The 207,924-nt window shown below is 53.2% G+C and overlaps 12 protein-coding genes and 2 long non-coding RNA genes across 39 annotated transcripts; 8 read left to right on the top strand and 6 right to left on the bottom strand.

Annotated features, from left to right (window-relative positions):
* Positions 1-626: 626 nt before the first annotated feature.
* Positions 627-3,347, bottom strand: EBI3 (Epstein-Barr virus induced 3). 3 transcript variants are annotated; one of them, XM_084498756.1, is made up of 7 exons: positions 3,257-3,347; positions 2,637-2,739; positions 2,007-2,231; positions 1,783-1,900; positions 1,488-1,660; positions 1,029-1,192; positions 627-925 (listed from the first exon to the last, which is right to left on the bottom strand). In XM_084498756.1, exons 2-7 carry the CDS (start codon positions 2,713-2,715, stop codon positions 773-775), a joined length of 912 nt encoding a protein of 303 aa, XP_084354882.1. In that variant the 5' UTR covers positions 2,716-2,739; positions 3,257-3,347; the 3' UTR covers positions 627-772. The 3 variants fall into 3 exon arrangements, with proteins under 3 accessions (XP_084354882.1, XP_084354881.1, XP_084354880.1); XM_084498755.1 differs by lacking the exon at positions 3,257-3,347 and adding an exon at positions 2,895-2,937; XM_084498754.1 differs by lacking the exon at positions 3,257-3,347 and having other exon boundaries at positions 2,637-2,879.
* Positions 3,348-3,590: 243 nt separating this feature from the next.
* Positions 3,591-11,578, bottom strand: ANKRD24 (ankyrin repeat domain 24). Of its 2 annotated transcripts, none has more exons than XM_084499139.1 (19): positions 11,439-11,578; positions 9,217-9,347; positions 9,039-9,127; positions 8,639-8,703; positions 8,344-8,401; positions 8,194-8,264; positions 7,853-7,959; positions 7,573-7,760; positions 7,100-7,125; positions 6,848-6,940; positions 6,605-6,709; positions 6,470-6,514; positions 6,278-6,376; positions 6,132-6,204; positions 5,905-6,026; positions 4,657-5,823; positions 4,129-4,266; positions 3,978-4,043; positions 3,591-3,891 (listed from the first exon to the last, which is right to left on the bottom strand). In XM_084499139.1, exons 1-19 carry the CDS (start codon positions 11,472-11,474, stop codon positions 3,814-3,816), a joined length of 2,757 nt encoding a protein of 918 aa, XP_084355265.1. In that variant the 5' UTR covers positions 11,475-11,578; the 3' UTR covers positions 3,591-3,813. The 2 variants fall into 2 exon arrangements, with proteins under 2 accessions (XP_084355265.1, XP_084355264.1); XM_084499138.1 differs by lacking the exon at positions 11,439-11,578 and adding an exon at positions 10,168-10,462.
* Positions 11,579-12,558: 980 nt separating this feature from the next.
* On the top strand, positions 12,559-19,095 carry SIRT6 (sirtuin 6). Its single transcript, XM_084498738.1, has 8 exons — positions 12,559-12,762; positions 13,519-13,646; positions 14,021-14,203; positions 16,238-16,297; positions 16,842-16,937; positions 17,485-17,565; positions 17,893-18,016; positions 18,654-19,095. Exons 1-8 carry the CDS (start codon positions 12,697-12,699, stop codon positions 18,972-18,974), a joined length of 1,059 nt encoding a protein of 352 aa, XP_084354864.1. The 5' UTR covers positions 12,559-12,696; the 3' UTR covers positions 18,975-19,095.
* On the bottom strand, positions 18,654-23,847 carry CREB3L3 (cAMP responsive element binding protein 3 like 3). 3 transcript variants are annotated; one of them, XM_084498737.1, is made up of 10 exons: positions 23,690-23,847; positions 22,737-22,861; positions 22,361-22,616; positions 21,729-21,844; positions 21,268-21,399; positions 21,053-21,159; positions 20,904-20,972; positions 20,715-20,799; positions 20,309-20,405; positions 18,654-20,220 (listed from the first exon to the last, which is right to left on the bottom strand). In XM_084498737.1, exons 2-10 carry the CDS (start codon positions 22,857-22,859, stop codon positions 19,850-19,852), a joined length of 1,356 nt encoding a protein of 451 aa, XP_084354863.1. In that variant the 5' UTR covers positions 22,860-22,861; positions 23,690-23,847; the 3' UTR covers positions 18,654-19,849. The 3 variants fall into 3 exon arrangements, with proteins under 3 accessions (XP_084354863.1, XP_084354862.1, XP_084354861.1); XM_084498736.1 differs by lacking the exon at positions 23,690-23,847 and adding an exon at positions 23,508-23,652 and having other exon boundaries at positions 21,268-21,396; XM_084498735.1 differs by lacking the exon at positions 23,690-23,847 and adding an exon at positions 23,508-23,650.
* A 1,800-nt stretch (positions 23,848-25,647) lies between these two features.
* Positions 25,648-35,552, top strand: MAP2K2 (mitogen-activated protein kinase kinase 2). Its single transcript, XM_084498734.1, has 11 exons — positions 25,648-25,779; positions 27,084-27,294; positions 28,479-28,625; positions 29,294-29,371; positions 29,847-29,898; positions 29,994-30,118; positions 31,666-31,879; positions 32,597-32,661; positions 33,515-33,576; positions 34,132-34,177; positions 35,074-35,552. Exons 1-11 carry the CDS (start codon positions 25,694-25,696, stop codon positions 35,182-35,184), a joined length of 1,197 nt encoding a protein of 398 aa, XP_084354860.1. The 5' UTR covers positions 25,648-25,693; the 3' UTR covers positions 35,185-35,552.
* A 2,782-nt stretch (positions 35,553-38,334) lies between these two features.
* Positions 38,335-60,711, top strand: ZBTB7A (zinc finger and BTB domain containing 7A). 7 transcript variants are annotated; one of them, XM_084498728.1, is made up of 5 exons: positions 39,485-39,501; positions 47,316-47,439; positions 47,522-47,874; positions 51,820-53,037; positions 55,587-60,711. In XM_084498728.1, the coding sequence occupies exons 3-5, from the start codon at positions 47,783-47,785 to the stop codon at positions 56,032-56,034; spliced, it is 1,758 nt and encodes a 585-aa protein (XP_084354854.1). In that variant the 5' UTR covers positions 39,485-39,501; positions 47,316-47,439; positions 47,522-47,782; the 3' UTR covers positions 56,035-60,711. The 7 variants fall into 7 exon arrangements, with proteins under 7 accessions (XP_084354859.1, XP_084354856.1, XP_084354855.1 ...); XM_084498729.1 differs by lacking the exon at positions 47,316-47,439 and having other exon boundaries at positions 39,442-39,501; XM_084498727.1 differs by lacking the exon at positions 39,485-39,501 and having other exon boundaries at positions 45,410-47,439.
* A 3,860-nt stretch (positions 60,712-64,571) lies between these two features.
* Positions 64,572-85,949, bottom strand: PIAS4 (protein inhibitor of activated STAT 4). Of its 3 annotated transcripts, XR_014685977.1 has the most exons (12): positions 85,831-85,948; positions 82,593-83,028; positions 77,029-77,113; positions 75,279-75,320; positions 74,787-74,877; positions 74,334-74,462; positions 74,122-74,227; positions 70,655-70,728; positions 70,317-70,477; positions 67,390-67,520; positions 66,478-67,052; positions 64,572-66,062 (listed from the first exon to the last, which is right to left on the bottom strand). XR_014685977.1 is itself a non-coding variant. In XM_084498724.1 (11 exons), the coding sequence occupies exons 1-11, from the start codon at positions 85,855-85,857 to the stop codon at positions 66,847-66,849; spliced, it is 1,488 nt and encodes a 495-aa protein (XP_084354850.1). In that variant the 5' UTR covers positions 85,858-85,949; the 3' UTR covers positions 66,428-66,846. The 3 variants fall into 3 exon arrangements, 2 of the variants coding, with proteins under 2 accessions (XP_084354850.1, XP_084354851.1); XM_084498724.1 differs by lacking the exon at positions 64,572-66,062 and having other exon boundaries at positions 66,428-67,052; positions 85,831-85,949; XM_084498725.1 differs by lacking the exons at positions 64,572-66,062; positions 85,831-85,948 and adding an exon at positions 85,491-85,509 and having other exon boundaries at positions 66,428-67,052.
* Positions 85,950-88,813: 2,864 nt separating this feature from the next.
* EEF2 (eukaryotic translation elongation factor 2) lies at positions 88,814-97,572 on the top strand. Its single transcript, XM_084498723.1, has 15 exons — positions 88,814-88,933; positions 89,677-89,891; positions 90,486-90,667; positions 90,753-90,964; positions 91,765-91,943; positions 92,327-92,432; positions 92,748-92,861; positions 93,067-93,205; positions 93,632-93,827; positions 94,053-94,311; positions 94,655-94,762; positions 95,219-95,572; positions 95,935-96,117; positions 96,207-96,339; positions 96,743-97,572. The coding sequence occupies exons 1-15, from the start codon at positions 88,931-88,933 to the stop codon at positions 96,934-96,936; spliced, it is 2,577 nt and encodes an 858-aa protein (XP_084354849.1). The 5' UTR covers positions 88,814-88,930; the 3' UTR covers positions 96,937-97,572.
* A 434-nt stretch (positions 97,573-98,006) lies between these two features.
* DAPK3 (death associated protein kinase 3) lies at positions 98,007-103,526 on the top strand. Its single transcript, XM_084498370.1, has 8 exons — positions 98,007-98,175; positions 99,469-99,829; positions 99,908-100,037; positions 100,384-100,432; positions 100,584-100,610; positions 100,712-100,864; positions 101,261-101,306; positions 101,585-103,526. Exons 1-8 carry the CDS (start codon positions 98,114-98,116, stop codon positions 102,125-102,127), a joined length of 1,371 nt encoding a protein of 456 aa, XP_084354496.1. The 5' UTR covers positions 98,007-98,113; the 3' UTR covers positions 102,128-103,526.
* A 4,092-nt stretch (positions 103,527-107,618) lies between these two features.
* Positions 107,619-114,365, bottom strand: NMRK2 (nicotinamide riboside kinase 2). 3 transcript variants are annotated; one of them, XM_084498373.1, is made up of 9 exons: positions 114,044-114,261; positions 113,719-113,879; positions 112,026-112,116; positions 111,126-111,174; positions 110,755-110,926; positions 109,133-109,204; positions 108,583-108,689; positions 108,085-108,170; positions 107,619-107,980 (listed from the first exon to the last, which is right to left on the bottom strand). In XM_084498373.1, exons 2-8 carry the CDS (start codon positions 113,742-113,744, stop codon positions 108,085-108,087), a joined length of 603 nt encoding a protein of 200 aa, XP_084354499.1. In that variant the 5' UTR covers positions 113,745-113,879; positions 114,044-114,261; the 3' UTR covers positions 107,619-107,980. The 3 variants fall into 3 exon arrangements, with proteins under 3 accessions (XP_084354499.1, XP_084354497.1, XP_084354498.1); XM_084498371.1 differs by lacking the exon at positions 111,126-111,174 and having other exon boundaries at positions 114,044-114,365; XM_084498372.1 differs by lacking the exon at positions 114,044-114,261 and having other exon boundaries at positions 113,719-114,019.
* A 402-nt stretch (positions 114,366-114,767) lies between these two features.
* On the top strand, positions 114,768-125,572 carry LOC311424002. The gene is made up of 4 exons (XR_014685974.1): positions 114,768-116,250; positions 117,544-121,217; positions 123,275-123,328; positions 125,043-125,572. It is a non-coding gene; the product is annotated as an uncharacterized lncRNA (long non-coding RNA).
* LOC311424001 lies at positions 117,523-123,328 on the bottom strand. 4 transcript variants are annotated; one of them, XR_014685971.1, is made up of 3 exons: positions 121,967-123,328; positions 118,289-121,338; positions 117,523-117,643 (listed from the first exon to the last, which is right to left on the bottom strand). It is a non-coding gene; the product is annotated as an uncharacterized lncRNA (long non-coding RNA). The 4 variants fall into 4 exon arrangements; XR_014685972.1 differs by having other exon boundaries at positions 117,523-121,338; positions 121,967-122,002; positions 122,112-123,328; XR_014685973.1 differs by having other exon boundaries at positions 117,523-121,338; positions 121,967-122,242; positions 122,328-123,328.
* Positions 125,573-127,508: 1,936 nt separating the features above from the next.
* HNRNPM (heterogeneous nuclear ribonucleoprotein M) lies at positions 127,509-151,596 on the top strand. 6 transcript variants are annotated; one of them, XM_084498710.1, is made up of 15 exons: positions 127,568-127,865; positions 130,848-131,017; positions 139,686-139,742; positions 140,659-140,752; positions 141,704-141,898; positions 142,890-143,043; positions 143,909-143,958; positions 144,367-144,427; positions 146,694-146,795; positions 147,381-147,425; positions 147,821-147,892; positions 148,373-148,471; positions 149,088-149,869; positions 150,139-150,190; positions 151,161-151,596. In XM_084498710.1, exons 4-15 carry the CDS (start codon positions 140,675-140,677, stop codon positions 151,322-151,324), a joined length of 1,854 nt encoding a protein of 617 aa, XP_084354836.1. In that variant the 5' UTR covers positions 127,568-127,865; positions 130,848-131,017; positions 139,686-139,742; positions 140,659-140,674; the 3' UTR covers positions 151,325-151,596. The 6 variants fall into 6 exon arrangements, with proteins under 6 accessions (XP_084354839.1, XP_084354838.1, XP_084354836.1 ...); XM_084498713.1 differs by lacking the exons at positions 127,568-127,865; positions 146,694-146,795 and adding an exon at positions 127,509-127,535; XM_084498712.1 differs by lacking the exon at positions 148,373-148,471 and having other exon boundaries at positions 127,562-128,033.
* A 1,547-nt stretch (positions 151,597-153,143) lies between these two features.
* On the top strand, positions 153,144-172,573 carry TIMM44 (translocase of inner mitochondrial membrane 44). 3 transcript variants are annotated; one of them, XM_084498716.1, is made up of 13 exons: positions 153,144-153,280; positions 155,258-155,365; positions 155,864-156,034; positions 156,570-156,650; positions 157,307-157,456; positions 158,234-158,373; positions 158,874-158,959; positions 159,961-160,053; positions 160,372-160,496; positions 162,121-162,171; positions 164,803-164,892; positions 168,794-168,904; positions 171,579-172,573. In XM_084498716.1, exons 1-13 carry the CDS (start codon positions 153,251-153,253, stop codon positions 171,696-171,698), a joined length of 1,356 nt encoding a protein of 451 aa, XP_084354842.1. In that variant the 5' UTR covers positions 153,144-153,250; the 3' UTR covers positions 171,699-172,573. The 3 variants fall into 3 exon arrangements, with proteins under 3 accessions (XP_084354842.1, XP_084354844.1, XP_084354843.1); XM_084498718.1 differs by having other exon boundaries at positions 153,235-153,280; positions 155,869-156,034; XM_084498717.1 differs by lacking the exon at positions 153,144-153,280 and adding an exon at positions 153,522-153,856.
* The last annotated feature ends 35,351 nt before the right edge of the window (positions 172,574-207,924 follow it).

Raw genomic sequence — 207,924 nt, 5'->3', positions numbered from 1 at the left:
CGGGGGGGGCGGCCTGGGGGCGGCCTGGGGCCCGGTTCAGGCCATGGAGAGGGGCCACGGGGGCCCTCCGAGCCCTGGGGGGGGCGCATACAGGTCCTGGAGGGTTGTACGGACCAGTCTGGGCTATAGGGACCAGGCTCTGGGGGGGCTGGGGACCAGTACAGGCCCTCCACTGGGACCAGTCCAGGCTGTGGGGGCCCTGGGAACCCATCCAGACCTTCCACTGGGACCAGTCCTGGCTCTACGGGGGGGCTGGGGACCAGTCTGGGCCCTCTACTGGGACCAGTCCGGGATCTGGGGTCACTGGAGACACATCCAGACCCTCCACAGGGACCAGTCCAGGATCTGGGGGGGATCTGGGGACCAGTCCAGGCCTTCCACTGGGACCAGTCCAGGCTCTGGGGGCTCTGAGGTCCCATCCAGACCCTCCATAGGGACCAGTCCAGTCTCTGGGGACCCACCCAGACCCACCCCAGGGACCATTCCCTGCCGTAGGAGCTCCTTGGAGCCCCCCAGCCCCGACAGATGCCCCCCTTTCCCCGTGCGGTGCCAGCCCAGCCCAGCCCCCCGCAGCCTTTGCCCCCCGCGGCCAGCACAAGGACCAGCAAAGAACATCCCGGGGCCGATCCCGGATCCTCAAGATGTTTTATTGCCTCTTTACAGCCACCATGGTGGCCGCTGGTGGCTGCTGGGGGGCACGGGGATAGAGCAAAGGGGGCACGTGGGGGCCCCGAGGAGGAGCAGGGGGGGCTTCCCGACCCCGCTCTGCCCCTCACGGCTCCATCCAGGGCGTCCCCGAGGCCGGCAGGCTCCAGGCGCTGAACTCGCCGTAGTCCGTGAAGTCCTTGGCAGCCACCTGCACGTGGTGCAGGGCGCCGGGCCGCAGCCCCGTCAGGGTGTAGGACGTCTGCTCGTAGGGCCCGATCTGGAAGCAGAGCAGAGTTAGGGGCCCGGGGAGGGTTGGGGTGGGGTGGGGGGCAGCAGGGGACGCAGCCATCTCAGGGCTTTGCTGTGTTTTTTTGGGGTACCGTTCTGGTGACCGAGTCCTCGTCCCGCACGTAGCGGATGCGGTACTTGAGTGGGAAGTACTCCGGGAAGGGCCACGACCCCGGCGGGCTCCACTCCAGCAGCAATTTCTTGGGCTCCCCGGGGATGGGCGAGACCCGCAGGTCCTCGGGAGGGTCCGGCTTTACTGAGGACGTGGGGAGACAGCAAACGGGTGAGATGCGGGCTGGGGGGGGCAGGGGACCGGCGTGGGGACAATGGGGTCGGGGACAGCGCATCCACCAGCCCAGAGAGTTGCTGAGCCCCAGCAACATGTTGCACGGCTGTTTCTGCATCCATTTCAGAGGAAAAGCCCCAAAAATGAGGCTGAAGCAATCCCTGGGGCTGGCTCAGCCCCTGTGGTGCTGCTCGGGCAGCGGGGTCAAGCACTGGGGGGGGCTGCGGGGGGCTGATTTTTTGGGGTGGGCGCCGGCGGCACTCACTGATGTTCTCCAGCAGGAAGGGCAGGAGGCTCGAGGCCGTGCCCAGCGCGTTGGTGGCCGTCACGTTGAGCACGTAGGGGGTGAGGGAGAACATCTGCAGGTCCCCGAAGGAGCAGCTCCGCGGCCCCGTGCGGGCGCACTCGTGGCTCTCCACGGCCCCCCATATGCCGTGCCTGGGGATTGGGGAGAGGTGTGAAGGGGGCAGCTGGGCAAGGGGCTCCTGCCCTGCCCCATAGCCCCCCGGACATGGCTCCAGCACAGGTTTGGGGGGGCTCAGCTGGGGTTTGGGGCTCACCTGTAGGTGGCCACGAAGTCGGTGTCCAGCAGCGGCTCGGGGGCAAGCAGCCAGGAGCAGTTGACAGCCTGCGGGTAGCTGACGGCCCAGCACTCCACAATGGGCAGCGCGGGGGGATCTGGGGCAGGGAGGGGGGCGGGCAGCCGCTGGTCACCCCCCTGCTGGCCTCTGGTCTCTCCCCGTCTTTAGGGTGGGGGTCCCCGTGGGGTTGGGGGGTCACTCACAGCCCAGCCGCAGGCAGATCCTGGCCCAGGTCTCCCCGGTGTCAGGGTGGTGGCAGCTGTAGGGTCCCTCGTGGGCCAGGCTGGCGTTGGGGAGGGCCAGCCCCGGGGCAGGATACGTCCCTAGGGTTGCCCCCCCCCGGCGCCACTCGGCGGGTCTCCCCCCGGCAGCCGGGCACCGCAGCAGCACCTCCGTGCCCAGGACGCCGTGCTGCGGGGCACAGGGACCTGGGGGACACGGCGGTGGGCACGGGCTGAGCCCCTTGTCACCTCCCCACCCACCCCCCAAAAAAAATCCCAAGCCACCCGCTGTGGTCCCCAGCTGGGGCAGGGGACGGTCGGGGGGCTGTGGTCCCCCAGTTCCATCTCCAACACCCTCCAACCCCTCTCAGTCCCCCCTTGGCACCCCAATCCCCCCCCATGTCCCCATCCCCATGTCTCTGGCCGCCCCATAAATCTGCCCGTGGTCCCCTCCATGCCTCCACCCCGCTCGGTGCCCCTATATCCCCCCCCCACCGCTCCCAGTCTGCCCAGTCCCGCTGCCCCCACTCCCCCTGGATCCCCCCCCATACTTCCACCCCCCGTCCCCCACGCCCCCACGCCGCCGTCCCCGTTGTCCCCATCCCCTCGTACCTCCGTCCCCGGTGTCCCCGGCCGTGTAGGGCGCAGCGCAGGCGGGTGCCACAAAAGCCACCACCCAAAACCACTTCATTTTGGGGCGCCGCCGCGATGGGACCTGTGGGGGCAGCAGGACGGTGACCCCCCGGCAGGCGACAGCGGGGACAAACGGGGTCTGGGACGTCCCTGGCACCCTCCCCAGGGGCAGCATCCCACAGGGGGGTGCCCGAACCACGCTATATGGCCGTGCCTCAGTTTCCCCTCTGGCCTCACCGCACGCCCGGGGGCCGGGGGCAGCTTTCTGGCCGCAGCGGCCGGATCCTGCTGCCAGGAAGGAGGAGGGAACGGAGGCGGGAGCGAAAGCGCCCGGTACGACCGGGGTTTCCCACGGGGCCCCGCAGCCACCCCTGCGGTCCCGTACCCGGAATCGAGGTTTCGGGCTGGGTTTGGACGGCCGCAGCTTCCCGGGACGCCCGGGCAGGGACTGTCCCGCAGAGAAACCCCAAAACCCTTCCCCGGGGCGGGGGGGGGGGAGCAGCACCGGGCTCCACACCTCGACCACGCACACCCACAGCACGGCACGTTGCCCCCCGTGCCCCCAGCCCCATAGGGACCTCCCCGGACCCTTTACTCACCGCAGCAGGGCCGGAGGCTTCGTCAGCGCTGCGGGGAAACCGCGGCCCCGGGCGGCCTCATCCCGCTTCCTCGCGCAGGAAACGCTGCTCCCGGGGGGTCCCGCAGGGATCCCTGCGTGCCCCCAGGACCCGGGGCAGTATTTATTTCCACCCCTGGCCACGAGGATTTCGACCTTTCCCACCCCGCTCCTTCCTTTGGGTGTGACCCGTTCCCATTTTGGGGTGCTCACGGCACCGAGTCCCCGGCGTCCCCGGTTCCGCCGATGTCCCCCACATCGCGCAGCGCCCGCGTCTCTGCGCCCATCCTTACTCCCCCCCGGGACGAGCCGTGATGTTAAGGTGGATAGAAACACTTTATTGCTACTGTGCTGGGGTGCGTGGGGCTGCGTGGGGGCTAGCACGGGGCCCCCCGGGGCCGGGTGAGCATCGGGGTGCGTGTGCCAGCAGCGGGGTGCTGCCGGAGAAGCAAAAGGGCCACGGGGGGTGCGAGCAGGGGCCTGGCCCCCCCCCCCCCAGGCTGTGTCGCTGGTTGTCCCACGGGGTTTGTCACTGGGGGCTCATCTGCCCTGCTCCTGCAGCCGCTGCATCTTCAGGATCTGGCACAGGAGCCTCTGCACGTCCTCGTCCATGTGGCCCTGGGACAGAGAAAGGGACCTCGGGGTCCTGTCACCGCGTCCCCGAGCCCCCCCCGCAGCCCCGGCCCCCGTCCCCCTTTGCCCACCTGCACGGCGTAGAGCAGGTGGCTCCGGTACAGCGCGACCACCTTGCCGTGCCGCTTCTCTGCCTCCTGCGGGAGAGGAGAGGGCGTGAGTGGGGGGCCTGGGGCCACGAGGAGCCCCCCCAGCAGCGCCCGCCCCGTGCCCTGCGCCCACCGCCAGCTTCTCCTCCAGCGCGCGGATCCGGGACTGCATCGCCGCGGTGTCGGGGGGGGGCTGCGGTGCTCCTCGGGGCTCGGGGAGGGCGTTGAGGGCCTCCTTCAGCCTGAAAACCTCCTTGGAGAGCTCGGTGATCTGGGCAGCGCGCGGGGGTGAGGGGGAGGCAGGGGGCTCCCAGCCCCATCTCCACCCCCGGGGTCCCCCCCCATGGCCGTGCCTGCCGCCACCCCCGGGTGTCCCCCGCTGGGGCAGGGGCAGAGCCGGGGCTTTCCCACCTCCCTCCCGCTTCTGGCCCCGGTTTCAGTCTCGGCTTCGGGAGGGGAAAAGGGGAAGAGCCAGGAGGGCAGCGAGCGTGCACCCGGCGGCGCACGTCGGCGTGTTTGCACGTGCGAGTGTCTGCGCGCATCAACGGGGCCACGCGGGCGAGCCGCCGAGCTCGGAGCACTGCTCCCACCCCCAGGAGACCCCCACAACCCCCCCAACCCCCTCCCCATCCCCGTCCCCATCCCCATCCCCTTCCCCTACCTTCCTGTCCCTGTCCCTGACCAGCCGGGCCGAGTCCTCGGCGTGGCTGTGGAGGTCCCGCAGGCGCCGCGCCTCCTCCCGCGCCTCCGCCAGCTGCTGCTGCGCGGCCTCCAGGCGCTCCTCGGCCGCCTGCCGCTCGCTCTTCATGAACAGCGCCTGCCGCTGCACCCGGAAAACCTCCTCGCACGTCTTCTCGTGCCGCCGCGTCAGCTCAGCCAGCCGCTGGGCCAGCCCGGCCGCCTCGGCTTGCAGCTCGGCCCGCGCCGCCTCGTGCTCCCCGCGCGGCACCGCCGCCGCCAGCGCCGCCTCCAGCCTGGCCGCCTCGCGCCCCTTGGCCTCCGCCGCCGCCTCCAGCCGTGCCGCCCGCTCCCGCAGGGCTCGCGCCTGCTCCTCCAGCGCCGCCGTGGCCCGGGCGTGCTCCTCCGGCGCCACCCGGCCCTCGGCTTCCTCCTGCGCCCGCCGCAGCCTCGCCAGCACCTCCTCGTGCTCCCGGCGCCCCACGGGCCGGGCGGCCAGCTGCTCGCGCAGGGCCGTCAGCTCGGCCTCGCGGCGGCCCAGCGCCTCCCGCAGCTGCCCCAGCTGCGCCGTCACCTCCCCGTGCTGCCGCACCAGCTCCGCCACCCGTCGCTCCAGCGCGCCCGGCTCCGGCTCGGGGCCGCCGGCCGCCCTCCAGTCCCGCGTCTTGGCCTCCAGCTCGCGCCGCAGGGCCTCGGCCGCCGCCTCCGCCCGGCTGCAGCGCTCCAGCAGGGCCGCCTTCTCCCGCGATGCCTCCTCCAGGGAGGCCCCCAGCGAGGCCGTGGCCTCCTCGGCTTTGGCATCGGCCTCCAGGCGGGCCTGCAGCTCCCGCAGCCGCTGCTCGCGCTCCTCCAGCGCTGCCCGCGCCTGCTGCAGGGCCGCCCGGGCCTCCGCCAGCTCGGCACCGTCCTGCTGGGGAGGCGCCGGCGCCGCCTTGCACGTGCACTGGGGCGGCTCCTCGCTGAGCCCCTGCACCGTGCTGCCCTTGCTGCCAGCCTCCGAGGCCGGGCTCGGCTTCTCCTGCTCTGCCTCCTGCGTGCCCTGCGCCCGCAGCCGCTCCAGCTCCCGTTTGAGGGAGTAGTAGAGGCTGGCGGGCACCACGTCCCCCGGGGCGGACGGCTCGCTCTCATCCCGCTCGAAGTTCTCCAGGACCTGCCAAGGGGATGGTGAGGCCGCCAGCAGCTGGGAGACCGAGGGAAGGAGGGCGGGGTGGGCAGGCGGCCGGGTTCTTGCCTGTATTTTCTCCCTCAGCTCCTTGTTCTGCACGGTGAGGGACTGCACCTGGCCCTGCAGCGTGGCCAGCAGCTCCTCGGCCGAGGGGCTCAGGGTCTTCTTGGAGAGCAGCAGCTCTGCCCCTGCGCGCCACGGAGGTGCTGGTGCCGTGCCCACCGCGTCCCCGCTCCTCCCCGCACGGGGCCACCTCCCCGAGGGGGGGTCTCGGGAGGCCAGCAGGGTCCTACCTGGGAACTCGAGCAGCTCTCCCTCCTCGTCCTGCAGCGTCTCAATGTCGTAGCTTGTGTTCTCCTTCTCGTTCTGGGGGTGCGGAGCAGGGGGGTTTCAACCGCTGCCCACCCTGCCCCGGCCCCTCGGCGCTGCCCGTGCCCACCTCCAGCGAGGACAAGCGGCTCTGCAGAGCCTCCACCTCCTTGCCCAGCCGCTCCTTCTCGCCGTCCCGCGCCGCCAGCCGCTCCTGCAGCTCCTGGATCTGCGGGGCAGGACTCCCTCCGCTCCCACCAGAGTCCTAACGGCACCAGGACCCCTCGCGTGAGGCCGCCCGCGACCTCCTTGCTGGCCTCACCTGCTTCTCCATGGAGCGAAGGGAGCCCTTGTCCTGCTCTGCCTGCTAGCGGGACACGGAGAGACGATGTGGGGGGGTTAAATGCTGCTCCCACCCCCCTGCCCCTCCGTTCCCCGGCGGTGCGGTCGCAGCTACCTCCTGCCTCTGCTTTTCCTGCTGCTCCAAGCCCCGGATCTTCTGCAGGAACTGCGCCCGCTCCTGCCGCAGCCTCACGATCTCCTCGTAGGCGTCCCGGTCTTCCTGCGGGCCAGCAGCAGCCGAGCCTCAGGGCACGATGGTGCCAGCCCCTTCCCTGTCACTGTCTCCCCCCTGTTTTGTCCCCGATGTGGCCCCGCTCCTGCCCATCCTCACCCCCCCTGGGTCTGAGGCCACTCTTACCGGGCTGGGGGTGCCCGGGGGAGGCAAGGGGGCCTTCCTCTTCCTCGGGGTGCTGCTCTTCTCTCTGCCCACCGACTGGTTTGGCGAAGACGTCTGCGGAGACACCGTGGCAGAGGTGTCACACCCATGGTGGCCTCCCTCCTTTCTGACCCACTGCCGTGTCGGAGAGCCCTGGGCCCCCTGGGGACCCCCGCCAGGAGCTGAGGGCTGGGGCCAGCCCTGCTGGAGGGGGGCAGCCCGGCGGGTCCTTACCCGCGACGTCTTCTCGGTGGTCTCCTCTTCCGCGGGGCAGAGCAAGAGGAAAGGGAAATGAGGGAGGTTTGGGGAGTGCGTAGCCACGGGTACATGTGAGAACACGCGTGCATGCACGGGGCACACGCAGGCAGATGTTGCACACACGTGCACAGGTACAGGGACGTGCAGGGAGTGAACACGTGTGCACAGGGGACTCGTGCCCACAGGTATGCACATGGAGGCGCCGGGAGAAGCACACTCGCTGTACACACGTGCACCTCCACGCCCTCACACACGTGTGAACACGCATGCACAAGCATGTGCAGACACCGAGGCAGACAACGGAGGCTCAGCACCACCCCCCAGCCTTCCAAAAACCACCCCCGGCGCGTGGCCAAAAGGGGACGTGCCCCCCACCCGGGGGGAGAGGGGGGGGAAAACACCTCCGTGGGCCCACCCTCTGCGCACGTGGAGCACCGCCAGGGCCTTACCGCTGGCCCAGGACCGGCGCTGAGCAGCCTCTTGCAGGAAGTGCTGGATGAGAGCGTTGCCCGTGGCCAGCCCGTAGTGCGCGGCGTCGTGCCCTGCGGAGTCCACCGCCGCCACCCGCGCCCCGGCGTTGAGCAGCACCTCCACCGTCTCCACGCTGCCGTTCTCGCAGGCCAGCATCAGGGCTGTCCTGAGCGGGTGGGAGGAGAGGTGAGGGGCCCAGCTCCTCTTTTTTCCCCCCCCCCCATTTTTGCCCCCCCCCCCACCCCGGCACAGACTCACTTGCCCTGCAGGTCGCGGCTGTTGGCGGCCGCCCCGCGGTGCAGCAGGTAGCGGCACAGCTCCGAGTGGCTCATCTTGGCAGCGAGCAGCAGCGGCGTGGAGCCCTCCTGGGCAGGGCATGGTTGGGTGAGGGGGGCTGCGGGGACGATGCCTGCATCCCCCCCCCCAGCGTGGGGCATCCCCCTGCTGTTATCTCCTTGATTTCTGCCCCCCGTGTGCGTGCGCAGCACGCGGCTCTCCCCTGGGGACCCCGGGTGCTGCAACCCCGGGGTGGGCAACCCCAGCCTGGAGTTTTGCTGCCCTGAAAAGCCTCACGGGGGGGATGAACAAGGCGATCTCACCTTGTCCTTGACGTTCAAAGGAGCCTTGAAGTCGCAGAGGATCTCTGAGCAGGAGATGCAGCCGCTGACCGCTGGGGGAGAAGGATGGAGGCTGAGCGCTGCCCCGCGTGGGGCCGCGAGCAGCACGGGGCCGGCACCGTCCCCGCTCACCTGCGTGGTGCAGCGCCGTCCGGCCGCTGCTGTCAGCCACGTCCACGGGGCAGGAGGCCTGAGGGAGAGAGCCGGGATCATGGCAGGGGCCGGGACAGACAAACGGGCTGCCCACGGGACCGCGGCTCCTTGGTGAGGTGGGAGGGCTGAGCAGGATTGCCCCGAACCGCACGGTGCCAGGCAGAGCTGGGAACCTCCAGGCTGCCCAAAACCACCCCGGAGGGTTTGGGGGTGGAGAGGGCACCTCGCTGGGGCTGCTGAGCGTGGCACCTCCCTGCCTCCCTGCCCCTGGTACCTGCAGCAGCTTGCTGACGCACTGCGGGTGGCCATGCTTGGACGCCAGGTGCAGGGCGGTGTAACCTGGGGACAGAGGGACAAGGGGACAGGGGGACGGGTCAGGAGACAGACACGGGGTGGGGGCAGAGGTGGGGGGACAGATGGGCACGCAGGAAGACCCCACGGGGCTGGGGCTGAACAGGAACGAGACGCCCCCGACAGCACCCGCAGGCACCGCTGGAGTCCCCAGAGAGAGCTGGGGCAGTTTGCACCCCGTGTGGCCGTCCCCTCCGTCCCCTCCGTCCCCTCTGTCCCCTCCGTCCCCTCAGCCCCAGCACCGTGCAGAAGGGGCAGAAGGAGCAGAGGGCCCTGAGGGGGCCCTGGCGTTAGCTGGGGGTGCGTGGTGGCTGCGCCCTCACCCGAGCTGTCCTTGGTCATGGCATCCACGCCGTGGGCCAGCATGGCTTCCAGGCAGTCCACGTTCCCCCGCATGGCAGCCAGGTGGAACCTGCGGCAGGCCACGGGGCTGTCAGACCCAAATCGAACCCAAACCGACCCAAATCCCTGGCCCCAGCCCTTGGTGCCCCGGTGCCTTACGCGGATTTGCCCTCTGAGTCCAGCTTGGTGGGGACCAGGCCCTTGCGGACGAGCAGAGACGTCACCCTCCCGGCATCGTTGTAGTCCACGGCTTGCAGGAGCTTCTCGTCGTTCTTGGTCCAGTCCTGGCTCTGCAACGAAGCCCCCGTTGGGCTCTGGCTGGGCCAGGATTTGGGAAGGACACTTCCTGAGCGCCCCCGCCCCAGGGTGTTCTCCTGCCACCCCAGTGACCCCGACACCAACCGCAGCCAGCACCCATGGGTGCCTGAGCCCCATCCTTGCCCGGCTCTCCCCAAAAGGCTCAAAACCTGTTCCCAGCCCCGCTGTGCTCCCAGACGGAGAAGGAGGAAAGTTGGGGAGAGCGGGGCTGGCGCTGAGCTCAGGTCCCCCAGGATGGCTCCAGCTGCCCCTGCTCCCCCACTCCTGAGCAGAAGCGGGGCTGGGTGGGGGCTCGTTGCCCCAGAGCTCCTCTGTGTGTCCCCCCCCACCCAGAGGAGAGCCCACAGCGGGGCAGGAGCAGCGTGGGAAGCCCCGAGCTCGCCCCGCAGCCTGTGACGACAGCCCAGGGCTCGGCTGCAGCAGGGGAAGAAGGAAATGGGAGATGGATGTCACCCCCGATGTCACCCCCGGGAGTTGCTCGTGTCCTGCCCCTGGAGGGACCCTGTGCCACCACGAGCCCCCTCACCCTGTGCGGCCAGGGGACCCTGTGGGATGCGGAATAAAGCCGCCTCCCGGGGTTACTGGGCAAACTGGGAGCGTGGCGCCCTCCCCTTTGTCGTGCAAGGACAAAGCGGCTCGGAGAGGGCACAGCGGAGCCGCGGGGACAGGGCTGGGGCTGGGGATGGCTGGGGTCCAGCTGTGGGGGGTGTGTGTGTGTGTGGAGGGGGGGAAACGTGTCTTACCCCAAAGCACGGGCCCGAAGGGGAGCGGGGACGGAGGGCAGGGACGTACCGCAAAGGAGGCAGCGGCACAGAGGCAGATCTGCTTCATGGTGCTGAGCAGCAGGCGGCGGGCGGCCATGCAGCCCTCGCCCCCCGCCTGGGCGACGGCTTCACGGGGGTTTCGGGATGGGCCCCCCGGAGCCCAGCTCGCTCCGGCACCGCCACCCGGGCGGGAGCCGGGTCGTGCCGCAGTGGGAGCCAGGGAACGCCTCCCCTCCGTCCCTCCGTCCCTCCTTCCTTCCCTCCTTCCCTCCCTCCGCAGCGCTCGCAGCATCCCCGCATCCCTGCCAGCGAGCTGGTACCGAGGTCTCACACCTTGACTGGTCCCAGTTGGACTGGGAAGGTCGGGGGGGGGTTGGGGGAGGGCAGTTCTCCCACCCTGTGCCCAAAGGGAGCCAAGGATGCACCCTGAAAAAAAGGGGTGAGCATCCTCCTAATCCTAATCCTGCTCCCCAAGGATGTAGGACCCTCTCCCTGCCCTGGGGGGGCACAGCCTTTACCTCCCAGCTCTGGGGCCAAGAGGGGAGGGCAGAACCCCCCTGTCTGCACCTTAGGGGACCCCCCGCAAGGAGGGAACCCCAAAACACAAAAGGTTCCCAGGCACCTGTCCCAGAAAAACCATGGGGACGGCAGGACCGCAGTGTCCAGGGCAGCGTGGGGAAACCGAGGCACGGAGCACCCCGAGCACAGCCCCGACCCCCCGGCAAGGGGATGGCGCCAGCCGGGTGCTGAATAATTCAGGAGCTTCGGCTCGCTGCCTCCGGGGGGGGGGGAACCCAATCCACCCGTGGCAGCCTTAAAGCTGGCGGCCGCCCCACATCAATGGGGACAGGAACGGGGACGGGACCAGTTTCCTTCTCCCCGGTGCTGCCATCCCCTCTGCTGCTCTGTGGGTGCTAGGGGCACCCATGGGTGCAGCGGGACAGCGGCTGCACCAGCCACGGTGGCACTGGTGACCTGGTGGGGCTGCTGTCCCTATGTCTCGGGGCTGGGCTCCGTGTTCCCCTGCCCCCTGGAGACTCGGAATACCCCGGGGCAGGTCCCTATTTCCTTCCCCTCGGACATCCCGGGGCAAGTCCCCATTTCCCTGTGAAATCTGGGACATCCCGGGGCAGGTCCCTGTGTGCCCGTGTCCCCATGAAATTTGGGACATCCCGCGGCAGGTCCCTGTGTGCCCGTGTCCCCATGAAATTTGGGACATCCCAGGGCAGGTCCCCACGTCCCTGTGGATGTCCCGGGGCAGGTCCCCACGTCCCCTCTCCCCTCGGGGCCAGCACTCACGTCTGCCTTCTTGAACTTGGCCTTCAGGCTCTTCATGGCGGCTCCAACCTCAGCCCCGTGGCAGTGTCCGGGGGCTTCGGCTGCCCCTTGGGGACAAGCCCTGGGGCCGTGCCCGTGACGGGGGGGCAGTGGCAGCTTTTGGGGGCCTTTCCCCAGTGTGTTCTGGCCCCAAAGCCCCAGCTCTTGGTGTCTCCTGCCTGTCCCCTGCCTCCCCACAGCAGCACGGGGGGGCCACGGGGCGGCATTGGGTTACGGCTGCGGTTACAGCCGGCACGGGGGGGCCCAGCAGTGCCCAGCCCCAGGCTGGTTTGGGGGCACGGCCATCCCCTAAATCCCCAGGCACGGGCACGGGGGGGCTGCAGAAGGGATTGTGGCAGGGATGGGCCGGCCCCGGCTGTGGGGCAGAGGGGCTGGGACCACCGGGATCTGTCCCCTCTGGGTCTCTCGGGGGGGCTGTGGGTGCAGGTGGGGGGGGCAGGGCTGGGCCCAGCAGGGCTGGCACCCCCTGGCCTTGTCTGGCACCCCTTTGTGTGTGGCACCCCCTTGTGTGACACCCCCTTGTGTGACACCCCCTTGTGTGACACCCCCTTGTGTGACACCCCCTGCCCTTGTCTTGTCTGGCACCACTTTTCATGGCACCCCCTTGCCTGGCAGCCCTTGTGTGACACCCCCTTCATGGCACCCCTTTGCCTGGCAACCCCTGCCCTAGCGTGACCCCCCCTTTCATGGCACCCCCTTGTGTGACACCCCCTTCATGGCACCCCCTGCCCTTGTCCGGCACCCCTTTGCATGGCACCCCCTCGTGTGACCCCCTGTTGTGTGACACCCCCTTCATGGCACCTCTTGTGTGACACCACCCTTGTGTGACCCCCCCTTTCATGGGACCCCCCCTTTCATGGCACCCCCCTGCCTGACACCCCCTGCCCTTGCCTGACACCCCTTGGGCACCCCCTTCATGGCACCCCTTGTGTGACACCCCCTTTTCCTGACACCCCCTTGTGTGCCCCCCCCTTGTGTGTGACCCCCTTGTGTGCCCCCCTCTTGTGTCCCCCCCCCCCTTTCCCCCCGTGCTTTGGGGACTGAGGGCAGCACCAAGTGAGGGCACCCCCCCCTCGCTGCCAGTCCCCAAGATGGCGGCGCCGCCTTCCCCCTGGCGGGGCGGCTCCCCGCTCATCCGCGCCCGCCCCGCGGCCTCCCCCAGCGCTTCCGCCCGCCCGGGGACCGACAACAATGAGCGCTCCGGTGCCCGGGGCGGGCCATGGCGGTGAACTACGCGGCCGGGCTCTCGCCCTACTCGGATAAAGGCAAATGCGGCCTCCCCGAGGTGAGCGCGGCCTAGCGGGGGCGGCCCGCCGCGGCCTAGCGGGTCTCCATGGCAACCGAGCCTGTGCCCCCCCCCCCCCCCCTCAGTGGGGTTTTTGGGGCCCCCCAGGCCCTTCTGGGGTTCCCCTTTTTTGCCCTGCCCCCCCCCAGCGTGTCCTGCCCCTTGGGGTGGCCGGAGGGGTGCGAGGGGTGTTTTGGGTGGCACTGGGGGGGGTTGGGGGTGACCCCGTCCCCACGTCCCTGGCGATGCTCGGGAGCTTGAGAAAGCCCGGAAAGGAGCTAATTGAGGGGAAAGTTCATTAAGGTGCATAAATATCTGGGGGGGCTCAGCCTGGGTGATCCTCAGAGGCCCCCTCTGCCCCCGGCCGTGCTGGGGTTCTGTGAAGGGCTCTGGGGAGAGGGGATGGGGTCGTGCAGGGGCCTGTCCCCAGCCCTGGTCCCCAGGGGGCTGGGCTGGAGAAACAGCCCACAGAGATCAAATTCGGTGCCTGCTCCAAAAAGCAGCATGGCCCCAGGACTCCGTCTGCCAGTGCCCACCGTCCTGCTGGCTTGAATCCCTTAACCTCCGTGGGGATGGCTGGTAAAGGGCTGTCCCTCTCCAGTTGTGTGTATTTATCATTAAAAAACGCAATCAAAGCCTCCTGCCTGGAGTTTTCACCGCGGATTTGTGGTGCGCTGGGTCTCTGTGCCTGCCGGGAGGCGCGCAGGGCCCGTGGCTGTGTCTCTCCATTCCCCTGGTCGTTTCTCTTCTGCTCAGATCTTTGACCCACCGGAGGAGCTGGAGAGGAAGGTGCGTGAGCTGGCGGATTTGATCAGGAGCTCCTCCAACGTGGTGTTCCACACCGGGGCCGGGATCAGCACCGCCTCGGGGATCCCCGACTTCAGGTAACGACGGTGGGCAGCAGGCGCGGGCCGGGAGGACAGCACCTCTGCCGAGTCCACCTCGCACCTCATAAAGCTCTGCCCTGTGCTTCCCGCCCCCTATCCCGCCTGCAGGGAGACCTGCTCCATCCCTCCCGTCCGGTCCCGTATCCAGCTGAAACCTTTCCCGTCTTGCATGCTGGCTTGGTGTTAAATTGTGCCCACAGAAGCCCTGCACGTGCTCTGCTTGCATCAAGGACGTTAATCGGTAACGCATGACCCTCGTTTAGCAATGCCCTGCTCGTCCTCTGCTGATAGGGCTCGTGATGGGTGTGCAAGCGTCCTCCTGGAGCCTGAGACCTCAGCTTTTGCTTCTTCTTCTGTCCCCGCTGCTGCAGGGGGCCCAATGGCGTCTGGACTATGGAAGAGAAGGGGCTCTCCCCAAAGTTCGACACCACCTTCGAGAACGCCAGGCCCTCCAAGACTCACATGGCGCTGCTGGGGCTGCAGAGGGTCGGCATCCTGAAATTCCTGGTCAGCCAGAACGTGGACGGCCTTCACGTGCGGTCGGGATTCCCACGGTACTGCCCCCTCCTCCCTGCCTCCGGGTCCCTCGTGCCTGTCCCCGCCGCGTGCGGTTCGTGCTTAGCACGGCCTCACGTGCAAACGTTTGCAGACAGAAAGCAACAGTTATTAATTAATTCTCTCCCTGTGCTGGGGCTTCGGTTTTGAGGCTGGTTTGGGAGCCGGCTGCTCGCTGATGCTGGGCGCAGAAATTGGAGTGCACCGGTGAGGGAAGGGGTAGAGAAAGCAGCCTGCATTTAGGGGAGAGGCGTGATGGGTGCGATGTGGAGGGTGCTGAAACGAAGTCAGCCTCAGCTGGCGCTCTCAGAAGCACACCCAGAATCTGCTGAGGGTGCTGCCAGGTGGAACAGGCGGCGGTGGGGGGCTGTTGCGTGCTGTCCCCTGTCAGCTGAGCTGCTCGGGGCTCTGCTCGAGCTGAATTTCTTGAGAGAAAGCAATTAACAGCAGCGCTGCCCCATTGAGGAAACGATGCCTGGGCCCAGGATTGCCTCCGAAGGTGCTTGGCTTCTCAGTAACTGTGTGGAAGTGCAGGAGGGGCAGGGCAGGGAGAGTTCTGTCCTGGGCCTGGTCTGACGTACCGGCTGCGGTCTCCGGTTTCTTCAGCAGCTGCGGCGGGGCCGGGGGTAGCGGCGTTCCCTCTGCGGGGAGCTGCGACGTGCAGGAGCTGAGGGGGAGAGATCTCCGCTCCCTGCTGGGTGGAGGCCGAGGCGCAGCCCCGTGGCTATTTCAAAGTTGTCCTCAGATGCACCCGCTGCTCCGTGAGCGCTTGCAGCAGCAAGAAACTTCAGCCTGTGATTAAAAAAAAACATTTCCAGCTCTTAAGACCACTGAGCGATTATCTTCTTGTAAACCAAACTGCTCGGAGCTGCCTGGAAGAGAAGCAGCTGTGTTTGAGTAAGAGAAGAAAGCGCAGGAGGTTCGGGTGAGAATAGGGAGCAGGAGGGGGACCTCCATAAAGGCACGTCACAGAAATGGCCTCAGCTGTCGTTGGGGAGCAGAGAGCTGCTTCAGGGGCTGTTCCCTCTTATTAAAAGCCCCAAGTCCTGGTTCCTGCTCCTGGCACCACCTCTACCTTTATAAACTAAACAACCACGGGGAAAAAAGGATAGGAAAGAATCAGCAGGACTCAGCTGGGCTCCCCTCAGCCCGGTGCCACCAGCTCGCCTGCTGGTTTGGCGTTGCTCTTCCCCTCGGTGCAGCACGTGCTTGAGAGAGCTGCTGAACTGGTGCCAGGTGGTTCAGCGCTGTAGGAATCAAGTCAGTCCTGTCCCCGTCCTCCCCGGAGGAGGTTTCCAGTCGTTGTGGGGCTCGCAGGAACACGAGGAGAGCGTGGCTTCGTTTTCCACTGGCTTCAGCACTTTGGGGCTGGGGCTGAGCTCGAGGGGAGTTTTGGTCGAAAGGAGTGGCAGAGAAAACGGGAGAAAAGCCCGGAGTGCTGAGAAGAGCAAAGACCTGGGTGGTGGCAGGGTGACAGAGATGGTTTGAGACTGGGTCAGAGCAGGTGGAGAACTGCTGCTGTGGCTGGAAGCTTTTAAAACCAAAAAGCCAGGCCGTGCTCCCTTCCCCTCGGTCCCCGTTGTGGTGGACGCAGCACAGTGCTCTCGTGCTGGAAGTGGAAGCGGGCAGCAGGAGCTCTCTGCCCAGGCTCTGAACACATCCTCTGGGGTCTTCCCTGCCCGGCAAGCGGCACGGCTCTGCCCAGAACACCTTTGCACGGTTATTTCTCGAGCTAAATGCCCACGTGGTGCCCTGCGTGCTGCCCTTCTGCCAGCTCCTGCCTGCCCTGCGTGCTCTGGCTGCCCTCGGTGAGCCCTTGGCGAGCCCGCTCAGCCTCGTGGCACCCAGAGCCCTGCTCTGATGCAGCCACCTCTTGTTAGTCTGCAGCTGCCTAATTCCCCTGGTGCTGACCTTGTGGGAAGTGGGGAAGCCCTTGGGGTGCAGGTCCCTAAGCAGGGGGGGTCAGGCAGCTTTCCCTGGTGCCCGGGGCCCTCCTCCCCCTTCCCCGTTCACCTCTGCCATTTCTCCTGCAGGGACAAGCTGGCCGAGCTCCACGGGAACATGTTTGTGGAGGAGTGCATGAAATGCGGCAAGTACGTGAGCTGCAAGCCCGGGGAGGGCGGGGGCTTTGCTGCTGTCCCCAGGGGGGGACACAGCCCTGCACGTGCTGTGGGGACTCTGGCTGACAGGCCCCTGGCAAGGCGTGCAGGGCTTCGGGGGCAGATCTGCCCTGTCCGAGTCCTAAACCCCACCAAATGTTGGGAATTGAACGTTTTGAGAAACAAGGTTGCAAGAGGAGGCTGCTCCACGCCAGGTTTTCTGTCCTGGTTGGTAGCTCTGTGGCTCTGGAGCTGGTGGGGGAGCTGTGGGGGGCTCTTGAGGGTCTACAGAATCAATGGGGGAGTCTGTAGGGTCAATAGAAGCCCTGTGGGGTCTATAGGGTTTGGGGGGGCTTCCCCTGAAAGGGCAGAAGCTGCGGGCAGCGCCTGGTGGGAGGTGCGGGCTGAGATTCGGTGCTCAGCTCATGGCTCTGAGCCACCTGCCTTGGGTCCTGGGTGTGATGTGAGAGGCGCTGCGGGGACGTCTTTGGGGCTGTGTCAGCTCTCCTGAGCAGCGCCCCGTGTGTCCTGTGCGCAGGCAGTACGTGCGGGACGCCGTCGTGGGCAGCATGGGGCTGAAGCCGACGGGCAGGCTGTGCAGCGTCACCAAAGCCCGGGGGCTGCGGGCCTGCAGGTAACACCAGGGGGGCTCGGGGGGGCTCCGGGAGGGGACAGCGTGCTGGGGAGGGGGCACAGCCCAGCACCGGGGAGGCAGGAGGTGGTTGTGGGGCTCAGACTTGGTGCGGAGGGGCTGTGGCAGCGATCCCTGTGGGGCAGGGGGGAGATCCGAGCTCTCTGAGCTGAACGGGGCAGGAGCCAGGGCAGCTGCCTGCCCCTCGAGGGAGCTGGTGAGGGAGGGTGGGGGGCTCCCGGCCAGCTCTGAAGCTGGGGGGGGCTAAATAAAGGCACATCCCGGCTCTCAACAACCACAGTGAGAGTGGCTTTTGGTGGCATCTCAGCACCAGCCACAAGATAACCTCGCGCGGGTGAATTCTCTGCGTTCCCTTGCTTGCTGGGGGGTCCTCGGAGCTGCCCTGGGCTCTCTCCTGTCCCTCTGCAGCGCTGGGCCGAGCAGGGTGTGAGGGGGTCGCTGTCACCAGAGCTGTCCCCGCTGTCCCAGGGCAGCTCTGCTGGCCGGTCCTGCCCGGCAGGAGTAACCCTGGTCCCCGTGTGTCTTCTAGAGGGAAGCTGAGAGACACGATTCTGGACTGGGAGGATTCCCTTCCCGACCGTGACCTCACGCTGGCGGACGAAGCCTGCAGGTACGGCTGTGTTCAGGCTTTTAAACCCACCGCAGCTGCTGACACCCGCAGCAGCCGTCCCTCAGGCTGCCCCCGCCTGCCTTTGGTGGTGGGTTTTGTGCCTCGCAGCCCTGGGGCTGTCCCGGTAGGGCAGCAGTGCCCGGCTCTTTACCCAGAAAGTGGCCAAGAAAAAAAAAACTGCAGGTTCTGGCCGCAGCTTTGCTTTCTGGCTCAGAAGCTCGTAGAGTCCAGGGTGGAAGCAGCAGTCCGTGTACGGTTGTGGGTTTTAATTAATTAATTATTTGTTTTCCCTGCCCTGGATGTTTTTTATTTTTCTCCTCCCTGCAGGAAAGCCGACCTCTCTGTCACGCTGGGGACCTCTCTGCAGATCAAACCCAGCGGCAACCTCCCGCTGATCACGAAGAAGAGAGGAGGGAAGCTCGTCATAGTCAACCTGCAAGCCACCAAGCACGTGAGTGGGGGCGTCCTTGCTGCTCTGCGCTCGGGGCAGTTCTCTCTGCCCTGCTCTGCTCCTTTCCCCGTGTTTTTTTAGCCCCGTCGTGGGCTGGTCCCTGCACATCACCCCCTCCCAGGCAGAGGGGCGGAAGGCTGGGCCTCCGCTGTTGCAGGGTTTAAGGCTGCAACCTGTGATTAACACACAGAACTGGGAGGTACACGCCTTCAGAGCGTAATAAAAGCCCGTCCCAAAGCCTGGTGTATCCTCTGGTGAGTTATCTCCAGTGAAATAACCCGCGTAACCCACGTCAGGAGGAGCTCGTTCCATCAGCAGCACTGCTTTCCGTGCCCCAATCGTTCAGTTTTCTGAACAAACCAGAGCTGGGGGGTTGCTGGGATGCTGTCAGAGCTCCCTTGTCCCTGTTTGCACGTGTTTAAAGGCGCAAACAGCCTGCAGCAGGACGCAGCCCTGGCCCCTGCGAGCCAGCTGGGGTCAGGGGCTGAGTCCGTGCTCCTCCACGGGCGGCGTCCCGGGGACAGGAGCCCTGGAGGCCGCGTGCAGCCCCTGTCCCCGGGCGCTCCCTGGGAGCAGCCGCCTGTCCCCGCACGCGGTGTCCGTCCCCTAACGCCACGCTTGCCCTTGCTCACCCCAGGACAAACAGGCCGACCTGCGCATCCACGCCTACGTCGACGATGTCATGACCAAGCTGATGAAGCACCTGGGGCTGGAAGTCCCGGAGTGGCTGGGGCCGGTGGTGGTGGAGAGCGCCGAGCCCGCCGAGCCCCGACAGCTCTTCAAGCTCGAGCCCGAGGCACGCGGGCTGCTCAAGGAGGAATCCTTCGCCCAGTGCAACGGCACGGCCGGGCTGTGCCCCGACCTCGGGACCGCGCTGGTGGAGCACGGCGACAGCCTGAAGCAGGACACGGGGCCGCCACCAACGAAGAAGGTGAAGGTGGAGCCTCTCCTCACCTGACCCGGACTGTTCCCCGGCTGTCTAGGTGCTCGTCTGTGCCACTTTTCCTACCGACTTTTTTTTTTAATATCCTCCAACGTTGTCCCTTTTTTATGTAAGTATTAAATACACTCGAATTGTGTGCGTCTGGGCAGCTTGCACCCGCCAGCCGGGGAGGAACGTCCCCTGCTTGAAAACGGCTCCGCTTGGTGCAATTCCCTCCCTGTGAGGAGGGGGCTGCGGAGCTCAGCTGCGCCCTGCAGACCTCGGAGGGACCCCGAGACGGGTGCTGGGCCAGTAACACTGTGGGGGTGACACTATGGGGTCCTTGGGGCAGCTGCAGCAGTCCCAAACAGAGCTGGGGCTGAGCTGGTGGTGGTCACAGCAAAATCCCAGCTCGGCTGGGTGCTGTCACCTCCTGGCAGCTGCACGGGGGAGGTGCCCTGCCCAAGGGGTCCTTGGAACCCTTTGGCTCACCCTATTAAACACCTGTGAAACCCCATTGCATTAAACAAAGGCAGGTGATTTTTTTTTTTCCAAAATACCTTTATTTAGTGATGAAAATGAAGTTAAAAAAAAAAAAAAAGTGAACAAAACCACCAAGCTGCAGTGTCGATAACCAGCCAGACCGGGGCCTTTTGGGTCCCCTCCTCCCCACCTTGACCAACCCCGTGTCCCTTCGGCAACCCCCGCCGCACCCCGGGGGCGGGAGCAGCCCCTTCCTTCCCTCCCAGTAAGGCCAGTGGGAACCAGTCTCCTCTTCCCAGTTCACAGATAGAAGCAAAGCCAAGTGGGTCCAGCATCTGTCCACGCCTGGAGGGGGACCCTGGGGGGGCCACCCCGAGGGCTTGTCCCAGAGGGGATGGGGCGCATCCCCCGTGGTCCCTGGGTGCTGTTTAAAGCTCCTCGGCCGGCTCCAGCCCCGCGGGCCGGCTGCTGTGCTCGCCCTCGGTCCACGCGAGCGCTGCCAGGCCGTCCCCCGACGTGCTGCCACCCCCCGGCGTGCTGTCACCCCCCGCCACGCTGCCACCTCGCTCCATGTCCCCGCGGCTCGGGCTGTCGGAGGCGAGGGGCCGGCTGCGGTTGCGGGGTGAAGCCTCGTCGGGGCGCGGGGAGAAGGAGCGGGCGCCGAAAGCTTCGTGCAGGGTCTCGGGGCTTTCGCCCCCGTGCTCCGACCACAGCGGCTCCGGGGGCTTCTCGTCCCTGCCCCGGGGCTGCGCGTAAGCCACGCGGGAGGCGGCGGCGTTGTGCAGGGACCTGGAGAAAACTGAGCGCACAGAAGGGTCGGGGTCAGCACCGGTGCCCCCTCCCCACCCAGCGCGGTGCTGGCACAGAGCCCCCGGCCCCCGCCTCACCTCGCACCGGGCCGAAGTCCCCGTCTGCATCGGCCTTGCTCGGGGCGAAGGGGCTGATGGAGGGGAAGACGATGAGCGCGAAGGAGAGCAGCAGGACCTGGGGGCAGAGGAGGGGACGTCACCGGGTGGCACTGGAGGGGGCTGGGGGCAGACCCAGGGCTGTGTCCCCCCCATTTCTCCCTGCCCAGGCACCCCATCCAGCTCTCCATCTGTCCCTCCCCATCCATCCTCACATGTGTCCATCCTTCCATCCAACCCCAGAGCGTCTCTCCCCCCACCTCAGCCCGTGCCCACCCTTTTACCCGTCCCTCCACCCGCCCCCACCAGCACCACCCCGCCGGTTCCTCGCTCCCCGGAGCTTTTTGGGGCAGGGAAGTGGGGGCTCAGGGCCGGGGGCTCCACGCACCGCGATGCAGGTCCCCGTCTGCGCTGCCTTGTTGCTCGACTGCACCACCAGGGCCTGGAGTTTCTTCAGCTGCTCCAGGAGGGACCTGGGGACAGGGAGGAGCCCTCAGCACCCGGCTGCTCCGGGATTCACCCCACAACCACCCCATCCAGCCCCTTATTGCCCCCTTTCAGCCCTGGGGACACCTACGAGTTCTGCTTCTCCAGGTGCAGGACTTTCCTCTGCAGCTCCTGGTTCTGGGCTGTGCACGCCGACATCCTGGGGGACAGGGAGAAAGGCGTGAGGTCTGGGGGCACCGCCGGCAGCCCCCAGCCGGGCGCGGGGGCTCGGGGCCCTACCGGCTCTCCAGCCCGTCGATGTACTCCTTCTTCTTCTTGCGGCTCTCCTGCGCTGACTGCTTGTTCCTGATCTTCCGACGGATCTTCTTCAGCACCCGCTCCTCGTACTGGGGACGCAGAGCAGGGGGGTGAGGGCAGCCGGGGCCAGGAGGACCCCCACAACCCGTGCGCCCCCAGGGGTGCAGCGAGCGCGTCCCAAGCACCCCGGGCCCCACCTTGGTGAGGGGCAGCTGCGTGGGCAGGGACACCCCCTCCTTGGCCAGCAGTTTCTTCTCATCCTCCGTCAGCACCAGCTCCTGGAACTGGCCCTGGCTCTGCCTCAGCAGGGAGCTGGGCGCCTGCGGCTGCTGCGGGACCGCGGGCAGGTGAAAATCCCCGGCTGCAGGCTCGCCCCGTGCCCGTCCCCAAGGACCACGGGTGGGCACCGAGCTTCCAGGGTGAGGGGAGGCACCCAGGAAGGAGCAGGAATGGGAACGTGGTGTGGGAAAGGGGACGGGTGTGGGGCGGGGGGAAGGAAGGGATGGGAACGGGAACGGGGTCATGGGCCAGGAGGTGGCGGGGATGAGGAGGAAAGGACGGGGACGGGGACCCAAGGGAGGGGGACAAGGACAAGGGGGGGGGGAAGGATGGTGAAAGGGACGGGGACGGGGCTGGGGCCGCGGTGATGGGGACTCACAGCATCGGAGCTGCCCGAGAGCAGCAGGTCCTTGACGGTGAGGGTGCAGGACGCGGGTGCAGAGACCACGGGCAGGTCCCGGCCCTCCTCCATGAAGAAGCCGGGGTGCCACATGTCTGGGGGCAAGGGGTGCGGGGGGGGGGGGGGGCTGTCAGCTCTGCTGTGCCCTTGTGTCCCCCCCCCCAACTCCTGGCTTCCCCCCCAGCCCCCCAGACCTCTCCGTTTCAACCCACTCTGCCCAAATCCCCCCAGTCCCCCCAGCTCCCCTATTTCCTCACCATCCCTGATAGACCCCATCTCCCCCACCCCCCCCAGCCTTCCAGTGTCCCCAGTAACCCCCCCAACACCTCCCAGTGTCCCCAGTATCCTCCCCACGGCCTCCCAGTGTCCCCAGTATCCTCCCCACAGCCTTCCAGTGTCCCCAGTATCCCCTCCCAGTGTCCCCAGTATCCTCCCCACAGCCTTCCAGTGTCCCCAGTATCCTCCCCACGGCCTCCCAGTGTCCCCAGTAACCCCCCCAACACCTCCCAGTGTCCCCAGTATCCTCCCCCCAGCCTCCCAGTGTCCCCAGTATCCTCCCCACGGCCTCCCAGTGTCCCCAGTATCCCCCCCAGCCTCTCCCCATGGCTCACCCAGGTCGATGGAGACCTCAGGGTGCGGGGCCCCGGTGCCCCCGGGGAGCGGCAGCACCTGGCAGGGGTTGGCGTAGGGGTAGGGGGCCTCGCCGAGCCCCCCGTCACAGCACCCCGGGGGGCTGTCGAGGTGGTCGGAGGAGGGGTCCTCGGACACCCCGCTGTCGCTGGCGGCTGGGGACCAGCTGGGAGAGTCGGATGCCGAGTCCCCAGAGCCCAGGATGGAGCTGAGGAAGTCGTCGCCGTCCCGGGTGCGCTGCGGGGATGCGGGCGCCCGTCACCACAGGGTGCCCATCGCCGTGGGGTGCCCGCAGGAGCTCCCCCCCAAGCTTTGGGATGACCCCACAAACTGCCCCAGCTCGCCCTGAGGGCTCACCCCGTCCTCGTGCCAGGTGCCCGGGGACGTCCCCAGCTCCACGCCGCGGAGGATCCCGTCCTGGCGGTCGAAGAGGAGGTCCAGCAGGTCGAGGCTGTCGAGGCTACCCACAGTGGAGGCCATGGCTGCGAAGAGACAGGGTCAGGCCCCCAGCCCCATCCCCATGTTTGCCCCCCCACCACCACAAGGCTCTGCGGGACACCCCGGCTCACAGGGCGGGCGAGGAGCACGGGGACCTGTGTGGGACCCCGAGGAGGTGTACGTGCACAGTGAGTGTGCAAACGTGTGCGTGAAACTCCCAAATCCTGCGTTTTTTTCCCCAAAGAGATCTGCCCAGCCCTGCCATGCCCCCGGGCAGAGGAGCAGGATGAGGCCCCAGAGCTCAGCACTCCTCAGCTCCCTTGTCCGGCCCCATCCGGCCCCGGGGAGATCGGGTTAATCATTTGGGGCAGCGAAGGGAGGAGGGGAGGAGGCCCTAAAGGGGGGACGGGACTCGGCCTCGTTCTGCCCCTGCCACAACACTTCCAGGCCCTGAGCCCTGAGGGACCCAAAGGGCCGATGGGGCCCAACAACCCAACCAGCTGAGCAGCAAAATCAACAAAATCGGCCAAGAAAGGGATCAAACGGCCAACCCGTTGGCCAACCCAGCAGCTGTTTGCCCAAATAACCAACCCGTTGCCTGCCCGGCCAACCAACCCCTTCCCAACCCGCCCCCCGGCCACCCAGCCCACCGCCCAACCCTACAAGCGACCCTCCCAAACCTCCACTGACCCACGGGTCCTTCACGCTGCGCCTGGGGACGGCTGTTAAACATTAAAGTTTTCTCTAATTTGTTAAATTTTGGGTGGCCGGCCCAGAAAGGGGGTTTCTTGACCCCATCCTTGATCCCCGCTCCTTTTGGTGAGCCCCGTGGTGCCGGCGGGGCCCCGCTGAGCGCCTCGTACACCCCGTACCTGAACGAGATCCCAAAACCAGCGGATCCGTCCCGGCTCCTGAACCCCTTTTGGTGCACGGCAGCGGGGCGGACGCCGAGCCCGGCCACCTCCTCCTCCTCCTCCTCGCCCTGACCCGAGTGGCAAAGTTTAAACTCCAACGGCACAGAAATAGCGGCCGGGATTGCAAAATCGCCCGGGTGCTGATTGGGGCCGGCGGTGCGCGACGGCAGGGCGGCCCGGGGGAAGGCCCGCTGCGCCCCGTAACTCATTAGCCAAATGTTTTTGTCCTCCTCTGCCGAGCGGGGCAGGAGGGGCCCGTGGGCGAAGTCCGGGCTCCGCGGCTGCCCGTGAACTTTCACCCAATTTGGGGATGATTTCCTTTTTTTTTTTTTTTTTTTTTTTCAGCGTTAATCGCTTTTTATAGGTGCTGAGAACATCCGGGGAAGACGTTGGCTTGGACTCTACCACCCGGCACATCCCCACGTCACCTCGGTCCCTGCCGGGCCTCGTGCCCGGGGCTGGGCTGGTCCCTGGGGGGCTGCCCGTGCCCTCCACCCCTCGGGGTCCCCGCTGTCCCCAGGGGGAACAAAGGCACGAAGGGTTGGGGCTCGTTGACCAACACATCCACCCATGCATCCCTAGCGCCCTACAGCGAGGACACAAGGCTGATGTGCCACCCACGGGCGAGGCCGGGCCCTGCTGCATGTGCCGGACCCCAAAACGATAGTGGGGTGGCGGTGCTGAGGAGGGGGTCGTGGCGCTGGATGGGTTTGTCCCGACCCCACCGCGCAGGGCAGGGACGGGCTCGCCCCCTCCCTGCCTCCCTCGTGTGCGGTGAGCGCGGTGGCGCGTGACGGAGGCGCGAGGCGGCGGGGGCAAGGCCGCGCCGTGCGGTTATCTCCACCGCGACGCCCTCTGCCCGGGTGGACGGGGCTGGCGCCGCCTTCACGCCCCGCTCTATGGCCCCGCCGCGGAGACGGGAGCCGCTGGCACCGAGCAAAGGGCAGCCGCTGCCGCAGCCTCCACCCCGGCACCACCCCGGGGCCTCGCTCCATCCCCACCCTCGTCCCGTTGGTGCTGGGGGCTCGGCAGTGGGGACAGCACAGGGCTGCCCCGGTACACAGAGGCTGCGTCCTCCAGGCTTGGCCTCGCCTCTACAAGAGCCTCGACTGCCCACGAGACTTGCTCCTGAGAAGGGGCTGCCCTGGTACCTGGAGGCTGCAGCCTCTGGACTTGGCCTCGCCTCTACGAGAGCCTTGCCTCTGAGCAAGCCTCGCTCCCAAGCAGGGGGCTGCAGCCTCCAGGCTTGGCCTCACCTCGATGGGAGCCTTGCCCAGCAGCAAGGGGCTGCCCTGGTACCCAGAGGCTGTGCGAGGGGGACTTGGCCTCGGCCCCACAAGGGCCTCGACCCCTCCACGGGCCTTGACCCCACATGGGCCTCAACCCTACAACAAGGGCCTCGACCCCACAAGGGCCTTGATCCTCCACGGGCCTTGACCCCCACAAGGGCCTCGACCCCCACATGGGCTGGCCTCGACCCCCACAAGGGCCTCGACTTCTACACGGGTGGGCCTCAACCCTCACAAGGGCCTTGATCCTACAACAAGGGTCTGGACCCCACAAGGGCCCCTACAAGGGTGGGCCTCGACCCTTCACAGACCTTGACCCCTACAAGGGCCTCAACCCTACAACAAGGGCCTTGACCCCTGCATGGGCCTCGACCCCCACAAGGGCCTTCTCCATGGGCCTTGATCCTCCACGGGCCCCTACAAGGGTGGGCCCCGACCCTACACGGGCCTCGACCCTACACGCGCCAGCCTCCCCCAGCCTCCCCCCTGCTCTCGCGAGACCCCCTCTCCCCACGCCCCTCCCCCTCCCTAACCCCCTCCCCCTCCCTAACCCCCTCCCCTTTAAACCCCTCCCTTAAACCCCACCCCCTTTAAGCCCCTCCCCTTTAAGCCCCGCCCCTCCCCCCCTCGAGGCCCCGCCCCGCGGTGCCCGCAGGCGCGGCGCGGCCCGGCCATGCCGGCCAAGAGGAAGCCGCTGCTGCCCGCCCTCACCATCACCCCCAGCGCCACCGAGGGGCCCGGGCCCGCCGGCTCCGCAGAGTGAGGCTGGGGGCTGAGGGGGGGGGGTGGGGAAGGAGTGGAGGGGGGGTGGGGAGGCCCGCACGGCCTCCGGGAGGATGGGAAAGGCCGGGCCTGGGCTGGGGGGGGGGAGGCTGGAGGGGGTAAAGGGGGTGAAGGGGGGGATTGGGGGGGATTGGGGGGGATTGGGGGGTGAAGGGGGACGCTGCAGGGGGCTGGGGGGGACTGGGAGAGGCTGGGGGGGGCTGGGGGATAGGGGGGAATAAGGGGGGAGGCTGGGGGAGCCTGGGAGGGACTGGGAGAGGCTGGAGGAGGCTGGAGGGGGTAAAGGGGGCCTGGGGGAGGCTGCAGGGTAAAAGGGAGGCTGGGGGGTACGGGGGTAAAGGGGGAGGCTACGGGGGGCTGGGGGGGCTGGGGGATAGGGGGAGAAAGGGGGGGCTGGGGGAGGCTGGAGGGGGTAAAGGGGGACTGGGGGGGCTGCAGGAGGCTGGGGGAGGCTGGGGGGTAAGGGGGGAGGCTGGGGGATAGGAGGAGTGAGGGGGATAAAGGAGGGGGCTGGGGGAAGCTGGGGCATAGGGGGTGTAAGGGGGGAGGCTGGGGGATAGAGGGGGGGGGATGGGGGATGGGGGGGGGGGACCAGGATGGGCCCGGCCTCGGGGGTGTCCCGGTGGGAAAGGGGTCGGGGAGAGGTGGGGCAGGGTATTAGAGGCCGGCCTCACCCGCAGCTCGGTTGGGCTGTAAGGGAGGCTGGGGGTGTCCGTGGGGGGGGCTGGGGGCAGCTGAGGCCTGGGAGAGTCTCGTGGGGGGGGGGTCTGGGGCTGGGGGTGGCGGTGGTTGGGGTCAGCCCTCCCAGCCTCCCCCCCCCCCTCAGCATCGGGTGCAGGTTTTGGGGGGGGGGAAGCAGCAGATGGCAGGGGGGAGGCCGGCGGCAGGTGCCGGGGAGCACAGGCACCGCTTTGTGCCCGGCCGCTGGGGCTGGGGGCGGCGAGGGGGGGGTGGGATGGGGCCGGGGGGGTTGGGGGGGCCCCAAACAAGTTTTGTCCTTCTCGTGTTTCGCAGCAGAGGCCGAGCTTTGGGCCTCCGCTGTCGGGGGGGAGGCTGCTGAGCAGCTGCAGCAGGGGCTCGGGGCGTGGAGGACGCTTTTTTTTTTTCAATTCCTTCCATTTCCCTAAAACTCCCCCCCAAAAAAAAAAAAAATAATTGTTGGGTCTCTGTTGCCTCTGCTCCCTGTGCGGGGAGGAAGGGGGAAATCCTCTTCTCCTGGCCCTGCCCTCGCAGCCCCCCCTGACCGTCGCCCTCCTTTTTCTGTCTCTCCCCCCCCCCAGGGCCAACCTGGTGGACCTCCAGAAGAAGCTGGAGGAGCTGGAGCTGGACGAGCAGCAGAAGAAGCGCCTGGAAGCCTTCCTGACGCAGAAAGCCAAGGTGGGCGAGCTGAAGGATGACGACTTCGAGCGCATCTCCGAGCTGGGCGCCGGCAACGGCGGCGTGGTCACCAAGGTGCAGCACAAACCCTCCGGGCTCGTCATGGCACGGAAGGTAAAGGGGGCAGTGGGACGGGGAGCGGGGTCTGCGCCGTGCAAACCCCCCTGGCCGGGTCAGAACCAGTGCCCCGAGCTGGATGTGACCCGTGCAGGAGCTGTGCCAAGCCCTGGGTCCTCTCCTGGGAGTCGCAGCACTCAGCGACGGGTCCCTGGGATTTGCAACGCCTTGCGTAAAAATGCTGTTTTTTTCTTCTTCCAGTGAGGCTGTTTTTAACGAATTCAGCAAAAAAAAGGGGGTCAGAGTGCTAGGATGAGGGTCTTCTGGTGATCCTAGGTGGCAGGTGGAGGGGTGGGGGCCATAAAGCTGGGACAGCAGCAGCTCCTCCTGAAGATCACCTCCCGGGTGCCTTTCCGTGGTTCTCTACGTTAGAAAAACAGCAGCTTTGCCTCTTAGAAAAGACAAAAATCTTGGTGAAAAATCTGTGGGACGCCTTCCCCGAGAGCCTCTGTTCCCCGCCGCTGTGGGGACGGCTCCGTGGGTCTTAGGATGAAGATGTTCTGCTGTGGCTGCACTGGGAGCTCTGGGTCTGCTGCTGGCATTTGGTTCGGGTGCTTTGGGGATCGTTGGGAGCTCCGTGATCAGAAACAAGGCAAAGCTGCCACGCTGGGCAGCGCTGCTGTGTGTCGGGCATCCTACAGCTTTATAGGACCAGCAGCTGCTGCTCCAACCTGCCCTGACACCCCGTAGCCTTCACGGCTTTCCTTCCCTCGGCTCTGTTAGCTGACTGCACGGAGCCCAAGGAATAACACAACTGCTCTTTCACACACATAAGCTTTTCTTTTTCTTTTTTTCTTTTCTTTTTTTACTTTCTGTGGTTTCCTTGATATCAGCACACCTCTTACAACACCTACAAAGCTTGTGAAAATGTTCGTGTGTGCTGAGTCAGATCTGCATCAAACTTCTGACTTGTCTTTCTACTCTGAATCCTGCGAGATCTCTCAGCGTGTTGCATGGGCTGGCGGTTGCTTCAGCTGCTCGCAGGCTGCACAGCACTTTTCTTGGCCCTTTATCTTTAATTTTAGCTTGCAACCAGTTAATTAATAAAAAAGGCAAAGCAGAGCTTCCCTTGAAGACAGTTTTGTTTCTTTCCGACAGTCGGGACTTGCTTACATGGTTCTGTAAGTCTTGTGTTTGTTTTTTTGAAGGCACTACATCTTTATTTTGTCCTTTCTTGGCAGCTGATTCATTTAGAAATCAAACCAGCCATCAGGAATCAGATTATCCGGGAGCTGCAGGTGCTGCACGAGTGCAACTCCCCGTACATCGTGGGTTTCTACGGAGCCTTCTACAGCGACGGAGAGATTTCCATCTGCATGGAGCACATGGTGAGCCCACAGCCCTCCTCTGCCCCGCGCTGCTCGGGTCTCTGTGAGCCTGAAATCCCGGGTGAAGTGGGTTGGGGTGCTGCCACTGGTCTTGGTGAGCCTGAAATCCCCACTGGGGTGGGTTGTAGGGTGCTGCCACTCGCTGCTGGCAGCTCTGGTGGCTCCTCGCTCCGGCTGCTCGGCGTGCAGCGAGGCCACCGTGCCCCTGGTAGGAGCTGCATGCTCCTGCTCAGGCGTCAAAGCGACCAAAATCGACTTTTTGGAAAGCGGAAGCAGAGGTTTGGGGGTTGGCCAAACGGAAATGTTGTAAACCTGCCGCTCTGCAGAGCGCCCTGCGCGTTTTCTCTCCGGCACAGGAGTGTGGTCGCTCCTCCGAATCGGTGCTGACAGCATTGTCCCTGCGCTTACCGCCGAGAGGGAAAGGAAGCGAAAAACTAACAGCAAGAAATAGAGAGTGTTAGTGTTAAAATAGCTTTCAGCAAGAAGCTCGAGCTCTGATTGCCGGAGATCTTTGCTGTAGAGGGAGCGTGCTTGGTGCTGACTTGCTGCAGCCCGTGGAGCTGGGATGCTGCGTGCCCGCTCCTTTGTTTGTCTGCGTGGCCAGCGGCTCTGCTTTCCTGCTGGTGTCAGTGCGCTGAAGGATTTCGGTGTGTTTTGTTTTGTTTTAGGATGGTGGCTCTCTGGATCAGGTGTTGAAAGAAGCCAAAAGAATTCCCGAGGAGATCCTGGGGAAAGTCAGTATAGCGGTGAGTGCCAGGGGCTCTGCGGGCTGCCGAAAATCCTCGCTGGGCATGCGTTGGGGAAAATGCTCGTGCTGCCTCACGAAGCTTTCTTCATTTCCCTGGGTGCGTTTTCCCATCCTGAGCTCAAGCAGGAGGTGTCGGGGTGTGGGCTGAGAGCAGGGAAGCAGATTCCCAAGCGCTGTTTGTAGCTCTGTCCCCTGGTGTTGTGCTGGTCTCTGCTGGGACCAGTTTGGGAGAAGCTTTTTTGGGCAGCAAACCCAAGATTTGTGATTGCTGTGCTGGGGGTTGTTTTGCCCTTCATCTGAATCTGGACACCAGCCACTGCTCGTCCACATCCATGGTGATTAAACCCGAAACTTGTAGTCACCCCGGGAGGCTGTCCTCGCGTCTCACCCGCTGTTTGTGCGGCGTCTCCTGCCGAAGGGAGAGCGCTTCCCCTCCCGGCCCTTATCTCATCCTGTCTTTGGTTTCCTTCTAGGTTCTGAGAGGTTTGGCGTATCTGAGAGAGAAGCACCAAATCATGCACAGAGGTGAGAGGAGGAACCTAAAAATAGCCGCCCGTGGTGGAGGAGCCCCGTGTTGTGCCTCGCGCCGTGCTGACACTCTTCTCTCTCACTGTTGTCAGATGTGAAGCCTTCTAACATCCTGGTTAACTCTCGAGGAGAGATTAAGCTGTGTGATTTCGGGGTCAGTGGTCAGCTCATTGACTCCATGGCAAACTCTTTTGTGGGAACTCGGTCCTACATGTCTGTAAGTTCCTTTCAACTTTCCGGTGGTTTTTTTTTTTTTTTTCTTTTTTACAACTTGGGTTGAGCTCAGGTGGGGCGTGCCGAGCCACTCGCAGTTTTCCTGTGTCCGCGCTCACCGGGGCCGTGCTCTCTTTGGGCACTGCCACACCACGCTTACCTCTCGCTGTCCATTTGTGGGATCAGGCTGTGGGGTGTGTGGCACCCCGTGGATAGCAGCAAGCACCCTCCTGTCTCCTCGTGGCTTTTGATGCGCTTGGCACCAGAGGAGCCGCTCTGAGCCGCTCCTTGCTGCACCTCCACCAGCTTGGGGCTGGCAAGATGGAGCTGCCCCTGCAGGGAAAGCCATTCACATCCTACAAGTGCTCCCATCACGTTTCAGCAGGTGTTTCTGGGTTCAGAAATGTCTCTTTGTACACAAAACTCTGCGAAATGAAGCGTGGTGGTGCAGAGGGGACGCTGGTGCTGACGCCCACCCCCTGCTCCTCGGCGGTGGGTGCAGACCACCCCAGTGCAGGTGGGTTTTGGTGCAGGCAGTGGGAAACCAGAGCTGAGGCGAGCTGCCCGAAGAGCTGAGTGTGCCCCCTTTAACCGGGAGCTGTGATCAGTGTTAGCCCAGCCATGGGACGGGGCGGTGATGCGGTGAGCCTGGTGCAGCGGGTGGCATCGTGCAGCCTCCTCTGCCTCGCGTGGCTCTGTCCCATGTCCTCAGCTGTCCCTGACACGACTGCTGCAAGGATGAAATCACCTCCTGGCTGCCTCTGGTCCCCGGGGGCTGGATGGCAGGGAGGAGGTGGGTCCCTGCTGCCCACACCACGTGGTTGTGGCTGGGAGCAAGCAGCAGGTTTCGTGGGGAAGCTCTCAGTGCTCCTGAGCTCAGGCCTGGGCTGCTCCTGTATTTTGGGAAGGGTTATTAAGGTCCAGTTATAGTTAGACGCTATCTATTTAAACATGTCCCTTCTGCACTCAGCCACTGGATCTGCACAGCTGACCCAGAGCTGCCAATGTGGATAGTTTGCATTGACTTTTTCTAATTTTTTTTTTCTTTGCCACAGTAGGAGCCTTAGGCTGGATTTCTGATCCTCTTATTACTCCGGAGTATTTACAGGAAAGAGCAGAAAATAATTTTTTGGCTAATAAATTGAGGTTTTAGATCTCAGATCAGTGAGAAGTAGACTCCTACTGCGTGCTCTGGGCTTCCGAGTGTGAGCAGCTGCACGCGCTGCGGGGCTGTAGCTGTTGGTGGATGCCTACAAGTGCTTTGGGTTTGCGCTTGGGATCCCCCAGAATTTCTCTGCAGACTTCAGGAGCCTCGGATGCTGGGAGGCTGCCTTAGAGATGGGGTGCTTCATGGTTTTGTACAAGCTGTCCGTGCTACACGTGGCCCTGTGGGGGAATTATAGGGCTTGGCAGAGCCCAGCCTTTCCCTGAAGGAGCAGAGAGGTGGTCAGGATGTAGACTCTGCTTTATTTAATTTCGTTGTCCCATTGTCGTTGCTCGCCGTGGTGAAATCCTGCCTCTGAGCCTCCTCCCTGTGCTTTCTCCTTCCAGCCCGAGCGGTTGCAGGGCACCCATTACTCGGTGCAGTCCGACATCTGGAGCATGGGCCTGTCGCTAGTGGAGCTGTCTATCGGAAGGTACCCAATCCCCCCGCCAGACTCCAAGGAACTGGAAGCAATATTTGGCCGTCCTGTGGTGGACGGGGCAGAGGGAGAGCCTCACAGCATCTCGCCGCGGGCCAGGCCCCCAGGACGCCCCGTCAGTGGTAGGGGCTGTCGGCTGCATCGGACGCAACACGCAGGCGTGGGGGCAGAGCGGGTGGATGCTGGTGGCCTGGCTGGGTTGGAGAAAACCCTTCTGGCTGAGGCGGTGGTGGGGAGGTGAAAAAAAACAAACGGGGTTTTGAGGAGCTGAGGAGGTGGCTTTCGGGGTGCTGCGGAGTGCCCTGGGGTTGCCCAAAACAAAGCTGAGCGTTACAGAACCACGTGTTGGGGACAGCACGGGGTTGGCAGGGTGACCCCCCTGGGGACACCGACTGATCTGAGGAAATCTGTCACTGCCCGTGTGGCCCCGCAGGCTCTGCCCACACTGCCGTGAGCTCCCTCTCCAGCTCTTTGGGAGCAGCTTTGCTGGGAGCTCTCACCGAAGCACCAAACGGGCGCGGGTCCTGGTGCAGCGTTTGGAGCAGGCTCTGCCTGAGCCACTACTTTTGGAAGCAGAAGGCTCTAGAACGGCTGCCAACCTGCCAAAGCATATGGTCTGGTGCTCTCCAAATGCTCCAAGCTGGGAGATAAATCTGGGCTAGAAGAGTCTAAAAGTCTACATTTCAGAACTTTTTTTTTTTTTTTCCCCGTTATTTTTAACCACGAGTCGGTTCCCAAATCGGCGTCCTCTGCATCTCCCAGCAGTGGGGCTGTGGGAATGAAGCCCCTCGCTGCCTGGGCAGCTTCTCACCGGTGTTTCTCTCGTCTTACCCACGCAGGCCACGGGATGGACAGCCGGCCTGCCATGGCCATCTTTGAGCTGCTGGACTATATAGTTAACGAGGTGGGTGTTGCTTCGCTGCCTCTGCCAGGCTGCCCCGAGGCGGTGTCGTGCTCGCCCTGCTGGGTCAGGGTAGGCTCAAAAACCTTGGCAGGGCTTTCATGAGCCCTTGTAGCTGCACCAAAATCCTCTTTTTTCTGTCCCATCATCTCACAAACCCATCTCTCCTTTTGGAGTAACGTTCTGCAAGTGGAAGCTCGTGGTACCTGTGAAAGCAGCATCCCTAGAGCAACGAGGGAGGGGAGCTCTGGGGTGCAATGCCCTGTTCCTTTTGCAATCAGCCATTTCAAACGTGCTCCTCCCTAAATCAGCAGCAGATGAGCGCTCCCTCTGATGCTGAGGCCGCACGCAGACCTTTGTTTTCTTGGATGAAAACGTTTGAGGGTGACCCAAAAGCTGACCGGAGCTAAGATCCCAGGCTGCAGTGTCCTACCAGCCTTCCAGGCAGGGTCTGTCCCACCAGCAAGGCAGCGAGTCTGGGGAAAAAGCAGCCGAGAGAAGTTGGCCCCTAATTAGCTTCTCTGGAACAGCTCCGTCTGCAATAGGTGTTGACAGAGCTGGGGTTTGCGAGGTTGGATCCAGAACTGGGATGCTGCAATTCTGGTCTCCCGGCCCTGGCAGTAATTCGGGATGGGGTCGGTGCCCCCCAGTGCTGGGGCAGCATTTTTTTGCCAGCCCTGCAGCAGGAGGGAGCAGCTCCCCGGCCCTCAGGGGCAGCTTGGAGAACGATGCCTGCAGAGCTCAGCCTTCAGAGCTCAGCTTTCTATTTTATGGCTCGTTTAAGACTAGGTGACACTGTGGTTTTTGACCCATTAATGCACGGTGATGCAGAAAACCCTTTTCCTTCTCTCTGCAGCCGCCTCCCAAGCTACCGAATGGAGTTTTCACGCAAGATTTCCAGGAGTTTGTAAATAAATGGTAAGGATTGCTGCTTGGCACCGAGCACAGAGGCCTGTACCTGCTCGTGGGTGGCTCAGCAGGCTGCCTCCACCTGCAATGTTCAGCATAAGCCAGCATTGTCCGTGTGCTGTCGGTGACCTTTCCCTGCTCTGGCTTGGCTGCAGTGCATCGTGCTGGGAGCTCCTGCCTTGGGAAGGGCTGGAATGAAAGCAGCGTGACGCTTTGCAGTGTCACTGCACCTCCTAAATGCAGCTGTGAGACCCTCTGGCACTGGGGGTGCTGCTGTGGTCCCATTAAAACAGAAACTGGACGTTACAAAATCGCCCATCCCTGCAAATCATCGGGCCCTCGTGTGCAGGGTGCAGTCCGGAAGGGATGGATATTGCATCTCTGCTAGAACCTGGGGTGCTGGGGATGATTTCTGAGCTGTGTCTGTGCCACCGGTCTCCTGGGGAAGGCAGAGAGGAAGCCAAGTGGTTTTCGTTGGAGCTGGGGACCTCTGCAGCCAGCTGAGCACCTTCTTACACCAAGTATCTCAGGGCTGGCTTTGCTCTCTTGTTCTTCTCATTTCAGCTTAATTAAGAATCCAGCAGAACGGGCAGATTTGAAGATGCTGATGGTAAGTGGGGAAGAGCAATTTTCTTGCTGCAGTGGGTGGCACCAGATCTGCAAGCTGCTGTGCCCCATCCCATCCCATCCCTCGCTGCCTCCCTTGCTCAAAAGGCTGGAAACTCCCCCGGCTGAGCCTGGGAGCCAAATCGAGCCCCGGCGAGGGAGTGACTCACTCGCCTTTGAATCAAAGGCAGCGATGTTATCAGCCCGTGGAGCCTGCTGCCCCTCCCCAGCGGAGCCCAGGATGGGAACCCGATGGCTCCAGCACCGCCCCGTGTCTGCCAAGGTGCCTGGGACCAACCTTTGCCTCCCAAGGGAGGTGGAAGAGCCCACTTTGTCCCCGTGAACCTCAGTTTTTCCTCCCTCGGCGTGGTGCTGAGCTGCCCCCCCATGTGCCCCTTGCAGGGGCAGTGGCCGTGTCCTTGTGTCCCCTCTGTGTGTCCTCCCTGTCGCTGTTCCATGCCCTCTGTGCTCTGCCTCCACTCCTCCCTGCCCTGGGGGCGCTGGCCTTTGGGGGGAGCAGGATTTGCTCTCCAGGACCAGGGTGAGCACCCGAAACCATGGCTCGGAGCCACGTGGCTCTGCCCAGCGCTTTTTTGGCTCCGCAGCACTTTTTTGGTTCACTCCTGGGGTGCGACTTCGCTCCTTTCACTCTCCTGTGCCTCCTCTGCCCGGCTGCTGAGATGCATCAGTCTTAAAAAATGCAGCCATGGGGCTGCAAGGAGCAAAAAAAATGTTGGAACTACCCCCCAAATCTGCTGCCCTGGCATGAGAGCAGCCCAGGGCATGGACCCCGCTGGGTCGGGGCTTTGAGAAGGGGCTGGGGGACGGGGTCTCGGTGGGGAGCGCGCGGCCGTGTGTCCATGAGGTTTTCTCCTAAACCCTGCGCCCCTTCCCTTGCAGAATCACACCTTCATCAAGCGCTCCGAGGTGGAGGAGGTGGATTTCGCCGGCTGGCTCTGCAAAACGCTGAGGTTGAACCAGCCCAGCACGCCCACCCGCGCTGCCATGTGACGGCCGAGCCGACCGCCTGGTGTCAGTACATCTGCCTCTGTCACCATTTCCTGTCCTTCAGTACATGACAGAACCGCCCTTCTTCCTCCTCCCCGGCCCCTTCTCGCCTCGTGTCCCACCGGCAAAGCCCCGGCCCTATAGAGACGTCCACGGGCTGCCCCCCGCCCCGAGCAAACAAACGCGGCCTTGGTTTCTCTTGGCCTTGGGGGCATCCCGGGCTTCTGCTCCGGCTCTGGAGCTCCTGACACTTGGGAAACGTGGTGCTGCTTGTGTTAATTTTTCTCTTTTTTTTTTTTCTTTTTTTTTTTTTTTTTTTTTTTGGAAACATGTTCACTTGGGTTAAAAAAAAAAAAAAATACCGAAAATCATCTGTGCGCGCTCGCGTGTGTGTGTGTGAGGAGGGCGGGGAGGGGGCCGCGGGGCCGCCTGCTCCTCACGCTTCTTGGGTGGGCTGCGGGGGGTGGGAAGGGGAAAAGGGGGCTGCAGATGGGGGCTGCGGGGAAGGGAGAAGCCCCTCGGGGGGACACCCAGCCCCGGGGCCGTGCCACGAGGCTGTGGTGGTGTTCGGAGAGCGGCGTGGCGCTGGGCTGCCCCTGGGCCTGGTGGGCCCACAGGGGGAGAGGGAAAGAGGCTGGTGCCTGTTTTTTTTTGTTTTTTGTTCGGTTTAGCTCTTAAATGGTTGTTTTGAGGCCTGTTCTGGTCATGTGCAGGGTTTTGGGTGGGTTGTGCTGGTCCGAGGGGCACAGGCCGAGCTCCCGGTTTGTGAGGGGTGGGGATGGAGTCACCCGGTGAGGCCCACGGGGGCAGCTCCTGGCCTCCTCCTGCCACCTTATTGTGGCCGTGCCCCAACCATCACGGCTCGGGCATGGCCGGGGAGCCCGGCCGGGTGTCTCCAGGTGGGCTGCATCCCCCCCTGCTTCATCCCCCAAGGTTTTGGGGTTTTCCCAGGACCTTGTCAAACCCCCCGGAGCAGGGCCGGATCTGTCCCCTCAGGGCTGGTAGTGTCCTGTGGCGCTGTCCCCTCCTGGGTTTGTCCCGCTGTGGGATAATTTGGATTTATGGTCAAATAATTGGGGTTTAGGGGTTGGTTTCTCCTCTCCGGAGCCTGCCAAGTGATCCTGGTGGATGTTTCTCTCGTGGGGCCGAGCCGGTGCTCGCCCTTACGGCAGAGGAGTCGAAGCTCAGCACAAAGCGGTGCTGTGTGGGGCAGCCATGGGGGGTTTGGGGTCACCAGAGCCCCCCCGTGCTCTGTAGGATTTGTGTTCCCTTTTATTTTGTGTCCTGGAGGACGCGGAGGTGCGAGCCATGGGGGTGGCTCCATCCCCAAGCCCCCAGCGAGGAGGACCAGGAGTTGCTTTTGGTCCCTTTGCCCCTTTTGGGGCTGTTTTTTTTTCCCCGGGGCAGCCCCAAAAGGAAGCCCAGCGCCTCGCTGCCCCCCAAATTCCTCTTGCCCCCTTCCCTACCCCTCTGTCCCTGCAGGGGCTGAGTATGGGGGGGACGTGGGGCGGGCCGGGCGCTTGCCCCCCTCTTTTTGTCCCTTATTTAAGCACGGGGACAGCTCACAAATCTTTGGGATATTTTCAGGTCATTTCGCTTCGGTTTGGGGTTTTGGACGGGGAGAGCACATCAAGAACCTGTTGGTGCAATTAACAAAAAAAATCGATATTTTCATCGTGGAAGTAATAAATAAAGGGCACTTTACACTTAACAGTATTTTTTTTTCCTCCTTTAGTGTTTTTGAAGGGTTTTAACCCCTGCGTGGCCGAGCTCCTGCCGGGAGCAGATCGTGAAGTGATCCCGGCACCACCCCCGGGGGCTGCGGGTGCCGAGGGAGCGCAAATCCCCCTCCGGGGCTGCTGAGTGCCCGGGGGGGGTGGTTTAAAAATTATAATTTTTTAAAAATTATAATTTTTTAAAAAACTATTTAGGGTGAGAAGAAGGAGAGGGGGGAGCCCTGGGTTAAATCTGGCTCGGATTTGAGCACCTGCGGAACACCTCGGCTCTGCAAAACTTCGGGGGGGGGGCATGATGGGGGGGGGGGACACCAGTTCCCCTTTTCAGGCCTTTTCCTCCCCCTGTGGGGTGCAGAAATTTGGGCCCCGCTCTGCCAGGGGGTGGCTTCGCTCCTCCTGTCCCTTTGGGGTCCCCCAGCTTTAGGGTTTGTGCGGATGGGGCTGGACCCAGGGGGAGCCCCCCCAGCCCCCCCCCGCAGGGTCCCCGTGTGCGGGGGGGGGGGGCAGGAGGAAAAGTTTCGGGGCCCTCCCCAGAGGTGGCGATGGTGCCGGGTACCCCCAGCAGGTGATTTTGGGGTACCCCCCACCCTCGGGGGGGGGCTTTGTTTTTTTGGGGGGGGGGGGCTGGGGGCTGCCTCTTGGCCTTCGGCTCTGGGCGGGGGCGCTGGGGCCCGCCCTGGGCTGCGGCGGGGGAAAACGAAAGCAGTGGGCGGCCGTCGGCACGTGGTGGGGCCCGCTGTGGGGTGCAGCTGCTGGGGGGGGGGCAGCACCTGGGCCCCCCCTCCTGCAGCCCCCAGGCCCCTTCCCCGTGCGTGTATTTGGGGTCCGGGCCCCCCTCGGTGCCCGTTCCCAGCCCTGTTTCACCCGGCGCTGCCTCAGTTTCCCCATCTGCAAAATGGGGTCAGCGAGGCTGAGTTCCCCTAAAAGCCCCTGCGGTGTTTGTCCCCCCCCCACCTTGACTTTTAGTGGGTGGGGGGGTGCAGGGGCCCCGTGTGGAGCCCTCGCTGCCCCCCCCCCCAAGATGCGTGTGGTTATTTAAGGGAAAAAACCTTTAATTTGGTTGTTTAAGGGAGAAATTCTTGAATTTGGTTGTTTAAAAGAGGAAAAAAAGGGGTGGAAAAAGAAAAAGGAAATCGTGGTGGGGCTGAGCTGGGGAGGGAAGGGGGGGCTCCAAGGCCCCCCAGGAGCAGCGGGGGCTGTGGTGGGGTTACCAGCGACTTCTGTTTTTTTTTTTGTTTTTTTGTTTTTTTGTTTTTTTTTCTTAATTGATTTAAAAAATAGATTAAGAAAAAAATATAGCGTATCCTGTAGAACGTATATTTTTTTTTTCCTTTAATTGACGATTTTCCCCACGATTTTGCCCGGCCCAGGAGCAGGTGCCCGGGGCCCAGCCCGGCTGCAGGAGCAGGGCCCGGGGCCGTTCACCCTGGAGCCTAATGGTGGGTGCTGGGGGGGGGGGAGGGGACGCTGCTTTTGTCCCCCAATTTGGGGTGTTTGGGGGGGTCACGGGGGCTGGTTCTGCTGTGACGGGGGGATATAGGGAGGGGGGGGCAGGAGGGGACATGGGGGGGTGCAGGAGGGGATGTTGGGGGGGACACAGGAAAAGGGGAACTCGGGGGGGACACTGGGGGGGTGCTGAGGGGACAGAGGAAGGGGGGGCAAAAGGGGATGCTGGGGGGTGACGGGGGGACAGGAGGGGACACTGGGGGGGACACAGGGATAAGAGGGGACACTAGGGGGGACATTATGGGGGACACACAGGAAGGGGGGGTAAGGAGGGGACGCTGAGGGGCCAGAGGAAGGGGGGGGCAGGAGGGGACACAGGAAGGGGACACGGGGGGGGTACAGAAGGGGGAACTCGGGGGGGGGGACACTGGGGGTGATACAGAGGAAGGGGGGGACAGGAGGGGACACTGAGGGGACACAGGAAGGGGGGGACAGGGGGGATGGAGGAAGGGGGGACACGGGGGGGGACACTGGGGGGTATGGGGGGGGCAGGAGGGGACAGAGGAAAGGGGGGGGCCAGGAGGGGACATAAGGGAAGGGGGACACTGAGGGACATGGGGGGGACACTGGGGGACACGGGGGGACCCCGAGGGGTGCGGGGGGGACACGGGGTGGGGGGGGGGCCCGGAGGTGCCAGGCGCGGGGCCGCGCTGTGCCCGCGCGTGCGTCTGAGGGGGGGGGGGGGGGGGCACAAACACAAACACGGGGCCACCCCCACAGCCCCCCCACACCCCATAACCCCCCCTATACCCCCCCACAACCCCCCCTCCCTCAGGGGCTGGAGCGGCCGCCCCCCGGGCTGCGGCGATTTCTCGGGGGTGGAGGGGAGTGGGAGGGGGGGGGGGGGCGGCGCGGGGAGGGGAGGTGAGGTGGGGGGGGGGGGGGGCGGGGGCGCGGCCCCTTTAAGAGCGGGGCGGCCCCGGCCGGAGCAGGAAGGAGCCGCATACGGGGCCTCGGCGAGCAGCTCCCGCGGGGCGGCCACAGCCCCTGCTCCGCCCGCACGGCTCGGCCCGGCCCGGCCCGGCTCGGCTCGGCCCCGTTCGGCCCCTCCCGGCCCCCGCTGCTCCGCTCCGGCACGGTACGGCCCGGGATGGGGGCTGGGGGGGGGGAAATAGGGAGTATGGGGGGGGCATGAGGGGGGTTTTGGGGGGGGTTTAAGGGGTTTTAGGGGGGTTTTAAGGGGGTTTTAAGGGGGTGGGGGGGGTGTTTGTGCCCCCCCCTCACCGCCACCTTCGTTTTCTCGCCCCCCCCCCTCGTGCATACGTTGTACTTAAAGGGGGGGGGGGGTCGTGGGGGGGGAAGGGCCCTGAGGTGGGGGGGGGAAAGGGGAGTGTGTGTGGGGGGGTTGCGCGCGGGGAGGGGGCTGCTGGGAGTTGTAGTCCGCGCTGCCCCCAGCCTCCTGCAGGTGCGGAGGGGGCGCGGACTACACTTCCCGGCGGGCCCCGCGCTTCCCCGCCGTCCCCCCCCCCCGCCCCGGCGCGGGTTGCGAGTGGGCGGCGCGGTGATGGGCAGCGGGCGGGGCCAATCGGGGCGCGCCCTCCGGGCCCGCCGGCCCCGCCCTCCGCCGCCACCACCACCACCACCACCACAGCCCGGCCCGGCCGGGCCCCAATGGCGGGCGGGCCGCGCGCGGGGCGACCCCCGGGACCCCCCCGAAACCCCCCCAAAACCCCTCCGGGACCCCCCCAAAACCCCCCCGCGTGTGGAACCCGATCGAAGCCGGACCCTTGAGGGGGGGTCTCGGGGTGCTGGGCCTCGCCCCGGCGCCCCCCCCCCCCTCCCCGTGGCCCCCCCCCCCCGTCCTCCCCCATTGGCCTCCACAGCGCGGCGCGGCCCGGGGAAGGGGTGGGGTCGTGGCGCCCGGCCAAGGCTCCCTGCGGGCCCCGCGGGGCCGGGGGGGGGCGGGCGCGGGGGGGGGACACGGGGCGGCAGCAGCGAGAGAGAGAGAGGGGGGGGAGCGGGGGGGGGACGGGACCCGGCGCTGGGTGGGGTCCCCCCGGGGCTGGGCCTAGGCCAGAGAGGCTGGCGGGGGGGGTGGGGGGGCTGCGGGACCCCCCCCCGTTTGTGCTCCCCCCCCCTCCTCGGTCCCTGTCACCCCCAGCTCGCCGTGTGTCCCCCCCCCTTTGCTCCTCGTCTTCCCTCTCCCGGTTTCGGTCACCCCCCAGCTCCCTGTGCCCCCCCTTTACCCCATGTGCCCCCCCCCTTCGCTCATGTCCCCCCCCCAGCTCTCCGTGTGTCCCCCCCCCCGCTCCCTGTCACCCCCCAGCTCCGCGTGTCCCCCCCTTTACCCCATATGCGCTCCCCATGTCCCCCCCCCAGCGTCACCCCCTTCACCCCATGGCCCCCCCCGTGCTCTCCGTGTCCCCCCCCCGTGTGTGTGTCCCCCCCATGTCCCCTCCTTTCACCCTGTGCCCCCCCCATGCTGCCCGTCACCCCCAGCTCCCCATTCCCCCCCCCACCCCGTGATAAAGGCTTCCCCCCCCCATTTCCTCGCACCCCAACCTCATCCCCACGCTCCCCCCCCCCCCCCCCCCGACCTGCCTCCCTGGCCCCACGGGGGTTGCATAACACGGTGGTGGTGGTGGGGGGGCGCTGAGCTCAGTTCTCCCCGGCTTTGGTTTCGTGGGGTTTTTCCACTCCCCCCCCCACACCCTAAACCCCCCCCCCCCCCCTCTCCCTCCGACACCCACCCCGCGGCGGGGAGGGGAGCGGCGGCGGCGGCTGGCGGCGATAAGCGAGCTGCCCACCCCCAGCTGGGGGGGGGCCAACCTCAGCCCCTTGCGGGGGGGGGGGGGGTGGGGGGAGCACAGCCGCTCGCCTCGCCCCGTAACGTCACCGCTGAGCCCGGGGGGTCACTGGGAAGTGTGTGTGGTGTGTGTGTGGGGGGGGGCTGCGTGGCAGCAGGGTTTCGGAGCGTCCTTGTCCTCGCTGTCCCCTCTCCGTGTGAGTTTGGGGGGGGGGGGGGGACGGACACACAAAGGGGGGGCGGTTTTTTGAAGCTCCGGTGCTCGAGGTGCTGCGGGCAGCCCCGGGGGGGATGGCGGGGTCCCCGATAGATTGTGGGGTGCCCGTGATTTGGGGCCGGAGGGGGGATTTGGGGCCAGCTTTGGCTGCCTGGGAGGAGCAGCTTTGGGGTTTGCGTTGTCCCCGGAGCTTCCTGTGTGTGTCAAACCCGGCTGCGGGGCCGTGCCGTCGGGCTCCCCATCCCCGTCCTCAACGCGTTTCGGTGCCGCTCGGAGCGCTCCCGTCCCTGCCCCGCGGTCCCCGTGGCTCGGGGAGCAGCGGGAGGTTTTCTGCTCGTGGCGAGGGTTTTGCTGCCCGTTTTGGTTCCGAATCGGCCCCGTTCCCCTCCTCGTCCCGGCTGTCGCCACCACAACTTATCCCCGAAGCGCTCCGCAGAGCTCCCAGCCTGACAAGCGCGGTGATGGAGCTAAAAGGTCATCCCCTAACTCCGACAAACCGCCTTTTTTTTTTTTTTTTTTTACTGTTAGTTATTAATTAATATTTTTACCCTCGCCTTTCTGGGCCAAAACTTCACCTGGGAGGTTTTGGGGGCTGCCCAGGAAGGGGGCCGGGCCCCGCTGGGTGCTGCCCGGTTTGTCTCGAAGCATTAAAAAAAAAAAAAAAAGGGTGCTAGGAACCGAGCGGCTCGTTAGAGAGGAGCCGGGTGCTCGTTAGAGAGGAGCCGGCCTCGTTTCGTATGCGGCCTGGCCCCTGTTTAGGCTTGTCCCGGGGAGGCACAGCCCGAGCGGGGATGGCACGGTGGGATTTTTCCACCGAGCCTTAATTACGTTTGTAATTCGGGGGAGGGTTTTGCAAGGCGAGAGAGCTCTTAATGAAGCCGGTGGTGAATGCGAGCGGCCCTTCGGTGCCTGCCGAGCCGCGGATGCTCGGTGCCCGGGATTTATTTGTTGGGTTTTCTGTAATTTGCTGCTGCTGCTGCGTGCGTGGTGGTGCCGGGGCTGCCGATCCTCAGCCGTGTCGTGGGCTCCGTGAGGTGGTTGGAAGGCGCTGGGCACGGCCAACGTGCGGGGTGCGCTCCTGTTTGGGGATTTTTAAAGCAGAATTGAGAATCGTGGCTCTTTCCCGGCCGTAAAAATCCGGATTTTGGCACAGGGCACCGATCGCTGAGGGGGTCGTGCTCGTCTCTGGGCACGGCGACCCGAAGCCCGGTGCTGGGTCTGCGGTGGTGTTGGGGAGCCTGGGCCTGCGAAATTCCTCCTCGGTGCTTCACACAGAGCCTGAACGCTTGGGAGCTGTGGTCTTATCTCGATTTAAAACCCACGCTTGAGGGTTTTTTCCCCCAGTCTCGGGATGCTGGGTGAGGATTCCTCCTCCTCCTCCCACCACTCCTGGTTGAAGCAGCGGGCAGGTGCTCCTCGCCGCGCTCCCGACCAGTCCCGACCTCGGCTGCAATCCCGAACTTAAAAACTTCTCCGTGAGCAAAACCTGGGGAAAGGGGAGGAAGAAAGGAGGAAGAGGAGCACCCCTACCCCATCCCGGGACCCCTTGATGCGGAGCTGACTGGTGCTTCCCCCGCTCAGTGCCTGGATGAGCCCTGCTGGCACCTCGGGGTGGCACCCAGCGGGGTCAGCGGGCACCGGGGTCCCCCACAGGGCCCCGACCCGGGGACGTCGGCTTCTCCTGCAGCACCCCCGGGCCGTATCATCTTCCCCCCACCCCCCGTGCACGGTTTCAGTTTCCTGCTGTCACCGGCTCCCCGGGCGCAGCTTTCCCAGCACGAACGGGCGCGAAGTCATCCCAGCTCCCGTCCCCGTCCCCCTGCTGCGGGAGGGGAGGGCAAAAAACCCTCCCTGCGGGCCGCAGGTGGAAGGAAACGGCCGGGATCGCCGACCTCAACGAGAGTGACGGGGTGTGAGAAACTGGAAACGGCCGCGCGCTGCCCCGGGGCCACAGGTGGGAGCCAAGGCCATGGCGGGGAGAGGAGCGGCAGCTCCCCTGGCATGGCGGCTCCTGGCCACGGAGCAACCCCTCAAACGCTTTTGCTGCTGCTCAGGAGCAGCGTGGGGACCCCCCTGTCCCCCCCCCTGTGTGCAGGGACTTGGGAAGCAGCGCTCCGCTCGGGGCTCTGCTGGGCGTCCTCTTCTCTCGTGAGCTTTTGGGGTGGTTTTCCTCGTGCTGCGCACCCCCCAAAGGAGTCCCCGTTCCTTTTTGGGGTGCTGACACCCCGAGTCCTTCACGTGCTGCACTCCCAATTCCTGCACCACCCGTTGCTGTCACCCTGAAGCTGCCCTCGCTGCCACCCAGCGTGACATTTCCTTCCCGGGCCGTGCACCTACCCCTTTCCCACTGGGAACCAGTAAGCAGATGTGACTGGGAAGCAGCGAGCAGAGCTCTCGGTGTTTGTTTTGCCTCCCCGACACGCAGCCGGGCGGGCGGCGACCGCGGGCTTGCAGCCTCCTGCCTCGACAGGCAGCACCCGGCGCCGCCGCGCTCCCTCCCTGCGCGCCCTCCTCGTGTGCCGAGGGAAGGGGAAGGCTGCGCGGTGCGGGGCACGTTTTTAATCCCCTGCCCTTTTCTGCTGGTGCTCGATGGAGCTCAGGAAATGCCCCAAAAGGGGAGGCTTTTGGCAGGGGGGGGACCCCAAAGGGCAGCAGGCGAGGGGCTGGGAGCGCCGTCAGGGAGCGGGGCAGGATTCGGCCCCACAAGGGGAGGTGACAAAACCCGACCCCTTGGTTTCGCCTGGTGTCCCTCATCTCATCATGCTCGGCCGGGGGCTGTTTTGTTTCCCTGTGTTGAGTTTTCTGCTGCTTACAGCTGGCGGAGGGGCTGCAGGTCGCCTCTCCGAAATCCTGGCAGTTCCTTTCCGCGCAGAACCCGGTGCCTGCAGGTTTATGGGGCTCAGCAACCTTCCTCTGCTGCCCGTGCTGAGCTGCCGGGCGAAGGCTGCTCCTTCTGGCAGGATTGAAACAAATTTGTGGTTTTTTTTTTTTAATTTTTTTTTCCCCCTTCTGAGGCTTTCAGGAGGATGAGAGGGGCTCAGCCCGGGGGGTGTTGGTGTTGGCAGCTCCCCGCGGCGCTGGAGGCTTCCAGCACCAAACCGACCCAAACTCTGGAGGCTCGATGGGCTCGGGCCTCCGCTCTGCTGCCACCCGGGCTCGAATCGAGGCACATTCCTGCCGGATTAAATGCGGGCTCTGATGACAAAGGAGCAAATTGGCAAGGAGGTCTGGGTGGAGCAGCCAGTTACAGCGAACCTTGCAACGAGAAGTTTTCGTGTGGCCGCGGTGTCGCAGCCATTTTTGCCGCCAACAGCCCGGTGGGTCGGGGACCGTGCCCGAAGAGGCAGGAGGCTCTTCCCCGCGTGCCCTAAAAGCCTTGGGGAAGGATGAGGGACACGGCCTGGGAATATGGGGACAGACCCCGCTGTGTGCCGGGGCCTGTTGTGGCTCCTGGTTTTCGCTGGTGGCCGATGCTGCGACGGAAACCGAACTTCCCCTTGTGCTTGGAGGCCGAGTCGTGCCCTGGAAGGAAATCCTTTCCTCTTTGTAGACGGCCGAGATCCGTGGCGTGGCTGAGTGTGGGGCTTGGGCATCCCTCCCGTGTCCGTGCTGGTGGGGGGAGAGAGGTGGGGGCTGCTGGGGCTACGGGGAAGGGGAAGCCGTGTCCTGAGAGATGCTGGGCGTTTACTGCTGCAGAGCGTTTGGGATATCACCGAACTGTAGGGGCTGGCAGGGCCCTCAGAGCTCCCCGGGCCCAACCCCCTGCCAAAGCAGTTCCCCAGAGCAGGCTGCCCAGGGAGGCGTCCAGACGGGCCTTGAAGATCTGCAGAGAAGGAGCCCCCCCAGCCTCCCTGGGCAGCCTGTCCCAGCGCTCCGGCACCCTCCCCGGGAAGAAGTTCTTTGGCGTGTTGGTGCGGAACTGCCTGGGCTCCATTTGGTGGCCACTGCCCCTTGTCCTGTCCCCACAGAGCCCTGAGAAGAGGTTGGCCATGTCCCTCTGTCTGAAACACCTCAGCTATTTCCAGACACTGCTCAGATCCCCTCTCAGCCTTCTCTTCCCAAGGCTGCCCAGCCCCAGCTCTCTCAGCCTCTCCTCCCAGGGGAGATGCTCCAGGCCCCGGCTCCTCTTTGTGGCCTCCGCTGGGCTCTCTCCAGGAGCTCCCTGCCCTTTTTGCACCCCGTTTGTGGTTATGGGCCCTGTGCAGGGAGCTGCTGCCGGTGCCTGTCCCTTTTGGGTGTAATTCTCGCAGCTCCTCGTGTCAGGGCTGTGCCTTGTGGCAGAGGGGGAGCGGGAGCAGCAGGGCTGGGATTGCCGAGGGGTCGTTTCGCTGGCTGGAGCCTGGCTTCGGCGTGGAGGCGAGCGGTTTATCCCTGTCCTCAGAGGCACTCGTCCTTCCCTGGCCCACGTGACGGGGAAAAAGCCTCTGGCACGTCCTTCCTCTGCTGGGCATCGCGTGAAAAGCACCCGAATTCAAGCAGTTTTGGGAAAACCGAGAGGAGGAGCAGCCAGCCTTCCCGATGCGCCCTGTAGCAGCATCCTGAGCACAACGAGGAATCCCAGACTTCGGACGTCTTGTTAACACAGCCCCCAGCTCCAAGCAGGGCAGCAATCCTCTCCCTGCTCCATCCTGTCCCCTGCCCTGCTGGTAGGTGCCCGAGGCGCCTTCCTGAGGTCCTGCTCCTCTTGGTCGAGTCCTGCTCCTCTTCTTGCCGCTGCTGACACGGCGGGGGGGGGAGTTTTGCATCCCGAGGAGCTTCTGAAGGAGCTGAGGTGTAAATGTAAATCAGCCTCTTGGGATCCCTTCAGTCAGCTGCCGTAATTTGCCTGAGGTGGCCGGGGGTTGATGAATTACACCCCAAACCTGCCTGGCCGGGAGCTGCTGGGCAGCGTGCCACGTCCCCTCCGAGCTGGGGGGGGCTCCGCTGGCTGCCCCCCCGTAGCACCACGGCTCCGTGTCTCACCCCAAAGCCCCCAAACGCTGTGATGGGACTCAATCCCGGCTCGGATACGGCTCCAGAGCAGTTCAGATGCTCTGCCGAATCTGCCAGCCCCACGCAGGCTGGGAGGGAGCACAGGATGCAGCCGATCCCCAGCTAGGAAATGGCTGACTGGCGGCCGGGGAGGGCTCCGCGGATCTGCCCCTTCTGGGAATTAATTGTAACGGGAATTAAAATCAAGGCTCTCTATTTTTTTGTGGTCATTCAAGTCCCCACGTTGCTCACTGAGGGTCTGAGGAGGGCTCGATGCCAGCCCAGGGCGATGACCACGGCCTCTTCCCAGCAGAGCTCCCTCGGCAGGATGGGGAATTCTCCTTCCCCGTATGAGCTCGGCCTGCTCCAGAGGCAGTTGTGTTTCCGTGGCGTGGTACGGAAGGTGTTGCTTCCCCGTGGATGCCATGGAAGAGGAGATTCCTCCATGCTCTGCGCCCAAGGACCGGTGGCCGACGTGTCTGGAGGGTTTGGGGCTGCTTTCCTTCCACCTTGTGCAGCTGGGTTGGTTTTGCCATTGCACCGTGCTCGGTTTGAGACCGAAGCAGGATGACCGGAGAGCTCCACCATGGCTGGAAGGACCAGAACAAAACCCTGGGCCCTGCGGGGTGGTGCCGTGGTCCTGCCGTGTGATTTTTGGAGCCCTGCACCCATTCGGGAGCCGCCTGATGCGGTCTCGTTTCTCAGAGCAGCCTTCACGGCGTGAATCCATCGATTCAGGCTGCGGTGAGCGAGCCCCTGTGTTGAGAGCCGGGGCGTGAGAGGCTTCCCAGAGCTCAGAGCCTCCAGAAGGGGAATCCTGGGGGGCTGCAGGGGATCCTGGCTGCGGGACACAGAGCCAACATTGTCCATGGAGCGGCCACAGATCCGTGCAGGACACGGCTTCCGCCCTCTCCTTCAATAGCTGCATGATCACGGTCATGTCATATGTCTCCTCCAGTGCTTCGCCCCAGATGTGATGTCCAGTTAAGATAGCAGAAAGCTGAATTCACTCTTGTTTTGCCCCGTTTGGCTGCGTTACCTGCTGAACGTGAAAGTTTTCTTCCTGCCGCGTTACCAAAATGGTGGGTAGAGAGGGGAAAAAAAAAAAAAACACGGCGGTGCAGTTTTGTTTTATTTCCTTTTTTTTTTTTTTTAACCATGCAGTTCGCTCCTGCCGATGTGCAGGGTCTTCGCCTCGAGAACATGCATCTGCTCGGCAGGTCCACATAATTTGGATAGTTTGGCACCAAACCGCCGGCAGCGCATTCCTTTCGGAGAGCAGTTGAATTTTAATGGCAGCACGGAGGAGCTGCAGCGGCGGCTTCCCCCAGGCAGGCAGAACGCCCTCCTTCCCTCCTGCCTGCCCCCGTCCCACCTTTTCGGGCCGGTTTTGATCTCCAGGGATTGATTTCCCCGCTCGGGGACATGTCCCCACGGCTGGAGGAAGGAAGGGGGAGCCGGGAGGATTGCTCCCTAAATAGAAATGGAAGAAAAAATGCTCGTCCCTCCCGTTGGTGGTGAGTGAGGGATGGGATAACGTTTGGGCCTTGGGCAGCAAACCCCTTTTTCTTCTTTTTCATAGCATCATTGGTTTAATAATTTCTTCCCAGCGTGCAGCAGTGCTGCTGCAGGGTCTGCCCTTGCCCTGATAGCCTAACGCGGGCGTTTCCCCCGAGAAATTGGGCACGGCCGCTCCTCGGCCTTGGCTGCGTTGGGCTGCAAGCGGCCAAATACTGCGTGCCGAACCCGAAACGCAGCTATTTTCCCCCAAAACCATGCCTGGGGGATTGGGCAGCGTGGCGCCCCGCAGCCGTTTCACCTCGTGCTCGCCGGATCAGGCACTGGTAATTTTCCCTTTCTGCCCCGAACGGGGTTGCTGAATTTCCTTGTCGGGGTGGGTGGCACCTCGGCGGGCGGGGAGAGCCCTGTTGTTGTCAGGAAATTTGGGACCCGTCCAGGTGAGGAGCAGGGTGCTGCCGTTTGCTGTTCCTGGCTGACCCGGTGTGCGTGAGCTGACGCCTGGGATTTGCCTACCTGGGAGCCCTCATGCGCCGCTTCTCGTCCCGTCGCAAATAACTGCGAAGGAGCAGGAGCAGCCAAACGCCACCGAGGTTGGGAGGAAAACAGTAATTAAGCAGCGTCTCGTCAGCGCTTCTGGTTGCGATCCCATCTCCCCGTGGCCGCCTCATCTGAATGGAAACGTCGGGTCCCAGAGCTGCTGCTGTAGGGCTGCCACTCGAGGCGCGCTCGGAGAGTAAGGAGATGAGGTTTGGGAGAGCCAGGGGGGAGGCCTGAGGCTGGGAAGGAAAAACCGCAGGGATCGGGACAGGCTGGGGGACGGCCTGCTGGAGAGGAGCTCTGAAGAGAAGGACCTGGGGGATGACAGGTTGGCCATGAGGCAGCACTGTGCCCTGGTTCCCCCTCTGCTCTGCCCTGCTCCGGCCTCACCTGGAGCTCGGGGGGCGGCACAACAAGGCCAGGGAGCTCCTGGAGAGAGCCCAGCGGAGGCCACAAAGAGGAGCCGGGGCCTGGAGCATCTCCCCTGGGAGGAGAGGCTGAGAGAGCTGGGGCTGGGCAGCCTTGGGAAGAGAAGGCTGAGAGGGGATCTGAGCAGTGTCTGGAAAGAGCTGAGGGGTGGCAGACAGAGGGACATGGCCAACCTCTTCTCAGGGCTCTGTGGGGACAGGACAAGGGGCAGTGGCCACCAAATGGAGCCCAGGCAGTTCCGCACCAACACGCCAAAGAACTTCTTCCCGGGGAGGGTGCCGGAGCGCTGGGACAGGCTGCCCAGGGAGGCTGGGGGGGCTCCTTCTCTTGGAGCCTGCCCATATTTCAAGCTGCCAGCACCCTTTCAGCTGCTGCGAGTTATATGCGAGGGCAGCTTCCTAGCGGCTGAAATGCAGCCGCTTTGGGGTGAAATGTGGCGTCTTTGCAACCCTGCGGAGACGCTCAGTCTAGGCCAGCAGGCGGGTGATGCTTTGTAGGCACGTCAGGGGTGGACGGAGAGAAAAGAGCTGCCTGGGAGATCGGGGTCAGCAGTCGGAGCTCCCCCTTGGTGGCCCGGTCAGGCCTCGTTCGGAGGGACCAGCCAGCAGCTTTTGGCACTGGCCACCTCTCTCTCCATCAGGAGCTCCTTCGCAGGCACACTTCACCCAACCCTGCTCCTGCTGCAAGCCGGCGTTTGTTATTTATTTATTTATTTATTTTTGCTGCTTTGTTGGGTTTCTTTGTGTTTTTTTTTTTTTTTTTTTTAAACCTCCATAGGTGAAGGCTTTCCCGTATCTCATTACAAATCCCTGGAGCCATCCCATGCACACAGCTTCCCCACCCGGCTCCCCGGCCCCCGGAGGAGGCAGCACCGCGCCGCTTCTCCTGCCGGCCTCCAGCCCAGGCTCAGCCCGGTGCCGAGGCCCGGAGACCGTCCCCGGGGAGGCTCCCGGTGCCTCCCCCGTGCCTCTCCTTGCTCTTGCCCCCTCGCCGTCTGGGCCGCCGTGGATCCGAGCCGCCGAGGAGCCGCACAAAGGGCGTGTTGTGCGAGGAGAATGAGCCCGCGGAGCCGCACGGCTCGCCATGCCAGCCCTCGGCGGTCTCATGACCCCGCAGCCGTTCCCACACTGTCCGGACGATTGTCCTGGCCCCCCCCCCCCGGCCTGGGGGGGGTCACCTCGCGTGGCCTGGCTCCCTCCTACACTCCCACCCCCCCCTCCCCTTGGTCCCTTCTCGTCCCTGGGGGCTGACAAAGCCCGGCTGTGCAGGCGGTGCGGCTCGGCTGCCGGCGAGATTAGCGCCTGCAGCTTCAAAATGCTTCGTGCAGCTCAAATTCTCCTCAGGGAGCTGAGGGGGGGGGGAAGCTTCCCAAAAGCATCAGGTCCGGAGGGGAGGAGGGGAACGGGGCCTGGACCCCGTGGGGGAGACTGGGGGACCTTGCCCAAGGTCGTGCCTGGAGCCGGTGCATGCGCTGCTGGGCCTCCTGGCCCTTCTTCCTGGACAAATTCATCTTAAAAACCCATCAACTACGAGCGTTGAGCTGAAATCCTGCTGTTTTGGGTGGGACGTGGGGTGAGAGGGGTGCTGCTGTGCTCGGTGTTACGGGCAGGACCTCCAGGGGCTGCGGGACAAATCCAGCCCTGACCCCCAGCACGTGAGCACAACGGGGCTCCAGAGAGCTTAAAGGCTGGTTTAAGCATTGCTGTTAAATACTGAGGGTTTCACTTCAAATTGGTGTTTCGTGGAAGGTTATTGATTTATTTATTTCCCCCCCAGAGCTTAGCTCTGCTCCTTTGCCCTCTGCTGGTTCCTCTACGAGGACCGCTCGGTGCTGCCCCCGAGCCAGGGTGGAGGTGTGGAAAAGGGGACGGGAGAGGTGCACGTGGCCTCCTCCTGCTCCTCCTCTTTACAAAACGAGCCAATGTTCCTTTTTTTCCCTCGAGTTAATAAAGTTTTTAAAAAAAGGAGGTTTTGTGCGCGTCCCTCTGCAGCGGGCAGCACCTCCACCCCGAGGAGGAGGGAGGAGAAGGGCGCTGCGCCCATCTCACAGCAGGGAAGGCTGGGGCTGGGAGGAGATTAGGGGCTGGGAGGAGGCCAGGGGCTGGTTTGGGGCTGGGATTTGGGCAGGTTTGGCCCTGCTGAGCCTGGCCCCGCGGCCGGTAGCTCGCCGATGGGGAGAGCACCCCTTGGGGTGGGGGCGAGCGAGCCCCTGGCTGCTGGCTTCGCTTTGGGGTTTTCAGCCTCCGAAGGGAGGACGCGTTTAACCAAGCAGATCCCCTTTTGCCACGCCACGGCACCGGCAGTGACGTTTTCGTTTTGATTTTGCCTCTTTTTCCAAACCAACCCTAGTGCTAGAAGGAGCTGTGGCTCCTGCTGAAGCACTCCTGAGCCGGGCACGTTGTGGGGCCGAGTTCCCAGCACCCCACCAGCGCCTGCTGAGGCTTCCCAGAGTGGTCAGATGCAGGTTTCCACGCTCCCCCTGCCCCCATGGGGCTTTTGTGGGGTTTGTTCAACGCCCCCGCTGCCCTACGGGACGGGCACTGGTGCAGCGGGGCCGTGGGCACCCGAGGTGCTGCGAGCTGTGCGCGGAGCTGCAGGGCTGAGGGGGAGAGGTTTCCCCCACGATTACCGGCTGGCAGCAGGGGGGTGGCAAATGAGTTTGGCAAATGTTTTCCTGCTGAGCTTGTGGGGCCACGAAGTGCTTGTGGCAGCACCGAGCATTGGTCCGGGGCCACCAGCAAGGCTGAAACCCAGCACCAGGCTCGCTCGTGGCTCGGTCCAGGTGTGGCCGACCAGCTTGGGTACACAGGGGCTGCTCCTCCTCCTCCTTCCACGCCTGTCCCAGGTAGCTGGCAGGGCAGCAGGCGAGGCTGAGACGTGCAGATATTTGGTACCCAGGGGTTGGGAGCTCGGCAAACGTCCCCGGAGAATCGCGTCCCTCGTGGCTCACCGCCTTCCCTCTCTTCTCCCCGCAGCTCCTTCGCATCGGAGATGGCGGGCGGCGTGGACGGCCCCATAGGGATCCCGTTCCCCGACCACAGCAGCGACATCCTGAGCAGCCTGAACGAGCAGAGGAACAATGGGCTGCTGTGTGACGTTGTCATCTTGGTGGAAGGCCAGGAGTTCCCCACCCACCGCTCCGTCCTGGCGGCGTGCAGCCAGTACTTCAAGAAGCTCTTCACCTCAGGGTTAGTGGTGGACCAGCAAAACGTGTATGAGATAGACTTTGTGAGCGCGGACGCCTTGTCGGCCCTGCTGGAGTTCGCCTACACCGCGACCCTTACCGTCAGCACTTCGAACGTCAGCGACATCCTCAACGCCGCCAAACTGCTGGAGATCCCGGCGGTAAGGGATGTTTGCACGGATCTCCTGGACAGGAAGATTCTGGCCAAAAATGACCAGATGGATATAGTAGATCAAATTGATCAGAGGAACCATCTCAGAGCAAAAGAGTACCTGGAGTTCTTCCAGAGCAACCCCGTCAACGGCCACCAAGGCAGCTTTCCGTGGACCAACTCAGAGTTGAGAGACCTTCAGAGACTGAACTTCCGAGGCCAAGAGGAAGAGGAGGAGCCGGACTGCAACGGCATGGACTTCTACTCGCAAGCCCCCCTAAACGAAAGACCAAAGGCGAATGACTGTGATCCCGACAGCAACCCGGCCATGTGGCTGGACAGAGAAGAGGACGAGGCGGCGGCGGTGGCGGCCCCCGGCTCCCTGTATTCACCCTCTCAGAACGGACATTACAGCAGCCGCGGCCTGCCCACGCCGGGAGAAGAGGAGGTGACCTCGGGGGGCCCCCTGGACCAGCAGGAGCCCGGCGACTCCCCCGGCTTCGTGGCCACCGGAGCAGACACGGAGGACGACGCGCGGGAGGTGGACGGCCTGGCCGCCAGCGCCCTGCTGCAGCAAATGATCAACTCCGTGGGGAGACAGCAGCTGGGGGAGGACGACCGAAAGGACGACGATGGGGTGATGGATTATTACTTGAAATACTTCAGCAGTTCGAACGAGGGCGACGTCTACCCGTCCTGGTCCCAGAAGGTGGAGAAGAAGATCAGGGCGAAAGCATTCCAAAAGTGCCCCATCTGTGAAAAGGTGATCCAGGGGGCTGGCAAGCTGCCGCGCCACATCCGCACCCACACCGGCGAGAAGCCCTACGAGTGCGACATCTGCAAGGTCCGATTCACCAGGTAAGGAGCGGGCAGGAGCCCCGGCACGGAGCGCGGGGCCGGCCTCGTGCGGTCTGCTGCTTGGGCTTGAGTGATCCTGAAGGTCCTTCCCAGCCCACGGGGTTCTGTGGTTTTATTTCGACCGCTCGCCCGCGGGGACCGATTTGTGTCCTAGCAGGTGATTTGTGTGTGAAGGCCGGCGTTTTGCACAAAATGAGCAATTTGGGGGGCTTAAGGGGCCGGGTCTTAACACCCAGTTCCCTTACCGACTCGGGGAGCCCCTTTCAGGTGTCCCAAATTGCTGACCTCTGCTGGAAACCTGCCCGGGCCCGGGCTTCTGCAGACACCAAGCAACGCGGTGGCTGAGCCGGAGCTGCACCCTCTGCGTTCTCGTGGCTGCAGTGCTCGGTCCTGGCCGCGGAGCCAGGGAGCGAGGCGAGGCTTGGAAAGCGGCGTAGGAACGGCTCCGTCTGATGATGGAAACATCCGTGGCCGGGGGCCGTGCCAGGCGGTTGGGAACAGGCTGATCCCCCACGCCGTCCGCGTCCTCGCGGCGAGGCGAGCGGAGCCGCTGCCGCCCTCAGCTCCTGCCCCGAGCTCGCTGCGGCTCCCCGGGGGCCTCCGCCTCGCTGCCGCTTCTCCTCCGCCATTCTCCGCTCTCCCCCTGGGCCACGGGAAGGAATGCCGGAGAAAAAGGGGGACATTGTTGGGCTTCCTCTGCTCCACGTTCAGCCGAGCCTTGCGGCACAGCCTCGTGTCCCACCCGGCCTCCTGCTCCTCCTCCTCCTCCTCCTCCTCCTCGCAGCGCCGGGAGGCAGATCGCAGATCGCAGATCGCGTGGGCTGCCTGGCCAAGGAGCCAACGCCCCCCCAGCCCTGCCGCCTGCTTCCTGCATGCTGAAACCCTCCCGAGCCCCGCAAGCCGCCCCCCGATCCCCCTGCACCCCAAAAACCTCGCTCGGGGCCGCACCCAGGCAGCACGGGACCCGCGTCCGATAGCTGAGGAATGCCGATAATGCCGGGGGCAGGGTGCCAGCCCCCCCGGCACGGCCCTGTCCGGGCAGCACCTCCCTGCTGGATCTGCCCGTGGGGGCTGCCCCCGCTTCGTGTGCCCCACGTCCCGGCACAGAACGCGGCCCCAAACCCCTTTGGGGTCCGAGGTGCTGTGGGGTGTGTGTTCCCCTGCCCCGGCTTCGCGGCGTTGCCGTCAGGGCCCTGCCTGCTGCTGGAGGCGGGGAGGAGCAGAGGTTGGGCTGGAGCTGGGTTTTTTTTTGGGTTTGGTTTGGTTTCGGAGGTGGAGGAGTTTGAGATGAGGCCACCTCGTTCGCTTCCTGCTTTGCTGCGCGGCTCCTGCCTGCACCCCGCTCCCACCCAGCCCGTGGGGGGCTTTTCTCCTTCGAAGCCGGGATCTGGATGGAAGCCTCGTCCGTAGCCCAGCCTGGCGTTGAACTGTTTCATAACGCGCCGGGGCCGTGTTATTTCCAAACGTCCTCCCACCCCCCTGATTTCTCGAGGCCTGCATTCGGCCACGTCAGAGCCCTGCTCGGGGTAACCCCGGCTGCCTCCGGCCTCGGGGCCCTTCAGCATCCACCCCATTCCTCTCCTCGCTCCGCTGAGCTGCTGCCGGGACCGCTCCCAGCCCCGGCGCTGAGTCAGGCCAGGCTCAGTGATCTGCCCCAAATCGCATCAGCTCGCTTCTTGCCGCTGTGCCGGGCTCGTTTGCCTTGTCCCTCGTGGGACACGGGCACAAGGCTGGGCTGGGAGGGACCGGGCGGGACAGGGGGTGGTGGATCAGGGTGAGGATCCGACCCCCCCTGCCTGCTTCCCCTCCCGGCCCTCAGCTTTGTGCTGATTTTTGCTTGCTTTGCTTCCTGGTTCCTCTGCCCTCGGACGGGGAGGAGCAGCGGAGTCGCTCAAATAATCTTCCATGAAAGAAAGGCAGAACGGTTTTATACAAATTAAACTTATTTAAAAAAAAAAAAATCCATTGCAACGTGCTGCAAACCACATAGTTTGTTCTGAGGACGGCCGCGTTTCCAGCCCCACGGGGAGCTGCCTCAAACCCCCTCGTGGCGGGGCCGCACGCGGGGTCCCCTCGCCCCCAGCCTCGCTGCTCGCCTGCGCTGTCCTGCCGCACGCTTCGCCTCTGATTCTCTCCATCCCAAAGCGAGCTGCTCTGCCTCCCCGGCACCCAACCCACCCGCTGCCAGCACCCTCAATGCCTCGGGTTTTTGTAACGCGGGCGCTGCCGGAGCCGCGCCGGAGCCCTCCTCGTAGGCACGGGGCAGGCGGCTTCGCTCGGACCAACGCAGCTCCGGTGCCTCCCGGTGCCTCCCAGTGCCTCCCAGTGCCTCCCAGTGCCTCCTGCCTCGCCGAGGGGCTGCTGCCTGCCCCGGGGTGCAGGTGGAGGCTGGATTTGGGCCGCCACCGCCGTGATGGAGAGGGAGAGCAACGCCAACGCCGGGCACGAGGAGGAGGAGGAGGAGGAGGAGGAGGAGGACGGTGGAGCGCAGCCCTCGGCCTGCTGGCCCCCCTCGCTGACCTGCCCCCTGTCCTTTCTCTCCCACGCAGGCAGGACAAGCTGAAGGTTCACATGAGGAAACACACAGGGGAGAAACCTTACTTGTGCCAGCAGTGCGGAGCCGCTTTTGCTCACAACTACGACTTGAAGAACCACATGCGCGTGCACACTGGCCTGCGGCCCTATCAGTGTGACAGCTGCTTCAAGACTTTCGTCCGCTCTGACCACTTGCACAGGCACCTTAAAAAAGATGGGTGCAACGGCATCCCGTCCCGGAGGGGCCGCAAGCCCCGGGTGAGAGATGCCGGGGGGCTGCCCACCCCCACAGGGAACCCCGAAGACGGAAGCTTTCAAGCCGGGGGGGAGAGTCAAGAATCAGAGGACACCGTGCAGAGGAACGGCCAAGAGCAGCACTTTGAAGATAGTTCTAATAATGAAGCGCCAGGATTGAATGTAGCAGGAGGGTCGTCCGAGGGCAACACGCAAGGACTCTCCTAAACCAAAAACAGAAAGTGTCACAAAATCTAGTTAGTACTTTTTCCTCCGATTTTTCTCTTTAAAAGATGTTTCTCTCCCTTTTTTTAAAAAAAAAATGAAATATATATATATATTATGTTTCCAATCTTCCCATCGTAACCAGGGCTCCCCCGAGGATCCCTCCGTAGCCAAGGACCTTTTCGTGGAAAGGCAGACGCTAGGAAGCGTGGGGCGGGGATGGAGAGCGGCTCTGTTGCATGGAAAGGAGCTTCCATGTAAATCCAAAGCTTTATTTTGTGTCCAAACACACGTTAAAAAAAAAAAAAAAGAAATTATTTCAGAGAGATATCTATTTAAAAAAAAAAAAACATAGAAAAAATGGTAAGAGTTGAAGGGCTCTTTCAGGGCGGGCGGTACACGCGGTGCCTCGGAGGGCTGGGAAGGAGCGGGCCCGGCCTTCTCGCCTCTGTTTTTGCAAAGCTCAAAGCTCCACGCGGGGTGCTCAGGTGCTGACGTCCTGGGATCGGGATCGGGATCGTGTTTTGGGGTAGGGAGTGGGGCCCTGCCGCCCGGCCCCGCTGCGGCACCCATCCGCCAGTGCCTGGTGGTGAGCGGAGCCGCAGGCAGGGCTCGGTGGCAGAATCGCCCGGCTGCCCCAGCAGGGGTTTGTAGGGTCGCTCACAGCACTGGGTGTGCGTCGGCCCCGTCCCAAACCCGGGTTTGGGGCCGTGAGCGTGTGGCTGCACCTGGTGGTGCCGCCGGCCCTGGCGCTCACCCTAGGCCCACAGCCGGCCGCGGACGGGGCCACCAGGCCCAAACGGCGTTTTTCTGCCATCGGGGAGTTGTTTTTTTTTTTGCTGGGCCAGGCCCTACAGGATCTCCACCTCGCCCCCCCCTCTTCCCCAGGGTGTTTTTGTTGGCTCCTGGACCCAAACTCTGCTCCACCCCCACCCCCAGACCCCAGCAGGCGCTGCTGAGGCCTCTCCCCGCTCGCGGCACCCACGGCTCGCCGCGGGGCCGTGGTGTGGGTGCAGCCAAAACCCCCCCTCGGTGCCCGGGGACCCCTCAGGAATAGGGCCCGGCCCCGGCACCGGGGCTGTGCCGTGCGCCCACCAAGGCGAAGCTGGGGGCTGGGGGTCACCGCCACCCCCCCCCGTCCCCGTCCCCGTCCCATATTTTTAGGCACTCGGTCAGAGCCAGCAGTGTTCCCGCACGCCCAGAAAGCGCCTAAAAATGGCAGATTCCTTTTAAAAAAGGTTATTTGAGGACTCCCTTAAAGGGGAAGGAGGCTTTTGGCAGGAGGAGCTGGGAGGGGCGAAGCCAAGCGCCGGCCGCGGCGGTTTGCGGCTTTAAGGCTGCGCGGCCGGGGCTGGACACCGGCGGTGTGCTCGGCGGCACCGTCACCCGTCGGGCACCGTCACCCGTCGGGCACCGTCACCATACGGTCCCCGTTGTCACCGTACGGTCCCCGTATGGTCACCGTCACCGTACGGTCACCGGTCACCGAGCGCCACCCAGCCCCTCAGGCCATGGCCACCCCAAACGTGGTTTTGGGGTTTTTGGGAGGCTGCCCTCCTCTTCCTCGGTGCCACGCCGAGGCTGTGGGAGCAGGCAGGGGGCCCCCAAAAAAGCCGACCGACCCCGGTCCCCCCCCCCGCCCCGGGATGGAGGCGATTTACGGCCTCAGAGCAGAGGCCGGGGTGCGCCATGCGCATCCCCCCCCCCCGGGTTAGCAGAGGGCGATAGCAGAGGCACCTTTCAGCCGGTCACCTGTTTTCTAAATGCACATTTTTTGAAAAAAAGAGATTTTAGTCCTTTTATTTTGAAAGCACTTTTTAGATTTTTTTTTTTTTTTTTTTTTTTTTTTCCCTTTTCGGTGTTTGTTTTTTAACTTTCAAAGCAAGAGCAGGTTTGGCCGAATGTATTTTGGAGAGGGAGTGAGAGGGGAGTGTGTGATGGGGGGAGGGCTTGAGTGATGGGGTGGGGGAGAGATGGATGTTTATTTAATGCAGAAAAAAGCAATAAAAATAAAAAACTATTATAAAAAAATAAAAAAAAAAAACAAAAACAAAGAAGTCTTAGCACTTTGCGATGGAACGGGTACTTTGAGATCACTTTATCTTAATTTAAAAAGCAAAAGCAAAAGATGTTTACAAGTCAAAACCAACTTCTACGGAAAAAAAATATTATTAAAAATCCTAAATTTATTTTTGTAAGAAAAATGTGTATATATATATATATATTTAAAAAAAAAAACACGTAGGCAGAATCCAAGGTATATTTCATGGAGTAATAAAAGCCGAAAGGTGTCCAATGTGAGGAACGATGCTAATTAGGTTCTGTGACATGCCCTGAAAATAGACCCTCAGAAGTCGTTGCACTTCACAAAAAAACGGAAGCTTGAATTTTAGGCAGGAATCATGGTTTTTGTTTTGTTTTCGTGTATTGTTCATTTCTCCCCCCCCCCCACGCCCTTCTCTTTTTTTTAAAAAACAAGAAAACGATAAAAATTGTTAAATGTTTCATAGCCAGTGCTTCTCCAGACGTGTCTCCTGTCCCTGGCCTGGTTGTGCCCGCGGACCCAGCTCTGTGGTGTGGGGTCGGTGCTTTGGGGCCTGGTCCCATGGGGTCGGTGCTTTGGGGCCTGTTCCCATGGGGTCGGTGCTTTGGGCCCAGTCCCATGGAGTCAGTGCTGCAGGGCCTGGTCCCTTGGGGCTGGAGCTATGGGGCCGGATCTGTGGGGCCTGGTCCCATGGGGTCAGTGCTTTGGGGCCTGGTCCCACGGGGCCAGAGCTGTGAGGCCTTGTCCTATGGGGCCAGTTCTGCGTGCCCTCTGCCACCACCCTCGCACCCAGCCCCATCCTCCGCCCCCCCCTGCCCGCAGCCCACCCCGAGCCAATTTAGGGGGCCCTGGGAGTCCCTCGTCCCCTATCTCTGTTTGGGGGCCCCGCCTGGGCGCCGCAGATAAACCCCGTGCCTGCCCCCGCCGCCCGCCCTCCCCGGAGGCTGGTGCCAAGCCCCTCGCCTTGCAGCACCGTGTCCCCCCCCGGCACGGGGCCCTGTCCCCCGTCCCCATGTGTCAGTGAGTGCCTTGGGGACGGGGGCGGGTCCCAGGGCCCTTTCTGGGGCCGAACCTCTGCTGAGCACTGGCTAACTCTGGCATATGCAAAAAAAACAAAACCTAGCGTGGACTTGTAAATAGACAGTTACTTGAGGTTCTTTCTTGTAATCAACGTTGTGGTATTTTCTTTTCTAGTTTGTGTTACTTCTCCTCCTCTTCTCTGTCCCCCCCCCCCCCCCCATCGCCTCTCTTCTCCTTTTCCTCCCTCCCCAGCCCCAAAGGAGCATTTTGGAAGCTTGGTGTTTCTCCCCCGGCCACCTTGGAAGGAAAACCCAGCGCCCTTTTCCTCCCCTGCCACCGAAGGTGGACAGCAAAAAAAAAGGAAAAAGGAAAAAAAAATAAGGAAAAAAAAAAGAAAGAGAAAGAGAGAATTAGTCTCAGGATTCCCCGTGGAGAGCGCGTCCCCAGCCCGCGATGTCCCCGCCGGACACTAACCGCCCCCCCCCCGTGGCCTCTCCCGCGCCGCCGGACGGACGCCCCCCCGTTTGCTGGCAACACTTTAGCACAAGTTTGAGTTTGCACTAAAAAAAAAATACACACGAAAATTGAAAAAAAAAAAAGGAGAAAATAAAAAAACGACCTCCCCCGGCCGACCCAGGAGCAATCTGTGCCCGTCTCGGCTGGGGGGGTCCCACGCCTTAACCCCCCCGAGCCGTGCGAGGGACACGGAGGAAAATCCAAGCGCCTGCAGCCCCCCCCCTCCCCCCCGATCGTATTCTGTATATAAGCACCGATTTGTTGTCATTGTTGTCATTTATTATTATTATTATTTTTTTCAATTCAGGTTGTGATAAAGTGTTGCCAAAGATACTGCTGAGTTACGACGTTTCAGGAAAAAAAAAAAAAAAAGGAAATGAGAGGAAAAAATAAAAAAATAGAGCCTAAAAAAAAAAAAAAAAAAAAGCAAAAAAAGCAAAGAGCTCCAGAAATCAAACTGACACAGTAAAAAAAAAAAAAAAGGAAAGTTTAAAAAGAAAAAAAAAGATTTCTGCCTGGTTTTCTTTTTTTTTTTTTGGTACAGAAGAGGAAAAAAAAAAAAAAAACAGGCCAGGGCAATGGGGCCGGGGGGGGCACAGATGGCAGCGAGCCCTGGCCCCAAAGCTGGGGGGGTCTATGGCTCGTTTGGGGTCAGCAGTTGCAGGGGGGGGGGTCCTGCACTGGCTTCACCCCCTGCCAGGTATGGGGGGTATGAAGGGGGGGGGCACCCCAGCTTTGGGCTCCTTCCCCCCCCTCTTTTAAAGATGCTGCATCCCCCCCCCCCCCCCCCATGGCACCAGCGCAGGGGCTCAGGCCCCACAGCAATGGGGCTGGGGGGGGGGTCCCCAGCAGTGCAGGGATCGTCCCCCCACCCTCAGCTGGGCCAGGGGGGGCTCAGGCAGCGTGAAGGGGAATCCCCCCCCCCCAGGAAAAGGGCTCAGCCCCCCCCCTTCTCCTTCAGCCCCCCACTCCCAGTGCCGGCGCCCCAGCCCCAGGGTCATGTTCCCCCCCCCCCCATAGCGCTCCCGAGGCCTGATTCGACTATTTAAAAAATATCTATCTATATATCTATCTATTTATATTTTCGAGTTATTATGAAAGTTTTTATTTAAATAAAGAGGAACACTTTAAAAAAAAATAAAAAAAAAGAGCAGTTCCCACATCACAGGACCGAGCTTTCGGAGCCGGGAGGGTCGGCGGGGTGGGGTGGGGGTGTTTTTTTTTGGGGGGTGGGGGCTGCTCGGGACGAGCAGCAAAAATGCTGCAGCAAAATTCAGTTTTCCAAAAATTATATATATATATACACACACCCCGAGAGCCGATTTGTTCTGGGGCAGGTGGGGCACGCGTGAGCCCGAGCCCAGGAACTAAAGCGATTTGGTGCCAGGAGGCAGAGAGGAGATTCGAGATGGGGCCACAATTTTTATTTTAATTTTTTTTTCTTTTTCTTTTTTTTTTTTTTTTCTCTGCGTCTTTATATATAATCTATTAAAAAAAAAACAAAAAACAAAAAACAAGAGGTTTCTCTTCTTATAAAAGCACTCGCAAAGGTTCATCGGTTTTATGTGTTCAACTACTTTTTGTGGTATCTGGGTAACGAGCGAGGTGAGAAAAGCACAGAAAAGACATTCCATAGATTGTAACTTTGATAGCTCTTTATAAAACGTGTGGGAGACGAGAAAAAAAAAAATAAAATAATAAAAAATGCACTTTTGGGGGGGGCTTTAAAAAAATAAAATATATATTAAAAATACGCACGCAGCCGCTTGGTCTTCTTGGGAGGCAGAAACGCTTGTCGGGGGCAACAGCCACGGGGGGGGGGGTCCTTTATTTTGAGGCTATTTTATGGTTTGCTTTTTCGGGGGGGGGGGGGGGGGGGGGAGATCCTCTATTTTGAAGCTATTTGAGACTATTTTATGTTTTTTTTTTTTTTTTTTTATTGGGGTGTTCCTCTATTTTGAGGCTATTTGAGGTTATTTTATGTTTTTTTGTTTTTGTTTTTGTTTTTTTGGGGGGGAGATCCTCTATTTTGAGGCTATTTTATGGTTGGTTTTTTGTTTTTTGCTTGGAGGGGGAGATCCTCTATTTTGAGTCTATTTAACGGTTTTGGTTGGGGGGGGGAGATCCTCTGTTTTGAGGCTATGTTTTTTTTGGTTGGTTGGTTGGTTGGTTGTTTTTTGGGGGGAGGGAGGAGAGATCCTCTATTTTGAGGCTATTTTATGCTTTTTTTTTTTTGGGGGGGGGGTTAAGATTAGGCAGGTGCTCCCTGAGCTGGTTTGGGTTGGGGGGGAGGGATGTGAGGCAGCCCCGTCCCCCCTGTTTGCCCCCCCCCGGTGCCCCCCATCCCCGCTGATTGCCTTAGGGCCGATTTGCCCCCTCTAAGCCGCTTGCGGCGCCGCCGAGGTGCGAGGGCCAGGGCCGTAATCCCGATTTTTGTGTGCAGATTAGGGCTGGGGCAAACCCCGGTGTCCCCCCCCCAGCCCCGGCACGCAGATGGCCACGATTTAAGGGGCCTTCGGGGCAGGGGGGGGGCTGCAGGAACCACAACGGGCTGAAAATGGGGAAACTGAGGCAGGTTCGGGGGTGGTCGAACGGTTTTGGGGCCGACACCTCCCCCCCAGGCTCACGCCTGTCCCCACACAGCCCCAAACCTCCGGACACCCCCATGGGGTCCCCGGGACCCCCACCCCACTCGGGGGGGGGCATCGCCGGCATTATAAGACTAAGTTTGTGTCATAAGCTTCCTAGTTTTCGAGGCCGCTACGAGCTTTGGGGGTTTAATCCCCCGGGATTAGGTGGCCAAGTCGTCTTTCTTAGCGAGACGCCCTAATGCCACTTAACACCTGGGATCCGCGATATTCATTAGGGACGTCGGGGACAATTAGCGGCAGAAAAAAAAAATAAAATTAATAGGGCAGGGTCTATTAAGGCCCCCCCCATGGCCTTCTGAAGCAAAACGGCGGCTTAATCGGGCAAATGCAGCCCCGCTGCCCCCCCCCTCCCACCGCAGGGATTAAGCCCCATATGTGCGTCCCCTGGGGGACTGGGACCACCAGGGGTGGTGGTGTGGGCACCCCGGCTGCTCAGCCCCCCCCATGTCCCCCCCTGTGACAATGCCAGGGGGTGCCAGGCCCCGATGGGGTCACCCTGATAAAAGGGGGGGGTCCCCAGCAGGGTGCATGGGGACACGGGGTGCTGGGGGCTGGCTCTGGCCCCATTGTGGCCTGTAGGGTTTTGGGGGGGGTCCCATGGGGGTGCTGGTGGCATCCACAGAGCTCCCTCTGAACAGGTCCTGCATCTGGGGGCCCCCCCCAAAAAAAAAAAAAACCACAGCCCCCAAGCACAGGGCTACAGGAAGGGGACACGGGGAGTGGGGAAGAGGGGGGCGAGGACGCGGGGGCCGGGGACCCGTCCCCACCGCGCTCGCTCGGGCAGGGAGAGGCGGGGGGCAGCGGGCAGGGCCAGGGGGGGCAGCACCGGGGGGGCCAGGGGGGGCCCTGCGGGCAGCGGGGGGCAGCAGGGGCAGCAGCAGCCGAGGCCGTACAGGGCGTAGGGGTGGCAGTAGCCGATGTTCACCGCCAGCCTGCGAGGGGAAGCAGAGCACGGGGTCAGCCCGCAGACCCCCCAAAAACCACCCGGACACCCCCAGACACCCCCTTGACCCCCCCCCAACCCTCTTCCCCAAACCATCCCGGCTCACCTGCGGATGCGCCTGCGCGCCCGCCGGCGGTGGTAGTCGCCCTTGGCGAAGTCGTCCAGGTTGGCGGGGTGGATGGCCCAGAAGTGGCCCTTGCCGTTGTCGCTGCGGCCGGCTTTGACGAAGCACTCGTTGAGGGACAGGTTGTGCCGCACGCTGTTGCGCCAGCTCTTCTCCTGGCACAGGAGGACGCCGTCAGCCACCACCAACCCCCCCCCCCCGGGCACCCCACGCAGCCCCTCGGCGCCCGCCCCGGCCGTCAGTAGGGACCAGAGTGAACGGCGCCTGACTGACACCGAGAGCCAGCCCGGCTGAGCTGCCCGTCATGAAACCATCACAGAATTTGGGGCCGTTTTTCCAGCAGATGAAGGTCAGGAGAGAGATGAGGTGAGTCCAACCTCCCCCTGCCTCCCTGTCTCAGCTCTGGTCCAGTGCTTGGCTCCCGATCGCTCCCCCCCTGCCCAAGCACCATGATGGGGGGGTAAAAAGCCCTGAAAACAGCATTTTTGTCATCTCCCCCCAGCCCTCACCTTGTTCTTGAAGTAGGGGTACTTGTCCATGATCCACTGGTAGATGTCGGACAGCAGCAGCTTCTTCTCCGGGGAGGAGAGGATGGCCGTGGAGATGAGGGCGATGTACGACTGCGCCGGCTTGTCCCCGGGCTCCGCAGGGGGCCGTGGGGCTGGCGGGGGGCTCGTGCTGGAGGCAGGGGGGGCGCAGGGCCCCCCAGGATCCCCTCGTTCCGACAGCAGGTACTCGATGGTGAAGGAGGCCCCGGGCGGGCGCGTTCCCCCCGGTGCCGCGTCCCCCATGGTCCCCGCAGCGCAGCCGGGTGCCCGCAAGGGGAAGGGCTCGCGGGCCGGCCCCGATAATTAGTGCAGATTACAGGGTTTGCTAATTGTGTTTTCACAAACGGGCTGCCTTTGCAAAGCAGCCTGTTTATCTGGCAAAGCCCCGGGTTTAGCGGGATTTGGGCCTTTAAGCCTCATAAATAAAATGATTAATCCGCTGGAGGTGGAGGAATTCAAAGTGGCAGCGAGGTGCCCGCGAGGACGGGGCTAAAGGAGACCCCACGCCACCCCCTGCCCACACCTGCACCCTGGCAAAGGGGAAACGCACCCAAAAGAGCACCCAAAAGCCCCTATTAGAACCCAAAACCCCTCATTTGCACCCAAAATCTCCGGCAGGGACCAGAGGAGGCTCTGGCCGCCGGCACAGGGAGCTGTTCGGGGCCAGGAGCAACGCGACAAGCAGACAGCGGAGTTAAATGTAAATCTTTCTTTTTATTTAACAAACACTATAATTTGAACTTTGAAGAATGTGTACTGAGGGAAAGAAAAATAATTTTCTTTTGTTTTTTCTCTTCTCTTTACAAAAAAGAAAAAAACAGGATATAAGAAAAAACATATGTACAGGAAGAGCTGGCCAACTCAAACAGAAAGCAGTAACAGAAGCATGATGTTTCCAAACAGTGGCTTGGCCTGGAAAATTTAAAAGCAATTAAATTAGAATACAAATATTAGAAAAAACTGGACTCTAAAGCTACTGTGAGCCACAGAACTTTATACAGCAAAACTTAATTTTTGAGTTCTACCCAATTTTTTCATTTGGAATCCCCCTTCCCGCCCCTGCCCCCATTTAAACCTGAAAACATATTGCTTTACGCACAAAAAAACAAACAAAAAAAGAGAAGATAAAGAAAAGTCTGCCGTACAAATCAGAGCTTCTCTGTGGGAGCAAGACCGGGAAGAGCGAACGCCACGGACCTGCCCTGGGGGGACCCCCCAGCTCCACAAGGGGCCAGGGGACAGAGGGGACAACGCGGTGCTTCTCCGCAGGGGCCCCCCCGTTTGTCCCCCAGCTTCACTCTGGTGGGATACGAGGGGCAGGATGTGGAGATGGAAGCCCCAGAGATGCTGGGTCTATAGGTTGAAGCTTCCTCGAGAGCGTTTAGAGGTCAATTCCTCGCTCCGTCCCTAGACGCCTTCAGGTAAGTCACTAACAAGGACTTAAAACAGTTCTGGGTGGAATTTGATGTTTTTTGTTTTTTTTTTTCTGACCCAGGATGAGTGCTCGGGAAGGCGCCGCCGCGTGGTTCTGCCTCCCCAAGCCCGTCCCCTTCGCTTTCCACCTGTCCCGTGGGCATGCCAAGGGGCAGAGGCGCCGGCCAGCTTCCCTCCAACGCTTGTTCTCATCCCCAGATGAGAAAAGTCAGCAAGGTCTAAAGCAAAACAGACTTCAGAGGCATTAGTGGGAACAGCAGAGCTGCTTACGCAAAGTCAATTACAAAAATTCTCTAAGACAAAAGTCAAAAGGTTACCATTTGGAAACGCAAAAAAAACAACAACAACAACAACTTTTTGCCATCAAGAGCATAGCAGTAGCTTTGGGTCTGGGACCAAAGCCTTGAACAGAGAAGTGGAAAGTCCAGAGGCTGCGAACGCGTGGCCACGGGGCTCCGCGCGCCGTCCCTCGGCTCTGTCCTCGCCGCCCTGCCCAGCAGTGCCAGCGGCGGGCTGCGCACCGGGTGGTGACTGAAAGAAACCTGAATTGGAGATTACCGAGGTAGTTGGCTAGAAACTGAGATTCCCCCACCTGGCATTTTCTCGAAGGCCCACGCATCCCTCGCCCGCCCGCCCCGCGCGCCAGGGGTCCAGCTGTCCTGCAGGGCGCCGCCGCCTCCAGCACCAAAACCTTCTCAGGGAAAAGGGAATGCGCAGCCCTTTGAGTCTTCAAAAACACCAAGTTATTGCACTTCAAAAAATACAACAGGTTTGTGGTTCGAGCCCTCCCCACCCTCCCTCCCCCATGGCTTCTGCTCAACTAAAACGATTCACTACGCACAAATTTCTACGTTACCTTCGGGTCGGGTTAAAAGATTCGAAACGTGTCTCTTTACATGAGGTGCAGAGCTGCTCGAGCTCCTATCTAGAACAGTGCGATTCCAATCAGACGTCTCTTCCCTTTCGCCCCGTGCCCCCCAGCCCCACCCCTAAAAACCCCCCCTCTATGCTCGCTGGGTTATACAAACCTCCCTCGCCCACCCCCCCCAACTCCTCGCCCGTCCCTCCCCCCTTCCCACCGCCCCCCCTCCCTCCCCAAAACATGTCCAGCAAAACTTGTAGATAACCAGGAATGCTTATTTCAACAAGACAATAAAAATGCACACAGCTTTGGAGATGCACGGGAGTCGGGTGTCCTGGAGGTCTGCAGGTGAACTCCACCGAGCTGAACGGTCCTGGTGCAGGGCGGCAGCGAGCCGCGGGTTCTGGCTGCCTTAAGACACTTCCCTTACTTCAGACTCCGGTTTCAGGGTCAGGCTTTGAGTGGGGTAGTTTTCCAACCAAGAAGCAGCTCAATGGTTTTATTTTTTTTTTTCTCTCTCTCGTTTTTAATGGTTAATTTGGAATAGGAAAGTCAAAGGAGATCGGGGAGGGAGGGAGACGAGGTGGGAGAGGACATTCTCCCCCTCCTCCAGTTTAATAAGCACCAGAGTATTCAAGTCTGTCCGTTCTGAGATTCAGAGCTGCTTCCGCAGTCAGCAGGCAGAAACTAAACCTTTCTCGTAAGAGCAGCGTCGTTTTGGTTGGGGTCCGTCATCGTCGTCATCTTCCTCCTCGTCCTCCTCCTCTTCCTCCTCCGACGAGGAGCTGTCCAGTGTTAAATCCACGACATCGGCAGTGGCCTTGCCGTTCTCACCGTTACCGTTAGGGGTGGGCAGCAGCCCGTTCACATCTGAGGAACCTGAGAGGGGGCAGGGAAGAGAGGACTAATTAAGACCCCTACTAATGAATTCATGTCCAGTTCGGGGGGATGCTCTGACCCTCGTGGTTTCTCGTGGTTGTGCAGGGTACAAATGGCACATTAGGACAAGGCTCTCGGGCACCAGGTTTGATTTTTTGGGGGGATCCTGTATGGAGCCAGGACCTTGGGATCCCTTTTTTTTTGACCCCTTCCAACTCGGGACGTTCTGTGTTCCCAGATGTCACGCAGCTCTTCACAAGCCCCCTGCAAAACTAGAGCTCCCCAATCCATGCACGCTGCCTACAGAAATGCCAAGCCTTTATCTCCAGACGCTCACCTAGAACTAATATTGGACACTGAGGGCTGCAGCTCCGTTCCTTCTCGGCTCTGATGGGACACCAGGAGCCATCCACCAGGTACTCTATTTCATCTGCGTCCTCACATTCGGTCAGTATCTTTGACAGGAGCCTGGACGGGAGAGAAGATGCCATCTATTAACCTTGAGGCCAGCAGCAGCCCTGGCCAGCAGCCTGGAGCTTCACCTTAAATAGCCTTCAATTTAAGAGAAATTTGGCATTAGCAGGAGGCTGCCGAACAGACAGCCCTCGCAGTCAAGAGCTCGTTTTATTTCCCATAAAACGAGTGCAGGTTCTGACAACGCAGACCATCCCAGTCCTTTCTGACAACGCACCTAAGCCATGAACTAACGTTTTAATTACGTGCAATTAGAAGAGCCTTGCCCCTTCACCCAGTTTCCCCAGTCTGTGGTACCCGACCCAGAGCCCTGGCAGGGCTGGTGCCAGGACAGCCCCATCGAGACGTCCGCCAGGGCCACAACAGCCCTTTCTGCTAGGAAATAAGGCAGCCAACAAGCAGCACTGCGCTTCCTATTCTTATTTTCCCAACGCCACCACAACAATATATGCATCTACACACACAAAAAAAAAATCATTCACCTCTGGGAACATCCCCAGTGCAGGCACCCCGAGGTTCTCGGTCAGACACCGACCAGCACGAGGGGCTCGCTCTGCCTCACTGCAGCTCACACCCCGGGTATTTGATCTTCCCTGGTACCATTGGCCTGTGAGGTTTGCTTGGACCTGCTCTTAAACTGCCCTTCTGCAGGGTTGTTCACCTCCGGGCTGGGGCATTTCCTTCCAGCACTAAGAAATGCTCATAGTAAAAATCTGAGAAGCCCAAGGGAGCTGTTGGTGGCACGCGTTTCTGCCTTCTCCCAGCCCAAGGAGGAGATGTGGTCCCGCAGACAGCCCTGTCCCCTACCAGAGCACCCACCACGGCTGCGATTCCAAGCTAAGCAGGCCCCGAGGATCTCAGACACGAGCAGCCAGCCACCTCCCTAGGAACTACGCCCCTTTTTTAGCTACCAACATCCAGCCGTGACTAGCAGGTTCCCTCCAGCGTACTGCCAGGAAGCTGAAGGTTACCCCTCCATCCAACAGAGCCAGGACCAAAACCCAGCCCTGAGCACTGCAGAGCAGGGGCAGAACAACGTGCTGAGCCTTCAGCAGTGACAACCAACTCCTCTTCCTCCTCCTTGTCCGAGAGGGACAAGCAAGCGTGCTGCTGATCTGCAGAGGTTCTCCACAATCCAACCCCTTGTACTTTCCCCTTCAGCCTCAGCAGCTTTGTTGGGGATCTCAGAAGGAACTGGATTTTCCTGTTGGTGTTGGCCGGAGGACAAAGCAAACAGGTTATCTGTGCCCAGGCTGTTTCGGGCTGCCTAAAAAGCCACAACCGCTGGATGGGATCAGCACCTACGAGCGCAGCGCTGCTGGGAACGCGCCACCCGGGCTGAGCCGCCTGCTCACTGCACTGCCCCGTGCGCCGAGGGAGCTGGAAGCACCCGAGCAACCCCTCCGAGCTCTCCCTGCATCGCAGAGAACCTGCATTAGAGGCCAATTATCCAAGCCACGAGGGTAGAGATCGGTTCCCAGAAGCCGAGAGCCGCACACCTCGCTGCACCTCGGCTCCACCAGCCCGCGGCGCTGCCGGCAGCCGGAGCACCCCCAGGGCTGGCAGCGATCCCGGCCCGTCCCGAGCAGCCTCCCCGCCTTCTGCAGCAGCAAAGCTTCAAGCTGGGGGGTGGGTGGAGGTCACCGCTCGCATTAGTTCCCTTCTTCCTTCCTTTACTCTTGAACAGAAGCCAGGCAATCTATCGAGCTCTCCTCTAGGGACGACCTCTGGAGCCCACGCTGCCGGGGCCGATGAGCGCTGCAGGCAGATTTATTTTTTCCTGGCTTGCCTCAGGTGGTGCCTGCTGGCAGCCTGGCTCCTTCTGCAGCCTGCATACGGGACTCCATCCACCAGGTCTGCAACCAGGAGAGGGAGATCTGCTGGGTTTGGGTAACCCTCTCTGCAAACGGCTGCATATTTGAGCTCTCCAGCATAAAGACTCCCTCGGACTTTAAAGGATCACCTGCAAAGAGACCCAGCTCTCCTGACTGATGGTGGGACCTTTGTGCTCTTTGGTAAGAAGAGCAAACTCCCATAGCTCTGGACCAGAGTTAGACACCATTCCCATGCACACAGAAGGCTAGATGACAAGTTGAGTGTCAAGTCCAAAGCAACCTTCCCCAAATTCATGTTTGAAGAACTTTTGATGGGGTTCATATTTCTTGCCTCACCCTTGTCCAAATGCGCTTTGAAATTGACTTGCTCTAATTCCTTCCTGTGCTTTTACAGCCAACCATGCCAGGTTCAGAGTGAGACCGTAGAAAGAGAGCATTCCTAATGCAAATGCTGCATTTGTTCCTCGTTCTTGGGGGGCTACACGTTGCAGGATGTCTGCTATAAAAGCTGGCAAAGATTCCCCCAACCAAATTTTTCAAGCACACCAAGAATTGCTTGCAAGCTTACGAGCACCTCACAGCAACAAGAGAACAGGAAGATGGTTCCTATCACAAATCACCTTATTGGGTGCTCATAAAGTGGGTTTATTCCACGCAGCATGACCTCTGTCAACCAAGGCAGCTAGCTGTGCGGGTTCAGCAGCCTGATGAAAAGAGCGAGGCAGTAAATGCTCGGTTCTTAAAACGCTTTCGTGTAAATCAAGAAGGGCAAACTGACAAGCAAGCCTTGCTCTAACACACCAAGACAACCACGTGGGCACATTATGCAGGAGCAGAAGGCACTTCCAGCTTTGTGTTGAGGCAGACTTCAATCAGATGCAGAGACCAAAAAGCACAGTGCCACGCCCGGCAGAAAGAAAAGAAAGAGGCTGGGGATAGAAAGGGATGCACTCACCCGTCAATTATTAGCTGGTCGTAGGGCGCTGGTTTGTCACACACAGGACACATCCATGTGGGCTTTTTCTCGTTCATCTGAAGGTAGAAGACGGCATCAAAGCACTGCAGATGTGCGCAGGTCTCTGCCCGGCACGGCACAGACAGCCTCATCTTCACTAGCTGTTGGAGCAAAGAGCAGAAGATCAGGGACAAACCCCACCCAGGCCACCACCAGACAGCTCCTCCTCAGAGCCTGAGACACCAGGGAAGGTCTGACAGCTCACAAAACAGGTCTGGCAGTAGAATAGGATTTCTTGACAAAAAAAAAACAGAGTAAGATGTCTTGCAGGGACTTACCGGACAGATGAGAGAGACACGAACCCCTGTAGTGGCTATTTCACTGTCCGGGTCCAAGCGTAGCTTCTCTTTTACTGCAGTAAGAGTAGAGGGCACAACATTTAACAGATGCAAGCTTAAACCTGGCAACAACGCATCAAGAAGCTCACCGACAGCCCCTGGCTGCCTACAAGTCATTTCCACCGCGGATGACAAGCTCTGCCTGTCAGAGCCAGGGAATGCAGGGGACAGAAAGTTCTTGTACCAGCCAGGCCAGGCTCGTGCAGCCTTCAGAGCTCAGTAGAGCACTGCCTGTGCTGCCTGGCTAGCCAAAAACCTTGGGCACGATGTGGGCACGATGTAGTGCAGGCCAGCTGTCTGCTAGGAAGCTCACGTTTTCCTGCAGTCCCCAGCCCCTGACTTGACTCCCTTCCCACTGAGCCAAGTGGTACGGGCTGCCCCTCATCCAGGGAGACCAAGCGAAGGAGATTTAGGGTGGATTTAGGTCCATCCCTTGGGATGAGGGCAACCAGGTGCACACCGACCACAAGTTACTGTTAAGGCTCTTTGAGCAACTCTGCTACCTCTCACGTGAAGCTGCAGGCCGGGCAGCTGGAGCACAGAAGGAAATCACACTGCTGGGCAGCTTTTTCATGTTAGTATCATAACGAGGGAGTCGACTGGGAGTTAATTTTGTCATTATTTGCCCTCAGAGAGCCTGCAACACCCACATACCTGGGCCTCCTGCTGTTTGGGCAGTTGTTCTGGCAGAGAGCGAAAGAGTGGACAGAGCTCTAGCACGCAGCAACAGCCTCCCAGGAAGAAGTCAGTTTAGACTTGCCTGCTCGTTAGCACAAGCGGGATGGATTTTATTCCCTTCCGAGATCAGTGGCAATAGGGAAGGGTTAACTGCATGCCCCTGCTCCCTGCAATTCTGAGAAAGCCCCCCCAGAAGTGAGCAAGCATGGGATACAGTCAAATTGACAGGAAATCGGGATTTCTCCATCCAATAAACAAGCCTCCTCCTAGTGCTACTGGGCTGGAACTCTTCAGTTTACATGCTGGCCAGCTCATCTCTTCCAGCAAACTCTTGCACAAGGAACCACAGAAAGACCTAGATGTACCGGGGGAGGCAGCTCAAAGAGCAAGGCAGCCATGCAAAAAGCAGCGATCCTGCATCTGCTGGGAAAGAGTCAGACATCAGGGAAGGAGGGAGAGCCCTGTCCCTGCTGCCACGTACTGAAAGGGAAAAAGGAAAACCCAGAGGGGCTGCAGGGAAATCAAAAAGAGCAGGTATGCAGCTCCCACAGGGGAAGGTCCTGCCTCAAGGTGCAGAATCAAACCAAAGTGAAACGACCCCACGACGCCTAAAGAAGAGCTGCTGCTGTTGAAAAGGCCGAGGACACTTGCATCACCCTATTTCTATGGAGCAAGTCAAGCATTTATTTTGACCTTCGCAGATCATAACAAGATATCTGCAGACAATGAGGCTGCATGCAGTTTTGCAACACGCAGCTCTAATTAGAGTGAATTCCCAGATGTGAAATTCTCACACGTCTACAAGGTTTGGTGTTGCTTTCTTCACGTTAGGAGGATTTTCATCCGAGTTTAATTTTCACAAAGGTTTTTTTTTGCTAAGAGCACGTTCTGTGCATGAATTAGGATGCATGGAAAGGAAAAATGGGCTTTTTCCAGGACCTCCTGATTAGAATCAAGCTGTCTTAAACTGCTTTTGGATCCGCAGCCATGCATACAAGCATCTGTTTGCAGACAACGTTCCTACTAAAGTCAACAGAAGCATATGCAAAGGAAGATGAGTCAGCCCCAAGATGCAACCCAAGTCAAAGGGGAGCTTTAGTAAGTACTGAGGGATATTGCAAGGAGCTGAAAGGGGAATCGTTTGCAGTCCAGGCCAGAGCTCTAAAAGCAAAGTTTACAAGCTTTTTGTGCTTGTTGGTTTCAGATGTCCAAACAACTTCCATGCAGTAACAGGCCAAACGAAGTGAAGCGAAACGAAATAATGCTCCTATTTGGTTAAACTGAAGGTCGCCAAGTGCAGCTCATCTCTGCCCCTACACCCAGCCAAAGCTGTTAGTTATCCAGCTCAGTTGAACCGGAGGTTTGTTACCAAGTGGAAAAGGCAAAAAAAAGCTGCTTTCAGAACCTCTGCCTGCCACTTTCAGTTCAGGAAGCCACTGTGCAAACGCTTGCTTTGAAGGGAACAGAACACGCTGCTGAGCCTGCTTTCAAGAAGAGCACAGTGTCAGGAGGAGGAGAGGATCCTCCGCATTTTAAGACAACTCAGAACCAGCACCTGCTCGTTCGTTTGAGGTTCTGATGGGCACAACCAGTGTTCTGAGAACAGTGGATATTTAACAAGTGGAAATTTGTGTTTCTCACATCAATAGGTAAGTGCTGGCTGTCAGTGGGCTAATATGGTCAAGACTGCCACGAACACTATCTGCTGTGGTATACAGATGTAAAAGTGTGCGTGTGCTACAGGTCTGCTGCACTTACACACGTGAAGATCAGAAGGATCAGAAGTTTGGCTAGAGCAGCAATAAGCCCCATGAGGTAGATTAGCCATCTGAAGACCTGACATGCCTGAAATCATCATCTCCCCTGTGACCTACGAGCTATCTCCAAGATTACGCTGCTTACACCTGGTAAGAGTTGTCCATGATCTAAAAAGCATGTTTTAAAGACCATTATGATCCACAATGTTAGTTCTCTGATGCAGAACTAAATACCAAGAACGGTCTCTCCACTAACATTAAATAACTGGAAGTCTTCCAGACTCTCTGGAGCTGCAAGCAAGTCCGATTCTGCCTCGAAAAGGTAATTTCCCCTCACATTTCCATAACGTTTTTTATTTGCCTCATACCATGATGATTTACCTGAGTGGTCTAGGATAAACATCTCTCGGGATCATCTCTTCTCTGAAGCTGGCAACGCATTTGAAAGTTCTGTTGGTGAAATCCCACTGCCAGCCCCTAGGATTCAGGGGGTGGGGTGGGCAGCAGGACATTTTCACCAGGATCCCTTGCTCCAGAAAGCTCCTTTGGATATAGTGCGGGTCAAGGCCGAGGTGCTGTGGCAATGTTCATCAGCTCATAATTATTCAGATGAAGGCATGAAGCCATTCGCATCAGAATGACACCGGCCCTCAGCGGCACTCATCACGATATAACCTGGAGACAAAGCCTAAATCCAACTACGTGATGCAGAGCTTCTGCAGAGCCGTGAGAGACACACGCTGCTGAAATGCTGCACTTGCACACGGGTTTGGGGCAATTTCATACGACTAACAAACATCTTAGCAAGCCTGTTCAAACAAAAAGTGTTTTTATACAACTGGAGGAAAGCAATCGCACAGAACCAGGCAGCTGTTCCCGAAACGTTTCTAGCAGCCTGGCTGTTAGGAATGCTGCAGTGTCAGGGGCATGCAGTGAGCCTCCCCTAGGCACCTCTCGGGCAGACATACTCACCAAGTGCTTTGCAGAGCTCGGGATGTTTAATTCCGATGGTTTTCAACCTCTGCAGCAGCTCTGCCGAGGTCATCTGCCGCACTAGGTACAGCCCCACGGAATAGCTCTAAGGAGGAAGGAAAAGAATGAGGAGAGGAGGAAGGGGAAGGATGAGCAGGGCTCCTCTCCTGCACGTGCTGGTGCAGTTCTGTGCAGCTCCCTTCGGCACGTACCTTCCCGTAGTTCCCCCAGGTGACAGTGATGCGGTTGGTGGCTGCAGACAGGTACATGAGGTGGGTGAGGTTGATGGGACGACAGGGCCTCTTCGGTTCCACTCCGGGTTTGTTTGATGGATAGTAGCCCTAAGGCAGAAAGATTTGTGTTTTGTTTTGTTTTTTTTAAATGCTGAAGATGCTGCTGTTGGGGAACATTTATCCAACAGCTTAGCTGAATTCTAACCCACCCGCAGTTTTCAAGGAAAGGGGCAGAAGGGAGCTGAGCAGCCTGACCCAGCACAAAGCGAAAAGGATCAAGTCTTTTTGCAAGGACAGTTTATGAACGCGGATAACCCCTCAGAAGATTAACCTTGAACTAAGTCATGCCTTTTTATAATCTGCCTTCATCAGAATAAAGAAATACTTCCACCAGTCCTTCCAAAGCTGCAGTGCCGCCCGTCCCCAACTTACCGGCACCGAGCAGTAGCTGTGGTTCACTTTCACCGCGATGTTCGGGGGGTACTGGTCCTCCTGGGGAGCACTGGTGTCTGTGTAACAGATTCTGCAAAGAAACGACGTCCTGCTTAGCATCCCCACGCTGCTCGATGCTTCAAAGCTCTACACGCCAACCAGCAGCCAACCTTTACCACACCAACCCATGCTCCCTCGTCTGGCCAAAGCAAAGCCAATTCCACTCTGCTCTCCAGGTTTTCATGCAGCCTTGAGATTTGGGTGGACAAATCCGACACCCTGCTGTTTTCTACCGCAGCACTAACTCAAGTGGTACATGTAAGGAGAGGTTAGAAAGTAGAGTTTAAGACACTTACACATAAACAAGCAATTTACTGTAGGTTATCTTTACAGCTATGAAAACCACACTGAAAGTTATTCTCTTTGGGTAATGCATTCCCCTCCTCCCCCCCGCTGCACTTCACGGTAAATTAACCCCATGCTCAGACATACCTTAGTACAACCTGAACCGATTTCACACCGGGTTGCAACTCCCTAGTAAATTAAGGAAGAAACAGAAACTTATGTGAAGACAAAACAAAATCAGCCATCACCTTCATCAGACTCAAGAGTTTGCTAATTTTAAGAAACAAATCTTCAAAGAATTACTTCCCACAATTTAATTTATTCAATTCTCTCTGCAGATATCAGCAGCCCTGTAAATATTGTTTCCTAATGCACCATCCTACAGCCTTCCCCTGGGCTTTCAAAACTGTAAAACTGTTTGAAGAGAGGTACCCATTTGCCTGGCGTTCTCTTATTTGTAAGCATTTATAAAAACTAGGTTTTAAGGTCAGGTGTATCTGACTGCGCTCCTTCCAGACTTTGTTTAATAATTCAATTAAAGCTGTTCATGCAAACCAAGGAATCTGTGTATTATGGCACCAGCAGAACAATTTATCACTGCTAACTTCACTGGTAATGTTTATAACAGTATTTCAACTGGTATCAGGAAAGCTACAGATCACAGAACAAGGGGATTTTATTAGGTGGCTCTATACACAGGTACCAAACACACTCTGCACAGGATTCAAGGCACTAGGTGCGAAACCAGAATTAGCCTCGATTTCCTTCTGAAAGCCTTTCACATTCCAGCTCAGTGTTTTGGCATAATTTTTGTTTCATGTTGGGGTGGAGGGGATGGAACCCAAGCTCAGCTGACAGTCAGGAGCTGATGTGGCAGTTTCAGATGTGCGTGGAAAGCACCTGGATGCTACCAGAGGCAGGGGAAGATCCTCACGCTGCACGATCACTCCAGACAGGGAACGACACTCATTGAAACCCCTGCTGAGAAACTGCTGTACTGAAGATGTTCCTGATGGTGGAAGTTTTCTCACAAACCCAAACACACGTAGAACAGAGCATTAAGAATCAGCTACAGTATGTGCAGTCTTTTATCACCCTTAAAGCTTTCTGTGGGTATCGTTTCCTCTCTGTTAAGTCTTTACACAGCTTCCCCTGCACTGCTTCTGTTGACTTTCTCCAACAGCAATCAACACTGGAGAGTCAAGAAACACCACCTTCCTCTGAGTTTATACCAGCACGATTTTACTGGGAAAAGAAGTACTTGAAGATGCTTTTATTTAAAGTATTTAAAGGTGACATATAATGCCTGGTTGTGGAGGACCTTTTCTGCATCGTTGGCCTCTCGTGGCAGCAAGGACCAAAGCAGGTCAGCGAAGGAGCAAGCCTTACTGCCTGCACTGACGTGTCTCACACGTTTCATTGTTTAAATCAAAAGTTGGTTCGTGACAGAGGTCAGGCTAAATCCTAATCGGTGCAAGATGTTTGCCTATGCAGTTACTATAGCACCCTGTGCAAAACAGAAGCCTTCTTTCAGATGCAAACAGCGTTACACGGCGAGCTTTTGAACTTTTGATGCGAAGGAAAAATCTGCAAATATTCACAACACGAGCTTAGCAGAGAATTCGGGTCATCAACGATTTCATACTTCTTTTTTTCCCCTGCTCAAATACACTGTTCAAATGGAACACTAGAGGAGAAGAAATGAAACTCAGGGACTTAGACGGGAAGTGTTGTACCCCCACACCCCACAAAAGCTATTTGCTTTACATTGGATGTAGCCGGTCTGCTGATATCCTCAAGTGTTTCCACGCAGGGACCACGAGCTCCCACAGAGAGGGAACACTCAGGAATTAGACAGCCTCCATTTCTCCAACTATTACCACGCGGTGAGAAGTACCTGGAATTTCTGATCAACTCCACTTGTCTCGGGGTCAATGCAAAAATGCACGGACTTTCCTGGAGCTTCTCATTGTTCTGTGGGACTGAAGAGGGAAAAAAAAATGTACATCAAATTGGCAATAACTAGCTCTTACACTGCTAAGCACGAGGTGGGTTGTTTTTTTTAAATGTTCTGAGCTCTGTTTATGTCTAAGTCCTGTCTGCCTCCATACAGCTGCACAAGAGCTCCTATCACCATACGTTCTCGTAACAAGATAATAAACCAAGTTTTGGTAAATGTGCCGCTGATTACAGCAGTGCTCGTTTGTTTTTTGGCCTGTTTTTCGGGTTAGCACACTGATAGCACACGGTGGATTTGGTCTTTTTTTTTTTTTTTCAATCCTTTCTCTCCTCAAATAATCAACAAGCCAACACGCATACGTTCATACAAGAACAAATGTCATGAAAGCATGAAACTGTGAGACTGATTCTGGAAAGGAAAGAAAGAAAGAAAAAAAAGGGATCAACTGGGAATGAAAGAAAAACACAAGAAACAAAGAGACAGAACACTGCTCACAAACACCTGGAGTTGAGGGCGTGTTTTATAGGATGTTAGAGCAGAAATGCTCAGCTGAGAACCCAGCACTAATTGGTCTTTTATCCATACATAATTCAAAACCAAACGCATTTAGTGTGATTAACGTTGAGCTTCAGATGTGGAAAACCTGAGACTTCCACTTAGTACCTTTTATCGAGTTCTAGCAGAGCACATTTGATTATCAGAGCGTGTTTCCAGCTAAAATCAGGTCCTGGAGCTGCTGAAAGTCCCAAGATAAACACGAAGAACAGGAAGTGACAGAACAGTTTTTTTCCTTTTTAATCAAGAATAGTGGATTTTAAAATCACTGGCTAGTTTACTCAAAGCCAATATACCAGAATTTAGGATGTAGGAAAATGTGCTTCTCTGTGAGCAAAAATGAGACGAAGGCAGGATAAAACCTCTGCAGCTCTAAGATCTTGAAAGACGCAGTGACAACCCGATTCACTGACTACATATACTTCCCTTTGAAAATTCAGCTTTAAAACTACAAAAGGAGAATTCATAAATAATAAAAAAGTCCTTGTGGACTTTTAATTGAATTTCAGTTTCCATCTAAGTGCCTCTTGACCAGAACAACCAGCCAGAAGCGGAGCGTTTCCCAAGGACTGCAGCACTGGGCACTTTCTAACAAGAAGAACCAAAGTTTTTTTTTTTTTTTAATATAATTGCTTCAATAGCTGCCTGTAGGCAGGCTGCCCTGCTGATTGTTGAGCTACACAAAACCAAGGCAAACCTGGGGATGCAAAACAAAAAGAAATTCATGTCGTTTTGCATTTGTATCAGCTCACCTTGCAAATGCTCCCCTGCTCTCTGAGCAGGGCACTGCCTGCAGAGCTAACCGGGACCCTCAGGGGATGCCCCCAGCACCACAACCAGACCCTGCGAGGGATCCAGGAGCCTCCGCTCACGTCTCCAGGGCAGCTTTCCAGCACCCCCTGAATTTCCAAGCGGGCCATTCGCTCATCCTATTGCACACCAGGCAGCAGCAGCAGCAAGTACTGCTCCGGGGCTGCGCCTTCCTTTACTCAACCACCAAAAAATCACCTCTACCAACACTGGGGTATGATGGCAAGCTGGCACAGCTGGCTATGGTCTGACCACAAGTCTAAAACCAATCATTTTGCCATGTTTTTTCCCTGCAGCTACTCAGTAAAAGCTCCTTGTGCTTGCAGCATGAGAAGTGAGATCAATGCGTGCTGCCCCGATGCGAAACACCCCAGGGGCACTTCTCCACCACCCCCACGGGCACCTGCTGTGGGCTCGCACAAAACACCCCAATTTTAGAAAAAAAAAGCTGGAGGGAAGACAAAAAATAAGATCAGCAGCGATCAGGACTGGATGTTTGAGGAAAGTGCAGGAGAACATCCCCAAAAGATGGGGGGAAAAGCTTCTGCAAGACAGAGCTGAGCAATGAGCTGGTTTTCCTTCAACACCTTCATTCTGGAAAATCAGCTCCACCTCCCCTAGGTACGCTTTTCGGGTACCCAATCCGCTCTTCACATCTTTGATGAGCAGCCAGAACAATATTTACACGTTAGGCTTTTGAAGCTAAAGGGAACAGCTCTGTCTTCACTCCAGGACCGATGTCTCGGCACCACAACTCAGCTCCCGGACCTGCACGAGCGCTGCTGGGCTCAGTTATTTTAACAGCTGATGATAGCAGGACATCGATTTTTATTTATTTATTTATTTATTTTAAAGACTGAGCTTGATCAGCAAGCTTCAGAACGAGAAAAGACATCTAAACCCAAAAGGCCCTGGGGAACCATCTTCAAAACCGTAGCCCGATGTAACTGCAGAGGGCTCCTGTTCCAAGGAGCCAACCTAACCTGCAGCTCCTGCTCCAGCCACCCGAAACAGGGACTGCATCGACTGCAGGGCTTTGAGGTTCCCCTGCTCCAAGGTTTTCCTTCTCTCTCTAGTAACGACCACGTTCCTCGCTGTTACACTTACTGACCAACCTCTCTCAAGGCGTTACATGCTCCCAGCACAGATTATACTGCGAACACCGTGGCTGGATCCCTCGAGATGTCAGAGATGTGCTGCTGCCAGGTTTCTGTGGGGCTGAGCTCATTGCACACCCCTCTTCTCACCCCTACACCCCCAAAGCAGTCCATGCAGGGCGCAGTCCCACACATTTTTCCCTCCCTGGCTACGGGAACTGCTCTGACTGAACCGAAGGGCACTCGGCTTCGTGCAGGGGCTACGTTCCCACTGCTTCACCCACAGAGGTGCCAGAGGGTGAGCACACTCCGCAGGCACTGCAGGACACGGCAACGCTCTGCTCGTTAGCTGCTAAGGCAGGAAAGGTAATTAGCGTTCACTCCCTCTAAAAAGGTGTCCGATCAATCTTAATTTTAAGCTTTACCTACCCGAGAGAATTGTGATGATTTACGTAAATTAAAAGGACTCTTTCGTGTTGACATCCCCAGACCGAACCAGAAAGCTGTCTGCGTGCAGGTAGCTCGGATGCTAAACTCCAAGTGGCTGGCGTGGTGTGTGCAGCCCCCAAATACGAGGGAGTAGCTGCTTCACGACGAGCCTAATCTACTTGCTTTTAGCTGAAGCCACCTTTGTCTACAAGGACAAGGGTAATCCGACCCTTCTTCAGGGAATCGGCTTGCCTGCAGACCGAATGAGGCATTGCCCACCTCACCTTCCATCTCAAGGAGGCGAGAGAGCCTTTAATTAACAAATGTGCTTCCCATCGACGTCAGGAACATAAATCAGGCTTCCTCTAGTCCAAGCAGGGCTCTGTGCTTAACCCCCTCGTCTGTAGCCCACGGAAAGGCGCTGCCCAAGCAGCAGCGAGGTGTTTTTAACCAGAGCAGTCTCTTTTGGGTACTTCCACGTTACAAATCTCTGATTTACGCTTGGTGTGGACACAGCAGGCAAACCACTCGGTTCTCCTCGGATCCATTTATTTCACCTCCTGCCCCATCCAGCCCACGTGGGGCTGTGCTACCTGGCGGCGTTAGAAGTGGTTCCAGAAGCCCGTCGCACCCAGGAGCTCAGTGCCACATCTAAATACTCCCAGCTGTACAGAGCAACAAACGCACCTCTATTTCCTGGAGTGTGGGCAGGAGGAATTACAGCTGCGGCCCACCAGGCTGAGAAAATCATGTGGAAGACATCTAGGGGTGATCAACAGCTGACCGGGACGACAACTGAGCATCTGCTCAATGCCCAGCTCCTCGGCACCCATCCCCAGGCAGAAAACTCTCCCATCAAAGGGAAAATTAACCAAATATGCTTCAGGGAGCACGCCGACCCAGGGGAGGCATCAGCTAACATAGAGGCGAGATATTAAATTTAATGAGACCTCGGATCTGATACAGAACATCTCACGTCAGCTTCTAATAAGATCTATTAATCACCGCGAGTAAATCCCCGCTCCTATCTCCGGGTGTTTCCACATTTTAGAATTGCTTTTCTTCAAAATATTCCACTTGCATTTCTGACTAATAAATGCCATCTCACACTTAAGGCTGAATTAGCCCATACCCCAAGCAGCATTTAAAGGTGTATTTCAGTTTTACAGTGGCTGCCTCCTTCTGACTGTTCAAACAGTCACAGCCCTAACACACCAAACCTTCAAATGAAGACCAAGATCAGGATGACTTCGTCTCCAGAAAGCTAACCGAAACACAAAACTAACAAACTTGCTTGTTTCAGGGCTAGTAACAGAGCCAGGTGTAATAAGGGAAAGTCACACACACAAAGGATAATAAGCATATGGCAGAAATTATCAGGCAACTTAAAAAGGAGGTAAATGAGCCTAAGGGATAACAAACTAGCTTTGAGGCAGAAGAGAATAAAAAAAGAGTCTGATGAAAAAGCAGGAAGATGGAATTAAGGAATTGTAAAGTGTAGGCACACGGAACAGAAGGCCATTTCCTGAGAACTGTATTCCCTTGATTTAAAAAAAAAATAAAAGACAGTTTTAAGCATTTGAGCTGTGGTCTCACGAGGTGCGCACACCCCCGCTATCTGTATACCTGGGTAACCCCAGGCAGCCACCTCACACCTCCATTTCCATCACTGCAGCCCTCTGCGCACCTGCACGATCCTATCTTCATGTTGTTGGCTTTTATTATTTTTTTTTGGAAGCATTTCAGAAGGTTTTTCAGCCAAGGAAGACCAGCTCCCCGAGCTCCTGCGCTTCCCAGCGAGGCCTGATGTTACCACGTCCACCGAGGCACTGAGGCTAAGCAGGCTACGATGCCAATTCTCCTCTGTACGTGCTGTCCTCACTACAAAAACCTCACACACAACCTCTGGGACAGCACTCTTCATTTCTCAGGGTTAAAATAATTAAAAAAAAAAAAAAAGATTCCTGGCCCCAAGGTGGGAGAAAGCCCTTCTTACAGTTTCCCAGTTGCTCCTCAGGACGCACAGCATCACGCACTAAGCACTATCACAGCCAAAAAAAAAAGAGTCAGAAAAACTGTTTGAAGTGCGTACCACCCCCTCTCATCCCTAGGAGGCTTTGGGTCAGGACTGTTCAGCACTAAAAATCAGCATTAGTGGGGAAAATGCCAGCGTGCTCGCTTAGCCCAGGTGCCACAGCAGCACAAGAGTTCTTCCATCAGTGCGACGTTACAGAGGGAGGGCAGGTAAGGAGTCACAGAGAAATTCTGCAGCTCTGCCCACCAGGGGTAAGCAAGCTGCAGCCAAACAAGGCAGGCTTTCAAACCACCTCTCAAAGCGACCACGTTCTTGTTCTAAGGCAGAAAGAAAAAAAAAAAGAAAAAGGAAATATTCTTCTGTGAGCTTAAAGCACGAGGGAAGGAGGAAGGAGGGAGGGTGAGGGACGCCCACCACGGGTCGGATCCATCTCCTCCCGTCACAGGACTTGAAAACACTGCCACCTCTTTGACACTGAAACCTATTTCGGTTTTCTCTCTCCGAGACCAAGCGTGGCAGAAACAGACGGGTGTACGGAGAACTCACCTAAGCCTGGAAACACCCAGGGAACTCACCTAGCTCTGTGGGCTTCAGCAGCTCATCCAGGGTGGTGTAGAAGGGCAGCTTCACCAGGCGAACCTCGGGCTTCACGACTTTGGGTGGCAACCTGCCCAGTCCGTTAAGGTATTTCCCGTAGAGCGCGGGATAGTCAATATTGGGAGTGGAGATAGAAGTCCTAGCCACGGTGCTGCCCCGCTCGTACGCCGAATGGATGGAGAGAGCCTCGGGGGACCGGTGCTGCTGCGGCTGGGGCTGGGCGGCTTCGGAGCTCTTCTTGGCGTAGCGAGTCTCGTAGAGTTCCTTGATTTTCTTGAAAACCTCGGGGCTGCAGTCAAACTGGACCAATTGCAATGCTCTGGTGACTAGTTCATGCTTAAGTCCGCTTTTACTCCTGCCAACAAAACCCAGCAACATCTGAAGATCTGAGACGCGGAAACTCATCACCATGTTCTGGGGGATAAAAAATTAGAAACGTTGGTACAGCGATACACAAAGGCAAAAGGTCCGCTCTCTACAACCTGGAATCCAAAATGCTAAAAATCCCCTCGAAGAAAGGCGCCCAACCCCGTCAGCCAACTGATTAGCACGCCGGTTATTAGGCACCTGTCTGAGCACAGCAGAAACCATCAATGAAATCCCAACGGGCTCACCCACACCGGAGAAATGCCATAAATGCTGCCTGAATTACTGCTCCATGCACCAGGGACTCCAGGGGAGCAGCACATGGTAACTCCTCCACCCTGCTCAAAGCCTCCAAACGTCCCAGGCATCTTTGGGGAAGGGAGCTAGGTTAAAACCTTTATCTACAACTCATTATTGCGAAGAAAAGGAAGAAAACGACGATGAACTGAAAACCAGCTGACGTTACAGAGACCTGGGGCTGCCAACCTTTGAGCAGAGAATCACCCACGTGCCGTTCGGATGGGCAAAACCCCTCAAACTCGTCCTGTACCCGCAGGACTTTGAAGAAAAGGTACCTAGCTGAGGCTACCCGGAGATATTAGGAGGCTGTTGAGGAGAGGAGCGTGTTCCCATGAGAACGGCGCCTCTGGATTCCAGGCGGGGGCTTTGCCAAGCACTCCCCCACGCTCCCAGCCAGCAGCTGCTGCGCTGGTTATTATGGCTTTCGGTGTTTTGATAAGCACTAAAACCAGCTCCACCTTCACCAGTTTGCTCTCCTGCTGCTGGGGAAACTCAGGCGGCCTCTGGCTGTAAGGCTCAAGCTGCCCTGAAATTATACCCGATAGGAACTCGGATTTATTCCCTCAACACCCTGCCCAGCGCGTGGAAAATGCAAGAATTCAAGACACGGCCCCAGCAAGGAGCAGAGACGCAGCAGGTCTCTTCTCTCCGCTCTTTTTTAACGCATAATCACCCCCAAAAAAATCATAACTCTGTGGAAGTCAATGGCAGTCCTGGGATTTCCTGGAATGAAAGACGTGGATGATTTATTTAGCTAAAGAAAGCCACAAATGAATCCAGAAACATCGAACATTCGCTTTCAGGTGTGTGGGAACTATGCTACAGAGACAATGCCTGTGAAGTGTCCCAAAATACCTTTAATAAAAGGAAAAAAAAAAAGGGAGATAGCTTTAAAGATGAGAAAAAGGCTGTGTAATTGGGGGAACGACAAGATTCAAGAGCTCCGGATCCACGTCACGGCCTCGCTGGGTGCCACCTGCGCGCCCCTGCCCAAATTCCTGTGCCTCAGCCTTCTCTGAGTACAGAGCAGGGAGAGCATCGCCCTCACTGAAGCTCCTGAAGGATAAATATTCACAAAAACAAAAGCAGCGAGGCTGTGCAGCACTCGGGCAGAGAACAGTGGACGGGTTCTTGTGCTCGCTGCTCCGACACCACTGGTCACTCAAGACTTTTGGTGCATGAAGCGAAGTTTGAACCACCAGACTTTTCTGGTTTACATTCAGAAGGGTTTACGGTCCAGGCTGGATTCGAGCAGGGACAGCAGGAGAAGTTTTACAGAAAGCAAACATCTCATCGAGGCTCGGATCTGCCTAACAGTCCGAGGGGTGCTTGGAGGGATCCCGTTAAGGACAGAAATCCCTTCAGGTTATCGCCAGCTCCTCCCTTTGAGGCAGCTTCGTGTGCGAGCAGCGCGGAGCCGCGCTCAAACACCCGCTAAGGAGGTGCCAGCTGAGGTCCTGGAAGCACACCTCCCTCCAGAGGAGAGCTGGGCTCCCAAAAACCACGGCAGAGGCCGCACAGGAGGCAGAGGGGAGCCCGCAGCACCGCTTACGACAGGCTCTGCACCTCTTGCTGCGGCCAAGCAGCCCCACGGCGCTCGTTGGCTGCTCCCACGGGGGCTAAAAGCATCCCAGCTCATCCCCGGGGACAGCAGAGTCCCTGCCAGAGAGGAGGGGGGGCAGAAAACCGGGACCCAGGAAGGGGGCCAAGCCCCCTGGGTGAAGGGCTTTGCCCTGCAAGGTTATTGCCCCCAGCCCCCCCCCAGGAACAGGGGGGAACAGGGGTTTTGCCCCACAAGCTTTTCACCCCCAGCTCCCCCTTAAGAGCAGAGGCTTTGCCCCAACCCCCCCCCTCGAGCAGGGGCTTCACCCCACAAGGTCTCACCCTCAGTACCCCCCCAAAAACCAGGGGCTCCATCCCACGAGCTTTTCGCCCCCCCCCCCCAGCAGCAGGGCCTTCACCCCACAACGCTTTTCCCCCCAGCCCCCCCCCAGGTGCAGGGTTTTTCCCCCAAGCCCCCCCCCAGCAGCAGGGGCTTCCCCCCACGAGCTTTTTACCCCAAAACTCCCCCAGGACCAAGGTTTTTACCCCCAGCCCCCTTGGGAGCACGGGGCCCTCCCCCTTCCCCCTTTTTACCCCCCCCCTCAAACTGTTCCCTCCCCCACCCCCCCTCACACCGCCCCTGCCCCCCGGGGCCGTTCCGCCGTTACCGGGCAGGAGCCACCCGCGCTCCTCAGCCCCTGGCTGTGTGTGTGTGTGGGGGGGGTGAAGCTCAGAGCCCCCACCCCCGGGCAGCGCCTCAGGGCTCAACCCGGGGCCTCCAACCCCACACCGGGACCCCCGGGGAAGGGAACGAGGTGGAAGGCGCGGGGCGGGGGGGGGGGGGGGAGGCCCGAGGGTGCCGCCCCCTCCTCTCAGCAACGCCACCGCGCCGCCAACCGCGGTCTCTCCGGGTCGGGAAGAGCCTCGGCTGCTCCCCCAGCCCCGCTTCGGGGGGGTTGAGGCCCGGTGCTGGGGGCCGGGGGGGCGCCGCCGCCGCCGCTCACTCACTTTCGCCTCCACCAGCTCCGCCGCCATCTTGGCCTCCAGCGTCCACCGCGCCGGGAGCCGCCGCCGGGTCACGTGACGGCCTGAGGGGAGGGGGGGAGGAGGAGGAGAGGGGCGGGGCTTCGGCGAAGCGCGCGCCGCCCAATCGGCGCGCGCGCGCGCGCCCTTCTCCCCGCCGGCCGCTGCCCCCTCTGCGCAGGCGCAGTCGGGTCCGCCCCGCCCGGCAACGCCTGCTCGGGTTGGCTTAAAGGGGCAGCGCCCCCGAATTATTTTTTTTGGGGTGGGGGGCGGGGAGGATTCCTCCCTTGTTGGGGGAGGTTTTTGGGGTTTGTGGAGGCAGCAGAAGCTCTGCTGCACCCCCCCGTCCGCAGGGCTCGCGGTGCCTTGTTGGAATAAGGAGGCTGCTGGCCAGGGATGCTGCGGGGAGGGGGTTTTGGGAAACAGCTGCTGGGGATTCCCCCAAATGGAGGCGCTGGGAGGGGGGAAGTAAATTAAAAGCTTCCAGGTGTGGCCTCAGCAGGGGATCTGAGCAGTGTCTGGAAAGAGCTGAGGGGTGGCAGACAGAGGGACATGGCCAACCTCTTCTCAGGGCTCTGTGGGGACAGGACAAGGGGCAGTGGCCACCAAATGGAGCCCAGGCAGTTCCGCACCAACACGCCAAAGAACTTCTTCCCGGGGAGGGTGCCGGAGCGCTGGGACAGGCTGCCCAGGGAGGCTGGGGGGGCTCCTTCTCTGCAGATCTTCAAGGCCCGTCTGGACGCCTCCCTGGGCAGCCTGCTCTGGGGAACTGCTTTGGCAGGGGGTTGGGCCCGGGGAGCTCTGAGGGCCCTGCCAGCCCCTACAATTCTGTGGTTCTGCGTGGTCATCTCTGCACGGCTGCTTTGGGGACCCAGGTCCTCGAGAAGCTCCTGCCATGCTCCCACCTGACACCTCCAAAGTGCAGGTGTCTTCTCCTGGCAAGGTTCTTGAGCAAACCACCCATGGTGATGGCAGCCCTGAAATCCAACAGCCCTTCTGCACAGGTCAGTGCTTGCATCCCCATTTTTCCGTGTTCTTGGGGAAATGATCTCTCAATAACCCATCACCTATTCAAAAACACCTCAGGTGGGGATAGAAATGATCGTCCCCAAGCCCAGTATTGTTCCCCCCTGGGGTTTGATTGCTTCATAGATAAGTGTGGGGCCAGAACGTGCGCAACGGTGACCCTCTTGTGTGGGCTGGCAGCTGCAGGCAGAGCTATTGGAAATAATTCTAGTGGTTGGGGTGAAAAAGGATGCAATGGGAACTGGATCTTGGGAAGGGAAAGCTCCTGGGAAGCCAGCTGAGCATCTACTGCTCGTGCATTAATGGCAGTGGCTTTACACGACAGGGGATGGACCCTGCAGATCCTTGCTGTTGGAGGACACAGAGGTTTTCCAGCACTTTCCTCCGTCTCGTCCTCAGCCCCATGAGCTAATTAAACAAAAAGACAATTAGCTGGTTTCCCAGGCAGGCCGACATGTTAATCAGGCTGCCCAGCATTCCCTTCCAGTCTGGCGAAAGCCAGCATTGGTGCTAAAAATTCAAACGGTTGCTATGGCAACTCCAACAGCTGATAACTCATCCTGTCACAGGGAAAGCACAGGACGCAGCCTCCCAGGGCCAAAGTGATCCCAAGCAGCTCTGCCACCGTCCTGCTGGCACCACGGTGGGCAGAGGGGCTGTTGGGCTGGGAATTTGGCTGCTGTGGTTCCCTGGCAGGGTGGGCTGGGGACAAAGTGGGATTCATGAAAGTTCTCTTCACGTCCTAGGTGATGGAGGTGGAGCGACAGTGTCCTGTGATGCTATGGGGAAGGAAGAAAAAAGAAGCGAAATGTGTATGCTGTGGAGATGGTGACGTTCCACCGTGTGGAGTCCCTCTTTGCTTTGTCCATCTTTGTGGCCTCCTTTTAATTTGCTCCTAGTTCAGGTAATTCTGTTCACCGCACAACACTTTGGGTTCTCTGTATGCTACAACAACACAACAAGTGTGGGCAGCCTTCCTGTGCTGGGCTCGAAGGACTCCTCCTGCAAACACATTCAGGGTCATTCCCCACACCACACAGTCCCTGCCCCGGCCCTTTTTGGGGCAGGGATCGGGAATGGTGCAGCCATTGCTCGGCTTTGGTGAGGCCACACCTCGAGTGCTGGGTTCAGTTTTGTGCCCCTCACTACCAGAACGACATTGAGACCCTGGAATGTGTCCAGAGAAGGGCTCTGAGGCTGGGGAAGGGCCTGGGGCACGAGTCCTGTGAGGAGTGGCTGAGGGAATTGGGGGTGTTTGGGCTGGAGGAGGCTCAGGGGAGACCTCATTGCTCTCTGCAACTGCCTGGAAGGAAGGTGTGGGGGGCTGGAGGTCGGCCTCTGCTCACAGATAACTAGTGATAGGACTAGAGAGAATGGCCTCGAGTTGTGCCAGGGGAGGTTCAGGCTGGAAGTGAGGAGACATCGCTGTCAGGGCATTGGGTGCTCAGGGAGGTGCTGGGGTCCCCGTCCCTGGGGGTGCTCAAGGAGGGGCTGGACGTGGTGCTTGGGGACACGGCTCAGTGGGTGACACTGGTGGTAGGGTAGCACCAGATGATTTTGGTTTGGAGGCCTTTTTATTATTATTATTATTATTATTTACTGATCCTAGCGTTCTGTGACCGCGTTCCCCTCCCTCAGCCCCTCGGGCCCAGCGCAGGGCCCCGCCCGGCGGCAGGGGGCGCTGCAGCCCCCCCCCCCCCGGAACCGATGGGCGCATGCGCAAAGCGCCACTGACAGGCCGGGGCTGGTAGGCGTGGCCTAAAATAGAGGAGGCGTGGCCTGAGGGGGAAAGGGGCGTGGTCTCTTCATGGCCGGGGCTGGACCCCGCCCGCCCATAGAGTCGCGGGCAGCTGGGAGCGAGACAGGCGCGGCTGCGCATGCGCAGTGGGCACGAAGCGCGCAGGCTCCGCCCCCCGGCCGGCGCCGCCGTATAAAAGGGGGGCGGTTGACGTCAGCGCTCTCTTCCGCCCGCTCTGCGCTCGCCACCGAGACAGGGCCGCCGCTGCCGCCATTACCGCTCCCCCCCCCCGCCTCGCAGAATCCGCCGCCATCCGCCATCATGGTGAGCCCCCGCGCCCCGCCGCCGCCCGGGGGGGTCGGAGGGGACCTCGGGGCTCTTGCGGGACCGGGGATCGCTGCTCCGGGAGGGCCGGCGGCGGGGCAGGGGCCTGGCGCTGCGGGCTGGGCCTGTGCTGAGGGGTGGGGCTGGAGCCGGGGGGGGGGGGGGGAGGGGGGTGACTGGGGATGGGGGAGGGGAAGGGGAAGGGGGGGACAAGGGGAGGGAGGGGGGGCTGTGGCAGCCCCTTGGGGGCCCTCCCGTGCTGGTGCCGGGTTGTGCAGGGCCTGGCCTGGCGGGGGGAGCGGCGGTGATGTGGCAGCGGAACGGGGCCGGGAGGCCACCGGGCGTTATGTAACGCTGCGGGCCCGGCGGGGGCAGCCTGGCGGGCTGTCAGCTGCCAGAAAGCCTTTTATGCAGGGTTTGTGTTCACCGAGGTTAAGGTTTTTCAGCACGTTTTGCCTCCAGGAGGGGTAGCGGGGTTTGTAGGGTGTGCTCGGGGTGTTGGCGGCTGCTGGGTGCCTGCAGCGCCAGCCTGGGCCTCGCTGTTCGCAGCGCTGGTGTCTGCAGTGCCCTTGGTGTTCCTCCTGCGGGGTGTCTCGTAGCGCTGGCTGCGCAGGCAGAATTGATGTCAGCAGGAGTAAACTTGGCAGTGCCAGGTATCGGCGTTGTCGGTTGGCCTTGCTAGAAAAAATAAAGCCTGCTTTTTTTTATACACGGCGTGTTTCTCCTTTCTCTCTTCCTTCAAGGTGAACTTCACAGTAGACCAGATACGGGCCATCATGGACAAAAAGGCCAACATCAGGAACATGTCCGTGATCGCCCACGTTGATCATGGCAAATCAACCCTGACTGACTCCCTGGTATGCAAAGCTGGTATCATCGCCTCTGCCCGCGCGGGGGAGACTCGTTTCACTGACACAAGAAAGGATGAGCAGGAACGGTGCATCACCATCAAATCAACGTGAGTTGTCCTTCTTCAGGCGCTTTAATGCTTCTACTGCATATTCTGACCTTGGAGGTGCTTTAAATCCTAGGCTGTTTTTTTTCTTGAGCTCAAAGAAGTCAGACATTCTCTGGTCACACCATTCAGGAGCTTACCTTGTTCTCATGAGAATTGCTTAAATGAAAGAGCAAGCATTGGGATCGGTGTTCACAGGAGCCCTGTGGTAGGGAGGCTGTCTGGTGAGCAGCCACTGTTCTTAGGAGTGTCTCTGCCTGCAGACCAGGCTGTGTCACCATGAGTGGCTGAGGAGTCTGAAAGGGGACGGGAAGGGATTAGACGTAGTAGAAGAAGCAGAAATACTTGTCTGAAAGTGCTCTTTTGGCATTTCCAATCGCCAGAAGGGGTTATGATTTCAGGAAAGCATAGGAAGCACAGTTTTTAGCTTCTGAGTATCTTCCATGTTGGCCTCCCAGGAACATGATTGAATAAATTCTGAAGCCCAAGTGCAGCTTCTGTGCAGGATGAAAGGCAGCTCCTAATTGCATGTTTGTTTCTAAGCACTGGGGAGTGGTAATGCATGGTTAGAAACTTCGAGTTTTTCTTTTATTTCAGAGCTATTTCTCTATTTTATGAGCTCTCTGAAAATGATTTGGCCTTCATCAAGCAGAGCAAGGATGGTTCTGGTTTTTTGATCAACCTGATTGACTCTCCTGGGCACGTGGATTTCTCTTCAGAGGTCACTGCTGCTCTTCGTGTCACTGACGGTGCCCTGGTTGTTGTCGACTGTGTCTCTGGTAAGGTTTCCTGTAGCCGTGTGTAACTGCAGTGTATTTTGGTTGAGTTTGAAAATAAGAGAGCTAATTCCCATGCGTTTGACAGGCGTGTGCGTGCAGACAGAGACTGTGCTGCGTCAGGCCATTGCTGAGAGGATCAAGCCTGTCCTGATGATGAACAAGATGGACCGAGCGCTGCTGGAGCTGCAGCTGGAGCCAGAAGAGCTGTACCAGACCTTCCAGCGCATCGTTGAAAATGTCAATGTCATCATCTCCACGTATGGGGAAGGAGAAAGCGGTCCCATGGGAAATATCATGGTAAGTGAGTGGCTGTGAACACTGCCTGCAAAATAAATCACTTGAGCAAAAGTAATCAGTTGTGGCCTTTCAGCAGTCCTCTGCTCTACCAAAAGGAGAAATGAGACTGGAATAATGAATGTACCCCTGCTACCCAGGCTTCACTGGTCTGGGGATCTGGGGATCTTTTGCTTGCTTTCCTTCAGAATCTTCTGTTAGTACAAGCCGTGAGGAAATGAATATTGTAAATCCAGGGAAGTATCTTCCCTCTGTAGGACTCTATGGCATCAGGTGATGCAAGATGTCTGGCTCCTGCTCAGCACCAGCTGTCTCCTGAGATTGCAGGGTAGTTGGAGTTTGTACCTCTGTCCTGTGCTCCCTGCTGGACTCCCAAGCAATGAGCAGGATTTCTGGCTGAGGGAACTGAGAAAACCTGTGTGCTTTGTTCCTGCTGAGCACTTGTGTGCACATTACAGGTGTTACACGCTGCTTATAAACCCCTGCTAAGGACAAGAGTCTTACTTGCATGCAAGTTAAGCAGATGTTGAGCTGCTTGAAGTGAAGAATAGTCAACTGAACTGGGAAAAACTGATCTGGTTCTGCGTTACAAAGCTAAAATGGGGCACGTGTGCCAGTCTGCCACCCTGGGCAGATGGTGGCAGTCACAGAAACGCTCAAGGGCTCTGTAGCTCTGAAGCTCTATCTTCAAACTCTGCTTGCTGGAGCCATACTGAGTGTGTTTGAGGCTGGCTGCTGGGATGTTCCCTGTCTGTAACAGCTGTTGTTGTTCCTCAGTAACCTGACTGTTTGTTGCTTTTCAGATCGATCCAGTGCTTGGTACAGTTGGCTTTGGTTCTGGTCTGCACGGCTGGGCTTTCACTTTGAAACAATTTGCTGAAATGTATGTTGCAAAGTTCGCTGCCAAGGGTGACGCCCAGCTGAATCCATCTGAGCGTGCCAAGAAAGTAGAAGACATGATGAAGAAGCTGTGGGGAGATAGGTGAGCAGCTGGGGCTGACTTCGATTTCCAGGCCAGCTGCGTGCCTGTAACCTGTGGGTGCAGAAGATCAGTGAGGAGGGGAGGATGTGGTTGTGCCTTTTCATAGCCCTGTCTCAGTGACTTGGTACTCGTGCTAGCTCTGGTTCAGAGATCTGTCTCCCATTAAATCTTTACAGGACAGGAAAGCCAGATAAATGGGGAGGGGATGGTGAGCTGGCAATGTGAGTGAATGCATTTTGTCCAGCTCTGAAAGCCTGAGTGTGATTGGGAAAGTAGAGTTCTTACTCAGCAACTCTTTTCTCTGACCTGAGCTAAGCAGAAAAAGCCACAGCTCTGTGCCTGGACTGGGCATTGATGGCTGTCTGGCATAATTCTTTCTCCAGGTATTTTGATCCTGCTACTGGCAAGTTCAGCAAGTCTGCCACTGGCCCTGATGGAAAGAAACTGCCCAGGACGTTCTGCCAGCTCATCCTTGACCCCATCTTCAAGGTGTGTTTCTTAGTGCTCAGCCCTTGCTGGTGCCTTCAGCTCCTGGTTCTGCTGCAGTGCGTGATGATGGAAAATTTCTTCACTTTGACCTGACGTGTTTGATTGAAGAAATTTGAGTATCTGACACAAGCCTAGCTCGTTACTAGCAGGCAGGGAAGCTGGTAGCAGATAAGGGGGAGACAAGTATGTGCCTATGTCTGTATGGATTTAATGGGGTGGAAGCTCAGAACTCAGGTTCTGTAGGGTGTGTGGAGTTTGTGCTGCTGCTTTGGAGTGGGTCCTTAGAGGCATTCACGAATGTTGCTGCTGTTTTAGGTTTTTGATGCAATCATGAGCTTCAAGAAAGAGGAGGCAGCTAAACTGATTGAGAAACTGGACATCAAGCTTGACAGTGAAGATAAGGACAAGGAGGGCAAGCCCCTGCTGAAGGTGAGGTTGGTCTGAAACTGGTCTGAATCCTCCATGAGGAGAGGTCAGAAGCTGGGCTGATCCAGCTGTATGAACTTACTCAGCAGCTACAAATCCTGTTTGGATTGGAAGGTGCTGACAGCTTAGAGGGGAGTGAGGAGGGGAAGGTTAACTGCTCGGCTTGGAACAATCTGCTTGAGTCTTACACCTCTAATCTCTGCCGCAGGCCGTGATGAGGCGGTGGCTGCCTGCTGGAGATGCCCTGCTGCAGATGATCACCATCCACCTGCCTTCTCCTGTCACGGCCCAGAAGTACCGCTGCGAGCTGCTCTATGAGGGACCCCCCGATGATGAGGCTGCCATAGGTATGATGAGCCCTTCTTGGCCGTGAGGGATCTCTCCATGTAACTGCTCTGTGGTCTGACATGCCTGGGACTGTCTTGTTCTGTGTCCCCAGCTTAGTAGCTCCTCTAATTCTTGACCCCGTAGCTCTTCTAGCACGGATCAAACAGGCTTACGAGCTAGCACTTTACTCGGGAGGGCTGAGCTAGGTAAGTAACTGGAGAGAAGCCAGGGTGTATGCCAAAGGTTCAGGCTGAGCCTGTATTTGTTTAAAAGATCTCTGGTAAAAGATCTCTTGGCAGTCTGATCTCTCACTGGTAGTGCTCGCCAACTGGATAGCAGGGAACAGGCGGGGGCACTGTTGGGTACAGTCTGATTAGGGGCCCGTGGGTGGTTATGCTGACTGCTGGAAATGTCACTGAATTAAATTGATTCTCTCCTCTTCCCAGGTATTAAGAACTGTGACCCCAAAGGCCCCCTGATGATGTACATCTCTAAAATGGTGCCAACCTCCGACAAGGGACGTTTCTACGCTTTTGGACGTGTTTTCTCTGGTCTCGTCTCAACTGGCTTGAAAGTCAGGATCATGGGGCCCAACTACACACCTGGCAAGAAGGAGGATCTGTACCTAAAGCCAATCCAAAGGTCAGTCCTGGCCAAGTACAATCACAACTGTGGTTCAGGTTTGTGGTTCTAGAACTAGAACTGTGCTTGGGGCCGGTTCTAGAACTGTTTTGGGGCCGGTTCTTATGTCTGAGGCCATGAGAAAGGCTTGGCCGCTGATCTCAAGTCTGCTAGCACAGCTCTGGGATGCTGCCTTGTGGGACTTGGTCCTTCAAACCCAGGTAAAACAGCCTTCTCTTTCTTCAGGACCATTCTCATGATGGGCCGCTACGTCGAACCCATCGAGGACGTGCCTTGCGGAAACATTGTTGGTCTGGTTGGTGTCGACCAGTTCCTTGTGAAGACTGGAACCATTACCACCTTCGAGCACGCTCACAACATGAGAGTCATGAAGTTCAGCGTCAGCCCCGTCGTGCGCGTGGCTGTTGAAGCCAAGAACCCTGCTGACCTGCCCAAGCTAGTGGAAGGACTGAAGCGTCTCGCCAAGTCTGACCCTATGGTGCAGGTGAATGTCAGAGTTTGAGGTGCAGAACTCCTGGTTGTGCCTCTCAGTAGGCTTCTGGTTGGGGTTGTGTTGTTTTTGGCCTTTGTGGTTGCACTGGGCACACTGGCAGGGAAATGCCCTGAGCTGGGTGCTGGTCCCAGCCCCACCAGAGTGGGGAGGAACGGAGCACTTCACCTTTGGGCTGGTGCTGAGTCATCCTCAGAGCGGTGGAAAGAGTTCCCAAAATTTGCCTCATGAGTTAGAAGCCCAATGGTCTCTGACTTTTGCTAAATGTTAGCGTTGTGTGTGCAGGAGCTTTCCTTGCGTTGCAGTCACTCACCTGCTGCGTTCATGCTCTTTGCAGTGCATCATTGAGGAGTCTGGAGAGCACATCATTGCTGGAGCAGGGGAGCTGCACTTGGAAATCTGCCTGAAGGATCTGGAGGAGGACCACGCCTGCATTCCTATAAAGGTACAGCTGCTGCACGCAGCCTGGTGGGCTGAGGGGCTGCTGGGGCAGAATGACTCTGCAGCTTGGAGGCTCCTAACTGACAACACAGATGCAGCTGCCTGTCTCTGCAGCTCCTGCCACTGGGGAGCAAATCCCTGGGGTGCCAGTTACTGCAGTGGCAGTTCAAGCATTCCAGCTATGGTGGATGGAGCAGAGCGTGAGGCTCACACCGCTCCTGATCTGATTTACTGCTGGCTGCTTAACGCTGCATTTTGTTACACTGCCTGTAAAGCAGCGTGGGTTGGGTGTTGTCCCTGCTGTAATTGCATCTACACCAACTTGCAGCCAGTGGGGGCTCCTCTTGAAGTCCAAGCAGTCAGAGTTTGGTGCTAGCACTGCTCTGCCTTAGCGCTGGTGTGAGCTGCAGTTGGGTCGGTGTCTCACTGCTGTTCTCTGCTGTTCTCTTTCTCACTGCAGAAATCTGATCCTGTTGTGTCTTACCGTGAGACAGTCAGCGAGGAATCCAATGTGATGTGCCTTTCCAAGTCCCCCAACAAACACAACAGGCTGTACATGAAGGCCCGGCCCTTCCCCGACGGATTGGCTGAAGACATTGACAAGGGCGAGGTCTCTGCTCGCCAGGAGTTGAAACAGCGAGCTCGCTACCTGGCCGAGAAGTACGAGTGGGACGTCACCGAAGCCAGGAAGATCTGGTGCTTCGGTCCCGATGGCACTGGCCCCAACATCCTGACCGACATCACCAAGGGAGTGCAGTACCTGAACGAGATCAAGGACAGTGTGGTGGCCGGCTTCCAGTGGGCGACAAAGGAGGTAGGGGCCGTGCTTCTGGCGCTCAGCTTCTGGGGCCGACCGCTCCAGGGCGGCGGTGTGCTGAGTCCTGAAAAGTGGGTGCTGAGGTGAGCTTTGGAGATAACACACAGAGAAGCTAGTAAAAGGCTTCAGTGCTCTGAGAAGTTGTACTGATAAATTAGAGGTAGCTGATTCTTAACTCATTGGTAAGGAAGATAAAATGCTGAGTAGCTTCTTGGTGCTTGCTGCTGTAGGACCCACTCCCAAGGAACACCAGTAAGCTGAGACACCAGTAGATACCAGTAAGCTGAGGGAGCAGATAATGCCAGTATGGGCTGTCTTCTGCCCCCAGAGCTGCTTGACAGCCTGCTTCCCTTTCCCAGGGGGTCCTGTGTGAGGAGAACATGCGTGGTGTTCGCTTCGATGTGCACGATGTGACCCTGCACGCCGATGCCATCCACCGTGGAGGTGGGCAGATCATCCCCACTGCCAGGAGATGCCTCTACGCCTGCGTGCTTACTGCCCAGCCCAGGCTCATGGAGCCCATCTACCTTGTGGAAATCCAGGTAAGGAGAAAGCTCATCCCAGAAGCTCCAAAGAGCCCGTGTGTGGCAAATTCAGGTGGGTATTTACAGTCCTGACCCCTCTCTTGCAGTGCCCAGAGCAGGTGGTTGGCGGCATCTATGGTGTGCTGAACAGGAAACGTGGCCATGTCTTCGAGGAGTCCCAGGTGGCCGGCACCCCCATGTTTGTGGTCAAGGCCTACCTGCCTGTCAACGAGTCCTTTGGTGAGTGGGGGGGGCTCTGGGAGCGCAACAAGGGGGGCGCACGCGCTGACAGCCACAGGCAGGTAAATCCTAAATCCTGCTCTGGTCGGAGAACCTTGGTGTCCAGCTGCTCCTGACCAGGAGGTTGGGATGTAGGCTGCCAGGTGGGCAAGCTACCATCCTTGGGGGCTTGGGTGACCCCTTGGAGGCTTGGGTGCCCCTTTAGGGTCCTGTTGGAGGTTGTGGGTCACCAGCAGCACTTCTAAAGGGGACGAGGGGCAGCTGGAAGGTCAGTGTAGCTGAGGAGTGTGACAAATTGGTGCTGTTGGACACCACATGCACCACATCTGCCCTGTGGGAGAGGTGATGACGTGAAGCTGCAGGGAAACACCTCTCATCTCTGCATCTCTGCTCTCCCCTCCAGGTTTTACGGCTGACCTGAGGTCCAACACCGGTGGCCAGGCCTTCCCCCAGTGCGTGTTCGACCACTGGCAGATCCTGCCCGGGGACCCCTTTGACAGCGCCAGCCGTCCCTCCCAGGTGGTGGCCGAGACCCGCAAACGCAAAGGGCTGAAGGAGGGCATCCCCGCACTGGACAACTTCCTGGACAAGTTGTAAAAGCCACCCAGCTGCCCCAGCATCACTGTCACTGCTGTTGGACTCGGAGAAAAAAAAAACAAAACAAAACTAACTAGCGTAACACCACCAGTGCAGCAGGCAAATGGTAGACTGCAGTGACCATCTCTTTGCATTGTACTTAATCAGTTTCATAGCGATTTGAGACTTTCAACAAAAAAGCATTGATATTCAGCCTTATAGGTTTCTGTGTTGCACATGACTCATCTGGGGCCCCACTCGGTGCCATTGTAACTAAAACATTTCCACTTGATGCAACTAGAGTTGCCTGATTCCATATTTATTTGACTCGGGGGGTGAGGAGGAGCATCTCTGCTTTATTTTCGGAGAGTGTAGAGGAGCGGCTGGAGGCGGGGGAGCAGGGATGTGCTGAGCTCTTATTTCTTTAAGGGGGGGGACGGTGCCCAACTGAACGCGAACCGGGGGCGGCCAGGGGGGAGGAGGGGGCTGGCTCCTGCTAATGGCCTGCAGTGGGTTTTCAGGGAGGGGGTGTCCAGGGATTTCTGGTTGGGCAGAAACTAGAAGGCAAGGAGATCTCGTGCAGTGTGCTTGTCATCATGAACCATCAACCAATGTATTAGTGCCACTGGAAATAATAAATTTGATATGGTGATTGAAGAGGCGCGGGGGCTCCTGCTTGCTTCCCTCGGAGGGGGGGGGGATGCCTGCGGCCGTTTCTCCCGGTAGCAGCGGGCTCTGGCCCCCTGCCCGCCTGCTGCCGGCCTCCGGGGGGGGGAGGAATAACGGGGAGAAGGGGGGGAAAATGCGGCTGGGGGGGGGCCGGGGGCTGCATTTCGCCGCCGCGCCGGGAGGGGGCCGGGGGCGGGTCTCGAACCCGCGGCCGGGCGGTGTTGGCCCCGCGGTGACGTCATCGCCCGGAGGGGGGCGTGGCCTGGCGAGGCGCAGCAGCCAATGGGAGGCGCGGGGGGGCGGGGCCTGCGCTGTGCTGGAATGCGGCGGCCCAGGTGGGGCCGGGCGGGGCGGGGCCGGGCCGGGGGGCGCTGAGGGGCGGGGGAGGGGAGGGGAGCGCCGGGACCTGGAGAGGGGGGGAGGGCACCGGGGGAGGCTCCGGGCCCGTGGAACGATCGCGGCCCCGAGTCCGCGCTCCAGGCGCTGAGCGGAGCCCTCGGCACGGCCGGGGAGCGGCGGCCCCGCGGCCATGTCCGGCTTCCGGCAGGAGAACGTGGAGGAGTTCTACGAGATGGGCGGGGAGCTCGGCAGGTACGGGGGGGATGGGGGGTGGGGGGCGCACGGGGAGGGCTGGCGTCATGGGGAGCGGTGACGTCATGGGGGTGGTGACGTCATGGGGAGTGCTTACGTTATGGGGAGTGGTGACGTCATGGGGGGTGGTGGTGTCATGGGGAGCGCCTACAGGGTGAGCCCTGAGGATGAGCTCTTCTGTCGCGACGAGCTCTTCTGTCGGGGGGCTCCTCGGTATGTCACGACAAGCCCCCACGTCACGATGAGCTCTGATGTCAGAGCGAGATCGCACGTCGTGAGCAGCTCTTATGTCATGACGAGCTCTTATGTCATGATGAGCTCTGACATCAGAGTGAGCTCGTATGTCGTGACGAGCTCTTATGTCGTAGACGAGTGTTTATGTCACGATGAGCTCTTGCATCAGGGTGAGCTCTTAGGGTGAGCTCTTACATCACGATGAACTCTTATCTCGGTGAGCTCGTACATCACAACGAGCTCGTACATCACTGAGCTCTTTTATCACGACAAGCTCTTACATCACGATGAGCTTTTACACCATGCCGAGCTCTTATGTCACGACCAGCTTTACATCACGACGAGCTCTCACACCACAGCTCTGCGGTGGCAGCACTTCCCCATTGCCTCTGCCCACACGCCCTGGGCCGTGCCGTGGCGGCCCCGCTCCGGCCCTTATAGGGCCTTATAGGGCCTCTCGGGCGAGCGGGGCCGGGCCGAGCAGCGCAGGGCCATGGGGCTGTGCCCCCCTCCTGGCCTCTGTGGGGCTGCGGGGGCCCGGGGGTGCTGGGAGGGACGGGTGCCAGCAGCGTCCCCGTCCCCGTGGGCAGATTTCAGCCTCCCGAGCGGCAAGCACCGGGCTCGGGAGCGGCCGTGTGCTGGGGAGCAGGGGTGGAGGCCACGATTATGGCCCGGCCGGGGACTGAGCGGCTCATGGTGGCATCTGCAGCTGGGGACGAGGCGGCAGCCGCCGTGTCCTCGGGAGGAATTTCCTTCCTGCGTCCCACGCAGCGCCGCTCCGCGGGGGCTGCTTGGAACGCCGGCTCCAGCTGAGCCGCTTGGCTCACGCCTGCCCCGGGGTGTTTTTTTTTCTCCTCCTGGCTCTGCCGTAGGGATTTCAGTGCCCCCAGTCCCGTCCTACAGCTGGAGGAGCAGTGCAGGGAGCGGGTGGGTTGTGTCAGATCCACACGGGAGGACCCCGGTTCCAGAGAAGCCTGGGGGAGCTGCGCATCCTCCTGCACCAGTGGGCACGGCGCGGGGTGTCCTGTCCTCACCTTGCCCCCTCCCCGCCTCCACCAGCGGCCAGTTTGCCATCGTGCGGAAGTGTCGGGAGAGGAAAACGGGCCTGGAGTACGCGGCCAAGTTCATCAAGAAGCGGCGGCTCTCGTCCAGCCGGCGCGGCGTGAGCCGGGAGGAGATCGAGAGGGAGGTGGACATCCTGCGGGAGATCCAGCACCCCAACATCATCACACTGCACGACATCTTTGAGAACAAAACGGACGTGGTGCTGATCCTGGAGCTGGTCTCGGGGGGCGAGCTCTTCGACTTCCTGGCCGAGAAGGAGTCCCTGACGGAGGAGGAGGCCACCCAGTTCCTCAAGCAGATCCTGGACGGGGTGCACTACCTGCACTCCAAGCGCATCGCCCACTTCGACTTGAAGGTGAGGCCTGGCCCGTGTGAGGACCTCGTGTCCGCTGTCTGGGGGGGGGCTGTAAATGCTGCTCCTCTCCCTCTGCAGCCGGAGAACATCATGCTGCTGGACAAGAACGTGCCAAACCCTCGCATCAAACTCATCGACTTCGGGATCGCCCACAAGATCGAAGCTGGGAACGAGTTCAAGAACATCTTCGGGACCCCGGAGTTTGTGGGTGAGGCCGGGCAGGCGTTGGTTTTGGGGGGGGGTCCCCAGCCAAGCATGCAGCAACATCCCTGCTCCTTCCCTCTCCCACCATCTCCAAGATTTTTCCTCTCGTGCCTTTAAGCAGCGATGAGCTCAGTGTCCAAGCTGCGGCCCCGGGGTGGGCAGAGCAGCCAGATTCCTCAGTCCTGCCATCCTCGGGCACCCTAAGATTTGAGGGCCGAGCTGGGCACCCCATGTGTCTCCCCAAAAGCTCCGGAGGAAGTGGCCGGGCGGGGGATGAATGTCTTGATGGGGACAGATGGAATTTTTTCTCCCCAGAATAAATCTCTTCCCTCCCTTCTTTCCTTCCAAAGCTCCGGAAATTGTGAACTACGAACCCCTGGGGCTGGAGGCGGACATGTGGTGAGTGCTCTGCAGGCGGGTGCCGCGTGCCAGCCCCGCTGCCAGCCCCGTGCGCTGCTCGGAGAGGAGCCGGGGCAGGGCAGGACGAGGCCCACTCGGTGCATAGGGAAGGGACCTGCAGGGCTTTGACCTCGTTTCCTCTCTTTTCCAGGAGCATCGGTGTCATCACGTACATCCTGTGAGTATCGGGGCGCCGCGAGGGCAGGGATCGGGACCGCGGTGTCCCTGCCCCGTGCTCTGTCTCCTGCCTTGGGGTGCGACCAGCCGCTCTCGCCGCAGGTTGAGCGGGGCCTCGCCCTTCCTGGGGGAGACGAAGCAAGAGACCTTGACCAACATATCGGCCGTCAACTACGACTTCGACGAGGAGTACTTCAGCAACACCAGCGAGCTGGCCAAGGACTTCATCCGACGCCTGCTGGTCAAGGACCCCAAGTGAGCGGCCGGGAGCAGACAGGGATTAACCAGGGGAGGGGATGGTCCCCGGGTGCAGGCAGCCCCACACCTGCCCTCCTCCCCTCCACGTTAGGGTTTCTCTCTGAGCCTGCCGCGCTGCCTGACGCCACCTCTGGCTGTGCTGCTGAGCTGGTTTAAAATCCCATTTATTCCCCCATTCCTTCCCCTTTGCTCTTTGCTTTCTGCTGGTTGTAGGATTCACAGTGTCTTCCCCGTGTCAGCGTGGGGTGGATTTTGCCAGAATCGTGGTGTCTCTGGGAGCACCCGGTGGCTGCAGCAGCTTAGGAGGGAATTGGGCCCCTAAGAAGTGGTGAACCAAGGGCACAAACACGCGTTGGGGCAGTTCCTCTGATCGCAGCTTTGCTGTCGTTGCAGGAAGCGGATGACGATAGCTCAAAGCCTGGAGCACCCCTGGATCAAGGTAGGAAGTTACCGGTGGCTTTTGGGTGTCAAGCTTCCCGGAGGTCAGGGGGTGGAGGTTTTGGATTAAGGTCTGAAGTTAGTGGTGCCTTCTGGGTGTCCGACTTGCAGGAGGTCAGGGGGTGGAGGTCTGTGTGCCCTCAGCTCTCGGCGGCTCCTCCAGCCCTGCCGGGGCCGGTTTGGCTCCGCTGCAGCGCCGGTGGGTGTGGAGGAAGAGGCAGGAGGTCCCGTTCCTGCTGTCCTGGCCGTGCCCCACGCCGTGGCTGTCCCTCTCCCCAGGTGATCAAGAGGAGGAACGTCCGCAATGAGGACAACGGCAAGAAGCCCGAGCGCCGCCGGCTGAAGACGACGCGCCTGAAGGAGTACACCATCAAGTCGCACTCCAGCATGCCGCCCAACAACACGTACATCAACTTCGAGCGCTTCTCCAAGGTCATGGAGGAGGTGGCTGCGGCCGAGGAGAGCCTCCGAGAGCTGGAGAGGAACAAGAAGTCCTACCAGGAGGACATCGAGGCTCTGCTGTCCATCTACGAGGAGAAGGAGTCGTGGTACAAGGAGGAGAACGAGAGCATCAGCCAGGACCTCCGCCAGATCCGCCAGGAGCTGCAGAAGACGGAGGCGCTGAAGAAGCAGACGCAAGAGGAGACCAAGAGCGTGCTGCAGGCGGCCAACGGCCTCAAGAGGCGCTACCGAAAGCTGGAGAACCACTACGAGGCGCTGGCCAAGCAGGTGGCCTCCGAGATGAAGTTCGTGCAGGAGCTGGTGTGGTCCATCGAGCGCGAGAAGCTGCAGAGCGGCGAGGGGGACGGCAGCATCCGCTAGCCCACCCCGGCGGGTCGAGGGGAGCCCCCAGGGCCCACAGGGAGGGCTGCTGCCCCCCCCCAGCTGAGCTTTTGCTTGTTTGCCCGGAGCAGGAGGAGATTGCAGCAGCTTTTATAGCGTAGGAGCGAGGCTCCCGGAGGAGCACGGGTCCGGCGAGCTCAGCCTGGCTGCCCCCGGGGGGTTTGGCACCCCTCCGCGCAGGAGGCAGCGCTGAAGGAGCCTCGGTGGCTCTGCCCCTTGCTTGCCCAAGGGGCCGATCCAGCGAGAGCCTTCGGTGGCTGTCCCCGATGTCTCTTAGCTTCGATTTTTTCCCCCCTTTTTCCCCCCGGCTGCCTCAACCTGGGTCTGTCCCTGCTCAGACGTCGGGCGGCGATGGGGGACTTGTGGGACCACAGCAAAGGGATCCCGAGCGGGCTCTGACAAACTGCTGGGCCCAGGGCTGGCACGCGGGCAGCTTGCATGTCCCGGGAGACCTCTGCCCTGGGGGGCTCGAGGATCCCAGCTTGTGCTCGCCTGGCTTTTGGCTTTCTGTCTACAGCTCTCGCTTTGCTTGCTGTCTGCATGCTCCCCGTGCTTGAGCTGGGTGCTCCCTGCGCTGCCACTGGAGCTGGGGACCACTGCTCTCCTCTGGGACCCCTGGGACTCCCTGGGGTCCGGCCTTTGTCTTCTCGGAGCCCCAAACCCTTTGGGGCTCCTTCTCTCCGTGCCTCCAGAGGCTGCTGTTGCCTCTCTGCTTTGCTTTCCTGGGTGCTGGGCACCGGATCGGCCTGTGGAGGCGGTGAGCTCCTCACGGGGCCTTTGTGGGGCTGTGCTCCCCTCCGGCACCGAGCTCGTCCTTGTCCCCGTCCTCCCCTCGGTCCCTCAGGAGCTGTGGCATTGTCCCCTGGCTCCTGGGGTCTTTTTGGGGTGGCGTCAGAGCTCTCCCAGCAGCTCGTCCTTCGCAACCCCCAGCCGCTGGTGCTCGCTCTTCCTCCCTGGGGTCTCTGGCTCTGTCCTCAGCGCCCGGAGCCTCGTGCTTTGTCCAAGCGTGGGGGGGAATTGGCCGACCTCTGCTTGGGTCGGGCTCTTCCCCCCTTTTCTTGTGCCTTTTCCCAAGACCTCCGTGGCCTGGGCTGGCCTGCGCGGGCCCCCAAGTTGCCAGGAAGGTTCCTGGCTCCACGTGGCCTTCTCGCCTGTTCCTTTGCTCCTGGCAGCATCTGGTGTGACGTCCCAGGGACTGCAGTGCCCGAAGGGAAAAACATCCCAAAAGTGGCTTTTTCCCAGATGTTGTCCCCACTCGTCACTGCTCCTTCGGGGGGAGGCAGGCCCCGGGCTGCTTGCAGCTCCCTCAGCTTTTGAACCTGGGCACCAGGCAGCACCCTCTGTCCCCTTTTAGCCAAATAAAGATTTCTGTACCATGGCCCGTGCTCTAGGGTGGGCTTGGGGTGGCAGGGAGGGGGTGTCTGTGAATTAGGGAGGGTCCCACGGAGTGGGGAAGGTCAGGGGAGTTTGGGGGGGGGTCCCTGCCCTTTTCCCCTGGATCCTCCCTAATGGGGTCTGGGGAGCGAGGTCCCGAGGGGCTGCGGGGGCCGGGGCTGGGTTTCTGCCAGGACCATGGAGGGGGATCCGGCTGCCCACGCTCTGCACAGAGGGAGCCAAGACGAGGCTGAATTTGATCTGGGGGAATCACCGGCCAAATCCTCCTCCGAGCGGGTGCCGGGCATCCCTCTGGCTCCGAGCACCGTGGCGCAGGGGCAGCGGGGTCCGGATCCGGCCACGTTTGGCCAGGACCGAGCCCAAACCCCAAGGGCTTGGGGCAGGGGGGGGGGACCCACTGACCCCATTGCCGGGGCCACCCGAGGCTCCCCTGGGCACAAGAGGGACGCGAGCAGGCCGTGGGGACACGCCACGTGCCCCCGCTGACGTGCCTGCGGGGTGTCGGTTTCATCCCAGCTCGCGGGGCATGCGGATGGGGGATAATTTTAGTCAGCCCCCCCCTTTGCAGCCAACGCGCTGGCATCCAGGGCCTGAGGGCGACAGCGTGACCCCACGGGGGCTCGGGCAGGAGCAGTGCCACGGCCCCCCGGGGATGGGGGGGATTGGGGTGCACGGGGATGGGGGCAGTGGGGTCTGGCTGCGGGGCTGCTGCCGGCCCCGTCCCTTGGGAGCTGGTTGGGGTGGGGGCTCGGTGGCCCCGGTGGTGCTCAGCACCCTTGGGTGCAGCCCGCAGCTGGGGGCCAGGCCCTGGCTGTCCCCACAGGTCCCCCAGAGCCTGGCTGCGGTCCCCCTCCTCGGGAAAGGTGACGCCGTGGTGGCTTTGGGGTCTGACGGGGGAAATTCAGCTCCAGGGACAAAAGCCCAGAAGAACCAGGCTGGGGGGGCTGGAATGTGGGCACCGGTACTGGTGGCACTGGGCCGTGGTCACTGGTACCAGTGGGGGCTGCTGTTGGGGTGCCATTTATTAGGGTTACAGCCGTCCCCCCACAGCCCCTTGTCCTTACAGGTGTGACAACGGGGACAGGGCCCCCTCTGCGCCCCCCAGCTCCGAAGCAGGAGTTGGGGGCTGCCACCAGGCCAAACCATCCCGGTTTCTCCCCGACTGCCCCCGTGTGCTGGGCTGGTGGCTGGGAAGCAGCACAAAAAACACTTTCTGCCCAGTTTAGCTTTCAGTCGAGGGGTTTTGGGGTCCCCCCGGGGCAGAGGGGTGGCCCACGGCCTGCTCGCAGCAGGGCCAGAGCCGGGGAGCTGCCAAGCAGCGGCTGCCCCATTTCATCCGCTCTGTCCTGGCCTTTTGTCAGCGGAGCCAGCACACGAAGGGATGTATGGAAATCCTATAGCCACAGCTGTTCCCAAAGTTCACATAGTGCTGAGGCTGCCAGGCTGCCTGTCCCACCACCGGTTTTGGTTTCAGGCTCCCCAAAGGTTTCTGTCCACACGGCCCCAGCCCCGCTGCCCCTGCGGCTGCCGGGCCCGGGGGTGGTGGTGTGGGGAGTTCCCATCCTGCTGGGTGCCCGAGGTATCACCGAAATTTTTGGAAACCAGAATGCAGGGCAGTTTTGTTGTCCCCCGTGCACAGGCTGCTTGGCCTTGGGGGGGTTTTCAATGACAGCCTGCTGGCACAAGGTCGTGGTGTGCTCACTGTGTGGGGCTGTAAAGATGGTGGGGAAAAAAAGGAAATAACCAACCAAAAAAAAAAAAAAAAAAGACAAAAATAAAAATAAAGCTAACAAACAAACAAAGCCCACCTTGCCCTGTGCTGGAGGATTTACCGGGGAAGTGTCCCGGACGTCAGTGCTTAAAGGACTGAGCCACTGCTCCGTACTAAATCCTACAGGAACTGCATTTCCTAAGGGAGGCTCTCGGAAATGTGGGGCTAAAATGCGTTTGTTTTTTTTTTTTTTTTAGGCTTTGGTGGTTGCTTCCTAGAGGGCAGCTGGAAGAGTGCAGTGCCTTTTCCCTTAAATGTCTTTCATGAGGACAAAATGGTTTCATGCAGCTTATCAGGCGCGGGTTAAACCTCTCTGTTAGCACGGGGGAACCCTTGTGGCGCCCGTCCCGTGCCAAATTCCGCTGGGACTGCTTTTTTCCATCAGCAAGTCTGTGGGAAACGCTCCCTGTGGCAATGCCGAATGGACTTACAAGGTATCAGTGACAAGTCCCAGCGCTCCGGCCCCGGCCTCGGCATTCCTCAGGTTTGCCATTGACAAGAGCGCTCCGACATGTAACGGCGTAATTATAGCTTGGTGGGTCCCTCCCGGCACGCCTGGAGCGGCGCAGAAGGAAATAAATATGCCTTTTTATAGCTTGTGGAAGCATGGATGCCGTCAGCATCCGCTCCTCCTCGCTGGCCGTGGCGTCCCCACTGCTGCACAGGGGGGTGGCCCTGCCTCGCTGCTGCTCTCCCTCCTGATTTAAAATGATTTATGTTTCTTTTTAATGAAAATGTTAATGATTTAAAATCCCGTGAGACAGCCCTGGTGATTTTGGGGTGATTTCCCGTTAACCCGTGGCAGCTGCCTTTCCGGAGCGAGGTTTCTAATTAAGGCACGTCCGCAAACCTGAGGCGAGCCGTGCTGACGCCGCGGCCGAGTTATGCGAGCGTCCGCAAGATCGCTGCCCTCGCCCCACGTGAGAGGTTTTGTGCTTTAACATCACCGGCCCTTTATGCGTGGTGCTGCATGTGCTGTGCTTCATCAGCTCGGTGGCACTTCCTATCTTTAGCCCTGGGGTATTTTGATAGGCGGCCGACAGCCCTCGGCACGCTTTGCCCATCTCCCCACCAGATTTCATGACTTACGTGCCTGCCTAAAGGCCTCGTGCGGAGCAGCAGCCGTGCTCTTCCTGGAGGGAACCTGGGCATTGTTCTCAAAGGCCTCAGAAAACATGAGATGTGCAGGAAAATGAAGCTCTACTGCTTGGATTTGCTTCAGGAACAACATCTCCCCTTCCTTTCTACCTTCTATGTAATGTTATGCTCCATATTACAATTTATTGTTATATTCTCTCTGCGTTTGCCTATTCCTTCTCTTTTGTGCTCTCTTGCTTTGAGTGGGAATTTTTTCTCACCTCACCGTAACACCGAGAAAAAGCCTACCAGCAGAAAACCCCATCAAACTCTTTCCACGGGTCATTTATTTATAGTTTTGCTGGAAAGCGAGGACACACGAGATCCGTGTCCTTTCACCGTACCGCAGGGTCTGTCTTAATGCAGGGTGTTCTGCCTGTTGGGGTGCGAGCTCCTCTGCAGGACATTTTGAAGGCAGATCACCCAGCAGGGTAAAGGCCTGCGTTCTCCAGCACAGGCTCCTTGGAACACTTCCACATGAAGTTAACCAGAAGTCTATCAGTAAATGCACACACTCCAAGGACACCTTTGATCACTGTTTGTTTCAGACTAAAATTAGGTTGGCATTTTCAGTACTAATTCCTGAGGAGCGATTCCCCATGTAGCACAATCTTAATGTGAAGCTGCTACGCTCATTCCGTGAGAAAACCCACAGATTTTCCTGCTGGATTTTCCATTCAGTAACACAGCAGTCCCCACCTCGCAAAGTTCAGCTAGCTGGAGAATTTAGGACACAGTAACTCTTGTCTGGACTGCAAAAGGCAGAAATGCAGGCATCCATCCAAACCTCTCACCTTGGGAGCACTCCACAGTTCTGTGAAACTGGCCACGGTATCTCTACACACTCATTTGCCTGAGCACAAAGTGAGAAATGCAGACAAGCTGAGGCTGACATAAAACTGGTTTCACACCCGCGATTTAAAAATATCTGCAGTGCTGTTCACCTCCCGTGATCGCCTCTGAGATTCTCACCCTTGTTGGACAGCCGAGCTATGTTTCCAGGCTGGAGTTATCGCTTAAAGCGAGGCTGCCTGAAGCTGCACAGGTATGGTCAGCATGAAATGTCAAATGCCACGAGATGTGTGGGCTGCTGTTGTTCTGGTGGTGGTGTGTGTGCACCTGTTTTTACTAAAGGTGATCAACATATGAAAATGGGAGCTCAGAAAGGAGGTTTTAAATAGATTTTTACTGAATTTGAAAGATGACGTTACAAACAAGCCATTACATAAAGGCTTAATATCTGCAGAAGCATATAAGCAGGAGAGGCAGTTGTTTTCCAAATGCATCTCTACTTGTCCCACAATGAAAATGCGTTTTCAACTTATGTTTAAGCCAGTGGAATATAAAATAATTAAAAAAAATCCTGTCCGTCACAGCTGCAAATAACTTATCTTCATTTTTCAATTATATACAAAAGATGCTTTCCAAAGGGCAGTGTAAGAAGTGTTTACACAAATAAACCCCAGTTCTGACTTCCAAGTACTATTTACATCATTTCTGTACACGGGTCTTTCAGGTCTTCCGAGACCCTGCAAAGCAAGAAGGAACAGCGTGACCATCCGAGCGTAAGAGCAGATGGTTTCCAGCAGTCAGCCCTCACTTTTCACCCCCTTGGCAGCAGGAATGTATTTACCTATAAGCAGTTCAAAAACTTGTTCTGAATATCTTCAAAGACTTGATTGTAAAGCTCATCTCTAGACTTCAGTCCATCTAAATAAACTGAAAGAAAACAGACAGAGTCAGTCCACAGGCTTCTACTTGGAACAGTTTGTATGTAGATTAATTTTTTTAATATTTTACTGGATTAATCCAAATGATGACTTGTTTTCCACTTCTGTTTTCCAGAAAACAGAATCCTTCTCAGACACCTATGTCCCCCTAAACCTCTTAACCCATTATAAACTTTTATTTTTCCTTATAATAAAGGAAAATGTTCTTAATAATATAAAAGGGAAGGAGTTCTTAGCTGTAGGACTGCATATATTTATCTGTCCAGAAAGTAGGCCAGGACTACAACTTAGTAGTAAAAATAGTGCCTTGCATCATTACAGTTAAATTGCCTTGATTACATTACTGCCTTCCTTAATGTCCAGAGTATAATACCAAAGGCTGTGGGTTTGGGGAGCCTTACCAACATCAACACCGTTGTCCTCCATTTCTTTCCTGTGCTTTAAGTACATGGGCCAGACGTGTCCATCGAAGAGCCCAGGGGGGTCAGGGACGGTGTAGTTGCGTGTGCTGCGAACACGGAGGTGGGGAGCAGTGTTAGGACCGCGGGGGCTGCACCCTTGGGCAGCACGAAAGCCTGAAATTAATCTGACAGCTGTGTGCATGGCAGAGCTGATTGGTCTTATCAATAATTGGCAATAACTTCCACGTTTTGCAGCAAGTTTATCCAAACACCCAAAGGAAGTACGCAACAAAACTGCTCTGTTTGCACCCCTTAAAGGATGCAGTCTTGATACAACCCCCACAAAGGGGACAGCCAGAGCTTCAGTAAGCGCCGCATGGAAGTCTTTTCCTCCAATTAGATTAAACTTTTCAACTGTAATTCCAATTTGCAAGTGACACAGATACATCCCGATGGTAGTAAGATGCAGGTAGCTCAAAAGCCTGCCTCTCCTGACTGCAGCAGGCAGTGTTTTGGGGGAGGAAGGGTCAAAGTCAAAGCATCCCCTTACCTTCTCCTCCTTTTGCACTCATCGTACGGAACTGCCAGGTAGTAGCGTATGTCAAAGAGGTCTATCAGTGGTCTAGGGTGGGGTGGAAAGAAAGAACGTGTCTATTTATTGCTTTCTGATAAAGTGCTAAGTTACCCCTGAAAGCCATACAAATCTTTCTGCTTCTTACATGTATGACTACTGCAGACAATTCTGCTTTTCATTAAGGCAGTATCTGATCTATGGCAGGTTTATTAGTTGCTATAAAATGTGAACAATGCAAGCTTTCAGAGGTCAGAACTCTCCCTCCCTCCCTCCCCAATATCTGCTACGAGTTACTGGAGAAGATTAGACGTGGGGCTAGGTGGGCCTGGGGGATGAACCACAGCTCTTGCTCTATCCGCTCAATTTTGTTTGCAGTCAGCTGAAGTTTCAGCTCCTCAGCCTGGCACAAACAAACTGATCATCGTGCAGAAGCGAGCAGTCAAAACGTGCACGGAGAAACGGGTTTGGTACAGGTTCCTCCAGAAACCCAGTCACTGAGCTCCACCGTGGCTTACGGAGTTGCACTGCTATTAGGCTGAAGAAAATAAACCCTGAAAAAAAAAATCTAAAAAAAAAAATCTAAAAATCACAGAATCATAGAATGATTCTAAAATAGAATTCTATAATAGAATCATTCGATCATTTAGAAGCATAGAATGATTCTAAAATCTAAAAAGCAAAAATCTAACCTAAGCAGCTAGTTTGACCCTGGTGGGATGTCTGGAAAATGCTTGCGGTGTGCATTGAGCAAGCTCTGGGGAATATAAAAACATATAAAATATTCCCCAGATGAAGGGCAGGCTCCTGCTCCCGGGACGGAGCACTCGGGAAGTATTTGTAACCTTCAGGAGAGGTGAGGTACGAGCGTCACCTCCCGAGGGACGGGCCAAGAGCAGCAGGTGCTGTGCTGGGGCAGCCCGCGGCTGGCCGCGCTCTGTGCATGCAGCCCAGGGCTGCTCGTCCTGTGGCACAGCTCGGGAGGAATTCCACTTTTGCCAAGTGTCACGCACAGCTTGTTCTTGTGAAAGTTTCGTAAACAAAGCAGCAGCTTGGAGCCAGCCCTCTGCTCGCTGTGTTTATAGCACACATTTTTCTGGAGTTTGTATATTTAGCTATTGGAAATCTCCACTCTCTCCTCTACTTGTCTCCCCAGCTTCTTGCCAAGCATTTTTTCCCCATATAAGAATGTGAAAAAGTTGATCTTTGCTCCAATGTACAATTAATTACGTGGCTCAATTTAGCCAGTGTTAAGCAAGCACGTGCACCACATGAGAACTATTCCTGAAGCCCAGGAGGGACTCCAAGCAGTGACCGCAGCACTGATTATCTCCTTGTTCTTATCAATGACCTTCTCAGGTCACAGTTTAGGCAGTGTGCTGGGAGACCGGAGGGAAGGAGAGCTTCCTGCCCTACCCTAAAAAAGCCACTGTGTACAGCCCGGTTTTACCAGCAGCAGATTTCTTACGCGTGAGAAATTCTTTGACATGATACCTCAGAAGGAGAAGGAAGGGTGTATTAGTAAAAAGGAAGTTTTAGTCCTGGCACTAGTCATCTAGCGTTCCTCCCTGGAAAGCCATTAATAGTTCCCCAAACCTTACTTGTAATTATAAAGCAGGAAGCCTTCAATGACCAAAATATGGATATCTTTGGAGGCTGGCTCTTTAGAGCCAGGCGTGACATTCACCCCGTGGGAACGGGCAAACTTCACTGGGTTCTCAATCCAGGCACGCACAGTGCTCACCATTGCCTCCATATCCAAGGAATCCAACACTAGTTAGAAGAAAGGGGGTGGGTGGGAAAGAGGCACACAATCAAATACCTTGAACCACACAGGTTTGAAAGTATAATATAGAATGAACTTGTAAAGTTGAAATTACAATTAATTTACTATTAAAACTTTAATAATTAGAAAGAAATACTTAGGAAAAAAATATACATTACTGCATCCTATAGCGAACACTGCTCTTACCATCCCATTGTTTAAAGCCGTCTTCCCCGACTTCTATTTGATCTTGTGGCTGAAATATAGTGAGCAATAAAACATTGCTGCAAACTCAGCGTGATCAGTTACCTAAGATCCGATCACAACCTGGACGCTACCGCAACACCCAACAAAGTGTTCACTTAACGAAACCACTACCGACCTTACTTAGTTAAAATTTTAAGTTCCCATTTTTCACCAACCCAAGAGCTTTTTTTTTTTTTTTTTTTTTTGAAAAAGCTCTCTTGGCTCAGATAAGCCACTTGTGGCAAAGAATTTGAGGTTGACAATTGGGTATGTGATTGCTGGCCAAAACACTCATGTTCCCTATTTATACGTGAGCAGGTAAAGGATTATTCCTGGGCAAACTATTTATAAACAGGGGGCCTAGAGTGAGCACGTGAGGACTTAATATGCCAACATGGCGTTAAGTAACTTTGAGTTTACCTGACCAATAATAGACAGCTGAACTCCTCCTAACATTTCTAACAAAAATACAGCATAACTCGTGGGCCAGTGAAAGCTTTACACGTGCCAGGCTCCACATCCTTATGGAAAACCATGTGGGACCCCTTCTCCAGTGCCAAGAGCTGGCCTCTGACCCAAATTCACGCTTGAGGCCACCGCCAGGGCAGTGCTTGTGGCTCAGCACCTCTCTGAGGGTGCAAGCCGTGCTGTGTGAGCTTTGAGGGCTGCTTGGGGGCACATTTTTTAGGTGAAACGAGGAGAAAAGGCCCAGCTTGAAGGGTCCACACGTGCAGGGGGCTTTTAGCTGAGCTAGGGCTGGGTCTGTCCTGGGGACTGAGGGAAGCTTTCGGTGCCTGGGGCCACTGCTACACGTGGGAGAGGCGGCGCGTGCCGGGGGCGAGCGGGAGGCGCTGGGCTCACCTTGAAGAAGTCGTCCTGGTGGACGACGCAGCAGTTGGGCAGCGCCTTGACAAGCCTGTTGGTCAGTGTGGTTTTGCCACCGTTGGTGACGCTGAAACAGAGAACATGAGACAGGAACGGGATGAGGGACACGAGGCCGAGGGACATGGGGGACACGGGGCTGACGGAGATGCTTTGGGGTGCTGACAGGGACACGGGGCTGATGGGGGACACAGGGGGGACACGGGGCTGACGTAGCTGCTTTGAGGTACTGACAGGGACACGGGAGACATGGACACGGGGGACACTGGGATGGGGGACACGGTGCTGACAGAACTGCTTTGAGGTACTGACAGGGACACGGGGGACACGGTGCTGACAGAACCACTTTGGGGTGCTGAGGGGGACACGGCGCTGACAGAACTCTGGGGCGCGCGCAGCCCGCGCGCCACGTTTGAATTTCCCGCCGCGGCGGAGCGCGCTGAGCGCTGATTGGTTCTCACCCTCCCCCCTCCCGGTCCGGCCGCGGCTCGCGCCGCTCTTAACGGCCGCCGCTTCCCGCGCGCGGGACGGCGCGTCCTTACCCCTCCCCCCCCATTCCCCCGCCGCTGAGGGGAGCGGCCCCGCCGCCATCTCGGGACCCGCTGCCGCTGTGGCGGCCGCTCCGTCCCGCTGCCTTCGCGGCCCTCCCCGGGGCTGGGGGAAGCCCCGCGGGTGTTTCCGCAAGATGGAGGAGGAGAAGGGGGGGGGCAGAGCCCTTTCCCTCAGCTTCGGGAGTGGGCGTAAAGCGCCCGAACCCCCCCTTGTTGCTGCCTCTCGTTGCCCCCCGACACTTCTCTTGCTCAGGAGGCTGGCCGAAGGAGCTGCCCCCTGAGAGCAAGGCAGGCGAAAAGTGCCGTTAAAATGCTCTAAATTAGTAGTGAATGAGGGAAGCTCCTTCCTTTTACAGCCATTCAGCCTTGTAGCCGCAGAACCTGCCTTAACACGAGGCATCCGCACACCCCTCCCCCGCCCCTCCAGACGGGAGAGCTGTCAAACCTGACTGCGCTTAATCTCTTAATATATATATATATATTTTAATCCAAAGGCTCACAAGATCACACGCTGTCCTCGACCTGCCTTTCGGCTCTGTCTTGCCTGGGGTCACTTTAGCGAGCTCCTCTGCAGTGAGTGGAGCGCTGCCAAGTTGCATCAGGCAGCCCGTCCTCAGCCGCAGGCCTGCTTCCAAGCCCTCCCTTGCTGCCGAACAGAGCTTTTTGTCCAATAATCCGACTCAAAGCAGCTCCCCCCCTTCCCCGTGTCCTTCAGAGAGGCTTTTAAAAGCCTAAATTAACGTTGAAAACGTCCTTTTACAGAGTTAAGGCACACCACGCCTGTAACTTCACCTATGGGGCTATTTGCAGTACTTCTTTCTACTCCAGCCTATTTACAGTACTTCTTTCTACTCCAGCCTATTTACAATACACTTCTTTCTACTTCAACCTATTTACAATATATTTCTTTCTACTCCAGCCAGCCTCCCGTTAATGCTGTAGAAGTTTGGTGGGTGCCTCCCTGCAGAGCTCTGGGCGTTACATAAAACATAAATTAAAGAGTCAGCAACTTGGGGTTTTCTAGAATCCTGTACCCGCACGGTTCCTCAGCTCATTTTACAGCAATTAGGCACAGCGGAAAAGCAGCGTGTTAGGTACCGAGGGCACCGCCAGGCACTTACCCTCCGATGCCTATGATGTATTTCATCTTCACGGAGTCGCAGGAATGCGGCGAGGCAAATGAGGGAGGCTGAAGTGACTTTTGGCAGCACAAAGCCGCTCCGGGCCCTTTTCCTCCCCTTTTTTTCCTGCCCGTTTCCCCTCTCGGCCCTGTTCCGCTTTACTATTCCATTGAAGAAAAGGCGGGTTGGGCTTTAATTTATAGAGCCCCGCTGCAGCGCCCTGCCCTCCCCACGGCTTCCCCGCCCCGCCTGGTGATGGAAAAGCCCTATGACTATCATGAGCCCAAGATGCCATATTTTAGAGCCCGGATTAACCAATCCTCACCTCGGCATATAGGGTCATGCGCGCTGCCGCTGCACCTGTTCCTGCACCCCTCGCGGACCCCCACTCCGCTGCCCTTGCTGCCTCCGCTATTAATAGCTTTTTGGCAAGCCTTCCCTTTGCCTAAATTAGTAATGGGGTAGGTGAAAATGTCACCCCTTTTTACATTTCCTTTGGGAGGTCTGGGGAAGGGTATGGAGGTGTGCGAGGATAGAATTAAGCGCCTCGTTTTTTTCCTTGAAGTCAGGCGAGCTCTCTCGTTGCTTTCCTCCTCGTTTTCCCCGTCCCACTGTGATAATTTTAAAGGCATCCAGGCATGTAATGAACAAGGAATTTTTTGTTTCTCTAAACTTCTGATACGGGAACTAAAATATTTTTTTCCCCTGTTTTTAGTAAAGCTGTTCAGAGAAAGGAATACGCAGAGGCTGATGACTAAAATCAGTAAAGCCATGATCTTTTCAAACTTTTATTTGTAAAACTTTTGAACCTTGGGCTTGTAGTTCATACACAGGCACAAAGTCATAAAATTACATACTATACAATTACATTACAGTTATATATTATATAGATATATATAATAAAGATATATAGATAATATATAGATATATGTATATAGATAGATAGATAAGATATAGATAATATATATTATATAGTTAATATCTATTATATGTCTATATATATTATATAGATATATTATATAATATATATACAATGATACTAACTTTCCTGATGGCTGCCTCTTCCCCATTTCACTCATGTAAAGCAACGTTTTTCAAGGTGTGTTAACTCTAGCTGAACCAGAATAAATATTTTATTTGAATAAATACTTCCCAGCACAAATATGTGTGTGCTTTAATCATTTCAGATACTTCTAAAATCGGGGCTCTCTTGAAATACGTTAGGTAAAGCAGTTAGTGATAGCTCTGAATGTTTTTTCAGATTAACATAGTGATGTGAATCATACAGCATGCGTTTTTAAATAATATCTTGTATAATAGAGTTTAAATCACCCAAACCACTGTGTCCTTTTATTATTTCTTTTTAAAAATGCAATGTTTCACACCTTATAAATATCCCTGGTATTTTGGAGACACCAATGACACCTTTTTCTCAAAATGGGCAATTGTGAGACATCATTAAGGTGGTTTTTATTTATTTATTTATTTTTCCAGAACAACTGCCTCCAAGCTGTATTTAACTTGAATTTTTCTGTTTCAGGACTGAAGAAAGGCTTATGGCCAAAAAAGCTTGTTTGCAGCTCCCCAGCTATAACTGTTGATCCAATGAATGACGTTACTTCTCCCTACAAACCTTTCCTGCCTTAAAGGCTAAATTATGTTCATCAGCCATAAGGTCAAGACCTAGTCCTTTGATAAAAATTAGCTGATCATGAATAAATATGGGCAAAAAATCAGTAACTGCAGAGGCATCAGATTCTGGAAGTCTTTCAGTGAAGGTATTGGAGGTAAAAAAAATTATTATTATTATCATTATTATTATTAATTTATTTATTATTAAGAAAGAGCCTGGTAAATTTATGAACAGGATAATGTAAAGTGTTTTTTTCCAGTCTCTTACGCTGTATTAATTCTACGGGTTTAACAAATAGACCTCAGCCAGTGTTTCCACTGTAATTCTTATATATTGCCTACATTAGAATGCTATTGGATTCCTCCTGGAGACTTCACCTGCAAGTTATACTTTTATTATCACTACCAAGGTAGCTATGTAAAATGTTTGCTTCTGAGAAACTCGGATTGGGAATTCCTGAACATGAACGAGACGTGCCTGTCGGGGAAGCTGGATTTCCAGCAGCTGCCCATCACAGCCTTTGCACTGGGGAGTCACCAAACTGAGTCACCAGAGTCTCAGCTGGCGTCAATTGTCATTGTGTGCTGAAGCAGAGCAATGACAATTTACACCAACTGAAAATTTGGCCTAAGGTTAGCTCTGTGCTCAGTTTTTTCATGTCCTTCACTGTGTTTCTCCTTCTGTCCATGAACTAGGAAAATGTCTTGGTTAAAAAAGCAAGCTGTGCTATATTAGTTTATATTTTACCACATTTGGCCTTGTGTGCTAGGCAAAAACTGGGAGCCTTGGCAGTTGTGTAAAAGTTAGGTGGGGATACTGGTGTCAGCTTGCTTTGATCTGGTCTTCTTTACGTTGGAGTCCTGCTAATCCAAATATTATTGGAATATGCCAGCCTCTAGGTGAGTGAAAATTGTATTCTGCCCTGGTGTCCTTACTGATACGCACGTGCTTCAGAAACAGAACTTATTTTTTTTGGGTTAAAAAATCAATATTTGGCCTAAGATCAAAAGAAACAAAACATTTATAGTATAGGTAGAAAAAAATAATAAGTTACAGCAGCTAGCAGCAGCTGGTTTTAGTATTTGGCTGACTTGTTTGGGATCAGTGAAAGCCACAACAGTGAAGTTCCACTATCTCCATTAAGAAAGTCAAAGCTCTGTTTTTTCTGAAAACCAATTTTCAAGAAGGCTTTTTTTATTATTATTATTTTTCCTCACAGTTCCAAATCTTGTTCTCTGAGCACCCAATGTAAGAACTCATTTTTTGAAGCCTTTTCTTCGTGGTCCCTCAGTGCTCCCAGGAATGTGTCTGGCTTTTCCCAAAGCTGTTTTTAAGCCACTTCTCTACGTTTTTCTATCACCTGTATTCATAATCATGCACAAAGCATCCAGTGAAATCATTTTCACCCACATAGCTCAAATTCTCAGATTCCTGAGTGGCCCCAGATTTGCTGTTGTTTTAGGAGTTGGCATGTGTCTGCCTGTGTTTGGAGATCTCAGGCATTTCAGCTGTCTGCTTTGTAAGAACCCCAAAGACCTCTTACACAAAACTGTCTGAAATGGATGGTGACAGTTACACTTACCAGCTACAGCAAACTTTACCCAACCTGTAAAAACGTCTATGCAAATGCCAAGTGTTCATACATTCTTTTTTTAGCAAGCTATGTTAGCCACGTTTCTCGGTGAGTTATGCGTTGATCTGAAATTTCCTTTTTTTGTGTGCTTGTTTATCCAGCAGATAGGTTATCTGCTTGACACTTCACTACTACAAATACCATTCAGCAGAGGTTTTCCATCAAAGATAGAAAATGTTCCCTCTCTTTATTTTTAGAATACTGATGTTTGCTAAAAGTTTAATATTAATCTCTGTTAAAACGAAGATAAATTTGACAAGACAATTTAACCATCGTGGAGCACTCATGTTGTTTCCCTGAGCTAGTTTATTTTTTGTATATCCATTGACCTCTCTGTTGCAGGATGTGACTCATTTATTCTAAACCTTTAATTCTGGCTTCAAATCCTTCCCTAATCATAAGACATTGCTTATGGTATGAACAAGGTTATGCCAAGGTTCCTTAATGCTTTAGTTAGAGGCAGGGGGTGGGCAGTGGCTAGATGAGACAGCCTGCCAGCTGGTGAGAGAACAGTCAAAGGAATGAGAGTAATCTTCACTTGTGAATTTTTAAATTACAGGTTTATTTATTCTTCACAGAATGCTGAGTTGGTCGGGTTTGCTAGGAAAGCCTTTCTCCAAGCCTTTGGCGACCACACACGTCTCAACAGTGCAAAAACTCTGGAAGAAGACAGGCTTTTACTTTTCAAAAAGACACGGTGAGAGAAAGTAAGAAGTGACACAGTAATTGTTAACTGCTAATAGCTAGGACAGCTAATAGTAAAAAAAAAAAAAATAGGCTAGTAGAATAAGAGGCTTAAATACAGTAATGCCTAACTAGCCGGTATCTTGTCCCAGTGATAAGCAGGCTGTCTTTCAGGCTGCCACCGTCAGAGGTGATATTTTCTGCCACTGCTGCTGCTGATCCCACCGCTGCCATTAGTGGCAGGAAGTCTGTAAGTCCCGTGGGGGAGGCAGAGGTGGAGCACTGGGTTGGCTGCTCCCCTGACCCTAATCATGACCCTAACCCAACACCTACGTCGCCAGATTCTCCCATGAAGTAGTGCCAACAAGGGAAGCCGTTTGGTAGATCTGAACTTCCTTGGGCAGCCTTTATGGAACCCCACACACAACAGGACTCTGCGCACTCTCTCTCTCCAAACCCTAACCCTAACTGTAACCCAAATACTAATTATGACTCTAACCCAACACCTACATCGCCAAATTCTCCCAGTGGTCACAACGGAAGCCTTTTGGTAGACTCGTGAGAAACAAAGTAGTGTTTTTGTGACAGAACATGTTTTAGTAATGGGAAATTCCACTAACCTTGAGTATTCAAAAGCGACTGTGCAGGCATGACAGTGGCGTAGCTGCGGGGAGTACGCAGATAAGGGGAAGGCCCCACTGTCCCAAAATAAGGATGGTAACTAAGAAAAACAGGACGAGCAGTGCGAAATCAGTAAAAAACAAAAAGTCACATGAGAGAAGAAGGAAAAAAAAAAAAGCAAAACAGGAAAAGGAGAAATTAATGGTTGGTCAAATGAAATTGTACATATATGGGATAGTAATAAGTGTTGAGTAGTTTGTGACCCTGTAGTACTCAGCCAGTGAGGAACCAGGGGAGGAATCAAGCATCGGGTAATGGGAAATATAAGGTTATGACAGACTTTTGCTGCGTGCTCCTGCTTGCAGGATGCCTGCTATTGCAGTCACAAATAAAAATGCTGCTTCATGGAGATATGTCTGAGCCTGTGCTCTTGGCTACGGAGTGTTTCTCACAAATTGGGGGCTTGTTTGGGATCCTGTCGCCTTCTGGGGAGCCCCGTTAGCACCGCAGCAGGAAGGTGTCCCCGCTGATTTCAGCGGTCCTGTGCCTTGGTGATGCAGAGAGCTGACGAAGGAACTGAGACTGGTTGTGAAGGCAGGATCAGTGAAGAGTTAGGGAAGTAAGGAAGGCGGGCACTCCAGTTTTGAGAACTGACCTGGTAACTCTGCACAGACCGAGGTAAGAAATATTAATTATTGCCATGGGGGTCGGGTAAGACTCTTGTGTGATGTGATTGAGACGTACCTCTGTACAAAGTGAGTGTGGAGACCCGACGTGTGGTTCTGCAGCTCCATGAGGGACGAGGCCAGGGACAGAAGAAGTGAAAGGTAAAGGTGAGAAAGGAAGAGAAATGTGGAAATTGGGGAAATCTAGCAGTACACCAGGGAATCTGGTTAACCCCTAAGTGTATGGTACCCTGTGCACGGTAAAGTGCTCGGCAATACACCCCTGTTTTCTAGAACTGGAACGTCAGTGTGTGGTACCCTGCAGGAGGCAAAATTCTGTAGCACACTGGCAAGGGCTAGGAAAAATGGGCAATGAGAGTTCCAGGGAACAGGGAGATATCCCAGGGCAGTGCCTACCAACAGTCCTTCTGGAAGAATGGTAAGAAAGTGGAAAAATAATACCAAAATTAGAGGAAATGATAAAAAGAAAACAGTTAAATACTGTGTATTGATCTGGACAAAGGAACCAATTAAGGAAACAGCAGGATTTTGGCTGAAATATGGGTACGATGAAAAATCAGGCTTTAAATTTATATGTAAACAAGAAGACTCCTGTCTCAGAGGAGTCAAATTGTGCTGCATGCTGGGTGCAGGGGGTAAGTCAGTTTTTACTCAAAAAGGGTCAGGACCAGGAGAAAGAGGAGTCAGAGAAAAGGACAGGTCAATGGGAAACCCTTGGATAATTTACCCCCTCCCTGTAGCCCTAATATTGCACTGGTGGCAGCAGCAGCTGCTCCAGGAAGGGAGATGGGGCTGCAATTAACCCTCTCCCTAGAGAAGGAGAGCACCTTGGGCTCTGGTAAGAATTAGAACAAGGTAGAAGAGATACTGAGAATGTCACCTTCCCCTGTGCTCCCAGTACTAACGCTCCTACCTATCCTCTTAGGGAGGTCCCAGGGAGGCAAGGACAAATAAGTTCTGTGGCCCTATGCAAGAATGGGAAAGAACCAACCCCCCCAGCCCAGGACTAATTCCGACAGAGCTGAAATATCCGCTTACCCAGCAGGGATAATAACACGCCACAACACAGAAATCATACAAGAGACTTGGGGTCAGAAGGAGAAAGTAGTCGGGGATGAATCCTGAGAACCCAGTAGCCCAAGGGCTCTTGAAAGTTAATTTTGTGATTAAAGCCTGGCCAGATGCACAAAGCTCCAGAAAGTGGGAGGATGGAGCGAACAGTCACTGCAGACCCTCCTGCAGGAGGCCCTGAAGGTGTATGTCAGGAGGGGGGAGGAGAAGGAAAAGCAGGGAGCAAAACTAATGGTCAGCACAGGGGACCAGATAGTGAGGCAGAGGGCAGGGGATAGAGGGAGAAAACTTTCAGTCGAGTCCAGGATGGAAGGGAGAGGAAGAGAGACAAAGGAATGGCAGGCAAGGAAAGCTGCCTGTGTTGCAGCCTGAATCCTAGCAGGGACAGGCTTTGAGATGTTTTAGGGCCGCCCACTTCCAATAGGAGGATCCGGAGTGGAAGAAGGAGGAGTGAGTGGTTGCTGTTAGCAGTTCAGAATGGGGGAGTTGGGGTTTCTCAGAAAGCTACTCCCACTGAGAGCCCCCGATAAATGAAACGGGTTCAGGGGCTGAGATAAGGGCAGGGAGGTCACTCTACAATTATCGTCACGGGAAAACCAGACTTAGCAGAGGGAGATTAATAACATTTATTACCTATTGCGGATGGGCTGGAGCGGTGAGAAAGACAGAAAGAAGCTGGGGGCACCTTCCCCCATCTCTCTGGGGGTAGAAGGGGCTGAGATAACAGTGCTACTCCCTGGGGACACCAGGCTGAGACTAGGGCAATTGTTGCATGTGCCTGGGGCAGGGTAACTCACTGGGATCAGACAGGAAAGCGGATCAGACAGCAAGGAAGCGGATCAGACAGTAAAGAAGCAATTGACTACGTCCTGGAAGCTTGGCTCCCCTGAATGAAGGCGCTTTGGCCCTGACCTCTTGCACTTCTGCAAATTCAAACCACACCGGAGCTGGGCAAAGGGAATGAATTACCTCAATTCGAGACAAAAGATGCTTTTCTTAAAAACTACCTATTTGGCCGGAGTCTTCTTTGTCAGCACTCAGGACCCGTGGATCGTGAGCTCAAACCCCATCCTTGGAAGCCCCGAGCCATCAGTTCCGAGCAGGAGGTTGGGTTCTGATACGAACGTGGAGGAAACTGAAACTACAGCCTGAGTGGGACACACCGTGCCAGGTACTGACTGCTGAGATGGCAGGAAGAACAGCTGAGAAAGGGTGGACTCAGTGCTCTCATTACACCCAGGTGAAGGCATCAGTTGATCCTAAGGCCTGAGAGACTGTTCCTAGAGGAGAACCTTTAAAATTAAAAAATAGGAGGAGGTGTGAATCACAGTTGTAAACTAAACTTTATCTTCTTAGGAAAAAAAAAAAAAAGAATACCATGTGTAATTGGGAAAAAGAGTTGGATTACATAGAATTAGGGTGTTCCCAGGGTATTCTGGTTTTTATATTGGGATGTATATCGTTCTTCATACTGATGGAAATTCAGGGGGCAATAATACTGACCCTGGATGTGGAAATGTTAGCTGTGAGGGAAGGAATTATCTATGCTGTACCGAATATAGTAATTATGGGAATGTTAATATTCATTAACATATCCAATGTGCTGGTGTTAATGCGCACCAGACACAACATGGGAATTATCTTGTAATCAGATACCAGGCACGGAAGGGGTGGCGTTGGCTACGTGGTAGTAAAGCCAGGAAGGTGTTGCCCCTGCAATGAGATGTATTTCCCCCCTCCCCAGTATTTGCCCCTTGACTTAATCCTCAGGGGTCAGAATCCAGCCTCAGTATGACCACAGAAGCCAACCAGGACATTGAAGTTTCCTCTTCATCCCCTGACAGGAGGAGTCACCCAGAGGTGGGCCAACAGAGAACCAAACCCAAACCCAGCCCTTTTTGCCAGCTTTTCTCCACTCACCTTCCTGATCGCAGTTTAGCGCTTCCATCCTCCATGCTGAGCCAAGGCCACGTGGGTTAGACCAAGGAGAACGAACAAACTGCTCTTCCCATACAGCCAAGCCTCAGACCCACGTCCCCCAGCCCAGCACCGCTGCTTTGCTCACCTAACGTCCCAAATGGATGCATCACGCTCCCTGCTCCTGCACTCCGAGCATCTCCAGGTTCCAGGATCTGCCAGGACCTGGAACCGTTGGCATCTGGTGTGCCTCAGCAATGTGTCAGGAGATGCAGGCAGCTGTCACACGGCAAAAGGCAAGGCGAAACAGGCTAACTAAACCCACCACGAATGCACAGCAGCCCCGGCAGGGGTGATCACAGACCTCTCCTCTCGAGATGAGGGTGACCCCGCTGTGGTAACTGAGGTGGCCCCGCTCAGCCTCTCGGGAATACGGCTCCTGTGTGGCCAAGCCCCTTGTGTATATGAAGCTCTGTGAACCCTCTGCAGTTACACACCTGGCTTGATACACCCGGTGATTAAAACACAGCCCCACAGTGTGCGTGTGCCCCGTCACGCCCCACAACCTGCCCCCAGCTACAGACCCCCCGTAAGGGAGCTCCAAGCACTTCAAACCCGGACGCTTGCAAGGTCCAAAGGCTCAACCGGCAGCAAAGCAGCAGGGCAGAGCTCCAAAATACACCAAAGGGGCCCTAACCCTGAACGAGGCCGCCCGGTGCCGCCGCTTTCGGCCCCGTCCCCGCTCCGGGGGCTCCGCCTCAGCCTCAGCCCCGGCCCCGCGGCGCTGCCAGCAGGGGGAGCGCGGGGCCGCAGCGCCGCCTTCCGCCACCAGGCGGCACCGGCCGGGAAACTACATTTCCCAGCATGCCCCGCGAGGCCAGGCGGCCAATCGGAAGCGCGGAGCCCAAGGACTACAATTCCCGGCGTGCTGCAGGGCGAGGCCGCTCTGAGGCCTACAGGCGCCTGAGGCCCTCGGTGCCCCCCCCCCCCCCCCCCTCACGGCGGGGCCTTCCCCGAGGGGGCCCGGCCGGGGGTCCCCAGACCCCCCCCCGAGCAGCCGCGGCCGCCTCCTGGGGTCCGGCCCCGGCCCGGGGAGCACGGGCAGCGCAGGAGGAGCACCCCGAGGGCAGGGGTGGGCGAAGGGGTCGGGCAGGGGGCCCCGCACAGGCAGAGCTGCGATGGGCACGAGGACAGAGTCATGGTGGTTTTAATAGTACCGATTTTAGGTAGTTTTGGTCAGGGGAAATAAAAAAGAGACCGTATCAGAGAGGACTCTGCTTAACAGGCTCTGCATTTTCCATTGTTTGAAAGGAGAAGTCACAAAGATGAGTGCAGAGGTACGCAGCTATTGCCAACAGAGACGCTGTAAGTAGGCCTCTCAGTGTTGCTTTTGGTATTTTGTAGGGAAAAACATTCAGCCTGAAATTCCTCATGCGTAAGGCCGTGAAGGGCAGGCAGAGAAGGAACCCAGCACGCTCAGTGTGTCTCCTGAGAATCACATGGCTTCACAGGGCTCCTCAGAGGAGGAGGCAGAGGTGTAATGAATTCCTTCTCCAGCTCTGGAAGGAGCTTTTCTCATAGCTGTGGCAAAAAGAAAAACTTATAATGCAAGTTGTTACACAAAGCCACACTCAGTGAATTCACTATTACAGTAAGATCAGTTTTAATTGAAAACACTTTGGCAGCACTGCTACCAATTCAAACATAGCGCTGCACAAAATTCAACTCCAGATAAAGAAAACGGCAAGCTAAAAGGATAAATACTTGAGCTAAGGCATCTGCAACAACAGTAGGTGTTTGTCCGCATCCCCAGTACATCATTTGCAGGAGACAAAGGGATGTCACAGAGCTGTAGGGCCTGGCAGGGCCCTCCAGAGCTCCCCGGGCCCAACCCCCCTGCCAAAGCAGTTCCCCAGAGCAGGCTGCCCAGGGAGGCGTCCAGACGGGCCTTGAAGATCTGCAGAGAAGGAGCCCCCCCAGCCTCCCTGGGCAGCCTGTCCCAGCGCTCCGGCACCCTCCCCGGGAAGAAGTTCTTTGGCGTGTTGGTGCGGAACTGCCTGGGCTCCATTTGGTGGCCACTGCCCCTTGTCCTGTCCCCACAGAGCCCTGAGAAGAGGTTGGCCATGTCCCTCTGTCTGCCACCCCTCAGCTCTTTCCAGACACTGCTCAGATCCCCTCTCAGCCTTCTCTTCCCAAGGCTGCCCAGCCCCAGCTCTCTCAGCCTCTCCTCCCAGGGGAGATGCTCCAGGCCCCGGCTCCTCTTTGTGGCCTCCGCTGGGCTCTCTCCAGGAGCTCCCTGCCCTTGTTGTGCCGCACCCCGAGCTCCAGGTGAGGCCCGAGCAAGGCAGAGCAGAGGGGGAGGATCACCTCCCTTCACCTGCTGGCCACGCTCCTGTTAACGCACGCCAGGATCCCCTTGGCCCTCTTGGCCACCAGGGCACAGTGCTGCCTCATGGCCAACCTGTCATCCCCCAGGACCCCCAGGTCCTTCTCCTCAGAGCTCCTCTCCCGCAGGCCGTCCCCCAGCCTGTCCCGATCCCTGTGGTTGTTCCTCCCCAGGTGCAGGACTCTACACTTGCTCTTATTAAACCTCATTTGGTTTCTTCCTGCCCATCTCTCCAGTCCATCCAGGTCTCGCTGAATGGCAGCACAGCCTTCTGGCGTGTCAGCCACTCCTCCCAGCTTTGTGTCATCGGCAACTTGCTGAGGGCAGACACTATTCCCTCATCAAGGTCATTGATGAAGATGTCGAACAAGAGCAGACCCAGCACTCTGGGAATGCCACTACTCAGGCCTCCAGCCAGACTCTGCTCTGCCGATCACCACCCTCTGAGCTCAGCCAGTTCTCAACCCCCCTTATTGCCCACTCCTCTATCCCACACTTTCTCAGCTTTGCTAGCAGGATGTCATGGGAGACAGTATCGAAAGCCTTGCTAAAGTCAAGGTAGATGACATCCACTGCTCTCCCCTCACCTACCCAGCTGGTGATGCCATCAGAGAATGCAATGAGGTTGGTCGAGCACGACTTCCCCTCGGTGAATCCATGCTGAGTACTCCTCATAACCTTCTTCTCTTCCAGTTGCTTGGAGATGGCCTCCAGAACAAGCTGCTCCAACACCTTTCCAGGGACAGAGGTGAGACTGACTGGCCTGTAGTTTCCCAGATCCTCCCTCCTGCCCTTCTTGAAGAATGGAGTGGCACTGGCTGTCCTCCAGTCCTCAGGCACCTCTCCTGTTCTCCAGGACCTTTCAAAGATGATGGAGAGTGGTTTGGCGATCACCTCTGCCAGCTCCCTCAGCACACGGGGATGCATCCCATTGGGACCCACGGATTTGTGTGCATTGAGCCCACTCAGACGCTCCCGGACCACTCCCTCACCAACCAGGGGGGAGCCCTCCATTTCCCGGACTCTTTCTCCTCCCTCCAGGGTCCAGGAGTCCCAGGGGGGAGTCTTTGAAGCAAAAACCGAAGGAAAGAAGGCATTCAGTATCTCCGCCTTCTCAGCATCCTGTGTTACCAGGACAGCCCCCTCATTCAGCAAGGGACCCACGTTATCCTTAGTTTTCCTTTTACTGTTTACATTAAAAAAAAAAAAAAAGAAAACAAAAACTTCTTATTATCCTTTCTCTCCTTTGCCAGGTGGGCTTTAGCTTTCCTCATCGCATCCCTGCAGGCCCTGACAACACTCCTATACTCCTCCCAAGAGGCCAAGCCCTTTTTCCACATTTCCTAGACCTTCCTCTTCCTTTTGATCTTGTCGATGAGCTCCTTGCTCATCCACGCAGGTTTCCTGCCCCCTTTCCCTGATTTCCTGCTCTTCGGGATGCACCGATCCTAAGCTTGGAAGAAGTGCTGTTTAAATGTTGCTCTCACAAGCACCCTCACCTTCTAGCAACCCAGCCCATGAGATACCCCCAGGTAGGTCCTGGAACAGGTCAAAGTTGGCTCTCTGAAAAATCCAGGGCAGCAATCCTACTTTTTGCCTTATTTCTTCCACCAAGTTCCATCTTGAACTCCACCATCTCATGATCCCAAGCTGCCCCCAACCTTCACATCCCTACCAAGTCCATCCCTGATGGTAAGAACAAGGTCCAGAAGCACCCCCCACCTCGTCAGCTCCTCAAATATGTGCTGATTTTGTTCCCTAAATACATACACTGTTCTCAGGAACTCTAAGCCTGTTAACTTGCCAACAGTATTGGGTTTTATTGCCCAGGAGATCTTTCAGGGCTTAGTCCAACATTGCAGACCCATTATTAGCAAGGTGGATCTGTATTGAGAGCAATACCCTGTAAGAGTGCAAGGCAACAGTGCTGGTGATCCATGAATGGGGGCTGGGCCACATGCCTTGGCCTGTGGCAGTCCTCGTGCTGCCATCTCAGGTTCCCAACATTGGAAGCGATGCAGGTTTCTCTCCTGCCATGTGAGGAAATGTTTCCTGGTGCTGACATTACCTCCCACTGCCTTTCGTCCTGTACCTAGACACCACTAGGAGCTCATCTCTGCTTTCTTTGTGCCCTCCCTCGTGGTATTTTACCAGGAGAGGCTGAGGGAGCTGGGGCTCTTCAGCTTGGAGGAGACCGAGGGGTGACCTTATTATAAATATGTAAAGGGTGAGGGAGCCAGGCTCTTGTTGGTGACACCCAGTGACAGGACAAGGGGAGTGGGTGCGAGCTGCTTGAACACGAGACAAAACCGTTGAGACAAAAAGCGCTGGGACGGGCTGCCCAGGCAGGCTGCGGGGCCTCCTTCCCTGGAGACACCCAAGGCCCGCCCGGGCGCGCTCCGTCGTGACGCGATTCCACATCTCCCTGCCCCCGCGGGGGGATCGGCCGGGATGGTTTCTCCATCTCCATCCCAACCCCTAAACCACGCCGCCCTGCGCTTTCCCTACACACACCGGCCCCCCTCGGGCTCTGCCCCTGCTCCCGTTTCGGGGCGGGGAGGGGGCTCCAGGGCTCCCCCGCCCGCCCGCCGCGCTCGGCAACACCCCCGCGCCTCACGGCCCGCACTGAGCCTGCCCAGCCCAGAGGCGGCCCTGAGGGAGGGGCCGTGCAGCGGGGGACGGCGCCATGCGCTGTTTGCCGGCCGACGCGGCCCAGCAGGCCAGAGCGGGGCTCGCTTGGACCCGGCCTCGCGGTTCGGGCCGCGGTCGGGGCTCGCAGAGCGGTAACGGCCCCGCGGGGCCCGGCGGGATCCCGGCGGCGGCGCCTCAGGGCCCGGGCCCGGCCTCTCAGGGGCCTCGCGGGCAGCGGCGCCGCGCGCAGGCGCGGGCGGACGGCGCGGGGCCGGGAGCGGCTCCCCCCCCCCTCCCCCTCGGCGGCCCTCCCGGCATGCCCCGCGCGCGGGCGGCAGGGCGGGCTCTGGCCACACAAAGGCTCGGCGCTGGCAAAATGGCGGCGGCGGTAGCGGCGGCGGCGGCAGCGGGCGGCGAGGGGGCCGCCAACAAAATGGAGGAGCCGCCCGTGGGCGCGGCGGCGGCGGCGGCTTCGTCGGCGGCGCAGACGGCAGCGGCGGCCGCCCCGCCACCGCCCAACGGGGCGGGGGGTGCTGGGGACGCGCCCGTGAAGAGGTAACGGGGGGGAGGGGGGGTGGGGGGGGGCTGTGGGGCCTCGCGCGCGCGCGCGGCGGGGCCTGATGGGGCCTAGGCCTCGCCTTCGCCCTTGTCCCCGTCCTTGTCCCTGTCCCCGTGGCCGTTGTTGATTTTCCTTCGTGTCCCAAGGGACCCGGCCACGCTCCGGGCTCCCTCTGTGGCCCTGAGGCTCGCAGGCCGCCTGGCAGCCTCCGAGGCCTGGACGCGGAAGGAGTCGGGATCGCGGTCCGCGGCATCGAGGTTTTTGGGGGTTCTGTTGAGGCCCAGTAGAAACGTTTCCTCAGTAAATGTAAATCTTTCCCTAAAGGTGTAAGTACTCCCGGCGGGAGGGGTTTTGGAGCTCTGAGGTGTTTTTTTTTTTTCTAACTGTTGTGTCAGTGGTTGGTAAGTTGTGGTACGCCGTCGTCGTTGTTCACGTTGCTGTGATATCTGGAGCAAAACGTGTTGCTGCCTTATCCCCGGTGACTTACCAGAGAAGTAAGTTGGTTAGGGAGACACCGGAGTTCAGTGCCTTGAGACCAAGAGATAACTTGAAAGTGATGCCAGAGCCTAAGTAAGGGTCATTTGTTGGATATAAGTGCAATATTACAGAAATATTAATAGTAATAATTTCCCAGGATTATGGTTATCGATCTGTAAATATGAAGTTCGTAAGCAGAAAAAATTTGAACTGTGTGTTGCTTTCACATGTGAACACTAACCTAATTTTGAGAAGTTTTATAGTTAGCAGAGGTTCTTTTTTTTTTTTTTTTTTTTTTTAATTCCAAGTAAAGACTGTATTTTTCCAGTTAACTTTTGTCCCCAGGCCTGAAATCTTACGTAGTTAAGAATCAGCATTTTTAACTTTGTGTTCTGGGAGTAATCTGTTAGACTTCTGGTCAGATTTGTTTGCCTGGTGTTCTGAGTTGTGCTGCGTAGGTGGGCATCAGGCAGGTTCCTGGTTGCTGACGGCTGTTACACCGTGCTGCAAATCTGCAGTCCGACTAAGAGTTGAGAGAGAAGAAAAAAACTGCAGCCAGAAATATATTAGTCGAGGCTAGCGAAGGGTCTTCAGATCATCTTCCTTCCTCGTGTTGGGCGTTTGGTATTTGGAGGATATTCCCGTCTTGCCTTTGGGTTCTGGTTACAGCTCAAAGCTTGCTGAAGTTTCACAGTAGCAGTGCCTAGGTAATACGGTTAAAGGAATTTCTCTGAGATGAGACTTTCTGTAGCCTTGAATTATTTCAGCTTGGAACCCAAGGAAAATTAAGTTAGATAAAATATCTAATGAAAGTAACTTATTGAATACATTTTTTTCTGTACACTTTGCCATGGGGGTGTTATTTTTTTGTATTTCTTGCGTTAGCCTTGTTGTAAATGGGTCACTGTTATTCACCATTGTTCCTTACTGGGATGGGAATTTCACTCCTGTTTTTTAATTCCCTAAACTTAATTTATTTCACTCCCGTTTACTGTGGGAATTTCGTCTCCCATTTTTTTAACTTAGCAATGCCTGCAGGCATGGTGTATTTATGGAGAGGATGTGGGGAACTCACTTCTTCCTGCTGTCCAGAACTGCCTTTAAATGCTCAGTTGTTCTCGTACTTGGCAACCACAGCGATTTCTGTGGCCACGTGCCTGCTTGTCCTCCTTTTAGTGCCGGAGGATGCCCACGGACAGTTGTTGTCTGACGTCCTGCGAAAGAGAAATGTTGCAGCCAAAGTAGTTTCCTTGATATTTCTTTAGACCAGGCTGGATTTTGTTACACCAAATGTGATAAGGAAAAATTTCTAGACTAGTGTTTGTCTCTAATAGCAGGTACGGTGGCTTGCCTGAATTCTTTACAGGTATATGAGAGCTTGACGTGTGATAATCTGCTCCGGGAGCTTTAAACGTAGAGTTGCAAAGATCTCTGCATCATACCCCGTGACTTTGAAGCAAATTACACAGCAGTTCTACCTGTGGATAGCTTGAACAGTTCTGGTTTGAGGAATAGCCATAGAAAACTGTTCATTAGGTGTAGCGTTTCACACAATTGCTGAACTTTGTGTTATTTCTTCAGCAAAACAGAAGCTCGAGTGTTAAAAGGATTGTCCAGTTTTAAATCTGCTTTTGGATTTTTAATTACTTGATTACTCAAGATTTTTTTTTTTTTTTTTTTTAAGCACAAAGGAGGGAAAGCCTAAAATTTCCTTTTTTTGATTAAACACAGTAAATGACTAAAGAACATTTTTTCATTAGAGACCTTTCTTCCAACATACTAGTTATGTGCAAGACTTGTGTCTTCTGTTGTCTAAGTGGTACGCGATGGCCATAACTAAGGTCAAATACTGTTAGCAGTTCTGGCTGTGTCTGTAAAGTACAATATTTTTGTTTGCTTTTAATGTGTTTGTGGCTGGAAAAGCATGGGTTGCCTTGTAGTAAAAACGAGGAACCCACTAAAATATCACACTCGATAGGCATCTGCATACTTTTTTTTTCCCTCCAGGCTGTTGTATCTGCTCGGTGATTTATCTTTTTTTTTTTTAATTTTTATTTGTATATTTATATTCAGTTTATTTTTTTAGATAGTTTGTATATTTATATGCAGTTTATTTGAATACTGCTATTTAGTGGCATTTGTCTTGTTAACTAATAGTGGTGTAGGTTAGTTGAAAAACAGTCTTCACTTTGCATTCGTTAATTGTGATCTGCTGGAGTTTGTGTTCTGAAATAGTAAAAACAAACAAACAAAAAAAATATTCAGTGTGTTTGAAAGGCACAGACTTTGAATTTGTGTTGTCCCAAAAGGTATTAACTGAGGGGGAGGAAGATGGTTTAAAAAGAGTGTCACGGACATGAGTGCTTAGATACGGGGTCACTTCGCTGAAATTCTTGTAGTGCAAAAATACAAATGTGATAGGTCAAAGAATTATTGGTCGTAAAGATGTCAAAGTGTAGTATGTTAAGGAGAAAATAGGGTGTGTGTCTGGAGCATCACAAGGAGATGAAGCTAGGCCTGCTTGGCTTTGAAGAGATTTAGCCTCTGCAGTCAAAAGCTTTGGTTACATTGCATAAATAAACGTGGGAGAAAATAGTGGGCCTTAATGATCTGAGTTGTCTGCTGTTAGGAACTCTTTGTTGCAGTGGTGCGTGTAGCACTAATACCATGAGCACCAACTTGTCTTCTTATTACTGTTTTGCAAATAAATGAACAGATGAAAGTTTGTGAGTTTTGATTTCTTCTGGGAAGGGAAGAAGTTATGTTCCAGGAGGTGATACAACACTAATCAACTGCCAGAGTGGTTAACATGTCCAATTATCTGTTTGCAGTGAAAATGAACGACCAACTCAAAGTGAGAAAAGGAAAGAGAAGAGCGTCAAGAGAGGAGGAAACCGCTTTGAGCCTTATGCTAACCCTGCTAGAAGATACCGAGCTTTTATTACAAATATTCCATTTGATGTCAAGTGGCAGTCTCTGAAAGACCTGGTCAAAGAGAAAGGTAATGTACAACCAGGGCTGACCAAGTGATGTCTGTCATCTTACTCGTAACAGACTTGGTAAGCTTAACAGTTGAAGTTCTGGGTGGACTTAGTGACACGAGTTTTGCAGAAGGTCTCGAAGCCTTTTTTGGTGTTGCACAATACCGTGCTCTGGCAGCCTTCCAGACGGATAGTTCCTTCATAGGCATGTTGGCGTATGTTTAATAGTGCTTCACCAGAGATTAAAAAGAGCATTTGTCTTATGGGTGGAAAAATAAAAAAAAAAAAAAGAAAAAAAGAAAAAAAAAGAAAAATGAGGCTTTTACCAGATTTTAGTCTTGACATGAGCAAAACTTTCTTAAGTATTTTCATGTCTTTTGGGTTATAAAGGTAGCCATACAATGTCGATCTGGTGTATGTATATGTAGCTGTTTTTCTAAACTTCGTAGTGATTTGTGCTTACATAAAGATCCATCCTGCAATTGGATAGCAGTAAAAATGTATTTAAGGGTGACCTGCAAAGAAGAAAAATCAGGTTTGTGTTTTAGTGCAATCAACGTGGGTAGGGCTTTGGAAACCAAGTTCATGATGTCTTCCTCCATCCCTACCTGTATTTAACTTACACCTGCGAATGGGAACCTTCTTAGTTTGCTGAAGAAATTGAGCTGATTAATCTCAGGTGGTGACAAGTCTAAATGCATCTTCTTGGCTCACTTGGCATTATTTCTTTAAGTTGATGCCCAGCCTACAAGTTTTCAAGTCACTTTGGAAGTGCAGTGGAGTGGCAAGAAAATACTTGGCTTCTCCATCATTAAAATGTCTCAAAACCTGTTAGGCCTAAGTAGTACGAGCATTGCTCTTGTGGGTCACTGCTAAAATACATACCATCAGACATGTCTTGCATAACAGTGATCGATGTTCACTTGTGTTTGAACTCGGTAAGGATCGGTGGTTAGCGACTTCACAAGTCGTGGCCTAATGAATCGGGGAAAAAAAAAATTTCCAAAATGGTTTTACAACGTCTGTCTGTGGAGGCAAAATGGAGCTGCTTAGTCTGTGTAGTGAACTTCAGGACTATAAGCCCTGGCAAACTTCCATAATTAGAGGCTGTGAAACGTTGATGCTTGAGATGCAACGATGGTTTCTTGTAATCTGAAGAACTGCAGTCTTAAGACTGCTTTAACAGGCCCTAATTATGCATGGTCCCCTGTCCTAAGCTGTGTTAGCACTTAGCTACCCGAGATACATTGGTTAATAGGAGTATCTGTATGTGTAGATGTCTTATTTTAAGTACTGTGTTGAATTCCGTTCCAAGTGTCTTGTGGTTTCTCTCCAGTTCACGTGGATGGAAAAGTCCGATGTGAGATTGTTTCCTGCCTTGCTGTTCAGCTGCTCATTCCAGCAGATAATCCTAGGGGAACGTTGAAACCTCTTCAGTCTGTCTGCAGGGCTTGTCTACGTATTGAGAATACGCATTGTTCTTGGTTTTTGGGACTGCTTGTTAAAACATAACAGTTTAGATTTGCTGTGTAGTTGTGATTCATTCTAATTAGTCCCAGACTTCTACCAAATTGGTGCTCTTGTGCTGCGCTTGAACTTGCTGAATCGGTGCTTTTTGATATAAGGCATAGTAGTTCCAAGAACCAGGAATGTGGCTGTGGAAAAACCTAAACGTGAGAATTCTTGGTTTGTAAGTGCAAGAATCACAGGCCAAACGTTCAAGGCTTTGAGAGCATGTGAAATGGATCTGTACGCAAAGGGTAACCGTAGGTGATTCATGACTATCGCATTGCTTGGCAGTCATAAAGACGGAAGCTGTTAGCAGCAATGGCATAGCAGGTTACCGAACGTAGGAGGAGTTCACCTCCGTCGGCTCTTTTGTGTCAGTAAGTATGGGTTAGGAGACATTAGCTTTGAGGTCTCATATTTCTGCAACTTGGTTTGTTCAGATGCGTACATCTGAAATCTAAAGGTGACATCTCTCAAGAGTAATGCCTTGGTTTAGTCATTTCAGTGTACTTGTTGGTGAAACTCAATTACAGGTATGCAGTATAACACAGTTATTAACGAAATTAAAAAATGTTCTTGTTTGAAACTCCCTTGTATTGGCTGACAAACACAAGGTTCTACTAAACTGAGGTAATCAGCATTGCTACCTGGTAAGTGGCTTCAGGAGAAGAACGAGGCAGCAGTTGGTTCTTCTGCGTGGAAGTGGAGTCTAACGGTAAACGTAACGTGATTGAGTGCTAAATATTGGCCTTAACCTGTCCTCCCCAAAATGGCTCTGTTTTGGGAAGCAAAATGTAAATACTTTGTGGCAGCTGGTATACATAATGTGATACTATGTAATTAAAAAAAGAGTTTGAGGTATTTATGGATTCTTTTAGGAAATAGAGAACTTTGTATCTTAAACCTTTTCCCTGACAAGAGTAGCAAGGTGGCACAGAACACAAGGAGAAATGTTAGCTGTAGGATCTGCTTTGTTGCAAAGCTAGGGGCAGTTGCAGTCATGGTGGCCATTGTCACATCACAAATAAAGATTTCAGGACACCCTAGGGACTACTTGTATTAGCATGGTTTTAACCTCATACTTAAAGCATACACATGGTATCTGACAGGTGTGCTTACCTCTTCATATCAGAATCTGAATGTGTGAACAGAGACAAGGAAAAAAAGCTGTTCCCAGCTTAACCTTGCTATGAAGAAAAGCAACCACCAAACTAAATGTGGTGCCTTCTGTCTTTCTCCATCTTGAGTAATTGTTAGTGTCTTTGTGACCCCTTAAAGATGTAACTCATGCCCTCTTGTTACTGGACTCGAACGCAGGTGCTGTCGAGCACTTCTGTCAGCTCGGTTCTGACAGCTGTTGCTCTGGTACCTGAACACAGCTCTTCCTGGAAGGCCACCTGTTTCAGTGCTCAAGAAGATTCTGTTGCAGCGTGCTTTCACGCTGAACTTTTTGGTGAGCAAAGAGAAAAGGATGACTTCGACAATGTAGAAGTGCTAATTTATCTGACTTTCTTCCTGCCCTTACTTTCAGTAGGTGTGCTAATGAGTTCCAACCAGGACAGTACCTTGGTACAGAATGGCTCCTTTTCCTAGCAATAAAATTACTTAAAATTGGATCTTCCTCAGTCTTTCAACCTCTTCCCGACTGGTACATTTCCTGCCATTCTCATTCTTCATCATTAGGCACCACAACCAGCTTTGTGCAAGACAGTTAAAAAATGAAACTTAAAACTGTAATCCACTACTAATAACCCTTGCCTGTTTCTCTGTGAAATGAAACAGGATTTCACTGAATGTCAAAACATCTTAGATGAGGATCATGCTGTTCTCTCTGCATTTCACAGCTGGATGCTAGTTGCAGTTTGTTTCATGGATAAAGTCCATATTCAAAACCTTACAGATAAGTAGTCAGCAGGTAGTTGGCTTGAATGAGGCTGAAGGAGGTCTGTAATTACCTTTCTTCTGCTGGGAAACAAGGAGTGTTCCTTATCTATGGGAGGTGATCTACTGGGTTCCTGTTCCATGAGCTTATATTAGGGTACTCACAGGACTTTCTACAAAGAGCAGAAAAATATATATATTTTTTTTACTCTTCAGTCTGTTCTTTGCAGTTCAAAGCTGTAGTGAAATGCAACTAGACTAAGTTATCTGCAAAAGAATTCCTGCAGAGTTATCTTAATGTGAACTGTAATGACTTACTGACACTTGGTGCCAAGTTTTTCATTGTGGCAAGAGGTATGTTGGATGTGGTGTCCTGCTACCCTCAACAAGGGGAGGGGTATACTGCACCTATCTTATTTTAGCAGCACTTCAGCATCTCAGTTGCAGCTTTGTTAGCTGAAGATGTTTCAGCTTGATTCACTTTTTGATTAAAGCAGAAAGCTTTCTGCAATCAAAAGTTAACGTTAACTAGCTATTTGGCATTTTAGTCATTTGTAGTTTTAAGATTTCTTTTCAATAATGATGAAAGACCTGACTGCTTTCAAATGTCAAACCTTGACAGTGGTCTTCAGGTGGATGTGAGAATACCGAAGTATCTTTTTCATGTATTTACATGTATGGTGACTGCAGATAGCAAGGTTTGATGATACAAATGTGTAGTGGGACTTTACAGCAGGGCATAGAGTGTTCTTAAAAAAAAAAATAAATAAAATAAAAAGAACAAGTAGCTAAGAGCTGCAGTGACTGCAAGCTTTTAACTTGCTTTTGCATAATTTTTGCCATTTAGGACTGTGCAGTCATTAACTTGTATACCTAATTGCCCAGAGTTAGGTTGTGAGCACAAATATCAAAGTCTGGGGATTGAGTATGGAGCTTCACTGAAATGTCTTGAGAAGCCGTCAGTGGAGGTCAGTATCTTATAATAGGACTTCCAAGTGTAAATGTTGCTTGTGTTTTCTTAAGTAAATCTTGCATTTCTGCTGTTGCTATTAAATTTAATGGAAATTTTACCATCTTGGAAAATCTACATAATTTTTTGTAAGAGCAGAAATTGTACTTGGTGTTCCTGAGCTGACTGACTGCCACCTTGCAGCGGCTTTGTGCAAGATGTGGTACAGTCAGCTTCCTAGTAAGACAGACGGAGGAGTTTTCAGTATCACTTGAATGCTAACAACATCTTAAGCAAATATCTTAAACTTTAATTGGACTATCTACACTGAAAGCTTTAATACCAATAGACTTTGAAACACGGTGGTGGGATCTGAGTGTATCTTCTGTGTTGCTTTCATTGTTCTAACCATCTTTTCCAGGTGGTCCTTCAGTGGATTCAGGGAGCTTTGCACTTCTCCTTTTCTTCCAGGGCTCTTTAAGAACCAAAATTACCCATGCTTTTTTTTCTGGTCTCTTTCATGCAAGAGTGGGACTACAGGAGAAATACTGTGCTTCTTCAGGAAGATTGTTTTTCTTCTCCCCTTTTGCACAGACAGTGTAAAAACCTTTTGTTACAGACTGTTCTTTTCCCTGCCCACCCTGGAACTTTTCAGCGGTTGCTGGTCATGAGATTTAAACACTGTACACGAAGGAGTAACTGGCCAATTCCAAATTGTCTGATGTTGAAGGCATTAGACTTCTGATGGTATGGTTGTCTTCCTTCATGAATCATTTGCTTTGTAGTTATTTCTAAAAATGGTGGAAATCCAGGTAGCTTTGGTGATGTCTTGAGTGGCTACTTTCTCCTTACTTTTGACCCTGTGAGACAAAGAATCTGCCGTTTTGTAGAGTATTTACCATTTCTTCACTTTTTTTGCTTCTCCTGTTGCTGAGACTTCTGTCTTTGGACCTTTCAGAGAGAACCAACTTCATGATCTTCAAAGTTTACGTCTACAGTTGAGTTTGTTACCCTAGGTACTTCACAGATACCTCTGTAGGGCCTTGAGTCACTGTATGCTTGTAGGAGCTCTCTGAACAGTACAGGAGAGAATCTGAATGCTGACAGGCTAACCTTGCTTGAACACGTAAGTTTTCCATGCAGATAAACTTCTTTGGGAGGTAGATACAAAATTTGAGGAAACGTGACTGTGTGGAATAGTACTTAAGTGATGATAAACGTTCTTTTAATTTGTATTTGTAGTTACTGTATTGATTTCTGCTTCAGTCTTCCCTTTTAGGAAACAAAAGGTTTCTGAGCTTCCTCAAATGTGAGGTTCAAGGAAGTCTGCTCTACCTTCAGTCTTAAAAACACCAATGGGGAACATATTCCTTAATCACTTTTACGTTAACTTAGAGCTATTGGCTCTAAGTTTCTGCAAACTTTATCTGCCCTTGGAGGCTGATCTGGTAACTATAGAATCAGAGAATGGTTGGAAGGGACCTTGAACGTGATCTAGTTCCAACGCCTGCTAAATCAGGTTGCCCAGAGTCCCATCCAGCCTGGCCCTTTAACACTCCCCAGCTTTCCTGCAGTCCCCTTTAGGTACTGGGAGGGCCACTATAAGGTCTCCCTTCTCTTCTCCAGGCTGAACAACCCCAACTCCCTCAGCCTATCTTCAAAGAAGAGGTGCTCCAGCCCCTTGATCATCTTGGTGGCCCTCCTCTGGACTTGTAATGTGTCCCTGTCCTTCTTGTGCTCCAGGTGGTGCCTCATGAGAGCAGAGGGAGAGAATTGCCTCCCTTGACCTTCAGGTCATGCTTTTTTCGATGCAGCCGAGGATACAGTTGGCTTTCTGGGCTGCAGGAGCACACTGCTGGCTCCTGGTTAATTTTTCATTAATTAGCAGCCCCAAATGCTTCTCAGGAAGGCTGCTCTCAATCCATTCGTTGCCCAGCTTGTTTGTGTTTGGGATTGCCCTGACCCAGCTGCAGCACCTTGCACTTGGCCTCGCTGGACTTTGAGGTTTGTACAGGTCAACCTCTCAAGCCTGTTGAGGTCCATCTGGAGCAGAAAAACTTAGTTTTTTTATGTTTTATTTTTTTGAAAGTTCAGTAAGCTTCTCCTGTGCTTGAATGAAATTTCTTCACTTGTGGATATATAGGGTGTCTTTCCTGATGCAAGCCAACTATTTGCTAGCAGAAGGAAAATCTGCCTGGATCACTGTTTCTTTTTTCTCCAAAGGTTTGGACATTGTGGTTTGGGATCTGAAAAGAAACCAAATAAAATGGGACCCAGTGTAGGTTCCTTTTTTTCTTAAAATAAATAAAAAAATAAAATCCTTTGTCAGTCTCAAACAATCGTTTCCTGGAGGAATTGTCGTGTAGAATCTTCTTACATTTTTCAGGGGAAAAGTGCACTTTTATTGTAGTTGTTCTTTAATCTGGACGTGTCTTGGATACTGATCTTCTATTCTACATGTCATTCCCCCCCTCCTTATTGTGTCTGTGTGTTTTGGCTATACAGGAAATTCAGATTCCCTTTCAAAGGAAAACATCCCTTTCAAGATATGTTTTGTTTTTAATACAGGTGTCTCTAAGGCTTGAATGCGAAGTATTGAGCAAAACTGACAAGCTCTTCAAAGTGCTACACTATTGCCTGTGTAGTAGACTTGAGGAAATCTTGTTCAGAGGTCAAATTTGCATATGTTAAATTGTATTTAGTATATTGCAAACTTTTTTTGGGGAAGTGTTTGTGTGCATTTTAAGAGACGTAGCTGGCTTTGATTAGTGGTTGGGAGAGGAGAGCCCTTAGTCCAAAGCCTAAATAATGTTACTGGGAGAAATGAGTTACAGGATTTATAACCTGTAATCTCTGGTGTCTCTGAAATAGAATGGTTTTTGTATCGTAGGGAATCTGAGAATTTGTTGTTCTCGATAAAAGTTCGGTTGGACTCTGGCTGCTGCTGTTGAGATGGATGGCTTCAGAATGACCTCGTAATGCTGAATATTTGGGCTGGCCGCATGGGCCCCATGTACCGCCAAGGATGATGCTAGGATGGCTCTTTTCACTGCAATCCCATGGGTACATGATCTCATAGTGCTCAGGTTGTAGGTGGTAATTGAACACTCTAATCTCACCTGGCCCTCTCAAAGGGATTTATTAGCCTCTACTAGTCTTGAATGCTTTGTATCCTCATGGAAACATGAATTAACACTGTTAATTCTGCCAAGCCAACTACACTCTGGCTGGAATGCTGATATTGTTTAATTATTTTCAATATCAGAAATGGAAAGAGAATGTCATTTCATCAAGCATTCCTTTTCTTCCAGCTTCTAGAAGAAATGTGGGATGTTCACTTTGGGGAATGACACTAGGTGTCTGATAAATGACCGGGCCTGTGGGAGGAGAGGCTGAGCACTCCTCTCTGGCCCTTGCAGAGGTAGACCATCGAATGTGAGCTTCTAGTTCCTTGCTTAGGGTATGCTGGCAGTACTTCGGTTTGGTTGTTTCTTTCCCACAAAGACTGCTTTCTTTTCATCTTTCAGATAGTGTAACTTGGAGCCTGTCTTAAATTTAAAAAACAGAACTTATAAAACCAGAAAAAAAAGTATTAAAAAGTTTTCCTCAGTTATTCTGAATAAATTCTGTATGCCAGTCCCTTCAAAGGCAGCAGCCGTTTTAGAAGTTGTATTCCAGAGGTACGTGATATGGTTATGTGGTCAGTTAAGGAAAAAGCAATCCTAGTCTTGTGAGGAAAGGTGCAAATATAGTTTCCTAATGCACTTTGCCTTTTGCTGTAGGCTCTTGTCTTGAGGGCAAATATGACAGTTTAATACTAACCTAAAAAATATGGAACCTAATAAAGGATTTAAATTTTGCTGTGACTTAAAGGCTAAACTGCTGAAATAAAAAGCAGGCACTGAGTGATCTCTTGGTCTGTCGGGCTGGTCTGATCCCCTTTTGGGATGTGTACCAGAGGAAAAATCCTGAGAAAAGCAAGCAACTGTTTGAGTTCTGGACTGTGGAGACAAGATGGTGTACTATGTGAAGTGAGGGAAACTTGTTCTTGCAGACTTCCCCCTGGATTTGGATTGCCTCAAGTAATGAGTGAGCACTAAAGGTCAAGGAAATTGGTACTGTGGAAATAGCTGGCTTTTGAAGTGGAGGAAAATCAAGAACATGTTCAAGTCTTACAATGTTACTGCATACCTGTAATTGTCCAGTTTTGTGGTTTAGAGAATATGGAGTGTTTCTGGGCTTTCTTATAAGGCAGAGGCTCCATACACGGTTGTTGATTGTTCTAAATTCCCATTGTTTTCTTGGCTTTTCTCCCTTGGTATATGTGTCGTCTGGAATCTGATTTGTAGTTGGTGAGGTAACATACGTGGAGCTCTTAATGGACGCTGAAGGAAAGTCAAGGGTAAGTGTTTGAGAGAATTTCTTCTGTGGATTTTCTACATGACAAATGTAACTGTATGGTGGCGTGGAGCGAAAGGAAGTCAGGAAGGTAGAGAGTGTGTATGCTTAGCGGCTATAACAGGATTGCTTAAAAGCTTCTTTGGGGCTGGGGAGGCGGGGGGCTGGGGACTTGTAAGAGCAGTGTTAGGGTGGTCTTCCACTGTGTTCAGGTGGCGTTGGCTGTTTGAAGTACCCATGGACACTAGCAGTACGTACAGTGGTACGGAAGGTTAACTTGTGTTTTGGAAAACGTTACTGTAGTGGTTTGCTGAATTTGTAAGGCCAGTGTGCAAAAGCAGGTTCTGGAAACTATACTTCCCGTGCCAGTAAACAGAAGTTAATTTCCAAGTTAAACGTATATTGCCTTCATAGGTACTTAAGTCAATTAGTCCAGTGAAAGTATCTTGCAGGAAAAAAATACACAGTAGGAGCTCACTTAACTGTACTGAAGGATATGGATTTAGGGTGAGAGAATATGGCAAGGATTTGTCTGTATGACAGAGAAGAACAGTTGATACGGAGTGTGTGGTATTTTTCTTGGAGATCCTGGACTTAGTTCTGCTTGTTACAACTTCAGAAACTACAGTTTAATCCTGTTATGGCATAAGAAATTATATCTTATGGAATTCGAGTAATGAAGGCTTTATTGGGTAAGATTACATTTATTTTTGCCCCTAGGGTTAACTAATGTGATTTGACTTTTTATTTTTTAAAAAGTGTATTGTGCTTTTACTTACTTTATTTTTTTCTTCCCTCCTCTGCTTGTTACTCGCCTCTGAAATCAAATCACCAGGGATGCGCGTAAGTTCACTTATGAATTTATAGCAAGAAATAAGGAAATAAGATACGAGCAGTGTTCTTAGATGTCTTGTATCTTCACAGTGTTGTTGAATTCAAGATGGAAGAAAGCATGAAAAAGGCTGCAGAGGTTTTGAACAAGCATAGTCTTGGTGGAAGACCATTAAAAGTGAAAGAAGTAAGACTAACATCTGTTCTTTTAGTATCTTGGATTTAAGGTGAAGGGGATACCTCTTAGTCAAGCTTTATGGCTGACTAATTTGCAGATAAGAATATTTGCCAAAGTAGAACTCTTCAAATAGAATTTAAAAAGACACACAGCTTGTTTTATTACCAGAACCTATTGCCGAACTTGAGTTTGAACTCAGTTGTCAAGACTGAACTTGACTTAAAAGAATAGGTGCTACTGACAGTAATGCAGCACATGGATAAAGCAAGTGTTTGGCTTGAACTGCAGGTGTACTTCTTTATGATTTGATAAAGAAACCTGCATAAGTATTTTGTTCTTGACTCACTTCTCATCTAATTCTGCACCATAATGAATGTACTTTACAAACAATTCCATAGAATAAGGTGGTTTCTGAAATACTTTGAAGGTTTATTTCTGTTCTTATGGCTTTTCTATTTTCAATCACTATAACACGCTCAACTGTACAGTGATACATTCCAAATTTTTTTTCAATTTGGAAACCTAGTGTGAGGGGAAAAAGAGCAGACCAAACCCCTCTTTGTGAACTTTTTACACGCTGTATCTTGTCTTGTAAGGAAGTCTAACTGCAAGAGAAATGAGTTGTTGTACTGTTTTGAGGATGCCAAAAGTTAATCAGTGTTTGTCTTCCAAGGCTTCCCCAGTACCGTTGTCTTTAGAAAAAATGCAGCTGTGGGGTTTATTGCTGGTATTAAATAATAGATACACACCTGCAGAATCGGGGGAAATGCATGGATAGGAGTAACTTGCGAACTTGAGGTGTGCTGGTGCATTGATCTGAAAACTTAAAAATAAAATAAAATAAAATTAAAAAAAAGTAGTTGGCTGGAGGTCTGTAGGGACCTTGTATAAATGAATATCCCCTTTTGACTTTTGGCTTTGCTGGTACAGATTAACTTAGTATGTTTGTGTTTTTTTTAGGATCCTGATGGCGAGCATGCCAGGAGAGCAATGCAGAAAGTCATGGCAGCTAGTGGAATGGGTATTGGTCCAGGTCCAGGTGGCCCTGGAATGCTCAATATCCCACCTAGTATACTCAACAATCCCAACATACCCAATGAGATCATCCATGCCTTACAGGCAGGGAGACTTGGAAGCACTGTCTTTGTTGCAAATGTAAGCGTTGTGTGGTCTCTGAACAGGGTCTAAACTGAGTAGAATCTAATGAATTAGAGGAAAAGCTGTAGGCTTCCAGCTCTATTCCAGTAAAATGAAGTATTCCGTGACTAGTCTTGTTCTCTTCAGTTGGAACACTGCCGAGTGGGAAGTAAGTTTGCACTCTAATGTATGAACAAAAAATGAGAACTTCCCCTTGAAAGGTATGCCCTGTTGTGGATATAGCATAAAAACAAACATTTCAGTATGCACATACAGCAAGAATAGGACTAATTTTCAAATCCTAAAACTGATCTTGATGTGGAGAAATGTATCTTGTTTGAAGGAGGGGCAGTGGGAACGTATTTAAGCAAGTTCAGTGGTGAGATAACAAGCTATATAAGAATCTAGAGAATATGAAATTGTGGAAGTTTGTTCAGCTTTAAAGGAAGAAGGTGAAAGGGATAACTGGTGGTTGTCTCCATCACCCTGATTCAGATCATACAGAGAAGACGGGTCCAGACTCGTTGCCGTGGACATCAGTTGGAAGATGGGCAACACCATTTAAATACTAGAACTATTTCTTTTTACTTTGAGACAGATGAAATAAAGGAGTGACTGCCAAAAGTCTGTACGCACTTAGGTGTTCAGAGCTGAGCTGGGCATAGCCCTGAACAACCTGAACTAATTATACCTGCTCTTAGCAATAAGTTAGAATAATGACTTTCAGAAGTTCCTTTCCAGCCTAAATTGTTCTGTGATTCTCTTTGCTAGTGAAGTTGTAAGATGAAGTTGTATCCTATATATTACAGTAATTGATAATTTGCATTTTTGAACAGAGCTAAAAACAAAGCATTTAGCATTCTCTAGCATTCTATTATTTAAATTTTATCCCATCTCTGTGAAGATGAGTACTCAGGATTGTAGATACCAGGAAACGAAACTGATGAATGCTGAAGATACTCTTTGGATGGAAAGCTTTCTAATACTTCTAATATCACTTATCTTCCAGCTGGATTACAAGGTTGGGTGGAAGAAACTGAAAGAAGTATTCAGCATGGCTGGTGTTGTGGTTCGGGCAGACATCTTAGAAGATAAAGATGGCAAGAGTCGTGGGATCGGAACTGTCACTTTTGAACAAGCTATAGAGGCTGTTCAGGCTATATGTATCCTTGAAATGTATTACTGGTAAATAGTAGACAGGTTTGGCACTCCATCCTGCACTAACTTCCATGAGTTCACAAATAACTGTTAAGAAAAGCAGGATGAAAATAAAAGTAGTAGTATTACAACTGAGGAAATTGCCTTATTGTGTTAAGTGAAGCCACTGAAGTGTATGGAAAATGTAGGGAAAATGAAAAGGAGAAAAAAACTTAAAATAATTATTTTTGTTTGCTCAAAATCATTAACAAATAGATGTGAATTTCTAACCCAAATAGTAATATTTTTTTCTGTCAGAGTTAGTATTGAATTAAAATACAATTTCTAAGAAAAGGCTTGTCCTAAATTCCTGTAATGGAGGTAAAGGAGGAGTGAAACGCGTCCATCTGCAGTGTAAGCAGGCTTGATCTGGTGTGTTTCCCTGTCAGCCATATTACACTGCAAGCTGTGATTTGCTGCGTAGCAGTCTACCCACACAAAAGCAGAATTGCAGTGCGGATACTACTACATGTTTCATCTCTCAAGTTGGGTCTATGGTGTGGAAGGGAGAGAAATGTTTAAACACCTAGGCTGGTTTCGAGACATTTTAAGTGGTGTTTTAATGTCTTTAATATGAATCAGAAGACTATTTTTGTAACTCATGTTTTAATTTTAAAAACAAAACCCAGTCTTTGAATATTCAGTGATTTGGTTTGGAAGCTTTTCAGTTTTGGAGAAAGCGAAAGGGTATCTGATAACCTGTGAATGACAGTATAAGAAGCTACCTGGAGTCTTGTGGTTTTCTGATAGGGTTTTCATCAGATAGTACTTGGAGTTTTAAGACTTTTTGTGGTTCCAGTGCTTGAAAGATGATCCTTAATGAAACGAAAGCGATGTTTAATGGGCAGCTGCTGTTTGACAGACCAATGCATGTAAAAATGGTAAGTACGTTCAGATTCTTACTAGTTTTTGAACTGATAATGTGCTCCAGACTTTTTTTTGGATGATGTGTGGCTTCAAGGTTGGTGCGACCTTCCCAGGGCAAACAAAGGTAAATAGCACATCATGACAGAAGTACAGCCCTGTACTTTACATCTCACTTTTAACTCATGGGTTGAAATACTGGGGGAAACGAGTTCTGTTTAAAGGACTTGGCCTAATACCTAATGCTGTCAACTCACGCAGTTGTAGAAGGTTATTTCTAATTATTTTTCTAAAAGACAATCATAAATATAGTAAGAATTACTTTAGCTTTCTCGATTTACCTTTTAAAAAAAAGGTAGGAAATCTTTCTAGTGAGAAAGCAGGCCAGAGTTGTGTACAAACTTAATGTATCAAATTATTTTTAGGATGAACGAGCCTTTCCAAAAGGAGATTTCTTTCCTCCAGAGCGACCACAACAACTTCCTCGTAAGTCTCTGCTGTATGACTGAATATGTTATGTTTTTAACTTTTCTTTGCAGCAACTTGAATATTTGCAAAATGAGACTCAATTCAAAAGCATTTGGCTCTCAGGTTTGCATTTAGAGAGATTTCCTGTATATTCCTGGATTATATCTATTACTGGGTTCGTCTGCTGACAAGCAAAGCTGAGTTGTTAATAGTCCATAGGAAACTTGTGCTCAAGAGGTACTGCCTCTGTAACCTGCCATATGTAGGAGGAATAGATGAATAAATAGAACACAATTAAAAACTATGAGCTGTTGTTAAGATGTTTAGGCAACTTCTGTTACTCCCCATCTGCTCAAATCCAGCCCGAGTAAAACTTTGGTTCAGCCTGCCGAAAACTGGGGTTCAAATGGCCTTAATATCTAAGAGGTTAATAATAAATAAGTTTCAGTCCTGTTTCTTTTTGGATACTTCCTTCAGCTCATAGCTAAAAGTTTGTCTTAAAAACAGTATCCCGTTCATGTTCTCAAAGCTTCCAAGTCTCTTGATTGTAAGTCAGAGGTCCTGATGCCTTGTAGGACTATTGTTAATAACAGGTTTTAATGGAAATTTCACCAGTTTATAAAGAAAAGTGTGCACCCTTTTACGTACTGGTATTCTGGGTGTCTAATGGTTTTCCTTCAGTCTAGAGGGCTGGGTTGAATTCTTGAGCATCTTCCAGGTCTTCAGGTTTCTTAGGGGAATAAATACAAGAAGGGAGGGTGCAGGGATGACAGAGCCAGGCTCTTTTCAGTGTTGCCCAGTGCAAGGACCAGAGGCAGTGAACACAAACTGAAATAGAAGGCTCCATCTAAACATAAGGAAGCTTTTTTTTTTTTTTTTTTATACTGTGTGGGTCACTGAGTACTGGAGCAACAAGTCACCCAGAGAGGTTGTAGAGTCTCCATCCTTCAAGATATTCAGAAGTTGTCTGTATGTGGTCCGGGGTAATGGGCTCTAGGTGACCCTGCTTGATGTGGGGGATTTGTGCCAGATTACCTCTAGAGGTCCCTTGTTCCCTTGACCACTCTGGGATAAGATAATGAAAGTGTTGAGCAGGAGTAGACTGGGTCGGAAAGGAGAATTAATGGTAAGGAAAAGTCCTACTGTCTTACAGCTGAAACTGTTCTAAAATGTGTGTAATTCTGTTAATTCAGCCAGGATTTTTAAGAATGTTTTCTTAGTCGTGGAAAGAAAACCTGTGTATGCTGTTACCTTGAATAATTCTCTATCAACCCATCCTTTAATTAATCAATTTTCTGTGTATCTACCAGAACCTTGTTCAGCAGCCGTAGCATCCACAGGTTTTTTTTTTTACTTCTGCCATGACTTCCTGTAATGGTATACCTCGTCAAGAGAAAAACACTGCTTTTCTGTTTAATTATTACTGTATGAAATGGAACAAATAATGATGGAAATGTATTTCTTGGCCTTTAAGTTGGGGGGATGGGAGGGAGGAATGGTATTGGTATCTTGTGGTGTTGTAAAACATAATTCAATGCTTCCTGAGATCATTATGTTGAAATGTAAACAAGGAAGTCCTATTCTCATAAGGAAAAAATGCTATTAAGCTGTTTGATTCAAGTGCAAGCAGAGAACTTTTTCTTCCTGATCCACTCTGAGAAAAATGAGTTGTTTTTGTGTTTTTTTTTTTTATTTGACTGGGGAATCCTTTATTCACTTGGGTACAGGAAGAATCAAAATTGTGTCTGAGAATGATATATATTTTTCGTTTGCCTAGGAAAGAGGCTGGCTGTGTGCTCTGAATTCTATAGGTGGCTGTCAGTAATAGGTGGAACCTTGCAGTTATTTAAATTTTTAGCTGCAAGGGAACCTTGGCAAACATGAAAATAAACCTTTTATCAATCAAAGGTAACATTGTGAAAAGGTTAGAAGTTCTTTATACTAAATTGCCCACTCTTTTCTCCTTAGATTGAGTTGCACAAAATAAGCAGTGTTCTAGCCAGTTATTTTTCAGGAGTCAGCTTAAAACCAACCAAAAAAAAATCAACTTTTCTCAGCAGTAAGACAAAACATAGATGATGAAGAAAATATTTGGGATTAATTTCCAGTCTACTTCAAGACACATCTACTCTAGATTTACACTTTCATGCATTAAGTACATACCCCAAAGTGGGAACACAGCAAGCTTTTTTGGAGAATAGAAGTCAATTAATTAAGAATAAAACTTGCTGTTTTGTCAAATTATGGAAACAAGGCTTTTTTGATATCTGAATATTTTCTTCAGATGGTCTTGGTGGTATTGGCATGGGATTAGGACCTGGAGGTCAACCTATTGATGCAAATCATTTAAACAAAGGCATGGGAATGGGCAACATGGGACCTGGAGGTAAGAAGATTACTCCTACGCTTTGTTTCATGAGAGCTTTAAGCTGTATAGAAGGGTAGATAGCTTTGTTTGCCTACACAAAAAGTTGAAGTGTATTAGGAGTGTTAAAGCCAAATGAGTTCTTCTTGAGCTAAGTCATGAGCTTGATAACAGAAACTTGAACCTAACCGACTGCTCCATTTTTGTTTTTTACCATGGTAAGGGCACAGCTCTCATTTTCTGACTCTTGAGCATGAGCAGCAGACACTGCAAATATACATAAAACTTCTAAAACCATCTGTCACTCTTAACACTTGTTAGTGGGCTTGCAAATCTATGTTTAGGATATATTTAAATAGCAAAAAGTTTTAAAGAGCCACCTAAAAAGTAGCACACACTCAGCTTTCAGTTTGTAAATGCCTATGGTTTTTTCCACTTCCTGCTTTTATTTCTTGAGAAGGAATGTTGCAATCTACTCCAGCTAGCACATGTAAGCTTTCCAGTTCAGAGTGGATGTGCTTGTATGATTTCTTTCTACAGCCAATCTAATGGCTGATGGTTTGTAGAATTACATCTGCTACATAAAGCTTTCTCTTTTATTTTGAGGAATGGGAATGGAAGGCATGGGCTTTGGAATGAATAAAATGGGAGGTAAGCTGTGTTTTTTTAAATGTATATAGCCTGGGTTGTTTTTTTTTTTTTTTAAGTCATGTAAACTTAGCTGTATGTGCCTAGCAGCCATTTGTTTTCCTTGGAATTGTCACCAATTTAGTGATGACTTATGTTTTTGAGTATTAGTGAAACTGCTATAGATGTACGGGGAAGGGTTGAAACCTCAGAAAATGTGACCAGTGGTTTGGTCATGAGACTTCTAAAACGTGGCCTTGATTTAGGAGATAAGCTGTGACCAAATTCTGACCACAGTTAATGAGTCTGTGATAGAGTTGTCTTGGTGCCTATGGAAAAAATCTGAGGAAAACTTATTTTGGTGAACTGTAGCGTTAAGTTGAAATGCTAAAGCATCCCTGGAAATTCCTTTCTTTTAGGAATGGAAGGTCCGTTTGGCATGGAAAACATCGGGCGCTTTCCAGCTGGAATGAACATGGGCAGAATGAGTGGTAGGCATTAGTTTTTTTTTTTTGTTATAATATTAAGCTTCTGTGTTCAACAGCAGTCCTTGGTCTCTGAAACTGTAGCACTGGAGACTGGTCATATTCCTCTTTCCAGCTTTTTTTGGAAAAAACTTAAAGGCTTACATCTCACACAGTGTCTGCAAGGCCCTTATGGCCTCTAAGCTACAAAAAAAAACAAGTTCATAGGAGTTGCCTTCAAGGACTGCTTTGGAAAGATAAACTGTGCTGTCTGTATTCACCAGAAAGACAAAAAAAACTACTCCAAAGCAAAGTGTCTTGTCTGTGTTGAGATGAGTCCTGGATTTTTGTTCTTATTTTTCTGGGGGTTGTGTTTTGGTCTCAAAAAGACATAATAAAATGATCAGGAGGACATAATAAAAGTTAGCCTTGCTGTTAATCTTTAAAAACTATGCCTCTAGTAAAATGTTGATACCCCGAAGAACATATCAGACTTAATCTTTACAGAGATGGATCGTGCCATGGGTGGAGGATTTGAGAGAGAATTTGGAAGAAATGAGATGGGAATGTCTCGTAGTTTTGGAGACACCTTGGAAAGAGGAATAGGTCAGTACATAAAGCTAAGTACTTACACTGCCTACTGGAAATACCTGAACTGTACATAAAAAAAAAAAAGTGCACGTTTGTAACAAAACAGGCCATATTTTACACATAGCTCCTCTAACACTTTGATCAAATTTTGATCAAACAGTAATTTCAGTTAAATTATTATTCTTGCTGCACAATCCCCAGGGCATTGTATAGGACAGCTAGCAGCTAAAATTGTATTTAAAATGCTACTTTCGCCACCTGAACAGCTGGGTTTTCATATGCATTCAAACTTCTCTCCTTGTTTACACATCAGTTTTTCTTCTTTGAAACTTTTATTGTGCATATGGAACTCAAACTTGTTAGGAAAGGGTAAACTCTTGCATATGGACTAATGAGGTTACCAGTCCCTTAAAATGTGTTGTAGTCGTGGTGATCTAAGTAATCAACAACAGTACTCTTTTTCCCATCTGAAATAACTGCTTCATATTCTGCAGTAGCACACACATTGGTCTTTTTTTTTTTTTTTTTGAATAATGATGGTCTAAAGGATTTCAGTACTGTATGCAATGCAAGCACGTGTTTGGTTTTAGTATGTGTTTTGACTATTTATAAATTGTGTGTTTTGTTCCAGGTGGTGGAAATGCCAGCATTCCTGGGATTGAGAGGATGGCACCTGGCATTGATCGTATGGGTTCGGGAATGGAAAGAATACCCTCTGGGATGGGGCATGGGATGGAGAGAGTAGGGTCAGAAATAGACAGGATGGGTCTTGTTCTGGATCGCATGAGTTCCAACGTGGAACGGATTGGTTCTGGAATTGACCGAATGGCCCCTCTGGGCATAGATCACATGGCTCCTAACATTGAGAGGATGGGACCAGCTATTGAGAGAATGGGTTCTGGCATAGAAAGAATGGGCTCTGGAATAGGCTTTGGCATTGAGAGGATGGGCGCTGCCATTGAGCGTGTTGGTACCACTATGGAAAGAATGGGATCAGGTGTAGAACGAATGGGTTCTGGCATGGATAGGATGGGTATAGGTATGGAGCGTATGGTCCCTGCTGGAATGGGAACTGGGATGGGTCAGGTGATAGAGAGGATGCCAGGTGGCTTGGATCGCATAGGTGCCAATCCCATGGAAAGAATAGGAATAGATCGTATGGGTGCTGCTAGCATGGAGAGAATGAGCTTAGAGCGCATTGGAGCCACTAATATGGAAAGGATGGGTCCTGCTATGGGACAGGGCATGGGAGCAGGCATAGATCGCATGGGACTTGCAATGGGAAGCAATTTTGAAAGACCAATGGATATGGAACGTGGAAACTTTGCAGGCAATTTTGCAGGCTCCCTTGGAGGAACTGGAGGACCTGCACCTGGGGTGGCCCGAAAAGCCTGTCAGATATTTGTGAGAAATGTGAGTAGCCTTCATCCTAGTGCTTTATGTTGATTTCTTTTGTGTTCTTTTGACTTTAGTTACAATTTTTAATATTGCATGCTGCCATCTGTGGGGTTGGGCAGGCCTTTGTGAGTTGAAGCCATTTTCTTAACAGGAGAAAAGCTTTCTGCGTATGAAAAAGACGGTGCTGAACTATGGCTTCCCAGGATGGAGAACATGTTTTGAAGAGACGGAAGTACTGACAAGTCGTTTAACAGTTCCTCAGTAATTGTTCTTCTTTTTCACAGCTGCCTTTTGATTTTACATGGAAAATGCTGAAAGATAAATTTAATGAATGTGGTAAGTTGTTATATCACTGGAAATCTTTCCTGAGAACTGGATATCTCTTGTAGAGCTAAGAATTACTTCTATGTCCCTGACACTAGTACCTTACTAAAACTTCACTCAGACTTGGGAAAACATCAGATATTCATGTTGACAAGTGGCTTGGGGATGTTTGCCATCCTGCAATGCCAACAAGAGTCCTACAGGATTGAGAAGATAAAAATGTTTTGACTGTCTAGTTGATAACCCAGTCAACACTTCTCAACACCCCTTCCCAGCTGTCTAGGGCTGGATTTATTATGTGGATAGCCTCTCTGTAGTTACAGGTAGAGACAGGAAGAGAGAAGTCCAGGATGAATGATGAGATTCATTTCCTACAACAAAAAGCTGAGAACTACTGAAAAGCACTGGCAAGATGCTTTATTTTGAAGTGAACACATCTGTTTGGGGAAGCTGTCCTTAAAAGAACCTTAAATTAGTAATAGCAATAATAAAAGAAAAACGAAGAAATTAAGGAGCCAAAAGAATTCCTGAATCAGCTGCATATTGTTAGATGTATTTAGGTCCAGCTCATGAGACATCTGATCTTTAGAAAAGCTAGTCCCACATGGATTTCTTGCTTGCTACAGCGACCAATTTCCAATATTACGCTGTGGAATAAGTTAACTTTCTAGAGGACCCGTTAGCATAATTCATTAGGGCTTTCTGCTGCTTTGAGAACCATCATCCTCTTTAAGAGTCTTTGTGAGCATACCTTTCTTTTCAGAGGCTTAGGTAAGCTACTAATGGTTGAGGTAGGCTCTGCAGCTTCTAGGGGACTTCTCATGGCAGTGGTCACTGGTAAAATTGTCCTAGAGCTTTAAGTTTCAAACCACTGGTAGTTTCTAAAGGTACGCTTTCTGTGGCTTAAGGGAGAGAACTCTAAATCAATACAGTCGTGTGGTACCTCCTAGATTAAACAAGAACCTTTCTTTTTCTTTTGAAGGTCATGTGCTGTATGCTGATATCAAGATGGAAAATGGGAAGTCTAAGGGCTGTGGTGTTGTTAGATTTGAGTCCCCAGAAGTAGCTGAGAGAGCCTGCCGTATGATGAATGGGATACAGCTTCGTGGGAGGGAGATTGATGTGCGAATTGATAGAAATGCTTAAGTAGATGCTTTTTTTAACACTGATACCAGATTTTTGAATTTGTATTTTTTCTTGTTAACCATTTTAATTTGACTGGATGTAAAGGTGTTAAAACAGTTCAATTGCTTTCTGGAGTAATTTTAATTACTTTTTTAACAAATGGATTTCCATTTTACTGTTTTTGCATTGGAACTGCAATGTGCACAATCTTTTTTTTTGTAGTTGTGGCATCTTGTTGACATTACAGATGTAAACAGTATGACTTTGATAATAAATGCAAGTTAAAGATTTCAGTCATTGCATCTATTACTGGCAGCACATCCCTATGCTTGCAAAAATATCTGTAAACCAAGTAAACTACAATTTTTATTCTCTTGTGAAGTGTCAAGAAAGTGTATCTTTGGGTTGTCAGTTCATGACAGTATGAATTAGACTTTAAAACAATGCACCTGAACATTCATGCTAGTACTCAAATGTCTTTAGCCTATCAGTTTCCTGTGTTCAGACCTGGTAGGTAAGCAAAAGTACTGGGGCTGATAGCTTGATCTTTCTCCAGTGGCAATGCTGATTCAAAAAAATAAAATATCCTGCACCTTCAGTTGTCAGTGCCATGCTGAAGGCCTGAACTAAAAAGGGATTAAAAAAAAACACAACACATGCCTTTTTCCAGTGTGGGCCAGGTGTGTCAGTCCCAGGTGGGGGCAAGGACCAGTAAGTGAGTGGGAAGCATCTGGTGTGGGTAAAAAGGCAAAAAGGCAGGAGGTGGGATATTTCACCTTTTTATACAAGTAATAACTTTAATTAAGCAAAGTGAAAGTGATTATTTGGGTCAGAATTCTTGTTGCAGGAGAGATGAAACTTTATGCTAAAGAATTAGAAAAAAGGAGTAAAAAGCCATTTGAAGTGTAGTCATGCAATTAATGTTAAAGTAAAGCTTATTAGACTTTTCTTCAGGTGAAAGGTTCCCTCTGTTTCATGGTATTCCTGAATTGTGCTGCCACAATCAGAGTAGCCAGAATTCCTGGACATGGAAAACCAGCTTGAACTAGATACTTCAGAACTACTGTGAAGCATCCCCCTCCCCATGCACACCTTCAACACTTCCTTCCCTTCAACCTCCAGCCAATACCTTCCAAGATAATATACTTCTCAAAAATGTTTTCTGTACACTTCAAGCTAATGAATTTTAGTTTCTTCTGCTTTTTCAGTCACAAAAGGCTAGCGTAAAATAAACACCTTATCCAACACCTCATTCAGTTCTGTTACACTTACAGGATGTACAGCTTATTTTACACAAAGTTTTTATATTACAGTTCAGTAATGAATAGTTCTCTTGCACAGCTGTGCTGTTGAAAGGTAATTGATTCAGGGAAGTGTAGAAGTCTCCAATCAGCTCTGCTATTGCAGAAAAGGTAGTGAACAACCTTGAGTTGGTATGTTTGTTATGAAATTAGCTGTCTCTTCTGAGCTGAAGAAAAAACCTGTGGGAATGTCCCCTTTTGGCACATATTTTAGGGGATACTTCAGGAGATGCTCGGCGTGCTGCCTAGGCTGGAGAGAGATGCTGGGAAGAACAGAAGAGTGGATACTGCACTTGATCTTTTGTTTTGGATTAAAAAATGCCCTCTTAATAAAAAAAAATGTTAGTTACAATGTTGTTTGACTCATTTTGGGGATAGGTAGTGCTGTGCAGCCTGGGCTGTGAACGCACCCGGGGGCACCCAGAGGCGATTCGTCCCGGGCTGGGCTTCAGGCTCTGGCCGTAACTGACCACAAGGACAAACCCTGACGGAATTTCATCGTTTATTTAACTCTCTTCAGGGAGTCTCACGGCAGAGACCTCATGGGCCCCGTCCCCGTGCCGCCCGTGACGGGGCCGAGCCTCAGCGGCGCGCGGCAGCGGCGTCAGCGCTCGGCGCCGCCCGAAGGTCACACACCGGCCTCAAGATGGCGGCGGCGGCGGCGGGCGGCTGCCGGGTGAGCGCGGGAAGGGAGGCGGGCGGCGGGCGCTGCCCTCAGCCGGGGCCGCGGTGAGGCGGTGGGAGCCCCGGCCGGGCCGCTCCGCTCCGCTCCTCTCCTTCCCTCCCCTTCCTTCTCGTCTCCTTCCCTCTCCTCTCCTCTCTCGCCGTCCCCTGAGGCGCGGCCCGGCCCGGCAGGGAGCGGGGTTGGGGCGCCGGGGTCGCTTTTACCTCAGGGGTGGGAGCTCCGGAGAGGGGGGCAGCCTCCGGCCTCATCGCCGCTTCCTCCTCATCCTCCCCTCCTCCTCATCCCCTGCCCCTCCTGTGCCGCTGAGGGGATTCCTTCCCTCATGCTCGGGGCCTTCTGCGTTCTCTTTCTCCTCCACCGGCCTCGCCCACGCTACTGACTCGGTAGCTTCATCACAGTGACCCACGCTGCAAGTTGGAGCTGCTATAAAGCTAGGGAAAGCAGAAAAATTAGCCTAGGTCTGTCCTGGAGCTTCCAGGGAGTCTTAACAGAGCTGTCTGTAGCCTTGGGCTGTTCTGTTGATGGGGCTGAAAATAAACCAGGAGGCTTTTCTCTTCTGTTGAGCAGGTGAATGGATGTATTAATTCAACACAAACGTTCTGGTTCTTTAAACCTATTTTTGAGATGCTTTGAAGCTTGTTGATCTTCTCCTGTGCACAAAGCTAAACGTGGCATTAAGCATTTCTTTCAAAGTGGTCAGTAACGTGGAAGAAATGTGCATTTTGGTTAGGAGCTGCGATCTGTTAAAATCCAGCAGGCCTCCTGTCCTAGGTTTTAATGCTCTTAATTCTTGTAGACGTTTCAATTATGCATATAATAATCTGGTTTATTCTTGCTTATTGCAAAGCTTGTCCTCAGTGATGACTTCGGCAGCCAAGTTTGAAGGCTGTGGAGAGCATTTCATTTGATTCAAACTCGATCAAATTCAAACTTTTAAGTTCAGCAGTCCAGCAAGTGGAGCTTAGTTAGAGCCACAGAGCTGAACTTAAAATAAATAAGAAAAACTTTAAAAAAAAAAAAAAAAAAAAAAAAAAAAAGCAGGAGCTGAACTTAAAATATGTGACTTATTAGGAACGTAGAACCCAGTGAGTTATAACGTTTATCATTGGGCTATTAGGGTATGGGCAACGATGTCAGATGTAATGTCTGGATTTGGCTTATGGTGCTTGGCAGCAGTGTTGTTAATGAATCACAGAATGGCCAAGGTTGGAAGAGACCTCTGAAGACCACCCTGTCCACAACCCCCTTGCTGAGCAGGATCACCCAGAGCACGTTGTGCAGGATCATATCCAGGGGGGTTTTGGATATCTCCAGAGAAGTAGACCCCACAGCCTCTCCAGGCAACCTGTCCCAGTGCTCTGTCACCCCCCCAGTAAAGAAGTGCCCCCTCATATTCCTCCTATGCTTCAGTTTGTGCCTGTTGCCTCTTGTCCTGTTGCTGGGCACAACTGAAAAGTCTGACTCCATCCTCTCTACACCCACTCTCCCTTCAGATATTAATGTATATAAATGAGTTTTCCCCTCAGTCTTCTCTTTTCCAGGCTAAACAGGCCCAGTTCTCTCAGCCTGAAGTCACAGGATAGGGCAGCATGGCTATTTACCAAACTTTTCAACATCTACAAGCCTGATAAAACACATAGGCACATTGTTAGTTTGGATGCAGAATTAAATGTTCTCAGCTTACAAAATGTTTTCCTAAATCCTTAAAGCCCATTTGTTCTGTTCATGCTTTGTTCTTTTTTTTTTTTTGTTATTTAGGGTGAGCAGTTTGAGAGAGACTCGCAGGGAAACAGTTTGGCTGCATGATTTGGGTAACACAAGTCCTTAGGTTACTCAGCACGCAGAATCTGTTCCCAGGAGAGCAGTAAATATTACCCATTTGCAGTATTCTTTCCTGTCTATCTTGGCTCTTCGAGACTGCTGCCATCTTGTATTGTGTGCTAACTTGATCGTGTGTTTTGATTGCAGAAATGTCTCATCAATGGCATATGGCTTATATCTAGAAGATACCCAGTTCCTGCAGTCCATAGTGGTACCATGTATAGAATGAGCACACCTCTTTTAGAGATCAATCAGGTTGGTTAATAGCTGATTTTTTTTTTTATTTCAGGATGAATGTGGTTTCCCATTAGAGTACTGAATCTGCTAGATGTGGATATGTTTCTGAGAAGCAACAGTTCTAGGATGAAAGTTTCAGCATTTCAAGATATACTTGACAAATCCAAGGATTTTTGTAGTAGCAGAGTCCAAGTGGCAGAATTCAGGAGTGGTGCTCTAGTAACTTCATCTACTGTGTTGTTTCAAGCCTGGTTAATGTCAAACTGCCCCTAGAGAAGCTTTTTTTTTTTTTTTTTTAATAACTATATAGATTTATTTCACAGGGCATCAGAAATGTGTCTGATGCTTGGCTGTTTTAAGGGAAAGGGGCTTATTTTTCAAGGCAGTGGTACAATTTTCCACAACATTTAATACATTAGAAGTGATCCAGTGCTTGGCTTAAGTAAATCTACCTGCTGGCTTTGATACTTGTTTAATTTCTCTTTGGATTCTGTAACATGTAACAATTTTCTTTAGTCTAGATGTTATTCTTCAGGAGGAAGAAAGGGTTTTATATCAGGTTTTGTGGAAAACATCAAACAAGAATTAGCAAAAAACAAAGAGATGAAAGAAAGTATTAAAAAGTTCCGAGATGAAGCTAAAAAGCTAGAAGAATCTGATGCACTTCGAGAAGCAAGAAGGAAATATGTAAGTCTTCCCCATGAATTCTGTTGATGTTTTCATTGCATAGTCACTAAGCTATTAGAAAGACTCAAATTTAACATTCAGAAATGAACTTTTTAGTTGTTTGCATTCCAATTTTTATGAGAAGTTCTGCTTGGCTGTAAATACTGACAGGTAAATGGATGTCTTAGTGGAAATCTTCCCAGCTACCATTCACTGGAATTTCTCATATAATGAGAAGATAAAATAAGGGAGCATTAAATTTGATGTTGACAGTTTTAGTACTTCCTCTATAATCTTTAAAGAATTATAAACAGCAGTAATTAAATGTTGGAGCTGGTTAATTCAAAAAATTGGATTTTACCCAGCCAAGAATGTGTTATACTCTGATTTTTTTTCAGTAAGAATGTGTTCCTCATTTGGAAAAAAAAAGTTATTATGGAGAAAGCTAAATGTAGTAATCCTGTATAGGCCCAAGCAATTGTAGCTCTTTTTGCCCTGTGTTACAGTGTTCTATCTGCTAATGTTTTTTATTTTTTTTTTTTTTTTCCCCCCACAGAAAACCATTGAATCTGAAACAGTGAAGACCTCAGAAGTGATTAAAAAGAAACTTGAAGAAATCACTGGTACAGTTAAAGAGGTAAAAGAGCCATGGAGTAACCTTTCCCTGTGGCAGTTAGGTTCTGAGGTTCTGTGTTTTGTGTGTATTTGAATTATCACCTTTTCTTTTTTATTGTTGGTGCAAGTTGTTTGCTATACCATAGGTGATCACTATTGCAGATCGTAAAGGATAGAGCTGTTAACAAAGTTTCAGCATCCTGGCTCTTGTGAACACAACCTAAATAATATATTTGAACATGTTGGACTGAGAAATGCATTCGCTAATTCTGCAGGAAGATTTGAATAGCAGAGAGCTATCTCAACCTCTGCTATGCCTTATCTTAAGAAGCCATACCTGATTGTTTCAAAGAACAGGACTGGGATATTTTTACTCTGTCATTGTTGACCTCCTCTTTGTGGTCAAGAAGAATATTTTCTAAATGTACGGGTAGCAGCTGTTACAAATGGGTATGGTCCTGTGAGTAGCCAAATTATTGTTCTGTACAGACATGTTGTCTGAGTTTCAGTGGCAAGCCAGTATTCCAGTCTCTCCTGGGACATAGAACTGTGTGTTCACCTTAGGTTTGGTTGGTTTTACTGTGTGTGCATCAGGTCTTTAGCATTCATAAAAAAGGCTGACTCAAAATGTGTTTTCACCTGTGTTTTTGTGATCTTTTCTTCCCCGTTCTGTTCCAGAGTTTGGATGAAGTAAGTAAGAGTGATATTGGCCGGAAGATAAAAGAAGGTGTGGAAGAAGCAGCAAAAACAGCAAAACAGTCTGCAGAGTCGGTGACAAAAGGAGGGGAGAAATTAGGCAAGACAGCAGCTTTCAAAGCTATTTCTCAGGTACTTCAGCTATTTCTCAGGTATTTCTCAATGTCCCATGCTTCTCTGGGACCCAGTGCTGCGGACACTGCTTGTTGACATGGAACCTATGTGCAAGCTTGTGCTGAGTATAAAATTAGATGCAAAATTTTTATTGTAAGACCTTTTCTATTAAGAAGTAGTGCTTGTGAGACATTGTAATAAGCCAATAAATTGAAGAAATGTATTTTATAGGTGTAGCATTTGCTCAGTAACCCTAGAAAAGTTTAAGTCTTGTGTAGCTGAGCTTCCATAAAAAGAAGTGTTATGGGGAAAACTGGTTTCTGTGTTTGTGGAGTAGAGTAGTAACTGTCCCTCTTCTGTAGACAAGTTCTAGTGGTATTCTTGGGAGCTACTGACTGAAAAACTGGCATGCCTGAAGCTCTCCTTTCTGAGAAAATAAATAACCACTCATATGCTTTGATGCCACCTTATCAACTGTCAATTAGCTTAAAAGGAAATATTCCACTTGACTGGTTACTCATCGCTCCTCAGAAGTATTAGATTTACCCCTTATAAGAGGAGATACCAAGCCAGATGGAACATTAGCCTTAGCAGTCTCTGTTTCTCATAAGATGGCCTCTACTAGCCAATTGACTAGCCAGATGTCAGTTCTAGCCACTCTGCACTGTTTCTTTTTCTTTTTCTTCTGAGTAAGAGAGCCAAGAATAACCTATCTTCTTCCTTCAACAGAAACATTTTGGGGGGAAAGGAGGGAAGAAAAAGTGAATCAACCTAATAGGGGTATTCTCTTTTCAGGGAGTAGAAACCGTTAAGAAGGAAATAGATGAAAGTGTTTTAGGGCAGACTGGTCCTTACAAGCGTCCAGAGCGACTACGAAAAAGAACAGAATTCTCAGGCGAGAGGATTAAAGAGGAACGAGTATTTGAAGCTAATGAGTAAGTATTGTTTATAATTTAGGGTAAATATTTCTGTGTACAATGTGATAAAAGCTTTAAAATTTAACTGCAGATCAAAAATGGTTAAATGGCTGAAATGAGGCTGTAGGGAGAGGTGTGACCTAGCAAAGCAGGTAGGTCTGAGAGCAAATTGCCACCACAAATTGATGATACTGTATCTTCTGATCGTGAAGTTGGGCATTTAATAATACCAAGTGGGTACATAATGTTCTATCATGAAACTATGACTTGCACGTGTTACGTTTTCTCAGTTCTAACACCTTGCTATTGAATTACATTTGGCAGGACTAAGTCTGAGCTCTGCTTTCTGTACTGCCTTGCTCCACTAAATCATGTATCTTTTATGCTGTGCATCAGCATCACTGCTACTCTATGCTGTGGTGATATTCATGGCAGTGATTCATTGGGCTGTCGTTCTTTTTATTTTCACTCTCATGTAAGCTACTTGTTCACAAGTACCCATCTTCTGAACTTTCTAGAGAGGCCATGGGTATGGTGCTGCATAAGGACTCAAAATGGTATCAGCAGTGGAAAGATTTCAAGGACAACAATGTGGTGTTCAATAGTAAGTGTTCCAAAGACAAAGTAGTAGCACATTAACTTTCTCTGATCTGATTCTTGCCATGTGGGACCTGATGCCATCTATGCAACTAGTCTAAACATAACGCAAATCATGACATTTGTTGTTGCTGTTGCTGTGAGGTGGTGTGATTAGGAGATCTGCAATGTTGTCAACTGTGTGTCTTTTCCAAGTGGCTCCTTTTGTGTGCACATCTCTTCCCCTCTTGTCTTTGGGCAGTCCCAGTTCCCTGTAGGTGCCTTCACCGTTGGTCAAAGAATTCTAGATAGATCCACTTTTACACTGCTAAGAGGTCAGGGCAGACATAAGTGCATGTCACCGGGGATAGGGCTGGCCTCTTGTCCTTGAGCTTATGGTGAGGAAAAATCATGTTTTTAGTGAGCTGGTTTTTACTGTCGCCCACTTAGAACCCTGGAGTGTGGGGGACTTTGTCATTAGGTGGTTGTTGTTGTTTGTTTTTTTTAGATATCTCTACTGCAGTGGGCAATAACTTCTGATAGTCATCTAGATGCTTGATGTTTCTGAAAAGTGTAAAGAAACGATAGGAAAGGGGGCAATGGGTGCAAGCTGGAATATAGGATATATAAGGATACTTATAGGATATATAAGGATACTTAAATATGAGATGAAACTTTTTCACGGTGAGGGTGACCAAGCACTGGAACAGGCTGCCCAGGAGGTTGTGGAGTCTCCTTCTCTGGAGACATTCAAAACCCACCTGGATGTGTTCCTGTGTGACCTGATCTAGGTGTTCCTGCTCTGGCAGGGGGATCAGACCAGATGGTCTTTCAAGGTCCCTTCCAGTCCCTAACATTCTGTGATTCTGTGAAGATGGGGAGAAAACTAGATTTTGAAATTGAAGGTTGTTAATCGACAAAGAGGTTTAGAAGAGTGGTAGCAGGTTTCATCTACAACCCGTTGCTTGATTTTTCTAGTTCAGGAACTCAGTGGAAGGACGCTGCTGCTCATGTTTTCTCTTCTTTCAGGGTTCTTTGCAATGAAAATGAAGTATGATGAAAGTGATAATGCATTCATTCGAGCTTCCAGAGCTGTCACAGACAAAGTCACCGATTTGATAGGTAATGTTTGATTGTTGCTTTGATTAAATGCAATTCTCTAGCCTTCTAGCTGTGTTGCTAGTAACTGTTTGTGTGGTACTAGCTTTTTGGGAAAGATTTGGGAACTTTATTGTATTTTGCATGGATCATTATCCAGTGTCAGACAGTGTAGCAATCTGCTATTGGCAATATGACGACAAGTGAATAAATCTGGTGGGATAAATCTCAAGTGTGACCTGCAGTCTGTAGCTGTTTCAAGATGAGTCTTCCTTCCATCTGTTAGATAACCCAAGGTCCATCTTGTTTTCCAGTAACAGTCTCTCTGAATTGTTTTATCAGGTGGATTGTTCTCGAAGACTGAAATGTCTGAGGTTTTGACAGAGATACTCAAAGTGGATCCCTCCTTTGACAAAGATCGTTTTTTAAAGCAATGCGAGCGTGATATAATCCCCAATGTCTTGGAGGTAAGGTAGGGACAGAGTGTGATGCATTTGTTTTATTTTCTCCTTTACTGCAATATAGAAGACTTTTCTTTCAGTTTCCTAGTGCTAAAATTAAAAGCAGGGGCTGTATTTGCTTCTCAAGCACTCAGCTTTGCACACCATTATACATACGGTAACCTTAGAAATAGGAACTTGCATTTTGCATTATAGTTTAGTTGAAAACCATATTTCATAATTTAATAGCCTCACCAAAACTCTTTGGGCCTGGAAAAACAACTGGCCATCTTCTCCCATGAGTAGTAGTATGAACATGAGAGGGATCAAACTGAACTAAGTGAATGACCAGTTCTGAGCATCAGATGTTGGTGAAGGGAAAGAATTTGGTGCATGTGCATTGCTGCTTTCTAAACGATCTGTAACTGCTTGTGAAGACCAGATCATAACAAAGGGTTCAGTGAAAGTATTTCTGGCTCTAGTCCAGAAAGTATATGAAACTTCAAAGACTAAGTTGTGAAAACACTCAGAGGATGATAGTAGAGATGAAGGGTGTGCTACAAGGTAAATCTGTGAAGGATGTTACTACAGCTGTGTGTAGTTCCTCTCACTGTTACAGTATGTCAGGAAAGGCAGTGAAAGGAGGGTATTCAAAGAGGTACAACAGCGATTGTTTTGAGAGATCTGTATGAGATTGGAAAGATCAAGGCTTGAAGAGAAGGAAGTAAATGCTAATAGAGAGCAAAGTGTCATTTTTGTCATCCTACAGTGTAATGGAGAAGCATGTTATGATGTTGGAAGGTGTTACCTCAACTTGATGCGTGCCAATACACACAGAAATATTTGTGATTCTCTAGTCATAATTAGTTTTTGTCACTTCTGTCTTTCTAGTGACTGACCTGTGTGTGTATCAGAGGCATGACTGAAACTGCAGTGTCTGCAGTGAAATGAGACAGTGAATAGTCCAGTCCAGCTCCCTTTCCTGACAGTGCCATGTCACTAAAACAAGCTATAGAAGTGTGGTGCACTTGACTTGGAGCAGTTTTTCATAGGATAGTGTTTTCAGGCTTTACGTGGCCAGCTTACTGACGGCATTAAGCATGAAGGTTTCTAGCCGTTACATTGAAAAACACCCTGCCACATAGAACTAGCTTTATTTTTGAAAACTGCTAAATTTCTAGCATCTGTCTTGTTATGAGTCCCAGGTGTTTATTACACGGTTTTAAAGATAAACCTTTTTATGAGTTGCAGTGTGATTTTTCTGCTCATTGTGTTCCCTGACAATTTTTCAGCCTTAAAAACTATGGACCTCATATCTGTTTTGTATTCTGGCTTCTGTTAGATCCCACCTCCCAGGATCTCTGCATAGGGTGCGTTCTGGTGATGTGCTAGACAGTAGGACTTAAATTTGTGTCTTAATTATCTAAAGATTTATGTACCTCTGACTAGGTCTGTTTTTTTTTTTCTTTCTTCTTTTTAAATAGAAGTTGTTATTGCTGCTCCTCTTTGATAATTCTTGCTCTTTTCCTACGTCAGGTTTTCATCAGATGTGGGGTTTAAAATAGTTTGCTGCTGAAAGTGCTGTTACTTCAACTCTCAGACAAGGCATGTATTTTAAAATGTTCAAATCTTATTGATTTTTCTATTTTAGGCTATGATGTCTGGAGAGCTTGAGATCCTCAAAGATTGGTGCTACGAAGCAGTAAGTATAGCTACTAAAAATGTCTGAAAAGGTTTAGGATTCTCATTTATAAGTAGGTGTGCCGTGCTTTCTTTGCAAGCTATTTAGCCACTGCATCTGTGATGTCGCTTACCTGTTCTGCCTGGCTGTTCCCCCATCTAAAACATTCATACTATAAAAAACTAATGCAATGGATTTCTGCAGTAGTACAGATATGAGAGAGAGGGAATTGAGAGAGAAGCTCAAACTAGTCCAACTAGCTCCAGTTCTACACAGCCATTCTTGATTTGGATGGGCTTTAGTAGAGCCTTTGAGGATTGGTGCACTGTATGTTCTAAATTCCAGGGGAAACTGAAGAAGGTTCTTGTACAGAAGTCTCCAAGAATCAATGAGTCTTTCAAGAACTCGTGACATGAGGTTTCACGGGGCTTCATCAAATTAGCGCCTATGCAGCCCCAATTCACAACATTTCCAGTTATGTTTAACATAATCCCAGAATTGCTGTGGTGCCTGATTTTCCTGGAACCATGAGTGTCTTGACACTGGGCTGGTTTGTAGGAGGCTTTATTAAGAGAGATGCAAAACGAAGTGATCACACAGATCCCTCTTGACTCGATACTTACTTCAGCTTTAATGAACCACTGGAGCCTGAAGCTATGGGGAATGAGTGGAAAGACAGTGTATGGTCAGCTGTCTTCCAGCATAGCCATGCACAGAAACTGTCTGTAATGTGCTGGCTGGGCTTGTTGGCTGTGTCTGCCCCATATTCCCCAGTATCTCAATCACAGAATGGTTTGGGTTGCCCAGGACCATGTGCAGACATCTTTTGAAGATCTCTGGGGCTGGAGACTTCACATCCTCTCTGGAAAACCATTCTAGTGCTCTGTAACCTGCACAGTAAAGAAACACTCCTGATGTTTGGCCAGAACCTCCTGGGTTCCGGTTTGTGCTCATTGCCTCATCATGGGACTGGCCAGAATCCCTGATATGGTGTGGAAAGGTGCAGAGATGTTTGAGCTGACCCAGAAAGGTGACAATTTTCTGCTTGCAGGGTCAAGTTGTCCCTGGAACTATAACAAACAAAACTTCACTGCAATATCCCAGCAATCTTGGCAGGCTCAAGTTTTTCTGAAATTGCAGCATAGAAAATCAGCAGCCTGGATAATCTGGCTGCAGAAAACTGAATTTATTGCTTAGATGTTGATTTTATTTTTGTACAGGTATAATTTTTCAGTATTGGATAAACTTCTTGAAGGATTGAATATGAATTTGTTGTGATTCAGTGCTTGTACTGTTCATTTAACTTCATGGAAGCAGATCTTTACCTGACAATGGCGTTTAAACGAGACGGGACACGTGTTCTCTTCACTCTGCTCCAGAATAATTCTGTTGTTAGCAATGCAGGCCCATACTTGATTTGTTTCTAAATAATGTAACTGTTTAAAATGAATGTTCTCCTTACTAATGACCACCACCAGAGGGCTGGAAATTCACACGCTGGAAGGGACAGTCTTTAGTATTTACAGTTTTTGAGGTTAGCTGTTTTTATTCTGTCTTTGTAACAATACTGCATGATGTAAAAAAGTAGGATATTTAAAGCAGTCTGAAAGTAAAGACAGTTCTTTAGTGTTTCAAGCCACCTTTGAAATGATACCGTAGAATTCCTTTCAAATCTCTGGAGGGAAGTAGCAGATTATTTTGGTTTATAAAACACAGACCAAGCCCTTCTAAGCTAGTTGTAGTTACAAATTAAGCTCATAAGTCAAGAATCATCCATAAAATAAGGGAAGGTAGGAAATGAGTCCTATTAATGAGAATCCAGAAAATAAAGGCTCTTGAGCACAATCATACTGAGAGTGTTAAGTTTGTGCTACTGGTTGCTAAACTGTTGGAATACAAATCAGTAAGGCAAGTATACCGAGTTAGAGTTTACCTAAAACAGTGGCCTGACAGTTTAGTTTAGACCAGATGACCTCCAGGTGTCCCTTCCAACCTAAACCATTCTGCATTTGTTTCATAGAGCTGTCTGTCTGCTGTCCCTAGCATCCCTGTTCTGTAACTCCAGCTTTTCTCTAGTATTTCAATGTACTTCTGTAGGATTTTTGCCTTTAAATGCTTGTGACAAAGGTTAGTGGTGGGGAGGCATGGTAGGGACTGCCTCCTGTTTGTTTGATAGCAGCCAAAAATACTGTGATACTTGCTGGAAGCAAGTGGCAATTTGAATCCCCAGCAGCACTTCTCGATGCATAAATAATGAAGCATATGTACCTAAAAGGTGGCAGGAGGTGCTGGTTTGCCTCCAGGTTCTGGCTGAGCATTAGGAAACCAGCTTCATTTCCAAATTGTTTTCTCCCTGTCTGCTGTCAGATCAGAACTTGCAAGTTCCTTGGCTGTCAGTTTGACTCAGTGTGCATACTCTGCTGTGAATGATGGGTCTCTTGCTCTGTCCAGGGGAGATGGGATTCTTAGGCAGAACTTGGTTATGTGAAGCGCAGAACATTTGATGTAGCTGTTTGACATCTTGCAAGACACTTGCATTCAGCGTATTTACAAAAACCTAACTTTTTCTGATGGTTCTTGCTAAGCAGAAAATCTCTTTTTCTTTGACAGAACAAATTTAAACATGTAACACAAGTTTGTTCCTTCATTTAGACTTACAGTCAGCTTGCTCATCCAATCCAGCAAGCCAAGGCCATGGGTCTGCAGTTCCACTCCAGGATTCTGGACATTGACAACATTGATGTGAGTATCCTTTTCTGTATTTCACCTTGGGGAATGAATTAGAAACTCACAACTTCATGTTTTTCCTTCTTTGATCTGTTTTTTGCCTCATGCTACCTTGGTATTTACCATTTCTGCTAACAGAGATCATTGTTGCTGGAAGGGAGACATGGGATAGATAAGGAGTGATTTGCTGCTGTGTGATCAAGCCTAAGTTACAGCATTGTGGTTTGTCTCCTCTGTGCCAGGGCCCCTTGGTCTTAATCACCATGGATTGAGAGAGGCTAATAATAAAGGCAAGTAGCACTAACCCAGTGCTTTCTGTGAAGGGCTTTGTTGATGCTTACTCTGGATGATAACGTGCAATGCCTTTGTGACCCGAGGTTGTGTAGTGTAGGAACAGTTATCAGAGAGAGTTAACTGCTGTTCTGTATGGCTCTTGATAACTAGCAAGGTAAAAATACCTAATTTAAACCACCGTCTTTTAGTTTAAAGCCATTACTCCTTGTCATACACTCCCTGATAGAGTCCCTCTGGAGAGGGCCCCCAGTTTCCACAGTCTTCCTTCTATCACCGATGTACCTATAAAACCCTTTCTTATTGCCCGTGATGGCAAATTTAATTCCAAAAGGGCTTTGGCTTTCCTAGCCTGAGCCCTGGCTGCTCAGACAGTGTCACTGTATCCATCCCAGGCTCTCTGTTCCTGCTTCCACTTCTTTTTCTGGCTGAGTTTGGCCCTTGTTTATCCATGCAGGCCTCCTGGCGTTTTTGCCCAACTTCCTCATTGATAAGTTATTAAGTGTCTCCGTAGGGACTGATACCAGGTCAGACAGTGTTCAGTGTTTTCATCAGTGATGTAGAAAGAAATAGGGAATTGTTGCTGATCTGTTCAGACAGTTACCATAAAGCTTGGTGCAGGGCCAATCCTGTAGGAACAGAGAATGCAGTTACATCTACAGAATAAGGATCTAGACCCACAGGTGATCTAGTTCCAAGGGAAGGATGTGGAAAATGTAAGCTTTCAGGTAGAGGTTAAAATGGAGCATGGTGATAATAATCACTGTTCACAAAGTGGGAGCTGTTCCTGGTGTTGTTTGGGTGTATCGGCTTGCTGGATGGTGCTTACTTACAGTCATATCCTCCTGCAAGACCAGAAGTTAGGAAGAATTCAGCAGCTGTGATGGAGAACCAAGAGAACAGAATTTGCTGCTGTTGGTGGTTTGCTCAAAGGAGTTCTGCTGATGGTGATTTTTCTCTGTCTGCAGCCCTGTGCACGAGTCTTTCTTTTTGTGCTCAAATGATTAAAAAATTGGAGTGGGTGCAGGAGAGCTCCAGAAACATCTGAGGAGATGCCCTACAGCAAAAGATTTAAAGAGTTTGTCATATGTAGCCCTACAAAAGAGCAGTGGGAGCCGACCTGATTAATGGCTGTTCCCTCTTCACAGGGAACAAGAAAATCATCTACCTGTTAATAGACAAGGCACCTCCTAACACAGAAAGTTAATGCTTGGTCGTCTTCCTCAGACCATTTTCCATTGCTGCCTGATAGGCTTCTAATTTCCTCATCCATCTAGGGGCAGAGGAAGTCACTCCTACCAGTTTGATAAATTAGGTATTAACTGCAAGCACGTGCCGAATGAGCAGGAAAATTTCTGTAGCATCTGCAATTTGCCTGGATATCTTGAGCAATAAACAGCATGTTTTAACAAAATTAAAGCTGTGGAAGTAATAAACATGCCTGCTTTTTTTGTAAGCCTTTTAGTTAAATGAAATGTTTTTCTGTATTTTTAGTGTCTGGGAAACCTGATTTCATATTATGCTGAATAACCTTTTTCCTCTGTAGGTGCTAATTAGTATAGAGCTGTGCACTGATTCTGAGCAGTGTCTGCAAAGACATTTTGTTGTTAGCTTGTTTTAGAGGTCTATTTTCACATAACGTTTCTCAAGAAAATTACATCACCTTAGCTGGAAAATGATTGATGTGGAAAAGAATGAGTACAGTTCCTGTTACACTGTGTTGCAAGAAAGGAGCATAAAAGGATGCTGTATATTTAAATTTTGAAATGCATTTCCCTAGATAAGATTTATAGGAGTATGTTGAGTGATATCATTCACAAAAACTGTTCCCTGAATTTGAGAAAGAATGTTTAGATTTAAGGGAGTTCACATGCTACAAAGTTTGCAGCACTGAAATTAAAATCAAGTCTTAAAACATCAGCATAAGAACTCACGTTCTAGGTACCTGCTTAAGCACTCTAATTTCCTCCTTCATTAGATAGCTGCTGCCTTTAAGTTAAATGAAATTTTGTGTCTCTGATATTTGTTAGGACTATTCATTAAGCTGCCTAAATGTAGTTTTAAGTATGTGACTTAAAATAGGCTTGAAAAAGGAAATAGGCTGAAATAGGCTTGAAATAGGCTTTCTGAACTTGATGTGGGGGGAGTGATACGTATACTGTCTTGAATATAAGTATTTTTTTTCATCTGGAAGTCTTGGTACCTGTAAAGGATACACCCTAATCAGCGATGTGGTCCCTCTCCTCCTTGAAACATGCATGGAAATGTGTGTTGTCAGAAATTGGCAGTACTGGATGGTGTCATATAAAACAATTGTCACAGAAATGGGTCCGATAAAGGGCTGTGAGATCTGGTTTTAGCTACAGGGCATTATGCATTGCTGGATGACCAGGCGCATTCCAAAAATGCAGCCTTGGCTGGAATGGTGTGAGTTACTGCAGGGCTAGAGAACTGATTCCCTCTGGATAAGCAAAGGAGCATTGCAGAATTGCTGAGTTTTCCTCAGGGGAGAATAAAATGCATAAATGCATATCCATTCCATTCCTGGTTCTCTTGTCCGGTTGAAAATAGCAGGGGGGAGGAGTTCTGACCTCCTGCAGGAATAATGCAGTCGATGTTCTGAGTAGGATATTGGACTACAATGAATAGCTTACCCTGTTTTAGCTGGAGAAGCAGGTATTGTTGTCCAGCTTTTTGATTTAAAGCAGCAACGTGCAGGTATAAAATGCAGTGCACATCTTTGTAAATTGTAGCATGTTCTTGTAACTGTCTCTTGTGATGTATTCTTTACCTTGTGATAAAATGCAATGATTTTTTTTTGAAGAGTATACAGAAGAATATAATCCTACTACCTAAAGTTTGCTAGTTAAATTTTTAAATCTAGTTCAATACTACTTCGTGTTAAAGATCCATTTACAAGCATTTTCCTTGGAAAATTTAGCTTTCTGCTTTTGTTTTTTAAGAGCAGGGTTTCTTTTATTATTACTTTGTAATTTGGAAAAGATGAAACAGAGCCTGCTCATCTTTTCCAGACTTTTAGATTTGGAAATACTGTGAAAACTTTCAGAACAATTCTGGGAAATCTTTTAAGTATAGACTAGAATAATTCAGTTGGAAGGGACCTTCGGAGAACAAGTCCAACTGCCTGACTATTTCAGAGCTTAAAACAAAACAAATCAAAAACCTAACACACATTACTGAGAGCATTATCCAAATGCCTCTTCAACGCTGACAGGCATGGGGCATGAACCGCCTCTCTGGGAAGTCTGTCCCATCGTTTGACCACCCTTATGGTGAAGGAATTTTTCCTAATGCCTATCCTGAACCTCCTCTGGCACAGCTTTGTGCTGTTCTCTCGCATTCTGTCATTGGTCACCAGAGAGAAGAGACTGTTGGTGAAGAAAGAAAGATTTTGGGAAAATGTTTTGTGATAAGGCATGTAGCATTTGTGTGAACAGAGCAAGTATAACTGGGTGAAAATAACTCCATTCAGTGCTTGAAGGAGATGGAATTGTTAGCTGTGTCAAGCCACGGTAGTTGTGTTAAACACTTGTTGCTTTTACATTAATCTGCAGAAATGTCTGTTTTCTAATAGTTTTTTTTATTATTTTTTTTTTTATTGCAGCTGGCTATGGGGAAAATGATGGAGCAGGGACCAGTATTAATCATCACTTTTCAAGCTCAGATTGTGATGGTAATAAAGAATCAGAAAGGGGAAGTGGTAGAAGGCGATCCGGTAAGTGATGTTCACCGGCTGCACATGGTTTCCCTAGGTCCCCTGCCAGCCGTGTCAGTTATATGTTCTCTGTTCCCTACAGCAGTGTGTGGTGTATTTGCATTTCACTTATCCACACACTGTATAACTCACAAGAAAGTGCTGTCTTGCTCTAATGGTGTTGCTGAGAATATCGGGGAATGTCCCCCTTCGAGGGGAAGACGTGTGAGGGGCTGGAGCACCTCTCCTGTGAGGACGGGCTGAGGGAGTTGGGGTTGTTCAGCCTGCAGCATCCTGCAGTGTTTTGAAATCCAGTTGCATGCTTCCAAAACAGTAATAGAGTGAATTACTCACCCTACTCCCTGGCTAGGGTTTGTGGGTGAGCTTGTTCCTTGAAGGCTGAGCCCTGAGATCCCCTCAGGGGTACCCTGAGAGGCGTCTGAGCTCAGTGGGAGATTGTGGGTGCAGCCTGCTGCAGGCCTTGGAGCTCTCCAGGAATTCTTGTTTGGGATTGCTACTTATAGGATCGCAGGGCCGTTGTCTTTTGGTCATTAACTTTCCAGAAATCAGGCCTTTGCCAGTTTGTTTAGGAGTCACCTTGCACAGTAACCCCTCCCCTTAGCACTTAATTACATCCTTGTTAATCAGTCACACCACAGGGCCCAATGTGATTAGAGGGGAGGCCTGATCATCTGAGGCCTGTGTCATTGCAGAGTGGTTGACCCTTTTGTCACTATAGCTAACTTTGTGGCTCGATTCTGGCTGCCCACAGATAGGGACCTGGCTTCTCTCTGATTAGGAGCATGATGAGAGCTTTTTTATTCTCTTCAGTCATTTCACAAGCATAGCGATTTATTTCTGGAGTCATAGATTTTCCCGTTTCCATCAGTTTTATTTTCACGTTTTCTTTGTTGCGGTTATTTTGGGACTTGCATAAAACAGTATTAGATGTTTCTTCACAGCAACTGAAGTTGGAGTGGTGTGTTGGGGAATGTTCTATGGTTTAGGGGGGCTGGTTTTGGTCCTTATAAAGGAGACGTCTCCTGGTCAGACACTCAGAGCTTCTGGCAACAGGCTGAGCTTCAGTGCTGCCTTCCAGCCCTGGCAGTCCCTCATAGTGTCGTGGCCTCTTTATCTAATTTTCTTCCAGTTGAGATTTTAAGTGCATTTGTGAATTTTCATCTGCTGCTGCCTCTAAAACATGGTGTGGCCTTCCATTTCGTTATTTTTAGCATGGAGAGCCTTCTTTTGTTTGGAAATCTGTGTGTGAGGGAGAAAGATCCTGCTGTGCCCTGTGCGTTACAGAATCACAAAATGGTTGATGTTGGAAGGAGTCTCTGGAGCTCATTTGGTGTGACCCCCCAGCTGAAGCTCAGGACCATGTCCAGGCATCTTTTGAATATTTCCAAGGTTGGAGACTCCACAACCTCCATGGGCAACCTGATCCAGGGCTCAGTCACGTTACATGGCTATGCTAATAGTCATCACATACTTGCTTCAGATGGCAGTGATGAATTTACACAGAAAGCTTGAGTAAACTTTCAGTTCCATTCTGGGCAGCTTTGGCAACTCAGAAATGGTAAAATCCAAATAAACTTTGATTTGTGGAAGGAGCAGTCATGGAAAAAGGGGAGCAGTTAAACCGATCGTAGCACCTGTGATATTGTGTCAGATTTGGGTTCCTAGGAGCACATTTTCTGTGTGTTAGGCAGTGTCACCTCTCTCCTGAGAGACGCAGAGATTTTGTCATGTCTAGCTGCAGTGACTAGTCAGGGAGTTATTTTCATAAGACCATGTGCCGTGGTTTTACTCACAGGGAAAGGAGGAGAAAATCTGATGGAGAGGGCTCAGGGGTTGAGATAAGGACGGGGAGATCGTGCAACAGTTTCTGTCCTGGGCAAAACAGACTCAGCGTAGGGAGATTAATGTAATTTATTACCTATTACTAACAAGGTAGAGCAGAGAGAGAAACAAAACAAAAAATGAAATCACTTTTAGTGGTGGGTCCCTTTGGAGCCTGCTGAAATTGTCCCTTGTCTAACATGGGGCAGCTGCTGGAGGCCACCCCTGCAGCCCCCTGCTGCCAAAACCTTGCCACATAAACCCACAACACCATAATTAAGGGATTCATTTCATGGTATTCAACGGATTCAATTCATGGTGTGATCTAATCTACATAGATAAGTTATTATTTTTACTTTCTGTCCCTCCTCAGATCCGGTGGTGATAATTTCTGGTTAATTTGAGCTGCTCAAATGGAAATGTGGGTGCTGGTGACGTAGCTGTGGGGAGAGGATGCAGTGCTCAGACTGGTTTGGGAATGGCATAGCTGTAGCTGGAGGGAAGAGCCTTAAACTTGATTGAAGGTTACAGGCAGCAGTACAGCCTGACAGCCAAACCAGTTTGAAACCAGAAACGTAATAACAGTTGATGTATTGTTAATAGAAAGTTGGCTGCTGTGGTGTCAGCTAATGTTTGTTAGGCAGAGATATTTGGGAATTCTAATGCTGTTTTCAGATATCGAAAGTTTATCTGTTCCTAACTGGGGTAAATTTTTAACCACAATTTAGTAAATGTTGAACCTACAAAGAAAAACGACAAGTCTCTGGAGCAAATGTTACACATCTCCCCAGTCAGTACTGAGCTGGGAGGTCTGTGACCGTAACGCGAGCTCTAACAAGGATTTTTCTTCCAGGACAAGGTTCTGCGGATGCTGTACGTATGGGCACTGTGCAGAGACCAGGACGAGCTCAACCCCTACGCTGCCTGGAGGTTATTGGACATTTCCTCATCAAGCACTGAGCAAGTTCTCTGAGAAGAATCGCATCTGAGAGCTTCCTGTCCCTCTCTTCGAGCGATGCCAGTTCTGAATTTGCACCAGTCTACTGCATGATGATCTGCGGGGGAAAGAGGCTAGATTGGTTCCTTTTCAGAAGAACAGGCTGTGAGGTGTGCCATCGTTCCGCCAATTCCCATCATGAACTGGACAAGTCTGACACATCTGCCTTACACTTTGCTGTGTAGCTGTTGCACTGTAAGGATGTAGGGTAGATTGTAATGAGAGTGCTCTAAGACACTAGCAGCTGCTCTTGGCTCCTGTTTTAATCGTGGCTGAAGGAGGCTGGTTTGGGTTCTGTGTATTTCCCAGTGCTTCCAGTGATACCCACAGAGGTGGGTATTGAAGAACACTGCAGTGAGGTGTGACAGGCCTAGTTGCAATCTGCTGTCATCCTCTGATGGCCTTACATCAACCCCAAAAAGAACTCAGAGGTGCTTTTAAGGCACCCTTGGTCTCAGCTAATCCACATCTCATACTGAGTGGCACCAATACCAGTAAGCCTTCTGTTGCTGTAGTGTCTTGTACCTCACCAAACCAAATGCAATCGGGTATTTGCACATGACTTGGAGTAGAACAGAGTCAGGATGGAGCTGTTTGCATCATCATACATAAACGTCCACAGTTCTGCAGGGGGAACATCCTTGTTTGTGGTGTTTCTGTTCATTCTGTGAGCTGGTACCACTAAAGAGCACGCAATGCATTCCTCTGCCAGGCTGAGCTGATGGTGCGGAGGAGACAGGCTCTGAGTGGCTGCAGGGAGGCAGGCAGAGTGCTAGAACACTGATGGGGAATAAGGATGGACAGGGTAACAACAAATGAGTAAATAAAATGCAATAACAAGTAGAACATCACCTCTTGTAGCTCAGACAGTGATTAAGTGAGATGAGAAAAGAGGGCACAGTTCCCTTACTGCGTAAAGTTCTTCCCAAGCATGGCTTTGTTCACCGGATGGATTTCTGCTCTGGGGGATCACACACCTGTCCTGGAAGTCCCAGGTAGCAACTGGAAGGCATCGGGGGCAAGCTGGAGACACATTCACAAAGACTCTTGGTTCTGAGCTTCTGCTGAAGGCTCAGTTTTGGGGTTGTGGTGGGGTTCAGTTCCTCAGCTGCGTCCTCTCAATGGAAAGTGAGGGTGGGGGGAAGGAAAATAGTCGTGGAATAGGATATCAGAGGACTAATGTGCTGCTGCGTTCTGCCTCTACACAGAACAGGGTGATGCTGGATAGCACTTCTTGTCGTGGGGATGGAAGAGTGTCCGGATCAGTTCCTTTGAGTGTAACTGGGATTCTCTCACAGCCCTTGGGTGAAACATTTCAATCTCACAGCCCTTGGCTGATGTGTGCAGCAAATTCAATAGCAGCCTGCCCTGCCTCACAGAAACTGCCCAAACTTGCTACCAGGCTAGGTCCTTCTGCTCCAGGGCAGGCTGGGGATGGGTGGGATATAGTCCCCGCTGCTTCCCTCATCACACAGTTTTCTCCCTGGTGCTTTTACCATCGAAATAATTTCAGATTTTTACTCAGATCTTTTAAGCACCAGTACACAAACTGAAGATCTGAGCAGAGTTAATTCTACAGTGCAGAAACCAGCCATGAGATAGGGAATCCCTGCATCTGCCTGCCTTCAGAAACGGAGGGTGACGTGGACCTCACTCGGTGAGGCTTTTTCTGGGATGGATCTTGTTTAACATCTCTGCACGCTGCCTGTACAGTGTGTGGAGAGACTAATTCTTTATTTGAGTGTCTGGACTGCTGGGTGGAAGTGCGGTGGAAATGAGATACTTCCTGAACTTCATCAGGGATGGGGAAAGTCTCATCACCAACACGATACAGGAATGGAGTCAGCAGCCTCGGAACATGGAGACTGCTCACCTCCTGCCCTGCTTCCTCCGTAGATGAACGGAGGCTGTCACTGATAAACACGAGTCTGCAGCAGCCTAGGTATGTGTGCAATCTGCAGCCTATTGCCCAAAACTTTTGGGATACTTCTATGAAACATGTACAAAACTTCTTTTATCTGGTATGCTTTACGTTATTTTTTAAGCTGGTGTTGGGAAAAAAATCTGGGTTAAGGTGTGGTGGTTTTACCCAGCTGGGCAGCTGAGCTCCACCACAGCCACGCTCTCACTCCCCCTCCTCAAAGGGAAAGGAGGAGAAAATCTGACGGAAAGGGCTCAGGGATTGAGATAAGGACGGGGAGATTGCTCAACAATTTCTGTCCTGGGCAAAACAGACTCAGCGTAGGGAGATTAATGTAATTTATTACCTATTACTAACAAGCTAGAGCAGAGAGAAACAAAACAAAAAAAGCTCAAAACACCTTCCCTGCATCCACCCTCTTCTATGTCCTTCCCCCAGCAGGGCAGGGGAACTGAATGGGGGCTGCATTGGGTCCCTTTGGGGCTGTCTGAAACTGGCTGTCCTCTGAACGAGGACAGCTCCTGGGCTCTTCTCACAGAGGCCACCCCTGCAGCCCCCAGCTACCAAAACCTTGCTGTCTAAACCCAAAACAGGCTCAGCAGCAGCTTCAGCGCTTCCTGGTCACGGCACTGAGCCTGCCAGAGTTCAAGAAGGGTTTGGACACTCTCAGACACATGATCTGATTTTTTATTTTATTTTATTTTTTATGGGTGGTCCTTTGGGGACTGAGGAGCTGGACTTGAGGATCCTTGTGGGTCATTTGGGGTGGGCTTGGGCCTCCTTGTGTTCCCCCAACCCCATTTCATTCACAGTGTCCCGTGGGCCTCTTCCTTCTAGATTTAAGTTAGTCTAGAATGATGCAGTCTTCAGCTGCATCATTCATGTCAGCAAGACCTGCCTTTACTACGTGTTGTCAGGTGGGAAATGGGTGATTTAAAAGTTGCTCCGAGGACACAAACTCCTGCTGCCACCGATGTGCAATGGCACATCTTGCCGTGGCAGCCCAGGAGCAGAGAGCACAGGGTGCAGCTGCACGGAGCCAGGGAGTGTAATGAACTCTGCACAGCTCAGGATTCAGCACAGACGATGACACTTAGCTTATTGATTTCTTCTTAGGATAAATCTGGTTATGTTTCATGAGATCAAGCAGGCACCAAGCCTGGGAGAGCGTAATTTGATTGAGCTGAGACTTTTCAAGCCTGCTGTGTCTCGAGCTCTGTCCGTGCAAAATGCAGCCGGTGTTCTGCCTGGGGGGAGAGGAGAGGGCTTGGGGCAGAAACAGCTTTTGGGGAGGAAGCTTGGGGACACCGTTCCTCATTAGGGTTTAAAATGTTTTAAACTATTTAAGTCCTACATCCTTCAAACTGGTGAAAGAGAAGCCCTTTCATCTTTCATGGGACAAGAGAAGAGAAGAGAAGGCTCCTCCTTTTTGCCACCCTTGGTCAAAGCACCAAAGCCATAGAGGCTCTGCTTTTGTGGCCCTTACCTTCTGTATGCTGGACTTCCCTGTACAGTTCACCAACCTCAAATGTTCTGCAGCGAAGCAACTCTTTTGAGGTGTTTCAAGGGCTGATACTGTGACAGGCCTGCAGAGGGGACAGCAGATCCTGTTCTTCACATGGATCCAGTATCCCTAGAGCAATACCAGAGCTGGGGAGGCCCCTGGAGGAAGCCCCAGAAGAATAAATACTTTCTCACAGAGCCTGGAACAGGTGAGAGGGACGTGACCCTGGGCTGCTGAGCTCAGAGAAGGTGGCACAACGCTGCCCAGTGCCTCCCAGTGCCTCCCAGTGCTCCATTATCCCCAGGGCCGGCATTAAGCACGTGCAAGCAATGCTACCCGCTGCTCTGCAGAGACCAGGCTGCCTTTCTCCAGGCAGCCCGTTATGTGACAACCCCAATTCCCTCTTCATATCCTGTCCTTGCGTTCCTGCCCTGTGCTGGACGTTTCCTGCAGCAGAGCAACCACTTCAAAGTGTTATTTTGGAGCCTGTGCCGAGGCAGTGGGCACCACGTACTGTGTTCATACAAGCAGGCAAGAGGGTGCTGAGCTCTCCTGTCGCCCAGAAGTGCTCTGTACACACCTGTAGCAGCCTCAGCAAGAAGTTCTGCCAGCGATGCCTTTGGCATTATCTCTACTGAGTTGCCCTTTGGTTGGGAACACTCTCCTAGTAGGGACGAGGGGGACAGGGCAGCAAGAAGTGGCTTTGGTGCATGGGTAGCTCCCTACACCCTATCGTGTTTGGTGTCATCTCTGCTACAGAAGGGCTCTGGCAGGCCTGTTTGCCCCCCTGATGGGAGGCAGAGAGAAGTAGATGTGCTTATCAGCCCTGCAGAGCAAGAGCTGGACACCAAGCACGAGAGAAGAGAAACCTCCAGAGCAGCAGTGTTCCTCTAGCTGTCAGTGACAGCTCTCTGAGATATATCTCAGGCACAGGAGCCAAAGAAATGACTCAGGAGCGTTTTTTTTCTCCTTGGTTCTGCTTATCAGAGCCGTGCTGGGCTTGAAGGGGTGGCTGGGGAATAAATCCTCGTGTCCTGAGTGCCAGTCTGGGCGCCAGCCCTGGCACTGCCTCACTCCCCTTAGCCCAGCATCACCTCCCTCACTCTTCACTCTCTTTCCCTTGTCTTTACTCCAGTCTTGATGTTGGGGCCAGAATGGGGCTGATCGGTGAAAGATCAGCTCTGCTGTTGCGGAGGGGGAAGGACTGGCTCTAGCACAAGTTTTCCTTGCAAGAAACTGTAGTTAAAGGAGCACCAATTAGCAGAGCCCCTCATTATCATGCCAGCCTCCCAGCGCTGAAAGCAGGAATCACGCAGTCACTGTGATTATAGACACAGCCGACTGCAAATTGCAAACAATTTGCAGCAGGGAACTCGCCTGGCTCGGTAAGGCCGTGTGTATGTTTACGCTGCCGTGTACAGCAATACGCTCATTACGGGTTATTAATAACACGGCCCACTTTCCTAAATAAATGTGAATCTCCCTTTCTGGCTTTTCTGCCCTGCAGTACACAAGGCTCAAGGCTCGGCCTCCCTCCAGCCCTCCCAGAGCTCTGATCTTGCTGCCTCTATTTCCTATGGCACCAAGGGCAGGGGGTTCCTGGTCCCCTGCTGTCTGTCGCTGTCACTTCACCCCTCTCATCCAGCAGCACATTCTCCTTGGCCTTTCTTTTCTTTCTTTTCTTTCTTTTCTGATCTACAGAGCCCCTTCCTGTTACTCTTTGCATCCCTCACCAAGCTGAGTCCTGTCAGTGCCTTGCCTTTCCTGCTCCCACCCCTTTACACCCAGAGCACATCCCTCTGCTCTTCCCAGGCCCTGTGTCCCTGCTTCCACCGCCTGTGCATTTCCTTCTTGCTCCTCAGGCTGCCCAGCAGGTCCCTGTTCAACCCTGCTGGTTTCCTACCTTCCCTGCTTGATTTATTTCCTAGAATAGAGCTCTTGTGCTCCACGGAAAGTATCCTTAAAGAGTCTCCAGCTCTGATCAGAGGGATGGCGTCCCACGGGATCTCATCCACTAATTCTTTGAACAGCTGGGAGTTGGATCTTCTGAAGTCCAGGGTCCCAACTGCACTTAGCCAAGCCCATATCCCTCGAGATCACAAACTCCACCAGGGCATGGCCACTGCAGCCCAGGCTTCCTCCAGTCTTGCCCTCTTTAACGAGCTCTTCTGCACTGGTGAGCACCAGGTCCAGTGACGCTTCTCCTCTGCTTGGTTTGATACCCGGGCGAGGAATTTGTCCTCGATGGACTCCAGGAGTTTCCTGAAGTGCTTGCTCCCTGCCCTGTGGTTTTCCAAGCCAACATCTGGGTGGTTGAAACCCCCCAGGAGGATGAGAGCCTGTGAGCACGATGCTTCTGGTGGATGGAGCCAGAAGGCCTCATCAGCAGGTTCCCCTTGATCAGGCACCTATTATAGATCCCATCCACAATTTTTCCTTTATTGGAGTGGCCTCTAACTCTCACCCACAAGCTCTCAACCTGTCCGTGGCTCTTTCTCAGAGGCAACTCTTCGCAATCAATCCCTCCCCTAATGCAGAGGGCAACACCCCCCTCCTTGGGATCCTTTCAGGAGCAGGCTCTATGTGACTGTCCTGCCATGGCCTTCAGGATGGCCACGATGTCTCCCTCTGTGCATTTTTATACTCCATGCTGGTATGTGCGTGGGGGAAGGAGGTGTTAGAGGGGATCGAGCATCCTGTGGTTTTGTGGTTGTGACGGGTGAATGAGTGGCTGTGACCTGCTGCAGTGGGAAGCCCCGGCTCTGCTCAGCAGCTCCTCATTTGAATGCTAACGAGGCCTGCCAGACAGGGTGGTTCTCTGCTGCGGGAAGACACGTCAGTGATGGATGACGCTGTGCTCCCAAACCTCACTTCCCAGCTCCTTATGCAAAGCAGCCTCACTCTGAGCGAGCACAGGATGGTCCCAGAGCAGGGAAGGTCCTGGGACCCTGAGGATTCCTTCCCATCACACACGGAGCCCCTTTCTTTGCCTAAGAGCTGTGCAAAGCAGCCCTGGCCTCCCCAGCAGCATTGTTCACGGGGAGACTCCGTGCCTTGATGCCCTGACAAGCCAGGCACCGGGCTGGCATCACAGAATACCCCTGGCCAGCAGGTGTCTGCCTTTTTGCACCGCGAGGCTGTGAGCAAGGCTCCTTGCAGCCCACATCTCCAGCTGGGTGCAGCACGTGTGCACCCCTGGGCCCCCATGGGTTCCCAGTCCCACTCTGCAAAGGGGACCAGGAACACCGAGTGCCCCTTGGGTGCTGAGTATCCCGCTGCATCACGGAGAGCTGCAGTCAGACGCCCTCTCACCACCCTTTTCCAGTGGTTAAACGACAAATGTATAAACATTTCTCACCACAGCAGATCACACGCTCCTGGTTTTTCTTGGAGGGTTGGAGGGACCTGCAAGGCAACGGTGGGGGTCTTGCAGGGAGAGCAGGGGGAGAGGGTCGGGATTGCTGTCCTTAGGGGTGCAGGATGGACTCAACCCACCCAAGCAGCACTGTCGCTGTTCCACATACACCATTTTATCATGAACAACATCTGCTAACATAACACAACATCGTAACAACATCAAGGAAGAGCCACTTGACTTCCTACTCACACCCCCCGAAGGTAAGCCATGGGATTCTGGAAACAGGACAGACTCATGCCATAAATATGGCAGAAAGTTGAGCAAAAAAAAAAAATAATGCAGAAGGCAGCAGGCACAGGAATAGGGGAACTTTCCAGAGGAAGAGAAGACAGGCCCAAGAGGACTGAGTGAAAGCAGCAGCAGGCCAAGCCAATGCAGGGAGGGGAAAGATTTTTCTACGTTCTGTTTGCCTTTCACAATTATTTTAAATTCAGGTTCTGTCTGGATCTGGAGACTGTCTGGAGGCCAGAGGGCACGGCGCTGCCAGCAGGAGGTGAAGGAGAGGCAAAGCAGATCCTCTGTGGTTTGCCAGGCACAGAAGGGGGCTCAGACATGGCAGGAGCCCAGCGCGATGCCAGGCGCTGTGCTCGGCCCTATGGCAAGAAGGGGGGCACGTCCCTGGGGAGATGGGTTGGGACCGAGAGCAGGCTGGGTGCAGATATAGCTGGGCAGCTGCGGGACTCAGGGCTGCCTGGAGAAGGATAAAATTGTGATTTATTGTGCAGAGAAGGATAAATTTGTAATTTATTGTGCAGAGAGATATTGGCATGCCAGGCTTGGACCCTCTGTCTAGGTGGGGGAGCTGAGCAGCACCAGGGCTCTCTGCAGGCCCCATCTCTCCTATGCCTGCTGCCAGTCCCCAGCTGAAGTCTGTCCAGCACCATTAGCTCAGGCCATCCTGGCAGGAACTGTCTGCCTCGCTAATTTAATGAGCCCCCGGCTTAACGCATGGTGAATTCTGACATAAATAAAATAAAACGTGTCAAAGTGCAGCTTCTTTCCAATTACAATTCATTAGCAAGCTCTGAGCCACCGGCCTGACCACGGTCAATAATCCCAGTTGGGGAAGAGCAGAGGAAAAGCAATTTATAATTTTCCCCAGGCGTTTCGGGAGGAGGCAGGACCGTCTCACACCGGCACAGCCTGAGCAGGGCCTGCCTCCCCCAGGAGGGTCCCACCTGGCTCTGGCCTCTGCGTGTAACCCAGGGATAAGGACACGTCCTTTTTCTGTCCCCTGGCCCCTCCACGATGTAGGGATGCACTGGCTCTTGGGATCTGGCTGGGACCTGACATGGATTGGCCGTGGCAGGGCATCAGCTTAATGGGGATCTGTCTGGGTTCCCCACATCCCCTCTTTTTCTAAGAGCTCTTGTAGGACTGAGCAGCTGATGTTCATTTCTCCCATTTTTCCTGTTTCAGTCCATTGCCTTCTCCTAGACAGGGAAGGAGCAGACCCTTCTGCCCCTCCTGAGCATCCCAGTTTCCCCTGGAGATGCCAGATGGAGGCAGACAGATCCCAGGAGCCAGCCCCTGGATTCAACACACGCCTTTTGGAGCTTGTAGCCCACGCAGCTGCAATCCCTGCTGGGCACTAACCCAGTGCTGGGGGTGGCTGGAGCAGAGCCTGCTCTGCCCTTTGGGGCTGCCACCAGGACCCAGGACACATCCTGCCACCAGGACCCAGCAGGCTGACCTTTTGGGATTGGGGCTGTTTTGTGGATGTGACAGTGGCGTGGGGGATTTGACCATGGCCATCTGTGCCGCTCAGGTTGTCTGGAGGTTTTGGAGACCAGAGATAGAGGCAGAAAGCTCTAAGCTGCTGTGGCCCAAAGCAGCCTTTTGCCAAAAGGGAAGATCCAACAGGGAGGTGGCTCCTTGGAAAGCCGTGGTCACCCTGTGAGGCTCATTGTGCCAAAGGGGGACTTGTAGGCATGGGATTTCTGCTTGTCCCTCAGCAAACCTCCCTGGTTGGGCTTCACAGACTGAGAGTCACTGCAAACTGGTGCCCTGGCTGCCCTGGGCACTGCTGCATCCACCCAGGGGCATTGTGCCAGCTCACCTGTCTGCCCGCTGGGGTAACTCACCACCTACATTTCTGAGATGCCTCCTGCATGGGCCTGTCTCTGCTGCTCTACAAATGATCCCCCTTTCTCTCCCTTGCTGCTCTTCTGCAGCAGCTTGAGCCCTGGCACACCGTGGTGAGGAACATCCTTTCTTCTGCAGTCATTCTCAGCCTGCAGGAGACCTTCAGGAGCCTGCGAGGACTTCTCAGTCGCAGTAAGAGGTGGCTGGAGGAGGCTGAGTGTGGGCAGATGGAGACAGAACTCGGAGCGAGCTGGCAGCTTTGCTGGAAGGGCTGCGATTCCTGGAGGTGCCGGGAGCAGGGCCAGGAAGGAATCGGTCTCCAGCTGCTTGTGTGAGGAGACCATGGCAGTCTGCATGCAGCTAGGATGGGCACCTCTTACAGGCGATGCTGAAAAATGATGAGAAAACTTAGTTCTTACATCTCCCCGGTGTGGGAGAGGACAATCTGACTTCTCCCTGGTTTGGATTCAACGAGGACTGAATAAATTCCAGTCTAAGCTCAGCTGTTCTCGACACTATTCAGGTTCAGCTTGGCCCGAAGCAATTCTGTGTTCCTTCTGGATCAAATCTATCAGGATTTTACAGTAGTGCTCAGGCTCAGCTCAGATTCAAGAGGAAAGGAGCAATTCACACAGGTTATTGTATCATCTAGAGCAAAAGTTCGGATTTTAACAGTGAAAGTGGTTGAATTAAGGCACAAAGTCCTTGGGAGGTGGTGGTATGTCCTGCTAAAAAGGTCTCCAGGTCTGAATTAGGTGGCTTTCAACAACACACGTCTCGACCAGACGTGTAGGTACATGGCCCTGGTGATATGGGAGCTCAGGCTGGATGATCCCACTGTCCCTTCTGGCATTAAATACCACAACACTGTTTGTACATTGTGGTGCTCCTGAGAGCCTGTGGGGAAATGGGACGGGTTGGGGATCTCAGACCTTCCCATACCGCCTGCTCTCAATTTTTTACCTTCAGACACGGGGCTTTGCTCTGCTCTCCTAATTACTCCTACTGTGTTTGAATTTGGGCAGTTGGTGTTTAGTCTTCATACTGAGGATTTTGTTCCAGGCATTTCCATTTTTTTTTGCTTGATTTTGATTAATTGTGATGGTCAGGATAGATCTTGAACACATCACAAGCAGCTTTCTAGGTGCACTTTGGTGCTCTGTTCCTCACCAAAACAGCACATATCAGGCATGCAGCCCATGCTGCCAGATGAAAATTTTCCTCTCTGGTCTTCCTGCCACTGGGATTGTAGTTTTTTTTTCAGCACATACAATGTGTTCACTGTCAAATTGCAGCTACAAGGAAAGAGCTGTGCCAAAAAAACTTTGTTTAAGAGAAGTTCCTTAGAGGTGGATTTTTTTTTTTTTTTTTTTTTTTTGTAATTAAGTGTATTTAATCTCTGAAGTGCACCTGCCTTTTCCAGGTTTGTGGAGCAGAAGGGTTTTGTGCTGTGCTGTCTCTCAAGATGCTCATATCATCTGCTGAAGCCTCATTTTAGCAGCAAATTGCTCCAGAATGATTCTTCTCCTTTAGTAGATCGGCTAAAAGAGCTGTGAGTTCTTCCAGAGTGCTGCAGAAGAGAACAGCAGTAGGGTTATCTGAGCTTGCTGGAAGAATGAGTTACTGAGAAATGTGTGGATTCTTCTGACTGTTACCATGCCCACACGGTACGGGGGAAAAAAAAAAGTAGCTTCTTTGAGGCAAATGATTTGAAAACAATTTCTTGATGCCAAAGAGCATGGAGGGAAATACCACATTGAAAAATTCCTTCTGAAATGAAGCATTAAGGAAGGGGAAGAGCTGAAGGCAAAATGTGTCTCACTTACACGTGGCTGTGCTCCATGGCTACAGGGAGGCTGCTCCCTCTGTACAAGGGAATTGTAAAGGTGTTAAACCATCTGTCAGTGACAAGACCCCCAAAAGCTCGCAGATACCTTTAGAAAAACCTTCAGTATGTCCCAGGCTGAAGGAGAAGAGGTGAGGGTTGGAAGAGGCTTGAAAATCCCCCAGGGAGACAGGATTTGGCATACCTGCATTACCTCTTAAAAACCACTGTGATTTCATGCAGTTTTTGTACTGCTTGTTCTCAAACAACTTTTAATGGAGAAATGGCTACAGGTTAACAGGTGAATAAATTAGTTCTAGTATTATCCTTGATCTAAATCCTGTATTTTCCCTTACATGCTTTCAGTTGAGATGTTTTCTAGAGTGCTTTTCATTCATTTTCACTCTGCTGCTGCACTGCTACTAATTGGAAGCTAACTGAAGCTATTTGATGGGATTTACATATATTTCAAAAGAGAATAATTTCACAAACATTTCGATTTTTAAAAAGCAAATGCAGCAAAAACTTAATGTAACCGTTTTCTTAAAACATATTGAAAATATAGGATTTTGTAAAAAAACAAAAACAACTTTCTTACAGAATTCTTTTGGAAAGGATGCAATGCTCAGTTACAACAGTCTGATGAGCTCTAGTTGTAGGGAGCTCTGTAACTGTGCAAAAACTGCAATTACCATGAAATAATTGCAATAACTGTGCAATAACTGCGCAATAACTGCAATAACTATGCAATAACTGCAACAATCATGCAATAACTGCAATACCTGTGCAGTAACTGCAGTAACCGTGCAATAACTGCCCAGACAAGAGAATCTCTTCGGCACATGCTTAGATCTCCTTGGGGACACGTGCCAAGCGTTTGCAGCAGCAGGTGGTGCTTGTGTTTCCCTGCCAAGCCCACCTCACCCTCTGTGTGTGGGATGGTTTCTCCTCCAAATGGCAGGCGTTTATTTTTGTCCCTGGCGGTTGCTGTGTGGGTCTGCTCTGAGCATCCAAACCCTACCCCGATGGAGGATGAGCTCCTGCAGTCCCTGTTGACACCACCGTGTCTGATTTCCCTGGAAACATCTTCCATGCTCTGGCATAGGCTCCTGTAACCATAGATACACACAAGCAGTGCACAGCGATGCTTTTCCGTGTTTTTCTCTTAGATACTGCCAGCCTCCTCAGGTAGGCAGTTGCCTGGTCTGCTCCCCGAGCAAGGTGTCTCTCTGCAGGGCTGAATTATTTTAAAGCAGATAGAAAATGTGAATTGCACAACTGAAGCTAAGCAGCCCCTTCCTGGGCCCTGGCGATGGGGGTGCATGCGGTTAAAGCTGGTGTTTGCTCTGAGCTTCCCACTGTCTTTGAAGCAAAGGCCTCTGTCTCACCCGTGGGCACCTATTCCTAATTAATGGGAACCCCAGAATGAACCTGACCTCGGCTCTGCCTTGGACAGAGCAGCTGAGCAGCTCCGCTCCCCTCTCCTGGAAGCCAGTCCTCCCAGCTTCGGAGCAGGATGGGAGAAAGGATGAGGAACACGTGCAGTGGGAGCTCTGCTGTGCCCAACGTGGGGTTTTACAAGCTGCAGACCACTGCCCTGTGTGATTTGAAGGGTAAATAACAACAGTATATCCCAAAGGGTGTGCCAGCAAGGACTTCCCTTCACCCCGTCAGCTCCCGAAGAGCTCTGGAGGATTTTATTTAAAAAACAAAAACTAAACACCTCCAGTGTTGGACACAGGGATTAAGGCTCCCCAGATCCTGGTAGGAATGGTTTGTCTCGGATTCCTCGTGTGCTGAAATAAGCTCTGGGGATAAAACTGGTAGGGGCCTGCGGGACGTGTGGATTTTGTAGCAGCCGTGACTCATCCCGGTCTTGGCAAGTGCTGGAGGGCCAGAGCTCAGACAGCCCCAGAGCTGGTACGGAGCAGATGCCAGCCCTCGAGGATGCTGGGGAGACTTACCGCATGGCTCTGCGGGGGGACAGATTGTGTGGGTCCTGCTTTTGCTGTTTTCCAGCCATGTTTTTGTCCCTGCTCCTCCTCCCAAAGGACATGCAGCCTCTGCAGTGCCTGGGAGATGCAAGAGGAGCTGGAGGAGGAGAGCAGAGTGTGATTTAGTCTCACCACATCATGGTCACTCCTGCCTCTAGTCTCAGCGCCTGTCCCACCCTCTAGACCAGCTCGTCGTGGTAACCCCACAAAAATCTCGGGATTTTTCTGGGATGTAAGAGAGGAAGACAAAGCCTGCCTGCTCCCTGCCCCCCAAAAAAAACCACAATGCTGAGTGCCTGCAGCATCCACGGGGCAGAAACCAGGACCCATCCTGGAGAAGAGACCAGCTCCAGGGAGCCGTGGCGCTTCCAGCAGTGGGGGCCAAACCTCCCTGGGAGCTGCTGCGTGGTGGAGGGGTCATACGGAGAAAGTGGCTCCTCGGTGACAGCCCCAGGCCTGTGGCTTCATGCTGGCACTGGTCTGGGGGGTTTCCAGTCCCTCCCCATCACAGTTCACCTGTGCACATCCTGCAATTCCCCCGAGCTTGCTTAGCCACACCTGGGGTATCACACCTCTGTAGGCATGGGACCGGCATGTGGTGAGCATTGAATCTGCTCCACAGGGACTTAGGAAAAAAAGGATTTTGCAGGAAGGTGCCTGTGGTGATATCAGACGTCACAAATGGGTAACATTAAAAAACTTGAGTGTGTGAGGGAGACGTAGCACTCTTTGACATAGGCCCATGGGCATGGACTGAGCACCTGCAGAATTTTACTCAGAGCCCAGTCGTGCCCACCAGAAGTAGCCACAGCTTCAAATGCCCCTCCAATACATTTTTTTTCTCTGTATATCTATCCTGCACCTTTGCAGAGGACAAAAGTCCTCTGCTTCCCCAGCGCTGGCCCTGAAACTCCCCTGGGGTTGCCCCAGCAGGACTGGGGGAGCTTTTGCTAATCTTTGTCAGCAAGGTGTGCTCCCAGCTGAGAGCTGGTGCTGAGCACAAGCAGCAGCAGTGCTGCATCTGATGGGGATCTCCTCCTAACCAAAAACCCCGTGGGGCCTTTGCTTGGATCTTTCTTGCCTGCCCCAGCAGACTGGTCCTCTTTTAAGCCATCCCCTTTGCCAGCACCCATGGGCTGCGCCTCCTCCCTTCTCACCCTGGTGCCCACCCACACCTCCCTGCAGCCACATCGCTCCCTTTGGTCCCAGTGGATACTGGGGGACCCCTGGGATGGATACTGGGGTTCCATTGGGATGGATACTGGGATGCTCCCATTTGCTGTCCCCTTTGCACAGCCGCCCCTCCTCAGGGTGTTGCCCTGCTTCCCTGCACCCTCCCTGAGAAATCACCCTCTGCACAGCACCACCCCATGCGCCCTCCTGCTCCCCTGCACCCCCTGCATCTTAGACGCACGCTGGTCCCTGCCCCACAGCCCCCACCCCTCTCCTGTGTCCCCACGGAAATCCCTCACCCTGTGCCCGTTCCTGTGCCCAGCTCAGCACCCCAACACCGTGCCCGGCCCCCTGCATCCTCACGGTACCTCCCCAGGACCCCACAAACCCTCGCAGCACCCTGGCCACCCCCCCAGAGCACCACACGCACCTGCATCCCCCTCCGTGTGCAATGCACCTGCACCCCCCCTCCCTTCTCCCCCTCCGTGTCCACAAAAACCCCACAGTCCCACTCCTCCCTGCATCCCCGCCCCACCCTGCACCTCCAAGGACCCCCCACACCCTCCAAGGACCCCCCACGTCCCCCCGGCTCCCCCACATCGCCCTGCACCCCCGGGGCTCTCGGGAGCACCGTATTCCCCTGCATCGCCCCCCCCCCCCTCTCTCCTTACATCCCCCCCAACCCCCGCATCCCCCCGGCCCCCCGGGGTACCCCACCACCTCCCGCATCCCCCCGTTAGCCCATTCCCCCGCAGTCCCCCCTTTTTCCTCTCCCCCCCGCTGCATCCCCACAGCAGCAGCGCGACCCCCGCATCCCCCCCCCCCCCCCCCTCCCTCCACTCCCGCAGCATCCCCGCTCCTCCCGGCCCCGGCCCCACCCCGGAGCATCCCCCACGCCCCGGTTTCTCCCCCCCCCGCTCGGATCCCCGCAGCCCAATCACGGCGGCTTTGGACGAATTCAAACCCCGCAAGCTCTGCCGCTGCCGGTGCTGCCTCCTCTCTCCCCCCAGCTCCCCCGGATGGGCTCGGGGAGCCCCGGGGCGGCCGCGGCCCCTCTCCGCCGCCCGGAGCTCAGGTGAGCCGGGGGCTGCCACCGGGGTTTTGTGTGTGTCTGGGGGGGCTCCCGGCAAAGTTTGGGCTCGGTGGCACCGGGGGAGGCGGCAGAGCACGGCCAGGATGCGCCGGGCACCGCCCGCCGGCGGCTCCGCAGGGGCGGCGCGGGGCTGGGGGGGGGGAGCGCCCCCGGTGCCCGCAGCCCCCGGTGCCCGCAGCCCCCGGTGCCCGCAGCCCCCCGGCCCCGCTCCCGGTTCCGAGCCGGTTGCGGCTGCCGGGGGCATCGCCCCCCTTGCGGTGTGCCCTGCAGAAATTGGGTAGGGGGGACTCTCGGGGAGCTCGGGGGGAAGAGCCACCCCCCCGGGGGTCTGAGCTAGCCTCGGGGGGCGTAGGGGGGAGTTAAAGGTTTTTTTTTTTTTTTTTTTTTTCTTTTTTTTTTTTTGGGGGGGGGATGAGAAATGTTTGTTGCTGCCACATCGGAAAATCGGGATGGGCCTTTTCTTGGGGGAGAAGTCAGAAATTGGGGATTTCTGCAGCTTGCAGCAAAACTGCTGGTTTTGGAGTTCTCACAGCCGGGAGTGACGGAGCGGCTGTGAGACCCCTCCGCTGAAGGGCCTCAGGGAGTACCCACCCTCTGGGGCTGGAGTGCTGCTGTGAATTTTGAAGAACTTTGAGCTAAATTAAGTTGATTTCTGCCTTCTGGAGCTGCGGTTCTGTCTGAAAGCAGGGGAGAACTGCACAGACCCTTGGGATAAAGGAACAAGGCAAAGAGCAAAATCAGCCCCAGTGAAGAGCGGGTGAAATTCCGATTTCAGCCTTCATAGGAAGAGTTGGAGCTGCAGGAACTCTCCTTGCAGTGCTGGGTGTGTCGGCGAGCCCAGCCCATGGCAGAGGGAATTCATCTCTCCCAATCCGTGGAAAGCCAGTGGGAAGACTGGGCTTGGCACAGGCAGTTTTTGGTGCAGAGCCTCATGTTAAACACGAGGGTAAAAGCCGTTGGCAGCAATGACAGGTATGGATTTGACAGTGTCTGTAGGCTCCCCAGCACTTGACTTCAAGCTTCAAATCTGTGCCATTCCAGGATCCGTCTTTCTTTTTCCCAGCTATTATTATTTGCCATAAATCTGCCCCAAAATAAGGGATGGAAAACCTTTAGGAGGGCAGGGCAGACCTGTGTGCAATAGGAGGTGAAGCATGATTCGAGTTCTGGCTGCTTAACAAGTTTCACCCTCTGTGCACTGCAAATGCCTCATCACCCCAAGCTCAGGTCGTGGTCCTGTAACCAGGCATTCACGGCTCCGATCGCTTTGCCTGGTTTGATCTCTGCTGGTTTGGGGCACAGATTTAGAGCTGAACAGAACCACTGCAACCAGTGGGACCTCGGTGTCCCAGGAACACTCGAGTTGGGGTTAGGCAGGCAAGGTGTTCTGGCTAGGACTATGCCAGGCCAGGATTTGCAGCTGGGCGGTGTCAGAGTTGCAAACATCTTCATCTTTTGCTCTGTGGGTAGTTCTCTCAGTGCCATGGTAGGGCTGGTGGATGCTCGGGAAGGTGTCTGCAGCCCTGGCTGCCACCAGGTTGTCCTGGCAGGAGGACTGGGTGAAGGCAGCTCTGTCATGGTGCATCTCTGGCCTTGCCTTTAGCAATTCAGCGCTGGTTTGGTCCTCACTGGCAGTAAACACCCAAATCTTTGGGCAGGACTGTGCTCTTCCCCAAACCCCGAGGAACCCTTGGGGAGCCTCTGTGGGACATATGCGCAGGAGTGCTTCCCATGGGTCCAGTTCCAGAAAGGGAAGGGACGCCTGGCACTGACTGCAGGATGTAAGCATGTCACACGGGTACAGCGCCCAGCCTGCAGGTCCCCCTGGAAATGACTTGGCACTGCTCTGAGGATGCACAGCCCCTGCCAAGCTGCTCCCCAGGCTGGGAGAGGCCGGCTGCTCGTATCAGCATGCTATTTACCTGTTGAAAGTGGTGCTGGCAGGGCAAGGTCTTGCTGCCTTCCTCACTGTGCTTCTGCCAGAGAAATCTGCTCTTTATTCTGGTGCTTGATGAGCTCTGCTGTGCTGTCTGCAGCCTGGCTGGGGCAGCTTTCTGTCCTCGGGGGACGGAGTGGGCTGCACAGCAGTGACCAGCACTTCCTTGGTGATCATAGAGAGGTCAGGGATGGAGCAACAGCAGGCTGTGGGTGGGTGCTGGAAAGCCAAGGGGATGCAGCAGCAGGCTCATTTTGTTGGCTGTGTGGTGTGCTCATGGAGGCTGACATGGGTGAGAGAAGCCGGTGGCATCCTCTCCTGGCTCTGTACAACCTCATGGTGCAAGCTGTCAGTAAATCTTGAGCTGATGTGTTTTCTGAACAGCTGTTTCTACGAGGAAAGCGCTGTCGAGCTGTCAGGTGCCTGGGAGCTGCTCTGATTTCACTGCAAATATGCCTACAAAGTAAAATTGATGGATCAGAATCTAATATTTTGAGGAGGAACTTAATGGCCATTAAACTGCTTCTTTCCTGCTTTGAGTGCAGATCTACTACAATTAAATGAGGGGATAAATGCATAGAGGCAGAAGAAGAGGGCTGCCAGAGAGGTGGCATGGGGCTGTCTGCCCCGGGGCATGGGGCCACAAGGAGGGAGGCTGCTGAGAGGCTGGTGGCTGCAGCACATATACCTGTCACCTGGCTGGGCAGAGCTGTGCTGACCTGAAGAATGGCCTGTAAGTAGGGCCTGAAATGCTTACATCTGCAGGGATCAGCATCCCTGACGTCCCCTGGCCCTGGGTCTGCTCTCAGCAGCGTTCTGCTCGTGGGTCTCAAGCCTGTGAACCCTTCCAAGTCCCAGACCTGCTGCTCAGCATTGCCTCGAGGTCCTTTTGATCGTGCTGTTGAGACAAGCAGACCAGATCTTTGGGCAGGACTCAGGATCTGCCTGGGCCAGGAAAGCTGGCATAAACTCTCTCTGTCCTGGCCTGTCCCATCCTAGCCAGCTGGAGCAAAGTCCTTACAGCTTGTGCTCCTGGAGCTGCTCTGCTGTCCTCTTCCCTGCACAGCTGATTGCTGCTTAACTGGCATTGAAGCAGAGAACTTTTCCCAGCTTCAGGCATGTATTTTTTTCCACTCTGATCTCTGCTTGCTGACATCAGGTCTTGTTTGTGCTTCCCCTACTAAAACCAAACCATGTTCCTACCCCATGAATTTGCTGTTCTCCCAATGGCTCTGTTATCAATGCTCTCGGCCTCCCCTTCTTTCTAGCAGCTTTCTGCAGGCAGGGGCAGTTCTGGGATGTCTTGTTGATGTTACTGCCACGGGGAGGGTCCTGCTGTGTAATGCTGCAGTGCCCACGTGTCTTTGTTTCACACCTACTCCCTGTGTAGCAGTCGGGCCTTGGCTGTGGCCTGGTGGATGCCACATGTGCCTCTGTCTCCCGAACGGATCCTCTCCTGGTCAGTAGTGCCAAGGCCTGTCTGCCAGCTGATTTGGTTCAGATGCTGCAGGATAACGTTTGAGACCTGGACATGGCAGATTCACATCCTGGTGGTGTGCTTGGCCAGTGTCACTGAACCTGCTGCTCACACTCCTTCGGCCAGTAAGAAACCCCAAGGGCAAAGCTGACAGCTGTCTGTGATAACGCTGCCATTGGGTCTGCCTTCTCCAAGGTCTGTCTAGAAGACCACTGGGCACTGGGATAGTGCTATCGTAGCACCTGCATCTCACCATGGGTCTTTTCTCCATGGGCATTTCATGTGTCTTGGCTGACACCTGGGAGCAGTAGCCCTCAGCTAGCTGGACCAGGCCTGCTGGATAAAGGCTTGTGGCCTGTGGCCATATCCTGGGGAATGGGCAAGGTCTGGCCACCTCAGCTTCTCTTCTGGTCACAAAGTACTCCATGATTTGAGGCTCCATGTGGTCAGAGCCTTTTACCCAGAGGAGCTGGCTTCTTTCTGGTTTCTGGAGAATGACAACGGGTATCCGGACACACGGAGAGCTGGAGCTGGAACCCACGGGGCTGGCTGTGCTGGCCTTGTGGTGCCACCAGCTCCAGGGTCTGTTCAACACCTGCTCTCAGTTAAGAACCCCAAACCAAAATGTGCAGCACTCAGAATTCTTGCTTGCTCTTCACACCAGGTTCTGGGTGGGAATTATGTTCACCGTGCCTTCCAAACCTGATGGAGCTGTCAGCAGCAGTGTCTGGCCAGGATCCCCCTGTGTCTGTTAGCAGATGTCATGCCAAACCATCTTACTGTGTAGGAGAGGTGAACAAAGCCCTGATTCCTACATTCAGGCCTGATCCTCAGAGTACACAGTTCAGTAGTGCTCCACTGGCTTCTGGTGGTCTGGGAGGACAGATGGAGGAAAGATGCTCCTGGCTGCTAGATCTGCTGGGCTGGGCAGATCTGAAAAAGCGAGGCAGGCTCACAGTGCCAGTTGCAGAGAGCTTTCCTCCAGGCTTGCTCTGTCCTGCATTGGAAAGGACTGCAACTCCCCTCTCCCAACCATGCTGGAGGAGCAGGCTGCCTGTGGGGCTCCCAGCTGACTCCTGTGAGGCTGGGAGGAAAGTGGCCCATTAGGCTGGCCTCGTTACCCATCCCAGGTCCCAGAGAGACCCCCGTGGGGAAGCAGAGGGTGTGAGTGCTGAGCGAGATGACTGTTGCAATATGGTCAATGCCAGGACCAAACATCATGAGTTTAGTTCCCAAAATTCTGGGATTAACTTAAAAATCATTTTGCCTACAGAAGCAATCTAAGATGCTGGGGCCATGCTTTTCTACTCCAGCCACGAAACTCTCCCTTTTGTAATAATAACCAATATTCTTGGACTCAGGAGCTGACACTAAAGCATTGTCTTTATAGTCCCAAGAGCTGTCAGAAGCAGCAGGATGACTGCCGTGTGTGCCAGATGTATGGGCTATGGCTGTCCTCTCCTCCTGCTTTTTTACTGCAATTACTGTGAAGGGCTCAGGGTTGTTCCTGCACGTCCTTGTAGTTGCTGTGGTTTCTCATGCTGCTGGAGCTGAGGAGGATCCAGGTGACTTCTTGCACCTCTGAGAATGAAGACTTGTGCTGTGCTTTGTGTAGGATCTTCCCAGACTGGTCTGGGCTCACCAGTGGGTTCAGAGGTCCCTGTGGGATCTAATCCACTGTACAGCACGGGGAGGCACACCTGGGCACTGGGTGACTTTGCACACTGAAGCTGTCCTCCAAGCAATTTGTTTTTGCTGCTCAGTGACTTTTCATGCCCCATGAGAAGCTATCCTGTTTCTTCCCTAGGTGTAATCTTTCCCTCCAGCCTGTGTTGCTGCTATCCTGGGAAGGCAGGAGGGATATGGATAGGGACAGGGAGTGGAGCCACAGAATTAAGTTCATCTCTCTGGGGATCAGTCGAGACACGGGGCTTAATGCCATGGTAGATTTTGTGCAGTGTTATTTCCCTCTCCTGTGGATCCTATGGGACCTACTTGCTCATCTCCCAAGACCTGCAGCGATAGCAGCTGTAGTTTGTCAGGTCAGACTAACTGCCTCTATTTCCTCTCCAAGCTTCTGAGCCCCCTGCACACAGGCCATTTCTCCCACAAATTGGCTGGAGGTGTTTCTCCCCAGAGGCTACATTACTCACAGCCCTCATCTCCATGTCGCCTGACTACCTCTAAAATAGTCTTCATCCCTGCTCCCGTGTCGTGAGAGTGTGTGGCTGTGCAGGGCTGCTTCTTGTGGCTGTAGCAGCCTCTCCTCATCGCTCTTCTACCCCAGCTGCGTGCTCCAGGCAGCAAAAGCAAACCAGACCCACCACTGCAGCCTGCACGGTCATCTGGTGAGTTGGCTCTGAAAGCATCTCTGAGTGCTGATGCTCTAAGCATATCAATTCTTCGGTGCATTAAGTGAAATAAAGAAATAAATCCAAGGGGATAATAAACCAGAAAGTGATAGGCCAAGAACAGCCACAATGAATGGGTAACCACTCAGCCCGCAGGGAGAAGCAGAGCCATTCGCTGTTCTTCAGTGCATCTGAGCAGGGACAGGCAGGGCACACGGGCAGATATGCATACCATGAATATGTGCGTGCATCTTTGTGGCGGCACATATGTCCATGGTCACAAGCTGCTTCCACAGCATGTGCAGAGACAGCTTTGCCATTCTCTCCTGCCCCCCATCGTCCAAATATTTACTGTGTCATTGAGCTCCTATCTGGCCCAGATTTAAGGGGTGTGGTATGAAGGCTCTGCCTGTGGGGTGTAAGGTGTTGGTGTGGGGCCAGCTCTGGCAATGCTCACGAAATTAAAGTGAAAAAACTGTGTCAAGTCTATGGTTCTCTCCATTGCCTTGCAGGAGAGGTTTTGCCAGTTTTGCTGCCTCTATCCCTTTCCAGCAGCCTGCTTTGCACTTCACGAGTCTGGTTCTTGTACATGTTGCTCTTTGTGTATGTAATGGGATTAAGGAAAACTTGTGATCTCAGCACTGCCTAAGTCTGTGAGTACCCAGCAGTATGCTGCTTCTAGCCCCTGCCAGCATAAATGGGTTTAAATAAATGCCCATTTAATAAAAGCCCATTGAGCTGGGGGGCTTTGGGAATGGATGGGGGGTCTTGCATGCATCTTGCACACACATTCTTGGTGTTTTGTACGAAGTGTGGAGGTGACAGAGCTGTTGGCACAGCTGACCCTCAGTTGAGGCTGACATTTGCCTAACTTACTGTGAGTTGTGCTTACTGAATGTGGTGCTTGGACAAGGTGGGCATGGACAACCCACCTCCTAGAAGAGACTGTGGGAAGACACCAAGGCAAGATGTTAAGGGTGTTAGTTTCAGGCTGGGATAAATCTGCCAGCATGTTCTGTATCTTACAAGGGTTGTCAGCTCTCGGGGCCAGATGGGGCTGCCCCAAAGAGCTGTTTTCTTTTTGCTATGGTATGTTGCTTTGTAGTGTTTGTGTCGCCATGGTGTTTAGAGACTTAGCTGCAGTAGTGTTCCACTGGAGAAAGTGTAAGGTGCAGGTGTAGATAAGGCAGTCCACCATGGAGAGCTGGTGATCCAAAAGAATAGGGAATTCAGTAGAAATCAAAGCAGAAGGAGCGCAGAGACAGGAAAGGAGAGCAGTAACAGGAAAGCTATTGCCTGCAACCACTACTAACCCTGCCACTTTTCTCCTGTTTGCCCTGTACTTATTTCCTTGGTCCTTTCTCCTGGCCCATTTTGTACCCCCCTTTTTTTTTTCTTTCTTTCTTGTTTTTTTTTCTTTTTCTTTTTTTCTGGTGTTGGGTGCACCTTCTTCATTCAGTCCCTGTGCATTTGCTCCTGCTGGCTGTGTGCACCATGCTCCAGCTCTGCTTACCCCAGAACCACATGCTCAGCTGGTTTTCTCCATCTCTCCTCGGTGCAGAGCCCAGTCCTGTGCATGGGTGCAGCCAGACCTGGGCCAGCCCCATGGAGCTGCACCGCATGGAAAATGCTCCTCAGCTTGGGAGGTACCGGTAAATGCAGGGACGGATTCACAGGACCTTTTGTTGATGCAGACAGCCTGCATTGCAGATTTGGGAGAGCTTGTCTTTAATTGTATCAGACGTGTGCTAATGAAGGGATTAAGGCCCAGAAGGGTGAGCAATGCAGGCCAATTTTTCCTTTCATGTATCAAGGTCTTTTGTTTTGCAATGTTCTCTGTTTCTTCTCTCCTTTCACTCCCTTTTTTCTTGCCCTTTGCTTGGGGCAGCCTTCCAGTTTCCTCCCCACTGGAACCCAGTGATACTGATCCACATTCTGGATACAGGCTGCTTGCCTCAGACCTCCTTCTCCCACCAGCCAGCTAAAATTTCCTCCCCTTGCCTATTGCCAGGGGGCCACTGGGCCATTTTGCTCGAATTTGGGCACTGTGTCACTGAGGTGACAAAGGAGAAGCAGGGCACCTCGCTGTGGTTGTACAGTGGGTCAAAGCAAGGAAAAGCAAAGAAAAGCAAAGAAAGGGTTTGCCTGGCCTTTCTGCAGACTAACATCAGCTAGAGGAATAATGAGATTGAAAGGGCAAATGAGGGAGGACGGAGGTTGCTCAGGCTATTCTGCTTTATGTTCCTTGCCTCTAGCATGAATATATTGGAAACGCTGCCTGGTTGGGTCCTGTTCTGTTCCTGCTCTGTTTGATGTGTGATCAGGACCTTGTTATTTTGGGAGAGGTAAGGACTCTTGTAGAGTAACCCCAGCTCTCTCAGCCTTTTGTCACAGGAGAGGTGCTCCAGCCCTATGGTCATCTTTGTATCCCTCCTTTGGACCCGTTGTCACCTAACCTAATGAGGTTCAACAAGCCCAAGTGCAAGGTCTCCTATGGGGACAGGCTGAGAGAGCTGGGGCTGTTCAGCCTACAGAGGAGAAGGCTCCAGGGTGACCTCATTGCAACCTTCCAGTACTTGAAGGGGACTTATAAAAAAGGAGAGTGACTCTTTGCTCCATCAGATAATGACAGGATGAGGGGGGATGTTTTTAAACTAAAAAAGGGGAGATTTAGATTAGATGTTAGGAGAAAATTCATCCCTCAGAAAGTGGTGAGGCACTGGAACAGGTTGCCCAGAGAGGTTGTAGATGCCCCATCCTATGGGCATCCTATGCCCTCTGAGGGTCTGCTAGGCAGCCTGACATGAAGGTCCCTGACTTGTGACTCGGGTGAGAGAGGGCTTCAGGGATGCCTGTGCTGAGCTGAGATGTAATATTGCTGCTTTGGTCCTCCAAGCCTGTGTCCTTGCTCCTGAGAGGAGGGCAATGAAGGCCTATTTCCCTGAGATTTTGTATGCTGAGGTCCAGAGTCCATCTGGGAGATCAGCAGTGGGTGCAGAACCAGATGGAAGAACAGCAGCGGGATGCAGAACCGTGTCTGCAGCAGCAGGATGAGATATTTCTGGTGTCAATACTTGTGAGAATCCACACAGGGAGGGCTGGGTCCATTTGGAGCTTCTAGGTTTTGTCACGGAGAGCCTACGTGTTTGCTTGGCTTCAGTGCAAACCTGAGTGCACCAACCAAGTACTGGCAGATCAGGATGTCCTGACGGTGCCCTACAAGACTTAGAGCAGTGGGGAGAAACTCAGTTGTAGGGCTGCCTTTGCCAATTGCTAACAGGGCAACTGAATCTATAGGAATGAGCAAATTCTTGGTCTGAAGATGATCTTTTGGTGCCTATGGAAGAACCCCAGGGCTCATTAGCACCGAAATATTTGACAACAGGTGAATATAAGAGACATCAGCAAGCATCAGGGCTATCTTTTGTACTCCCAAATAAGTTCAAAATAGGGACTGAAGAGCCTTGCCCTGTGCCAGAGCTGTCAGTGGAGTAGGAAAGGCCCCATGTCTCCACAAACACTAAAAAGCCACCGGCCCAGGCCGGAGTGTTTAGCCTGGCTGTCCCATTTGCATCACTCATCTCACTGTTACAAAACACACGCATCCCTGGCCGTGGTGTCAGGCTTGAGGGAAGTCATGGGCAGCTTTGGCTACAGCCTGGAGCAAGGAGATAATGATAGCTGGGAAATATTTTGAGCCTTTGCTGCGATCAAGGGCAGTCCTGTGTCTGTAGCAGGTTCGTGACTGCCCCTAGGTCTGACAACTGTTTTCTCACGCCCACCCTACATCCCAGCACAGCCCTGGAGCAGGCACTGGATCTAGTTAAGGCTCAAAAGTGTCAACAGCACAGTAGCTCCCAGTTCCTTTGTCTGCATGGCTCATTTGCTACTCGTTTAAATATAGCTTGGCGTAGGGTAGTGCCTCAGATGCTGGGAGCTGAAAGAAGTGAGATTTGATTAGCACCTTGCCTAAGGGAAGCAGGAATGGGATGCCCTGGCTTCTTGCAGCTTCGTCTCCTGCTGCTGCTGATAGATAACGTTAGTTTGAGTTAGTAGCAGTCTGTTCTGGTCATGGAAACAGCATCGATTTACACAAGCTGCAGACCTAGTCCTGGCATTGATCTGCATTTTTATCAGCTCATCTCAGCTGATGGGAGACGTTTTGACACTGCTTTGGAGGAGCTCTGCTCCGGATTGCTGTTGTTGGCTGCCTCAGGTCATCCTTCTGGGTCCTGCAGCGTAATAAAACTGCCTGCAAAAATTTGGATGCATTTTCTTCAAATCAGAAGTCTCCTGGTGTGGCTGTGCAGCCCTCACACCTACACTTTACAAGTGTGTAAATGGTTATAGTGCTTTGTGGTAGAGGTGGGGACCTTTTCCAGGCAGCCTTGCATGGGCTGATTCCAGCAAGGCTGTTTCTCCCTTTGCTTTCTGCCCCTCCCGTCCTCCACTTGCCTCTGAGCTGTGTGTGTGCAGGGGATAAATTCCCAGTGAGACTTCCAAAGGCAGGGTGTTTGCTCTTTTTCTTTTGATATCCCTTAATGAGAGCAATTAGCCCACATTGGTGCCTGAAAACTCTACTGTCCCTTTGGATTTATTATTGAGTAGGGAGAGCACTCGTCATTTCCATGGCAGAAGAAGCTCTTACTGTGCTCTTTCAGCAATTTGCCTCTTTGTAGGGATACCCTGGCTGTGCAGTTTGTTTCTTGCGCTCCAGAGGGGCTCTGTTTCTGCGACTCCACTAGATACAGGCCTCCAACTTGACTTTGTCCCATTGACCACAACCCTCTGGTTTCTTCCCTTCAGCCAGTTCTCAGTCCCTAGGTGCTGTGCTGGCCTCCCATGTTCCCAGTAAATAGGTGCTGTGGTGGCCTCTCATGGTGCTATCTTCAGTTTGATATCTCTTTACTGGCCACAGTGTACCCCCACTCAGAAGTCACCTTCCTTTACCTACTGGCTATGCCCTTCTTCATGGGTGGTTTGCCTTGAAGATGCAAAGGGCCATCTGGATACAGGAGACGAGTTACAGACAAGTTCCCCAGCACTGTGGTGTAACCCCAAGATGGGTTAGAGCTTGGCCATCTGGTGTCAGCAGGATCAGCTTGGCCTTAGATGTGGATGTCCTGGATGTTCATTTCCCACCACAGCCAAGACTAGTGATGGGCTGAGCAGAACCCAAGGTGGGCAGGGCAGGAAATGGTCTTGGGAACCTGCCATGCCAGCTTCTCAGGAACCTGCCTTCCCATCTCCTGCTTTTAACCTGTCAAGAGCCCCTGCCTGACAAGTGTTTGGGTTTGGCGGTGATACTGCTGTCTGAGCAGGAGGTTTGTGAATGAACAATCCAATTTCAGCCCTAGGGCAGACTGTTCTTCCCCTCTCTCCCCCCATGACTGAACTCAAGAGGATGGGAAGGGTCCTCACTGCACAATTCAGTGCAACCCAGCCCTGTCTGGCTGCATCCCAGGCAGAGCAGAACCAGTCTCCCTTCCACCAAGCAGACTCAGCACTGTTTGGGCTAGGATGGGATGGGATGTTCCTCTTGTAATTATCTTTTCCTAAGGTTGTCCTACACTCCCCCAGATTTGAGAAATATGCTCTGCAACTAGTCTAGGAAGCCATGTAGAAGAGTGGGAGCAGGAAGTCTGCAGAGTTTTTCCTGGGTGGCCTGGTGGCCTGTCCTAAGTTGTGTGCCTCTATCATCTTTCTGTAGAGCCCTGTGCATTCTCAACATCACTCCCACTCTGCTCGAGAAAGCAGCAGGACTTGAGAGATTTAAGAAAGACCAGGAAGCCTGAAAGAACAAGCTGAATTTGATCAGCAAAGAAAGGGAGTGAACTCCTCTCAACACATAAAGCTGTTATGAATGGATCAATTGTTCTTTGCATCCGATGGGACAAGATGGGAAGTGATCAGTTTAATTTGGGGATAATAAGATTTAGGTTAGATATGAGTGAGATGCAGATTGGTTACGAGGGAGTTCTGGGAGAATCCTCATCAGCTGAGTTTTAACAAAACGAGTGCCTGTTCTGAGCATCCTTGGGCTTATTTCACTGCTGGGAACAGATGGTATTAAGAGATGCTTATGCTCTCATGATTCCAAGATATTCTTTGTTTAAAACCTTCCCGAAGATAGCTCTGGCTATCTAGTAGCTTGTTGTGATTTGTTGGTGCAAGTTGCACACATGGTACTGTGGAAACCCACAGTGCTGCAGGATGGCAAGGAAGCTGAGCTCTCAGGGGGAGGGCAGGTTGGGGTGGGTAAACCAACAGTCACACTTTTACAGCCAACCTGGGTTGCTCTTCTGGGGAATTTGGCTCCACTAGTCACAGAAATACCCAGGCACTGCTATGCATCCTGTTGCATATGAATGGTTCCAGGCTAGAACCAAAAAACAATTTAAAATCTTTCAATTGCAGCAATGGCTTTCTTTGGAGCAGCATATTTGCCCACTTGCTAAATAATTCATAGAAGAGCCTAGTAATTAAATGCTAAAGACCTGATTTGCTTAGCATTATTTGTACTTACACTAGTATTTAAATGCAAGAAATTACTAAGACATTTAATTGCTAATTAAAAATAATACAATTACATACTGCCTTATAAGAATCGGTCACCATTTCTGTGCATTGTTTGCACAGAGCATAAACACTTATTCTCTTCTCTCTTTCAGCAGTTATCTTGCAAATTGTTGTCGCTGTATTTGTGCTGATGGAAGGCATGTACTCTATCTTCCTTTAGTGGCTATTAAAAACATGAATAAATAAATAAATAAATAAATAAATAAATAAATAAATAAAAATGCCACATAGACTGCTTGTAGAGAATCTCTGTGGAGGGTGCTTAGCTTTGCTCCCTACCTTCCTCCTTCTTTTCCCTGCAGAAGGTCCCCTGCACACCAGCCCCTGTTGGACCTGCACTCTCATTGCTTATGGTGTTGGGCTGTGTGTAGGGCACATTACTGAGAAGGAGATTCGCAGGTACTGGAGGGAGAGCAGTGCAGGACATATAAGAAGTTGTCTTCAAATTGAGAGTGACAAATAGGCTCGAAGGGCATTTTCCTAATCCCTGAGACCTCAGCTTGTTGGGGAAGGCTCTGGAGGAGGCAGTGAGATGTGTTGGGATGTTCTATATTCTGCAGAGTCATTAGCAGGGTGAATTAGATGTAAGGACCCAGAGACTAGAGGGCCTAGTCTTATGAGTGACTCTCAAAAAAGCAGGGCTGCTGGACCAGGCAAGGAGTTTGGGTGCAGATCAGTGATGCATGGGGTCTGTCCTGTCCAAGGAGTCAAAGGAAAGTCTGTGTAAGCATATTTACAATGTATGTGTGTTCATCGGGATGTGTGGGAGGGACAGGATGAATGTGCACGTGGCGGGGGCATACGTCCTGCATATGTGTTGCATGCATATCGAGGCTGTGTGTGTGTGTGAGTGGTCTGTTTATATGGTGGGTGCTGGGAATATGTTTGTGTACATGTATTGGGAGGTGCTTGGAGTATGCAGGTGCTCCTGGGGGCCACTTTGGGTATTTGGATAAGGGAATGTGTCTGTATTTGTGTGCAGTCCCTGAGAAATAACAACTGTTTTTCAGCTTATCTTAAGGGAGCTTGAGGGAGGTGCTAAGGTCTATGAATTCATCGTTAAATGTTCCTAATGAGTCACGCACTCCCAATCACAAGCGCTTACTCAAATGCAGTCCATTGGGTGGCATCCCTGCCTATGGCGGGGGGGTGGAGTTAGGCGATCTTTAAGGTCCCTTCCAACCCAAACCGTTCTGTGATTCATTCTGTGATTCATTACATGCCTTCTTCACATGATTCACTCACAGCTTTTGATACTAGGAGGGGTAGAAACCAAATTCACCAGGCCAAAGCAAAGCTGGGCTTCTTCAAGGCAAAGTCTCTGGGTCCCTTCTCTGGGTTCTTCCATGGGGTCTTCCACTCACATATGTGCAGATGTAATTGGAGCAAGTGGCCCCTGCTTTCTTTTGAGATGCTGATGTAGATTCTTCCTAACCAGGGGTAGACTCGGGGGAAATAAATTCCAGCCTAGCCTCTCACTATTCCATCAGCAAACGCATATCATGTTCCCAGGAACGGTTGTGTTATCTGCAAACATTGCTTGCTTGGTGATAGGTCATGGCATGATGCAGCACTAGCACGTCCAGCTGCTCTGAGGCCCTCTCAGAATTGCCTGGCTTAATGCAAGTCTCCCGGGACTTCCAAAGTGAAAGATGAGCGCACCCCTGGCCCTAGGAAATGGAAACAGGCTCAGCTGAGATAGGGACTGGTGTGGGGGAAGTGTGCTTCCCATGCCTGTTGCAAGCAGCAGTCCTGTTGCTAAAGAGCTTGTGGTACAGTTATATGTGAGGCTGAGTCACCGAAACACATCGAGAGCGTCTGTGCTGGTGGCTGAGCTTTCTGTCAAGGCTCCCTTCCTTCTCAGTGTAATTGAAACTAAGAAAAGATCCTTTCCTAACCCGGACTGCTGTATGGCTTACCCACTCAAGGGGGCATATCTACTGGAAGAGGGCCTGCGTTTCCTCGTACTGTGGAGAAATATTTCCTGGCAATATCACTGGGGAAAATTAGAAGGATGATAATAAATTGGAGAAAAATTGGTGAAAAATGTGACTAGTGAGTGAAGGTGGGAAACAGAGGCATTTTGGTGAAAGATTAGATTATCACAGATGTCTTATCGCAGGGAGATAAGACCCTTGCTTGGCTGGAGAACAGAAGAGCAATACCACCTTGTTTCACAGGTGTTAAAGCGCCCAGTGACTGAAAGATTAAGCTTTATAAGCTCTGTCTAGGTACAGGTGCAGGTTTTAAGGATATTATTTAAGCATACACTGCTGGTAAGTTGTCAAAGAATAAAATGATTCTTAAATATCTGCTATGGTGAAAAAATACCTTGGGGCATGTTAAGCATTTCAGCGTCGTGACACTCACTTGAAAACAAGCATAGAAGGAAAATCTATCGAGTGCGAATTGTGATCTACTTAAGCTTTGTTTTGTGTTTCTAGTTGAACTCTGAGAGCTGACGCTGCATTTTTTTTTTTTAAAAAAGCCATCTTCTTGTGACACCAGAGGCAGAGGGCTGAGAAGACACAAGCTCTGCTCCTGTCTTTGGATGTACTCGTCCACTAAGTTCATTGGCTCTGTTTTTCCCTTCCTTTGTTCTTGCCTGCTTCAGTAAGGCGACCCAAGGGAACATTTTTTCTTCTTGCTCTTATGTCCAAGCTTCTCTCTTGAGGTAGAGCTGTCTCTCCCTCTCCTCCCAAGAGTTACACGGCAGGAGGCTGCTTGGGATGGCAGCATGAAAGGCTGTCTGTCTGTCTTCTGGACTCCTCTTATAAAACTTCACATCCCACTGATGACCTGTACAGCCTTCCCTGAATCCAGCCCAATTTGAGACCGTGTTATGGACCTGCACACACTTTTCCAGATGAGTGCTTGTAAAGCCTTGCCCTTACTGCTTCTCTCTGTTTGCTGAGAGCACCTCCTGTTTCATTTACCTTTTCCTCCTTTGTCTCATTCGTACCTGTTAAGCTCTCAGCTTCCAGCAGGAATTGTTGGTATTATGGTTTAAATATATAGCCCTGTCCATGGCACTGTTATCTTCATGTCCAGTTCGTTATTCTAGCCTTTCAGACCTTCTTTCCTTTTGAACTACAGATTTCTTAACATACCAAGTGCTTCACTAAAATCTTGTTAGACTGATATTAATTTGAACTTCTTTCTCTAAATAGTGATTTTGTTGAAGAGAACTCTATGTTTGCCTGACATAGTTATACTCTGATAATGCTTCAGCATTTTTTCTTATTTCCCATTTATTTATTTATTTTGTTCCCATTTTAATTTAGAAGCCTTAAGCGCTGTTGTAGCTAGGTTCATATAGAACCTGTAGTTGTTTGTATCTCTGTTTTTCTTTCTTCAATCCAATAATTACATTTGCTGTTCTCCAGAAAGAAAAGGAGAATAATTAGTGGCCTGTAATCATGCATTCTGGCTCAACATTATTGTTAGCAGTACCAACTAAAGATTCCTGACTAGGACATCTGTGCCTGCTGTGACACAGCTGGTCCACCTGCCAGTGAGGTTTGCCTCTCCCATGATTTCTAGGTAATCTGTAGCAAAATAAGACACCAGCTTCCCTTCCCTTTGTCCAACAGCTTTCCAGGAAGTCCACAGACTTGGAACTGTGTGTCACTGAGCTGTTGTGTCTGGGCAGTGTAGCTGGACGGAAAAAAAGTCTCTCAGCAGACAACCTGAGCTTCTCCCTCCTCGGTATACCTGTGGTATGTGGCCTGGTTTAGCAGTCCTCTGCTCCTGTAAGTACTGCTGATTTTCTGGGAAAAGCAGACAGAATGCATAGAGAAACTTGGGTGCTCTCTGTAGTTTCTGGAGTCCATCATTGTAATGATGCCTGCACCTCTGGGAGGCAGGTGCAGTCCCTCTGGTGTCTAAATATCCCACTCCTGGGATAGATTCCTAGAGAAATCTGGGCTGCGATGAAAAAAACTGAGAGTAAAAATTAGTGACTTAAGGAGGGAGATGGCAGTGATCTCACACTCAGCTTTGCTCACAGTCAAGGCAGAGCAAACTGTAGAGAGACAGTTGCTAAATCTGAGCACCTAAACTCTGCCCCGGAGCAGCACCAGGCTAGAGCCAAGCAATGAAGTCCACGGTGATTGGAAAAGCTGTGCTGTAATGTCTCAGATGATGTCAATGCAGCTGATGTACAGAGCAGGGTCAGGCTGGGCACCAGGGCAACCAGGCAGACAGGGGTACTGAGACAGATGCAGAGGGAAAAGCATGCAAAAACCAACATGTTTTTCAACAGATATTTTCAAGTAATTTTCATATTTTTCAGATATTTTCAAGTAATTTTCATATTTTTCAGCCTAGGTGATGTGGAGGCTCAGGGACACAAATTGTGTTGACACCTTAAATGGGACACATTAATCTGGCCCTAGATATTTCACGCAGACAGCCTAGTGATGAAGAGAAACATTCCCTGAGTGTGCTCTTTCTGAAAGAATTTGTCACCATCAATAAATTGATGGGAGATTTATTTCTGCCAGCCCTAAAACTGCACACAAAGTAATGTGATTTGTTCAAACTCTTTAACACACTGTTCTCCTTGATTTAAAGTCTGTTGAGCTATCTTTATTTTCTTAGCACATAATTAATTCAGATTCTGGCTTTGACGGGAAGGAACTAAGATGTCTCTAGAGTCTGTTATTTGGGAATGAAAGAAGGAAAGGGCAAATGGAAGGGCTTAGACAGTAATAATCAGCTCAGTATCACTCCAACTTGGGAATAAGCAAAGGTTATCTGCGTCTTACACATTACTTAGCTTTTTCTTCATGCCTACAGCTGTGACCATATTAAGATGGTTGGGCCCAAAGAGTTGAGGTGAATGGAGTTAAATCCAGTTGGAGCCCAGTCACAAGTGGTGTCCCCCAGGGCTCAGTATCGGAGCCAGTTCTCTTTAGTATCTTTATCGATGATCTGGAGGAATTGAATGCAGCCCACAGTAAGTTTGCAGACAACACCAAGTTGGGTGGGAGTGTTGATCTCCTTGAGGGTAGGAGGGCTCTACAGAGGGATGTAGGTAGGCTGGATTGATGGACTGAGGCCAACTGTATGAAGTTCAACAAGGCCAAGTGCTGGGTCCTGCACCTAGGGCACAACAACCCCATGCAGAGTTAGGGTTGGGGCAAAGTGGCTGGAAAGCTGCCTGGTGGAAAGGAACCTGGGGGTATTGGTTGATAGCCAGCTGGACGTCTTCAAGAATCATGTAGATGTAGAATTTAGTAGCATGGTTTAGTGGTGGACTTGTCACTGCTAGGTTAAAAAACTGGACTAGATGAAACTAGAGGTCTTCCCACCTGAATGATTCTATGATTCAATGAATTTGGGATGGCTCCCTGTGCTGCACTGATTGGTGCTGACTTTAATCTAGTTTCTACATAGAAATTCGGACACCAGCCCTGTCTGCATGGGGCAGTTGGGCTACAAGATGTGAAATCTTCTGCAGCTTAAAGATGCCTGTTCGGGGTGGTGGTGGAGGGCATGTTTTTATCCAGGACTATGACAACAAGGGAAAGAGACCCTGGAGCTATGTCAGAAAGTGCTCACAGTCCTTCATGTCTGGACCATGGCTGCAGATCTACAGCTTGAGACTCAGCTGGCTAGGCTGAGAGACCCCAGCAGAGACCTCCAGGGAGCAAAATTCTGCCTTCAACTGGTTCAGGGCCTGGCCATGGGGGTCACAAGCTGGGCACTGTGTGCAAGGCCAGATATCTCTACTTACTCAGCAGCTACACTTCAGTTTGACAGGGAGGAAAGAAGAGAAGTTAATTCATTACTGCAAAAGACTTAGAAGTATTTAATTGATCTTGTCAAAGACGAGGGATAATTCCATAGCTGCATGGTCCCAGCAGACACTTCTTGTCCCCTGACAAGGCAGCTTTGATACAGCTATTTCAGTAACACATGCTGAAGTCAGGAAGGGGACTTTTTATTTAATGATTCACACTAATTAGGATGAAACAGGCATGCCTCCCATCTGCCCCACTGCACAGTGGTGACCAGGCCCTTCATATTATCACCATCTCCTTGGGCTTGCCTCCTTGCAGGGGCTGAGGTTGGGAGATGCTTTGTGGGAGTATTTAAGGACAGGTGGGCTTGTTGCCAAATGTCAGAGCTCAGCACCCCTGATTTAGTGCTTGGGCCAAGCCCTGTGCATTCATATCACTGCCTGGGTGTTTTTCTGGCAGAATTGTGACTGCTGGCCACAGACAGCTCTTGGTGTGGTGGTCCTGGTGAGCATCAAGTCCCAGGGGCCTGGTGGTGATGTTCACAGTAAATAACTCCTGGACATAGAACATCCTGTGGCCTAGGGGCCCATCTTGCTGATGTGCTCCATCCCACCCCTCAAACAAACAAACAAACAATAAACACAACAACCAAAAAATAATGAAAAAAAAAAAACACAAAAACACAAAGCCAAGCCAAGAGAAAACACTACCAAGATCTGTCTCCAAGGGCCATCACACCATATTTTCCTAGATGCATCGCACTCCTGGACGTGATGCTTTGGGGCTATTTTTTCCTCCTGACTGTGGCAGCTGCGGGTGCCTGTGCCACTTCTAGTTTCTTGTGGGGGGAAGTAGAGCTGCTCCACATCTACCACGCCATTCAGCAATGTCTGTGATGGGAATCTACCATGAAAAATAAGGTCCTAGCACAATTCAGGGCTGACAGCAAAGTCCCAGTACAATACACTAGGGTATTTTGCAGTCCCTTAGCTTTGCCTCTCTTCTGGGGAAGTAGAATAACTGCTGAGGGTCTTTGTTATGTCTGTGTACTGTGTGGGAGGTTGAAGCAGTCCCGAGTCCCCATCCTGGCTGCCTGGGAGGGGTCTCAGCCTGTGCTATACAAGAAGGAAAGGCCCCTGGTGACCAGCAGGTCTGAGCATTTCTATATGAAACTGGTTGTGATGAAACTGAGCTACAGATAAGAAGGCTCCTCGCCATCAGATGAGGGGAAGGAGGAAGAAAACAACCTCCCACCACAGGAGGAGCAGGAACAGAGCTGCTATTTCAAGGATTTTATCCTATCCAGGCATCATATGACATGGCACATACAAAAGCAGGGCTCCTACATGCCTGTCTTCCTCAGCAGTTGTGCTCTAGATCCAGAGTAAAAAGACCAGGGCTTCCCTGATTTTCCTGTCTCTTGTAGAGTCAGGGTTGTCTAGTGGCTTCTGTTGTAAAATTGTATATTGTTTGTCACCATGCCCAGTTCTACCTGTTTACAAGATCTTCTGAGTCTGCTGCAGGCTACATTTTTTTGGAAGGAAGATCTTGGCTTAAATCAAATTGGAAGAAACTTGTATTTCCTTCTTCTTACAAAAACAAACAAACCAAACCCCCTAACTTCTGTCTTTTAGAACAGAATCTGAAAAAAAAAACCACACACAACACAAACAAACAAACAAAAAACACCACTACCCACAGTGATGGTTACCTTTTATTTAGTCTGCATTTGTCTACATTTTTGAAACGCATTTGCCTGCTCCGGTTTGTTTCCTCTGCTACACAATCTTATCTAGGAGATCTACATCAGGGGAAGGGCCTTCACCTGGGTCAGGGTCATCCTGACCCGTGGGTATGTTTTTCAGTGTTATAATGACATTATAATGAGCAAAGTTTATCTTCGGACGTTATTGTTCCTCTTCTTTGGCCAGCTTGACCCAATTTCCCTTGGCATGTTGATCACCACATCCAAGTTCCTTGTATTCCAGGATATTCTACACCATAGATAGTGCTAGCTCTCCATTCTTACAGTACAGGTTACAGAACAGTGACTGGACCTAATAATAGTTGTCCCAGTGATGGAGAGAGGTTCCTCCTTTTTGATCATTCGTGTTATTTTATGTTGTTTTAGAAAGAAAAAAAAAAAAGAGGGGTCTATTCATAAAGGATGTTTACATGGTAACTTCTTGCTGCGCTGTCAGATAAAGACAAGGCCACACGTAATAGCCAACAGCACTGAGTGGGAGCTGCATGCATGCTCCTCTATCACACCGAGCTGTCCCAGTTTATCCTGCAGACAAGGCTGGCTGTTAATTCTGGTCGGGATGGCAGTGTCTCTGTCTGTCTCATTGTGAATCATCACTTTGACCTCTGTGAAGCTTCTGTCTTGTCCAACGCAAACAGCCAGGGAACACAGGGACCTGAGGATCTGGGCAGCAGATCTCGCCACCTCTGCTGTGCTCTGCACTTGCCTGTTTGCTCCCCCAGGAACGATATCCCTGCATCCCTTCCTTGGCATGAGGTGGCTCTCACTAAAGCTGACTGAGATTGTTGCAGTTCTTGGGCTACTGAGGACTCGGAGAGGATTTGTTATAAACTGTGGGTGCAGGAGTGTCTGGAAGACCAGAGTTCCTACTCCTTTCGTCTCTGTAATGGTTAAGGGAGCTCCTGGTAGCTTCTGGGGCCAGAAGGCTCTGCAGGGAGAATTGACAACACTTGCAGATATGAAAGAACAGGTCAACTATAAAGCATCCTTCATGATCTCCGTAATAGCTTTGCAAAGCTGAACTTGGCTCAGAGAAGAGTGTAATGAGGTGCAATTCTCTGCTTGATTAGCTGCCATTATAGAGGAGTCAGCCGCTCCCAAATGCTCTGGATTAGCAGTGGAAAGGACACACTCTTCTCCCACTGCCACCCAAGCATATTCAGAAATATGCCCTCAACCCTCAGCGGGGAGGCTCGGGTCAGCACTGAGTATTTTCCAGGAAAGAGGGTGGGGGCATGCCATGAGTCCTGCCAGTGTCAGGGGATTAAGAAAGGTGCATTTGAACTGGCTCGGTCCTTCTTGCCTCGTTCCTTGATAACAACAGCTCAGCATGC

This window comes from Aythya ferina, assembly GCF_964211825.1.
Source record: "Aythya ferina genome assembly, chromosome: 26".
Lineage (NCBI taxonomy): Eukaryota > Metazoa > Chordata > Aves > Anseriformes > Anatidae > Aythya > Aythya ferina.
The sequence above is the reverse complement of the archived record's forward strand: the minus strand, read 5'-3'. Positions and strand labels throughout refer to the sequence as shown.

Excerpts from the sequence above, each read along its gene's own strand:
- HNRNPM (XM_084498710.1), top strand. The coding sequence starts at position 140,675 with ATGGAAGAAAGCATGAAAAAGGCTGCAGAGGTTTTGAACAAGCATAGT. Across the intron at positions 144,428-146,693 it reads GCGACCACAACAACTTCCTC|ATGGTCTTGGTGGTATTGGC; the intron begins GTAAGTCTCTGC and ends TATTTTCTTCAG. Across the intron at positions 148,472-149,087 it reads CACCTTGGAAAGAGGAATAG|GTGGTGGAAATGCCAGCATT; the intron begins GTCAGTACATAA and ends GTTTTGTTCCAG.
- TIMM44 (XM_084498716.1), top strand. The coding sequence starts at position 153,251 with ATGGCGGCGGCGGCGGCGGGCGGCTGCCGG. Across the intron at positions 156,651-157,306 it reads TCACTGGTACAGTTAAAGAG|AGTTTGGATGAAGTAAGTAA; the intron begins GTAAAAGAGCCA and ends GTTCTGTTCCAG. Across the intron at positions 168,905-171,578 it reads AAGTGGTAGAAGGCGATCCG|GACAAGGTTCTGCGGATGCT; the intron begins GTAAGTGATGTT and ends TTTTTCTTCCAG.
- ANKRD24 (XM_084499138.1), bottom strand. The coding sequence starts at position 10,431 with ATGCTGCGAGCGCTGCGGAGGGAGGGAAGGAGGGAAGGAAGGAGGGAC. Across the intron at positions 8,402-8,638 it reads GCGTCAGCAAGCTGCTGCAG|GCCTCCTGCCCCGTGGACGT; the intron begins GTACCAGGGGCA and ends TCTCTCCCTCAG. Across the intron at positions 6,941-7,099 it reads CCACCGAGAAGACGTCGCGG|ACGTCTTCGCCAAACCAGTC; the intron begins GTAAGGACCCGC and ends GTGTCTCCGCAG.
- EEF2 (XM_084498723.1), top strand. Across the intron at positions 92,433-92,747 it reads TCCTTGACCCCATCTTCAAG|GTTTTTGATGCAATCATGAG; the intron begins GTGTGTTTCTTA and ends CTGCTGTTTTAG. Across the intron at positions 93,206-93,631 it reads CGATGATGAGGCTGCCATAG|GTATTAAGAACTGTGACCCC; the intron begins GTATGATGAGCC and ends TCCTCTTCCCAG.
- ZBTB7A (XM_084498729.1), top strand. The coding sequence starts at position 47,783 with ATGTCCCCACGGCTGGAGGAAGGAAGGGGGAGCCGGGAGGATTGCTCC. Across the intron at positions 47,875-51,819 it reads GCTCGTCCCTCCCGTTGGTG|CTCCTTCGCATCGGAGATGG; the intron begins GTGAGTGAGGGA and ends TTCTCCCCGCAG. Across the intron at positions 53,038-55,586 it reads TGCAAGGTCCGATTCACCAG|GCAGGACAAGCTGAAGGTTC; the intron begins GTAAGGAGCGGG and ends TCTCCCACGCAG.
- CREB3L3 (XM_084498735.1), bottom strand. The coding sequence starts at position 23,550 with ATGTTTAACAGCCGTCCCCAGGCGCAGCGTGAAGGACCCGTGG. Across the intron at positions 21,845-22,360 it reads TGAGGTCTCCATCGACCTGG|ACATGTGGCACCCCGGCTTC; the intron begins GTGAGCCATGGG and ends CCTTGCCCCCAG. Across the intron at positions 20,800-20,903 it reads CACCTGGAGAAGCAGAACTC|GTCCCTCCTGGAGCAGCTGA; the intron begins GTAGGTGTCCCC and ends CCCTGTCCCCAG.
- EBI3 (XM_084498754.1), bottom strand. The coding sequence starts at position 2,832 with ATGCTGCCCCTGGGGAGGGTGCCAGGGACGTCCCAGACCCCGTTTGTC. Across the intron at positions 1,661-1,782 it reads GACTTCGTGGCCACCTACAG|GCACGGCATATGGGGGGCCG; the intron begins GTGAGCCCCAAA and ends CCCAATCCCCAG. Across the intron at positions 1,193-1,487 it reads CTTCCTGCTGGAGAACATCA|TAAAGCCGGACCCTCCCGAG; the intron begins GTGAGTGCCGCC and ends CCACGTCCTCAG.
- PIAS4 (XM_084498724.1), bottom strand. The coding sequence starts at position 85,857 with ATGGCGGCGGAGCTGGTGGAGGCGAAA. Across the intron at positions 83,029-85,830 it reads CGGAGCTGGTGGAGGCGAAA|AACATGGTGATGAGTTTCCG; the intron begins GTGAGTGAGCGG and ends TTTATCCCCCAG. Across the intron at positions 74,228-74,333 it reads CCTGGGGGAACTACGGGAAG|AGCTATTCCGTGGGGCTGTA; the intron begins GTACGTGCCGAA and ends CTTCCTCCTTAG.
- SIRT6 (XM_084498738.1), top strand. The coding sequence starts at position 12,697 with ATGGCGGTGAACTACGCGGCCGGGCTCTCGCCCTACTCGGATAAAGGC. Across the intron at positions 16,938-17,484 it reads CGGGGGCTGCGGGCCTGCAG|AGGGAAGCTGAGAGACACGA; the intron begins GTAACACCAGGG and ends TGTGTCTTCTAG. Across the intron at positions 17,566-17,892 it reads CTGGCGGACGAAGCCTGCAG|GAAAGCCGACCTCTCTGTCA; the intron begins GTACGGCTGTGT and ends TCCTCCCTGCAG.
- DAPK3 (XM_084498370.1), top strand. The coding sequence starts at position 98,114 with ATGTCCGGCTTCCGGCAGGAGAACGTGGAGGAGTTCTACGAGATGGGC. Across the intron at positions 98,176-99,468 it reads ATGGGCGGGGAGCTCGGCAG|CGGCCAGTTTGCCATCGTGC; the intron begins GTACGGGGGGGA and ends CGCCTCCACCAG. Across the intron at positions 100,865-101,260 it reads CTGCTGGTCAAGGACCCCAA|GAAGCGGATGACGATAGCTC; the intron begins GTGAGCGGCCGG and ends CTGTCGTTGCAG.
- MAP2K2 (XM_084498734.1), top strand. The coding sequence starts at position 25,694 with ATGCCGGCCAAGAGGAAGCCGCTGCTGCCCGCCCTCACCATCACCCCC. Across the intron at positions 28,626-29,293 it reads CCATCTGCATGGAGCACATG|GATGGTGGCTCTCTGGATCA; the intron begins GTGAGCCCACAG and ends GTTTTGTTTTAG. Across the intron at positions 30,119-31,665 it reads GAACTCGGTCCTACATGTCT|CCCGAGCGGTTGCAGGGCAC; the intron begins GTAAGTTCCTTT and ends TTCTCCTTCCAG.
- NMRK2 (XM_084498371.1), bottom strand. The coding sequence starts at position 114,350 with ATGCCTTTAAAATTATCACAGTGGGACGGGGAAAACGAGGAGGAAAGC. Across the intron at positions 113,880-114,043 it reads GCATGACCCTATATGCCGAG|TAAAGCGGAACAGGGCCGAG; the intron begins GTGAGGATTGGT and ends TCAATGGAATAG. Across the intron at positions 108,171-108,582 it reads GGACAACGGTGTTGATGTTG|TTTATTTAGATGGACTGAAG; the intron begins GTAAGGCTCCCC and ends GTTTTCTTTCAG.